This window comes from Strigops habroptila, chromosome 3 (genome assembly GCF_004027225.2).
Source record: "Strigops habroptila isolate Jane chromosome 3, bStrHab1.2.pri, whole genome shotgun sequence".
Lineage (NCBI taxonomy): Eukaryota > Metazoa > Chordata > Aves > Psittaciformes > Psittacidae > Strigops > Strigops habroptila.
The window spans coordinates 61853746-62091682 of NC_044279.2; the positions used below are offsets into that span (position 1 = coordinate 61853746).

General features: G+C 37.7%; 2 protein-coding genes across 25 annotated transcripts; both read right to left on the reverse strand.

The window, feature by feature from the left end:
• Positions 1-5343: 5343 nt before the first annotated feature.
• On the reverse strand, positions 5344-51980 carry AEBP2 (AE binding protein 2). Of its 3 annotated transcripts, XM_030478414.2 has the most exons (9): positions 51242-51980; positions 34481-34688; positions 31285-31392; positions 22640-22826; positions 16803-16927; positions 12171-12238; positions 9090-9203; positions 8761-8827; positions 5344-7435 (listed from the first exon to the last, which is right to left on the reverse strand). In XM_030478414.2, exons 1-8 carry the CDS (start codon positions 51862-51864, stop codon positions 8773-8775), a joined length of 1488 nt encoding a protein of 495 aa, XP_030334274.1. In that variant the 5' UTR covers positions 51865-51980; the 3' UTR covers positions 5344-7435; positions 8761-8772. The 3 variants fall into 3 exon arrangements, with proteins under 3 accessions (XP_030334274.1, XP_030334276.1, XP_030334275.1); XM_030478416.2 differs by lacking the exon at positions 9090-9203; XM_030478415.2 differs by lacking the exon at positions 8761-8827.
• A 15467-nt stretch (positions 51981-67447) lies between these two features.
• PLEKHA5 (pleckstrin homology domain containing A5) lies at positions 67448-236577 on the reverse strand. 22 transcript variants are annotated; one of them, XM_030478392.1, is made up of 30 exons: positions 236346-236577; positions 236136-236212; positions 232962-233019; positions 134734-134817; positions 133656-133776; positions 129162-129266; positions 125007-125079; positions 120871-120971; positions 119817-119932; positions 112657-113124; positions 107118-107586; positions 105477-105560; positions 102656-102775; positions 101901-101954; positions 96270-96350; positions 90382-90444; positions 89170-89250; positions 88886-89035; positions 87512-87613; positions 86289-86400; positions 86009-86055; positions 84818-85006; positions 84106-84223; positions 81686-81801; positions 80126-80335; positions 77502-77660; positions 76050-76177; positions 75081-75226; positions 73853-73913; positions 67448-70374 (listed from the first exon to the last, which is right to left on the reverse strand). In XM_030478392.1, the coding sequence occupies exons 1-30, from the start codon at positions 236441-236443 to the stop codon at positions 70356-70358; spliced, it is 3810 nt and encodes a 1269-aa protein (XP_030334252.1). In that variant the 5' UTR covers positions 236444-236577; the 3' UTR covers positions 67448-70355. The 22 variants fall into 22 exon arrangements, with proteins under 22 accessions (XP_030334252.1, XP_030334253.1, XP_030334250.1 ...); XM_030478393.1 differs by having other exon boundaries at positions 73833-73913; XM_030478390.1 differs by having other exon boundaries at positions 73853-73937.
• Positions 236578-237937: the final 1360 nt, after the last annotated feature.

The window sequence follows — 237937 nt, forward strand, 5'->3', positions numbered from 1 at the left end:
CAACCCCCCTGCCACGGGCAGAGACACTTTCCACTCGATCAGGTTGCTCAAGGTCCCATCCAACCTGGCCTTGAACACTGCCAGGGATGAAGCATCCACAGCTTCTCTAGGCAACCTGTGCTAGTGTCTGACCACCCTCACACTCAAAAACATTTCCTTATATCTAATCTAAACCTCTCCTGCCTACATTTTAACCTGTTACCCCTTGTCCTATTGCTACAGTCCCTAACAAAGAGTCCCCCTCCGGTATCCTTATAGGCCCCCTTCAGATACTGGAAGGCTGCTATGAGGTCTCCACGCAGCCTTCTCTTCTCCAGGCTGAACAGCCCCAACTTTCTCAGCCTGTCTTCATACAGGAGGCGCTCGAGCCCCCTTACCATCCTCCTGGTCCTCCTCTGAACTTGCTCCAGCAGTTCCATGTCCTTATGTTGGGGACACCAGAACTGTACACAATACTTCAAGTGGGGTCTCATGAGAGCAGAGTAGAGGGGTGGGATCACCTCCTGCTACCTGCTGGTCACACTTCTTTTGATGCAGCCCAGGACATGGTCGGCTATCTCAAAACAGAGGCAGTTCTTCATAGTAAATATGATGGGATCTTATATCTTTCACTGAGACTACAAACACAGGCAAGGTATTAAGACGAAAGAATATTAACATTTGACAAAACTTTTGAACAGTATCCAGTAGACAGTACGCAAGTCTTCTGTAAGCAAGCCAACCCAAGGGTATGCTGATCAGCAATTATCTCTCATCTGGGACAAAGTAAACAGATTTATCATATTACTTATTATTTGTTAGTCTACTGCCAAGGAGGATTTACACGAGTGAAAAGAACCATTTTTAGAATTAGTAAAAACAAATAATGTAGCATAAATTACAGCGTATTAATCTTCATAAACAACTGCAAGAGCTGAATTTACCCGTAACTGGCTGTCAACCAACAGCCCACTTCTAGTATGCAATCAACACAATTTTATTCTCTTTACACTTAGAATTACATTTCTTTATTCTGTTAGGTTACATTGTGACATCAAAGGCATCTTGATTTTAATTCTTCTTCGGGAAAGAATTAGAGATGGAAGCGCAAATTGTGTGTGGGAGAGAAGAGGAAATAAATACAGGAAACTTGAGGTACAGCTGACAGCAAAATAGCACCGGAGCGGAACAACAGACTAGACCAGAACATCACTTTTCTTTTTGCCTTAACACATGGGAAAAAAAGGAAAAAAAAAAAAGCCTACAACTTTAGAAGAGATATCTAAATCACAGTTCCTTCCTGCCCAGAGCTGAGTACAGCATTACTAACTCTCAATCCTCATCAGCTACCAAACTCACAACTAACATCTCTTTCTTCCGCTCTTGTTCCAAGTCTGCATGAAAGAAAACATCCACTACTAGTCTTAGTTACTCCACCAGCTCCAAGAGGACAGCTCAGCACAGTGAGCCTTGTGGATATCAACAGGTAACTCCCAATACTGGTATTGCCCCTGTAAATGATGCTATATACTGGAATTGGTAAAAATTTTTAAATCATTTAAGAAATTACAATCAAAATACTTTAAGATGACACTGCAAGGTGAGATTTCAAAAATCAGGGCACACAAGAATAATAGGTACATATGGAACTTTACTTTGGTCCACCTCTATATTGTAACTACTGTATGCTGTGAATGGGTTAACATGGAAAGTACTGGACAGAAAACAAGCAAGTTGGTTAAATTTTAAGGATTACAAAGCATTAAGCAGCAGACAACAGTATTTCAACTGTAAGTTTCACTAAAATGAAAAACACAAAGCAGTGATTACAGGATATTGATAAAGCTGCATCAAAACCCAAACATACACAGATTATTGTAGAGAGTACTGTATACGTGGGTAGTATGAGAATTAAAGACGCGTTGACATATATAGTCTGGGGAGAATTTTTCACTGCCGTAATAAATACAGCAGGAAAACAAATTCTCTGTATTGCCATTTCCAGTCAAAATCCAAAAATACAGGTTGCAACACTCGTCTATGCTCATCACCAGTTTCTTACCTGGAAAGAGTAAATTCACAGCTCCTGTCTCGTGGAAGCAGTGTTCTGCTTTAAACACAAAACATTAATCTCAAAGGTTTTTCATCCCTCCAGGAGATAACATGAGATTTGACAGCATACCTTAATATAATTTTTTCTTGTAGTTTGTCAGCTATATTCAGGGAAACATAACAGAATAGATGGTTGAAAAAAAATCTTAATCTTCCAGGAGTATGAGGTTTTATTGTTGGTCAGATTTCGGTTCATTCTACATTAGAAAAAATATTGTAATAGAGATTACAGTAGTGAAGCTCTTCAGCACTGTAATTCTCATAAATACAGTGAGAGATTCACCTCTAGTATTTATACCTCAGTCTTCTCATTGTAAGCACTAGGAGACTACAGCTGTATTAATATGAGTATTCATTCTTTTTGTCTCAATTTGGTTTATATAATTGCGAGTGCATAAATTTTAGAAAACACGGCCTTATTGAAAAGGCACTAACAAATGGACATTCTTGATTTTAAAATAGTTTTCCATCATATTGCTCAAAACAGTAGTATAGGTGGGGCTTTCTCCCCAAAAATTACGAAATTTAGAAATTGTTACTAAAAGTTGAAATGACGTCATTTACCAAAGAGTATTCTTTGCTTGGAATAAGTAAACACCAGGATAACAGATCTAAAGGCACTTTTACTTTGCTACAAAAATCCATGTGATGTTAAGACCATCTTCTGCCACTGGAATGTTCTGCTTAGAGTATCGTAGTTTAGGGATCAAACTGTTTATTTTCTTCCATAGCCATGTGCATATAGGAGCCATTCACAGAATGTCTCCTTAAAAATTTATAGAAAATGACTGAAAGAAGCCATAGATTCAGCTGCTTTTTTGAAAGCCAACTTTCCTGATGAGATTTCTTTTTCCTGTTGTACTTGTCATACATTAATGTGACAAGAAAAAGTTCATATGCAAGTTTAAAATGCCAGGGCAAGAAAGCATTAAGTGAAAATACATTATCAATTTCAGACTGAAGTATTAAGTAAGACTGGTTTGCTACAATAATCAATTTGCATGCTGCCCTGAAAAGCTGAAAGGAACAGAAATCAACTGCTTAAATGCCTATAATTTAAAATGATACAGATTTAAACATAATAAACCTATCTGGTCCCAAATGAAGCTAGTCCAGATTTAATATGTAATTTAAATTGGAAACTACTGATATAATTAATATAGAAGTCAAGAAAAATACACTGTTGAATGTTATGCAATTTGGTCAAAATCTGAAAAATCACAGTAACTTCAGAGAAACTTATATTCAATAAAAGTATTAGAACTGATGTGTTTCTGCTCCTTGTATTAAAGTGCTTTAGTAGACAGAATGAGATTAATATCAAATAATCAGCTATATGCTACGCCCAAATGCTAGGATGTGAATTTCCATCCACATAAGCAAAAGGTATGTTCTTCATTCCCAAAACAGCACTCCTCAATCAAAAGTCCTGTTACTCAGCTTTAGAAATCTGTCAAACTCAAGCCAACACATTCCAAAAAGACTGGTGATTTTGGGCACAGATATTTGGCTGCACTGCAAGTCCTGAAAAGAGGTATTTTCAAAAAGCTTGATTGGTACTTCCTTTAAAAGGTGTCCCAGAAGTATGATAACCCAAGACACCCACAAACGCACTTGAGATTTCTGTGCTACTGTCACCTGACAGCGAAGGAGTAAACATACCATCTCGTGCCCTTTTCTGACCCACATCGTCAAGCATCAGCATCTACCTTAAGCTAATACACCAGTATAGTTCAAGCACGTAGCAGGCCAAAACAAACATAGACTAAAGCCCCAAATTCAGCCAGAGCTGATCAATTTTCAGTTCAAACAGCTCCAACTCTAGCCATGATCTATGACCATAGATTGCTAACATGATCTAAACATTGCTGATGTCTCGGTGACCATGTGGGCTGGAAGAGAAAACCTACTTAGTTCTGAGTGACAAAAACATAGAACTATTCATGTTGGAAGGGACCTCCAAGGGAGCATCTGGTCCAATCTTCTGCTCAGTGCAACACTAACAACACTGAATCTAGACTAGGTTGCTCAGGGCTTTGAAAACTGTCAAGGACAGAGATTTCTGGCATCTCTGGGAGTAATCTGTTCCAACTCTTGACTATCCTCACAGTGAAAAAAATCTGCCATTTCAATTTATGATCACTGACTCATCATTCTGCTGTGCAGTTTTAAATGAGCTTGGCTCCGCCTTCTTGTAACTTCTTAGGTACTGGAAGGCTGCTGTTAGGTTCCCCCAAAGCCTCTTCTTTTCCAGGCTGAACTTGTGCAGCTCCCTTGGCCTCTCCTTGTGGAGTATACACTCCAGTGTATTTTGCCATGATTTAACTTTTAGCTTTAAAATTAGCAATTTTCTTTTGCCTACCTTCTGTAATTTGTTAAAGATTATACAGAACCTCTATGCAAAAAAGTATAAATTTAGGATATTTACACATTCCTCATTAAAGCAGCCTGGAAAAAGATTATAGTGAAGGGTAAAATAACTACAAGTTTTCTTGGTGACATTTCTCCATAATGAAAATAAACACTCCAGCTGCAAGTGAATGTATTCTGTAGTAATTTGTGAAATCTATTAAAAAAAAATGTTCTTAGGACAGGAGGAAACCTCTGTGTGTTACATCCTGAAACAAAACACATGGAGCTACTCAATATAAGAGGGGCCAATTATTTCATTAAGACTTTTCAAGAGTAACAATAAGAGCAGTAATTTTTTTGCTGTGTCAGTTCCATGTATCTTGTAATCCAATAAAACTGAAATTCATTTGGAGACACACACAAAAACTGAAGCAGAGCTTTAGAGTGACATTACTGTCATTTGACACAAAACACCACCAAGTAATTACATAATCTGTAGAATAAAAACAACTACCAAGCATAAAGACTTATAGCAATTCACTTTGATAACTTTAAGGTAAAAACCAGCCAAAAGTCCACTTACCTTCTGACTGCTATGGAAAGTTTAATTAATTCCAATGTATTCATTTGTTCACAAACATTTTGAATTTAAACTTATTTTTCCTTCCATGGCAGAAGCTGTACCATGAGAATATCAGGTAATACTTTTCTCAAACCCAAGGAAAGAAAGTCACAGTTTACATAAACAAAACATGACTTGAATCCATGAATTCCCTGCTTTGTAAAGGTATGTGTGTTACCACTGACAGCAAATAGTGACATTTTAATATTTATCTTTGAAAACTTCATTAAAATCTTACAATTTTGAAGCTAATGAGGTTTGTTTGCTTTGTTTTATTAGAAAAAATACTCAGGCAAGGTCTACAATCATCTGTCAATTATAAATGACTTACAAGAAACTCATGAAGCAATAAAATTAAAAAAATACAAATACAAACTATATCTGAAACACTTCTATTTGGCAATTTTATAACAAATTCAAAAAAGAAACAAAGATTACGGATTACTTTAAAGGTACAGAAAAAGCAGTAGGTGAAGTGCTCAAGCAAAAAAAAAAAAACCAAAAAAAACCAAAAAAAACCAAAAAACCAAAACACTGCATTTTTTTTTAAAAATAAAGTCACATCACTACAGATTTTATGAATAATACCCTTATTAAACAACCATTCCAGAACATCTTATATTAGTGGTGCTTTTAATCTGCACTTCATTTTGTTTGATAAGATTTTTTTTTTGTGTATATAAGTAACATTTTTAACCCATTGGAGCTAAGCAAGACTCTCGTGTCAGTACCAATGCAGAATGCATCTGTATTATATTAAGATATGCTCACTCCTGCAACCAAAGGGTTACTTTAAGTTTTATTCTATTTAATAAAAATTTAGTGTAAAAACTGCTGGTTATTAGTTTCACTGTAGTAAATTCCTCCCCAATAAGGAGGACTAACTCTGCAGTTTGACTGCATATATCCATACAAATTTTACATATTAGTTCCTTCCAATAGTAAGGAAAAAACTAATTTCATGTTCACTATTAGAAAGGAGCGCCATGAATTAATTATGGGTACAATTCATCCCTCTAAGATTTCTGGGAAGGATGTTCAATGTATTTTTGTTCTTACAACAGATATTAACAGTAGTATATAGTCCCTTAGGTATGTAAAAGAAGGTTTTTTTTATTGTTAAGGAAGGTGCTTTTTTTAAACAATTCTTCTGGCAGCACTAGTGAATTACAATATCCTTCAATATTATTTCTACCATAATATATACATTTTAACTTTCATGCCTCTAGAAAAACATCTACAGTACATTTCATAATATAAAAATATATTACAAATCTGCTGAAATATTTACAAGCAATGTCCTATTATCTATATGCAACATTTTTGTCTCCATACAAAGACTAACAGGTTAGACGCATCTCTATTTGTCAGTTAAAAAAAATCCATGGCTTCTTGCTTATTAAGCAAGAAAATGATTTTACTTTCCTTTTCAAAGCCAACTTTGGTGCATAAAGGATTGAATTTCTAGATTTTTTCAAAAATACCATTTTCTTTACATCTGGAAAACATTAGGCCAAATAAAAAAAGTATACTTTACAAGTGAATGGGGATCCTAGCGGGTCAAAAAAGTAAAATAAAACACCAATAACACTAACTGCTTACGCAGAGGTTTTTAAAAACCCCACCATTGATACGGATCACATAAAAGCAGATCTCATTAACATACTATACTAGTCCTGAAGAGGGGGTCAGACATACTGCAACACTCTTAACATCTTTAAACCGTACTATATGTATTCATAGTTGACTGGAAAAGACAAGCATTCCATCAACATTCGTTTAAACATTATAATCCAACATATTTTAGGGATCTGCAAAAGGACACGAGATTACAAATGACGAATGATTACTATCCACCATACTCAAAAGGGCGACAGGAAAATCCCTTGGTAGCTGTATTATTGTCTGGCATGTGTTGTATTTAGTTAACATTGACAAGAAGCCTAATAGCTCGTTAACAGTTCTGTGAATTGTGAGTAAATGGTGATGGTTACTTTTTCTTTTCATCAAATATAAACTACTGTATTCACTAAAGAAAAAAGCAGCTTAAAGAAGCAAGCATGCAAAGCCTTTTAGTTGTTCCACTAAGTTGCCAGAAGAGTGTTTGCTCAGTCTCCCACTGTACCATTCCATGAAAATGTGGATATACAGTAATATATTAATATATTCCACGGAAGCATCAACTTCATTCACAGAATGTTTACACTAAGCATAAATATTTATCTAAGACAAAAAAAAAAAAAAAAGAAAAAAAAAGGATGGGATTTGACTAATGTGCAACTTTATTTCTAAATCCATTGTCAGTGACTAAGACTGCAGTGTCCCCACTTCCTTGGTTTTTACCTCTTCAACCTCTTCTGGGGCATTGTTCTGTAAAAGAAGACAGCACAGTTTTACATAAAAACCCAGAGAAGCAAATTTGAGTCAGCTAGAGTATACTATGAAATCATGACTATATAAAATGTACTTTCATTTAAATTGATAAAAACTGAAAGACATTTTAGATGATCCCATATTAGCGTACATTTCAGATTATTATTTCAAACTTTCTACTGGAGTCATCATTTTAGCACAAAATTAATAGCTGTCACTGAATTTCTTTAATCATTTTCTTCCCTTGTAAAGTTTTGGTCTTCAACTTTTAGATCTCTGATCTACTACAGTTGGTCCCAAAGCTCTTCTTAACTACTGTCGGATCTATGCTGCTAAAAATCTAGTACAACATTATGTGAAGGGACCTTAATTTTATTTGGGAGAGGTAGAAAGGGTGGCTTATTTTTCTCCAAGGACTTAATCCCACAGATCATTATACTTTTATTTTAAAAGGTTATTTTCTCTTTTCAAATCAAACTAATCTATCAAGTTCTGCAAAGGTGATCAATATCAACATGATTAACACCTAAACTGGATTATGAAACTGTCACTGTTTTAAGCAGTTTTAAAACACACAATTCCTTCCTTTAAAATCCAATTCCTTCATAACATTTTAACGATTTGCTGTTAACATCAGTAATTAATATACTAAAGTAAGTATTTTAAATACTTACACTTACAAAGAAAGCAGAAATAGTATGATTATTTATTTTGATATTGTAAACCAGGTTTCCATTAATTTGATTAGTGAAGTACATTTCATATTAAAGGTGAACTGAAAGGCTTATTACATATCAAGACCTCAGATTAGTGTTCTAGTTACTCCTTTAGACACTAGGTCACTGGATGTTAAGGAAGAAATATAGAAACACTGAATTTCTGTTCTGGAAGAAAAAAACTTCTGTCCTAAATTCATTTCATGAATATTTAGCATAATCCCATAAATAGATATTTCTGGGCATTCAAAAACTTAAGAGTGAATTAAGCATTTCAGATTACCTTTAAAAACTGTACACACACAGAAGTGTGGGTACTGACAATTATGTGAGCACACTAATAAAGAGGGGGGAGGGAAATCAGGAAATTATTAGAAACAAGATGGATTAGAAGCCAATCTGAAGTCCTAAAAATACAAATGTGAATACGGCTTAAAGGCAAGTAACATTTACTGTCCCCTTCTGTCCCCCTCTGAAGAATCTTGTATTAAAAAAATAACAGTACTTGTATACAAGTACAGATTTCAAGGTAATACTGCATGTATTACAGTTGAATATAAAATATGTAAAGGTAAATTTGGACTTTAAAAAAATTGGCATACAAACCAGTATGTGATCTTAACAGAAGTGATCTTTCAGGATTCCACTGTGTGTACCTCCTTTACTAGAATTTCTGTACACCAAGCACAAAAAAGTAAAATACACTTGGTAAATACACACATTCCCCGTTTCTCAGTAACTAGAGTTCAGTTCAAGTAGTTAAGAAATTCTAAAACAACTTAAGACCTCAGAACTTAACTCCTGGACGCTGACAGGATTGAGGCTCCCTGGTCTGGTGTATAATGCATTAACAATCCTGATTTTCCAACGTCAAAAAGTTAAGTGAGTCTTAAGACTATATTTGAGTTAAGAAAGTTTCAAAATTAGGACATTACCTGTATATGTTTGGGTCCAGAAGCAAGGCAGTATCTTTTGGTAGTTTTGATAAATGAACTACTTTAGTTTTTAACTGATGTCGCTCACTTTCATTTACCCACACATCAGGCAGACTATGAATAAATAAATAAAATAAAAATATTCAAAAAAGATCAACCGTTTTTCTTACCACAAAGCTATGTGGTAAAGTAGCACATATGAAGTTTTTTAAAGCAATCTTTACATACCACTGTTTAGAAAACATCTTCACTGGAGTGAGGAAAAGACAGCCAATCTTTACACATTACACTACAATTTTTTTCAAGTTCTCAGTATGAAAAATATACTAAATAGAATTTAGATTATTCCAGAAGAATGCTAAGCCAAATGTATCGTGACAATAGCACTACGTTTTCCATTTTAACAATTTAATGTGAAAATAGGTAGCAGGAAGAAAAAGAAAACAGATATTTGAAAATACTTCATTTTATGGGGCATAAAATTCTTTGATGCTGTCAAAAAAAGGTAAGTAAAAGCCAGAATATACTGCAAGCACAGAGCTTCGAGTTACACGAATGTGCTCGCTCCAAGTTCAAAGCTTTCAATGTCAAAATGTTCCAACTTTGCTGATGTTAATTGTTTGATTATCTTCTGAGGAAATCCACACAATCACCACAAAATAGTTTGGCTCTGCAACAGTTCTTATTGAGAGATGGAATAAAAGTTGGTCTTTACACATTAAAGGGAATTGTTACTTCAGTGCCACTTGCAGTGAAGCTTAGAGAAGAGGGCTGCAGATAACATACACCATTGATCTATGATTTGTACTTTAATTCTTTCAAACCAAACATGCCTACTTCAGAGTGGCTTACTACATTATTGCTTCTTTTACTGAAAGCACATTGGGTTTTTAAGGCCCTGTTGAGGTTTTCAGGTAACACACTGTTAAGAGACACTCAGCTTGCAGAGGTCATCAGCATCTTACTGAAAACCTGCTTTCCTGCCTCCTTCTGTAAGTTAGCATTGACCAAGGCTGTGCAGAACAAACAAGTGATCCATTTTGCTTCCACTTTTTTAAATTAATTTCAGGTTGGGGAGAATGTTTAAGATTGTAATTAAGAATTCTAACATTTTCTAAACAAGTTTCAAATTAAGAAACCCAACATTTAAGACTATGTACATGAAAGTTCTTTCTCTGACCAAAGCTATATGCAGTTTTACAGACTTCTGCAAATTATTAAACTGAGTCTCTATTTTTCATCAATAAAAGTTAGCTGTAACTCAAATTCAATTTTTCGGGTAAGCCATCCCAAAAATTACATGAAGTATCTTCTATCCCAGTAGGAAAAGCAGTTTCTCCAGTGATACTTTCCACTTTTCAAATGAAGGTGGAAGATAAAAAAAACAGGGGGTGAAGGGGGAACAACACGTACACAATACAGGACAGACGCAACACCCACGACACCACCCAGAAGGCAATCCATATATCTACTAAGGTTTAGCATGGATCATGAAAGGTGAAAAAACATAAGATTATTTTTTTTTAAATAAAGCCAAAATCAGTTTTTTGACAAGCAACATTTAGAAGACATTTTTAGTAGAAGCTATATGCTGAAGATGCAAAATGATACAAACAATAAATAAGAAAACTTTTTACATTGAAAGACTATTTGAAATACACATAAAGAAAACAACTCAGTAAGCTAAGAAGTACTGGCACAAAGGATAAATTCCTGCCCCAAAAAGGAAAGAAAATATAAAAAATTATTTCCCTCTTGTATAGGAAACGGGTATTTACCTTATTTATAGACCAGTATTTAATTTTCTGTGAAAAACACTTAATGTACAGATAACCTGGAGCAGATTAACAGTTTCTCAAGATGACTCAGAACAGAAAAGTTAAATTATTATTACTAGCTCCATCTGAAAGGCTGACGAACAGCTCAGCACAATGGAAAGTAATTATCATTACTGCATTCAACTTTCCTAAAGTGTGAGTACATTCACTGTGCAAAACAAACGGATGACATGAGCCATGATATCTTGCATTTGCTGTTCTTAGCTATAATAATAAAGATGAAAATGAATTTACCAAATACTCAAAAATTCAAAGCTATAACATTCAGTGCAGGAAATACACCCTCTACCTAACGCAACAGAGATGCAAGAAATACCAATTAAAACACGTTATTCCTTTGACCTGACATTACTGAACAACTTGCATTTTCCAGTGCAGAAAGTAATGCAGAACTATATACAACTGCATGAGCAAAAACCTCATTTGACTCTATATTAGAAAAAAAGCAGCACTGAATCTGAAAGATCCCCTTGTTCTAGGAAGTGTCAGAAGAAAGAGATAAGGTCTTGCCTATTTCAAAGTAGTAGATAAAATATTTCTAAACTACACTTAATTACTTCATCTGTTCCAAGCCTATGTGCGGGAAGTACTTCTGTCCTGCATTACATGCGAGGATACTCATTTGGAGCAAGGTAGAACTTTGAAAGCACAAGAGGGGGAAAAAAAGCAGCCAAACATGCTGAAAGAGTACTCTCAGCTTCAGTGGGATAATCCAAAGAAGCAGCAATATGAGATGAATACCTCGAAGGGCCAACTGTGGTTATTATACTGTTAAATTGTGGCACCTAGGCAAAGATTCTTGCAATTCTGCTGTTACACTGATGATTGCACATTTTTCAGTACCTAGAAGTATTTTAGGATCATGATGAATCAGTGGGTAAAACAAAGCTGTTTCAGTGATAAATTTCCTTATGTATATAGCTGGCAAAACCAACCTGAGCTTCCCATTCAATAATCAGAGGACCTTGTTATTAATACCCATAGCAACAAAATGCATTAAGAATACAGCTTCATCTTTACCTGAACTGAGAGGCTTAAGACTTGAAAGCTGAAGTAAAAAAAACCAATTAAAGCATTGCTTATTTTTTAATAATAAATTAAATATTTTTAAATAAAAAAGCATTTTTTAAAACATAAACTTTGACTATTCAAAGGCGTAATGTAATTTAGTGACAGTTCATTTAGTCCACTGTAAATCCTTCCCCATGAAAATCCTATATTGTATTACTAGCAATATACTCACATGTCCTCTGGTGTCCAATGAAGCAATAGTTTTATTTTGCCAGAATCTTCTTTTCTTTTTGCTATTACCTGATAATAATCACATAAATCATAATTAGAACCAAATCTGCAGACTTTTTTGCTCAAAAACTATTCTTCATATTCAACTGGGTATTTATAAAAGGCAAACTGGTTTACTCTTTGAAAGTTGTACTATTCTATATATAGGTAGAATATATCTATCAGTACCCAAGCCATTCTTGGCAAAGTTTAATATTTTCCATTAACATTTGTCTACTGAGTAGTCCCCGGGAGTGGTAGGGGGGTGTGAAATGCATCCTCTAAGTTGCCTTCTTTCTTTTCAAATAGTTCAAATTTTTAAGCAGCTACTCCAAAAGCTTTGAAGAATACACGTTCCTCTACAAATACACTCATGTTGTTCCACAACACATCTACAGAAGATGCGAGAAACTGATGCAGCTTATAGTTTAGTTACAGCATGGAATAAGAATAAAATCTTCTCTCACAAATGCTTTGACATCTGGACATACTGTGTTAACTTCCCAGCTAATCTTTACTCACTCCTTTTCAATACCTAAAGCAAGCACTGAAAGAGGTAATGGCAAAGGCTACTTGGAAAAATTCACAGGCTTACAGAGCCTATCTAATGCTTATGTAACGGGGACCCTTAACACTGCAGAGAGCACACCTGCTACTATTGTTATACGAATGACAAATAAAATGAATGTCACAGACCTGTCAATGACTGATAAGAGTTTAAGAGAACGTATGTACTCCGCTGCTAAAGTCCCAGACAAGAAGTGAGAACTCCTTTCTCATAGTTTCTCATACTAGCTCACAGTAGACCAGCACACAAAACACTCTCACAGAGAATAAGGTTTTTAGGTGCAGGATCCTGAAGCTAAACTCCCATCTTTAGCCAGGATAAAGATAAAAGTACACACACATGAAGTATAAAAAAAGAAATCTGTTCATTCAGATTCAGATTTATGCTTTAACACCAGCATTCAAAAGGTATCCCAAAAATATCCAGTAACCAGAAAAATAGGGAAAAGCCACTTGCTTCCTCTTTTGATTTACCCTTGGCTTCTCCTTTAGCACATTCATACAGATTTTTCCTATTTTGTTCAAACACCAATTCTCCCACCTGCTGCACTTCTGAGCACAGCACTCCACTGCTGCCATCTCAGCCATAGTCCAAATGGGATCTTGCTCTCAGAGTGCACACGGTGACCCTGCACCTGTGCAGCACAAGGCACACACTGTACCAGTGGGACCGGGAAAGAGCCAGTGTTGCTGTAGCACATGCTGATGGTGAAGGCTACAAGGGAGACCTGGAGCAACATCTAGACCAGGCTGGTACCTCCTCATCCCATGGGACACTAGGGCATGGTCAGAGCCACCAAAGCTCCCTCTTTTCCTCCCTCCCTGCACCGACAGCCAGGGAATCTGCCATGCTTCTGGGATCCCGAGCAAGCCCTGCCAGTCCAGAGCATAAAATTCCTACTAAATTTTTGAAAGATTCCATACAAAGCCACTGGAGATACTATAAACTCCAAAAGGTTTACTACAGAACCTTTAAAATACAGAAATATAGAAGAGTGGCAACTATCTTTATGAAATAAACTAAACTAAAATGTAGCACATAATGCTGAAGTCCATAATCTGCATGAACCAATTCTCCATCAACTCTGCATAATCTGAATATCTTAGTTCTTATAAAAGGTATAAAAAGTATACACTTTTATCACAATTACTGCTATGAAAATTCTACCATATCCTAAGCAGGCTAGAGTTAGAAACACAGCTACGATGCAGACAAATGCAAAATAGCAAAAATTTTGCAAAAAAGCAATTGAAAACTTATTTACTATTTTGACACTAGCAACCAGAGCCTTACAGTCAAGTCTGCAAAAGTTACAACTGAAATGGGAAAAAACCCAGCATGTCTACAATAATGATGCTCTGAAGACTTAAAACTGTGTTGTAAAGAACTTAAGTCCATTTCAATTTTTCATTTAAAACTACAATTGAGTCAGCAGATGCATGTACAAATACAGCTTTATTGGAAAAAACTCGTACTGCATTATCTAAATTTCATGCATTGTCCCAGAAACAAAAGTAACATATGAGTTTAGCTCTGTGAATGCATCAAAGCTGCCTCAAACCAGAAATGGAGTTCTGCTGACCTCTTCTGGAAAAATAAAAAAACTTCACCCAGCAAACTGGTATGCATCTTTCTTTAGTCATTTACTGTGTATCGAAGTTTTAAGATTTCAAAACACATGTAACTAGTATCAATACATATGATCGCTGAATTGAAATATCAAAACCAGCTAAAACCGGTGAAAAACAGTTTAACATTCAAATATAGAGAATGAATTCTAGCATTTCAAAAAGCAGGGGACAGAGGAGGCGGCGATAGGGGACACAACAGGGTTACCTATAAGCTGTATTTTTTAATCAGAGTAATATCTGCTCTTTAGGTTAAATGGAAATGATGGAATTTTTCCATCTGACAATTCAACAGAAACAAAGCACCAAGAAATTAATTCCAATTAAAAAAAAAAGGGGGGCACAAAAAACTCATAATGAAGTCAAAGATGACTCTGGATAGCAAAAACGTTTCTTCAAAAAGGCTTTATTGATGACTGTGTTCTACAGCTTTCTGTATCTATAAAGAAGAGCTTGAAAAAGAAAAAAATATACATAAAAGAATTGACTTTTCATAGGTGGTGAAAGGTATCTACAGTGACTGCTTAGAAATTCTTAACATTAGTAATTTTTCACTAGGATAACCATCCTATAAAATACTTCATTGTGCTGAGATTATTTTTATGCTGTGTAAAAAAAAAAAAAAAAAAACCTACATCATTTATATCAGTTTTCAGACAGCAAGACAATATTATCTTAGTATTTTTCACTTTTCAAATTAATGCCCCTGATAGTTACACATTTTCTTCTTCATCTGAAGGTGGACCACACAAACCATATTACATTATTTAGCCAGTCACCATCCAAATTCAATGTCCTAAAGCTTTTAAATTACGCAAAATGTGCTTGCATCTGAAGTGACCATTAGCTCGGTATAATAGCGTATATTCACAAGACTGCTTCTACTCTACCTTTTCTTTTTAAAGCAGATTTTAGGCTGAGTCTCACTGCTACAGCTGATGTCCAGCACACAAGCCCACACAACTGTAGCAGCACGCTAAAACAATGGAGCAAGGTGCAGTTTAGGGCTGGAATCTTAGAACAGTTCTCCCACTGGTACAACCTCTCCCACAGCTGAGGTCTAAGCAATTTCATATCTCATCAACCCCCTAGCATCTTAAGTGACGCATGCACAGATAAACTAAAAGGATTTTCACCACTTCCTCCAAGTTAATTCGAAGCAGTTTCAGAGCACATTCCGCCTTATGTCTCTTATGTCTCCTTATGAATAATTCCAGTAGACAAAGTTGAGATTCCACAACCAAGTAGTCTGTCTGGATAACCTTTCAGATTAAATCACGCTGTGAATTGGAAGAGAATCCCCTTTTCTCACAGCACTGTAAAATCCATGTTGGCCATGAAAACTAGAATGAGATGTAAAGAGAGCAACAACTAAGCCACCAGCAATTACTCACTTGCAGCTGGTGCTCAATGCACATAAGGTTCAGGAGTAATCACTTGGGAAAAATTTCTAACACAGGCCGCAGACATTTATAACAATCATCACTCTTGTAGAACAGGGTGAAGTAAGTTTCAAGCATATAAAATCGTTTGTCATTTATGGAAAGAGATTGACAATCCAGTAGCTAGAATCATGTGTTAAGGTTAAGCCATAGCTGAAGACACTGCAGTCAACATTCCTTCCTTGGACTGTAGTTTATCTTGCACTAGTCTACTAATTTACAAAGCACTCCCCCTCATTTTGTTTCATCTCTTAATCCTTTTCTTCAGCTGAGTCTCTACTCTCTCGGTTTGGTTAAGAAATTAGAGGTTATACAGCTTTTAGAACTTCCGATCCCTATACCCTAATTCAGTACTTTTTCCATGTTTTGAACTTTTCTAAATTAATACTGATGTTTATCCTATCCACGCATAAGTGAAATTAACAAAATAGCATGTGGAAATAAGACTAAAGGCCACCTGGTGTTTGCCTCCTCCTAGCAATTCACTGACATTTTGCTGACAAGTTTATTAAAAGAATTTAAAAAAAAAAAAAAAAAAAAAAGGAATAAGCACCAATTTCAGATCAGCGTCTTTAAATATTCAATTATACAATTACTCTCAAAACATATCAGCACTTTCATTCAGGACTATGGAAATGCTATCTGCATCGCATTCTCATTTAGAATATATAACCAAATTTTTCTGCACCTCATACTTGCTGCTAGATATTTCTCCAAGTGTATCAGACAGGAAATGTTGCAAGCTCTTCAATTTGTGAGCTAGAATAACTACTAGCACTACTTTTTAGAAGATAATTTATTAATAGAAATGGACAAATCAACAATGTAAAATACCCACAATTACCTTTTTCTGATTAAATGCCCATAGCAGTAAGAGGAAAACAGAAATCTTTCTGAAGTATTAGGTTTTTCAGACACACAGGTAAACAAACAGAACGCATAACATATATACTTACAGTACTATGAAATACAACACTGTGGCCTTTTCCTAAACTTTCTATATGTGCTGAGAGGTTAAAGCAGATGGCTCGATGTCTTATAGCATCCAGTGTTTGTGCATCAAAGAAGTCATGAGGTCTTGCTAGAAAAAAAAGAAGAGAGATCCTTAGTATTCAACACACTGAAAGCATTCAAACACATCCAAGCATGTAAATAAGTCTGAAGCGTCATTAGTAAACCATTTATTATGGCAGCAACGCTACCTTGTCAAGGTGTTGTAAACATTAATTTAACTGAGAGGAAGAAATAACTACAAAGGTGGCATCTTGTAGTCATATAAGTTTGGTCAAGATATACTCCTTGTAGATAAAACAGCTATTTTGACACACTGAATCACACTCGCTCACTCTTTTAAGTTTCAAGTGAATTCTATTTTTTCTTAATCTTTAAATTTAAGAATTCATCCATTTCGCTCAGCACCTCTCAGAACATCCATTTCTATCACCTCTTAACATTAAACAAAAAAAAAACCCAACAAAAAAACAAAAAAGTCCCACTACAAAGAAACTAAGCCCAGAACTCATTATTAAATGTGAGTTATAATTCAGTATAAAACCAGCCCGGTCAGCACAGTCAGTAGTTACAATATTACTCCTATGACTTCTTAAAAACTGGTATTAAAGGACTTCAAAAGATGACAATGCTTACAATCAACAAACTAAAAGCAGAACTATACATGTGCCTTATTTCTTAACTTCATTAAAAACAATCTGAAAACCCCAGCTATTTCTATTGAATACTGAGATGCTGCGACAAGATCAACAATGACACTGAAAACAGAACTGCTTGGTACTGCAGTGGAACACAAAGCAATGGATTAAGTAAGAATTATTGTGAACATACAATAAATACCAGCTTGTCAAGGAACTTTTGATCTCTAGGGAGTAATAATGGTGAATAGTCACGTGAAAAACTCCACACTGCTAGATGTGTTTGTTTCTGTGTAAAAGTTGTCATTCCATGTTCCTTGATTACTGGTAAACATATTACTTCCTAGCCAAGAAGCACCACATACTACACTTCCATTCATAATGAGTAAAGTGCGATTAACATCCATCTGATATTTTACAACTAGTCTGAAACCAGCAGGCATTAATAAAGCCCTCTTCCTTTTAGAAAAGGACTTTTATAGTTAAGTGTTTCTTGAACAGTAAAAAATTATTGAATTCTGATTTGGAGTGTAAAGAAGGTCTATCAACTCTACACTAAAACTACTTTAACTAAAAAATAACTGCTACTAGGCACATATTTGCATACTGTTAGAAATACTTCGCATAAATTTTTAAAAATACACCATATGGTACAGTAGAAAATTACATTTGCAAATAAAGCATGAATGAAACTATTCAAGCTTTTTTAAACCTTGAGAGCAGTAATTCTCTATATAACACACTGAAATTAAAACTAAGAATAGGATTTGATATTACATTATCAACTATGTACCTTCCAGTAATCTGCAAAAAGTCATTCAAAGTTCTGTCGTCTTCATTGAAAACAACTTCTATATTCCCTTTCACCAAGATTATCTATGCATTATTTCAAAACAACCTACGAATTCCACTTACAGCTAGTATTTGCTCCACTCCTGGGACTCCTTGTTGTTAAGCATTCATCTGTACATTCTGTCCTTACTGTATCTCAGTTGGATACTGCCAATTAAGCAATCATCTCATGAAATGCTTTCTCGCTGTGAGTGGTAAGTAAGCTCATGCTGCAGGTGGTCAGTGATGCAAGCATGTAAATATTTTATAAATATGAGGGAGGAAGGAAAGGGGGGTAGAAAGCAAAAGCAGCCCTACATTTTTTCTTCTGATTTCATACAGCAAATTTCTTCAGGATTTACCACTGGATAACATTCAACAGATGCAGAAGAAGGGGCACAATTTGTCAAAGCCACATGAATATTTCTATTTATGCCTTATTGAGTGTTAATGCTGGATCTTCTCTGTGTCTTAATTCTATTCCCTCAAAATTATTTTCAGAGGAAGGTATCTCCCTTCCTGCTTAACACAAGTTCCAAGTACACAAATATATTAAAATCTTCACACTGGTATCCTACTAAATGAAATTCCAAGTCTTGTGTAAGTAACATAAATTCCATGAACAGTAAGTTTCCTTATCTCAAATTTCTCCAATGAACTCAACTACTATGCTTGTTAATTAATACAGTGTCATCTTTTCTATTGGAAAAGCAAGCGACAATTCTGTAAATGTAATCTTAGGTTCTGAAAAATTCTTTGAGGTAGCTTCAGAGTAACAATACTGTGACCTATTTGACATACACAGTTTCAGTATGCTTGGACTATACCTCTAAATGACAGACTACACGAAGCAGTGAATGTGTACAAGATTATCCAGAAAAGAAAGCAAGCTATTGACTGTAATCCTGAACTATTCTGCAACATCAAAATTTATGACAAATCAGGTGGTCTCTATAGAACCACTAACGTTAACAGCTATAAAAGTGTCTATATTAAAACATGCTTTCATCATAAAAGTACTAGCTTCCAAACTTAAAAGAACACACACTATTTACAGACAGGAAAAAAATAAGTGTAAAACAGTTTAAGAACAGCAAGATGTTACAAAAGAAAGAAAAAAAAAAATCAAGTAACAGTAAGAATTGTCCTTATAGTCTTAGAAGATCATGTTCTCACATAAAGCCAAAGTCTCGTCTCCTTTCTTTACTCATGTATTAGTGTTTCTCAGAAGGTGTTAATCTTCAGATATAAAACACAGAGGAAGCAAATTTATTGATTTGCTGTATTTAAACTATTAAGAATTTATACAAAAGGATGTTTCAATAGCAGCATGTATTAGCAATCAACTGCCAATAAATATTCAGTGAGCCACTTACACCTTGCAGAAAAAGCCAGGGTCTCTTCAAACCGTGAGGAGGAAGACAGAACATGTTGACAACATTTTTTCAGGCAAAAAATTTTTGTGATGCAAAACTAATTTTTCCTCAAGTGCTTATTTGTGAGCAACTTAGACTGTACACTATCAAAGAGCATCCTGTTTTATACCCATGTGTCATAATTTCTTTTAGCCCAACTTGCAAAGAGCCTGGTAAATACTTTCAACACCTCTCCATTTGGACTCTTAAAATACCTAAATATAAAACTATGTTCCCAGCTTTATATACTCCAGACTGAAAATACTTAATGCTGTTACTTCATTACTTTGGCTTCTTAGGTAAGGGTCTTTTCCCCCCCTCATTCTTCTTAAAAGACAAAATATACGAATAAGCAGACTTCATTCTTTAACTAAAAATGAAACTAAGCTAAGAAACAGAAAGACAAGCAAATTTGTCAAGGTCACCTAATCAACAGTAATTGACACAAAATTTTAAAAGAAAATCTATCAATACTTAGCATTTTCGGAAAATGCCATCAACTCTGGATACATTTTCTGGGTCACATACCCTCTGGAGAAATATATTACAGTAGTCAGTTCCCAACTCAGTTAGAGATTATTTTTGCCTTAAGGCAAAAAAACTCTACAGCCAGCACTGCATTTGTCTCAAGAGGCAAGAAGACTAAAAAAATTGTTCAAGCAGCTGTCATTTTTCTTGCTGAGCAACACTTAATCAAGAAAGCAGGCCATTCAAATACTAGTCTCAACTTTAACATTCCCATAATATTTACTACTTACACTTTTTACCATAGATTCATTCAAGAATTCTGCAACATATTCTTACTACAACTAGAACATCTTTGCAGGTAATTTGAAGTTTTAACTATGAAGCTGTGATTTGAAACTTGTAAGTTAATAATATTTATCAATTACTAACAAAATGCAAACCTGAAAAAACCTCTTCTGCATACACTAGGGGGAAAAATTTGAATAAAGACACATTAAATTGGCCACCTAACAAGATCAGTATGGAGAAGCAAGCTAAGGTGCAATTCAAAAATCTCTGAAAGTGAAAATTATTAAGGTACCAGTCTTAGACACCTGTATTTTGAGTAACACAGTCAACAAATCAAGACAATCCTTTAGAAAACTACAACTATTTCACGTAAGTCTCTCTTTCATTACAACTAAGATGAACTAAAAATATACTACAAAGTGACCACATAACCCTCCACTGATCAGCCTTTTTTCTTGAGTCTTCTCATTTACATAGATTACTAAACAGAAAGCTCTTTGAAAGTCAATTTCTGAAAAGAACACAAATAGCTTTCTACTGTCTTTGAACGTTGAATTAATGTCAAAATTAGAGTTTATGCTTCAAGTTTACATTTTTAAGATGTGTTTAACAACACAATTTGCTCACATATATTTTAAGAATACCCAAGCGTTTCCAGAAAACAATAAAAAATAGATCATCATAACTAAACTTAACAGTGACTCTTGTAGCACTGAACTGCATAGCTGTCACACAGTGTGGAAGGCAGACACAGGAAATAAACTTTTCAGAATTCTAGGCAATACTGTATCTTTCCAGGTCAGGCTTCTTTGTGTTCAAGGCAGAAACATGACCACTGCTTTGTAGATTTCAGTTGCTTAAAAACACAGGTGAGGTATTATGATAACAATCATCACAGTCACGTGATATAGAGCAATCACCTAAGACCACTAGTATGTGCGTCCACTGCTGCAGTATTATTTGAGTAACTGGTAACTCTATCTCTTCACAGGAAGAGAAAGATCAACACAGCAAAGTGTCCTGCCACAGGAAAGTCCTGGAAATGTAAGACTGAAATTGCTGTCCCAGCAAACTAACACAAGTTCTCCAGCAGACCACCACTAAAAATCCTACCGCCATCCAGGAGACACTACTGAAACGATTGCCTTCTTACGAACAGAGCTCTGTTTCTGTGGACAATATGAGACAGAACAGGTCCAGTGGTTCATAAAAAAAAGGTATCTTGCACTGCTCTCCAATACTTTAAGGTTGCCTTTACACCACGAGGAGAAATTAATGGAAGGGTTTTTTCCAACTGTTGACATATCAACAGGAAAAAAAATCTAAACTCTTTTTACATGCTTCTATTCCAAAATGCAACTGCCACAGTAACAGTTTAAAATTAGTGAATCAGTTCAGTACTGGAGACTTGAATCCAAGGCAATTATGAAACAAAGCCAGATTTTTTTAACAATTGCCTAGTCTTTCCTAACATTTTTGTACGTTAGAATCTCTAAATAAATTTGACATAGCTATTATTCTGATGCTAGAACAACTCAGGAACCAAACAACTGGATCAGAACGGACTAGAAAAGGTACTTGGTGATTACTGCATGCTAGAGGAAGAGTCTCACTTGAAATGATAAATCACACTTCTCAGCACATTGGTTCATATAAAATTAATGAACATCAACTGTGCGGAGAAAGATTAAAAAAACGTAGCAAGTCAAATCTGTCCAAAATTAGATCTTGGTTATGCTCACAAAACTATCATTAAGCTAATGAAATGTTTTGCTCAAAAGAGAGCTTACATAATATGCATTTATCTCTCATTTATATGAATCTGCAATCTCTGTCTGCAGTACTGAACTTCAGAACTCAACATCGCTAAACAGAACATTTTCCAACAAAAAGCAACTCTAAAATGAAAAGCATCTTTAAATTGCAAACTGTTGCTCACAGAAAACTGAACACACAGATGCTTTACTCAAAAAAGGGACACAAACAGAACCTGGGATTGTTTTCCTCCCATCACAAGGGATGCCTACACTATAACGCTAAATATTCACAACCCTAGCAGACCCACATCTGTAGAGAATCACATTGAAGAGGAACTTCCTATCCAAGACAAAACTTTCAACAACTACTCCTGGAAATACTTACGTAATGACCGTCGTCTCTTGTTCTTTAACTTTCTTCTTTTATTCATTCCAGCTTTAGATGGAGATTCCTCTTTGGCCTTTGGCTGGCTGGCAACTTTTGAAGAGTTCTGCTGGCTGAAGTGTGTGGGCACATGACGGGCAAGTCCTCCCTGAGATGCAAAGCTGGCATTGCACCCACCAACTACACACTAATGAGAAAAACAAAACAAAACGGAACAACTGCATCAAGGTGGGGCTCATTCACAGGAGTTTGACAGATCTTTCAGTTTGACTTTTCTGGCTCTACCTCCAGCACCAAAAGGAAGATAAATTCTTAATGCAATTCTTAAAAAGAAAAAACAGAAACAGAATCTGAAATAAATTTCTATCTGAACTTTATAACTTTCAATAATTATTCTATAGCATATTTTCTGTGCTATATTATATTCTATAATATTGTATAGCATAAAAGCAAATCTCAAGCTATACACTTGTGTTGACAAACTCTTCCCACAGAAAATAAATGCTTTTGAAGAACCTTCCCTTTCAGAGGTAAACATCCCCTTGTCTTCCAAAATACTGCACTGTTTTTCTGTATTTCTCAACAGCTCTCCAATCTTCTGCATTTGATAACAGTAACACTTCTCTAGCATCCTCCTTTTTTCTGACAATGGAGAAGTAAACAAAACACATCCATACCCACATTAAATTTGAAACAGCTTAACGCTTTTTGTAAACACTACACAAAGACAGTAAAAAGCTATTTTGCAGTTCTAAGACTTTAACTTCAGTAACTTGAAAGTTGTATTAACAATTATTTATATATTTGTTTTGGGATGCTATTATTACTTCAGGAGTATTTAAGAAAGCTTTTATTTAAAGAAAATGGCCTCTCCTTCCCAAACAGAAAAATAAGAAAAGATTCAACAATAATTAAGCAGAAACACAGAAAGTGCAAGATACATGCAACTAAGCTAGTACTGGCCATAATAATTATTGGTATTTTTCTAAGTATTTGGTTTATATTTACAATTACTGCATTTGCAAAATGAGTATTTAAATTATACTGCTGGGGAGGGAGGCACAAACCTTTTCTCTTGTACTCTGAGCTTACAAGGGTAATAGAAAAGCTATTTTAAGATACGCATTCCATAATTGGCTGCAATGAATTGTGTATCCACATGATTGATTTTCCTTCTCATCCAGAGAATAGTGGTAGGGCAAATGAGTTGATAGGCCAGTAGCAGAAAAAACCCATCACCACACTAAACTATTGGAAAGTTCTCCTTCTTCCACATCTGTTCTGCTTCTCCCCCTCCTTCCTCTCTTTCTCAGCTCCCATCTGCACGTCTCTCCTCTAGCACTTCTCTTCACAGCAAACTCATGAAGCAGTCTCCAACAGGACTTCAGGAATAAGTAATGCTGCAACTATGTACACAGTGCTAAGTTTTCACTGAAGACTAAAGATGAATTTGCAAGCCTGTACAGTAATCTGCCCCAAGCCTGCACATTTGACTGAAAGACAAGTAAGCAACAGTAGAACACCATTCAGCATGTTTTGCCCTAAAATCCAACTCTGATGTTTCCCAACTGTGGCTGCAGAACTGAAAAGTCTGTTTCTGCCGCAGACTTAGCAAATGGTTTTCCAGGATCATCATAAAATAAAGCGTCCATGAAGAGAAAAATCTGTGTTATTTCTGAGGACTTAATACTTGCTAAGGGACTATAAATATGTATATATAATCTCAAGACAGTAAATGACAAAAAAATAGGAGGATATTTTTCACATTTCTTACTTGCCGTTTGTTGTTTTGTTTTGTTGTTTTTTTTAAAGAGGAAAAAACCAAACAAACCCCAACCTTATAGAAATTTCGGGAAAGTTTTCTAAGTACTGAACTAACTACAAACATATAATTTCCTGACAAAAAGCTTTAGGATCCTTCTCATTGTATTTGTTCATCCCCATCTCCCCCACTAATAAGTATCTCAAGAACTGTGAAGTTTTTTTACCAAAAACCTACCTATGCCTTTTTACCTGGCCCTATAATTTCCCATGTTCAAATAACAGCAATATTGTATGCTTATATTGTAGTGACTTCAAATGTAAGAAATCCCCGCACACCTATAAAACTCAAAATACTCAAGATCCTGATCTCAATTGCACTTAATGCAATATTTATTACTTCAAATTAATACTGAAGATTAAAATTTACACTTCTAGAATCATAAAATGGTTTGGGTTAGAAGGGACCTTTAAAATCATCCAGTTCCAAGCCCCCTACCATGGGCAGGGACATCTTCTACTAGATTATGTCGTTCAGAGCCACATCTAACCTGACCTCAAACCCAACCCATTTAGTTTTATTAAAGATAATCAAGCTCACAGTCAACAGATACAGGTAAGATACATCCATGTATTAGTTCAAACAATTTTTTATTCTCCAACTTTTAAGTCCTTGAAATAGCTGTCTTGCCCATAAAAGCAGTTTCATGAAAGTAAGCAACTAAATCTAAACTTAGGTTTAACTTTCATTAAGACGCTTCCGACTTCTGCTTGTCTCACTGACAGAAAAACAAACAAACAAACAAACAAAAACCCCACACCCACACCCTGACATTCAATCACACTGAGAAATTAAAATTTCAGCCTTGCCAATGCCTGTGAGAGGCCAAAATTAGCCTACACTCTTGGGACAGTGATGCATTACCATATTCCAAGTTTATTAAAGTATAATATCAAAAGGGAATACCTTCTGGAAATGACACATAAACTTCGTGTCAGGCACATTTCTAAAACTTTTTAAAACACAAGTTCATAAGACTTAATCGCATTTCTTGTAAGATGGGAAACTTTGTGAGTCAAACTGCAGTTTGTCAAAATTAGACTTTTTTCTAGTCATCTACAAAGAAAAGAAATCACAGATATTCTATACAGATTCTCTACAGAAGCTACTACTTACTTTTCTTGCTTTACCCAAGTTTTACTTTCAAAATTCCCAAACCAGCATCCTTAAATCTTCAATATATGCAACTTGCAACTAGGAATTATCTTTTTCCAGAAAATCTATTTATAGTCTTCAGCCACAGTATGAAATACTTGCAGAAATCATTTCATTCAGATATTGTGTAGTTTGAGACTGACTACCTGATCATGTCATCAAATAATGAACAGCTGATATATCAAAGATGACACATAATGCCTTTGTAGTAGACAGGAAATAGTAAGAGAGGAGAAAAATCTTACCTGTTTTATTCCTTTTTTTTCTCTAAAATAATATATCCAGCAATCCGTTACTAATGGGTAAAGTCTCTTCTCTCCAAACATAAAGGAGCAGTTCAGGCTGTCACTTCAGGATCTCTGGACGGTAAGTCACACCAAATCAGCTTCCCACCAGATAATTATACAGATCTAGAGGGCTTCTAACAAATCAAACTCAACTATTATGCACAACTTTAAACCAATCTTTTCATTTTTCCCCCAAAACCTGAATCTATAAATTTTGCATTCAATTTTAAATATGCTAGATTGGGTCCGGATTGGTGGATATGTTACTTCAAGAGAAAATAAGTCAACAGATTAAAAGTTTAATTTCTCCAGTGTACTCATACCCACCATTATTAATGGGCAGTAATGATGAGTGACTTTAACAAACAGGATAATAAAATATCTAGCAGTGAAGGGGTTTTTTCTGAATTCAGAATAATCAAATCTCCTTTTTAGAATATTCAATGTGTAATTTTTCCAATAAATCTAACAGTAGTATTTTAGACATCTGGATAAACTTTCTTATTGTCTCAACATCTAAGTGCTTAGGCAGAATGCCTTTACATTTTCTATCTGCATCTGCAATGCTCTAATGGTTAGAAGATACTCTGCCAAGAGAGTGACAAATATGAATTACAAATGAGGACTGAAGCTGCTTGGCTGTGTTTTCTACATTTCAGCAACTCTACGGAGAGTCATATCAAATGCAGTCACTCCTTAATGATTTCTGAAGTTACAGGTGCTAGAATGAGCACCAAATTTCATTTTTATTATTAATTTCTCCCTCCCTCCCCCTTTTTAAACAAAGGATGAAAGCCTCCAATGAACAGTGTACTGTCATTCATTATCACTGAAAGCATTAACCCTACATGAGCAAACCTTGTATGACTGATCTTTAAGAGCATACCTGCTGGAATCAGTATGTGAAAGCAGCTGGTAGCATATGCACATGCAGTCATATTTACAGAAGACTGCTATATGCAATTATTTTGCATAAAGTCTCCCATTGTTTTGTGCTCACTCTAGCATTCCATAGAATCACAGAATGTTTTGGGTTGGAAGGGACCATCTAGTTCCAACCCCCCTGCCATGGGCAAAGACACCTTCCAATAGACGAGGCTGCTCAAACCTCATCCAACCTGGCCTTGAACACTGCCAGGGATGGGGCAGCCACAACTTCTCTGGGCAACCTGTTCCAGTGTCTCACCACCCTTGCAGTAAAGAATTTCTTCCTTATATCTAATCTAAATCTCCCCTTTGTCAATTTAAAGCCATTCCCCCTTGTCCCTTCACTACATGCCCTTGTAAAAAGTCACTCTCCAGCTTTCTTGTAGGCCTCTTTTGGGTACTGTAAGGCTGCTATAAAGTCTCCCCTTCATTGTACCTAACATCTTGTATTTGGTCACCTAGACTACATTTTTGCTATGTCTTCAAGTAATTTTCAATGCCTTGTACAGCAACAAAGCATGGTGAGCAGTCCTTCAATTTTTTTGAGTACCAGAAACCATGCTGCAAAATGCAGGTTGTCACAGCACATTAGGTATTCGAATTTATTTATTATCTGTAACAGCCAAGTTTAGGACAAGTAAGGCAGAATTTCTTCATTCACTTTTTCTCAGCTTGCCAAAGACAGTAACTGCATCAGTTTTCTAACTCAGCAGATTATTCCTCTAGATCCACCTGCCTGCATGTTCTGAAAACCTGAAAGTTTTTAAGTTGCTGAACCCTCAACAGGACCACCACTACATGTTGATGATACTCCACAACATGCCACCAGCTTCTAAAAAGCTTCTAAAATTATGTAATAAGAGTACTAAAAAAGAACTACATTCAGGTTTTTCTCTCTTAGCTCTGAATGCAGAATAACACACAAGCATAAACAATTCAAAGAAACAATTATATGCTCTGATAACACCTATATTAAATGAATGTCTACAATGGCCAAATAAGAAAAAAGAAAAAAAAGAAAAAAAAAGATAGCTAGAATCAGTCTGCAATAAGCAAAAACTTCCAGCAGCACAAGAGCAAAGAACTTCAGGTATTAAGAGGACCTTCAAAAATACTTAACAGTGGGCCAAAGAAAGCTGGTATGTTCTCAACAGAAACTTGTTCTGTAAGACCAGTGTATTTGTTTGTTCCTCTTGAAAAGAAAAATCTAGGAAACTGTGCTTACACAAAAACAGAATTGGAAAAGCATGTGCTTTGAAGAAATCGTATTCAACTACAGACTGAGAGCTAGCTGCAATGGTAACTGTGCCTCATTTACTGGACACTTTTTCTTTGGTGGAGGGATTGGTAGGTGCCCTAGGAAAAGACACTTCATCAGTAACAAAACTTAGTGATGATGGCCTCAAAAAAACCAGGCAGAATATCCATTTATGTTGTTCCACATGAAACCCAAGGCCACCGGCATTACACACTTAGGAAAAAAAGGGAGAGAATAAATAGAAAATTAACATGACTAAAGGGGACTGAGATTCTAAATTCTGCCCAAAAATCTAGGGTTTGGGATTTTTTTCCCGCCCTTAGTTCAGCGGATGACTCAGATATAAAATGTCTCCTCCTTATGAGCTGGACATACGCTCCCAAGAAATTGTCCCATATAAAAATGAAGTTAGCATAACAAAGGTATTCATAAGGAAATTCAGCTTTTCTGTGACAGAGGTATTGCAATATTAATGCTGTGGGGGACATACTAAACCACACAAACAGGGAAAAAAAAAGGAAAAACTTATGAAAATATGAAACATTTGCCTTTGTAATTTAGAAGTGGGTTTATTTCTGTGACAAATGAACTACACAGTCACACAGTTTATATGTACGCATGGAAGGGACAGGTAAACCCACAAAGACCTTTTAATATGAAAGCACAGCAGCTCATTTACAGCTGGATGCAACTTTTAGCCAAAGAACACCACCACCTGTATCGCAAAAACAGATAATTAAACCCAACATGGGCAACTACATTAAGTGAGTTCACTTGCAAGCAAAAGGATGACAGGAGAGAGCAGGGACACATCCTTCAACTATTCTAAGTTCTCTAAAATAACAGATTCCTTTTTTTAATGCGAGAACTCAAGTATATTCTCATGAGGCAACAGAAATTTCATTTGCAGTTTAGATTTTGGGAGATACTTTGTCTGCGGTAATCATCAGGAACAAGAGGTCCTTAATCCAACTCTGACTTGAAAAATAAACTGGCTTTTCCTAAAAAGTAAGCAATTAAAATTTATAAGAACAGCTAAATGCACCAAACAGAAACACTTGCTCTGTTTCTGAATGACTGCTCTAAAACAATTAGTAATGGCTGTTCTTACACCAATCAAGGCTAATATCCAACACTTTTAAGAGTTTTTGTATCAGACAGTAGACTTCAAAAGCTTGCAAAAGAAAAGAAGCAAGTGAGGAAAGGAGTCTAGTTAATTAGTAGGTTGCTACCACAGACACTTACTTACTTGGCTACCTCATGTGAGCCCTGAAGCCTATACTCAGTATAAATGACAGGGGAACAAAAGATGTTACAAAATTCTACTCAGACCACAATTATCTTCCATTCAAAGCTCCCAGGAACAGATTGAGAAATACAGAAATAAAGAACAAACAGAGGGATTAAAGACAACAGTAGGAAAAAATGCTGAAATGACACACATTGAGCCATGATGATTAACTACTGCAATCTTAGCCTGTGTTTTGTTCTTTCCCTTAATATGACCAGAAAATACAGAAGATCAGCTGGTGAAATAACACATATTTAACACAGAACTAATTGTCGTAAATTTTAGGGCTCTAGCTGTAACTAGCCTAGCCAACTGGGATGACAACTTTTACTTAGTTAGGTAACTGACAGACTTGGAAGTACTACTTGTATTTCTAAGCTATGCCCATCTCTTTTAAAACTAATGTCTCTAAAATAGAGTTTCTATGATCCAGACCAAGTAAGTAGACAAACTGCCCTACTGCAAGGCCTTCCTTCAAGACCAAAGCTTGCCATTATACTTCAATCTATGTAAAATATTTCATTCCAAAATGAGAAGACCTAAGGTACAAGTTTATTCTGATGACTTTTTTCTTTTACTCAGGGATTAGCACTTAAGACTAGATCAGTTGCTGGAACAATCATATCTGCAAACTTCCAGAGATCCATGATCGTTATGCTTCCAAGGGCATGCTAACCTTATTCCTTTGAACAAAGGGTATGATAATCTCAAGAGCAAGTTTCCTGCTGTTATTCACTCTCAGTCAGAAATTTTCAGACTAAACTACAAAGTTCAGTATGGGAAAAAAGGCTAACCTTTATTGAAAAAAAACCCACCTCTTTTCACATGCAATGCACTATTTTTACTCTCTATATTTTGAGTAGTTTTGTTTTCTGTAATATCTACTGTTATAAGCTATGCAGAAGTAGTAACTTCTGGAAGACATCACTGTAACAGAAAAGTATTTTTTAGTAATAAAGCTGCCTTAAAACTAAAGAAAAAACAACCAACCCAAACCAAAAACCAACAACCACCAAAGAAAATAAAACAAAAAAACCCAGAAGATAGTACCTGAGAAGAAATAAGAGAGAGTGAAGTGGAGAAAGTGACTAAAACCTGGTGGGACTGGGGAGAGGAACGCATAAAATGCTACCTAAGCTTAAAAAAAAAAAAAAAAAAGCCTAATTCATTTTCATATCCTACATGGAAGGAGAACTTCAGTCTGAAGTAGTGTGGGTGGGACTTACCATCAAGTGATCCAGGACTGACAGCTATGAACTGCCCCAACTGTATCCATAAGAGGATGAAGCAACTCATTAATAACGGATTGGTGGATATGGGAATGATAAACACTACTATACCTAGAATTGCAGGTACAGATTAGGGGAAGAAAGAAAGAGAAAGTTAGAAAATACTATGCAGGAAACACAGTCAGCTCAACGGTCCTGCATTCCTGACTTCCTTATTATTCTCAAGAGAGGTTAACCATAATCACTGACTGTGATTATGGTTTTGTTAACAGAACCAGCTCTTACTCCAGCACAGAATGTGCACCATCAGGCATGATCCAAAGCTTAATGTGGAAGTGTAAAGCATGAGGCAAAATGTCTTGCTGTTAACAGTGTAAGCAGCTCAACTGCAAAATGCACAAAAAAAATCAACTTCAGCATTACTTACTTTTACGTTCCCCTACCATTTATAGATTAAAAGAAAAAGGGATAGAGAAGCAATAACAGTATCTTCACCTGTTTTCATAACAGAACAGGACCTTTGGGCACTATTATTGCAAAAATGAAGGCTCAACTCACTGGATACTTTTTAAGAAATCCTCCTGTAATAGCATTTTTCAATTAATATATTTTATCAGTAAAAATACATATGATCACTCGTAAAATAAGGGATGATGTATCTTACAGCGAACCTTACCTTGAAAGGTTTGTCCCCACTGTGTGTCAACATATGCCTCTGCAACCAACTTTGACTTGTTGAAGGTGTATTATATACTTTGCAACCTTTCCACAAGCAAACAAACACCTAATAGAGTAAAAATGTGGTAAGTTTACACAAGTCAAAGGAAACAGTAAAAAAAAAAACAAACCAACAATCCATCAGATTAGGAAAGAAGCCTGTTTTCACAATACAAAGTACTTCAAAGAATTTTGAACAATAACCATTTATTTTGCAACACACTTCCCATATCATAGAATCTCACATCTCACCAAAGAAAAAATGATTACAACCACAAATAGTCAAAAGAGCAGGTCACTGGAATAAAGTATCAAAAAACAGATGCTCCTGCAGATAAACACAATTGAAAGCCACTGCATCCCCTGTAAAGAGTTTGTGTTTGCACTCAGTATCTGTACAGAATATTTTTAAATTACAAATTTACATTTTCTGGGTAGCAGATATAGAAATAAAATCATTTATTGCCATTAGCAAATAACAATTTTATTATCTGAGCATGAAAAAGTAAAAACTCTTCATTAGAATACCAGAGTTTCACATTATGGAATACTAGATACCTCTAGTTAGGGCCTTATAGTCAATTCCCGATGAAGAAAGTTACAATTTATAACAGGATTCAAAATCTATAGGAGTTCTGAGATTCTAGTTACAGATCAGTCACGTGTATAATAGTGCATTAAGGGAAGTAAGAACTTACTCATGCTGCTTTTCTCTCTCCTCCCATTGTGTCTATCTATAACCGAGAGAACAAAAAAGCTCCATGAACTTCCCTTTCATTAGAATGCCCTCAACAGGTCTGTGTGTGAAGGGAGGTATAAACCTGACCTGTAGGAGCAAAAGACAGGCCCCAGGAATAGCACTGTCCACAATACACATTTTCAGACCTGCAAGGAACTAACTGAATTCAAGTTTCTTGTTCTCTTCCGCAGATAAGAAAAAAAAAAATAATCTATCTTCAAAAGGTTTTATTTTCAAAACAAAAGAGCACCCACAGAAGTGCTACATAGTTGCTGTATAATATATAGATAACCCAGCTTTCCAATGCAAAGCTGGAAATCCATGCGTATCTGTATGACTGATACATAAGGACCAACCCCCTAGACCAGTTTCAAGATCCCCCTGGAGGCCACAGAATTGGAATTTCCAAGATTCCTAGCTCTGCAACAGTTCTGTAACTGTTCCAGTATTTCGATCAAGCAACTGCAGCCTGCAGGGCACACAGCAAAGGAGTATTACGATGAAGCACTTGGTTTGACAATGACCCACCAGAAGTCCAGTCCCCCAGTTCTTGGGAACCCTTGACAAAAGGCTGAACCCAAAATATTTCAGGAAAAAAAGATAAATCTTGGAAGTAAAACTATTTTGTCCGAAATTTTCCTGGGCTCTTCAAGGATTTATCTGGCTTGGTTTGGAGCCATACTTCAGCATTACTTGAAAATATACATTTTACTATTGAAGGACGCTTATCACATTGCTTTTAAGTTCTCAATAAGCAGCTACTACCTGAACTTTTCTTCAAATGTATAGTCATTGTAGTTAAGTAATACCTGAAATCCAATCAAAACCACAAGAATTTCTAACACCACTTAAACACCTCACCAGCAGGTGGCAGACAAATCCTTGAAACAAAACAGCCAGGATCAGTCCCCTTCCACAGCACCAAGTTGAAGAACTTGTCAAAAAGCAAACCAACTCAAATAGGTGGATAAAAGGTGTGAACTGAATGCAACAGTTATTAGTCACTTGATGCTTCCAACAACCTCCTCTTTCAGAAAAACAAATACAGTCTAACATTTTCTAAATAAAAGTAACCACAAATCACGTCACATGGTAAAAACAAACAAACAAAAAACCAAAAACACCACAAACCACCCTGAAATCTTGCAGCCCCCTTTTAAGAAATGAAATGGGGTCATAGATGGGCTAAAAAAGATCCCCAGAAATGCAGTTATGTGGAAGCCCACAGGATGCCAATACACCTCATGCATTTCATTGTTTCATCCAGGATTCATGTAACACTTTTATGAACAGAACCTATGTACAGAACTACAGAAATCATCTAATGGGTGGCTAAAGAAAAAACCAGCTCACTGGACAGATGATTCTGCTTAGAGCTTGGACTGAAAGAAGTCACCAAATATGAAAGTTCAATCATACAAAAACCACTAGCTAAATATAACCAGAGTCATGGCCGTCTCAGTGACACAATTACATAACAAATTATTTAAATTAATGTAAATTAGCATTTCATTTAAGTCTCATATTCACTCAAGCTAAAGTGTAATAGCTTAATATTTTACTTCTGGAGAAGTGACAGGACAAAAAGTCAAAGATAATGACTCTTCTAGGTTAAGAATTCATATTAGCTCTTCAAGAAATTAAAGAGCTGCAATATACACCAACGAAAGCAGGCAGATTGCTTGTGTTTGATGTAAAGGTAATTTACATGACGTATTCTGGACATCCAAGGCAATATGGGAGGGGCAGGTAGTTAAGTACAGTGTTAAAGTTACTCTACTGGAAGATGTTCTGAAACACTAAAATTGTGAGACCAATGGAAATTGCATCATTTGACCAGTGACCGGACTGAAATACACGATTATATATGCACCTCAATTTAAAAAAAAATAAAAAATAAAAAAAAAAAATACGAGATGCAATATGCTATAGAGCTGTTTTGGTAAGACTCTGTCAATGAGTCTTCATCTTCCCTATTATACAGTCTGTATGCATTTTACCTCTAATGAGACTCCATTCATAAAAATAATCAAGATATGACTTCACCTGAGTTCACATGCAGTAACACATAAAGAGTTTTAAGAAATTGAATTCCAAGTACAAGCACTCAAAGACATACCAACAGCTTCCAGATGCTGAGAAGTTAGCACATCAAAAACCTTGACAGCCTTAAATCGTTTACTAAGAAGAACTTACTACATTCTTAAAGTTAGACCTTCAATAAAAAACACATAATACCAAATCTAGTGAACTATGCAAAAGACAACAGCTAAATGCTTAATATCAGAATGCTGAAGACCAACTTTCATTGCCACTAGCTACGGAACTGACACTTTAAAATAAACAACTTGCTAGTGTCATTAAAGAGCAAAATATTGGCAACTAAGAAAGAGGAAGAAAAAAAATTAACACCAACCCCTCCTCGCTGACCATCCACGTGTATGGAGCGAATGTGATCTGCCAAATCTGGGCTGGAGCTGAAGCAAGCATGGCAGTGGTCCCAACAACAGTTATAAGCAATGCTTTTTGCAGAGGAGGCAGGAACTCCTTGTCCATTCATCATAACCGGAGTCGAACGTCCACTGGAAATTGTGCTGTCTACATCCATAATAGTGCTGCTTATGCTGCAAGACAAATAAACACACAAAAATTCATCTTTGTTGAATGTTAACAGAACAAATAAAAATAATAACTCTTTGGGGTATGATTTCAGATATATTGAGACAGGTTGAAAAGAAAATCTTACACAAACTTAGTATGTACTGGGGTTCATTAACTAGAGCAAACGTAAAGTCAGGAAATAGCTACTATTACTTGACTTCTTCTGGACACTGGCAACAAAAGGGAGGGATGGAAAATTCTCCAGTTCACTGACTTGTCAGAAAATTAACTCTCATGTGATTAACAAAGTCATTTTTGAGCCACATTAAACAGCTATTCACTGTTTTTATTTCCCAGGGTGAGGTGGAAGGGTGATGGAGGGTTGAGGAGAGTGGAAGGCATGCTGGGTCAGACCAGACATTTACCCAGCCCAGCATACACCACTAACAATAAATCCTTAAAAAGAATAGAGTACTGAAGTTCTACAGAAGGTTTAAGGCATTCCCACACTTGCCCCAGCATGGTGTCCACCACATTCATGGTCGGAACTAGTGCTTTTTGTTCTGTTCTATCTAGAGTAGCCAGAAGCAGCAGCGGGAATGCGTGGCCACCAGGGGTCATTCTCATCAGCCGTTCTGCTCCCTATCTTGGCAGATACAGAGCCAAATGTCAAGCTATCAGAAAGAAATTGCAGGGAGTGTGCCCTTTCCATATATAAGCCAAAAATAAGGAGGCAGATTGATTCTTACTGGATAAACATTAAATAACTACTGATATATTCTTTTTTACCTTGTGAACCTGTTCACTGCCTTTTAGGACCTTTCTGTTGTTTGCTTCCACAAAGCCTCAGCATTACAGAATAGCTTCTCTCTGAAAAGCTCCCTGAAGGCAAGGTGGTCAAATCTCCTGCTCAAACAGGAGCAAGTGAGATCAGACTGCTTGTGGTCTTGTCCAGCTGAGTTGTTAACGGATGTCTTCAAAGGCTGAAATTTCTGCTACCTTTCTGAACAATTTTCCCAGTGTCTGAGTAACCTCGTTGTGGGGGAGGGAGAAAATTTCCCAACATCTCATCAGAATTTCCAGTGTTGCAACTTCTATCTGTTGCCTCTTGTCCTTGGCAGCTGTAGGGTTGAAATGACTCTGGTTCCTCCTTTGCTAAACCTCCCTATCAGGTCACTGGAAACAGGAATAACCCTGCCCTTCCTATCCTAAAACTGAAGAAACACAATCTCTCAGCCTCTCCATGCATAGCATTTGCTTCAGCCTTCTAACCATCCACTGAATCCTCTCCAGTATGAAAATATCTGGGATGAATCCCAAACTGGATACAGTAATGCAGACATAGTGCCATTACGGTGCCAAGCAGAGGTGGTGAATCACTTCTATTGATCATACAGATATACCTTTGCTAACGCAGCCCAGTATGCAGCAGTGATTTTTACATACATGTCTTTACATAGTCTTCCGACCAAAGTGCAAGGAAAAAAAAAACCTAATTATATTACTTTAAAAAAAAGAAAGTAATTTCCTATTCAGCTCTTTGTAATATTTATAATTTTCTAACTTCTATCATATCCCTTTTCTCCCCCACCTCACACATAATGTCTATACCTTTAAAAGCATTCTGCTTTTAAAGGTATAGGTGGTGGTCCACATTTTTGACCATCACTGTTTCCATACGCATTGTTACTATTCTATTACGCATTTTGAGATTGATAAAAAGTACACCATTATCCAAAATTTGAAGAGATCATCAGAATGTTCACTCTTTTGCTCTAAAAGCTTTTACTAGCAATTTCTCATGTTATCTGTATCTTCTTTTAATCACTATTGTGCTAGCATTTTTTTTTTTATTCTGTGATTTTGGAATTGTCACGGATATTTGCCTTGTTTAGATTTCCCCTGCTCAGCCACTATGTGGATGCCTTTCTTTTCCAAGTTAAAAAGAAAGTTTTAGAGACCTATTCAACAGGTTTTTTGCTTTAATATATCAAATACATGTTTCCTAAATGTTGTACAAATACCACATGACTGGTTTTGGTTTGGGGTTTTTCCCCCTCCCAATTCAAAAAAGATCTAAAAATTTACAAGGCATGACTTCTACCCATGAAAGTCGTACGGGCTCTTTGCTGCTTCACAGCATTTCTCCACGTGCCCACTATTTTTATTTTCTTCCCTTTGCTACACACACAGCTCTCCATGATCCCCCCCCCATCGCCTCAAGTAGTCTTGGTTTACTTCATGACATACAAGCTCACAATCTGTGACTAGCAAATAAAGAAACAGTGGCCGACAGAAGGCTACAGATACGTTTTGAATCTGTTCCATATTGCTGCCTTTCCCCAAAAGCTTATTTTATGTTCGCCAGAAACTTACAAAAAAAAAAAAATGCAACTAGCACCCAGCTGAACCTACCAATCTCAATGGTGTTAACAGCCACTAACCACAGCTACTGTTAACAGTAGTTTAGGATCTCTCTAGGAAAGTGTCAGAAGCTTTTAGTGCAAAATATGTTGCAAGCAATCCAAATTTTTCCACCACACCAAGCCCACAATAGATGCAATGAGGGGACTGGTATCTCCTCCTTCCTCAGCTGATGCCTAAGCAAAATTATTATCCCCAAAAGTAAAATCTGTAAAACTGTACTATGAAAGCAAAGTTTACCAATAGGATGATAGGAAAGCTGAATAATTAAATGTGACTTCACACATGCCTAAGTTATCTAAATACAGTTTTCTCAAACTCAGTACTTAGAATTAGGTTTGAATGCATATGAAGTGGCACATACATAGCCTGACCACTTCTGTTGCATACAGTAATGTAACACAGATCAGTGGTTCCAGCAGGAAGTTGCTTAACCAAGGATGGCAAAGCACTGCAGATACATCATTCTTGTAATAGGTGCCTCAGACCATTGGACATTGATAAGTAACCCTAACTTTCTCACAGTTGAAAGGTATTAAAGTGCAGTACTTTATAAATACTTAGGACCTCAAACTTCCAAGCTATTTACAGTCAGTCTGAGTTTCTACATCCACTGACAGAATTAGCACCATTCTCAAAACCCCCCCAAAAAGGCATAAGGAAACTTCCAACTAAGAAGTACAGTAACCAGAAGGACAGACTATGAAGGGGTGTTTAGCATAGTTCTCCTGAGGGTTCCCCAGTTTTACAGCCTAGTCTTAAGTGGAAAAGCAATGAAAAAACGTAACAGAATGAGTTCTGTGAAAGAACAGGGGGAGAAGTGTGCACTCATGCAGGTGAAGTGTGGTTTCTCTGGTTCACAGGCATGCAATCTGGTTAATTTCTCTAAGCAGAGATTTAAAAATAACTGAAATGATGAACCTGTAGCATGAGAGCTTATTTCATATTGCAACATACCCCCACCACCCTGAGTACCTAGTTATGATTTAGTCTTCCATGTGGTAAAAGCTTTCTGCTGGATTCTAGGTTTTAATCCTTCAAGTTGCTATAAGAAATAACTGTTATTCACAATGTTTCCATTATTCCGACTTTGTTTTATCTAAGAGCTACTGTTCAGTTTTCATCATAGGGATTGGAACAATGTAGCTTGAAGCTTCATGCAGAAATGGTAGGGTTTTTCACTGACTGTTAAAAGCTAAAGAAACTAGTAGGGCTTTCTGTTTGTTTGGGGGAAGATTTGGTGGGTTGTTTGTGGTTTTGTTAGGGGTTTTTTCCCCAAAACGTTCACTTACTTCCACTGAGGTTTGTAGTATTTGGATCCTTGAATATTAATTATACTTCTCATCTAGTTGGAGGCTATCTTCTGTGGATTTGATGCTTTATGACTGGATTATCACTATATATTTCAGAAGAAACTGTTTCTGAAGATTCCTCACTTTAATTAGTGCAGTGTGCAGCTTGATGGCTACTTGGTACTGGTTTTAGCAACCCTGCAATATATGTTCCCTGAAATCTCTGCTCGTTTTTAACTTGATGCTTTACAAGATGAAGTTATTTATTACAAGATCTGTCACAGTTGTTTCCCTCAGTGTTAGTTGAAATCAGCTGGGTCTTTTGCTTACCTACTGAACATCTGGGGACTGGAAGCTAAGCACTCTCGGCAGAGGTACTGTAACTCTGAGCTCCTGTTGATCAGACTGAAGTAGTGCTTGTTGACCCTCAAGGGCATGGTATAAGGCCCATCTGTTAGGCCTGAATTTTGCCTGAGGGAAGGTTACTTCAGTTAAGGTCTAGAGGGAGTACGCTTAGCAGACATTAAAAGTATAATAGCAAATTGATTGGCCTTTTGTGTGTGTGTTCAGTGCCTCCCTCTCCTATTACTTCAAGTGGACAGTTGCTAATGGGTGTTCATGGAAAGTAAAAATTATGTTCTTCTATGCTGTTCTTTCGGGTTTTGTAGATACTCCTTCTAGACTCCTACTGTCCACGTTTCTGAAAGATTAACAAAAAAGGGAAAGAAAAAATTGGGGGCATACCATTCATTAAATTCAGTGCAAGGGATTACTTGCAGTAGTGAGGATACTGATCTCCTTGGAGAGACAAGTGTGTGTCAGGAACAATGTGGGATACAACATTTCCTTTAATGTGTTACACCACAGGGTTGTTATATTTTTCAATCACATCTAACTGTACACGACAACTAGTGTCCAAAGATGCACATGGTAAAATATGTGGTTTGAAATTTGTTCATTTTAAATTAGGAATAATTTGGATATTTATTTTTTCCTAGCAGAAAATATTCATATTTACATTGACTTCAACAATAGCTTAATTTTGCTCAGATCCTTAAAGGAAAAGAATAATTCAGGACTTTGAATGCTTGAAGACCTTCTTTGGTTTCTATAAATGACTTAAAACTTCTTACAAATTTTTTAGCTATTTGTTGTTTCAGTTTCAGGATTGTTTTTAAATACAGTTTGGACTGGATTTAACCAGCTAGACACATTTGGTTCACATGCACATCTAGATTGTGCAGGTACTAACCTTTTAAGATGACAGTGATGCTAAAGAAACCTTCAATCATCTTGATTATGATGATGTATTATTTCTAGCTGCAGGTAAAGTATGTACAGTCAAAAATAAGACCTGAAACAGTGCCTTTGAGGAAATGATTCCTCTGCTTAAGCTTGTGTTAATGTTGTTTCTTAATGAACTCACTTTAAATGTCAGTATCTTTTCAAAGCTGTTGACCTGTTGGTAGAGGGAAAAAATTGTAGGAGGAGGAGCGGAAAAGGTCTGAGTCTTCTGAGAAAAGTCCGTATTTTCAGTTCTACCTTGCCGCGTTTGTAAGGCACTGTTTGCAGACTCGGTAAACTGAGGTGTGGGTTTAGGAAGGTATTTTAGAAAGGCATTCAGTTCTTGCCTCTAGAGCTGTGATTTTTACTTCAAGTTGATCCTGGTGCTTGGATTAGGAGGAAAATAGGTATAACATAAGCTTGAAGACTATGTTGTGCTTGCTGTAACAGTTTAAATTTTAGTAATTAGTCGGTCTTTTGAACGGTGCTTCTTAAAAACAGCTATTGTGTATGCAGGCTCTCTCCAGCAGTGACTGTTTTTGATGCTCTATTGTTTGGGATGACCCCTGAGTTGAACTCTCTGAAACTCAAATGTCTAATGTTCTTCATCAGGCTATGGTCTATAGATCCATTACAATGGAGCTGGAGCCTGCTTACAGCTTGGGAGCAAACCCAGACCTGTCTGTCACTCGCAATAGGGGAATGCCACAAGCGCTTAAGTTCTACTCGTGTCATTCTGCTTTGATAATGGCAGTCAGGATTTAAACAGATCTCCCGGCTGGGGAAAAACAGCTTAGAAAAAGGCAGAAAAACTTGCTTTAACTTATTTAGCTACAAATTTATTTCAATGTCTGTGTTTTGTTACCAGTAGTTTGCCAGAATGTCTGCATTTTCCCTAGTTCGTTCTGTTTCTCCTCTTTGATATGCATTATTACTTTCCAACTTACAGGCTTTGTGGATTTCAGATGAGAAAGCAGAAGGATGTAATTTCCATTTCTACCTTCCCTTTGTTAAGGAACCTTTCCCTCTCTTGGATAAACCCAAGCAGATAGAAAGTCAGATTGGACTGAAAAGCCCCATTCATGGATTGAAAGATATAAACACTATTTTAGTAGTCGAACCCTTCTTGGGCTGAGTTGACGTGCTTCTATTTTTTGGTCAGAAAAAGACTCAAGTGGAAAAAAAAACGGCATGTGTGCACACATCTTTCTTTTATATCCTGCCCTCACACCCTTTCTAAAATCCCAAGAAAGAATGGGTGAATCAGGAGATCTAACAAAAACAGTGTTGCAGTTAAGTTGCAATTAAGTAGCAACCACACCTCTGACTATAAAAACTTACCATCATCTTTCTGCTTCATCTTGAAACAGCAGGTCAAGGGCAAGAGACCTCCTGAATCAGTGTCTCTTCTTATGCTATATATACTACAAACTTTTGTCTGAAGAGCTTCCTTATATTTTTTCATTCTATGGTAGACTAGAGAAAGCACATGTGTTTGAACTGTACCTCTTGCAGCCTTTACCTCTTTCCTGGGTGACCCAGAACTAGCTAATTGAGAAAGACAGCAACTGATTCTAGGTTCTCAATGCTGTGAGGTGCCAGATCACCTGAAATATGATTATTCTAGAGGCATGGGGGAGAGGGGGGGAGGGGGGGGTAAATAAAATAAATAAATAAATAAATACATTTTCATTTAATAGGTTATTTCTAGAGAAGTGCGACAGGGCAGTGAGTTTCTTGCATTTTGGTGGAGCCTATCAAGAGAACCATCAGAAAACTGTGTCTCCCGGCCATTTTGTTTTATAAGCAGTTTAGCCATTTCTGTAGTAGGTCCCGCTCCAGCAATATTCATCTGTACTCTTAAATGTCTTACACAAAGTTCTTCAAACTAGAAGAAAGGAAGGTATTCCCTTTTAAATAAAATACTGATCTGTTGCCACTCAACTGGATTTATTTTTTTTCTATTTTTAGACTACATCTTGAATAGATTATAGAATCATAGTCCTATGTAGCACTTTGTCCTCTATTTCCAAGAAATTGTATATGCTACTTTCCGGCTTAAATGCTACAGGCAACTTTTTTTTATTCCAGTTCCTCTGCTACTAAATGTTGATATCATGTATGCAACTCTAATCTGTAAACCCTTAGCAAACACTTAAGCTATTGGAACCAAACCAAGCAAACATTGAAACTATTATAACTAAATCAGCTTTCTCAGTGTTACTCTTTTCTCCTGTCATTAATAACTTTACTTATCAGAATATCTTTTGATGAATCAGTATTACTAGTCGACTTTTACATATCTTTCTCCAAAACCAAGAGTAATTTTCTACAAGTAGGATAGCATATTAAAAAAAAAAAAAAAAACCATTCCTTTGGGCTGTAAAATTAGAGACCTTAACTTGCTTTGTGGAAGTGAGGGAGAATCAACCTACCAAGTAAGAGCTCCAACACTAAGAAATTAAGAGAGACAGAAAAGAAAAATAACAGTGGTTGGTGGTCTAGCATTTTCCAGAAGCACCTTCAGGTTCTTGATACCTTCAAATAAGTAAAAGCAACACTAAGGCAACTTCCAGATAAAGGGAAATGACCATGATTTCCAGGACTGCATGATTTCAGATAGCACCCACTCGCCTGGAAGCACTTGTGCTTCTGAATCACTTCGGCTTTTTTTTTTTTTTTTTTTTTAAATCAAACCTATGCTTTACACAGATTAAGTAATTCTAACAAAAACATCTCAACATGAACAAGACTCAAACAGTATTCATAAATCAATCTTAAAAACAAGCTTGCAAAACTACTGAATGTCTAGATATGTAGCTACTAAGAAATCAACATAGTAGAAAATCAAACAATTAAGGGAGAGATTTTATACAGCATTGAAAAACTTGTTTTGAAATTCTTTTTGAAGCAGCAGCTTATTTTAGTGTACAGCTACGTCTAGATTAGGTATAAATACCCAGAAAAAGAGAATGACACTGCAAACGCTTTGGATTGATAACATAAAACCAGGGCAAGAGCTCTTCGAGATAGAGGAATTGAAGGAGCTTAAAATAACAAACATGCACAGGAAACAAAACAAGACAGAGAAAGCGTGTTATGAATCACCACCTCTCTAGAGCTTTTTCCACTCTCCTGGATCACTTACTTTGATTATTTAGATTGTTAGCCCTAGAATATTTGAGCTCATAATATTTACGTAACACAAACTCAGGTTATCACCGGATTTGTAGCATACAGAGGAACAGGTAATGCAATAAAGAACCTTGGAATGCCAAAATATCAAAAGAGCAGTAAGAATGGAGCAGGTTAAATGTATATGCCTTGTGATATGACAGCACAAAGACTGCATCTGCAAAAGGATTACACAAATCAAGAAACTGTAAGTGGTCCTGCCTTAAAGATACAAATAAAACTGACTTTCATTTCTGGGAACCACATTATCTTCAACTTGATAATCTCCTTGGAAAGTTATGGAACAGCAACAAGTGGTTCATAATTTTCAATCTTTACTGATAAAACTGTACATTTACTAAGCAGCACAGCTTAGGAGAAGCACAGAAGAAACATTCAGTCATTCAAGAACCACCGGAAATAAATAATTTTATTTGAACTATGCTTTCCATTAAAAGAACCATAATAATATGAAGTAGTGTAATCAGCACGGGAAGTTAACAGCATTCAGGCATGGTGTTAGGGAAATCACCTTCCATTCTCCCATCCTCAGGATACCTTCCCTCACCCCCAGAACACAAAATTCTGAAGACAAAGCAACCAAAGATAGATACAAATCTCCCAGTGGAGACCTAAAAAAACCCTCCAGTTTCAGTTACTGTCATGTTAGGTTCAACTTAACAGAGAATAAAAATTCACAGATAGGATAGCATTCTATAAAGCAGCAGCTTTTCCTATTCATACCTCTGTGAACAGTTGCTACTTCAAGTATTAACCTGGCATAAAAGCAGAGAAATCAGCAAAGTAAAACTCCACTAATTGACTCCATTCATAAGACAAAGGTCATAAATTGAGGTCCGATTCCTGTTCTGCTGGACACAGAATTAACTACTACTTGTACTAATTGTCTAATCTACAACTTGGCATGCAAATTAGACTAAGGAAGTCTACTTAAAGACATGCCAAAAGTAGTTTTATTTCAAATGCAAAAAAAGCTTTATGTTTCTCTGTTTACTGTCTATATAATGAAAATATTGTCTTTGCAACTTTAAGATGTTTTTGTATTTGGAAGTTATGATTACAGTGCAATAAACTAGAGCAATCAAAATAAAGACATTATTGCAATTTTACAGGGCAACTAGTAATTTGTACAAGATGCTGCATGGGACAACATTAACAGTAAGTGGAAATTCTTTATGCTATATTTTATTTAGGTAAAGTATATTTAATAAAGAATACTACCACTATATGTGCCAAGAATCTTGTCCTTTGCAAACCTCTCAACTCAAATAATTTTGTTTCATTTTACTCTGTCTGACACTGCACAAACTATCTGAATTACAGCACTCTCTTACAGTGCATCAGGATGACAGTGGGACTTTCAAGATCATAAAAAATCTTTTGCTTTTCTATCACTATCAAATACCTTTGCATCTACCTTAAGTAACCCTCTATTAAACAAAGTATCCACTAAACATTAGCAACTGCAGCTTAGCAAAAGATAGTACAGAGAAGAAAATTAGATATGGGAAAAGAAATCCCAGGTCTTTCTTTTTCCCCCTGCATTTTACCACCAAGAAGGGAAAAAAACGCACTGGTATCTTTAGAGAGAGGCTTTACACTTTTTTCCCAATTATTTGTTGTTTTTTTAGTGTTGCAAAATTGCAACCTGAGAATTGTAAACACTATCTTCGCACATCAAAATCCCAATGATAAATAGCAAGCATAACATGAAATATTTATATTTCATTTTCTAAAACAAATTGATTTGAATACATTCATATTCTAGCATTAACAACTCCAGACAGAATAATGTTATAAAAAGGAACCGGTTATATAGATAAGTAACAAAACAACAAAACCTCTACCTCAAAGAGTATTCCAAAACTACCACTTCAGGCTTTCTGCAAGTCATGCCACCATTATTTTTTTTTTTAATAGCAACTGGGAGAGTGCATAAAATTCACTGCTCACACAATGGAGTTCCTCACTCTCTTCTGTTCCCTTCTCCTCCACAAGTTAACTGGAGATTATACTCTCACTTTTTCAAGGATTCCCTGCAATTACTTGGCTCCTTTACGGCAGAGACCAATTTCTCACTTCCTTTGGGTTAAGCTTGTGTTTTTTCCTCAGGCTATTAGATATATCTCATTCCCTATCATACCAAAAGTGTGTACCTCATGTCTCCCTCTCATCAGTAACCCCTATTCCCATCTCAAATGCTCCATTTGCTCCGTTCTATGCCATTTCCCCACTTTCCTACTCAATAACAGACTGTTCCACAACTACCCCAACACAATGGGTTCTAGGTGTACTTACATACTACTGTATTCCATGCTAGCTCTGCATACTGGTTATTTCCCCATCATTATTCTCTAATTAGATAGTGTTGTTCAAAACAGATGTAAATATATTAAAACTATTGGAAAGCTGTGCAAATTTGAGTAAGAGTAGCTACGGTAGAACACTTCCATTGCATCACAGTTTTATCTGTGACCAACTCCAGAAATGCATAATGTCACATGTCTGCCAAATGCATGTTCAGGCTGCATATAACACCTAGTTTAACTTAACTGGAAAGTGGAACAGGAAAAAACCAAAACAAAAATAAAAAGCCAAACAAAAAACACACAACAAGACAGTTCTTTCCACTACTGCCTAGAAAATTCCCTGAAACAACCCTGCAATCAAGCCTTATATTCAGAAGTTACCAGTCTTATTGATACCACAGACTTAAACAAAATGGACCTAGACCTGTGTGGAAGTACAAATCCAACATAAAAGCAGTACTATTTATTTTTTACCCTGAATAGGAAAATGTTTTTCTCAAATTCTATGAAGTATATTTACATCTTACTGCAATAACAACTCATTATACCAAGCTCTTTCATCTAGTTCACAAAAAGACCTCATGTTAACCACTCAATTATACCAACCAACAGCTTTAGTAATAAAGATACTCACCATACAAAATATCTGGGCTGTTTTGTCTTCCCATCAAAAGCTATTTTCTTCAGTGCCAGAAAGGCCTGAACATAACCATTACAGAAACAAGGGGTTTATTTTGCAATTTGAAAGCAAATAACAACAGAAACAATAAATGCAGTCAGAAACGCTGAAAATATAATTTTCAGCAGTTTTGGAAACTCATGTCATCTTCTATATAGCCACTCTGACGCATCAATATTACACACACACTAAAAAAAAAAAAAACGTAATGACTTAACCACCTTGCCATAAGTGCTAATGAATGATTCTTCATTTCCTGAATAGGAATAAGTGAGACTATGCAGCAGAGAGAGGCCTGAAGCACTTTTAAATCTGGTCACATGGATACACAGAGCATACCTATTAATACCATATGCCTTTCTGATTATATTTCTAATTTACTATTCTGCCTTCATAAACATCACTCATACAATTCACATGTCACTGCGTCATCAGTTTTGAACATTCTTCACTTTCAGGAGTTCAAAAACTAAATAAAGACTATATTTAAACCTTTACTATTTTAAAATCAGCATATATATTAAAGGTTGAGAAGGCCCTCATTTTAAACATTTTAGACTAAAAAACCCTCAGCCCAGATCCTGGATTTTTCAGGCCTGAATCTCGTATCTTTCAACCTGTTAGTTTCACTCCATAAAATGAAAAAGCCTAACAATCTGAAGCACAAAAAGGTTTATTATTGAAACACTTTTCTGAGACCTCTGTTTCCAAAACTGCTCACCTGTTACACAGGAACAGAATAATAACATTTCTAGAAGGATTCTACAAGTCTAATATGGCTAAGATAGTTAAAAGTTTCCTTGAGTATTACTGAATATTCCCTGAGTCAGTCCCTCCCAATAACCAACTCTGTTGGTGAGTAACAGTAAAAGTCAGGCTAAAAAACAAAAGCCTTGCAAGTTACATGAACATTGCCTGCACTGTGAAGAAGATGAACTTTAATTAGCGCTGAGGGAAAGATTACTACATAGGTCCAATGACAACCTGTTACATATGGCCTACCAGCTAGTCAATCACCACTTACATACCAGTTGGCAAAACAGCTGATACTCCAGCTAAAACGTATTTTTTCAGCGCTTCTTGCCTAGTCAGTAAGAGGAGGGAACAACAGATAAACTACTAAAGAAGGGTAAAGATATGTAAGAATGGAAGATCGGGGTAACTTCTAAATGAGGGTACAAAGACACAAGACAAATCCACAAGGGTGAATAAAAAAGACCTTCGTTTAGCTCTACTACTTCTATTTCTGCTAAACACCTTATTAAAATCGCAGGATCTACTACTGTTCTCTAAATCAAACAAAATCTGATAATGAAACTGTTTCAGATTTAAATACACTTCCTAATAAACTTTCCAGTAAACAATATTTAAATTATTTCAGTAATCTAACACTAAGTATTTGTAAGTAAATATTGTAGTTCAGCAATAACACACTAGTGAGCTGCAGACACATCTTCACTGCACCCAGATCAGTTGATTTGTACCCAAATCCGTGCATCCGCTTAGGTCTAGCTTCAGTACCTGTGGTCCAATGCTAAACTCCGTTACCGTGTTTTTAGTTAACTGAACCATTATTTTTTCTTTTAAAGTCGTATCAAATGCTTCTCAGCATTGTGATAAGACTAGCTGCTCCAGAGAACTCTGGAGAAACACATCCATCCTTTCAGCACATGTCTGAACTTAGGGAAAGGCACAAGAAAAATACCAGTATTCACATGCTGATAACAGTCTTTGTTCTAACTGTAAATCTGAAGGATAAATTAGACTTGAATGCAGCCTATTATTAAGCCAGCTGACCTGAGCTTGCTCAAAAGTTGCAGACAAACTTCAGCACAGTAGTGGGAACTTAGCACAACTCCCAGGAAAAAAAAAAAAAAAAGTGAAATTATTACAGATCAACAAGATACCTACCAGTCCCAGAGTTATTGCACTCAACGTTCGTTACTAATACCACTGAACTGAAAAGGCCAGCTGGTTATCCTAGGTATCAACTTGGGTTTTGCTTTTTGGTTTCTGGGGTTTTTTGGGGGGGAAGATAAATATGTTTTAACAAAGAGCAAAGTCTATGTGCACGGAAATAGCTGGTTAAAATTCACCTCAAGCTTCAGGGCATCAATATTTATCATCATATTTGTGTTGTTATAAATACTTACAAATTTCCTACAGTAATGCCCCAGATTATTTACTGTTTTAGTAAATACTCTCAAAATACATTCAAAATGTTAGTAATAAAAGTTGCTGAACAGTAGTTATAATTTGATCACATGCAAGATTTTCCTTTTCAGCTGTTTTATTTGTAGTTTATTTTATATTTTATATCACTAAACCAAAAATCAAAGAGAGAACACATTTATAATTGTGGAGAATGATAAAGACTGTGCACAGGGAAACAGGAATTTGATCACTCATGGAATTCAGGCGCTCTCACCACACCCTCTTATTTATTCAAATTTTCTGAAGAGGAAACAAGAAAAGAAATCCCAAGCCTAGGGGCATGATCTGAATGTTACCAAACCTGCCTACAGCAGGAGAATCATACACCCTTCTACCAGATTCCTCTCGCTTAACCCAGGGACTGTAAATTCAAGCATGTTAGTTCACTCTCTCTTTCTTTTTCTCTCTTTTTCCTCCCCCAGGTAATCTTACTCTGCAACACACTGTGAGATAAGACACCAAGCTCCTTAGGACTTCAGAGACACAGATAGTCAGCAAAGGTCATGAAGTACCATACAACATACTATTTAATATAAAACATCACTTGATAGATAGAATATCATTCTCTCATAGTTACAGAACTTAAATTTTAATGCAGAGGTGACCAAATCAATGAATTATTAAGTCTTTAAGGATTTTAATATATTATCATAAACCTGTAACTCCACCTATAAGCCTAAAACATTCCCAGCTCTTCCCTGGTATTTTTCTATCCCACCTCACATACTCTTTAGTTCTTTGGTATATCCCCTACCTTTTGCAGCACTCTACTTTTTTGTCTGATCATCTAAAAGGCACAAGACTATGGTATGGCTGGCTTCCAAGTGGCAGCAATCATTTGGATCACTCGACTTGCTGGACTACATGTAGCAAAAATAATAAAGCATTCTACCATGCTGCAGCAAGGAATGCACACAAAATGAAATCTCTGATCACCAGGAATAACAAATGGCACTCTTGGTAGCATTGCTCTTTTCCTATCAAACTCAGCAACCAGGCTTTGAAATTATAGCACAAAATTCCCTCAGCACCCCAATTTCCAGCCAGGCAGTTCAAGATAAAAATTTGCAACAATCAAAAACCGATGCGCAGTCTTTATTTAAACCACTAAATGTCAAGAGTCCCACTTCTGTAACCAACTCTGAACCAACAGTACTGGAAAGGAGTAATGATGAATACACACACTGATTTAACTGTGTGACTATAGCAAGAGAACCACGAGAACAATGACAGAGAAAGAAAGTAGCACACTAGCTCTGGAGTGCACAAGCAAGGCATAATGACACTGTACTTCCAGAAAACCCTGCAAGTTGTTACTGTTATTTCCTCAACCTACAAATTGACATGCACTCAGGTAATACCAGGATTAGATTTAGATTTTAATTCGATGAAAAACAATAAACTAATCTTAAAACTCCCTTATGTACCATTTTTCCAGAAGTCTATTCCCATACTTAGGTGATTTCACGTAAAATTTCAGCTTTTGAAAAAGTAAGAACCAAGCAAACAAACAAAACCCCAACACTCACACACAGGCAGCCCCTTCCATCTTGCACAAGTTTGGAAGAAAGAAAATGTGACTCCTGTGAGTCTCAGGAGTCGGATGGAAACCAAAGAACTGAATTTTTCTTCTCGTAAGACTTTTAGGCCAATTACATGGTTTTGGTGAACTGACTCACAAGGGGTTTGTTTGTTTGTTTTTAACACTTGAGGCTAGATCTAGTGATGCCCCACTTCTGAAATATGGGTATTTGTACAGCTACACAATTTGCTATAACGTATATTCAAAGTAAATTTCTGGACCAAACCACGTAATTCTTCATACTTAACAACGAAACTATCTTAAAGTATAAACAAAAGTGTAATTGTTATTTAACTGCAACTCTAACAGGGAGTTTAGCATTTTCAAATGCTAAACTGAAAGAAAAAATAGCACAAGTTTCTTAAACTATTTTAAAGTACTAACTAGTAAAGGGACCCACAGCATTTTGAGACTGCTCTGATGTGCACTTTTCATCCTGTTTTCAGTTTGTCAATTAAACCGTTGCACACAACATCCAAGAGAGCTACTACGTAAGCCATGTTCTTTGAAATGCTTGACTTAGAAGGCTAAACCAGACGTGAAGAGTAGAATTCAGCCAAGTGTGAGAATTTGGTTGTGCTTTTCCACAAGAACCAAGCTAAAGTCTTAGCAGAATGAAATGAATACTGTGAACACACAAAAACCTAAGAAATAATCTCTACGTTTACTATCAGAGAAGTCATCCAAAGATGACTTTGAACCTCAGATTACTGAGCCTCACTTAACACTGTGCATGCTTCTTACTTGTACAGAAGTACCTAACTATTAGGTACTTGTACACACCTAATACAGAAAGGCTGGTCTCCTTTTTATTTTAGTAAACTAGATCCTCCCTCCCACACACTTATGCTTTCAGAGGTTACCGCTCAGCTTTCTGACTATGCTGCAGAGACCCTGGTGCGGATGCAGGCAAAACCACATCCACACACCATTTCCCATCCTGAAGCTTTAGTACACCCCGACTCTGCGGGGGCTCAAGATACAACCTTAAAGAACCCCAAAAGCACCATGTGAAACAAATCAGCAGCTTCTGAGGCAAGCAGCAACCAAATACTGCCCCCCGAACAGGCAGCGCCCCGTGCTCGGATCGCGGCGGGGGCCGCTCCGGGGCTCTCCACGAAACGCCTAACGGTGATGGCTGCAGCCCCAGCACCCCTCACGGAGCCTGCCCCCGGTGCGGGGCCGGCGGGGAAATGGGGAAGGAGGACGCCCCCCCTCCTCCCAAAAGCAGCGGGCAGGCTGCCGGAGGGGGCCCGGCGGGGGAGCAGCCGAGGCGGGGCGGAGGGCCCGGGCCCGCCGCAGGCCGCCCCCTGCCCCGCCCGGTACAAGTTGGCGAGAGAAACCTGTGGCTGCGCCCCGCCGCCGCCCTGACAGCCCCCGCGGCTGGCGGGTGGGCGAGCGGCGGTCGGCGCCCGGGGAAGAGGGCCCCCCTCGCCTCTGCGGCGAGGCGGGCTGGCGAATTCCCCGGCGCTGCGAGGCGGGGAGGCGACCGGACATGGCGCCCGCCCGCCCCGGGGCCCGAGGGACCCCCGGCTCCCCGGGAGGGGCCGGGGAAGGGCGCGGGCGGCGGCGGCGGGGGAACCGGACGCGCACTGACCTGTCCTCCGAGTCCATGCGGCTGAGGGGCTCCCCGTCCGAGGACATCTCCAGGCTGCCGCGCCGGCCCCCCGACGTGGCGCTGCAGCTGCTACTGCCGCTGCTGCTGCCGCCGCCTCCGGTGCCGTAGCCTTCGTCGCCACCGCTGGACACGCTGCTGGAGCTGCTTCCCCCGCCGCCGCCTCCGCCGCCGCCGCCGCGGCCCAGCCCGTCCTCCTGGCTGCCCCGGGGGCCCTTGGGCTCCTCCTTGGCGTCGGCCTCGCTGCTGCCGCCGGGGCTCAGCGAGCGGGTCTCGTCGCTGCAGCAGCCGCTGCTCGTACTGCTGCTCCCCACCAGGCTGCTCTCCTCCTCCTCGCCGCCCTCCTCCTCCTCCTCTTCCTCCTCGTCCTCATCCTCCCCGTCCCCGGCCTGGCTAGCGCTCTCCGGGCTCGGCTCTGACATGCTTTCCGCCTCGCCGTTCAGCAGCAGCAGCGACTCCGTCTCCGCGGCCGCCGCCGTGGAGGACGACGGCGACGACGAGGACGCGGACCCAGCCCCAGCCTCCTCCTCCTCGGCCGCGGCGCCCGCCGCCTCGCCGGGAAGCATCCCCTCCGGCTCCGCCATGTCGCTGCGAGCGGCCGCCATGGCGCCTGCGAGTCGCTGCGAGCGGAGCCAAGCGGGGCCGGGCGCGCGCGGCGGCGGCGGCGGCAACGGCGGGGGCGTGCGCGTCTCTCACACCCACACCCCCCGCGCGCGCGCGCGCGCGCGGCCGCTCTCCCTCCCCTCGCTGCGCCCTCGCTCCCTCAGCCCGCACAATCGCGCGGCGGCGGCGCGAGCCGCAGAGAGGAGGGGCCCCGGGCCGCCGCGCGCCGCACGCGCTACGGAACGCGCCCAGGGACAAAAAACGTGCGAAGGGCGGAGCGGCGGCGGCGGCCCCCGGCGCGGGGTGCCGGGGAGGCGGTGCGCGGGAGGGGCGGGGCGGGGCGGCGGTTGGGATTCCGGCTGGCTCCTAGCGCCTCGCTTGAAGCGAGTCATCGCCGCCCAACGCGTCCGGGCGCTCCCGGGCGTGTGGAGCGGAGTCCCGCAGCACGGGCCGCGATGGGGAACAAGGCGCTCCCGGCCATCCCCCTAAAGCCCCCCTCACCCTCCGGGTTGAACCCCGGCGGTACAAACGTGCCACACCCCAGCAGCCTCCTGGCCCGCTCGGTCGGAAGGTGGGCAGCCTTAGGCCGCCGCGGGCGTCGAAGGGAGGGGGGCAAGACACCGGGAGTGGCGGCTGAGGAAAACTCGGGGACGTTTCGGGGCGGGGTGAGGGGAGGCTGTGGGGACTCCGGAGCTGAGTGGACTTGTAAAATAGGGGGGAAGCGGAATACGGAGCTTAGGAGAAACGAGGCACCCTGTCACAGAGCCACAGGGTGCAGGTCATAGTGTGACATCACTGTGAGGGCTGTCGAAAAACGAGTCCAGCAGTGACACAGAGGCGACAGAAAATGTTTTTCAGCGATACTGACAAAATGGAGTGATAAAGCAGTCCCGCCATGAGTGAGGGGAGAGAGCAAAGAGAATAAACTAAACGTGGCCTTAAACCTCCATTTGCAGTAAAGAGGCATGTTGGTTGCCGGGCAAAAGCAGTATGACTAAAGAGGAATGCAAAATACAGATTACTGCATTTAAATGAAAGTCCTGGAACAGGGGAAATAGGATAATTTTTTTCTCATGAGGCAAAATTCGGTTCTGGAGGCATGGGGTTTGTAAATTTGTTGTGTTGGGAATGGTGCCATCTGAAAAAAAAGCAGCTCTGTATGTGTAGAAGAGGAAAGGTGAAAGCTGAAGAGAACGACTGTCGATCACGTACCAGACTTCAGAACAAATTTTGAAAATTAAAGTCGTTGTAATATTACAGTCAATTGGGTTACAGTTTGTTAAAGGTTGATCATGCTGGACTAAAGTGACAGGCTGTTTGACAGGAGTCTTGTCTACATGGACATCAAGACAGCATTTGATAAATTGTCATGTGTAAGTGATTAGCTAAAGCTTATAGGGTGGGGATTTGCAGTAGAACAGTAGGGTGGGTAGAATCTGAACATGGAGATGAAATCAGGTGGTTTTGACAAATTGTTAGAGGGACGAAGAGGTTAATTGAACACTGAAAATGCTATTCCACATGAATTTTAGATGTCATATATGCACCTATCAGTCTGTACCCCACTCTTACGAGCTTGTCACATTTAAAATAAATAGTGAAGTAATGGTAGTTTAGTCAAAAACAGACAAACAAACCTACAAGACGCAGAATCACAGCTCAGTCAGAAAAGCATTGTGCCTTCTGCGTAATAGGAAAAGCATCACCAAGTGACAGCAGATGTATCTGACATATCCAGAGACCCTAGATTCCAGGAGAAATTCACCACATAGGATTAAAATATGGAAAGGGTGCTCTGAAGACCTGCGCTAGCATAGCTGGAGATGGCTCCCAGCCCATCAACAAAAGCAGTTGTTAGCAGCAACACAGTAACCGGTGGCATAGCAGCATTGAAACAGAATGCCACAGTGCTGAAACAGCAACTTGGTATTGGAGCAAAGGGACATGGCGTTGGATTAACCCTTGGAAACTAACCAATGACATCTTTAGCCTGCAGAGGAGCATAAGTGAACTTTGGAAATCAACAACAGCAAAAAAGTGATGATAGTTTCCCAGGTTTCTAGAAACCAGCCTCGGCTGGAAAGTGGAAATGGCAAGAACGCAAAAATAAAAGAAAAAAAGGAGAAGAGACAAGGACACCTGTAATGCTATTTTATCTGTGTAATATATGTATCACTGGTCTAAAATAGTCACCAAACCATGAGCTTCTACATCCCCTTCTGCCTTTCCTGCTCCTGTACTTCACTCTTGGCTTGGAAAAGCATGGCACTCCCAGATGGGTGTTGCTGTCACTCGTCTTATCAAACACGAAGCATGAGGTTTCAAAAACAAACGACACCCTCTGATTCAGTCAGAAGAGAGCAGTAGATAAAGTAATTCCTATGTCTCTTCTACTCATTGATTCCCTTCTGGAGTTCTCTGCTGTAGCGAGGGACAGAATCAGGTGGGTTTTGAGTCATGAGAAACAAAAACTATATAAAGGACTTGGGTAAAAGACAGCTTTCACAACCTAAAAATATGAGAAAAAAAATAAAGGGGGAAAAGTTACCTCAAAGCACTCCATGTGCTCTAATGTGAATTGTCCAAACCCACTCCACTGTGTGTTCATAAGCCCATCAATGTACTTCCTCTCTCCCACGTTTCTTGAGGTCGTGTGTGCACGCAAGGCACCTTGTGTTTGTCTACTGAGAACGAGCAGGGTGATTCAGACCTTGCACTTTGCTAAGCAGAACGGTAGAGACGCCAGCTCATTAGGTAATTTGTGTATTCAAAGAGGGCCAGGGAGGGAAACCTCAGGACACAAATGAATAGGAAGGAGAGTGTGAACCTGCCTAATGGAAATCACTTAGCACTTACGCAAGAGATCAGTACCAAAGGGGTCACTGCTTCAAGTCATCAAAGAATTACTTGGTGATAATCTCTTGGTGTCCTCATCTCAGTTTTTCAAAACTACAAAATTCTGCATCCGGGCTTGGTCCTTGAGTGCTATAATAAAGTCCTATTCGAGTGCAAGCAGCAATGAGTACTTGAGTCTTGTTACTAAGCTTTCTCTGTGCAAAAATACCCAGTTTACCAAAGGTAAATATTGTTCTCCAAGGTTTTAGACTTTTCAAACCTCTTGAAAGAAGAGATCTGTCTGAGAACAGATGACTCCATAACTTGCAAAAGCATCTAAATCACTTCCATGTGAATGGACTAATAAAAGCCCAGAGCAGGAGATGGGCTGTTAGGAAATCCTTTGGAAAAAAAAGAACTTACACATCCACTTAGGCTTGGAGGGTGGATGTTACTCCATCATTCACATAAAGGGCTTCTGCTATGTTCAGTCTGGCTGACAAGATCATTTTACAATAGGGATGGTGCTTTAAAGCTGTGATATATATGTTGAGGCATACTCATCTGTGGTACTTGGAAGACATTCTCAACAGAGTACAAAACAAGTAAAATCAGTAGATAAATTAGGAGAAGCTTGTTCACAGGCAAAGAGTCCAAGCAGAACCATTCTCCACTAGTGCAAGAACAAACAACATTGCAGACACAGCAGCGCAAGGAGAACAAATTAAGATTTTATTCTCTTACCTCAGGAACAGCAGGGTACAGGGCATTCACATTGACAGCTGAATCAATAAAGAGCACACTCTGAAGAAGTAATTTCTTCTTTTCTTGAGTCACAACAGTTTCGCTGGCTTGTGGGGGTTTTTTGAAGGACAGCTAGGTCAGGTCATCAGAGGATTTTGTACATGTAAAACATTATTTTTGAGGTTTTTTCCCTAATGTTGATCAGCATCATAATACTATGATGTATAAGCGTGCAAGTAAGACACTTCAAAATGGTGAGAAAGGCCTATAAAGAGAGAAGAAAAATGCCATAGGCCTAAGATACAGGAAAAGTGGCATCTCGTCTTGCACTTGTTAGGATACCAGAGGAAAGTCTGTAAAACAGAACACTTGGTCACTGAACTCCCTTCTCCTGCCTTTGCCTCCTCATGCTTGCCTTAAGCACTGCAGCAGGAAATTCCTGCTGCCTGAACCTCATTACTCACCTTGCTGACAATGTTCTGCCTGCTCAGCAGCCTTCCCTTCTTTCTGCCCCACCCTTCGCCATCCAAATTCAAGGTCTGGAGGAAGAGGGTGCAATTTCCATTGCTTCAAGTAAGCATCCACTACTCGGTTCTCACCCTTCCCTTCAGACCAGACCGAAACTGCCTCATTCTGCAATTCTGACCCCACCCTCTCCTGCAGCACCCAGTTAATTCTCCCTTTAAACTCAGCTTCTACACTCTTCTCCTTTTAAAGCTTTCATCTTTCCCCATACTGTTTGCTTAGAAATGATGACTATAGGAAACTTCAAGCCTTGCCTTAGTTGGTTCAACCAAAGGAAGGCAGCTAAGAATGCACACTGGGCTGGGGTCCCTCTTCTTTTTCTGCTGAGCAGTGAGCCCTCACTGCAGCTTTGCAAAACACTTTGCAGCAATATGAATTCTAGACACTGCTCGGGTCCTTCTTCCCTCTATTCCCTGCCCATGCTTTGTTACAGCTCTCGTGGTGACACACTGCCTCTTCTGTTGTGCCAGCACAGCTGTCTCTGAAATTCAGGCTATGAACTATACCAAGGAACTGCTTTTAGTAGTAAGTGGGGGGAGGAGAAGAAAAGGCATTCTGTTGTTGTTAGGTTGTGAAACTTCACAAAACTCCAGACAGCTCAGATAAATGTAACTGTGCTCACTCTGGGGATGGGGGAAAAAGGAACAGAAGAATTAAGATATTATTAAGGTGACACAAAGCACCAGGAGTTCAGAAACGGAAAACCCCATTCTGTCATTTTGGAACTCATCCAAAAGCACATCCTAACATTCGTTATATTTGCATTTGTATTATCATAACAACTTGCAAGCCCAGTGGAGAGGGCATCTTTGCATTAAGCCACCTGTAAACACAGACTGGAAGAGGAAGCCTATGTTCCATAGATACTCTGACATAATTGACTCGGATATTTTACAAGTTCATAAAACCTCTTCTCTAAAATGCAGGCTAGTTGATTTTAAATTTGCTGTCAAATGATATTGAAGGAAAACACAAAAGCATGAAGATTTCTTGTAAGTGAAAGGTTTAAAGATTTGAGTTCATCAAGGTGTTAGAGGACCCCATAATATGGTTCATTTATGTGCTTTACAGCTTGTTGCAAAAACTGAAACATAAGCACAGAATTTCAAATAGATACTATTTAGCTATGATAAGCTATTACTTATTATAGATACCACTGAGAATGATCTCAGAGTTTGCTTCAAAAACAAAAGCTTCTTCTTGTACTTCTGCACTGTTGTATCTATGTGAATATTAATCCTGTCACCACGTGTCTCAATTTTTGTGACTTCCAGGGACTTGAATAAGTGTACGCTAAAAATCTGTTGTGTTTTTCTTCAAAACTATTGAGAAAGTTTTCCAAATACCATATTGGAAAATTTAAATAGCTGATGCAATACATCATATGAACAGGTAAAACAATAATATATGCAGTACTGTACAAGCAGACGGAGCATCTCTTCTCTGTCATGAATACTGTCAATAGTTTTATATTATGATTCAAAAAATACATGAATTATTAGAGACATTTTCTTTCCATCCCAAAGTGTCCTATACTTCCTTTTGTACATTTTTCACTTGGCACAGTTTGCTTTTTCAATAAAAGGCAGCCCAAATACTTAAGTCTCAGAAGAATCAACATTCTTAAAGGGTGCAATTTAGATTAGTTTTAACCGGAGATAATTAACATATTTGCTTCCATATTAAAGAGTCTTTACATGCTGTTAGTTTGGGGAATGTGTGTTTTCTACATTCTTATGCAAAACAGAGCGGGATTCCAGCTTTAAATGAAGGTGTGCGCCCAACCACAAATACAGGGTTGCCACCAGTATGTCCATTTATTTTCTGCAGGTCAGTTACGACAGAGCATTACACAAAATCAGGGGGAGGTCATCCCAACGGAGGGGGTGATTCTGAACATGCATGCTAGGCAGAAAATCCAGCATTTCTCTTCTAGGAAGTCAAGAGCAGAGTCTTTCTTTGCACACATGGAAATTCTTTTCAAAACCATAAAAGTAATCACGATCTTGCATGTTGCAAAACCGGTGTGTAACCATTACAAGCAAACAGAAACGCATAATGAATTGAATGCTAATTAAATACAAATCACAGCTTGGAAGGGGTACAAGTTTACAGCAGTTTTTCCATGTTCTTGTACGATTACTCTAAAACTCCTTCAATTTGTGCTCATAAGTAGAATGGATTTTTTTTACATAAAACAGTCTTATTTTTTTAACATTAATATTTCATAAAATTTGAATTAAAATTCCCTTGCAGAAATGTAGTTATAATATTTGTGCTTTTTTTAATTTTTTCTCCATTAATCCCTTGTCTTTCCAAGATCAAGCTCTTGTGAACACATGTCCTTCCAACCACGGTTCTCAGCTTCCCAGAACATGCTGTGGTGGGCCCAGCGAGGGGCTCTGCAGATAGTTAAAGGAATGGAGCATGTTAGATGAGGAGAGGCTGAGTGAGCGGGGACTGTTCAGCCTGAAGAAGTGAAGGCTCAGGGGGATCTTGTCAAGGTGTATAAATATCTGAGGAGGGAAGTAAAGAAGGTGGAGCTAGACTCAGTGGTATCTGGTGAAGGGCAAGGGGCAACAGCCACAAACTGAAACACAGAAAATTCTATTTAAACGTAAGAAAAAACCTTTTCACAGTGAGGGCTGTCAAGCAGTGGAAGAGGTTGCACAGAGAGGTTGCAGTGGCGTTATTCCTGAAGATACTCAAAATGCACCTAGACATGGTCCTGAGCATCCCATTCTAGCTTACGCTGCTTTGAGCAGGGGGGGTTGGACTCGATCTCCAGAGATGCCTTCCAACCGCAACCTTTCTCTGATTCTGTAAAGTTGAGATATTATTGCCATGTTACACAAAGACACAGGCATTACCCAATCTGCAAAAACAGTAACTATTTTTCTGATACACCCTGGGTTTGCCCCAGCTTCACACGGGATGAAAACCATGTTCGTACTGGTCATGCCTTGCACCATTTCTCAAGACAGGAAGGGAGCTCTGGTCAGGAGCCACAGAAGCTGAGCTGAGCTGCATGGCTGAGGGCAAGCCATGGGTCCCTGAAGGCAGGTTTAGATGCAGCCTAAAAGACTAATGGCTGCATTCAGAATTCCCATGATAGTGTGTATGACAAATTTAGAGTTCTGCTAAATCCGGTGAGATTAAAAGTGACGAGCAACTAAGATTACATACTTTCCATGATTGCCAGACTGTGGCATGCTAGAGAGTTAAAGGAGAGAGGTTATCTTTAAGAGACGCATTTATCACACAGTCTCACCAGCCTTGGGCAAAATACTGTCATAGAGAAGGCGTCAGAGTCCAGATTTCCCAAAACTTTAACAGCTGGATGATTCCTCTTCTCTCCCCACTGCACTGCTTACAATAAAAACTCAGGTCATGGAATATTTATCAAACAGCTAAAGACATACAGAAATAGTGTATTTAAGTAGAAATTACTATTTGGAAGGCTTGAGCATGAGCAAACACCTGCATTTCCAAAAAGTTCAGATTTGCATCCAAAACCTTTCCATTATTCACTCAACAGCAGAAGTCATACTCAAAGTAATTGAAACTAATTTAACAATTACAAAACCAGCAGGATGATTTTATTGTCATTTGCCACTATAGACAAATATAGAGTATTTATCTTCTGAGCTATTAAAATGATGTTTCCAATTCGTAACTCTTCACACCTTTCCTGTTGAATCAAGGATCTATCATGTTCATGGAAAAGCAAAGTCCACAGAAGTACAGTGTCCCTCCCTATTCTCAATCAATCAAATCTGAGAGAGAGGGAGATTGATGAGAACAACCTACTTCTCTGTGCATGGCATTCACTGACTGTGAAAAGGGGTTTCAGCAGGACCAAGAAAGTAGCTGTTGTCATGACAGCACTGGGAAGCCCAGGGACTGAAAAGATCTTCATCAGCTCACTGTGGCAATTCTGTGCTAAAGCAACGGCCCTGCCTGTCTGCATACTGACAGCGGAGCCAGGGGAATGCCTGTCAATCTCCCAGGTTTTACTCTGGAAACTTCCCCACTCCTTCCCTCTGAAGCTGGAATATAGTTGCAATTTGGCAAAACTGGAACTCTTTTCTCCCCCTCCTCTCCCTTCAGTAGCCCACACGCCGTCTGTTCATCTATCTGGTTTAATAGGGGCAGCACTTCACCTTCCTGTGCTCGCTTTTGCCCCTCCCTGGCAACAAAACTGCCATGTAGGAGGCAGCAGTAATCTGTAGAAAACCTATACAAACACCAACATGTTCTGCAGTGTTAACTCCATCAATGTAACAACTACCACTCCTGTTATCTCAGTGTCATGGGCCAGCATGTCTATATGCTGGGATGTTTGCATGGCAGCTTTGGGGCAAGAGGCCAAGAGGATTTCTGTGGCAGTATCAGCTGTTTGGGGGCATACCCTTGACAATGGTGGGACCTTATCTGGCCATTCCATTCAGAATAATTCCATTGTCTTTCACAGTGCAGTTAGGCAACCTGCCATCCATGCCAACTGCCTCACTGTAATCGCCACAAGCGCCAGTTTGGGGGGACCTGTGAGACTATTCCATTCACAGTGAAGCTTTTATTTTACTAAAATGACTGAAAATGGTTGTTGCGTGGCTTAAATACTCGTAATGTCAACAAGGGAAGAGAAAGTAAGGCTTTTTTGACTATGCACATGTTGATCAAGTTCCAGTACTATTTGAAGCACTGGGAAATATAAACATGAACATTTGGAAACTTGCATTGTGCTCCTGCTGATTATCACTAACAGAATGGAAACAGCGATCAAACACTTTCTATCAAGTCTCACAACAGCCACCTTCATGGCAAATTAAATGGTCAGAGATGGGATGCTCTCAGATGAACTCTGCAAGCCTTGTCTGAAAATTTGTCCTTTCTGGTATTAATTGAAGAATTCCCATTAATCTCAGTGGGACCAGAATGTCAAGCTCAGCCTGAGAGCAGGGTAAGTAAGGGGTTTTGAGGAACTCATAGCAAATCCTGATATGGTTGGACTTTGGAGGGTGGCTGCTAGGAAATGGGAACTCGGCACGTATGACACAGAGAAGTGTAAGTTGCACTGTGACCCTTCCGTAATTCAGAATTTAAATAGTTCAGAGGGTCCCTTTCTCAGGAAGCCTGGAAGACATTGCACAACTGGGAGACCTAAATCCTAAATTAGCTGAATGCCCCAGTGACATGCCCTACAGATGCACTGCATGCGTTCCAATAGGCAAAGCAGTGATTCCCCTCTCCTGAACTCTATTCCCAGCTTAGTTGCTCACAGACTCTCCAAGGCAAGAGACTCTATAAGTGGGCAAATCATTTTATCATTTTGTTATGCAGCAATTTAACCATGGTTAGGATGTGCATAATATAGAGACTCTTTCCCAGGGCTGCTCTGAGGTATAGCTGTCTGGCTTTGAAGCCTTCAAGTGAAAGCTGTTTTATACATACACATGGAGTGTTCTCAATAGAGATGGGCCTCGTTTTTAATCACATAAAAACTAGTTCTATTCAGTCTTTTAAAACTTTTTCTTTTTTCCAGTGAAGATGAACATATATTATGTGCTTAATGATTTTTGCCTAGTGACACATTTAAAGTGTGTTCAAGAAACAAATACTGTCCAGCACTTTTCCTAGGCAGTTCAGTGCACCAGAACAGCCTACTATACTGCTTAAAATAAGGCAGGAAAATGTGGCACTATAAATTCTTACCAAGCTGTTGCTATAGAGCCCTACTATCAGGACAAATGGCAGCAGTTTGGCTTTATATTACATTTAATTAGACAATTTATCAGAACCGTCATCTTTACGGTTGAATTTCTAGCTGTTTTGGCAATGCTAAGTATTGGTTTCCTCTTGGTGAAAAGTGGATTCAGCTACTTAAAGCCTGGAAAATATAGGAAACGTTTTTATTACAACACTTTAGAGCAAGGTGAAAAAGAATTAATTTTAAATGTGGGGCATCTTACAACAATTCCTGCCTGCATGTCTTCACATAAATGTGGGGACTCTAAGTTGAGAAAACTATTTGATTTAGGTTGTGCTACTGCATGAGAGGTACAACAAAGAGGCATGTGTTATAGAAGTGTAACTCAGGCACTGAAAAGCGTTAAGGTATCAGCTCTGCAGAGAGCGATGACCTACTTCTGCCTTGTTTCTTCCAAGGAAAATCCTTTTGCACCACTTCGGGCCGTGGTTTCTGTGCTCCTGGCTACCTTGAGAACCTGACCTTACACGGGTGTCCTCAGCCACGTTCATGTCTCAGTTTCACAAGTTCCATGTAAAGAGGTAGCAAAGCAGCCAGTTTAAAATGGGACTTTATAGAAAAAAACACCAAAACATCTTCCCCCCTCCCCCGCCCTTGATTATTTTCGCATAAATTAAGTGCTACGCCAATGGCCGTGAATCACTTGTCTTCCAGTTTTGTTTCACTAGCACACATTTTGGAAGTCTTTTTCTGACTAATGCTGTCAGATTTGGGGACTTTCTTTTATTGCACTAGGTGATCTCAGTCCATCACCTGCACTGTCCTATGGTAACTTCCTTTGGCATATTGCATGTGTATTCATTTCCATTACACGCAACATATTGTCATCAGCTTATGATCTGTAGTAAAATATATATCTGCAAAGCTCAAAAACCCAGTTTATATCAAACTTTAAGGTGAAGTATGACAAAATAAATCCTGGTTTAAAAGCTATACAGATATTAAAATATGAAATATTTGAGATTTACTCCCCTCCTCCCTTATCTAATTATAGTATTAATAAGAAAGATTCTGAATTTCAGCAAGATGTAGTAACCACAAGAGATCAGACTCTCACACAAATTCTCTTGCGTTTCATGTTTGCAGTATGAGCATGTTTAACTTTTAATTATACAAGCTGTCCACCTGAAGCCACAAGAGCTGTTCCCATCTGGGCTCAGGTCTGCTATACAAACTTGAATGCTGTTGCTCTGGTTTGCAGAGCAGAATGCAAGTCTGGATTAGGCCAGGAACATATTTACTCTGGTTTGAAGCAATTTGTCCTGTAGTTCCAGTTTAATATGATTGTCCACTTTTTATTTGTGCATGACTAAGCAGCAATACCATGATGCTTAAAAGTCACTTTTTCTTTGCGGTTGGTGAAACAACCCCATATTACGGGCAAAGGAATACTCTGAGATGTGGCTACAACCTTGCAAAGAAACTTGTTTGTGCAAAGTCACGTCAAGAACTTCTTTCATTTAGGTTAAAGGATCAAATCCTTAATATTTGAAAATACGAAATAAACATACAACACGGGATCATTGACTGTGAAAGTTAATAAAAATAGAGCCTGGTGTTCACATTAAAAAGGCTGTAATTTTTTCCTCACAGGTAATTAGTTCACACAATGAAATAATCTCCTTTCTTATCCTGGAAACACAAGCATAAACCGGCTCAGATAACATCATTTACATACAAGCTGCTCTATCCGCATGTTAATGTCTGGCAGTGAAAAGTTCAGACAAGTTTGTAATCCCCAATTTCCTGCGTGTGCTCAGTACCCAGATTCTCAGAAAGTCGGAAGAGAATGCGATACTAAATATTACTAAGATGGCAGGCCAGCTGAGGTCTGTGCCACATCTGGACGGCTTGTGAGTTTCAGAGTTTCCCAGACCCCAGGATCTTTGACAGTTCTGGACATTTTAACATCACGGTTCCTTAAACACACATTGGTATTTGTATATCACAGTTTCTCTTGTCAGTCACTTATGGCTGTGGCAATCATTCTAAGCCTATTGTGCTGCCACCACTTGCTTTGCCCCCGTTACTATATTGCTGGGTATTAGAACCAATCTGCGTTCCTATTTAAAGCACTATCATGTCATCCATCAGCAGTCATTTGCTTTCATCCCTTAAAACTACGCTATAATGGCAACCATGCCATGAGGACAAAAGCAGAGGCAGAGAGGAAAAAGGAGGAAAGCCAAAGTAGGAAAGCAGTGGCAGCAGCTGCAGCAAGGCTAACTTTGTTCTTTTGGAGTCCTGGGTGAGTACTTGAACTTGGTCTGGTAATGTATGTGCCCTTCATCTTCTGCTTCCCCTGTTAATACAACTGATCTTCCCAGAGCAGATACTGGAAGGAAGCTTAGATCGGCTGCTTTTGCAGCTACAACACTGCTGTACAGCACCAGTCAGTGAGTCTGTGCCTACTGACAGCTGCAGGAAAAAGGGAGGGCTCTGGGAGGGAAAGCCTCCTACTGCAGTCATATTGATTGCTAGCAGCACTTTTCAGAACGCAAATCCAGCTTGCTGGGCATCCTTAAAATCAACAGCTCTGCAACAGTTGTTGAAGGCGGCCATCTGATCAACTGAATAGAAATCCAGTTTGCTGCATTCAGGCAGAGATGAAGTTACAGCATCTGAGGGTTTGGAACTGCCTGAAATCTGGAGTGCTCAGGCTTTATCTGGGATTCACTCCTGTATACAGCTGTCCTAACAGTTTAGAGCCATCAGCTGTAAAGAGATCTTAGCCTTCCCAGACTACCTATGATTAAGTGCCTAAAAGCATTGTAAAAGTTAGGGACTCTGTTCAAGGGTGAAATAACTAAAGTGCTCCAGCCTGGAACCATACAGACAGGGAAAGATGTATGGTAATTTGTGCTGAGCACTTTGCTGAAATAGGCATTGGCTCAAAGCAAGGCAGACACGAGCTGACTGTGCTCCTTGGGGTCCCCAAGGTTTTTATGAGGCAAAACTGATCAAAGTGTCATGGCCTCTGTTCTTCCTTGTCCTAAATTCTGGATAATGGAAGTGAAGATGAACTTACATAGGTTGTATTTAGCTGAACAGAATGTATTTAGCAGAACGGAATAGCTTTAAGATCATGAAATAGAAGCTTTAAAATAAAATGCTGCGAGTTCAGAGTAGTTACTCCCCCATCCCAAACAATCAGATTACATAAGCAATTCCCAGTGTTGCAATTGACCTGATTATTAACAAATTCCTCTTCACTAACACAATCTTCTAAATGGTTGAGATGCTGGTTCTTTAATTAGTAACTGCTACCTTGTAAACAGGGATCAGGATCTCACACATTATCCAGGCACTTTGTCTTTATTAAAAATCTTTTATTATTTCTAGGCAAAATAAACTGGAAAGAGTACTACGAAATCTGTGATGGTATAGACTAAGAAAACAGCCAGAAATGTTATTCATGAGCATGAAAAAATATATATTAAAAAAATAAAAATCATTTATCTCCAAAGCTAAAACATCTGCATCAGCCGCCACATTTTGCTGACTTGGGATTTTACCAAAAGTCGCAGAGTACAGAGCAGTTGACTACAAGTGTAATCAAGTGTCAAGACTCAGCAGAAATTCATATTGTGAAAAGGTGATTACGAGTTGAGGGTTGCTGAATTTTGCAGTTTTTTAATCACTTTGAGATGTACTCTTGTCAATTAATGACAGTTTTCTCAAATTTGTACATATTTGTTTGTACCTACTAATTATTTGATTTCTAGCAATGTGAGCAGTACTTTCTTCTAAATAGAATCCTTTGCTGAAAAAAAGGGAGATTCACATGCAAGTTACTTGGAAATGTTGGGTGCCTCACATGATGGGCTTTGAGCTTGATCTTTCAAGATGCTAAGCACCTGCAGTTTTCAGTGATTTCAAGCCAGAAACTGGTGGCCTGGATTCAGCTGCCTTTGTCAGGACAGACAGCTGATGTATGGAGAAGGCATTTTTTCTCCATACAAGGAAGGCACATTGGGCTGGAGTGGATTTAAAGCTGCAGAAGAGTCCCAGACAGTGGCAGCCGCTTCACTGTGATTCAGGAAGACTACCAGATGAGCATAAGGTATTTTTTTCATTAACCAAATCTCTAGGTCATAAGTAAGTCTTTCTTCTTCCATGTATAAAGTTAAACCTGCAGGGTCTGCTTTTTTTATATATATATATATATTTTAACAGTACTCATTTCACCTTCAAAAGAGGAAGAGGGTGTTTCCATTTTTAGTCTGAAATTCTTTGAAGTATTCCTGTTCCATAAACAGAGATCTGGATAGAATTTGCCAAAAAATTAGTTCCTTCTTTTAGGTTTGGTTTCAGCAATAAAGAAGTTAATGATACCACATCTGGTTTTGTCCTGATATACTTGACAGCAGTCCACTGGGAACAGTCCCATTTGCTTACATCTTTTTCTTTTATTCCAAACAGAACCTAACTCAGCCTAAGAAAGTGTTCTCCAGCTCATCCACAGCAAGGCTGCCACGAGCCAATTAGCAACCGCTGAGTTGATGTTACTTACCCATAACTACAATTAAGAGTTGCTTGCAGTTTCACAACAGCTAGATGATATTTATAAACGCCTTAAAACCATTTTCTTTGGCATATGACAGAATGAAGAAATATCATCAAAAAATACCAAAAACTTCACAAGTAACATCTGAATGCTGACACATCTGGAACAGCTGGGTAACAAGTTGTGTGTGTCAAGTTCAGAAAGCAGCTGCTTTTAGCCTTCATTTTGGGCCAGACATTTGCTTTCAGTCACCAGTATATTCCATTTTATTTTGTAGCAGCTTCTTCAGTGTTCCCATATGGACAAGCTAAACAGCTCCTAGAATATAACAGCAAGTATATATAATGTTCTTTAGAAGAAATGAAGGCCAGATGTTGCTTTGTTATCTTCACATGCATCCTTAAAAAAATGAAATTGTTTCAGATATATTATTAGTGCCAGGTATAGGCAATTTGTTCACTGGCCATTTAAATGTCAACTTCCCAAAGGATGGAAAATAACATTTTAACTGAGGATTCCAACTGAAATAAGATTAAACTACTCTAGAATAACTTAAGAAAATAAGCATAGCAAAATCCGGGATCACAGGGACAAAAGTATTGTGCAGAAAAGACATGATGACCCACTTCTGAGATCTGAGTATTATTTATGGTTTGCTTTATTAGAAAAGGAAAAAAAACCCAACCCACCACCTTACTGTTAAAATACAATGAAAAGTTTCAGGTAAGACTTATCCAGCACACCACTGAATAAAGATCTTCCACTCTGCTGCTTTATTCAGTCAGGGTGTAGGTTAAGTCACCAGTCCAGTAAAAATTTAGTACTAGTACTAAATTCCACCAGTACTAGAGAATTTAGTAGATCTGTTGCAAACAGTGTAATCCGTTAACTTTTTTCATGTATGTACTCCTGGGTTACTACACCTAGAGGACCCAATAGGGTGAGTAATGAGTCTTTCCCAGACTGTCCAGTTAAAGTGATTTAAATAGAAACAAACTTGTTTATTTTTTTTCTTGCTGATTTCCTGAAAATGGAACCTCACTGGGTTCATTTTACAACAGATGTATGTATGAGGAAATATTAACTGAAGACCACTTTTCCCCCCTCAGTAATAATATAAGCAAGGTCTGGGTTTTAACTGCCTGGTGAGGTCTTTCTCTTTGAGCCAGTCCACAACATACAAAAACTGCCAAGACACCAGCTATAACTTTTTGAGTAATGTCACTTTATTAAGGGACTTAAAAGAATCACATTCTCTAGTAGTCTTGGAACAATGCGAGTGGTGAACAAAAGACAAAAATAGATGTAATTGGTTCTGAAAAGCATGAACATCTGTAGAGAATGTGTTGCATTATTCCTAAGGACTCTTTCTTTTGGAAAAAAAAAACAACCCCAAAACACATTCCATATATACAAGTGTCAGTGCAATAGCCAATAAAGCAGTCAGAAATATAAAAATATCCTAGATACAAACTTAAGATAGATGTTTGAAGGCTGACAATATCAGTATTCTGATATTTCTGTATCTCAGGAGTATGATCACTGGGATGAGTTATTCTGAGGTAAGAGGCAGGAGATGCTCTGTGATAACACAAAGCCATACATTTTTTTCCATAAGACACAAAAAAATAGAGCACCCAATGAAACTGCAAGTCTTTGCTGCAAGCGCCCACAGGAACTGAAATTATAGTCTATGAGCATGACTACATTCCTGCACCATTTACCTTTGCTGTCTTTGCCAACAGTTATACCAGCAAAAACTTGCTAATTCTCCCACCCTCCCCCAGCTTCAGTATAAACTGCACGTACTTCGCAGATATACCCGTCAACTGCTTTAAGCACAGACAAGATCTATAAATGTCCAAAAATCACTTAGTCATTCTTTCCTTTATTGGTTGCAATTCTTTTCTTGGCAGCAAGGATAGAAAGAGATTGCAAAGCTTGACAGCTGAGCAGCTCTTTTAGAAGGGTTAGGGAGAGAACAGGGTGTGTCCTTGTTTGCTTTGCCCCAGGTGTTCCAGTGATGCCACTGAACTTAAACCTCAGCTGGTTGAGCAATAAGAAATAAAATCACATTCCTCTCTGCTCTGTGTTTTGGATGGAAGGATGCACTGATTTGGGGCTGCTGTTCCAAGAAAAGAAGGGGCATTTGGTCAAACGTTCAGCTGGATGCTGTCCGTCTGCATCGTGATTCATCTTCTTTATTTCAGCCAACTCTTTCACTATCACCCTCCAAGCTCTGCTGCTAAATTCTGCTTCCTATTTCTTCACTTTCAAAGAAAATGGCAAAATGACCTGTAGACAAACAGTGCACTTTGTGTCTTTGTGGCAAAGTGCCCCAGGAAGAACAGGTAGCAGAGGTGGGAGTGGCAGAAGAGTACAACAAACACAAACTCTCAGAGGGGGGCAATGATAAAGCGTTGATTTCAAACTGTGTGTCTATCTCAGGCACTCTTCTATGGAAAAGCTCAGTTAATTATGTAGTTGCTAGTACAGCAATATTAACTTGAACAGGATATGATTTGGATGATAAAAAAAGCACAAGAGCTGGCAGTCATCTTACAAAACTTGCCTTGCCACTTATGGAACACACACTCATTGAAGCACATGGCAGTTGCCTGAACCTTTGAAAGATTTCTTAGCTCTACATCCTAGATTCAAAAGCTTTCCTTAAATCTTTTCATCAATCTTTTCTAAACCTCTTTTGTCTCAGGCAAATTCAAACAGCTATGTGGGATGGAAAAGTAAAGCTAGTAACATCTGTACTGTGATGACAAATTATTTCAGGTTTTCTTTCTGTTTCTGGGAGATGCTTTGCAGATGTCAAAGCCTCAAGGAATCATGACACTTTCCTCTCCTTAACCCCACTGAACGTGGCATTCACTATTTGCAAATACTGAATTACTACTCACCACACCCCAGTAAGACAGGCTATTACCACTCAAGTAAACAGGCAGGGAATGGAGGCACAGAATGACTAAGTGATTATTCCAACATCATGATACAAGTCTGGGAGAGTCAGGAGCTGAACCTGTATTTCTTGCGCCTCAGTCTCAGGTTGCCTTTTTGTTCTGTGTTGCAGCCTTATTCTTTCCTGTAGAGGAAGACCGGAATCTCTTAAGAGTCTGTCACTGCTACTCTGATTGACAGGTGATGTCGCCAATGAGACAAGAATTGTTGTGTTCCCCACATCAAAAGGTGGAACACAGTGTGACTTCTGTTTGCTGGAAGAAATACTAACCATACAAGTCCTTAAGAACATCAACATTTATTTAATATGATATAAAAGAAATGGGATATGAACATTCGTTTTTGAACAATAAGTGGCTTCTTATACTTACATTGTATTTGCTCATTGTATAATATATACACAATGAACATAATTACATTTGTACACAAACTAAGTACTGGATTGAAAACCTGCTTATTGCTGTACACACCCTAACCCAATGAAGGAAAAGCCCAGTACCTCAAAATACCTACACTCCATTTTATTGAAGAAAAAGTAACCACTAACATTAATGCATATGTTGACAGAGGTGTGGCAGTAACTGCTGACATTGCAACCTGACCAAGAAATAATTACAGCAGAAACAGGACATATTTTACTAAGCAATAATAAAAATGGCACATTTTAAATATATCTATATGTATATATATATAAAAATTTTACAAATAAAATGTTAAAACAATAAATTGTAATGTTCAAAAGGTGTAAAACAAGATTTAGTGGTGATATGTAAAATTAACTGAGTTATGCATCTAAAAGAAGCAAAAAAGTAAACTTATATGATCCATAATTAAAAGAACATTAAATTCTGGAGAATATCAAATAAAGTTCTGACTGTAGGCTGCACATTAAAAGAGCCTTTATTTTATGTGCACAGAAATCATAGCAGCAAGCTGGTATCAGGAGAACAATCTGAAGGTTGTTGAGTGTACATGTGGGCCATTTAAAGCTCTCTTGGAATAAACATTTTCCAGGAAGTGATAAAATGATGCTCTGTGGCCAAAAGCATCAGAACTATGAATTTCATAGATTTAAAATATACTGTACAATATCTTCTCTTATTTTCATAGGTCAGGTCCATACATCTCAGGCATGAATTGTTTCAACAGAAGCCATTAGTGCTGAAAGATAGACATAGATTAAGTTACTCTATTTTAGCATCAACAGAATATTGTTTAAAGCAATTCCTGGGATTAAATACAGCAAAGAATTTCTGATCTCATCCTAGCAGTAGTTCTTAATGGTGTAGAACATAATAAAAGTATTACACAAATCAGTTGTTTCCAAAATCAGTTTTCCTGATGAATAAAACTGCTTCAAGATACTTTGACAGCAAGAAGCAAAAGCAAGCTTTTTACAGATTTACACAGCTTTGTATGAAAGTCTGTTTATTCTGAGAGTTTTATCCTGCTGTACACAGCCATCTCCAAACGTTCTTCATGTAAAACCAGTAATAATAGCAAAGTCCCTAACTGCTCCTACAAATGATAGGCATGGTTTGAAGAGGATGCGGTGTTGTTCAGTTGCTACTCCGTAACGGGAGTGTAGCTGTAAGGTGTTCTGAAGTTTGAGTGCTCTACCCCAGAGCTTGCTGTATTTTGGTAATTGCTGAAAGGACTTTTATAAATAGCTTTTAACAGTTCATGAGTAAAAATGTTTCTGAGCTTTGAATCCAGGTGCTGTATAAAATTTCATTATCCCTCCATTACTCAGTGTAAATATAATGCTTAAAATGTAACCATGTTAGTGGTATACATCCAGATTTGTCTCTGCAAAGCAAGAGCTATGACAATGAAAATAGCTTTGTGTTAATGGGTTTTTCCTTAGTCCTACAATACCCTGTGCCACCAATTTCCTATGCTGAATTCCCCTGGCATTGTGCCAGGAGTATCATTTTACTAATTGACCATAAAAGCCAAATATAGGTATTACCTCATTATTCTCTGATATCTACCATACATTTTCCAGATGCTGCCTGAAAAATTTGGTTGCATACAAGCAGGGCTGATCCCACAGCTCTGAAGTTCCCTCTGCTGCACAGGATTTCTGGCATCTGAGAGACACTGCATTCTTGCATGCTAAAAAAAAACTATCAGTAAAGCACAAAGTGCTGGAATACTGGGATGACAGCCCCAGAGGGTAAGGGGCAGTAAACACTGCAGGCAAGCAGACTATGCTTCATACATCTATGTATATTAGACCCCGGTAACAGCATGAATTAGTTTTGGAGCTCCAACCAACCAAGACAAAGTCCAGCAAAGAAATGTGGATTGTATATGTGCATAGATGAATATTTTTTCTAACTCAATTAAAACACTGAACAGCCAAAACGGACATATTTTAAGTTCTGGAATCCTTTCTTCATTTTAGTGAGTATTAGTTTTACAAGTGCCATCCCAGTAGCACCATTTTGTCATAAGCCATTTCGGCTTAGTTGTAGAATTGTAGTTAACATAGGAATGTTACAGCTGCAATATTACCTACACGGATACACCACGCTGTGGGATGTCAAGGGCTGGGCATTAGGTTAGGCTGAGATAGCTGAGGCAGGCTGAGAGAGTTGGGCTTGTTCAGCCTGGAGAAGGCTCTGGGGAAACGTTAGATCAGCCTTCCAGTATCTAAAGGGGCCTACAAGAAATCTGGAGAGGGACATTTTACAAGGGCATGTAATGACAGGACAAGGGGAATGGTTTTAAACTGACAGAGGGTAAATTTAGATTTGATATTAGGAAAAAAATTCTTCACTATGAGGCTGGTGAGGCATTGGCACAAGTTGCCCAGAGAAGCTGTGGCTGCCCCATCCCTGGCAGTGTTGAAGGCCAGGTTGGATGGGGCTTTGAGCTACCTGGTCTAGTGGAAGGTGTCCCTGCCTGTGGCAGGGGGGTTGGAACTAGATGATCTTTAAAGGTCCCTTCCAACCTAAACCATTCTGTGATTCTATGATTCTAAGTTACAAAGCAGATCACTGTAAGACTTGATTCACTTTTGCTACTCTTGTATTTAGCATAAATCCTCAAAAAAACAAATAAACAAAAAAAGCATTTGCTGATCTGATCATTGGAGCTAATGGCAAGAGCTGACAGCAACTTAATGTAATTGGTAATAAATTTCTGGTGCAGTTATGGGTTGCTTCCCCTTTCAAGACAGGCGTGCTGTGGCTATGGACAAAATTCAGTAGTGCAGTTTCAGTTTCTGAAACTGAGTTGATGGGGTAATGTTTGTCCTCCTTGAAAAGATGTATGATAAATGCACATGTATTATACAGTGAAACTGAAAAGCATTAACATAAAGCAGCATTTCCAGAAAAACTGAATAGTCCCACTTATCTTTTTTAAACAGTTCTGTAATAAAACTTCTGAATAAAGTACAAAAGTCCAAGATAAATCTAATTATGGCAGACTGCACCCATCAGGAAGTCAGCAACACAGGTGTCAGTACTGAATGTCAAGAGTGCATTTTACACTCTTAAAAGGAGAAAAAGATTAAAATGATCCCCCCCCCTTTTTTTCTTTTTAAGAATATAAATAGTTTCCTGCCCACAGTTTATACAAGAAAGGTGTCTTGTGATGAATAATAAGTCTAAATTTGCCAAGGTGAAAGCTTGGTGATGAAGATTAGGACAGTAAATGAAAAAAATGCATTTTTAGATCTCCTCATGCTAAAGAACTGAAAACATCTTGATTTTAAAGTTTTCTTAAGTTACATTAGCTATGGCATTTAACATTACCATTGAAACAGAGCTCATTCTTTTAGTAGAAAGCTTATTTAAATAGGTACTTCCTGACAACAAAGAAATCTGGATTGATTTAACTGCTAGTAAAGTGCTGAAGCATTCACATTGGTATTCTATTAGTTTCTTTAAACACTTGTATGTTTAAAACAAATATGCTTACTTTTATTTCCATTTCTGTTCATTAAGTGGGTAACACTACAGGTAGGAACACGTAAATCTAGCCTAATTCATGCTTTCTAACTTGATTCCTAGAAGAAATCATCTCCTATGACAAAGGAGGAGAAGCTGTGTAGGACTATCACTATAGAGATAATAAATAACAAAAAAAAGTTGTGTGTTATATTTCTTCCACCCTAATTTTTTTCCCCTTTCCTTTGTTATGCCTCAGTCATCTATGGTTTAAGTCACAAACTCTGCCGGGCCATTAACCGCTGCCTCTTACTGATCACTAACAGATCTAGCTCTAGTTGCCTATTACCATGACTGAAGAAGCATCAAGATTCATTTGCACTTGAGCACTGATGCTCATACCTTATCTGGGTATCTAATTGTAACAGCTTAGGTCTCTCACGTAATTCAAAGGGCTATTATCTTGCCTGTTGTGAAGAATGTGCTTGATAAGCCAATTAGGCTTTTCTCTTTGTATGTGGATAGAGAATACATTCCTTTCAAGCAAATCAATACATGTATTTGTTCTGTTTTCTGGTTAGTTTATATTCAACACTGCAGGTAACTTTGTCTTGCCAAGTACTGTCTACAGATGTTTCTCAGAAAAATAACTAGAACATATGTACTTAGAAAAACATCAGGAAAAATGGCACAAGGGGTGGGAAAAGAAGGACGTACTTCTCTGTAACTATACACACATGAAATGTGATCCTTCTGTGAGCTGTGCCTGTGTAGATGGAGCTGGTGACAATGACGATTCTGGTGAAGAAGGCAGACTTTTCACTGAGAGTCATACAGCAAGATAAATAAGAATACAAGTTACAGAAGGCATGATTTCAAGCCAGAATAAATATAAGCAGAACCAAATGAAAGTTACACAAGTAAAGACTTAAAATCCAATTAGCACAATAAGCACAAGTTCAGGCAAGAGCATAGCTGTTCTCAAGAAAGATCATTACTCAGACCTGCGAATGACTAGTAGAACACCAAAGGAACAGACAATGGACACATGAATGTTGCTGTGTAATTTATATTGCAAGGTGGGGGGAAGGGGCAAGTAAAATTTAACTAGTCAGGATAGCCCCAGACCCATCTTTATATCCCAGCTGAGATTAAATAAGCATTTTTTATTCTGCTGAGTACTATAAAATGTATTTACAAGTTCTGGCTTTGATTATCAAGTCACAGAAGGGATTGCTGACTGCACTACATAGGTCCATGTCACCTTTTATGTCCATAAATTGAACCATTTGGCTTACTTAAATGCTCCCATCACCAAATAGCCTAATAACGTCTTGAGTTCTATCTTCCTCCTCCCCTTCACACTCCCCTCTTTTTTTTTTTAATCTCTTTGCAAACACTTTTGCTTTATTCCAGCCTTCTCTTCTTGCAAACTAGTTCACACCAGTCATTCTACCAGTCAGCTACTGTTTTCTATTTCTTCATCTTTTCTTATTCCAGGAAACATGACCAAACTGGGGTCTTCCACTTGCTAGTTCAAAATCTACTAGATATATTGGAAACTCTCAGGGATTCCTCCATCTTGGGCCATCCCTTTGCAAGGAGGTAAGGGGAAATAATCTATACATACCCAGGATTGAAATGGTGTTCTACAAGATGAATAGGGAAGGATTTGTTCCAACTAACAGCTATAGTATGACTCAGTTTCTGGCAACAGTTATTTAACTCCCTGAATTAAATGCAATCATAAAACCTACATTAAAACCTCACAAAAATGGAATTTCTGCAGTTGTCCACTGGGAAACTATTTTTCTCTACGTTATAAAACCATACACTTGGTATCTAGACTAGCTCAGCACTTTCAATTCACAAGGGTTTCAGAGCATCAAAAGATAGAGTCAAAATGAAATGAAGTTTTACATACGTACTGTGTAAGTTATGCTTTAGTCAAACTCTTTTCCATACCTGCTGTTGCCTTATTTCCTTTTGAAGACTGTGCTGCAAATTCAAATGAAGACATAAATCCTTCTTGTTCTTGAACACTAACTACTTCACTTTCTTCTGAGCTGGTTTTGGGTTTGTGGTTTACAACTGTAGTCACACTCTGCAAGCTGGTTAAAAAAAAGCACAGTGTTTAGAACTCACTCTTAACTTAATCTCAGGTGTTAACCACTAAGTATAGGAGTTACAATTTAATTTTCTTCTGTTAATAGAAAACAGTTGCAACTTGCAAGTTGGTGTAATGTAAAGTCAGCATGTATTTTGAAACCCTTCTGCCGTGTAAAGTTAGACTTGAAAAACCCCGAAAAGTACTGGAAATTGAATTCCTTTCCCTTACACACTCGTGCAGTTTCTTACCATGCAATACCTATTTTGCTGAAGGGTGAGAAAGTTATGACCTAGTATAAGAACTCACATAGGATCTGCAGTGCAACTTACATTAGCGTTATGAATCCTTAAGGAAGAATATCCAAGGCACAATGTTCATCTAATTCTGCAGTGCTCCAACACAGTGAAGTAAAAGTTAAAGCAGGAGATACAGAATAAGCTGTTTAGTCTGCTTCTAAATACCAGTGGTAAAGGACTTGCTGTGGAAGCCCTGGCAGAAGCTTTCATAATAAACTGATACAAAGCTTGAACTGACATTACTAAATAAATTTTGTATCCCAAAGCAAGGATTATGAAGTATTCCATTTATAACTGGGGCAATACTTGAAAGTAAACATTGTTTCACCAACCAATTCATCACCTCTTACTGAACCCCTGCATTGGCTGGGTTTCTCACTAGATCTCTCTATATGTAAACCACTCAAACTCATATGAATATACCTTTTAAGTATTTACGTCAGTATTTCATTAGCTGCTCTGTCCGTTCAGCTAATAAATACAGTGTGCAAGTTGAAATAGCCTCTGAACATCTTGTTTTATTTTTACCTTTTATCACCATCATGCGTTTCTTCCAACTTATTTTTCTTTTCCTTTTCTGATTTCTCTTCATTGCTCACTTCTTTTGAGTCAGATACAACATGTGCATCTGATAAAAGATCGTCAGGTTTTGTCAGCTATAAAAAAATTGAAATCATGAAACAGAAAGCTGTAACACATACTGAGTGGCAGATAAGAAATACAGTATCAGGAAACAGTTTTATTAACAGACAAATTTTGCCATCATGTATACTTAGTAAGTCAGAATTACATAACTTAAGAAATTTTTATCAATACCATTCAGGTTAATAGAGTTATCCTGAACCTTTTACCAGAGCCTATGTGCAGGGGTTGGCTTAATAACTTCCAGAACTTCTCTGAACTCTCTGGGTTGCAGCGTGCCTGTTTTTTTTTTATACTAATGCCTCTTCACACTGACAACAGACTCCAGCTACTGAAATATATTGCTGATAAGCCTGAATATTGCTCTTAAATGTCTGATTGGATATAACCAATAAGTATATTACATAATTTTCCTTTAAAAGATTTGCATACTTAACAAAGCAACAGACTTGCAACAGCAAGTATTTTACAAATAACAACAATAAATGTTAATTATTTGATTTCATACCATTCTCCATCAGATGTACGTTTAAAAAAAGCTAAATATAAAATAGGAAAACAAAAGGAAAAAATGAGTAAGGAAAAAGAAAAGCAAAGGATGATGAATTGAAGAATATGGATAGAAAAGAAGAAAAAACCCTCTAGACAAGACTTGAAAAAATATTAAACTATCAGCAAGATACAGTTATGTAGAAACAACTCCAGTAATCTATTCTTCATAGTCAGTCTGATTTTACTGCTTGTTCAGGGCACTTTAGTACCAGAAACACCAAGGTAACTCACTGCCAAGTGTGTCTGAGACTATTTCAAGACAGAAATCAATCCTGTGGCCAAATAGCACAAACTACAGTTACTGCCCACTTCCATGTATAAATTGTTGTGTCAGATTTATTCTGCTTCCTCTGAACTATTTGATGCACTATAGGCAACCAAACAAAAAGTCAGGTGTACTAGATGACTGAAAAAAACCCTACATTGGGATATCATAAGCAGTGAACAGATCAACAATTATTATTTAAAGATGCATTAGTATGAGGTTTGTTTCCAAATAAGTAAAGAAAGATTTGTACTCTTCCAATCAATCAAGACAGTAACAGAAAAAGTTAAGTAAAATGAAATTTAAGAAGACTATATACAGGAAAATTCAATATATCAGCTAGAGACAGATCTGATACAATTTTGTGTTTCTCCATAGAGTGTTTATTATATCCAAAAAGAAATCTTAATCTTCCAAGCAAAAGGAACTGGTTCAATTTCCCATACTCAGCTGTCTGTGGCTCAAAATTTTTCTACTGCAAGGCAGGCTGATGTACAGTTAAATAAGGGACAGTTTAGTACCTCTTTAGTAAAACCCAAATTACACTCTTTTTCTCCATCATGTTTTAGGTGTGCTGTTTCTTCTCCAGGACTTCCATTATTTTGTTTCAAATGATTTTCTTTACTGGTGCTCTCTAATTCCTTCATGTTATTAGATACTGTATCATCCTTTTTTCGATTCTGTGGAACAAAATTGATATATAGATGTATTCTTACAAAAGTTACCAGAATTTCAGTTCTGAGTCTTGTGCTGTCCTCTGTGAGTGATTAAAAAAACCCCAAAACTTAAAAAGCCCTAAGTATACCACACTGCAATAAAATGGAAATTGTTAAGAACTTAGAATTTTCTAATTTTTGTACCTTTCAAAAGAGTTCAGTCTAACGATCTTTTTCTCTGTAAGATTACTGTACTTTCTGCACCTGCCTGCCCTCTCAATCTCCAGCATCACTATTAGTCACCTTTATCTTCTGAAACTTCATTCGTATTTAACTCAGTCACACACAGGCTTAGTAACATTCTTATCTACATTCATAAGCACTGATTTTTTAAAAAAATATCCACTGCAGAGAGGTTAATTTGATATAAAAAATTTGAGGAAGGATGGTAGAGGTGACTTAAGATTGTGAACTGCGCATCATGGCAGAGTGGCAAACTGAACTGAGGTTCATGTAAGTCTTATCAAACTAAGCAGAAGGGCTGAGAAAAATAGGAGCCATGAAAGCAGCAAATTTTGTGGCTGAATTCCTGTGATTTAGCACAAGCACTCTGTTAAGAGGAAATTCCATGTAAGTCAGTTCACAAATCTTTACTTTCCTAACTAAAGTATGCGCCCATATTATACACTTCTCCCAAACAATAACAATTGTGAAGCAGCTTCCTTGTGTATTTTGGTAATGACTTAAAAATTACATAGTAGGCTGTTTATGAAATGGTATTTTTTTTTTCTCCTGTTAAATAACCAAACCCCTGTTGAAAATCGACTCTCAGCAGTCAATGCTATTGTACCATTTTTCTGTATAGAAATCAATAGGCATAGAAATTATGGTTTTAAAAATAAGAGCTATTACTGCAGTGTAATATCTCATCTTGGGGCTTTTTGCCAAATAGCACTCTGGAAGAATTAATGTTGTGATAGAGTGATTTTGTAGCATGGACTACAAGCTAAATATTCAATTCAGGCACATTTTCACTTATTCTATAAATTTATCTTATCCACGTAGCACTGATCCCATAAAGAAGACTGAGGAACATGCTGACATGAGCAAATTTCTTTTGAGTTCTGTGTAGCAAGTAGTGCTGGCACGGAGGATTTGGCCACTCCCCCCACTCTGCTCACAATGTGCTGGCTAACCAGGTATGACACATACACAGCTGCAGTTTCCTCACCTTCAGGTATGAAACGATACCATAGTAAGGCAGTAAAGCTCAAACATCTCTGTAAAAACTACGGAAAGAAACATCTGCAAAGCTTTGCTTTGCACGTCCTCTTCTTGAGAAAGGCAGTGTTAATCACAAAAATATTTGCAGGAGCCCCCTTCATACATAGCATTCATGATGTCAGCCCAAATGCAGATGCTCTAAAGCAAAGGCAAAACTTGAATTCAGTGTCTTCTGGGGATGAGTGTTGTTGAAAGAAAAGTAACTTTTGTATAGCTGTGAAGGCAGCTTAGCATACTCAGGGGAAAAAAACCCAAACCTAAAAACTCTTTGGAAATATGTTGACTTCTTAACAGGGCAATGTATTTAATCTGGTTATGGAAAATCAGATGTTAAAATGCCTACAAAACATAAAAGAAGGCATTTCCATGCCAGAGTGAAATAAAAAAAAATAAATCAAAAAGCAGTATGGTCTGAGAAAAAGGTATGCCAGATTTTATTTTAGAGGGAAAAGAGGTAATGTTATTAAGGTATTGAATAAGAAAATTAATTCTTACTAGTTAGAAAGTATATAACTGGTATAACATGTATAACATCAACTACCCTGGGTTTGGGTTTTTTTTGTTTGGTTTGGTCTTTTTTTTAGATGTATATTCAGGGTAGTATTTCCTCATTAATGCCAAGCAGTTACCTCTTTCTCTTCTCTCGCCACCCTTTACCCTTTAATAAACTCAATTCTTTGCCTTAACAAAAGGGTGGGTTCTAGTTTCATGTATTTATGGGCTTAAAACACCACAGCAAAATACCACCAGTTTAGAGCTATCATCATAAACATACATTCCTACCTAAAAATGTTACAGATGTTTGAACATATTACATGGCAGAACCATCTTCATGATTTATACATCAACCGAATCATGATCCTGCCTGACACTGCTTTTTGTCACAGAGCTTGCAATTTCATGTTGTTTGCTAAATGTGACAAAACCCTCTGTTAACAAACATCATGATGCATAATCAAACATATGTGGATTTGAACTATTTATTTTCCCCAAAGACAAAGAAGTGACTTCTACTATCATAAGGTATAAGCATGAAGATTGTCATCTCCCTTTCTCCTGTGTGTGGTAGAGAACTGTGACTGTTACTCTATACAAACAGAGTATAGACATCTGTGGTATCATTTGATTTTGGAGAAACAACAATTTTTAAACTAACTTTTTTTTTAACTGGACACACTGAGGTTTTTGAGTAATGTGGGACCCACCTGTGCCAATTTGAATGGATTATCTCTGACAAACGACAAACTCTGTGAGGGAGGCTGGTCTGAAACGCCAATAATATTGAGTCCTTTTCTTCTCTCTCTCAGACAAGCTTGTTGGTGTCTCTTTATTCTTTCCATCTGTTCCTCCACAGTCATTCGAGGCCGTGTGCTTTCTGCAAGACACAGCTGCTCCACTGCACTTCTTGGTCTTTCCTTAAATGGAAGAAAAAATATATATATATTTGAATTTAAAAAGCAAGGTTCTAAACTGTTCAGTTTACCAGCTTATCAGAAAAGATCACCTAATGATTTACTAGAAAGCAGAAGAATAGCGGGGAAGTAAAGATCTCTTGCGTATGTGCAGAAAGTAAAAGGAAGTGTTATTAATAAATGAAACATGAATTTCATAACAATGAAATTCAAAATAAAAGGAAGGAATAATCTGCTTTTTTGAACACTGACATTACAACCATCAATGATAAACATTAAGAGAATGCTAGATGCTCTCTCAAAGCCAACCTATAACGTTGAAACAATTTACCAGACATTATGCAACAGGCAAACACAAGTTACTTGACTGAGACAGAAACATGATCAAAATTTAATGATCCAAAATGTTTATACCAGTTGGTCTAATAGTGATTTCTGCCTTTTTATTTCAAGAAAAAGTACAGCTGGGCATCATTTAACGGCGAGGGCAGGCTGAAACAAAGTGAATTTATCACCATTTAAAAATGCGTAATTCTAAGCATTGTATTATTCCCAAAATAACAATCACTATACCTACTCTGTTCTTGAAATTCACTGATTTCCAGATAGATCTGTACTTTGTAGTACTTTGTAGGACAGAAACAAACAAACAAAAAATTACTTTGGGCTACTCAATCAGCTGCATTCAGTACATTCACAGTAACTGATTTCCCTTCTGAGAAGTAGTATTCTTTCTCCAGTCAATAGCCTGTGAGTTTCTCTCTCCTCTCCCATTCTTCCTACAACTTCTTTTATTCATGCTGTAACTATGGCAAAAGTTTTCCTCCGTTTTGCATGAACTACATTTAAACATCTGTCTTCAACCTAAGGACTACGGGACTCTCTAATCTGAAATTTCAGGCTTATTACCCTCACACTGCTTATTGTGTCCTTATTTTCTGGCTGCTTTAGGTATTTCCCAAATCATTTTAGTAATGAAATAAATAAAAGACAGTATTTTTAAATGTCTGGGGCTGTTAAATTTCCCCAGAAGCCAAATACAAGTCCTTGCAAGTTTTAATCTAAGATGCTTCCTGTCCTTTGAACTCAAGCCTGAACTTCAGTAGCTTAGTAGATTTACCATCACCATTTAGTTCTTGCCCAGTCGGAGTGTCTCTATGCAGTTTAACATACACGACCTTTATAACTTTGTCATTCTTTCTGCAGCTGTCCCCATTAAGCTAGTATATTTTTATAACAGTGAATATTTTGTAAAGAAAATTAAAAATTACAACTTCAGAAGCAACTACAGAAATTAGACTTAGAAATGAACAAATCACTATCCATCAATGGTCAAAGGTTATTTTGAAGTACCGTTCTTAGCTCTATCTTCTTATTCTTCCTCAAAGTGACATAGGAAGCTATTGTTGAAGACTCTGGCATTGGCGATTTGGTTCTGGGTGGTACAACTCCCACAGGAAAATGTGAGCCTGTGAAATGGTAAAGCAACATACTAAGTGGTATGCAAAACATTCCCAAGACAGTTTCTTGTTTTCTAGGAAATACGTATTGTCAGCCTTGGAAACTATTATTCACAAGACAGCAAAGATCTTAATGCCTAACTATCACCTCTGTTAAGGTGCGCAGGCAGATGACTAGCCCCTAGCCTGAGGCTTACAATATAGTCTGGAGGTACTTGAATGCCAAATCCATCATTCAAAACAAAAACTACAAAGCAACAGTTTGGGTCCCCTATAGACATAAAAAAGATAAGATACAGCAGAACTCCATTTTCTTTTTATGTCACCTTTATGTACCACTCAGGTCATAAATATTATTCTGCTTGCAGACAGCTGTAAGGGTTACTTTACACAGTCCCATTAAAACATTTCTCTTTGTTGAGCTTTGAAAAGAGAGGGAAAGGGCTGATATGAGAAGTCTCTAGTACAGTCATGTGCACAACGAACTAGAAAAACATTCTGAAATTTCCTCTGAAATGTACTAATTTTTAGAGCCACCCTCAAACAGCAGGAAAGAAAAACTGTAGAGAGGAGCTCCTTCAGTTTGTTTCTTTTCTACCTAATAAACTGTTTGGATAGAATGGCATAAAAATGTTTGTTGAAACACCACATAGTTGTAATGGCATATTGACTATACAAAACCCCAACCCACCAGGAATGGTTATATTTTTCCTACTGCAGGGAATTGTTAGTATAAATGAATGCTCAGAACAAGACATATCAGTTCAGAAATTCACATGCTCAAAAGCCTAGACCAGATGACAAAACACAGCTATGATAAACCAGATTCACTCTGTTGTTTCAGAAGATAAAAAGTCTCCTGCTGCTTGCTACTGCTGCAGCTATTCTCTTCCCTGTCCCTAAATACTATTTATATTAGAAGAATTTGTATTATTGCCTTCCCTTACTGAGGACCGTTCTTCTACAAATGGACATACATAATAAAATTACTTCTGTCTTTACAGAAGAAGATAGAAAGCAGACTGGGGTGCTCAAAAAATATTGGTTCGCTTTTTACACAGTCAGCGTAGGCTTTTTTATATTGTTGTGATAATTGCTCTTCCTCTTGTCATAAATTATTTTAAATATTCCAAAACACCACAGGTCAATAAAACCTAGGCCAGTTGTCAGAAGGGCAACTTCCTCAATTTAGATGGCTGATGATTAGCAAATCTCAGGCTAAACCTTGCATTTTTTACCACCAAGTTAAAATAAGTTTACTATCTATCTTCAGTGAATATTATACCTTAGCAAATACCACAGTGAATGTGAATTGTCTAATTGTCTGGTAAGCGCAAGCTTAATTAAATCACAGGGCCATTCACATTGTTCACATCTAAACTGTTTGCTAACTTTACTTTTAAAAACCTCTATTACCATTCTGATGAAAATAATATCCTTATATGATCATACTTGCTGCTCAAATTCTGGTAGTGTTGCACCAGCCTGCTATGGACATACTTAGTCCAACTACCAGAACAGAAGGCAGTGATCTTGCTGACACTGGAAACATCAACCATTAGGGTGTAAAAAATGGGTAAGTTTAGCTACTTTTTCTAAAAGCTCTTAATATGGTTTTGGGGAGGTGCTCAAGTGCTTTTCCTGAAGTCACCTTTAACAAACTATTCTGTGTGTTTTAACAAACAGAATTGAGAAGCATTTCCTGGTAAAAGACTCTACCAAGCAATTAGTCGCTTTTATAGAAGCTAGATGAAGAGAAGAATCTAAAGCATTTAGCAATTGCAAAGACCTTTATTGTCTGTACACTCCAAGGTCATGATCATTATTCCTATTATATCAGACGACAGAAGGCAATTCAACAATTACAAGATTAAAAAAAAGAAAAAGACATTGTTTCCCTGCCTTATGAGAGCCTGAAAATTCTGTGGTGCTGCCTTTTTGGACGTTCCAGCGACATAACATTGGGAGCTTGATTCAAAAACTGAGTAATTGTTCAAGGGCAAGAACATAAAATGGGTAATTGTTCAAGGGAATGGTGTGTGGGGAATGTGAGTGATGTGATTAGACATGGTGTCAATAAGGATTTCAGGGTTGTTGGTGAGTGTAATGTTTGATTTTTCTGCGGTGTAATTGACTGAAATGTTTCTCATCATGTAATTAAATCATTATTTTATCTGGAAGCTCTTTCATCATATTAAGAAAAGGACAGGCTATAAAAATATGAAAGATGATATAGCTTCCGTAACACAGTTAAAGCTTTGTATTCCTTGTGAAAAGGCTGAAAGGTTGCAAACACTATGCCTGGAGACAAACCTTTAGTAGTAGATTCTGATTCTGAAATTTGTTCTGTCTTTTCTTCACCATTAGACTCATCCACTTCTGCTACTGTAGTTAACTCTGGTTCACTCTTATAAAGCCTATAATCAGGACCCTGAGGAATTACAAGTTATGAGGTAAATAAATAGGCATTTTTATACAAGCATTTATGTCTTAAGACTCAAAACAGCTACTTTGTGACAATTCTGCTCTCACTTTAAGACAATGTTTGATTGTTCAAGTGCCATTGCAGCAGAATTTCTTTGTAGTTAATTATAGTAACAACATTTGCAGACTTTCAGAAATTACAGAAAAAAAAACCTGCCATAAAAATGTGGAGGGGGTTTCCACCACCACCACCACCACCGCCTTTAAAATCATCTTCAGGAAACAAATTGGCATAAGGCTTTGGCAAAAACTGATTCTGAGCCTAGAGTTTTGTAAGAACTTGTGAGCAGAAGAATCTGATTTTCTGAAATGTACTCAGAAATTTACTCAGAAATACAAGCATTTAAGTCTTAAGACATTTTGTATACGCACAGAATATATGACAGGAAAATGTGAAGAGCAAATGATGGAGCTATAAATAAAAGCAAGTAAACAAAGGTAAAAACGTAACACAAAAGTAGCCAGATGACAAAATAAAAGTTGTGACTGTGCAAAGGAAGGGGAATGCTTCAAGAACAATGTGGCAGTTTAAGCCACTTACACAGTAAGATCCATTTCTCTGATATCCTTGAACTTGGTGAATCTTCTTTTCTTCTGGCAGATGTACTGGGCCCCTGCTATAACAGAGCAAGGAGCTGCTATCACTGGGCAGAGGGGGGATTATGGGAGGATGCTCTGTAAAGTCATAGGACCGAGGGAGTGGAGGACGAGGTGGGACTACTTCCTCTTCCTAAAGATTGTAGAATAGTCACCTTATTTAGATGTGCACACCTGTTACAATTATTTATAACTTAAAGAGAAAAATATATTACCATAGCTATACCAGCTATAGATTTTGGAATTAAAGGGACAATGTCACACCAAAAAAAAAAAAAAAAAAAAAAAAAGAAAAAGAAAAAAAAAAGAAAAAAAGGAAAAAAAAAAAGAAAAAAGACAGACAACAAAAAACCCCCAACCAAAAAAAAAAAACCAAACCCAAAAAAGGCCAAGACAGTTTTAGTTTCTTTAGATGGTTTTGTTCGTTTGGTTGCTTTTTATTTTATTAGCTCCCCCTGGACTGAAATACTTCAATAGTTTCACTATTCAGCTTCTCAGGATTTTCAATTCTAACACCTGCCCTTTCTGTTGGCCATGTATGAACTCTCTGTATCATCCTTTTGAAAATTAAATTCAGTATCTTAAAGATTTTTACATGAATTAGACTTTTAGAAAGTCCTGTAAGCCAGATGTACCTTGCAGACATTTTAGATAACCATGACAATGCCCCTTTAAAACTGTAACTTCTAGCCAGATTTTCAGAGGAATTGAACATTTGGGAGCTCCCACAGTTTTAGCTGTTCTTGTGGGTGCTCTGGCCATCTGAGAACCAGGCTTGGTATATGCATAAACATATAAAGCAACATATTTCTTCTCATGAAAAGTGTAGTGGGTAGAAAACAAATCCATAAATCAGAGTTTGTATTTCTAGGGAAGAGCCTAGGGGGAGGAAAAGGTGAGAAATGGAAAAAAGAAACATACCAGTGAGAATATAAAGACACAGAACAAATGAAAGTGTTAGAATTACTAGTGGAGATATCAGTCTTTAAAACTAATTCATAATGCGATATTTCCACAGAAACATATAGAATACATATTTCAGATATCCTTAAAACAGTTATAACAATGTTCACTTTTATCATAGGTATATTAGAAATTCCGTGATGCTAAAACGGTAAATATGCTAAAACCATACCTCATTTTTGTATTTAATAGCTGAAAATGTCCTTGATCCCATGATGCCTGTTTGGGGGAGGGGAAGAGGTATAGAAAGAAAAAGAAAAATTGTTTTCAACAAACAGCTTTTAAAATCTGAACTATAACCTGTTGCTGTCAAACAAATACACAAAGTATCAGATTCCTTTCTCAGCAATTGTACCATTTTTTCACACATACAAAAGCAACTATGGAGCTTGTCCTTTAAAAATGTAGATGATTTAATTTCACTTCCTACAAGATAAAACCAACCAGCTTACCTGCCTCTGAAGAGCTTCTTTGCTGTTTATGTTTACTTAAACCCTCCATGACATCTTGAATTCTCCACAGTTCCTTCTGAATCTGAGCACGCTGTATCCCTGCTGACTCAGTCTGACAGTAAATAAACAGCACATATAGGCAATAAATTGGAATACACTGCATGCAGAAAAAAACCAAACAGAAAACCTTTTCTTTCTTTAGACTACACTGCATATCGTTCCCCATAAAACACAGTAATGACACTCTCCTTTCCCATAAAAGTGCAACATTCAAAAACTGTCAGAAACAAAAAGTGTAAGACGAACTAATTTCATGATGTGTCAGTCAATTCAACAGCAATTTCCTAGTTCAAACTCCACTGAAGAACAGTATTCTATCTGCTGTCTCCAAAGAAAACCCAAGCAAACTTTGCACAGACCTGCATACAACAAAAGAAAAGGAATCATGAGTTCCAACCCTAAAATAGGTGGAGATAAACATGGTGTTTGCATACTAGCATATAAACTGCAGGCCTATTTGCATTCACGGTCATGCATACTTTGGACCGCAGAACACAAATCTCTCAGCTCTTGGGCTTCCTTGTAATCTCCCTTTCATAGCTGCATAGAAAATCAATCCCTGGAGCAAATAGCCTTTAATGCCTCCCAGCACGGACCACACCCATCTGCCTGTTCCACATAATGTATGCACATCTCTTGTGCATGTGTGTGTGTGCGTGTGCAGTGTCTCAAAGATCTCCTTACAAATTCAGAACTTATATTAACTGTCCAATCCTCCACAGAACAGCAAGGAAATAAGATACACATCAGAACTCTTCATATGTAAGACCTGAAGCAATGCCTAGAATATTTTTATTACAATTTATTGTCATAGAATGATTTAATTACATTTTAAAATATTCAGTTAAATGGAAGGATTTGTGTGAAGATTTAATATGACTGTCATAACAACTAAGGTTTGTGAAAACTACCCTATTTTGGATCCTGAAACACTGAAACAGAAAGAGGAGGCTTCCAAACACAGGAAAACCAGTGCTATAGCTTCAAAATAAATAAATAAAAAACAGGAAAATCTGAAGATCTCCTCAGAACTCACAAACTTTTTATTTCTTTTTATACCTTTTAAGTTAATGCACCATGCCACCCTTTTTTCATTTGTGCAGTTTTTAAACATAATCACAGAAAATTAAAGTGACTTGTGTACTTTAAGACCTGTGCCACACCTGAATTTCTCCAAGCCGATCGAGTTGCTCCTGTATATGGTTCCCTGTTACAGTTACATCATACTCCAATTTATCATATTCTCTCCAAGCTCTTTCCAGTTCCTAAAAGTATATAACAGTAAAGAATTACGCATGCACATTCAAGTGTAATATTTTTCTTTATTCAGTGGCATGAAACTTCAAGAAATAATGCATAAATAGGTATCAGCAATAAATAAATATGTATTTTAGAGCATGCAATGTTTAAACAGCTTTTTGATTTTCTAATCATACTGAATGGAATTCAAACAAACAGCATTTTGTCTTTTCACAAACAAAAAAGATAGGCAAGGGCAAAATCTTCAGAATACACCAGTATAGTCAGCACGCATGTGGATCTTAAGTTGTCCTTCCACTGAAGCAGAAAACCTACAAAAATGGATGCAAATTTGTCTCTTTTATCACATAGAATACATATGTGTGAGTGCACAGCATGTGCATGTATATGCAATGTATTATGCAAGGCAAATGTAAGTCACCCAACCCTGCCTGCTGGCAGGCTCGGATGACTTGAATGCCCCAGGCCTACTAATACACCATTATTTTACATATGTGAAACTACAAATGCCAGAAGGGAGAAGGTGCAAAAAGAAAATCTTCTTTGAGGTCAACTCTGCTATCTCACTTTTGAAGCCTACATCAAGCAATTTGCTTAACTTAGCATAAATTAAAGAGTTAATGAGGGAAAGTATATCTTGAGGATTTCCTTTCGCCTGATATTGTCCAACAAATTCCTTTTACCACATAGTCTAACATTCAGACTAAAACCAGCATTTCAGTACCTATTTCGTATCGATTTCACCAGAGCAAACCACTGGAATCTGACACTGAAATGCCATCTGGATGTATATATAAGCAGGCAAAAATGATTCCTTGCCTTTCAGTGTAGAAACCACCATGAGGTGGAAAAGGAGAGTAAATAGCAATTCCCTTTCCTTCTTTTCATCCTGCAGCTGCTTTTGCTAAAAATAAGTCACCTATCTGATGGAATATCTGCTAACAGTTTGTGCTTGCTGCCATTTTGTCATTACATAAAAAAGCTTATTTGCATTATTTATTTCTTCTGTAATCAATTTTTCATATTATAAATATGAAAACCAATTAAGCTCATGGGGGGGGGGGCAGGGGAGAGGGAGGAAGAAGAAACACTACTTTGAATATAATGAAAAGATCACTTTCCACCCGTCTTTGACAAAAATACAAGCAAGTAAAAGACAAATGAGTTTTGTTGGAAGGTAATGCAAAATAATCAAAGACAACCCAATTAAGAATGTGAACATGAAGACAATCATTTCACACTTCACTGAGTTTTAACAACAAGAATGTACTACTTACTGCAGTAGCTCGCGATACTTCTCGACAAGTGCTAAGTAGTCCGTTCTGCAAGTCATCTCTCTGTAAGACTACATTTTGAATGGCTGCGGGATTATCTGCATTCATTTCTATCTCCTGACTTGCTGATAGCAAAGCTTGCTCAAGCGTGTACTATTATAATAAAAAGAATTATTTTTAATGTTCTGCATCATTGGGTTGATTTTCATTTTATTTCAGTTATCAATGTTCTGATAATAAGCATGTAAAATAACATCCACTTTAGGTAATAAATACAATTGTCCTACTTTCTCCTTGTGTAGCTGTTGAAGCTTCTCCTCCAGTGCTTGTACAACTTTATCTTGTTCACACAAACGGCTAAGCTTAGCCTAGTAAATAACAGAAAATTACCACAATTAGGATTTAATTTTTAACATCTTCAGTAATCAAAATATAACTTGATAAACCCTTACATGTATCTATATAAAATGTTATTACCACAAAATATGAATTCTAAAACTATGAAGGCATCAGTCTTGCATTTTCAAATTAACCTTAAGAAACCCTCTTAAGCTACTATGAAATAAATGTTGTTATAACTTGAAACAGCATTGCTTAAAATACATTTTATGATTCTACAGCTAATCTTTACAATTAAATAATAGGTATTAAATACTGTTTTACTTTACATATTCCTCACTATTACATAGAATATTGTATACATTAACAGTCTTTCCCATGATTGATTTCAGATGGTAGCTTTTAATAGTTAGTTACTAGCATTATCCATGCTTTGCTCTATTTTAGTTCTGACTGAGGCTTGGCAATGACTAAAACTGTTACTCTCCAGCTCCAGTTTGAGCAAGTAACTGTCCAGTGCACTGTAACCAATTTGAAACAGTTTTGGTTTTGAATAACCTTTTTCATCTCATTTGTATTGCTCTGACTTTTTAGCTCTAAGATAACACTGGAATCCTGCTTTCTTTTTTACTTGAGATAGCATGCCTTTAACCATGTCTACTCTTAGTTGCATTGTGCAAGCATGACTAGACATGTACATGCCATGTACACACAGTATGACTATATGTATGTATGTTTCACCACCAATTTTACACCAAACCCCTTTTTCTTTTGTAACTAGCAACCCAGTACTCTGAATGGTAACTACCCATGCCAAATTTCATTTTTGGAGTATCAGTCATATTTCCCGAGAAATTACATCTCATACCTTTAACTGAACTACAACTACGTTTTTCCTTTCTAAAGTAATTAATTTCTTTCTAGCAGCAATTCACCATTTAACACATATAATATTTGAAAGTTCAGCCTAAAATGTAATACTTCCTACAAGTTAGAAGCTTATTACAAAAAGAGTCTTATGCACCTCAATTTCACAAATCAGTTTCAGTTGGTAACTATACAAAGTGAGTTTCAAACCCAAAAGTCAAGGGGGAAATTGTTATCAAAATAAAGAGACAAACACCAACATTTCCAAGGAAGAAGTAATACAATTGACTTACATCAATATCCAGCTCTTCAGTTCTATATTTGTATAGTGTACCCCTACATTCTTCTTGTGTTAACTATAAGGAAGAATAATATTGCCATAAAACAACTTAATTGGACTATGAAAATGAAACTAATGTTCAGCTTAAGAGTTTTAATACAGAAATCAGCTTTTGCTTGAAAGGCAAACATACCACATGGAACAAGGTATTTTTAGCCAATATACATTAATGAAGATAAGTAAATGGAATGTCAAGCATACTGCCAGTAGAAAGCTGCATTAACTGAATAGGCTATGTTTCTAATGCAAACTGGATTTTCAAAGATGTGCAACTAACTCAATCAAACATGGATTATGTAAGAAAATGAAACTACCAGAGTACAGCTAGATACATTATGTAAGTTTTCATCTGTGCATTCTAAATACAGGGGCCCATTTTACTTGGAATTAACTGTTCTAGGCCCACTAAGGTCAAGTGCATCCACAAGAAGGATATTCGGCTATGAATCTGAAATCAGGATGACCTAAGTACACAAAATATGTGTAAAGTACCTTGTTACAGACATATGCCAAATAAGTGCCACCAAACACCCTTCTGCCCACTTTTTCATATGGATTTTCTCACCTCCAACAGAGTATTACCAGAAATGCCATAAACAGAAGGCCTTCTATTTTATGTTTAGACCTAGGAAAACTTGCATCCTCATGCTAGTCAGCATATGAGGTATCCTCAAACTACCTTCATATAGCTCCTCATATTGAGTTCTTAACTCTTTCAGTCTCTGAACAGGCCAGTAAGAAGATTTAGAAATATTTTACATGAAAAAAGGTAGCTCCGCATTTTAGAATAGACTGTCACATATAGTCCTATACAAGTATTGGTATACCACTATGGGCCTTCATATCCAACTTCAAATCATGTGTGCATTGAGTCCCAACATAGATGCTTTCCTTTCGAGTATCTGTCATAATTAGGTCATCATGACTTAATAGCGCAAGAATGACTATAGAAACACAAGTCCATGTTAAAGGACACTTATAAATAAAAGCACTAGGGAAGGGTTAATCAGACAAGCATTCCAAACATACAGTAAATCTTCAACTTAAGTGTTTCATTTCAAGACATTATGTCCACATACTTCATGCAAATGCACCTGGTGACAATTTAAAAGTATGTATAGTGTATTAAAACCACATAGTAACTTTCTTTGAAATGGATATTTTATGAAAATGAATGTTGGAATATGAAAAAAGCCACAGCACTTTTGCACCTTATGAATGTCACAAAAATTAAGAAATCTATTTAAACTCCTACTGTTGTGGAGTTGTGTTTTTTAACTGTCGATTTTACCACAATGAGAGAAAAATGAGGAATGGAAATATTTTAAAAAAACTCATAAACATGGCCAAATGTCTTTAACTTACCTACAGAAAAAAACTAATTATATTTCGCAACAGCAAGATTTTACTAAAGAAAGATTACCCCCATTAGATAAATATGTAACAAATCTTTCAAAGACGCTTCTCAGCATTTCATATGGCTTGACTGGAAAACTGTAATGTTAATTTTTCAAGCCAGTATTTTTACATATTATAATTTATTTTTATTTTTTTATAAAGAGTGGGGGGTTTTGCCATTTCAACCTTAATTACAACCAAGTTTACGACAGCTTGCTAATTCAGCATCCCTATCCCTACCTAGCTCCTAAACAGAATATATTTTAAGTATTCAGAAAATAAAAACACATTTTCAAAGAACACTACAAGCATGCTAATTCTTATCAAATTCCTATCACACTTTTAAAATTGCTGCCAACTTCTTGCTTTTGTCAGCAGTTCTGGTTTCCCACAATAGGCACTGCTGGAGAGCCACTTCATTTCAGTATTTCTACTGCAACATTTTATGTAGACTTAGCTTCAAAACTCTAAAAAAATAGTGTGAAACACTTAATTCATCTCGAACAAAACAGCACCTTCTCGTTCCACAGCACACCTATAGATCAGCTTAAAGCAAAAAGTGAATAATGCTATTGCATCCTACTGGAATTATGAAAGGAATTGCAGTAGACAGAATACAATTACACATTACAAGCAAAGGTTAACAACCTCATTATTCTGGAAAATGCATTACAAGAGCTCCAATGATCAAGTTATAGAAACGTATTTTATGTCACATTCAACAAATGCCTCTCACCAAATCGTCCCTACAAAAACTTTACCAGGACAGTAATTCCAGAGAAAGAGTGCCACCTACTGAACCAATGACATGACTTACTGCTGACTTCCACACTTTTCCTCGACATTTGCCTACTCAAATACAAAAAAGTCCATTCCTCTTAACATGGTGAAATATGCTGCACAGCTCCAAAACTTTAAGAGGCAGCACTCTGAATACCAACAGACAGAACTTTTACCATTTCTGAAAGGCAAACTGCGCATGCAGAGTTTGGCCAAACACGTATCTTACACGTAAAAAGGTAAAGTGACCTTAATTGAACTTCCATCTTATGTTAGGAATAATTTGTCTTCTACTTTACCATCCCACTGTACAGTCCCCTTCTCTGTCAAATGCCAGTACCAGATGAATCAAAGAAGTGGATAAATCCACCACAGTGGACACAGTATAAAATGTCCTTAAAGGCAAATTTCTTCCCAAATAAGCACAAATCTCTCTCTTGAGACATAAGGGGTTAAACCTATTTAAGCAGTCAACTATTAAAAACATGCAAGTGACAGTATTATTTCATTACATTATAAGCTACTTTCAGATTCTGCTAACCATTTTGATTCCATAAATATATGGCAGGATATTTCACACCTTGAGAGCACACTAGCATCTCTGTGAGATACTACACTTAGGAAATCAAAACAGGACAACCTAGGCTATTTTGTGGGGAGTGCAAGTCAGACTTCCAAGAGGCTTTTGGAGTAATTTTTACTACCAGTAAGCAGGGCAAATGGGCATTTAACCCACAGTAAGCAAGATTCTCCTCTAATTTTGCAGAATGCAACACGTAACATTTCAAATACGAACTGGAAACACAAGATTTTTAGCTCAAATACAATCATCCTGTGTGTTCATACAAAACCTGAAAAATACTGCTGCCTACAAATCTCAAAATCTAACATGCATAGCATTTTAAATGTATGCAGCTGCTACAACAGCAACAAAGTATGCCATAAACAAGATTGCCCTATCCTTATAGAAACAAGATCTAAGGACTATTTTAATATGTATTTTAATGTATAAAGAACAATTATCCAAACAAAGACCTGGATGTTAGCTTGTTACACTCAGATTTTTGTTTCTCCCCCTTTAGGGAACTCACACACGTGAGAGGAGATGAGGACAATCCTACTTCTTAAAAAATCAACAGGCATCAGAAAACAAGATTAACACTTCTCACCTAGTATTAGAAAGAAACAAAAAACCCCCAAGGTAGAAATGGGTCCAGGCTTAAAGACTTCCATTTTTCTTATCTGTGCATATGGAATCATTGCCCTGGCTTATAGTTGTAAATTTACAGCACAGTCTGTAAAGCAGACTGATGTTAAGTCAAAGTGATTTAAATAACCATGAAGATGTAACAAATCACAAGAAAAAATGTCTTATAAATAACACATTTGAAATATCTTAGCTGTTCTACTAAAGAACCATTAACCATTACAAACAAACAGGAAGCAAGACACCTTAATTTTTAATTAAATACAAGCTTTTCTTGCTTTCCTTTGCTGAACTATAAATGAGCTCAGTCGCAAAACTGACGTGAATAAACTGAAGCAAACAAAGATTGTTTTCTCTACCCACAGGAATGGTTACGGTCATCAGAAATGAGTTTATCATCTTGACAACAAAACAGGTTTCAGTCGCTTACAGAGAGGCTTCTCTTAATTGTTTACATTTCTTTAAAACGGCAGTGGAGAAGATGACTGGTAAAATCAACTTATTTTATTTGAATAAAAGATTATATGTTGTTTAAACTTTAAGTAAGTTGCCAGTATTTTTAACAGGTTAGTTTTGCATTACAAAAGTTTAGAAGACTACTTAGGCAGTGAAATTTTGAGTGGATTTTTATCCTTTCCTGGAAATAAGTTAATGCGGTATTTTATATAGGGAACTTCATGAAAGCAGAAGGTCTTCCTATTCTCCAGTTTATGCAATACACGGATTCTTCTGCACAAGCCTGCCAATGTGTTGCTAACACTCTGACCTGAGGAGACCACATCACTAGTGACAGAAGGTTATTCAACCTTCATGACCTGTTAGACTCATTGCTTCTTTGACAAGAATGTGAAAAAAAAGGTGCTTATTCAGTCTCAAATACAAAGCAGCAGTTACATCTACAAGGTGAAGGCAGTGCTGTGTAGCAATACCTTAGCTGACAGCACAGCTCCATCAAGACAGCACTCTGAAATTTATTGGTATCCCTAAACAAGTGGCAGACTAGCCCAGGGCACAGCTATACCTCAAATGTGTCTATATTAATCTTAAAAGCTAGTTTACCCTGAACACGTCCAAAGCACCTCTCTTCATTAATGCTGACTTAGTTGTCTTACATAATCTATTACAGAAAATCAATTTGTTTATTAAAAAAAAAAAAACAACAACAAAACCAACAAAACAGCTAGGCTGCTTTTGGAGTAATCCAATTTCATACAGGGCTTGAGGGCACCTTCCTTCTTCCATGCCTCTCTCAAATAGTTCCTTCAGGTTCCACTTTAAAGCTCCTATTTTAATCTTACGAGCACAAATTGCATGATCCTGAAATCGGTCACCTACAAACCAACTTCCCTTGGAAAGCTGAGATTTTTCTTGCAACTTTTCTGTATTACAGGCAAATTTACCTTGTGGAGTTGACTTCCAAATAAATGAAACATGAAATTAAGCTGCAGCATATTTTAGAAACATGGCAAAGCATTAATCACTAATAACTGACTGTTTTACATGGCAGAACCTCTCATTTTCTTCAAACTATGCAACCTTTATATGCCATTTTGGTTCACACGGGCATAAATGCAAGTGTAAGGGAACTGGACAGATATTCCCCTCTGACTGGCAGCCAGAATTGCATACTCCACTGCTGCAAAATATCATAGTAATTTAAGTAAAAACATCTTTGTTGCAGTTGAGGCTAGAAACTTCCTAAACATTCCCTAATGCAACAGGAGCGATTCAGTTAAGCCCCAGTATCCCTAAAACACTGCAGTGCCAACAGATAGGTATTGGCCATGCTCATAAGTTAATGCAGGTCTCAACTCACAGACAATATTTCCATTCACATTTCTGATTCTTCTTCCATCTTACCATTTACAACCATCACTAGATACTCTGTAAGTGTGCACGGTTAAATCTGCTGTGACTTTATGAACAGACACTGCCTTTTGGATTTACAGTCCCCAGATCAAAGTAATTTTGATCCTTCCTTTCTTCAGTGGCTAAAGGCTTGGTAGGTGCAAACAAAAACTTGTAAATCCACTTCCTAGAACAAAACAAAATTGCCAGAAATGACCAGGTAAACACCACTCACATGCTTTTGTAGTGGTCAAAAGAAAGAAGCACCTTTGAACACTAATTGCAAAGAATCATGCTAAGACAAATGTTGGAAGCTTATTGGAAGTTTTATGAATTTACTGGACACCTGCATAAAGCATCAACTAATTAAATTGTCTAGACAAAGAAAGCTATTCAAAAGTGTACATTGAATACTTTACAACAAAAACGCAGCAAAAGCCATGCTAACGATATTGCAGCATTTTATAAAGCATGGATGACTTGTGGTTTTCCAAAGCAAATAAGAGAAACACCAATGTTATGAATAAATCTGAGGAACAACCAAAACTGTCACTAAGGAAAATTTTCGCAGATGATAAAGCAATTTCATTCACTCTCCAAGACCTTACTTGCTGGTACAGTTGCGGTCTTAGCGCCGAGTTCTCAATCATAGTGTGAACCATGGTGATTAAAGGTTCATTCTCTTTCATCTATTTCAAATCAGGAGGAGCATACAGCAAACATCAGTTTACAGCATGGCTAGATTTGAAAGACGACACTGTAAAATATAGCCTCTACTTTAATTTTTTCTAATAATGCAGTAGGTTACATTTTATCCCATGCTTTTTATATATTCCATCATTCAGTAATATCAACATCTGAAAAGTTTTATAATATCAAGCAAATGCATCAAACCCACATAAATTCTCAAAACCAATGTAATATTTATTCACCAACACTCTCCCTTTTTAAAAATAAAAATGCTTAAAAGAAGCCTGGCTTTGCACGATATTGAAATGAAAAGTATTATCAGATTATGCAATAGGAACACTCAAACCTTTATCAGAAAACCTTTTAAATTATGGATTTAATAACTCAATGTACATTAAAAAGATATAAGCATTTCCAGCCTCTGAATATTGAAGCTAGACTTATGTTCATGTATCACAAAATGCCATTATATTCTCCACTGAACTTTGAATCATTACTCATTGTATTTATCCACCCCCATACACAGGTGTGAGACTACTCAGGAACTGGACAGACATCTTCTACAATGATTAGTATTTATTGACATGTGTGCAAATGTCAAAACTAGACACTTTGATTTTTACAGTAAAAAATGCAAACGTTTAGGAGTTCAGAACAGTATGCAACACAGAAAATAGTATAGGAATTTTGGTTCTAGAAAGCAGACTTTCCTAACAGTAAGGGAAAAATTATGAAAACAGATAGTTTTCCTCTCCAAAATAAACTGAAAAGTCACTTAAAGCACAATCCCCCTCCTATTTTTCTTGGAAACTTTAGGACCTGTTGGAAACTTTAACAATACCTGTTTCAAGTATGGTTACAAAGGAAGGAAGTGTGTGTATGAATATTTATGATCTTCATATGTGTGTGTGTGTATATATATATGCACTCACCATCAATTTGCATAGCAAGGTTTTGTTTCACAGAATTGAAATGCAACAGACAGCCTGAGTTCTTGATGCCTTTTGGAATTTCTTGCCCCTAATTATTTAGGACAAAGCCTAACTTTTATATTTGGAGAAGGATTTTCTTTTCTTCTCATGGGAAATACATTTTTCTTGTTATAGCTAGAGAATCTTTTTGTTGTTTTTGTTTTTTATACACAGTAAAGTCTGATCAGCTGATAAGGTAATCGCCAAATAAAGGATACCTTATCTTAGGAAGGCAAGTTCATGATGCTCTGTTTGTTCAAGGCAGGAAAATAACCAAACAAGCAACTCCTCCCATTTGCTCCATCATCTACAGTATACATGAACAGAAAACTAGACCTGACACAATAAGTTGTTCTCCCTTTACATTAAAATTTTGCCCATAAAGTGGGTGCACCGAGTGATACCGAAAGATATCTCAATAGTAAGATCAACAATAAGGTCCAAAGCCAAGCAATCTAACTATAGCCAACTGAAATATTTGCAAAGGAAAAAGTGCCCTGAAGCTAAAATATTTCATTAGGAGTATACTGGCTTGGATGCATTTTTATTAGGAGGATTTCAACAGCTTCAGGCTCTTTGGCTAATGATTTTTAAAAATTATTTAAAATTCTTCCTTTCTGACCAGTAACAGACAACTCAATTTCTGTGGAACTGTTCAAAGATTGTTTTCATCTAGATTAGAGCAGAAACAAAGTGGATTTGATCAAAACATGTTCTAAAGTAGTGTTTTACCATCCACCCAGTTCCAACTTTGATTTATGGAGCTTCTTCCAATATTTTTACTGCCACTTCACTGTGCTTATTTAACACTGTTTGAAAATTATTTCCAGAAAAGCTCCAGTTCCTTAAGCCCTTACAGAACCAAGATCAGAAAACAGATAATTTGTAAAGAATTCAACCAAAGAGCCTTTGTAGCAGTCAAATATAGCAAGCTTTTCCCCTCTTTATTAACATTATTTCTAAAAAATACTGACATTTAACTACTGAGAAGTTAACTTCTTGAGGGAGTATGTATCTGTCACAAACCTTCCATTAACTAAAGCTAGTGCACACAGAAGGCAATGTGTACTGAAGAACTGGCGAAGTAAACCAGAGTTAGATGGGACACAATGGCAAGTCCCATGCTCTAAAAGGTGAAAAGGATGCCTATTTTGTGTTTTTAAAGCATTATATCATGAGGCTACTCCCAAAGTGAAGTTGGATACTATTCATGTCGAATAAATAATGCAAGGAAAAAATACGTGCTTGTTCATAACAAATAAACCTTGATTTTCTTTCAGTTCAGGAAAAGCCCAACATTATTTTTGTACAGTAAGTGAGACCTTTTAGGTCCTAGTATTATTCTCATAGAGTGTCTCCAATTAAAGAAGTTACAGAAACCAAAGATTCTCATAAGCAAACTGAAGTGTGAACTGCCTGATGCCACACAGCAACACAGCAACCAACAACATCTAGCAGTCTTGGCTTTATCACTTTCTGCTTCTAGTAAGTAACTCTTTCTCTCCAGAAGTGATGCTTTATCTTTGCTTTTTTTTTTACTGATGTAGTATATAAAACCATTTTCCAGCTGGAAACAATGAAAAATCACCTCCTTGACCTATGATCTATACGAACAGCTATATTATTTATGAGTGAGCATCTGAATGGGTATTTCGTGTTTTCAGCTGTAAATCCAAGTTATTGACAATTTTTCCCTTTCTTGCTTTTCCTGAACTCTCTTCCATGTTTGGCAACACCCTATGCAGATGACATTTCAGTATGTGCTGTTGTGGTGACAGCGATCAGCTGGAACTGTGGCTCCCTGCCAGAACGGTTGACCTCACAGATGAAATAAGACCGTATATTATGGGTGACAAAAGACTGAACTCAGACTGGTAGTTTCATCCCTTTCCTCTCAAGCTTCCTGATGGTAAAAGCAGTGGCAATAGGACCTGACCAAGCTTCTCTCCCAACTTTCTCTGCTCTTTAACCTTCTATCCAAAAAAAGAAGGAAAAAGCACTTTTCTTTCCTGCCTTTTTACAGCAATGCTGCCTCCAGCGCAGTCTTTTTCTCACCCTATGGAACCCCTGTCCTTGAGCCTCCCTTCTTCCTCTGGGAAGGGAAAAAAGGAAGCAGAAAGAACAACAGTGGTGGCTGGGTCAGCTGACTCTACCTTTTACAGATAACTTGAAAAATACAAGAGTAGTATCCTACATGTTGCTAATATAGGACATAGAATTTTAGGCTGAATATATCAAATATAATAAGAGAGATCTGTCAGCTCAATCCAACCTCCCTTTTACTATTCCAGCCTCTCTTAAGTTACTACCTTTCCCCAGAACCACCTTCAGCATCTCAGAAAAAGGGTGGTGAAGAGGAGAAAACAGAAGCAAAGCAACAAGAGAACATGGATGTTGGCTGTGGGACCTTCACCCCTTGTCAACTTCTTGTTCAAGTTCTGTTTATTTTTATGCATCTTTTGAAAACTGAAAAAAAAAAAATTAAAGTAACCAACAGAAGTATATGAACTATTTAACACCTAAACTATTTACATAAATAGCCATTAAAAAAAAAAAAAAAAAAGGACTAAAGAAAGAGAGGAAAAAAACCCCAACAACCAAAACCAGACCCAAAACAAAACAGGAGAAGAAAAAAAAAAAAAAAAAAAAAGGAAAAACCTAAATGAAATTTGGTAGAGTTTCTACTGTAACAAACCAACCTGGGATATGCTGAGATCAATATAACAACAAGCATGGAGAGTTTTACAAAGATAGCTTGAACTCAGTAGAAAATGGTTTTTCAGCCAAAGAAAAGTTTTACTATCAACATAAAATTCAGAAGTGTACTATAAAACTGGTTTGATGGAATTCTCCATAGTAACAGAAAGAATAAAGTGGGAGCTCCTGCCATGGCTTTATTTAGAAAGAAGAAAAAAGCATGTCTAGCTTTTATTTGAAAAAAATTATGTTCCTACTTCTTGTTACTGTTACTGTAATTACTGGGTACAAAGCAGAGACTCTCAGGGGGATTTATTTCATACCGGTAAGTGGCAGTATTATATTCAAACCAGGGGGAAAAAACCCTGATCAGCAACTGGGACAAGTATTCTAACCTGCTCTTCCATGAACTTATTAAGGTGATATATTTTAGACTTGATAATGATTTGTTACTGTAAGAAGTGCAGTGATTTCTTGTATCTCTGGTAGGGGCAATTATGGCACATTTGTATGATTCAAACATTTCCTTAAATTAATGTTTATCACATCACATTACATCTCTAAATTTTATCAGGTGCAAGTAAAAAGAAAATCCTTTTTATTACTTTGTATGTTCTACATAGGCAATTGTCTCCATTTAATCTGATCTACTATACTCACAAGCTTGGCTAATCAAGCAACAGTACAGTACATGGCTTTACACTTCACATGGACAGTTATCCTTTCTTGGCAATGAATTACGTTGTTGAAGACAGAATTATTCCCTTATTCCAAAACATTATAAACTGGAAATATTTGAGTTGGACAAAATATTTTGGCCAAATTTAGCATGCAGTTTTTCCCTACTGTTTTGGACCTCCTGTAGCCCCTTAAAACAAGACAGAGATGTTCAGCAGTGCATTGCAATCTAACTGAATTGGTCACAATTCACACGTTGTTTCCAAAATACAACAGGAAAATAAAGTCACTGGGTGAACCAAGCATGTGTCTCTGTGATTTTTAATAACTTACTGAAATCCTATTGCAGGAAAATGTAGGACATAAAAATTCTAACAACAGTTGGTTTTAAGTGTAAGGCTGAAAAATTTCATTAGAATAAAGAATATTAGGTGAAAAAGCTGTAGCGATTTTTGTACTTTAGTAACTAATGGACACCTATTGCTTGTATTTCTTCTAAGTACAAAAGACACTAAGTGTCTTTTGTAAGTGCTAGGAAAATGTTCCCGTTTAAAAACTTCTCATGCACAACTTCAACAGAAGTCCCATTTGATCACTGAACATTGATCATTCTTCACTTGACAATCGATTATGTTAGTGAAGACAGAATTGTACCCTCCCTGCCTAACTTATCAGAAATGGTAAAGAAGTAAAACCTTATTCTTATATAAATCTTGAAGAAATAACTGAGTAAAAGTAGTAACGAGCCAGGCTATGACTTTTTAAAACACTTCTTCATGTTTGACTTCTCTTTCGTTTCATGTCCTGCAGAAACATCTAACTCTTCTTAATTTGAAAAACTAAAATTATCTGAAGCACCAATTTTCTATAAACTGCATGTGTGTCATATGAGAATGGAAATATATTACTACTTTGGTTAAAGATGGTAAAATGCTATAGTTCGTGTTATCATAAGAAGGAAATGAAGAGAAAAAGTAATGAGTAGCTACTGTATTCTGATGAGGTTTAAATTGAATGTTTTTTTCTGTTACATGTTAAATTTGTAGCCGATTAAAATATTCTGTGCTACTAACAACTGCACGTATTAAACATCCAACTTCATAAAAAACACTGAAAATCCTTCTCCCCAAATATTTCCAGCTTGGCAGGAGTAGGCAAAAAGCATTAAGAAATGTAAACACACAAGAAAATTGCAAATCCCACCTGATGATCCAAATACAAGGCATTCCTTTGAAGGTGATGTGAAAGAATCTCATTCTAGCAGGCAGCAGTCAGGGGGGAAAGGAAAGGGACAGAAAGCGCAGAATGCATGAAAAGAGCTTTAAAAGACGTAAACTAGGCAGTGATCTTTCTGTTTTACATAAAAATAAAATGCTGCTTTTATCTGCATTTTTTTTTTTTGTAAGTGATTTGGTGAAAAAGTTTTGATCCCGAAACAGAAGTGATGAAAGTTTGCCATGAATCAGACTATGAACTACTACATCTATTACATCACATTTTGCTTTTACATATAAAATACATTATGCTCATGTAAGTGTCTACTACATAGATGACTATAAACCCTTTGATAAATCTGTATTTTAAACATGTCCTGATTTTTGTACACAAGTTAGAAGTAGATTATGTCTGATACAAGGCACTACAAGCAATAAATTAATCTCATGATCTATCACTACTAATTTTGTTTATAATACCAATAGATCAAGAACCTTTAAACTTAACTACAAAATATTTTAAATATTCCTACATAATTTTAACTCTGCTAATTTCAAAAAGCTATGAGGAAATCCTCAAAGGGTTAATAGCAGAACATCACATACACAAAGAATCAATGTTACTCTGTTCTACTCCCATAGTAGTCAGAAAATGTTGCACTAACAGTACAATGTAAACTTTGATTAATGAACGACTACAAGTTAGTGAGAATGGTACATGACACACATTGCTTTATAGCTGACCTTTGGGCTGCTGGCCTCAAGTTTTAGTTGCATGAGCTGTGCTAGTGTGTGTTCCCGGATACTAGTCAGTTCAGCTTGCTGCCGTCTCAGCTTTATTAGCAGCAGCGTGAGCTCCTCTGGCTGAAGGAGTGCAGTGTGAGAAGCCGAAGAGTAGAAAAAAGGTTAATTGGTATCCTAAACATCACTTAATTAAAATAAGGGTTCTTAGTATCTTTCTTACAAAAACTTTCTACAGCGATACAATATAGACCATTTTTCCCCAAATTGACCACTTTCAAATACATAACGAAAGGTTAACTTTTAACTACTCAAGCCAATCAATACTGCAAATGCCATAAAAGTGAACCATTCTGTAACAAAGGACAAAAACAAGTGAGGATTTTGTAGGAGAAAGTCTATGCAGTCCTCAAATTTTTCCTGACATGCATATCAAATTGATGATATTGACTTAAGTGAAGGGGGAGATTATTCCAGCCCTTAAGATATCATTACCTGTACATGGACAGCTATTTCAGCTTGGTGAAAGAATCAAAAAATGCCCTCAGGAAGATTTAGTTTCTAAAATAATTTTTCAAATGCATGCATCAAAATTAGGAGTAAAAATACTAAAAAAAAACCCCACAGTAACTGTACTACATCAGAAACAATCACCCTTCACAAAATACTGCACAAGCATGACAAAAGTAATTTTCCATCTCACCCTCAAGAGATCTGAGGCTACCAGCTGATTTACTGCTTTACTTTTATGACTGAGATGTACAATACAGCCTTAGGAAGTGATGAACAGTAGTACTTAAAACCCAAGACTATATATGTAATAGAAATAAAGTCACACTCCAATGGGTATTTGTCAGGTAATTCCACACAGATCAATTTAGGTCAGTTTGGGAAACTACCTGAACCAGTCCCGGGAACCATTTCTATTAGAAATACTTCAGAGAAAAAAATCCAACACTTAACAAGTATTTTTGTTATGTTCCTGTTTGCTTCTGTTTCTTACACTTCTCCAGAAGTCAGTCTTATAAGAGGTTAAATATTCATTCAGCATTTTGGTTTTCTCAGTCCTGTGCGTTAATAAAAACCAAACCCCAAACACAGAAAACCCCTAAACCACCACTTGCTCTCTCCCACAGTCACAGAATTTCCCCAAAGCAAAGAAGTAAAAGGTCCAGAGAACCACATATTGAATTACTGAAAAACGAGTACCAGTTTCTTAGAATAAAGAAGAAAAATTTCTGAGAATAAGCGTGGCACTGGCACTGTTGTGAGTTTGTACCAAAGTAGCCCACGAGAGGGAGCAAGGGATTTCCACATAGCTTCAGTTGTCAAAACCATCTGCTTTGGGAGAAAACCAACACCAAAACCAAACAGTCTAATGGTCAATCTTCCTCTTACAGAACTCATTCAGTACCTGGATTTAAAATATCTAATTTCAGAGAGTAAGCGTAGGAATGTAGACTGCTATACAAGACATTTTCAAATTCTCTCCAAAAATCAGTGACAATGCTTTCAGTCTGAAAATTAACGTAATTTCAACGCACAAAACCCCTTATTTTTAGAAGTAAGGGAAAGTAGCATCTTCAAGCATAAGGAAAAGTGGGTCACTTTTTCAAGATGAAAACTCTTCTCATAATATTCTGCAAAAGCCCAATTTAAGTGCATTAGGAATAAACTATTTAATGGTACTTAAATCCACTGTTTGCAAGCAAACTTTTTTCCATAGAGGAGCCCATCGAACAGTAATTCCCACTCCTCTCTAGAGATTCATAATGTTGCAAACATTTTTGACATTAAGTGCTGTGCTTTTGATACAGCTCTTGGGACTCTTGCAACAATCACAACACAAAATTTTGCTTAAAGAGCTGCCTACAGGTTTCCTCTTCTGGCCCTTGCAACGCTTGTGCTGCGGGCAGGACTTGTGGTTTCTACAGGAAAAAGCTTGGACCTCCTTGCCCCCTGCCCCACTCATAAGCCCAGATCCAGGAGCAGAGCCCAGAAGAGCTGATGGGGCTCTGAACCCAAAGAAACATCCGAAGAAGACAAGGCACAGAGATAAGGCGCCAGCTGCCAAAGGCCAACCCCTAAGTTGCTGAAGGTGCCAGGGATTCATGCTGGAAGTGCAAGAAACAGGGGCCGAGGCAGTGGAAGGATTGACTGGGGAGCTGTTGCCCACAGTATGATTCAAAATCTGTATTATTACTCCATACCACTCTCAAACAGTCATTGCAGATGGACAGAGAAAGATTACAGAAAGGAGACAACAGCTGGTAAAGAAATCACATAAATTTAGGATCTCAAAGCTTTTGTCTAAGTGTTATGTTTCAATTAGGAAAGTGGACAGCATTCACCACTATTACTTTGGTGAAATAACTTCAATGAGAATTTCAGCTCTACCACAGTAAAATTGGAGGTGTCAAAAAGGACACAATTTTACCAAAAGCAATTTTAGTATCCTTAAGATTTCCAAAAAAGGTAAACTTTACTCCTAAGATTTTTCTAAATAATTGACGGAGAAATAAGTGTTCTGTGATGTATTCTACCTTCTCCCAGGAGTTTCTGTAACGTATCAAAAATGCTTAAAAAACCCACCCAACTGTATTTCTCAAAGAAAATCTGGACTCAGTGGCTACACAATATTCTCAGAATTCAATGGAACCACAGAGTACTACTTTATTTCCTTTTAAAATCCCTGATAATAATTAAAATAAAGGCTACATTTATTGCAATCTTTGAATAGAATAGAATTTCAGTGTTGCCTCTTCATGCTTAAACGATTATTCTTAAAAAAACCCCCGATGTACCAAATAAAAACGCAACTCACTGTTTTGCCTTGGAGGCTCTGAGGAGTAACAGGCTGTAAACTCAGACCTGCTGGCATTGACCTTCTGTCAGGCACAAAGACATGCTGTACAAAAACAAAACAGCACAGTATGATCCATAGTTACCTGAAGACTCAAAACCTATTAAATGCTAAAAAAAGAAGTCAAGCCAACTTCAAGTCAAGCCATGACAAACTTCACAATCATGATAAATTTGCTATGATTTGTGCTGGTTTTGGCTAGTCGTGCTCCCTGCTGATCTACTATCTAGGACACATAAGTAGCTTACCTCTAAATTCTGAAATGTTCCAGCTTTCATCTTTCATTAAATTAACAATCCTCCCTCACAGTTGTTGCCCTACTGGTAGCCCGTGTAAGCAACAATTTTAGTTTTTTGCCCACTATTGAAAGCTGTTTGAAAACCTAAGCTCTCTCTATAGATGGGGTTTAAACCTTAAATTTACCCTACTGTTTGCAAACAGTCAGTCTCCTTATTACCCACCTCTTAAAAACAGGTCTGTGTTTTTAAGTTAATGTCAGAAGCTAGTTGTGTAACAAAAACAAATACAAACCAAATAGCACGAAAAACCAAAGGCAAACAAATCTTGTATAAAAGATAGTAAATATGAAATGAAATACTAGCATAAAGTGTTTCAACAAGGAAAAAATATATCAGAAAGCAAAACATGGCTGAAAGGACAAGTGCACACATGCACTGATGCTAGTGATATTTCTCAGATGTGTGAGAAGCACTGATTACTAAATTTTTGAGACATAAAGGATGTCAAAACAAAATTACTTCTTTGTAGATAGGGACCTAAATACTTCCAAATCCAAGACTCAGTAACCAAATGGAAGTTATTTGAACTGCTTTAAGACATAGCTAAAGGATGGTTTTTTTCCCTGCATCAAGAAACATGGACACCAGAGAGAAAAGTGTTCAGAAACTTTCTATACAAACACTAGTTTTACATCCAACTGAAAGAGTAATTTTATGTAATTATCTCCAACGTATTAAAAATCACGCATAACACATGCCTGATGGATACAGTAGAGCCACATACGGCAGCCAGGTTTACAATTGTTGCATGTCTCCCCCTTACTGATGAAGACCAGCAAAGTCACACTAGTCAAGTGCTAAGGTTGTGTGCAAACAGACTCTGATCTTTAGTGATCTCCCTAATAACTCAAAGGCATCAAAAGAAATAGCTGCACTCAGTTTTCTGCTGCCACCCAAGGCAGCCAAGCTTGTGGCTGAAGAATTGAAAACAGCACATGGAAAGAAATCCGGGATTTTCAGTCCTCTCAGAGTTCCAGCTAAAAAAAGCTAAAAAGGAGAAAGATTTCTGTACATACAACAAACTATTCTGAATAATTTGCCTCTGGACTCCTTTTCTTTCCTTTAGAGAAACATGATATCATGGCCAGTAATATTAGGACAACATGCTTTCACCTAAGGTATTAGAAAAATACCTCTTTACTAACTCTAGATTCTTAAATGTTTTTAAAAATCAAACCTCTCTCCACGAAAACAGTGATGTAACTTAATCATACTGAAATGTACTACAGTGCAACTGTAGATGTATGTCTATTAAAAAATCCTTGTAAATAAGATTTTTAATGATTAAAAAAAGTATTTTTACCTTAGTATGATGCGTCCTGTGCCTGCGATCAATAGTTACATCTCCCCTTTGCACAGGTGAAGACACTTCTGATCTGTAGGTCCGCTGTGGGGAGTATCCTTGGAAGCCAGCGATTGAACCATGAGAAGGCGAGGTGGGAATCGAATGCATTGTCTGATCAGAAATATTAATCATAGTTTTTGGGCTACTTAAAGTACTGTGTCTAGTAAGAGTTGTTTGCTTATTGTAAAACTGGCGTTGCTGCCATTCATAGAGCTGCCACATTGTGTCATCACGCATTGACCTCCGTTTTTCTTCGGCTGTTACTGGTCCTATGGCTCTGTCATAAGCTGATGGTGTTACACTGCAAAGGCTCTCTGGCCGTGCTTTGCTGTTCCTTGGCAGTGTTCTGTAGCCTTCTGGGTACCGGGGTAAAACTTGAGGTCGATGGCTTGGCATGTTTCTTGGTAACGTCTGGTATGAGATTATGCTGAAACACAAATTTTCTTTTCATTAGTGGACAGCATTAACATTAAGGCAATACAAAGTTTTCCAATGCTGATTAGGTTTATCTAGCTAATTCTTACCTTTTTTTTTAATACTACAAGTGTCATTTTAAAAGCATGCAAGAAAATCAAGACAACAATTAAAGTATCAACTGTACTGATTGAATGCACTGTAGCAGCCAAAACTGGATCTTCTCTCTGATTAGCTGCTTGATTATGTAATCCATATTACATCTCTTTACCAGCTAACAGCGTAGTAGTGTCACGTTTAGACTAAATCTTGTAACTTGTCTATATGCTGGATAGGTCAAAGTTTTGAAAGCTTTGAAGTTCTATACTGTTTCCATATGAGCCCCTTTTAAATGTTCTCTTTTTGGAAAGTGAAAAAACCCTCCTGTTGTTTCCCTAAGAAAATCTTGAGTGATTACAATGGATATAAAAATTTATTATTTTTTTTAACAGCAGACCAAGAAAAAATTGCAGTAATTGTCTAGCGAAATTATATTCTGCAATTGTCAAAGACAAGCCATTCCGTATCAGCTATTAAAGCGAAACAAGGAGCAAAATCATAGAATCATAGAATGGTTAGGGTTGGAAAGGACCTTAAGATCATCCAGTTCCAACCCCCCTGCCACGGGCAGGGACGCCTCCCACTAGACCATGGCTCCCAAGACTCTTTCTAACCTGGCCTTGAACTCAGCCAGGGACAGAGCATTTACCACTTCTTTGGGCAACCTGTTCCAGTAAAGAACTTCTTCCTTATATCTAACCTGAATTTCCCCTGTTTAAGTTTAAACCCATTACCCCTAGTCCTATTCCTACAGTCCCTAATGAAGAGTCCCTCTCCAGCATCCTTATAGGCCCCCTTCAGATACTGGAAGACTGCTATGAGGTCTCCATGCAGCCTTCTCTTCTCCAGGCTGAAATATTGCTTAGTTTGATAATAATACTGTAATGGTTTTCAACTTGGATATGAATGCAAAGGCTTACTCTTTAATTTGTTGCCACATTAAAATTCTGGAGTGCTACAGGAACTCTCAGCATTAGTTAAAATGCAGAATTTTCCATACTGAGTATCAATGCATGCCTAAGCATGACAAAGCATTTATTGTTTTTTTCAGAAGACAAATGTAGGTCATAAACATTGATTCATTCAACTCTTATCTAAAATTCAGATGAGCACCTCTTAAAGCCTTTTGCTACTGATCACATAGATGATTGATACTTGCCCAGAGGTAAGTCTGATCTCAAATGGGACTTTATTTAGCCATCAGAGGGCAGCAGCTTCTAGCTACACCCCAGACATTCAAACTTAAAATCCCTGCCACCACCAGGCACCAGAATCTGAAGATGGCTTTGAATGACTTAGTGCCATAATTAAAGACATGGTGTAGGGCAAATAGAAAAGTAAACTAGCATCATGCATGTTAAATCCCTATGGAATAGCTATCAAGGAAACTGACAATGGTGAAACTCACTTTTCACTGAAAATAGTTAAACTGAATATGACCACCTGCAACATTTTGTAAATGAAAACTATTATAAAGAGCTTTACATACAAAATCTGCTACAGTTTCTGAAGCTTTCCAAGAAATAATGAAGTATTACCCCCATTTTGTAGATGGGACAGCCTTCCCTTCTCACAAAAAAAAAGGAAATGGATTCTACATCCTATTCTTCTGTTGCAAAACTTGCTTAAATACCTCTAAATTTCTTCATGCAACATACCATTAGCGATAAGAGCTTTTGTCCATCTCCATATTTAAAAAAACAACCAACCAAGATACCTTTGGTTCAATTTATAACTTTCAAAGTATTATTTTAGCTGTTCACAAATGGGTATGGTGAAGCCTGGTATTTTCCTAAAGATATCTGGTAGCTAGATACACTTCACTCACTGAAGCTCCTCTTCCATTTTACTAATTAAATGGGCAGTGTAATCCCGTTGGCTCCTTTAAACAACCTGGACAAGTTGAAGAAAAGCTGTCTGAAGTTCTTGCTATGTAAAGATAGCAATTTAAAGTCTGCATGCAATTACTTACATTCAAGAACATCTAGGAAGAAAGCATACTCATCTTCTATTGGTAAACCATGAAAACTGTAAAAAGCCCAACTGCCTCAATATTAAGCCTTGTTTCACATCATTTGATGAATTCAAAACAGATTCACCAGTGTCAATTTCCAAAAACGTCATTCTAATCAAAGCCAAAAAGCAACTCCAGACAGTACTCCAGCTTGTGGCCACCTCGCACACAAGGGGAGACTGCTGCAGCCAGTCAAGCAGTCATGCACACTGTGAGGTGTGCAAAGTTGCAAAATATTTCTGCAACAGTCATCATAAATAGCTTCCTACAAATCTTCCCATATGAAAAAAAGGCTTCCACATGAGTTTATAGACACCTTTAGAGGTTGTCTCTAGGATTACTGCTGGGTAGCAATACCGGTTCTGGCTTCCGAGTTGGACTATATGGGAAAGCGACTTTGCTGCTAAATCTTTAAGGGTTCAGTTTTGCAATGTTATGAATGCCCTCAGACTGAAACCTCAGAGTAGCCCTTCATCTTAAGGAATCAAAATACCAGCTGGCCCAGAATACTGAACTTCCACATGCAAATCAAGCAAAGGTTGGCAGGGTAAAGACTGAAAGCTGGTGCTGTACAGCAGGCATTTATTATTTAGAATGAGGCTCACATGGGCAGGGTGGGGAGACAAAGGCTCACATCCTAGGTTAGCAGCCACAAAAAGCCTTAGTACCATGCAACCCTTCTGTATTTTTCCACATTTGAGAAAGACCACTCAAGTGAGCCACTTGCAGTGAAAACATTTACTCATAACTGGCTTGTGCAAAATGAATTCAATAATATGATACTGAGGTGGAATGATTTTATTTTTTATTAAAAAACAACAATTTTATTTTTGGTTTAAAAAAGGTTTTTCTTCCTCAAGGCATCAGTTGTGTTTGTTTGGCTCTTGCAAAACTAGATGTCTAGATCCATGGAAATGGCTGATAACAGCTTAAAGAATTAAGAACTACACTGCTGTCATTAATTTCTCAAGTCGATCAAACTACTAAGGGGTCAGCCTGTTCCTCTAAAAAAATTAGTAGTTTTACAGTGAATCCTTTTCATTTCATACTGAGGACAGCTAACAGCTCCTATTTTACATATAGTTATTTAATTGAACCTGTTTGATAACATTTTAGTAGTATTAAAGTTCTAAATTTTTTTTCAGTCTGACACACCAGAGAAACTCAGTTTGGTCCTCCATGGTTTCTCTAACACATTAGAGAGACAGATAAAACGGAAAGCATATTTCTTAAAAGTCAGTAACTCTTCCCCATTAAGTGAAGACTACTTTTCTCAAAAATTCAAGTTGAGTTGAACAGGTCTTACTACAAAAAGCCTCACTAGCCTCTCACCCCAACCTTAAGCTTTAACATAAACTGGAGTTTCTTTCTAGTCTCATTCACCAACTTCAGTTCTACTTAAATTTCTGTCTCCAGACAGAACTGGCAGCCTGAATAAGATTTTAAATTTAAATGAAACCACATTCTAAAGACATCTTTATATATTAGAAATTTGGATCATTATTCAAGGCTGCTTCCACACAAAGCAAGAGATAGCTCAAGGCCAGTGCTTTTTCAGTTTGCTACCTTTATGTAGAACAGCATTTGAAAGCATACCCTTTGTGCTATCAATGTCCCCCTTATTTAGGCAAAGACATTGTTAATTAGTAGCATACTGTTAACAGTACTTCCCTCTATTTGATTCCCACAATGAAATCAGTTTTAGGGTTCTTGTATTTGTTCACAACTGAAAAATGGCACAGCTATTCAACTTTCTACCGTGCGGTTGCAACTTTTACAGTCAACTTAAAAAAATCTAATTGCATCAAACAGCCTTCTCAGTTCTCATTACGCAAGCATGCATAATAAAACCAATGTCAGAGTGTGCAACTCCCTGTCTGTATTGCAAGTTCAAACTTGATCACACTACTTACGTTGAGTATTTCATGAAACAGCACATTAACAATTCCTAATTATATTTCATTAAGGACTAAAGGCAATGAGGAAACGTTCAATTTTGGCAAGTGTAAGTCAAACTGACATAAAATTTTCAAGTTTTGCAAAAACTGAAAAGCCCTCAACCCCCATATTTTTAAATTTGTGGAAAACACATTTTCTGAACGTGCCTCTAACTTAAGCTCTGTGTCCTGCTATCTATATGCAAACTCCCTAATTTCAGCTGTTAAAAGTATCTCCTGTGATATCATCTCCATACTTCCTATTTAAGGTAATATTAAGAACTTTTCTATTTTACTCCTAGTATCTAATTTATACTAATTTTTTACTCCTAGTATCTATATTTATACTCTGTGTATCTAAGCCAGCCTGGAAGCAACGTACCTACACTCCTGTCAAACAAAGAAACTGCTATTGGTACAAGATTCAGTATTGTCAATCATTCACACATAATTTTAAAGCTTCAGGAATAAGCACTGGAACTCAATATTAGAACCGAGAGGTGTTTGATTTCATGAGAAGAGAAGCTCTAATCATCAAGTTAGTTAGATCTCTATGACTTACTCTTAGGTAAAGCTTCACTCTCTTCAATTAAAGCTTGTTTAAAGTTTAAAAGCTCCCTGGAATATTTTTGAAGAATTTTAAATCATATATTATTACAAGAATTTGTGAACAAAAACGCAGAACACAGGGCAATTTCAAGAACAGATTTTAAGAGGAAAAAGAATTGTTATGATTGATGACACCTCCTCTCTGCTAGGAAAGAGAAATTTGTAACACCCAAAAAGGGTTTCTGGCCATTATTAAGTTATTAACATGGATAAATTTATAAATAATCACTCAAGTGTTAATTAAAAAAACCCCTGTAATAAATCTGTTCCACGCAGTCATCCAGCCACTTCTTACAGAGAACAATGAATTATATATTTATGTAATATAGACCAAAACCTAAAGAATTGAACCAGTGTACAAGTCTAAGTAGTTTCTTGCTAGAAAGCCTGGGGGGGGGGGAATAAATCATTACACAGTACTTACCCTCTTGTTTCCTCCTCTTGTCCTTTCCCTCTTTGTATTTTAATCCACTGTTCCAGTTGCAGCATTGAATTAGTTCTCTGCATAACTCGTTCAGACTCCATATGTGACTGAACCGCATTGTGCTGACCTCCATCTCCAGCATCTGCCAGGACAAGCCCAACAGCTTTATTCTCAGACCCATTCAAATGAACTGGTCTGAAGTGTCCAGCCTGAATTGCACTTATGGGTAAAGTCCTATATTCGGATCCCAGAGGATTTAGCTTTACACTATTAATTTTCGTTAATGGTTTATCTTGCCCAACTTTCTCAAATCCATACTTTTCGGCTTCCAAAGCTTTCTTCTCCTCATTTTTGTTCACTTCTTTATTTTTCTGGTTATTGTGTGCCTCTGGCTTAATTAGCACCCGATGGTTTGAAATATTATTCGCCTCTCGAGGTGGTGTATTTTCAGTGGTTAACTTTTCTATTCTGGAAAGGAATATAGGACAAGCTATAATATCAACAAAACATTCATTAAAGAATACAGATAAAAATTGCAAAGTGAATATATTGATGTTTATCAGGATTATTTCAGTAAATCCCTGGTCCAGGTATTTTACAGCAAATTTTCTCTTCAAGGAAAAATCTAGGCTGTATTTTCACAATAATCAAGGACAGGTTGAGGGTTTTTTTGGTGGTTGTTGTTTTGTTTTTAGTTTGGGGGTGGTGGTGTTTCGGTTGGTTTGGTTTTTTGTTTGTTTGGGGTTTTTTTTGGTTGGAGAGTGTGAGAATGTTTTTTCTTCCAGGCTTCTGTATTTCTTTGTTATTTTAAAAACATTTACAACATGGGTAAACTTTTTAAAGCCAACTTCCAGTTAATCACCTAGAAAAAATGTGCACAAGAGGAAATAAAGCCAGAGCCTGAAAACCTGGATGTTCAGTTCCTAGAGGGCTGGACATTCAAACAGTAAAAATATTCAGTGACGATCCAATAGCTACAGCTTCCACATGTCAACAGCCTGAAATTCAGATTATTTTTACAGCCATCTTTAAAAATGGTAGCAGATTACATTGCTGACCAGCTTGTGATTCACAGTACTGCTGAACTGAACATATAATGAGCTCCTTTAGAGAAAGCAAACGACTTTCCATGGTCACTGGCATCAATCAGGTTTCTCTGGTATGTTATCACTTTGGCTGGCATACGCTTTGTGGAAAATAACTGTGGCTTCCTTGATTTTAAGGGGGAAAATTGCTGCTGACTTAGGGAACTGTACCACAAAAATAATGGTATTTTTAGAACAGTTACTGCTTTACAGTGCTTACACAAGCACTCAATGTATGCAGTTCTTTTAGTTACTCTCTTTTTAAGATTTCAGAACATCAAGAAGCTGTATCTTTTTCCATACTGGGACATGAACTGAACACAGAGATGAGATAGTGACTTCCTCTCCCCCTCACACCTCCCTTCTCCCCCCACCATTTTTTACTAGGAAAAACCAAAACCAAACAAAAAACAACAACAACAATCACAAGAAAAAAAGAAATAAAACCAACCAACCAACCCACCCAAAACAAAACACCAAAAATCCAAACCCTAAAATGTTTTGAATAATGTTTACAGGACAAAATTAAAGGAAGAGACACAATTCTTTAAGATTATATCTCTGTATAAAACCAAACAAAAAAAAAAAACTTTATTTCAAATTAACCTTTCACATTGTTTTGCATCTGTTTTTGCAAATGCATTATTCATCTTTATAACTGTGTCCAGTTCAAGTGCCTTATCCGTGTGTAAAAAGGCCATTACATACACAACTGCCCAAGAGCACAAGTATGACTGCTCCTCTAAAAAATATTCTAATTCCAAGCAAACTAACTACATACAAAGCGGTAAGTATTTTTGCTTACCCTGTCTTGAACAAGAGGCTTAAATGTCCAACATGCTTACACTTCCCCAACAGGTTATTTAAGCCATAAATTCCCAATAGGCCAACAACTATTTGGGACAGAACCCCACCAAATACGTAAGGGACTGAAAACTGTATGGTCCTTACAAAATACTACCTACTGCTAATAATATTGGACACTTCAAATTTGGACACTTTAAATGTACCTCCCATTATCACCCTACTCTTGCTACGAATTCTCCATGATGTGAAAGGAATCCAGAGACTCCTGCCTTGACAAGTACACCATTTTAAACCTATGAGTCAGAAACAGCAAGACATCAATGTCCTCTGCATAGTATATATCAGTTAGAATGAAAGGCTTGTGCACTTTGCATGTTAACAGGGGGTGTTATTTTTTTCTCCCCATGCCACTTCCTGACATAGTTGTTGATGATCCCAATCTCTGCTCGATACTTCATAATGTTATAGAAGTCCTCCAAACTTCACTCTATTAATATAAATAGCTCAAAATAGCTCTCTTCTTTCAGTGATTATTCCTTAGCTGCTGATGTGAAAGTGTACACGTCACAGATATTGTGAATGAAAATATTACATCTATAAAATACACCATTCAAGAGTGAGGTGTTCTCTGTTCCCAAGACCAAATATATCTGCCTATGTTTCTTTATGGAAAAAAAATACCTGTTCACATCCTCGCTCCCACCTCAAAGCCACACTGGCCACTGTTCTACCACAAACTAAAGGAATTCCCTGAACAGGAAAGTGAATGGAAAACTCCATTCTCCACAATTATCAACTCAAAGGGTGTTGGTGTTAAAATTTCAGTTTGCAGCCAGCACTCAAGAATTTACAAATAAATGTAAATAATAATCCTAAACTTGGGCATTAATATATGCAACATGCCTTAATAGTACCACCTACTCCTTATATAGCACTTCATACCAATTTTTCTTGAAGCGCTTTACAGCAGAGAAGCAGTTGCCATTTTACAGATGGAAAATCTGTGGTGCAGAGGGAGAGTGGCATCTCTAAGGACAGTCATCAGATATGTAGCAAAGTCAAGACTTGGCACAGTTTTCAATTCACACTATCACATTATTTTGCACTGTCTGTCTTAATTAAGAACCAAGATTACACAACTGTTTTTCTGTGCAATCTCTGTGCTGTATTACTTGTTACTATGGTTATACACAGCAGAGACAAGCATTTATATTTGACCTTCTTTGTGATGGTGTAGAGGCTGAATGACTGACATCCAAACAGACTCCTGGGCTCTCCTTTAACTTTGTTTACCGAATCAGATAACTCCATGTAAGATCTCTTTCCACAGCAAAGGATCCAAATGGGAAAGAATTATCAGGGAGGAGAGGAAGCCGGGAGGAAGCAGAGACAGGACACCTGACCCAAACTAGCCAAAGGGGTATTCCATACCATGGCACGTCATGACCAGTATATAAATCAGGGGGAGTTACTCAGAAGGCCCAGATCGCTGCTGGGGTTGGGCTGGGTATCGGTTGGTGGGTGGTGAGCAATTGTATCCTCTCCCCTTGTTATTTCCCTTATCATTATTATCATTGGTGGCAGCAATAGTGGTTTTGTATTATACCTTAGTTACTGGACTGCTCTTATCTCAAGCCGCGGGAGTTACATTCTTCTGATTCTCCTCCCCATCCCTCCAGGAGCGGGGGGAGGAAAAAAGGAGGGGAGTGAGTGAGCGGCTGCGTGGTTCTGAGTTACCGGCTGCGCTCAAACCACGACAAGGGTATTTTGATGATATGAGAGGGAGAAGATGAAGAGAACGAGCACTGAACACATCTTTCAGCATATACCGAATGCAATTTATAGACACCTACAACCAAGCAGAAATAATATGTATGGAACAGTAATAGAAGAAAAGTACTATTTTCTGCCGCTTTATATAAATAAATAATTCTAAAAGGGTCGAGTGGGGGCACGCAATTAAATATCATGATTTAAGGATGTGAGGACTGTGATTTAACAAAGTCAGGCAGAGGCATTTGAAAAGAAAAAGCCATCTTTTCCAAGCACCGTGACGTCAGTAAACCCCCGCTGTGGATGTCGCTATGCTAACAAGTGCTTTTTTGGCAGCCTAGCTTATGCTGTTCAGGGAAAGTAACTACATTAGAAGGAGGGGAATAAAAATAGTCTTCTCTTAGTACATGCTGCATCACTCAGAAGAAACAAAGGCCCTAGCAGACACAGCTGACAGTGAAAGGATAGAAAATTTACGCTCAAACATGGGAGAGTAGAGAAATCATCATTTAGGGTAAAAATAATTAATCAGTATGTTGGCAGGTACTAGCAAGCAATCGATACTCAGATACAACTTAACTGTGGTCTGCAGTGATACAGCATGGAATGAGCAAGATGTTTTGCTAATCCAGAGAGGTTGTTTGAGCTCATATTTTGACTCATAAGCTTAAATAGTTCTTCACTAACTAAAGTATTTGTGTTTAATTATTATGATAGGTCTCTCAGTATATTATTAAACTTGAATTTACTATCTAGGCAAAATTAAAACAAAAATGTTCAGACAGGAGTAATTACAGTTAAGTCAATAGGACCAAATAATATCTGCCTTATCCTGCAGTTATACATCAGATGCCAGTTTTTCTGCTGCTACTGCAGATCACTTCAAAAAGAACTGGCTACATTTTTATTTTCTCACCCCAGTATCTTATTTCTGTATTATGTGGCTAACTGTATGTGGAAAGCAAGAATATTTTATGGAAAGCAAGAATATTTTATGGAAAACCAGGAAACCCCCCCACGACTTCATGTTTTAAATATTCCTGTTTTTTTTTTTTTTTTCTCTTCAAGGAACTAGCATCCTCAGAAAAATAGAGACTGTAGCTCTGAAATGATTTAAAGATGAAACACTCAATTTAACAGACTGTTGGGTTTGACTTTCCAGAGTATCATAAGCAATGAAGTACCTTGACTACTAGATTTAAAGAACTATACTGTAAAAACTCTGACTTATCATCAGGCTATTTATATTAACAAGCACTTAAGAGTGGCCCAACATCAGCTAGCATAAATATTTAAGGAAGTAAGTTCTTAATAACTCTAGCTATTGTATCATAAGTATCTAGTCTGTTAGAAAACTGTATTCAGTATCATGTTAGAACCTCCAGAAAAAACAGAACTGAGGAACAAAGGCACTGGCTGAATTTGACAGAACCAAAATCATTTATGCTTAGAGCTGCATAAATGATCTGCACGCCAAACTTTAGGTTACTTAGAGATGAGGTAATAAAATACTTAATACTTAACAGATTTTTTTTACAGGGAAGAACCACTATTTCTTCTGGATAAGATCACATCCTGCTACATCGTTCATTTTAAGAACTGGTTTAATAGCCAAAAGATGGATTCTTTAGAAAACAGATGTCTAAAGGATTTTCTACCTTGTTATTGCTAACAGACATGAAAGCTTTGAGACTACACTGGTCTTGAAATGTATTTTCTCTCAAGTAATTATTTCAAGGTTACTAACAAACTTCTAAAAGAGGTGACATTTACTTCTGGTTTGTTCTAAGGTTTCCTTCTTGAATTAAACCAATAAGATGGTGTTACTTAAGTCACTTTTCTTGTTGCGTTTCTGACACTGCTTTGGCTGTTGGCAAACCCATTCTGCCTGTGATATCCAGGCAGAAAACTACTGATTTTGCTGCCGAGTGCTTTTCTACTTCTTTAGAGTTCTATACCGATTCAACAAGGAGTAAGATAGGCACCTGAAGCAATGCAAGGCAGACTGCAGGTGCACATATAGTTGGATGAAATGTGTCAGGTAAGCTCAGCTGTATTAGGAATCCCCACTTTTTTTATACACTGCTGAACACCTGAAATAGGCAGACATCAGTGCTGGAACAGGCACTGCAGCTCAAAGAGTGGGGCAGAAATGCATTGCCAAGCATTTTGGGAGTCTGGAACACCCTTCACAGCAGTGGACTACACTGACTGTCTTGTTAGAACAGCCATGGCACTGCAACCAAGGACAACTAGCCTGCAAAGCCGCACTGAGTACCAGCGTGAGCTCACTGGTGTCTTCACAGGCTCTGAGGCAGCAAACATGACTGTACAGTTGTATTCCTGAACTGCACAAAACAGTGGTTATCTACATTAACATTTTAGATTGCTTCTTATGTTAAAAGAAATGTCGCAAGTAATAACGTAACATCTGTCTATATAATTTACTAAATATCTTCTATAGAGCATTGACTCTTCGGGAAGAGACTATGAAGGTAGGGCTTAGAGCGCAAGTCTTATAAGGAACAGCTGAGGGAACTGGGGTTGTTTAGTCTGAAGAAGAGAAGGCTCAGGGGGACCTTACTGCTTTCTACAACTACCTGAAAGAAGGATAGAGAGAGGAGGTGGCTGGTCTCTTCTCCCAAGTAACAAGTAATAGGACAAGAGACCTAATGGCCTCAAGCTGCGCCTGGAGAGGTTTAGACTGGAGGTTTAGACTGGAAATTTTCCCAATATGGGAAAAATTTCTTCACTGAAAGGGTGATCAGGCATTGGAACAGGATGCCCAGGGAAGTGGTGGAACCACTGTCCCTGGAAATGTTCAAAAAATCGTGTAGATGAGGCCCTCAGTGATATGGTTTAACGGTAGTCTTGGCAGTCCTGGGGTAATGGTTGGACTTGATGATCTTAAAGGTCTTTTCCAACGTAGTTGATTTTATGATTCTATGAAGACGACACTTCATGGATATAGACTTTTTTTCACATTGTTTTCTACTACAAGGATGTCCTCTCAGCAAAGTTTCTCAGCATTGATGATGAAGAATAGCTCCTCACAGGTTGCCCATAGGTACAATTGTTTAATTTAGCCAGAAACTACAGTTCTGAATTTGAGACTTAATGACAGGTTTAGGCCCAAGACTACCACCAGTTGAGCTGCTATTCCTATTCAGTCAGGAGAGCAGGGGAAGTCAAACATGCCTGCACATAGTATTTGTCATTGCATTTCTTTTGATGCCACTGGCTAAAGGAAGCAGTCTTTTTTTTTCTTCTAGCCCCTTACACTCAAGGCATCCCTATTCAGAACAGAACTTAGATTACTTTTGCTACTTAGAAATTTTATACAACATTGTTACGTTAGTAAGGGATCTTCAATATAAAGAGAAATTACTTCAGCCGATTTACACTATATTTTAAGGTACACCCTTTCATTTAAATAAAGCAAACTAAATATGAGAAAGAAATACATTGTGCCACTGTTTTGTCAATCCACACTACCTTTTTACAGGCTCTGTCTGCACAAGTGCAGCATCTGTCATGGCTTTCATCCACAACTCCATTTCCTTCCCTGTATCTGTGCAGAAATAATAGGTCCTCATGTTTGGATGAGCTGCCTGATTGGAAATGACATGGTCATTGCAATAAAAATGTAAGATTCTGTAAAAGAAAAGAAGCAAATAATGTTACTGTATACTCACTCTAATGTTTTCTATAGTAAAATTTCTGCAAATCGTATTACCAGAAAAAATACTGGAAGGAATACTTAAGTGTTTCTATGTCACTGCATTCATATTTTCAAAATAATTGCCTATAATTTTCAATCATAGCTGCTTCTTCATTAATACACTGAATAAAAAGCCCTTAAATTTCTTCAGGCTATTAAAAACTGTCTTGACTATCTGTTAATGCAAATAAATATAATTATTATAAGCAAGATTTTGGCATAGCTTTTTGCAGTCTGAATGATATAAGTTTTAATTTGTACTTACCATAGTAAATAAATGATGTATCGCTTAGGAGGCTAAAAGAAGAGCCAAAAGGAGCTCATAGAACACCACCACCACACACACACAAAAAAAAAAAGAGAAAATATTTAGTAGAGTGATTTACATAATGATTGAAAAGATTAGCTGTGAAACCTAAATGATTCATGAAATATTATGATTTAAGTGATAATAAAACCTCATTTTTATTTATATGTAAAGATACTTCGTATCTAAATAACTAAAGAATTTCCATTAGCGAAATAAGTCCAGCTGCAGATGCAGTCTACTATTCTAAAGCTCCACACAGTATTTAACACCGATGAACTAAAAATAAAAGATTACTAAATGACATTCACCCATTTTCTTATACTAGTAATTACATCTATATTTGCATCAGGCTAAATACTTGAATCCTCTGCTAGTGTATTACGCAAAAATAATTCTCCGAAGCTGCCTGTCAATCCTATATTATTTAATTTTAAATATTATGTAAAATATTATTTTGCATAATAACTCAGTCAAGTGAGTTCTGACATAAAATTAAATTGAAAAATTGATTCTCTTACCTTAAAGGCGTATTTGCGGTTAATATGGTCTTCAGCAGAAAGCACAGATATCTGAAAACTAGGCAGAAGTATGCTACCTAGTATTCCTTCTTCTTTCTCATCTGTGAATATGTATAGTCTTTGATTAGAGAAACAATGTGTTTTGACACATACATAATACTTGTATTCAGATACTTAAACGAACCTCTGTATTTAACAACACAAGACCATGACCAAGAAGTTTACGTCAGAAAAAAAATGCATTAGAGAATCAGAAAGCCAGACTGATTTGTTTCATAGGTGTCTGCAGTCTCAGAAGTGAGCAGACCACAAGAGCAATTAATTGTGCAGCCCCTCTTTGCCAATGCATGCCACAGAACATGTATGACACAAGTGTGCACCCCCAAAAACCTGCTAAGCTCCGTGAAATCTAGGCTATCAGAATATGGCCACCTTTGACTTTTCCCCAAGACAGACAAATACAAAAACCCCTCCTGAGTGTGGTAGCTCTGTACAAGTTTAAGCACGTGAGCTACCTTATGGAATTTGCCTTATGGAAACCACTATGAAAACAATCAGCCTACGATTTTTCTGGGGATCAGTTCTTACCTGCATATGACTTCAAACCTGAAAAGCAGATGGAAGTCAAGTCTCTAATTCAGTGACAAGAACTATACCCACTATCTATTGCCTGCTCAGTAAAAACTGCAGATACCTATGAGAACAGAAGTATTTTAAAATACTGCTTATGATTTTTGGCCTTTCAGAAAATTTGCACATTCTTCTTCTGATATGGGGCACATTAAGCTACAAGTTTTTGTAATTTGTAATTTGTAATTTCCATGAAGAGTTTACACTCGATTACATTCTACTTGTAAGAATGCTTATGTTTCAGATAATTGGTAAAAAAAAACTCTCCCCCAAAACAAACAAACACCCTTTTCCAGAACCTTGTTTTACATAACATTTTAGAACAATACATTATAATAATAAGTTGACATTTTAATTGGAAGCCACAACCACTCTGAAATCCAATCATACTTTATTAAAGGAATAATTTGATGCAATTCACCAAGTCAATCTAAATTCAGATACAGAACTTCTATTTACAACCAGTATCTTAGGAGACTGTCCCCTCTTAATACTTCTCTTATTCGAAGACATTTCCCACAACAAATGACTATGTATCTATGAAATTAAGTCCAGCATTGTACTTCTTATGTCACCTCTGCATGCATTGTCTTTCATCATCTCTTAAGTATGTTACAAGAATGTGCAGTACTGGCAGTGAAAATGCAGTAAGGAAGTAATAGGTACAGTTTAATTAAACACAGAAGATTGAAAGTAAGTTTCTCTGGTTTTCTTTTTTCTTAGCCTGGATGTTGCTTTTCTCCCCTTAAGTAAGCATTTGACTTGTCTTTATATTTACCAGACAAATGCTGGCAGCTCCAAGTTGGGTAGCAGAGGGAGAATGTACACATTAAGATGAAAACATAGATATTCCAAAGTTTGAAGCATGGAAAATTAATAATGTTACAACTAAAATACATTAAGCAGTATCAAAGGACTACTTCTTATATATGCAGATTTAAAATTCTTTTCCCAATTCTCATTTACTCACTAAATTCTGAAAAGACCCAACTTTAAGTTATTCATGCGGGGAAAGCCCAGCCATTTTAGCATTAGATGACATGTTAGATGTAAAAAATTATGGTTTCTGGAATAGCTATTTATGTGAGCATAAAATTATCCTGAGTAGAAGGTAGAAAAAGGAGTGGATTTACTTTCAGGTACTCAACTGTACTCGTATTTTGCCTGAAACCATCCCACCTCTTCTCAAGTATTTACTCCTCGCTAGCTACGCACACACAAAAAAAATCTGCCTCTTTTCCCTTGCCCCAGAATGCATGGCAAATGTTGGGGTTTACTTTACTTGTATTGCTGTTTTGAGGAAAATTTCCCTTCTTCTGCTAGATTATACTTTGACTTACTACTAAGTCACACCCACTAGTGTCATATAAAAGCATTAAGCATTTTTGTTCCACTGAACAGCTGCATGTTTGGAGGACTTTGGTTTTTGTTAGACATACTGCTACATTCCCTTTCCAGACTTTAAAAATCTGTTTCCAATCAGACTAGCTTTTATCTACACATTACACTGCCCCATACCCATCTTTACTTGTACACTGCGTATGAATAATACGAGTGGAAAATAGCAGATCTGCTGTCCAGCTCTAAGTTCTTGTATTTGTTGCAACAATAATCTTCCGATATGAAAGTGGGAAGTCTTTTATCCCTCCGTGAAACAGAAAAAGAATATTCTCCAACCCCCGAAAAAATACAATGAACTGATTTTAATTAGATTTAATTAGATTTAAGCTGCTAACATTGTAACACAATTGCATATGTTCTGTAAGATTTACTGACAAAACAAAACCAAATAAACACCAATAAAAACAAACATAAAAAACCCCAACAACCACAATCATTCAACCAGAAACACTGTGACCTAGGAGTAAGTGCGTGGCTCCTCACTCCCCAGTTTTTCAATATCTGGGACAGAAGCAACAAAAACATAAACTGCAGGGTTTAGAGTGCAAGGGGTTTTTTTTTAAATATATTTTACTAGCCATTTCTAATACTTTTAAGACTATCACTATCATGTTCAATTACAGTTTATCAGCTTTAACTGGTTCCAAGTGAGTGATAGCTCAAAGCTAAGTTTATTGTGTAAACAATTTAGACTATTCTGCTTGTATTTCATCTTATTTGGCACACTACCATGTAGAAATTAAAGAGTAAGATTAAGAGCTGTTTGGATTTCTTTCATTTGTTGGTGGTTTTGCCTATTGCTTTTTTATTTTATTTTGAGATCTTCATGTGCAATGCTTTAAGTCAATTTAATGTGTTCTTAAGGCAGCTGCTTAGAACCTTTGGGAGAAAGAGCCTGAAGACTTGTGTAATGTAAGAAAACCCTGTAAGAAAGGACAAAGTATATAATGACCATGTAACTAAACACAGTGTAACTGTATCACAATTGATGCCTCCACGACTGAGATTATAGCCTAATTTTGACTCAGCAGTGGTTTATCCAACTACATATACTTCTTGGGGTAAAGAAACAAAGCCTAATGATTATATTTCAATAATTCAGAATTTGTTAACTGAAACATGTTTCGTGACCTGATTTGCCTTGATTAGATTTTAGTCATGCTGAATTTTAATAGAATAGCATTTTAAATTCATCAGTCACTGCTTTCAGCATCACCAGCACCAACACCACTTCTACCAATTCTAAAGTCTCATCTTAAACTGAAACCCTTTCTTATCCTTACCCTCTAAACCTGCAGCTAAGGCTGCAGATGGCCTTAACAGTTTATTTTCCTCTATTTTGCAATGCTTTACCATCCTCTTTGATCTTAAGTCTCCTTTAAGCTATTATGGTTGTACACCTTATTTCAGGATTGGATATGTTTCCATATGCACCAATCCCTTTTGTTTATCCCCTCAGAAGCACTGCAGTTTATAATCTGCAAGGGTGAAGGAATCAATTTTCTAACATACAAATTTCCAGACTAGAATTATAAGCAGCTAATTTTTCCCATGTAAAGTAAGTCTGATGTAGCTACATAAGGGTACTAACAGATTTCTTTGTCCCAAGTACAGCAGAGTTCTACACTTATGGAATTGCACAACATTTCACTTTATAAGCATTCATGAACACTAATTAGATTCTCAATAGGCATATCCACCCTATTTATCACTCCAAAGGCAGAGTTTCAGCTCCCCTACACTGACCCTTTCCTATCCCCATTTCAGTTACTTAATTTGCATGAAAAATCAGATTTAACCCCGCATATCTAGTTCCTAGCAACAGAAGCAGCAAGAAAACTACAATCCAGAATCTAATAAAAGAGGTGGCTGTGAATGGGTTTGCCCTTTGAGCATACCTGACAGGCAGGAAGCAATTATGTGAAATTGGTAATTAAGAAAGAATAAGGGGGGGGGGGGGGGGGAGATAAAAGTAGCAGGCCTGGCTATTGACAGCTATACAACTACTTTAATCCATTAAGTTAAGTAGTAGCTTCTTATTTCTTACATTTGAGTGGAATCTTCCAGTAAAAATAGCAAAGAAAGCTCTCTTAAGTGGAACTTACCTCTGTAATAGAAGAGACACAGATCTGAGAGCACAAACCACCGTTTCTTCCACAACTTCATTCCAGTACTATCCTATATTAATCAAAGTGATCACGTAAGAACTTTCAGAATGTTAAGAGTAATAGTTCATAAAGTAAACAAGGTACTACATAACTGTAATGGTGTGCTAGTAGTTAATTTTCTTGGTTGCAATACTTAAAATGTATCTGACTTATCACAGACTTGACACTGCAAACAAAGATCATAACCCAGGAAGCCTGAAGTTAATATGATTCAAGAATAAATAAGAAGCCATTATTTTATTATGCTAGAGACTACAATCTATAGCTAACATGCACACACAGAAAAAGTGTACTTTCTCTTAAAAAGTAAAAAAAAGCAAGGTAATACTAGGGGTACCTCCTCCTTTGTTTAATGAAGAAACTCTCTGCTGAACTTCATCTTCTACTACCACCCGTATCTACAGCAAATTTCTTTCCCAAATAAAGTTTAATCCTAAAGCAATTTCATTTTCTTTTATGCTTATAACCAATTTACACAGTACACGCCAGAATGAAAGACTGCCACCACTACTGCAGTGTAAATAAGCCAGAGCATTGCAGCATGCACATCCTAGCAGAATCAGCTTTAGTAAGTATGTTAATCTGTTCCAAGAAAAAAAACTACGTGTGAATTATCAATACTCTTGCAGTAAACAGGTTTTGAGATAGCCAAGAAGAGGGATTCTGTAATGAAAAACTGTGGGGTGGGTTTGGGAGCTTTTTTGCTTGTTTGTTTTCTTTTTGAGAAAAGTCAGCATAATTTTTAACTTTGTATTTCAAGTTCTGCTCTTTCTGGGGTGGGGGAAATGAGCTGAAGGAGGAAGAAGAAAGGGTAAAGCAAGCATTTGCTAGGAAATATTATTCAGAAAAAGTGGAAAACTCCACAAACATTTTAGTAAACAGAACAACTGAACACTTTATAGCACCTTCCTTCCGAGGACCTCAAAGTGGTTTAACAAACACTAATGAAGTCTGTAGCACTGCCTGTAGCAGTCAGCTCCTATTTCACAGCTGGAAAGGCAGACACAAGGAGCGGAGACTGCCCTCCTCACATCACTGACAAGGTCACTGGCTCAGCAGGAGATTAGGGTGCAGGACTCCTGGCCCAAAGGACACTGACCATAAAAATCAACTGTATGATGTGAAAATGCCCAAACTTGTCCATTATAAAGGGTTATCACAAAATACTCAGGCAGACTTTCTGAAGAGCCTGTTATGCAACATCACACTTTTCCCGTCACTTGGAAACACCAGGTTTCTACATGGCCACATGTAAAATTCTGCCAGCAATGAAACACGCTAGGAATGATCTTCCACAGCCTTCTTCAGACATAGCAGAGGTGCACGTGAAATGATTGTGTAGTTCTTATATTTTAAATTATTTCCTAAAGTACATCCTTTCTGTCTCAGTGGATTTATTATTTATTGTTTCCTCTTGATTGTGATTACGTCATAATATGGTAACAGTATGTTCACAGTAAACACCTTTCAAAAAAAAAAAAAAAAGAGTTGACTCTGGACTTGAAAATTAGCAGAAAAATGACAAAAGAATAGCATTACATGCAATGAGACAGCACACCCTGATCAAACAAAACTTGCTGTTCTCTGTGATTACACAAATATGCTAAGAAAATTACTATCAAAAAGAAACCTGCACAAACTTTCACTTTAAATTTGTCAACATAGTATCTACTGGTACAACTCTTGACTAAATTACCTTTCAATTACTACTACAACATGGAAACATATAACAACCCCTTTCCTTAAAAAATCCAACCCAATACCAGAGTATTTAAATCATTTTAAAGATAATCCCTGTCCAACAGTATGCATTTGGACACTGAGGTGGACTGAAAACTGGTTGAACTACCAGGCCCAGAATGTAGTGATCAGTGGCACCAGTGGCAGCCAGTTGCTAGTGGCCTGCCCCCAGGGGTTGATACTGTGGCTAAGTTTATTTAGTATCTTCATGAATGAGTTGCACGCTGAGAGTGCACCCTCAAGCAAGTTTGCAGATAATATGAATTATGAGGAGTGGCTGATACACCAGATGGTTGTGCTGTCATTCTGAGGGACCTTGTCAGGCTGGGAAACTGGGCAGAGAAGAATCTCATGAAGTTCAACAAGGGGAAACACTCAGTCCTCCATTTGGAGAGGAATAAACCCAGGCACCTCTTACACTGGGGCTGTTCAGCTAAAAAGGTACTCTGTGGAAAAGGACCTGGTGGATAAGGAGCTGATTATGAGCCAGCAGTGCATCCTCATGGCAAAAAAGGCCGACAGCGTCCTGGACTGCATTAACAGTGTTGCCAACAGATGAAGGGAGGACATCCTTCCTCTCTACTCAGCACTACTTAGGTCTAGCTGGAGCGCTGGGTTCAGTGGCGCAAGAGAAACGCGAACATACTGGAGTGAATCCAGCAAAGGGCCACAAAGATGATTAAGGGATTGGAGCATGTTTCACATGAAGAGAGGCTGAGAGAGCTGGGATTATTCAGCCTGGAGAAAGGGCAGTTCAGGGGGCATCTTATCAATGTGTATAAATACCTGATGGAAGAGTGTAAATAAGATGGAGCCAAACTCTTCCCAGTGGTGCTCAGTGACAGGACAAGAGGCAACGGGCAAAAATTAAGAAACATGAAATTGCACCTGAGCAGAGGTAAGCATTTTACTGTGAGAGTGATCAAACACTGGCACAGGTTGCCCAGAGAGGCTGTGGTGCAGCCTCTAAATGTGAGGATATTCAAAATCTGGCTGGAGGCAGTCCTGGACAACCTGCTCTAGCTGAGCCTGCTTGAGCAGGGAAGGTTGGGTTAGATGATCAAGAAGTCCCTTTCAGCTATTTTAATTCTGTGATTCTATGATCTTAAAATACAGCTACTGTTTCTTCATTAGTAAAAAAATACAAATGTACACCAAAAGACACCTGGTAACATGAACATAAAGTACAATTTGTACTACTTTATATGCTGAATAACCATGGTTTGACATGAAACAAGAGATGTAAACCAGCCAGTCTTTAGAGCATTCCAAGTTAGTTCAGGTACTTAACCATATCTTTTCATACATGAAAAGCTCACTATAAAGGACCTCAGAATGAAAAGCCAGAATATAATGAATCCAACTTATTGAGAAGTGGGAACCAAAGATAACATAACACAGATATTCATGTGCACAACCATTTGTGCTGTAATTCAGACTTCATATTTCAATCAAGTTGTTTCATTTAATTAAAACATCCATTAAACATTACTAAAGGAAGAAGTTCTTTACTGTGAGGGTGGTGAGGCACTAGAATAGGTTGCCCAAAGAAGTGGTGAATGCTCCATCCTTGGCAGTGTTCAAGGCCAGGTTGGACAGAGCCTTGTATGACATGGTCTAGGGTGAGGCATCCCATGGCAGGGGGTTTGAATTAAATGACCTTAAGGTCCTTTCCAACCCTGACCATTGAGAATCTAAACATGGAAAAATCTTCTACTAACCAGACATTTCTAGATCTTTTTATTTGATAGTATTTTTTAAAAACTGATTTATCAACAGCATTCAGAAAGCCACGTGGGTCATACCAGTTTATCAGAGTAGGCACAATAAATGACACTGTAGCTTCAAAACTACACATACACATTTGCCTCAGCTGAGTTTAAATGACAAGTTCTTACAGGGTTCTCAGTGGGTTTATAAAATATATTCCCAATATGACCTAATCAGTTTTGTTGTTCAGTTTTCTGATCAAACTATTATAGTCTGATCTCCTGCAGAACAAGAAAGGGCAAATGGTCTGGTATTGCAGAACTTTGTTAATTTAGCTATTTACTATCAACATCTACCCAGATTTTTCAAGCCCTTTCTGTATTTTAGATAGAAATATGTATATATAATATATCTATGTTCTGTACTTCTTTGATGCCCTTACTGATTTAAGAATGTTATCCAGTAAGGAGCTAATTAATTAAAATAACACACGTCAGTTCCTCACAATTTCTAGCTTCACTCTGGTATTGCTATCATTGCATTTTATGCAAATGATTGTCTTTTGTATAGTATACACCTTACCGAAAGAAAAAAAAAAGGGGGGGGGGGGGGGAGAGAGAGGGATGAAGAGGGGAAGAGTACCTGTTTGTAGAGCCAGCCACGTCTGACAACTGGTGCATTAGGATTTCTCTTTATTGAGTTTGATCTCTTTCCGAAATTATGAACCTTCTTTGAAGATCGTGATGTCTAAATTTAATTAAACAGGTTAAAGAAAACATCACATCAATATCTGCTGGAAAAAAAAGTCACAGCACGTTTTCTTTTAAGTTCTTTTTCTTATACATGTTCCTCTGAGGGATTGCAGAATACAAACTATATTCCATTTTTAGATAAATAATTGCTATGATGGTTCTGCTGGATTCAGCATGCCTTTCTTTTTCCTATGCAGAAAATTTAAAGACAAATCCCAAGACAAGTACTTAAAGATTTTCTTAACAAGAAAAATCTACCAAATAGATATCTGACCCTCTTATAAGGTAGGAAGAAAGCCTACCAAGCTGTACAAAGAGAAGTAAAACTAACAAACAAACAAACAGAACTATTATTAATTATGAAAAACTACATCACCTGGGCAAGAAAATTTTACTCTTTGCTGCTTCCAACACCAGCCTAATACACGAAAACTCGATCAGATTTCAAGAAGATACAACTCCCTCTTTCCTAAGAAATACTATAATTTTACCAATTTTTTCTTCCCTCTCAAAACCCCTTTGTTCTGTGATCTCTTGGCTGGTTTGTATATTATTTTACCTGCTTGCACTAAGGTCTTCTTTGAAACTTTTACCCTGAAACTCATATCTGCTGTTGCTTATACCTTTAACAACCTTACAGCTCTGCAATGACCACAGATAATTAACAGAAGTAGGATAAATAACCCATTTTAGATTTTATCATCCTTCTACTTGAGTAACCAAAAGAAACAGGAAAAGGCATAAAGAAACATGCAGCACTTTGTCAATTCACACTTCGTTCTTTTCAGCCTACATTTATGAAGTTTGTTCTGCAACGAAATGAGCTGAACTTGTGTTTACTTGTGTTTTAAATCCTTTAAGAATTGGTGCCTCAGAGACCATGCGATGTGATACAGCAAAGTATCTGCAAAAGTAAAGTTCAAATAAGTTTTTTAAGTTGTTTCATGGCTCTGCTCCAAATTCACCATTTGATTTGAGACAATATAATCCTGTGCTTCAGCTTCGTCATCTCTACTACTGAGAGTAATCATAAGGTTATGCAAAGTTCCTAAAGGAGGAAGGCTAAACAAACACTTGTTTTTTGTTGCAAATTAGGATATGGGATTTCTCTATGGGAATTCTCTCAACACACATCACAGAACTGAGCTGGGTTTTATACATCCTTCAGAGAGAATTCCACAGTAGGTTAAAAATCATAAACTGAAAACTGTAATTTAAAATGATGTGCAGTTTTCGTCAACAATGCCATTAACTGAAGAATACAATACAGCTTAGCTAAAACAGAATGACTTTACAAGAGCTATGTGCATTTGCCTTAAGTCTACAACACAATGAGACAAGGTTGTTTCGTATTTCTATTTTGGGGAAAAAAAAAGGAAAAAGAAAAAAAAAGGAGGGAATGTAAAAAATACAGTGCTTTTAATTTCCCTTGGAGATACAGAAATTTGACTCAGCTCTGTTTGGAAAGCAAGACAGAACAAGCGATTGAAATCTAATTAAAAATAAACATAAAAATCTTCCACATTTTCATCTGAAAAATTCTACCAGTAAAATGGAAAAAGGTTCATAAGAAGCCAGGAGAATTATGACATCCAGCTGTAAGAAAGGAATATACAGAGAACCTTTAACAGTCCACAGCACATTATAATGTCACCTACATCTATCTCAGTTAACCTGTATGGCTGCTATATTGGCATATCACACAAAAGCTGTGCCAAGATTTTGATCAGAAATAATTTGTAACACTCATATCTGCTCCAATATTAGGTATTAAAAGTTCAAAACTTCTCAAGAATGTTCCAGACATTCTATACTTGTAAAATGGCTAATGCACTAAGGATGCCTCTGAAACCACAACCAACCGCAAGTACTACTACTGTCAAGTCTGCTAACAAAATCAGGTAATTTAGATAGATATCTCTTAAGTAGGTCTGATAATAAACCATATTGACTCCAATTTCACTGAGGTCACAGCGAAGTTTTAATGGATTACATCTTACCAACTGTGAATACAAACTTCCTTTAATTAAACACTGCATCACAAGTACTTTCTAATTTTACTTAATACAGAAAACACTTTAGGTGACTCATGATTATTTTACCACACACTGCATAAAGAAAATCACTGTTCACAACAAATTCTAGGCCTTGAGACAATGAGTATTTTAGGATACTGAAATATCAGAGTTGTAGATATAAACTGAGTTCTTAAACTTTCTCAATCACCTCCTCCTCTTGTTATGATTGGGGTCTCTGGCCATCCCATGTTTTCTCACACATGTATCTAATATATCACAAACTAAGGAAATAGGAAGAAGGGAAAAACATAAGAATTTAAGGGTTCAACTGCTTTTTTACCCCGTAGCACTAACATGTAGGCTATATTGCACAGCTTCAGCTTCTAGAGAAGGCAAACAGAAAAAGAGGATAGTGAACGAAGGGTCCAACTTCTAAGCACTTGGAAGGTACGTAAGATAACAAAGCTATCAAACTTATAGTCACATCTGGGACCATCTGACCTGTTCTAAGAAATGGTCCTGGCAGCTATGAAGCCTCCCAAACTAGAACCTATGGGAAGGACCCTGTACAGTTCCAGTGCTGAGAAAGAAGTCTGAAAATCCAGCCAGTGACATTCACTCTTTCTCAAACCTGAAGAAAACAAACACCAGTAGGGTTTTGAACTCTGGGCAACAAACCGGTCAGTACCTGGGGCTGCACAATTTATCACTCTGCAAGCTGCTTTTCTCTCTGCTTAGCTGGTAGAGGTCACAGAATTTATGTGGGGTTTCTTCCCCAGTTTCAGAACTAGCACAAAAGTAAGTAATTAATACTAAACTTACTGCATCTATACTTGAAAAACATGGGTTGACAACCTTTCTGATAAGTAACTTTTCTGCATGTGAACTCGAAGTATGGAAATTGAAATCTTTGTGACTTTCAACTTCTGTTTAAAAATATATTTCCAGTCTTCAAAGCATACATTATCTTCCAAACCACAAACCAACCATGACGCTGCCTTCTGGAGTTTGTAGGCAATTTAAATGCCTACAAAATGGTTGCATTTTTTCATGATTTGAGTGGGTTTCTGCCTCAGCATTTTAGCTTGGACCAGAAGGTTGCTCTTGAAGCATATCTCCCAATCATTCACTCTTATTGTGCTTTGGTTTGCATAGTAGAGCAAACTGGACTTATGTTAGATAAGACTAAAATGCTAGATGTTGTCGTGGTTTAACCCCAGCTGGTAACTGAGCACCACGCAGCTGTTCTCTCACCTAGGTGACCTAGGAATCTCCACGAATTTTCCCCAAGAATTTTCCTAGGAAACCAAGTGTCGTGGTTTGAGCCCAGCCGGTAACTCAGAACCACACAGCCGCTCGCTCACTCCCCCCCCCCCCCGCTTCTTCCTCCCCCCGCTCCCGGAGGGGTGGGGAGGAGAATGGGAAGAATGTAACTCCCACGGGTTGAGATAAGAGCAGTCCCGCAACTAAGGTATAATACAAAACCACTACTGCTACCACCAATGATAACAACGATTAGTGAAATAACAAGGGGAGAGGATACAATTGCTCACCACCTGCCGACCGATACTCAGCCCGACCTGAGCAGTGATCAGGCCTTCCGGGTAACTCCCCCCGGTTTATATACTGGGCATGACGTGCTGTGGTATGGAATACCCCTTTGGCTAGTTTGCGTCAGGTGTCCTGTCTCTGCTTCCGCCCGGCTTCCCCTCCTCCCTGGCAAAGCATGAGACTGAGAAAGTCCTTGGTTGGAATAAACATTACTTAGCAACAACTGAAAACATCGGTGTTATCAGCGTTTTTCCCAGGCTGAAAGTTAAAAAACACAGCACTGCACCAGCTACTAAGAAGGAGAAAAATGACTGCTATAGCTGAACCCAGGACACCAAGACTTCAACTTCTGGTCCAATGACAGCAAATCATGTCATCTGCCCTTCAATTTTACCAGAGTCACCTTCCATCTCTCTTGTAATTACTTCTTACACACAATTTTAATTCTATTTTACTTGGAGATCTAGTCAGTTGTTTGTGACCAAGCAATTTCTGTAACAATGCTTACCTAGATGTCTGATCAGTCACTCAACATTTTGCAGTTCACACAGAATAGAAAGGTCAGATTCTGCGAACAATTTAAGTGCATGCAAGTCATAAGAGCTGTGATACCTGATAAAAAATACAGTTTCAGTGATAACTTGTTTCAAACACTTCAGTTTCCAAATTAAACATGAAACGAGCCAAGTGCCCTGGAAAAGATATATGCTTTGTTTTGCTTTTTTCAATGGAATACTAATATATCGCACTGTCTAGTACCTTGTGGTATAACTGAATAATTTTAATTTTATTTTAATTTGGACATAAACACTTACTCTGCCCAAAGGGCTCATTGGATGAGCAGCATAATCTGATGTCACATTATAGTTAGTTGCTTCACATATCATGCTTATTGGTCGCTCCTTCTTTTCCTCAGATGTCATTGCTGCAGCAGTCCTGAAAATAGAATATGTAATAGCACTAGAACATGCTGTGTGTGCAGACTGCTATTAAAAAGTACCCCTAGATGTAGCCTAACACAGCCTGTGTCCTACTTTTCCAATTTAAAAGCAATTCGCACTTCATTGTAAAGTTACCTGCACTGTGTTAGACTTAAATCTATTATAAATGAATTTTAAGATGTTTTAAAATAGGATTTCTCTATTAGCATAAGATGTTGGTGGGAGGGAAAAAGACAGGTATGAGCATGAGATGGAAATGGGAAGAAATGCTCTCCAAAGACCCCATATGGCTTTGTCCCACTTCAGTGAGAACATGCACATTTGTGAAATTCTACATATTGCAGTTCCGATGGTTTGCACACTAGCTACCCTATAACATGTTGCAGCAATGGTGGTGAGCAGGACGCCCAATACCCAGCCATATATGAAATATTGAGGTCAGGTATGACTTCCATGCATACCTTTTCATATTATTGTGTATTCCACAAAACTAATGCAAAGATAATAAAACCAAGTTATTACCCAAAGATCCAGAAAGTGTCTCGACTGGCCAAGAGAATAACCAATTGAGGAGAAACTATCAGGCAAAACATGATAAAGGCACATGAATGTCCCTATGTGATTAAAAAAATTATTCCTTTTTGAAAGTTTATTGGATTATTATATAAAACATGTAATTTGCTAACACTACAGGACAAGTAAAGTGATAAGTGATAATTCACACTGAATGAACACAGTGCATTTCTACCATACAACTCATTTGGGCTATGCTTTTCATCTTAAACATTAGTATTAAATATTTAATATTACTCTGAAATAATTTAAACAAGTAAAACTTTATACATGCTAATCTGACTTGGAAAAATAAATACTGCAATTATCAATCACTGAATCTTCAATATCAATAAGTTTTAAAACACCTATTTTACAGGCTGAAACAGATGCCACTTACTGTTCATTCACAACAAAAATACAGTTGTCCTGTGATGGCTGTCCTGTGACTGGATGTTTGCAGGTTACTTTTCGTTCATTATGACTGTGAAAGAGAGATAAGAAAAATTGTTAGGCAATATTTTTTTTATTTTCCAACTCAAGTATATAAATCCAGCACACCGATTATATCTGCCCAGTGAAAACATTTGTGAGTATTTCATTTACGGCATATAACAATGTAGGTGTACACACACGCAAATGCATATATATATATATATGTAAACTAATAGAAAGGATTATAACAAGTGTTAAAGAATCTTCATCAATACTCTGGAGAGAGATGGAAAACATTGGCACTGGGTTGGAAATGGTTTTGAATTAAAAAACTAGAGCAATAAGAGTGTTACTAGTTCATATATGACCACCAATAATTCACTTCAGCTAAGTCTCTATGTATTCATAAACAGGATTTCAGATAGACAGGGACAGGTGAAACGTAAGACTAACAACTGCTCTATAGGGATAAAATACCACTCACAATATTGAGTGATTGGAATAAGAGCAATGCATCACAATCACAGTTCTGCTGGTGACTTTTTAATTCAGAATGCTACTCCCCTGCAGCAATTTTAGGAGTACCTTCAAGTGGCAGGGAGCCTATTGGTGGAGGGCTTCACCCTCATCAGCACAAACCACTCACTTTGCAGTATCTCGTTCCCCTGAGCTGCAGGTGTTGCTACATCACAGCAGCTCCCACAATTTGGAAGAAATTGCCAAAATTCAACAACTATCAGCTGCTGCCACTCAAGAAGGAAATGTTTGACTTGAGCCCTAGGGGGGAAGGAAGAGAAGGGGAGGAATTGCTTTTACAGCCTACCAGATATGTCAACCAGCTGACAGCTATAATATCTGCCTGCTGCAGCCTGGGGCTTTTCTACCTGCAGCCTCCATGGAAGCAGCAGTGCCCCAGTGCCAGTTATGCTCCAAGCTGGTACAGCAGCAAGACTATGCAACTATGAGAGGCAAGGGTAGCTGAACTCTCTGGCCGCAGAACATAGGAAAGAGAGCAGGAAAGGTGCGCTGACAAAATTTAAACCTGGTTCAATGATTAAAAAGCATACAAGCAGAAATAAGACACAGATGTGTTATTTGCATAACACCCAAATGCTTCAAAACAAACTTACCTCTTCTGTTTTTAACACTTTCAATAATATTTATAAACAAAAAGTATATAATACAAAACCACCAGTCTTGGAAATCAGCACTGTAAATCACACAGCAATTGATTCCACTTGATAGTATTTACTTTTGCAAAGAGTACGTGATGATAATCTTGTTCATGTAAGATATCTCACATAATACTATGCCTTTCTTATCACAAGTTCAGCCTTGAAAAATATTCTTGGACAGAGAATAAATTGGAAAAGAAAAAAAGTGCTTTAGTTGCAAGATAGCAGAAAAGGTGCAGAACCACAAAAGCTTTGAATAGCACTTTATCATTAACACGTACTTCTTTTATTGCCTATTCATTTAACCACGTTATCTTCCAGAACTATGAAGCACAGCTCATCTTGCAAATGTTATACTCTCTACCCTTTCTGCTTAAAACAATCTAGACTTAACAAGACTATCTTAACATTTCCCAAGTTTTTTGAAAACTCCTTTGGATCATAACACTTTGCAACTATCTAGCATTACTAAATAAAAATTACCTCTAAGAAAAAACTTAATAAAATATTCATGCTACCTTTATGGTCAATGGATAGTTGGATAAATATGCATAAACCTGAAGTGCAAGATTAGAAAGATAGCCCAATTCTACGCACTTTCTTTACTGGGATTTTAAAATCTTCTTAATACCTAAATGGATAGATGTGTTATGGAGCTTAACTAATGAGCTAGCAATCGCAGGTACTTTATTTTCACACTAAATTCAGCAGAATTCTAAGTTTAGCTTCTAAAGAAGCTTCCTGCTGCAGAAATACATCCATTAGAATGAGGGTACAGAAAAGAGATGACTCAAGTTTGTCTATGCCATCCCTAATTGCCGTGGTCTTACAATGCCTTTCAAATGAAAATGGCCCAGATTGAAGAGAATTAAGATTCAAAACATTCTTGAGGAAGCTTCCAGGGGTTTTTGTGATTCCTCTTTTTCTTCACTTCAAAAAAAACCCTTTCTTTTTGTTCTCTCCGACATTTCAGAAACTCTCACACCAAACTAAAAAAAACAACCAAACAAACCCACATTAAAATTATGGACAGGTGCTGGCATTCCATAAGCTTTTCCAAAACGCTGCCATCTTAATCACATAAAACCTTGACAGCTGGCTATCAGCTGACATCCAGAAACGTAGAAAGAAATGGATCACGACTTGTGCTCAAAGACCATCAATACTCAGGACCGCTACAGAGGTGGCACATCTCATGTTTTGTATGAGTGCACCTGGCTTGCACTGACACAGGAAGAGGCCACGCTCAAAGAATGTAAAAGGGAGGTCATAAAAAAACCAAGAGGAAAAGCAGGAAGGGAGAAGAAAAGAAAGAGAAAAGAAGAGAGGGAAGGGAAGGGAAGGGAAAGGGAAAGGGAAAGGGAAAGGGAAAGGGAAAGGGAAAGGGAAAGGGAAAGGGAAAGGGGAAGGGAAGGGAAGGGAAGGGAAGGGAAGGGAAGGGAAGGGAAGGGAAGGGAAGGGAAGGGAAGGGAAAGGGAAGGGGAAGGGAAGGGAAGGGGAAGGGAAGGGAAGGGAAGGGAAGGGAAAGGGAAAGGGAAAGGGAAAGGGAAAGGGAAAGGGAAGGGAAGGGAAGGGAAGGGAAGGGAAGGGAAGGGAAGGGAAGGGAAGGGAAGGGAAGGGAAGGGAAAGGGAAGGGAAAGGGAAGGGAAAGGGAAAGGGAAAGGGAAAGGGAAAGGGAAAGGGAAAGGGAAAGGGAAAGGGAAAGGGAAGGGAAGGGAAGGGAAGGGAAGGGAAGGGAAGGGAAGGGAAGGAAAGGGAAGGGAAGGGAAGGGAAGGGGAAGGGGAAGGGGAAGGGGAAGGGGAAGGGGAAGGGGAAGGGGAAGGGAGCACTGACACAAACCTATTCAAGAATATTTTGTTTCAGGCTTGAGTCATATACCAAGTCAGTATTCCAAAAATATAAAAACATTTTTGGACAAAATAAAGTTTTCCTTACTACTCACACTGGTGTTGAGATGTATAAAGGGGTAGCCAGCATTATATTAAAAAGGCAAAAAAATACTGTAGACACGAAACACTCCCGTGGGATATACAATACTTGCTTTCTAATAACTGAGGGACATTTCCTTCTAAAAAGGCGAGGCAAAGGAAGAACAACCTTTTCTTCGTCTTCAGCTTAGACACAAGTGAAATCGCCTAAGTGAACACTGGAAATTCAGCTTGTACAACTAAGTGTGACAATTGTAAATATATCTAGCTGTTATGAACACGTTTTACATACTTCCATTTGAAAACTTTCGTTACTCATGTGAACTATTGCATTTTTGGCATTAATTTAGCTGATATTTTGACAAGACACCTCCAAATACTTGTGTAAGGTGTAGACTAACTTGGTAACTATTGTCATAACCCTCCCACGTAACAGTAGGTTAAAGCATTTGTTTTAACCTTGATCTTGCAGACTACAGAGAGTTTCATCGAAATAAAGGTATTTGCCATCTTCAATATGCGATTTAGACAGTTGTTCGCTATAATAATACATATCTCACCAGTAAATCTCAAGGGAAATAAAGAAAACTTTTTTTTTTTTTGAACTGAGAACTCTAATTTCAATTTTATAGTGTGTAATTCAGAGGTTCAGCTCTGCATATTTATGTGTCTGTACTTCTATTATGTGGTAAAGAGTGATTCACTTTGACACAGGCAGCTAGAAGCCAGTGTGGTAACTTTTTGGTTCTGTAGAGATACAGCCTCCAAGAAGTGTATGGAAACAGCACTCCTTTCTCTGTCCAAATTTTCATATCAACATGTTTTGAGAACACAGGGTAACAATACAAACAAACACACTGTTGCACATACACTGAAGGATATAACTGACCCTTACTATTTTAGCATCCATAGTTAGGTTGTATTAATAGCATGCTAAACACTAGAGTCAAAGACAAAAAAAAAATCCCTCTGTATTTTACTAGTATTCATGAGCATACTCTCCAGACTCAATATATGGCACAAACTATTCCTCATTAATATTTGCTACTGAGATGCGTTGTGCCCAGAAATCAACACAGCTGACTAAGATGAGAGATAAGCATTTCAATGCAAAATAAAGCCTAGTTCTTGCATGTATCGAGATAATATTCCATTCCTGATTCCAGTAGTGGCCTGGGACAATGACCTACTGTAAAAGGATCAAAATCAGCAGAAAACAAGCCAACAATAAATAAAATCCCCTACAACACAAAACCCTAAACACACCAAAATAGCTCACGCAGGGACAAGTTACATTTTTAGCTAACTCAATGCCAGACAAGAAGTTACCAATTTAACAGTGCCAACTTAACTTGACCTCTTTTCTCCAGAATTTTTAAACTTCTTCCCAAACCCTTCCTCTGAACACTGTGAGCTTTGGCATCATTTAGCAGGTAGCTTAGCTCTGGCACATGGACAAGCCCTCAGAGCAAAAGGATTTATCTTGTTCAGGTTAGAAGTTGACAGTAACCTTGAATCTAACTTATGTTATTTGCCTTCTTATCTACTCTCTTTCTCCTTTCCACCCCTTGAGACTCTTTTATCTCTTCAGAAGACAGGACTGTTTTATTTATTTTCTAGACATGTTCAAAAATCATGTTGTGTAGTTTTAATCTACTTGCTAAACGTACAGTCAACAGCAATCTTTTTGATAGCCAAATGTGATCCAAGGACTAATAAAAAAAAAGACCTCAAATATAACATTGAAATATATTATTCTATTTGTAAGTAGCAACAGAATGCATAATTCCAGGAGCAGTACTTGCCAAAGGAAGTCCTACACAAGCAGGATTGTTTGTTTGGTTTTGTTCTATCTTGTGTTTTACAAGACTGCTGAGCCAAAAAGGCTGTGTAACAATATTCTGTTCTAAAACACACACCACTGCAAAACCAGCAAATTCGAAATTCTGTCCAGTTTTGACATTTTAAAACTACTATCATCTTTAACAGTACCAGGATTTTTTGCATAGGGAATACTCAGAGAGTTGGAATGGAAAAAAAGAGAAACGAGTATTACAGTCATACAGGAGGATGCACGTGATGAAAAATTAAGGGTTAGACTGTCTTTCCTCTGAACAGAGCAGTTCACTCAGAAGTAGCAAGAAAGATCAAAGTACTAGGGCGGGGACAGTTGGTTTGGGGTCTCTCCATTGTGTGATGTGGTCAAATTCCCTGTCCTCAAAAAAAAAAAAACCCCAAAAAAACCCAACCAAAAACAAACAAAAAAAAAAACCAAACAAACAAAAAAAAAAAAAAAACCCACCAAAAAAACCCCACCAAAAAACCTGGGCCAGAACTCCCAAAGAAACATCTGGTTTTCTCTCACTAAAATTAAAACTAGATGCCACTTCAAAGTTTCTTTCATGCCCTTTCTTTGTAGACTTTATTTATGTGTTCCTAAATGCTAAGGCCTTCTTATTTGCTCATTCTCCACACCATCAAAGTAAAGGCTGAGTTCTACTTCACTGAAAATATACAAACAAAATCATAAACCAGGATACAACTTTCAACAGGCCTCCGTATCTTTAATTTAGAAAGACTGTTCCTTTTGACAAGTGAACACTGAAGGACACATTTCAGAAGAATGCTACACCAAGTATCTGCCTCCTAACATTTATTCTACATCTTAGATAAGATTCAATCTGACAATCTAATCTCTCTTATGCCAACATGCGATCCCTATATATCACAAATATACTCAGAATGCACACAGAGATTTCTTACGGAAAGCAGTTTTATGCATTTTTAATAGAATCATAGAATCATAGAATCATAGAATTGTAAGGGTTGGAAAGGACCTTAAGATCATCTAGTTCCAACCCCCCTGCCATGGGCAGGGACACCTTGCCCTAAACCACGTGGCTCAAGGCTCTGTTCAACCTGGCCTTGAACACCGCCAGGGATGGAGCATCCACAACCTCCCTGGGCAACCCATTCCAGTGCTTCACCACCCTCACTGTAAAGAACTTCTTCCTTATATCTGATCTAAACTTCCCCTGTTTAAGTTTGAACCCATTACCCCTTGTCCTACCACTACAGTCCCTAAGGAAGAGTCCCTCCCCAGCATCCTTGTAGACCCCCTTCAGATACTGGAAGGCTCCTATGAGGTCACCACGCAGCCTTCTCTTCTCCAGGCTGAACAGCCCCAACTCTCTCAGCCTGTCTTCATACGGGAGGTGCTCCAGCCCTCTTATCATCCTCGTGGCCCTCCTCTGGACTCGCTCCAACAGCTCCATGTCCTTTTTATGTTGAGGACACCAGAACTGTACGCAGTACTCCAAGTGGGGTCTCACAAGAGCAGAGTAGAGGGGCAGGATCACCTCCTTCGACCTGCTGGTCACGCTTCTTTTGATGCAGCCCAGGATGCGGTTGGCTTTCTGGGCTGCAAGCGCACACTGCCGGCTCATGTTAAGCTTCCCATCAACCAACACCCCCAAGTCCTTCTCTGCAGGGCTGCTCTGAATCTCTTCTCTGCCCAGCCTGTAGCAGTGCCTGGGGTTGCCCCGACCCAGATGTAGGACCTTACACTTGGCTTGGTTAAACTTCATAAGGTTGGCATCAGCCCACCTCACAAGCATGTCAAGGTCCCTCTGGATGGCATCCCTTCCCTCCAGCGTATCAACCGAACCACACAGCTTGGTGTCATCGGCAAACTTGCTGAGGGCGCACTCAATCCCACTGTCCATGTCACCGACAAAGATGTTGAACAGGACCGGTCCCAACACCGATCCCTGAGGGACACCACTCGTTACAGGTTTCCAACTGGACATCGAGCCATTTACCACAACTCTTTGCGTGCGGCCATCGAGCCAGCTTTTTATCCACCGAGTGGTCCATCTATCAAATTGATGTCTCTCCAATTTAGAGACAAGGATGTCATGTGGGACAGTGTCGAATGCTTTGCACAAGTCCAGGTAGATGACATCAACTGCTCTGCCGCTGTCCATCAGTTCCGTGGCTCCATCATAGAAGGCCACCAAATTGGTCAGGCAGGATTTCCCCTTAGTGAAGCCATGTTGGCTGTCACCAACCACCTCGTTGTTTTTCATGTGCCTTAGCATGTTTTCCAGGAGAAACTGTTCCAAGATTTTGCCAGGCACAGAGGTGAGACTGACTGGTCTGTAGTTCCCCGGGTCTTCCACCTTCCCCTTCTTGAAAATGGGGGTTATATTACCCTTCTTCCAGTCATCGGGAACTTCACCTGACTGCCAGGATTTTTCGAATATGATGGACAGTGGCTTAGCAACTTCATTCGCCAGCTCCTTCAGGACCCGTGGATGGATTTCATCAGGTCCCATGGACTTGTGCACGTTCAGGTTCTTAAGATGGTCTCGAACCTGATCCTCTCCTACAGTGGGCCTAAGGTCTTCATTCTCACAGTCCCTGCATTTGCTTTCCAAGACTTGGGTTGTGTGGTCAGAGCATTTGCTGGTGAAGACTGAGGCAAAGAAGTCATTAAGAACCTCAGCCTTCTCCAAATCCATGGTAGCCAGTTCTCCTGATAGCTTCTGGAGAGGGCCTACATTGTCCCTAGTCTGTCTTTTATTTGCTACATATCTATAGAATCCTTTCCTGTTATCTTTTACATCCCTTGCCAAACTTAATTCTAGCTGGGCCTTCTTGCCTGCTTCATGGCAAAATACCTTAAAAGATTACAGATAAGGTAAGACTACCAAAATTACCAAAGCAATAAAGTCATCCTTTCTACATTAATGCTAAATTTTTGCACTGACAGTTAAAGGTAAGGTTCAACTGGAGACAAACTTTGGACAAGTCTGGGCCAGCTTTATTTTGCTTCTATGATTCTATGTCATTCCTCAAGGTGTGTGTGTGGGAAAATCACATCAGCCATTTTTACCTTGTTTGCTTGCTTTCTAACGTAAGAATGCCTCATTTCTAATTGAAATACATGCAGTAGCTTACAGTTATCTAACAAAAAGTTGTCTGAATTTGGAAAAAGTTGAACTAAATGCAGTCCCTAAGCAACTGTTAGCAAGGATGTGGTCTGTGGCTGTACCAGCTGTTCTATTTTGCTAAATCTGTAATGCCACACTGCACAGTAAATAGCAAATGCAAGCAGTTTTTTGTCAGTGCTATCATACCCTAGAATTATGTGCCTTTTTTCGATTAAGCTTTTTAAACAACAGCTTTGGAAACCAGGCTGCATGGCTCCACTGGAAAACATGAGTATGGTAACATCAGCGAGTGAAAAAAAGAGGGTGTAAAGAGACAGCAAGTTTCAAAGCAAAGTGCTGATAGACCTGTATAACATCACATATGCTGCTAATAGCAAAGTGCTTATAATCTTTTGTGTGTGCACACACATGGGAAGGTGCATGCAATATTCTGCTAGTTTTCCTGGCAGACAATGCAACACCTAAACTGTAGATGCTGCTGCCACTACTTTTTTGGTCTACTATGAGTTTATTTTTCTCAGGCAACTTAGGCAACTCAGGCAACAAAGCTTTTTCCCACTTTAGCAGATATGATTAACATGCTCTCATGACATACTTCCGATGTAAAACTGTAAATTTATGGGATTAAGTGCAAATATTAAAAACTCTTTAAAAATGCTGGGATGAAATATCTTCTGAAGTAGCCGATATTGTATTAAAGATTGAGAAGTTTTTAGTAAGCAACTGTTCTTTGTAATCAAGCACTGCATTTTCAGAAAAAGAAAATGTTACTGTTTTCAGTTTTCCCAAAACTTTGTGGGAGGGTTTCTCACAGAATCACAGACTGTAGATAACATATCTGGGAATTCGTAAGACTTGGTACACACCACAAAAGCCACACACCTTTGAATAGAATTGTGACAGTTTGTGAGATGTGCTTGCCATATGTCATCAATTTATATAACATTTCACTACATACATTTTAAGCCCTGTGCACAGTGTCAAATATGGTACCTTTATAATACTGCTGCACATAAAGAATCAGACTGTAGTAAACATGATTAATACATCCATTTGCTGTGAGAAAATAGCGATGAGGGTGTTAGAAGGCAGAACTATCTGCAAATCTTAGATTTGATAGCTGAAATCCAAGCATCCCTTAATGGTTAACTACCTGGAAAGCTTCCAAGAACTAGAGTAAAGTAACAGTTCTGCAGTGAAAACCCACAATCTGTTTTCTAAATAAAAATGGGATTTGGAGTGGCATGGTTCAGCAGGTGGCTTGTGGACCAGGAGCAGCACTGGATGCTTCAATTGAGCTGCTACTGCCTCTTCCTGAAGACTGACCATAGAGGTCTGATCAGTTAATGCTTCCCAAAAGCTCGCTTCCCTGATGCAGGAGGCACACTGCTGCCCCTCCTGAAGAGGTAAAGGGATGGAAGAAGTAAAAGCTAACTTGTGGAGAAGGAAACAAAAATCTACTTAAGTTCAAAAGGGATCTCAATGAATTCAGTAATCAGATAACACAGAAAGAAAAAGAAAACTTTGGGTTTCATTCAGAAACAGTTGTGCAGTTGCTAACAAGAACAGTAAAACCTACAAGCACTTACCTCAGGGTTTTTTTCCCCCAACTAGTTTGGAGCATTCTCTGACACAAAAGTAATGTTTTTGAAGAGTAAGCAATTCCCCTTCACAAAATCTAGGTGTTTAGTAAATTGCTATAGTGGCCCTCTATTTAAAGTTCTCTTACTAATGATCTGTTCTGCCCCACATTCATTATGTATCAAATTTCTTTTCATCCCAGTTTTTACCATATTGTACCGGGTTTGGGCATTGTGGGGTTTTTTATTTTTCTTCTTTTCCTGTGTGTGTAGACAAAAAAGCACACTGTGAATATATGTTCATCATCTACTGCATGACTTCCATTTTCAATATTCAGCACTTAAAAGCCTTGTCTCTGCCTCTCTCAGTTAAACCAGAGGACCACAAAATGATAAACTATGCCTGTAGTTCCCCAACTTTCTACTCCTTTTGCGCAACAATTTCAATGCCTTCACTGTCATGCCTTCTTCCTCTCTCTACTTTTGACTCTTCAGTAACAGCATACAACTACTTATTACTGAATAACCCAAATTTTGTGGATTCTCATTGTCTCAAAATTCACATTCCACTTTGCTTCCATTGTTGGTCTCCTGAGATCTCAGCTGTTAACCATCTTCACTCAGGACTACTTGCTGGTTTGTTAAAAGGTATCACCTGCCTAGTATACTTTTTTTTACTCTTGTACCATATAACTCAGAATCTTGTTTAGTTTAGTCTCAAACTAAGTGACAGCCTTTAAAGAATAATTGCAGGAGTTACAGCACAAGTCAATTGTTCAATTAGACTTCTGCAAAAAAGTAAAGCTGCTTACTTTTATTGAGTTACAAATGCAATGTATATAAATATTATCAAAAATATGTATAGTTTCAGTAAACTACTACCTCAAATTCAAACGCAGGCTTTCAAGAGACATTTGGTTAAATCACACTGTGTTGCTTCACAGATCTACGTAAGCACATCAGGATCAAAATCTGATATGCGATAACAGAAGTAGATAAATACTTTTAAAAAAATTCTCTTAAAAGTCTTCTACCTTCGACCAGATTTCTAGGGATATCTTTCCCTTATCCCATCTGCTATCATTTATGATTATACAGAAGTGTAACAACATAACACTGCCTTCAGACAGCTACATAACTTTCATGGTTTCTTGATCACTTTCTCAATGCCTTAGGAGCTGGTATACTTCTGCAATCACATCTCTAATGAACAGCCATTTTTATCAAATAACAACACACTTCCATTAATAACCCAGGAGAACTTTTAAAAGAAAACCATGCTTATGACTAGGTCATAACTAGACAGTTCCTCTGTCTGCTGAGAAAAGAAAGTGGTCTGGCAAGCCATTATCATCTGGGAAATGCTTAGAAATATTTCTTTTAACAATCTGACAGAAGAAAGCAGCTGAAATGCTGGTGCATTCACTTGTGTATCAGTTTTAGTTGTGGTCCCAATTCAGACACATCCCGTATTTCAGCTTTCCCCTCACAATAGATCCTATTATACAAGAAATAATGATAGACACTGAAATTTATGAAAATAATTATTTTATAAATGAACAGTCATTACCAACACTTCAATCACCAGCCTTCTTAGAGCCATTGTAATGATTTAATTGAATAATCCTGGTGGTCCACTGATAGAGCACATGCAAATATGTGCACCGGACCCCAGAGGATAATTAATTGAAGCTTACACCATGTGTGGGCCTGCATTCATCTCAGACAAAAGAGTACAAACTCTATTAAAAATATTCATTGCTTATGACGTAAAGTTCAAGTACAGAGACACATGGGGTATGAAGTATGGCACTGAACTGGAACACTGAACGTGTCAGCTGTCATCTCCAAGGTCCAAGGGCACAGCTGAGCCTCGCTCAACTCTCCTGTTTCTTTCAGTCCATTCAAGTTCAGGCTCAGGAGCTGATCGTTTCAGAAAAACAGTATTTTTGTCTTAGAAGAATAGCAGCAAGTTGTTTTAGAAGGCTCCAAACAACTGAAACATTAGCAACAAATAAAACTGGTTTGGGATTTGTTTGAAATCACAAGTAGATAGGAAATTATTTCAGGATTTTCCCTGCACATTCATATCCTTCTGAAAACCTACATTGTTTTTTGAAATGTTCACACATTATGGTCATGTTTACACTTCATGTTCATTTGCTCATATTTTATATTAAAGATCCTGGTGGAGATACAACATATTTTAACCTACAGGTTTGTTTGGATGCCAATCAGGCTTGTGAGAAACCTTGAGGACTGTCTGAACTGCAAAGAGGCCACATCTCTCTCTTCTCTAGTTTTAAATTCATCATTTCCTACTATTCATCTTGCTACCTTAAAGTATTTCTAAAAATTAGGCAGACTTCAACACTTCAGCAACTACTGCTTTTCAGAAAATACAACATTATAACATCATCCACAAGAAAATAATAAAGTGTGTCACACTTCGATGCGGTGCTAATTCTTCTCACACATTCATCTTAAACATAAGCACAAGTCTTCACCAGGCAGAGTGCCAGGGCACATGGACCCACCGTCTGATCTACTGCAACGGCTCTTATGCTCCTATGGCAAGTTTAACTCTGATTGTCAGAGTTCAATGACTGTCTATGCCTAATTGTTGGTGCCAAGAATACCTGTCAGCAATTAGCAAACCAGGCCTTTACAGCACTGAATCTATCTTCCATGCTGTTTAAAGCTATTAGTCTACAGCATTAATTCCTTGCTTTGATGCATATGATCAAAAAACAATGGAAGCACACAGTCTTATGCAACAAGAAAGAGGCTGAGAAATATGCCACGGAGACAAGCGGAGCCAAATGATGGCTGGGAACTGGAGGTTGGCACCCTCCGTCTGTTACTAGGCACAAAATGGCAGAGTGGGAGCATTTAGAGGCAGTGGTCTAAAGGGTAATGTCTGAGGTGAGGTAACAGGTGATTAGTCAGATTCATACGAAAAAATGCAAAAAAAACCCCAAACCAAAACAAAAAAGAAACAAATAACTCTTTCAAATACAGTTTGGGGTTGCTCTTCCTTGATCTGTTCTAATATGCATCATTGTATCTGGCAGGAGCCAGATACTGGAATACCTTTCTGTTAGTTCAGAATGCACACAGGAAAAGTTAGTAACATTATGATAGTGTTGTCAAATGTAATCATCTGATACTTAAAGATTCCTAGCTGTGCAGAGTCTTTTATACCAAACATCTTCCCCAAAATGATCTCAAAAATGCCAACTTAGTTAAAAAAAGAATGTTAACAAAGAAAAAGCGGTTAAAAGGATACAATCATAGAATAGCTAGGGTTGGAAAGGACCTTAAGATCATCTAGTTCCAACCCCCCTGCCATGGGCAGGGACACCACACACTAAATCATCTCACCCAAGACTCCATCCAACCTGGCCTTGAACACTGCCAGGGATGGAGCATTCACAGTAATTCACATAATCTTCCATATAAAGATTATTCACAGTAAAAACAGTGATAAAATCTATTGATTTTAGAACCAACCTACCTACAAATAGCAAAAAACGCAAGTCAACCTGAACACAAGTTAAGTACTATTTCCTTTACATAGTGTTTTAGCTACTTTTTCCCATCTCAATGCCACATTTCTTATAAATGAACACCAGAATTTAGACTGCTTGAAGTGGTAGCAACAATTCAGCACAACTTCAGCAACATTCTTAGCCATTATTACATAAGGAAGTAGAACAGATGAAGAGTAACTACAATACCAAATTGCTAGATTAAAGCAATTTGGCCTTTTTAAATAAAGAAAAAAAAAAATCTGTATGATGGGTCAACACAAATGAACTATTCAAGGTACTTTCTTTTAGGAAATGGCTGTAGTACATTAAAAGAAAAGGTTTACTTTTTAGAATGTGTTGTAAAGCATACAATCAGGTATTTCAAAAGGTGAACTTGCCAAAATAAGTATCACAAGAACAAGGTAATTATTCAATTATATTATTATTCAATTTACCAGATGAAGTTTTAGCATCCCATCTGATCAAGAGTTTACATCTACCACCCAGTGCTTATATGCAGATTGTCAATCACTTTGATGCCTGTTGGTTTCATATAATCAAACCACTAGTTCTAGAAGTTTGGAAATTTCCATTTGACGAAAGTATTTCTTGGCTGCATCCCCTTGTATTTTCACATCTTCAGTTTCAACACCTACACAGATTGTTCTGCATTATCCATTTCCCTCATAAATGCAAAGGAACAACTAGAGCTTATTTACAGAATGAACTGACAGCAGATTTGACCGTTATGTGGAAACATACACAGCAAAAAAGTATTATTCAGTTACTCACTTTTACATCCTGACCCTCACACAACTGTACCCTTTCCCCACAGTACAACTGAAATAACAAATTAATTTTTATTAAAAACTACTGCTGACCCAGCAACACACACCACTTCAGGAAACAGCACACAATTACAATCATAGGTTAACTGCAGCAATAGAAAAACTGTGGGACAATACCTCCTCTTGAACAGACATGATGCATTTGATGACCTTGCCAGCGTTTTCTTGCGTTAAATTCATACCTCAGTGAGAGCCAAAAGCCAGGAGCTGTTTTCTTTCACAGGTAGGTTTTTCAAGCTGTTGTGAAATTCCAAGCTGCTGGAATTGTGGCATGCCACTCAAAGTCTACACGCAAGCAGTCTTGGCCAACTCTGGTAGGCTGCTCTCTTGCATATTGAGTAACCAAATGCTAATAGTATCAGTGACAACTTCTTGAGCTTTAAAACCAGCAGCTAGGATTTTCTGATGTGAAGTGCACACATGCACACACCTGCCATAAGCCACTGAAATGAATATAAAAAATCCTGGTGAAGACTCATTTCACAAGCAGACACATAATGTATAAATGACAAATCAGTTTGTTTCATTTGTGTCAGAGCAAGAGCTCAGGATCAAACAGACACTTGGATGGCAGACACTCAGCGTCAGTCATTTCAATGGAACTTTTAAATGACAAAGAAATTCCAATACCATCCTCTCTATGAGGTGGACACAGTACCTTGTATCAACCTCTTTAAGAACTTGTTTTTCTTATGTTGAATCTTGCTTTAAAAGGAATTTTAAAGGACTAGTAAAATCATATCCAAGAAGATAAATTAACTGCAGTTTACCATATGGAGTATTACTCATTTCTCCTCTTACCACTAGAAAACATGAACATAAGGAAGAGATTTGCGAGGCAGTGAGTTTTCATATGAAACCCAGAAGTGAAAACTCCCTCCCCCCCCGCCCCTTTTTTTCCTTTCTGGATTACACATTCTATCACAAAAGCAGATTTTAGGCTACATTTCAAGACTATAAAACAGAAGTTTTACTGAAAAAAAAAAAATAAAAAAAAAAAATAAAAAATGCTTTTACACTTCTCACCTTATAGAATGTTTCCAGAATCAGCAGATATTCCAGATCTATAAAGCAACTACGCTATGGAGAATTTTTACAGATCTCCAGCTAGTCAGTACAGCTCTACATGTTACATACCTTCTGACATTAAATTGTTTCAGAATGGTTTTCTTCTGGTATCCACAATTTCTTAGCATTCTTTATGTGTATCCAGCCTCTATATGGTTGTACCCCCCTCTCCCAGCTACAAAGGATAGGGTTGAAATGTATTTACAGCCAGCATGTTTACAGTAGCACAATACTTTATCACTCTTACGAAGACAAAAGAAACCCAGCATAACTAGATGTTGCACTAAAAAGACCCCATGTCCTTCCCTGCAGAAAAGAGCATTGTTAATTTGTTTCTTTGCTTTAAACTCAGATTCCTGATGTCTGCCCACTAAAGATTCAGGCATACTGTAGATCACAGAGCAGGTGTCACAGACCAGCTCTAACTCCTTATCAGCCTTTTATTGTGTATGCCTGCTCTGATCAACACAGTAATGAAACCTCTAAACCAGGCTGCTGTCTAGAGCTGTATGTACAATAATGGTACTCATTAGTGGTGGACTTGACAATAAAAAAAGTAATTTGAAAACACAACCTTTGAAGCTATTTGTGAATATTATTAATTCTCCTTCTATTCTATTTGAGTCTCAAAGCAAGGGAAGATTGGAGGAGAGAGAGACAATTCACCAGCAATTTCTCATTCCCCATCAAAAATGGTCACAAAAGTAAGTCTTGCATGTTGAAAACAAACTGCCACTTGAACACTCTTCTATGAAGTGCCAAAGTATGGAGTTTGGTCATATTATTGCCTTAGGCTGGGAAGTTTCCAGATGACCACTGACTGCAGGGTGCGCTAACACTCAGTTTGCTCCGGTTCCCTGGATATTGGGGCAGGGAGTCTGAAAATGCTCTGCCAATGACAAGTCAGCAAAAAAGCTCGCCAAGGGCTCCTCCCTCTTCATGTCCTTTCCCTGGTGAAAATTGAGGCAAAACCATCCAAATCAAGCAATTCAGCCTACTTCATGCATTTTAAAGGAACAGAAAATGCACAAGCCAAAATATGTATTGGTAGATCGACTTCAGATAAAAAATTATTTTCTCTTCTACTTGGATAGTTCCAACCCTGAAAATGATTGGCATTGCTACATAACTAAGGTTTTCATGATTTAATACTAATCCAGAAGTCCAATCCCATAGTACGTATTTAATAGAAGCAAACATGGTCTTCACAAAGTGTTTTCAGTATTTTGCAAAAAAAGAACATTCGAGAACATGAAAACAGGTCAATGTGTGAGGCAACCGAAATAAAATGTTAAGGCCAAGCAATAAATTCATCAGCTTCACCAAAAGCATGTGTGAACAAGTGGTAATGCCTTGCCATGAATGTTGTTCATACTTTTCCTCATTAGGCAGAAAGCATTTTGAGGTAAAGAATTTGTTCAATGATGATTGTTCTAAACTATTTCACTGCTCAGGTGAAAGAAATTCACCCCTTCCTCTCACCACTCCCCAAAATAAACATTACACTTTAAGTTTTTGAAAATTTCTGGCAGAATGATAGCTTTCACTCTTCATGAAGGAAATTTGTTTCTAGAAAGGGAAAATACAGGTCACGCAACATTCACAGTTTGTGTTCCTTTAGGGATTACATCGTTTAGACAAAATAGGAATTTCGATACCAGAAGAAATACATTTAACCCCTCTCCCTGTTCTCCCTCCCCAATAAAATAGGCAGACTGATGAAATTGATACAACTCAGTTTAGAAGCAAAGCCATAAGTTTCTTTCAATCACTTAGCTTGGTGATATGTACCTTTAAATACATCAATATATTCCTCTTTTAGCCTATAACAGGTAGCCATACATTTCAATCAAGGTATACTTGAAGATTTAAAAAACACTTGTTCATATTTAAACTTTTTTGCCTTTAAAAAAAAAAAAAAAAACACACCACCAAAAAAACCACCAAGAGAATGGGAAACTTATGAACAAGATTGTTACTCCTACAGGAAGGAAAAAATTACCAGAAAATTCTAGCCATCACCATGCTAACTCAAACTAACTATGGCCCTATTTAGTTAATCAACAAACCCAGAAAGTTTTGTATTAACAATTCTGTGATAAAGCTAACAGATGTAATAAGTATTTTTAGACCTATATTTAGGAAAGGCCTCTCTCATTCTGCTTTCTCCCTCTCCCCTTCCCCCCGCTCATTTTTTTTTCCTGGAAAGGATTTAAGAAGTTATCCTGATTAATTTAAAAGTATGGCTGCATGTTTTCTTTTGGTAAAGAAGCAAATTAGAAGTTTAAGCACAATCCTAAATTCCGACCAACAGAACAGCAAAATAGCTATTTGTGTCATTCAACTTATATGACTCCTAACCTAAGACGCTACCAGCACCCCGTTTTTGTGCATTACTTCCATTTAATAGTACATTCAATAGGGTTTACATATCAGAAAGCACAACACACTTTCAACATCTTTGAAGACCATCTGATATAGCCACCTACAAAAGCCTATTTCAGCTAAGCCCAAATTACACTAAGTGAAAGTGATAAAACTGGTAATAAAGTTTAACTTATAAATATTTCTTCTTTTTTCTCTTTTTTTAAGAAATGCAAGCCATGCAGGTATGATAAACATGATGAAATGTAAAAAAAGTAAAATTTACCCAAATTCAACATTAGAATTTATTTGGAAACTGTTTTGTATTCGTGACAACATCATTTAAAAAGCACTTCCCACAGCTCATTGCTTTTAGTTCTGGGTTGGAAGCCAACCACCTACATGAAGAGTCAGAGCTACAAAGGAATTTTTATGCTAATAGTAACCTGCCAAATCACATAAATCATAAATATTATATCAATTCTGTATCTGCAATATATCACCACCACACCACTGTATCATAAAAATTGCCAGTTGACGCATTAATGAAATTATCCTAAGCACAGGCTTCTGAAAGCTAACATATTACATCCACATAGCTACCTACAGCTCTGATTCAGGCCATCTAAATTCAGTCTGGAAATGATTTCCTGCTGGAAATCAGTGTCTGACTTTTACCAAGATGAGTTTCACTACTCCCCAGCATCTTCAATCAGATGAATAAGATATTTTTGCATATATTCATCCATCAAGACTTGTCATCCTTAAAGAAAACACGAAAAGAAACCAAAACCAATGTGACACAGCAAAACCCTGGGCTTCCCTTGCAAACTACCTCTGTGTAGATAGGCATGCTGTAATTTTCTTGCTATAATATGGAAGATTATCAGCATATTAAAATAGAAACCCTTTCAAAATTGGAATCTGACGAGGTTTCTGAATGTCATAGTATTGCAGCACTTTTACAATTAGACTTTTAAGTGCTGGGGAGGAGGAAAGAAGGCATATATTTTATATTTCTTCTGTGATGAGAAAATAGTTACCATGAAGTGAAAACTGAAGTGTATTGCTAATTATATTCCTAAATAATTTTTATGCTGACAGATGCTGCAGCTCAATATATGACATTCATAAAGAAACAGACATACAGCTTGACAGATGCTATACATACAGATACGTACAGTGAGTGGAAATGCATCTGTTTTGCCACTTGGTCCCCCCCTACATACATATAAAACCCTCAAAATAACATCTGAAACATGGTCATCTATTAACATTGCTGCATGAGCTTTCTATTAAAATAAGGTAACTTACAAGTATCTATTTGGAAAGTACTTCACATTCAGTGCTGCAAGCTAATTAAAAAAAATCTCTGATTCCTGCTACATTCAATCTCTTAGACATGTGGTCTAGTAGACAAGCATGTCTGAATAAAAATCTTGGAAGTTATACACAGTTACAGTAGCACATCAGTAATTACTTAATTTCTACCTAAAATTAAGCTTTATTTAAAATCTTAACTGGAATGTTATGAGTGTTGTGTGCTACTTTGCATATATTGTGAATTACTGAATGCTGGATTTTAAAAAAAAGTGTTTTTCCAAAGGGGGAAATGCCTTCTGTCTCAGGAAAAAACAGTTAAAATGTATAAGAATTACTCACCGGTCTCCAGGAAAATTCATTCTTTATCAAAAGCTTGACACACATACAACAAAAAACACCTAAGGATGTGAGGTACAACCCTTTTCTCTTGGAAGCTGCTCCCCAGCGAGTACTGCACAACCCTGACCCTGAGAAAAAGCAACTTAGCTGTCAGGATTGCTAGCCTTTGAGAAAGCTGATACCAGAGTGATGTCACATACTTCTGAAATGTTACTGCAGCTCCAAATAGTTGACTCTCTTCTACCAATAAAATCTCTACCTCAAGATGATGGAAGAGAAAACATTTAAAAACAGGATTAAGTTTCAACAGGAGCTAATAGTAAAGATTTTTAAGAGCATATCATGGGGTTAGACAAAACAAGAGTCAGTAGAAGTGAAAAAGAACAGACGCTGACTGTGTTATCTAAATATGCTCTTCTAATTTACTTTCAACCTGCAGAGTTTTTATTTATTGCAGCAATATTCATAAAACACTTCCTGAGCTGGAGGGAAAGAGCAAAGACCAGTGCCACAGCACTGGGCACCTCTCTACAATGCTCCAGATAATCCAGCCCAGGAGTTCTCAACTACACTTGGTGGCCCTCAGCTGGACCACCTTTCTCACTCTCTTGACCTCCTTCTGCACCAACGTGTGTCCCACTATCCTTTCTTTCATCCTGCATACCTTGTCCCAGCCGCAGGGAGTACTTGGAAGCACAATGGACTCTTGCCTAAGATCCTCAGAAAGCAGTTGCTTTCTGAGGCAACTGCTTATTAAGCAGTTGCTTATTGGGAAACAATACACTAGGAAACTGGAAATTTTTATACAGGAAAGAAAAACAATAATCTAACGTTCTACTTTAAAAGTATAAAGCAAAAACTGAGATGAACAGCATGAACAAATTATGTGGTATGTAAAATCCACTTTTGTACAAGTAGTAACTAGAACTGCAGTTGCAGGAATGGCTGCAGTCTTCTATAAATCTCCAAATTTAGAGTGGAGTATGAACAGAGAGTGCTTTAATATTAAAATCATACACATCAAAGATTATCTTTGTGAATATTTTCAAATTAACGTCACACATCTTTAAATATGACAGCCCACAGATTTTTAACAGTCCAGAACCAACAGTACACTAATTTAGAGCTAGTTAGTAATCAACAGGGCACTGTGTGGGAAAGTACTGCCTTCAGTCAATTAGACTGCTGGTGACAAAGCCAAGGGCATCATTAGACATATGAGCTATATTTGATACAGTATGAGAAATAGACAAGTTTCATACAGAAAGAAATGGATAAGCAAAAGGAAGGCGCAACGACTGTGGGACAAAATTCAGGAGTACAAATGTAAGGTGATACCCCTAAAAAAAAAAATCTGTTAAAAAATAGACAAGAATGTGAATGGCATCCTGTGGGTACGCAGATGCTTCTAACCTGGGATCTCTACCTCTGTGTCCTGTGGCTACTTCTATGGTAAAGCATGGAGAAGTCTGCACTTCCCACTGACTTTTTTTTGTCCCTTTTCTAACGGGTCCATAACCTGAGAAAGGTTGAAAGGCAGCAGAATCAGAATATGATTAAGTAATGTACCTATGCCAACTAATTATACCTATTAATTTAAACTAGAGAAAAAAAAACAAAACAAAACCAAAAACCAAAACCATCACAACCACCTCACCAATATGACCATTCACTCAAAAATTACAAGAATAAGCCTCACCTGGCGAAGCAGTATGAAGTACAACAGAACTACACTACATAAAGGTGATTCTAAGCTGTACAGATAAAACAGTAGGAAAGGTAAATAACGCTTGAAGCTAGAACAGATAAAAGCTGTCCCAGATATGTGAATTCGAAACAAAAGAGCTTTAAAATGAGGATGGTCTTGTTAATTGGTGAGATCATATAACTTTTCTGTGTCAGAAAGAGGTTGCCTTTCAAAATACACAAGTGCTAACCCTGAAGGCAAGTGACCTATTTTGAAACAATTTCACTCGTCACACTTAGAATGGCAATATCTGGCAGGCAAAACCTGAGCAGAGGTGTTTCAGAAAAGTATGGAATATGAGACTTGAAGCCAAAAATTAACAATCCAGAAAAATTGAAGAGCTTTACCATCGGTCATGTGTTAAGTGGTCCATACCTAGAGACTACGCTTCCCTTTCTCACTTGCTTGCACGTTTCATGCACAAAATTGATCCACTGCTTGAAATTAAGTTGGCAATCTTTTCCTCCTTTTTTGTTAGCACACGATAAGCTTTACAGAAGTAATTAGTCTCCTGTTAGTTCCACGGCATGAATGCCTCCCTTTGTATGAGCTGTGCCATTTCCAGAAGAATCTAAGTTTCATTAATCGCCTCCAGCCCTGATTTCAGAGTTAATATTTGAGAAAGCATTACCACATGACTCTGTGAACACGAAGAGAAACAGGACCAAGGCAGCTGGAAGAGAGAAGAACTATCAGGTTCGGGACAGGGTAGCTTACCAACAGGTAAGAGCTAATTTTGAATGAGAGAAAAACTTAGTATTAAATTATACCAACTTTCTGCTATTTTGCAGTTTTTATTTCAGTAAAAAATTAGAACAGTTACTTCGTAGCAAAAAGCTAAATCCCCACTTCTGAACAGACTGCTAATTGAGACAGCACCCAGTGCCGAAGCATTAATTTTGAACAAACAGTTTAATATCATAAAAATGTAAGACACCTGAGATTAATCCTGAAAATCTAAATCAGAGTAGGACAGCAAGTCACAATTTGTAACTGTTGAGCACATCATCCTAGAGTTATGGACTGTTCCAGTATGTCCTGGGTTCAGCTATAGCAGTCATTTTTCTCCTTCTTAGTAGCTGGTGCAGTGCTGTGTTTTTAACTTTCAGCCTGGGAACAACGCTGATAACACTGATGTTTTTAGTTGTTGCTAAGTAATGTTTATTCCAACCAAGGACTTTCTCAGTCTCATGCTTTGCCAGGGAGGAGGGGAAGCCGGGAGGAAACAGAGACAGGACACCTGACGCAAACTAGCCAAAGGGGTATTCCATACCACAGCACGTCATGCCCAGCATATAAACCGGGGGGTTACCCAGAAGGCCCAGATCACTGCTCGGGGCGGGCTCGGTATCGGTCGGCGGGTGGTGAGCAATTGTATCCTCTCCCCTTGTTATTTCACTAATCATTATTATCATTGGTGGTAGCAGTAGTGGTTTGTATTATACCTTAGTTACGGGACTGCTCTTATCTCAACCCGTGGGAGTTACATTCTTCCGATTCTCCTCCCCATCCCTCCGGAAGCGGGGGGAGGAAGAAGGGGGGGAGTGAGCGAGCGGCTGTGTGGTTCTGAGTTACCGGCTGGGCTCAAACCTAATTTGCTACTTTTAAGTAAGAAGAAAAATTATTTTGTTTTTCAGTCAAGCCAATTTAAAGACAAAACAACATAACTGAATCAAAGGAGCAGGGGCAAATAAAATATGGGCAAATATGTACAGATGACCACATGGCAACTTTACCTATATTTTCCACAGAATTTAGGGTTTTTTGTTCATGTTATTACGGAGGTCTTTAAACATCTGGTTTGGGGAATGCGCTTCTGATAAATGCAACAGGCAATGGCAAGGACAGTCTCAGGATAAGTGCCATGCTATATAAAAACCTTAGGTCAAAAAGGTTTTCCATATACATGAGACTCATACGAAGATGTTAAGTTGGACAAGACTGCTTGTGGTCATCAAGTTCAACCCCATGCTCAGAGATAAATTCAATACCAGACCAGGTTGCAAAGCCCCTTGTCCCTGTGATGATTCCATAGCCTCTCTGTCCTCAACAGCTTTGTAGTTTGTTTTGTTTTTCTTTTTCACTCTTACTATTGATTTTTATTTTAACCTGTTAGAACATACTTTGTCACAATTTATGACCATTGCCTCTTGCCCTTTCTTTATGCACTTCTGAGAACATCTGTCTCTGCTATAAAGCCCATGTAGGTAATGAAAGACTGCAGTTATGTCCCTGCTCTTGCCTTTTCTTCAGGATAAACACACCATTCCCTTTCAGCTTCTTCTTGAACATCATATGCCCTGGCCTTGTAACCATTCTAGTGCTGGACTCACTCATGTTTGTCTGTCTCTCATACTGATGTGATCAAAACTGGACACATTATCCCAGAAATAGTCTCAAAAGCGATGAATTGAGGTGAATAATCACCACTCTCACTAAGGCAGCTCAGTATGTGGCTAGCCTTCATCACCATCACAGCATAACACTGACATTCAGCTTGCTGTCCACCAGGACCTGCAGGCCATTTTCCAGGATGCTGCTTCTCCACCTGCACATTCATCTTTGCTGAACTTCAGCATGTTTGAGTCTGTCACTCCTCCAGTTTGCTGAGGACCCTGGGAATGAGCGCCCTGCCCTCCGGCATACCGATTCCTCCTCCCAAGGGTGGTGTTACCCAGGAACTTGCTGATGGTGCATTCTGCCTCACTGCCCAACTTGCTGATGAGTGTTAAAATAGTTTCATCCCAGTATCAACTTCAAGGAAAATTTCTTATAAACAGCCACTGTTTAAAACTTCAAACTATTGATTGCTACTCCTTAAACCTGATGATGAAACTGTTTTTTCACCTACCTTGTAGTCCATTCATCCAAACCATACCCCCTCATTTGGATACAAGGATACTACATGAAAATACATCAAAAGCCTTGCTAAAGCTAAGTGGCTTCCACTGTTTCTCCCCTCACTTGAAGAGGCAGTGATCGTATAAGATAGCCAGGTTGGTCAAGCAGGATTTTTCCTTCATACACCCATGCTGGCTGTTTCCAACTATCTTCCAGTCCTTCACAAGCCTAGAAACAGCTGCTATGAGATTTTGCTCCATAATATTCCCAGGGAAAGAGGGGAAGCTGACCAGTGTTTAGTTCCCTGGATTCTTTTTCCTGCTTTTCTTCTGAAAACAGTAATGTTTGCCTTTTTCCAGCCATCAAGGTTATCCTTGACAATAACCACACTGATAAAACCTCATTCAGCACTCTCAGATGGTTATATTCCTAGAATAAGAATCCATAACTGTTTTGAACACCAGTCACAAAATAACTTATATTCAAATGTCATATTAAAAAAAAATGTGAGGGGGAAGGGCCTTGAGAAAGCTTGTATCTGTCAAAACAAAAAAGCAAGCTGGAACAACAAATAATCCCATAGGAAAAACATCACTGGTCTTGGTTGCAAGCAAACCCAGGTTGCTGGTATGCTCCATGACCTACTGGCTGACGTCTACTATTTCTGCTGTATCCACAAAATTGCTGTAAATCTATGACTGAAAGCACTGATGTGTTGCTCTAGCATTTCTTTAAGCCTGCTCTGCTTAGTTTTAGCTCTATAAACCATGAACAAAAATATTAATGAAATAAGTAGAAATTTTGACTGCTTGCTGTTGGCAGCACAGACAGAACAAGTTTTTCCAAAGGGAAAGCCCAGCCTTGGCTGGCAACTGGAATGTCTTGCTCTGTCTCAAACATCAAACAGGTTAAAGACACTTAATAGAACATGCATGCACAAACATTACCAGTTCAGCAACCTCAGCAGGGAAGGCAAGGCCTCAACAGCCTATGGGACTTTCTCAATTACAGTGACATATAAACACTGACAGAGAACCTTAAATAAGCTTGGGAATAAACAGTCACCATTTAGAGTTGCTAGCCTTTCAAGAATAACATGTTTATAGTACCCTGCACATAAAAACACTCTGATTCTATGCACCAAAAATGAGAAGAAACAATGTAAAAGCATTTTTTATTTCCTTTCCAATGCTTTTAAAGGAAGGAAACAGTATTTTTAGATTTATGTCTGGAATACCAGGATTAAAGCAATGTCTGGTTAAAGCAACAGCCATGCACATATTAATTTAAAAAAAAATACATAGCTACAGCATCTTCTATTAAAGCAAACTGCACCCCAGTCCAAGTGATGTAGTCACTTACATCACACTCTCATGCTGAAAGGGAGCTTGACATCAGGCACAGCTGCAGAAAAAGTTTCAGAGAATAATTTTAGCACTCTACTTAAACCAACACCAGTCACAATCTATTCTTTATACTAATAATAATGTGGAGGATATTTTCTTCCTTTTCTTTTCTAAAATACATTTCATGTTTAACCCAATCCAAATTCAGAATATAACTCTTTGAAAAAAGCAATCATGAAACCTGATTATTTAAGAATTTTATCCACAGTAAATCAGATTCTGAAGCATGTGGCAGACATGAAAGACCAACAGTCTCCCACAGCTCAGCACAAAGACCTGAATCTTCTGAAATAGAAGACAAATGCTCTTATTCTATTCCCTGAAGCCTGTGACAGTCTTCTGCTCCCCCCAGTGGCAAAAAAAAAATTAATCCAGAGGGAGGCCATTAAAAAGCATCACTTGTTCATACAGTATTGCTCTCGAAGTTTCTTCAAACCAAAAGTTTCCAGTACTTAAAGGACACTTTTGTTCTACAAAATATAAACAAACAATCTAAATAAGCATTCATCTTGAACCCATATTATACAAAAAAGTTTCAGGAACTGACAAATGTAAAGTAGTTGATAACAAAATCAGATTTTAAATTGATCTATAATGCTGAAGTTGGCAGCCATTTACTCAGGTTATGATGAATAAAAAAGGCCATCTTTAAAAATAAAACCACTTTTGATAGATGTCTCTCAGAAATCCACTGCCGCACAAATATCACTTGCCTACTCTTATCAGCGTTCTGATGCATTCCTTCTCATAAGCTTCAACAAGTTCGTAAGAAGTGACCATAGTAAAAATAGTATTTTCTGAGAGGTGAACCTAATGATTATTTAAAAAACTAATTCTGATATTTAGTGAAACTTTGACGGTATACCTTAGATACAGTAAGCACGTAAGCAGCAGTCTTCTATACTCATAGATTGATTGCAAAATTACGTTACATCAAATATTTCCGGCTCATGTTACTGGCATCAAATATGCAATTTAGCCTCGTCTAACAACTACCTGACCTCTATTTAAAATTTGTACACCACTTATGAAAAACAACTTTTCATCTAAGACTCTAAGAAATGCGAATTGAATGTGAGGAAGCCAACAGCCAAGGAAAAGCCTAATGGGTGTGACATGTAAAGTCTAGTAACTATTTAAGAGAACTACAATATTTAGCAATTGTGTAACTAACTGCATGGAACGAACTTCTAGGTTGGAAGTTTTCCTCTCATTTCCAAGGATTCCTGTACTATCTCTTCACTTCTAACACAGAGAAACAACAACCTTCATTATTTGTGCATACTTCAAGGTTCTTATGTGCTATTAATAAGTCAATGTCCTTGGACTGTCATAAAATGATTCCAGAGTCATTTATTCTGATGAACAAACCAATGAACTGACCAAACTGTCACAAAGATTATGTTCCGTCAGTAAAACGAATGCTATTTGCATGGCGTAACATCAAATGTTGATATGGGCATTACTACAAGCACCACCAAAGCCAGCAAGGCAAGGTTTACACAAGGACCAGAATCTTTTGTTACATCTACTGACAATGCTGGAAACGAGTTACAAGCTTACAAAGCAAGAGCCATTGTACAAGTTAGAAGTAAAAGCACTAGTGCTCACCAATTCAGGAAAGCTAAATACTATCATGCTGAGTTGAAATTGGGTATGTTTATCAGACCAGCTGAGAAGAAAAGAAGCTAGAGTCCAGTAGAGGGCATCAAGACTTATTACTGATTTTATTTATTATTACTACTTTTTTTTTTCTCTCCCGAAAGGGGAAGGTGATAAAATGGTGCGATTAGCTGAAGCGGACAAGAAAATTATGTGGTATAAAACCACTGAGTCCATGAGTTTTAAGATATAACAGATTTCCAAATTTCATTCCCATGCGTGTCTTTCAAATGCACTTTGCAGACTTTCCTTGAGGCTTAGGACAATGGCACAAGAAGTAGCTTTGTAAGAATTTTTCTCCCACTTTCTTTCAATGATTTTGAAAGTGTTCATACCAGTGGGCATCATTTGTTTAGCTTCACTGGCATGGTTTCCATGAGTGTGTTCACCTGAGGTACACCAACCATAACCTCAAAAATAACCTGGATATCAAATATTCAGTACTTCAAACTGAAAAGACCTTTTTTTTCCAGTAATTACAGGAAGATTCACATTACAAACAGTTCAGCTCTTTGCAGAATAAATTCTTATGATCCATATCTATTAGCTACACAGGTGAATACTGCCTGTCAGAAAACATTAATTTAATGTTTCGACAGAAACAGGATTACCGGTAACCATCTCCAGAGTCATAAAGGATTTGGCACATTCTGAAAACCCATCTAATTAAAAGTTACAACTTCTTTTTTCTACATATTTGGGTTCTGTTTCTAACACAGATGACATGCTAGACTTATTTGTCAATAACTTTAATGCATAACATCTGTAAATTGTTATTTCTGCCTCCAGAGTAAGGAGGCAGATCAACAGAATCAACAAAGCGATCTACTGTCTTCAACTAATTTGCTTTCTAGGGGATCAAAGGTCTTACTGATTATTATTACTTGTTACTGTAATTCTTTAATTAAACTTCTATGTTCATTCCATATGAGAAAGCTGTAGAGAACTCTAAGTATATTTACCAGTCACAATGCCTAGATTTTTAGCAGTAAGAATGCTATTGATGTGTGCAGTATGTCCCACAAGTTAAAAAGAGTGTACATATACATACAATATGCAGAAATGCTTTTCACTGAAAAAGGGTCTAATCTTCTAAATAGTAATGTTTTCCTCAATACCACAGGGATATCAGAACTTCGCAGAGAATCAGCTTGAAATATGTTGAAACAATTAAGAATATTTTTCTTCTGATGTCTTTCAAGGAAATGGCTCTACTATTTTAACTTAAACTTTTAAATAAAATTATGGACATAACAAGAGAAAATTTCAGCATGGGAAGCTAAAGCATTTTCTGGACCAGAAAGTCTGGAAGTGTTAGAGAAACTACAGCATGGTGCTGGTTAATGTAAAGTAATGGCTGGATTTACATACACATGTACACATCCCCATGCACTCACACTGCAGTGACTCCAACATTTCTTAGCTTCTATTCACTTGACTGCTGTGTTATTAGTCTTTCATATAGTTCTCAGATTTTGTTTCATCTTTACATAGTTGCAGCAGAAGTTTTCAGAGATTTCTAGGTGAAAATGGAGGAGGTAACTGCAGTCAATCTCTCAACATCACTTCAACGCAGTTGTCAGAAGATGGATGACACACTGCTGCTCTAATAGATGTGTCACTATAACAAATAAAAGAAATTAAACAAACCTAATTTTGTTTAAGTCCCGCACTGATTAATATATTTAATAGTTCCGTTTAAACAAAATCTAAACTGTTCTTACTTGATTTCAACACAGACATGTTAATGAAATAAAAAAGTGCATCAAATGGATCAAACTATCAATCTGAATATATCCTGCAAACAAGAATCACTGCAGGATGTAACAAGGATAGAATACTTGTTACACAAGAATAGTGCTCAGGCCCCAAGCTGATGAAGTATGGACCTTAAACTTACCGTGTTACAGGGCAGTGCCATGTTAAGATACCAGAACGGGCTGTGAGTGATCAGGAATTTCTAGATGGGTAACACAAAGCTGGCAGCTTAAATCTCAAAAACCTTGTGAGCAAAAGGTTTCTCTGGGGCTATTTGGCTTTCCTTCCTATGGGGCTAGGTGCAGCTTTGCACTGACATGCATTTTAGTACCTGAGGTATTTCACTGACAATCATTCAGGGATCACAACATCAAGTTAATTGTATCAGGATATGCCCTTTGGCTTCACTTTCTGCTTCATTAGACTTTCTGTGTGATCTTGGTTAAGTAAACTTCTGTTTCCATTTCCAATTTGTACTATCATGATCTAAAATACTCTCCATCATTAAAGCAACAAAATACAACTGCAACTGTGAGATACTAATGCTGTAATAAAAGATTACGGGGAATGTTCTCAACCTATTCTGATATTTAGTGAATATTATTTCATATTCACTATTTTGAATATTATTTCATATATCGGTGATTCACTGATATTTAGTGAATTATTATTTCACTGAAGCAGTCAGAAATAAAATTCAGCCAATGCCTATGAAGTACCATTTAAAATAAAAAATCAAACTCACTAAGTCTAGCAAACAGTTAAGAAATGTCTTGACTGCTTAGCACCAGGACTACTCCAAAGAGCTTAGGTAAGCCATTCAGTAGCTGGTTTTCCTTTTCCTCTTGACCAGTGCCCATCTGTAACCAGCTACATCTTACAGATGTGTCTGTAAGACAAATTTTAGGATATTATTTTAAGGATCTGGTGAAATTCCATTACTCATAATTATTTTGATTCATGCCACCACCTCTTTCCCTCATCCTCTGTGCAAATCCTCCCTCCCACTGGCATTGCTGTGATCCACTGAACAGCAGCCAGACTTTACCAGACAGGTAACTGAAGCTGCCTCTGCAGGACACACATTATGGCTAGAATCACGTTGTACTTTGAGATACTTTAAAAGGTGGCACTAAAGTACTTATTTTTGACAGCCTCACCATGAGGGCTACTAAAGATACCTGCCTTTTCTTTGCTCGTAGAGAAAACAAATGTACTGGCCAGCGTGGGATGAAACAGATGGCATTAGAGAAAATGGCATTAAGTCATGCTTTTTCATTCTCTGCTAAGATATGACAACCTTGATGTCTCAGGCTATTTTCTCCAGGAGGAAAAAAAATGTTTCATACTATTTCTCAGAACAGTGAAAACCAAAGAAAAAGTTTATTTCAGATTTCCCAGGTAAGATACAATGTCTTATATCAGACAAAATTCTAGTTAGCAAGATTGCTCAAAATTGTACTGATCTCCTGTTTTTTTAATGACACTCCTGAAAACCTTTTCTCATTTATTCTCAGAACATTTTCCCTCAAAAACCTCCATCATATGCTGAACACATCTTGTCAGAAAGAATTGGCACAATTTAAAATAGTGCAATACAGACATTTTGCTTTTTTGTTTTTAACTTAATCATGGGTCACACTCAGTATGGCCTAAAAAGAGACCTCTGTAAAAAGATTCCATAGCAAATGTTGTTATATCAAAACCTTGAAGGTCATTCCACTATGGGTGTTATTTAGTTTTGCCAACAAATACCATGTTTTCACTGATTAAAAAGTCTTGATTTAATTGCTCATATGTTGATTTTCATGTAACTTACCTACCAACATGGTTATGATGCCTACGTAATTCCCTGGAAAAATAACCTGCACACTTCATTATATATAAAGGCAAAAGATGCAAAAGGAGCATCTGAAATATAAATACACAGATTTGTGAATAAATGTTAAAATAGGAAATACTGATTAATCATTTCTATATAAATGGGAAACTACAGAACATGGAAACCTTTTGGTGTTTGCGGTTTTTGATACGAAAATGTATCAAGATATGAATTGCATGCAAGCCCCTACACGTGGCCTGAAGTACATAAAAATCAATTTTTCATTATTTTTTTCTCAATGGTCATGCCTTGGAAGAGCATAAATTTGTGATTTGCTTAGAAACAAATAAGTCACTGTATGGCACATATTTCCATTAAATTCAGATTAGTTTTAAGAATGCACAATGCAATTCTAGTTTTCTTAAAGCCACTGAGATGTTCAAATACTGAGCTATCGTATCGCTACTACAGTAGTGAAGTGTGCATAAGACTGAATATCCTAAAATATTTCAAATGTTGATGTTCTCCAGAGCATAAAATAGTAGTCCAGATTCTCTTAAAAAATATGTATGCATATATATATGTAAGGTAAGGGATGCTGTACTGTGCTGAGAACACATGGGAAAATTTAAAATTAATGTACTATTTTGAGAAACATCCCTGAACTTTTTTTTTTTTCCTTCTTGTTTTTCCCCTTTTCCCTGTTCTTTTTGCGGGGGCTGGAAATTCTGACCTACAAAAGCGAAATATTTTACTCTTGGTCATCTTTTAGGAAATCTAAAGCTCCCAATGCTCACTTTATACAATATCATTTTCTCAATTTTTATTGATGAACATTCCCACTAAGCATCTATTCATTACTGAATTGCAACGATCTAGTATATACATGGCTAAAATCTGAAAAAGTTCACAGCACTGTATTTAATACCAATTTTAAACCTCAATGTACTGAAAAAGCAGAGACAATTCTCAGTTCATTCAGCAAGGTCTTAGCCAACTCCTTACCATTTCCACTCTCCTGGTACAAAAAAAAAAACAACACCAAAACCAAAAAAACCAACCACCAAGCAAAAAACTTGAGGATTTTTAAAAAGAAAACAAACTAAAACATTTCAGGTTTTTACTGTAGTAAACCTGTTTCTCAACTTATACTATATACATACTGAAAGCGCCAGTAATTCCTTCATTTTTCCATAAAATCTCAGACCCAATGCTGACATTATAGCCAATTATTTTAAATGAGTACTGGTGTGTAATTTCTTTTTTTATTTGGAAAAGTAAATTTAGATCATGCTCTTGAAACACAGCTCCACTCTATATAAAAAAAAATAAACCAAGAAATTGCATTATTCCTTGAAAATATCAGATTATAGCATACTGTCTAAAATGGGTCAAGATTTGATGCAGAATGCTGACAATGGGGTTTTTTTACACAAACTTCAGTCTAAAATTGTCACAGGCTCCCCATCTGGCACATGAACTGAGTTTGTGCAATTGTCAGCAGTAGTAAAAACTTTCATTTAGAAGACAATGTGAATGGAAAAAGACTGACTCTTCACTTCCAAAAGATTTTAGTAATTCAAAAAATAATTGGCAAGGAACTTAAATGATATATGTGTATGAGAGCTTCCCCTGCATCCCACATCCCTAACTTCAACATCCTTTTCTGATTTCCCCCTCCTCCTTACTTCTGTACAAACATTTATATTCAAAAATTTCAAGCAGCACAAAGTTTATTTAAACATCATTTCATCAGCAGTGCTTCTTCAAAATGACTCACATCACTACCACTCTCTTATGGGTACACTACTCTACTAGCGAACAAGTGCCACACAAGTCAGTAAGTTTTTATTCATGTCCTTTTCAAAAAGTAATTGAACAAGGTGAATGACATGCCTTATACTGCCAGTCACATGAACGGGTACCTCAAAGCTCCTTCCAGAGACCTATAGTGGAGCTGTAAGAACTTAACCTTACACTCTGGTATTTTATTGCAAGTTACTATATATTCAAGTTACTATACATTCATCCACAATAAAGTAAAATAAAATCCTACTGATGAGTGGCACGTGTAAAGTAACTGAATCGTAACATTCTTTGAAATTGAATAAAACTATCTTTTTTCATTTTTAGTTTTCAATTCAGTGCAATTTATATTCGTTCTGAATAAGCTTGTACAACCAGTGACCCTTACACACATTCACCCTCTTTCTCTGCATATTCTGTGTGTGTGTATATATATATAATTTATATTAACAAAACTAATACAGAGTAAAATTACAGCAAAGCAGAAGGTAATAAATGGGTGTCAGGTTCCTCAAGATCTCAACTTCACCTATTTATGTGCAATCACCATTAAGATAATAAACACAACGCAAATTTTTCTGCATGCTGTCCATGACCGAAAGTGGACTTACATGCTAAATAAAGCACATATAGCAAGAGCACTGCAGATTAGACAGTATCTTTCTTCTAAAACTTCAGTTAACCTTTATATCCATAATATAAGATTTCCTCTTTCTGGAGAACTAATCAGAGTCAGCACTTACATCAAATGAAAAGCTAAACCTTATTCTGAAGAGTAAAATAGACAAGATCAAGGTTCTTAAAAAAGAAAAAAAAAAATTTGAGACATTTAACACTTGCAAATTTCTTCTTTCCTTGAGACTAATCATTGTTCCCTTATGGAACATGTAGAATATGACTTTTTATACTTTTTAACTTAATTATTTCAAAGGGATCTCTCAGTAAACCATACTAAGTTCAAACTTACTCAGCAGTCCAAATCAGAAATCTCACATTTTTGCATCCTCACAGTGATAAAGGAACACTGCTTATACAGCTATGTGCTACTTCCTTTGCACGTTTGCCTTTTATAACTCTGTTCCTCTTACATTGCCATTCCCATTGCCCGCTCTGCAGTCACCAATGCAAGTCTTTACCTTTCTCATCTTTTTGTTCCCTTCCTAAAAGGTCTTAAGTTTTCTAGGTTTGCTGTCCATATGGAAACTGTCCTATGGCAGATCTGTATGGCTTCGTAGCATCTTCCAGATCTCGGAGACACACAGCTCATGGTACCTGAAGGCACAACCATTATCAAATGACATATTCTAGTTGTATCAGCAAAAGCTTAGAAGTAGCATTTTTAAGATAACAAGGCAGTACAGTAATATATTTTGCACAGGTTTGCAGTTACCCCTTAGCTGTCTCTCTTTCACCATTTGTCAGACACGCACACACTAGAATCCTATTTTGGCAGCCAAAGTGCAGGTTTTCTGATGGGTTATGACAGACCTTTGCCACAGCAAGGCCTCAATTAAATGCATTATCCTCAGGCTTTAACAATAATCTTAACTATTACAACCATTTAGATAATTTCCTCTCAGAACCCTCCATCAGGGGGTCAAGCACACTAACGTTCAAGTACTCAAGATTCACACACACCACTGTCCATACTGTCTGCCAACCAGACAGGACTGTCAAGGTGATTATGAAGCTTACAGTTTATTGATTTTACCCCTATGAGTCAGGTCAATCAGAATCATAACCGGGATTATGTTCAGCAAGAATCTCTTTTGTCAGGCTCAGTGAACTCACTGACAAGCAGTTTTCTCCATTGTAATTTAAATTTTCTATCCATAAGACTATTTGAAGTACATATATTTGGTCTTCTACTCAGAAGACCACAACAAAAGTATCTGGTTGTGAAAACAAACAAGCCTCCCAACCCAACAAACGTATTACAATTACGATCATCTCCAACCTCAATCCAGTAATTAACTGTATTTTAGGAAGTAACACTAGTATTTCACAACTGAAACCTTAAAACACATATGAAGTTCAATCATGATACTAAATCATCTTTATTCACTGGGACATAAGTGCAATTAGGAGCCAACTTTTTATTCTTGTAGGGGTGAGGGTGGGAGGTGGGTGTTGGTGTTTATCAATTCCCTCACTGCTTTTTACAACCCCAGTTTAGATGTTTCAAAAATATATTGTCAAATGACTTTTTGCTGCAAGTTAAATGCATTGCATTAAGGAATTTAAAAGTCAGACTTTGCAGATGCTCTTGGAAGAAAATAAGATTTTTAAGCTGAGTGCAAGAACTAAGCTTTGACAATACTTTGAATCATAAATCCTGCCTCCCCACAGTTAATTAAAAGTTAATTAAATGCTAAGCTGTATCAAACATCTACCTCAGCTACTATACAGACTATAAATTCAGAAATTCCTAATATATCCTACCAAAACGCAAAATCTCAGTTATAACAAAGAACTAGGAGATGCCTTTTTCTATTTCTTAGCTGATTAAAGAAGGAAATACATGCAATATGATCAGCAAAAATAACAGATGACAACAGTTAACTTACCCTGTTTAGCAATCTGTGTTGGAATCAAGTACTGTAAATATCCTTCAGCATTGTCTTACATAAATAAAATTCTCTTTTGCAAGACTACTCACACTCCCCCTAAAATATGAGACATACAAAACCATCTAGGTTTTAAACCAACTTCATAAGAGCAAGAAGAAAATGAAAAATGACTGAGAAGTGACGGCTGAAGAACTGTTGCTATATTTAGAATAGTTAGCTAATTCAAAGTCAGGAGAAAAGAAGATATATGCCCATTTTTTGGACTAATGAGTGAAACAGCCTAGCATTCCTGCTAAAAAAGCAATTCTTCTCCAATAAAGAAATTAATACCTAGGTACCAGAATTATTTTACTGAAGTGTGCAACGGCAGAGACATTTCAAATAGATACCATTATTAGAGAATAGAGAGAACTATGAAGCTGAGTTTTATTTGAGCTATATAAAGGCAAGAGAAAGGAAAGAGATCAATATCCACTCACCAAAAACACTGGCAATCTAACAGCAAGGCTCGTCTCACATCTCAAGTTCCCAGTTCCAAGAGAAATCATATGTACACTGATAGAAAGATGACAAAAGGGCATGCTGTGCTCTCCTCTACTTCAGTTGAATGACAGCTCTACTAACAGGGAACCGAGACACACAGTGCAAAATCTAAGAGTGAGTACTTGATATGAGCATGCTCAGTATCTAATTTAAAACGGCCTGATGCTTCATCTCAGCATGAGATGGCCTACTTCCAAACAATTTCAGAACTTTAAGTCAAATCTAAAATCATTAATTGGAATACACAAAACTCAGCCACCAAGCAGTATTGATTTTTTTTTTTCTAATCTGCACTGATGCACAGATAATTATTTTCACTACTTCCCTGCAAGGCATCCTAAGGCTTAAACACTATCATCATGTGCTTCAATGTAATTACACGATGACACTGTAATAGACTGAAAACCTTTTCAGGATGGCATATGATTTGAACACTAAGAAGCACAAATCACAAATCAAACAAAGACAACAAATCTGTTAAATATTCTCCAAATCAATTAAAGAATTATCCCGCCTGGTGATTTCTGCTCAGCTTTTTCTGGGGGAGGGGATGGGGAGAGGCAAGAAGGAAGGATAGAGAACCACCTAACAAGTGATTTATGTTCCAAAGTAGTTTCCCCCCCACTTAACATCTCTTTATATATAAAGAGACCATTTAGCTTTTTAATGAAGCTATTTATTTTTATATCAAAAGCCAGGTTATTCACATGCAAAAATCCTATGTCAAAGAAAACAGATAATCAAACTCTTTTCCTTTAGAGATTAACATCTTTTAATTCACCCACAGACAGACACAAGTAGTATAGAAGTCTTCTAGGTTTTGGTTTTCTCTCCTTCACAGGCCTCTTTCCATACTTATTGTATATTCATTTTTCAAATGAATACACTAAGTCTTTCCCCTCTTGTGGGAAGACAAAAGCTATGCCCCAGGCACTCTTGTTTTCTTCTTAAATGCTTTCCTGCTTATCATTCAAGCTGAAAGCAAAGCCAGACAGGCTACTTTATGTATGCTGTATTTTAAAAGATGCTATATAAAAACTGACACAGCCCACCTCCTGATCTCTACCACAGCTGGACATAGAAATACCTAACTGAATCTGGAATCAACCCTATCACTTGGAAGGCATGTATCAAATCCTCTACTTTTAGAACAGTGGATAAAGGTTAATACAATGTCCAGTAGAGAAGCAAGACATTATTTTTAAGCTTCACTAATATCTACGACTATATTTAAAAATGAGGTTTTCATATCTATGCAAAAACGCTTGTATTTACTATAAGAATCTGCAGCTTCAGCCACAGATACCAGAAGTCTAAGACACACTTGGCACTCTTTTTCTTTGAAAATCCTCTCGGCATGAATACAAACTATTTATTAAGGTAATTATTTTAACAGATATGCTTGCCAATTGCCTTTGAACTCACAGAAAATGATGATAGGAAGTACATTTACTTCAGAAATTCCTTCCAGGCATAAACTCAGAAGTCAAGATGCACAATAGAGCCATAGAATCATACAATCATAGAATGGTTTGGGTTGGAAAGGACCTTAAGATCATCTAGTTCCAACCTCCTTGCCATGGGCAGGGACACCTCGCACTAAACCATGTCGCCCAAGGCTCTGTCCAACCTGGCCTTGAACACCACCAGGGATGGAGCATTCACAATGCACAATTCGCTATGGCACAGTTAAACCTGATTTCACGACCAAACTGAAACATCCCATTTCATATTCCAGAGAGAACACTGCATCGCTATAAAAAGAAGTTTATTTATAATCACATAATGCTAACTGCATTCATTTGATTTTTAATCACACGGTACCTTGATAGTTAGTTTTCTAACTCCAATACATACAAAAAGCAACACTTGCTACAAGAGCTATCCAGGTTGCAAAATTCAAATTAATTCTACAGTCTACTATTAAGTGATGTAAAGTCTGCTTCTTGATAAGTATTTCAGCATTTCTTTGCCAGCTAATGAACTCTTAAAAAAAAAAAAAAAAAGAAAAAAGGGGGAATTAGCTTATCTTCTCTCATCACCTAACTTTTTATCATTCGCTCTGTTATTGGTCCCTGAACATCCACAGAGATTTAGACTGGTGAAATACAACATATTTTTAAATTGCAAGATGTCGATAACATAAGAGTTACTTCCTGAGCGAGAAATGTTTTCATCCACATGGGTTTGATCTAGCATCAAAGTAAGATAAATTTTTAAAATGCCATTGAAGAAAGATTAATTGTACAAATCTGTATCTACCTAATCAGTACTTTGCAGTTTCCACATATAGAAGACGAATGGGAAAACAAGTCACTAACAAAATCCATTGAAATTGAAGTACACGCTTCTCTTGTTTCAGGTTTATTTGCCTTTGCTTCCCAAAATCCCATCAAGCTGAGCACAAATTATTAGAATTTTCTTCAGGCTAGACAACAATTTACAAGTCCAAAAGGTCTGCTCTGAAGTTAAATTTTTGTGGGTATATTCTCCCACAAAGGACCAATTTTCATGGAAAAACCTCCTCTGCATTTCTTGGACATCTGTCCAACTTGCTAGAGGAGCTTAAGTAAGTTTCAGGACAGTTTCTGTTCCTTCTTTTGATGAATCTGTATCTTATTGTCTTAATGACCTACAAACTTTAGCTACAATAATGAAATGCAAAGGGGCTATAAACAGCACTTGAAACCAAAATACTTTGATTCAACAACTAATGCAAAATGCTACTTGCAAAGAATTCTCTCACTGAACTTGAAAGGATTTCTTTACGACGACATAAATTTGAGTTTGAATACCTTCACATTTAATAAGAAAGTTTTATAGCGACTATAAATTTGTCGATTTGCAATCTAATAAATATCTTGAAAGAAAAAAAAATAAATCAATACATAAGTAGAAAAATATACCCCGCACATAGGACTTCCAGAAAATAATTATTCTTCTGAACCTGACAAAGCTGGTACTAGATTAAAATCAAACTTCAGACCTGGAAGCTGAAACATTTTTATGAAGTTTCTGCACTGATATCCAAACCAAAGCCTTGTTATCACATAGCACACTAAAACTATGCCAAACTACTGTGTGTTGCTATAAAGACCTAGGAGAGTATTACAGGCATAAGATTCGCTTCAGTAAACTCAGCACTCAGTTAAAAGTTACAACAGAAGGTGTTTAATGACTGAGGTTTTTTCTTTTAATATATTTATCAAGAAATCATGTGGTGAATACTTTAACCTCTTTGCTCCTTTAACAGCTTCTTGGCAACAGTTCACACACAAACACCTTTGATCATGTGTTCTGACAGCACAAGAGCTCATTTTGATAAGATTGGTATTTTGCATTCTGTTTAGGTTCATTTTAAGTCTCAATATCAAACTCATCGCTATTTCAGAATGAATATTTCCTTTTAAGCTTATAACTAGGCTTTATATGGACTTTATTAAAAGCTTTGACTTAATGCAACTGATGTTTTTAACTAAATATGACAAACTCTTCAGTAAATTATATACAGCTGACTTTCACAAGACTTTATGGCATCCTAAAAAAAAAATCCACAATCATGTCTCTTACATACGAACTCTTTCAAGCTCTCTTCTCAGCTTTGGCATGGTCACTCAAGCACACAATTCCTGGATTTGACCTACTGTAAGTAATACCTCAAAATGCCTCTCTCAAATATTACATCACAGATATCTAAAATGTCTTCCTTTTCTATGTAAAGCTACATTCTCCAGAAATGTGTAGCAATTTAAAAATTTGTTTGCCATTATGTTTTTATGTCTCAATTATCGGCTGACCTATTCAAGTTGAAAGAACATTTTTCAAACAAAACCAATTAAAAGAGTATAATCAGGTCTAGACAATCACAAGCAAAAAACTACATATGCAAAGTTCAAAAGATGAGTCATTTTCCTCTTATTTACATAATATCATTTATGTTCTCAATTTGTACCCATAGTTTTACCTGTGTTACATATTTCCAGTGTGCTGATTGTGTAATATTTAAGTCTTTCTATACTAATATTTCTCTGGGTTTGTTTTTCTTTTGTGATTATTCCTGCATCTTATTTGGCTGTCTCACTGGTTTACAGCTTTCCTTTCCATCCCATGTGTTATTTTGCCTCCTTCAATTTTCTTCCTTTCTTCCCCCCTCCGTTAACTCATCCTTCAATACTGAAAGCCTTCAATACTGAAAGCAAAATGAATAGATGTTAAATATTACTCATGAATAGTAACTTTGAACAATCAGGAACAACAATGGTTGAGAAAAAAAGAACACACAAATCTTCTGAACTTTCATTGATGCACATATCATATGACTAAAGGCACCAGGAACTGATTAATACCAAAATCAGGACTGTGACATAAAAACACCACAGAAAGACAGCACTTATTACCTGCGGTGTCTGTTTTACTTCGGTCACTCCCTATGTTTTCACAGTTTATCTGAGTAGTTAACTCCAGAAATTCAGAGAAGCAAGAAGTGTCTCACTCCACACACGTATAGCACTCTCAGTGCACTTGCAGTAAACCTAAGAAGAACAGAGAGTCTTCAACTAAATTGTGGGGCTCACACAACCCACCAAAAGGACATTACCATTACTAATGCCAAGAACTTTCTCTAAAGGATGTCCTCCTCACCCCATCTCTTCATGTAAGTCTTCATGATGGAGGAGTTTACAATTACATGACAAAAGGGCAAACGAGACATCAAAGAATCCACAAAATACATTTACTACATCAGCTGAGAAGAGACCTGTATTCTACTCCTTCTTAAGTTATTGCAAACCTCTGGTAAGTCTGTCTTTTCATTGTCTGATTTCACTCTCCATACACCCATAACTAAATTGAATAGTCAACTATGAGTTTGTGCATTACCATTTATATATCTCTCTGTATATAGATATTTTTATATATATTTTAATATATTTTTACAGAGTGTTTGACATCAAGACCACCTTTGATAAATGCAAGCTACATATGTGCCTATCCTGATGACAAGCTCTAGCTACGCAGACAACCCACCACCTATCCTCAGAGTAGACAGAATTCCCCTTCATCCATTATTCCCTTAACAAATTTTCTTTTCTAAGAACTGTACTTGGTAAGGCAAATTCTTGACTGTTTCTAAAATTCAATCCATTAGTGCCATTCCTTTATGTCTATTCCCAGAATTACTATTAAAAAAAAATTTAAAATCTAGTGATTCCGTATATAAACATGCTTATTTCTGCTCAAAATCAACAATCTCAAGAATCCAATCTTAATACTTATTCTTGATGTCCAACACAATTGACTTTTCTGAACATTTCTGATACTGCAAAAATTGCACAAGTTCAAGAAATTTTTTTAGGGCATTACAGACTTGGTTGGCTGATAACACATCCTTCAATTCTATCTAGCATAAACAAAAGCAGCATAAAATATTTTTCAGGTTTGGATGAAACACAAGTGAAACAACTCATTAAAGTTTTTGTGTAAGAAACATCGAGGCTCAGCAGCCCGTTTGTGCTGCAAGGCCTACAACAATTTTCAAATCCTTATTCAATAACTGCCACATAGCATGAATCCCTTTCATTAACTGATAAAGCCAGAGTTAACACTGCTGAGATTCCATCTGGAAAATATCTGAATTCTCCTCTCAAACTTACTTACTAGCCAGCAAAAGCTCTTTGCAAGGTTCTTAAACTCATTCTGAATTGCTGTTACACATTCACGTATTAAGCTTTTTTATATTAATGGAATGAATTCTAAAGTAAAAATAGCCTTTTGTAGAGCTATTACTTAATACTTATAAAACAAATACAATCATTTAATGAATTTAAAATTAACTACCTAGAAAAACATGCTACTCTGACAACTTGCTGACTGCATACCCAATATGTAATTACGGACATGAGTACTGGCTGAACCAAGTTGAACAAGGACTAAGTTCTCTACCTCATTTCCAAAGTCTATCGATATGCAAAATATCGATTAAATCTGTGCAATGAAAGAGAGGAGGACAAACTCTTCTGCATTACAGGAAACGTAATATATTGAAGGAAAACATATATTACTTCTTTCAGAATTATTTAAAGCAAAATACAGATCAGCATCTCTAAATAGCAAAGTAAGAGAAGTTTACTGAAAGAAAAAAAAATTCTGCAAGTGTTGAAATGGGAAAAAAAGAATACTATGTTCAATGAAAACTCACAACCAGGCAAGTAAAAAAATAAATACACTGCAGGCTCTGAGGAACCACCTGCAAATGCGTAGAGGCTGAAAAGGGGAGAGATGGATCCTGTATCTCAAGCCTAATATAGAACATCTTTCAATGATGATCTTTCATTGAAAAGCTTTCAATAGCAACTTTTCAACCAAACCCCCCCCGCCCCCCCCAAAAAAAAACCACCACCAAACAAACAAAAAAAAAAGATATTAAAAAGATAAATAAAAAATCATGAGGGCTGATAGAAGGTAAGGTCACTGCAGAAAGCTCAGCTACATAATTTTTCTGTATTTCTTTTCACAACTGCAGAAGCCTTTATGGCACCCTTGTTCACCTAATTGACTCAAGGCAGATTGAATTCAACAACTGCTCAAACAGGGTGAAGCAGCCAGTGTTCTGTAACCACAGAGCTTATCTATTGCCCAAGGTATCTAAACTGCCTCAGTTCCACAGAATTGGAAGGTCTCCAACTCTATGTCAGGTTTTACAGAGCTTTCAGGCCCTATGGTTTGTACCAGACAAAGCAGTTTTGTGTCTAGATTAGTCCTTACACACAAAACACAGAAACTCCACAGATGTTCCAAAAGAATGGCAACAAGGATGACTAAGGCATGTAGAACACTTTCCACATGTAAGGAAAAAAAGTAGATTGACAGATGGAAAATGTGGTAAAGATCATTTTATCACTCAAGCTTTTATGGTAAACAGTGCAACACAGCACCTACATGAAAAGCAGGATGTACCAAATGACACTAGATGGTAGCGATTCAAAACTAAATAGGTGATAGTCCTTCATACATGCTGTTGGAGCACAGAGCTCTGTTTAGCCTCTAAAACCACTCATGAAGAGTTTGCATCGGTTCAGGAATGAATTCAGAAACCCATCAGGTGCAGTTAAATACAAAGATACCCCAGACCTTCCGTTGGCCAGGAATTCTTTGTTCCCCAAAAACACCAAAACAAAAATCCTCATCTCTGGCTATCTCAGTTTCTGGCAACTGCTGCAAAAATGGCAAATACACTCTGTTAGAAACCTAGAAGACAGAACATATCAAACTACTGAGATAATTTCTCCTGTATTTGGCTGCTTTTCTCAGCTACTTTAAAGACCAGTAGGAATTGTACTGTGGTATCAATTTATTACATGTCTAGGGTTTTGGTTTGTTTTGGGTTTTTTTCAAACTTACATATTTCTTTAAACAGTTTTTACTATTTCCCTGTTTTCTCCAACATCCTTTTCAACAAGATAGGGAATGATCTACCAACTTGTGGCATGAAGTTGACTTTCACTTCAAATTACACCAGCAGGCCAGAGCTATTTCCTATTTCCCTGGAAACTGGTGTAGCATGGATTGCAGAAGGGAGAGGAGAGTAATTCTCAAGACACAGACACTGAAAGATTATTAAATCAGTGAGCAGGATAATTAAACTCTGAATGATCCACAGCTAATCTGAAATTGAACTTTATTACACAACACAGGTATGTAATTACAATTTTCAGTCAAGACACCTAATAAAAGAGTCCTTATTAGGGGTTCCCACCCACCGATGCCTAAACCAGGGATACTATTTCATATATTTAGACAACAAATTCACAAGCTAGTGTGTAGCTATTTAATTTTATTCTCAACTGAATCACCACATCCAGCCGGATTAGCCACTAATACTACAGACTTTCATTCTGTACAAGCTGCCACCAATCCAGCAGAGCTATCCTCACCAAGAACTCCCACTGTTGGATGGATACCAACCACTTAAACCTGCTGAAAGCAAATCTAATCAAAGTGACAGTTATAATAACACTAGCACAGACAAAAATCACTGTATTATGGCTTTCCCTTTTGTTAAAGTCGATTTGCCTGATCTAATGAGCTTTATATTCCTCAATATGAAAAAGCCTACATGCATCAATAAAACCTAGATGGGGCAACACTTCAAATGCTTTTTTTTAATGTACTTTTATTTTCAGGCCAACAACCCAGGAATAAAGTTTTTTTATTTCTCCAATATTTCAAGTCCTTCAAAAAGTATATAATTTGTACTCAGGATACCATTCAGACATGATTCACAGGAAATAAGCTAAAAACAAAACCACAACAAAGTCAACAATTCAACTGGAATTGCATGACTAAAAAAATCTCTTCAGTTTTGAATCCTACAGTCAAATTTTAGTTAAGATAGCAAACAGCAAAATTATTTTGCAAGCTATTCATATTTTCTTAAACTACCCATCTTTAAGATGTACTCACACTGACATGGGAATAATGTGGACTTACAGTATCTTTACAAACACGAAGGTAAACATTGAAGATTTGACTTCCTACAAGTAAAAGACTCATTCTTATTCAAAGCACTTAAAAAAAATCACAGGAAGTCTGAATGGTGCAGCGTGTGGTATACTACATGCTGAAACCAAGCTCCAAAACCCCAATTAGTCCAAAAAAAAAAGAAGAAAAATTAATGAGCAAGACAGCCAACATGTGTGGCTTCAATGCAAGCAAGAGGAAGTTCATTCACAGCTTCACTTAAACTTCTCTCAAGCAGTCTCTGACAGATTTTTGGGTTTTTTAAGGCCAAGGTATTACTTAGAAATATATATATGTATACACACACACACATATATACAAACAGTCCCAAAGCAGTACTACTTGAAAAACAGAAAACTAAAAGTAAAGTTTAATGCTTCGTTCTCCACTGATTACATAAGAATCTTATTACTCTAATCCACTGTTGAGGAGATGAGAATAAGTAGAAAGACTGCTGCTCATTTTGCACCTTTTAAGCCATTTGTGACTCAAGACTTCAAAACAAACTGCTAAAACAATTGCATAACTCCAAATTAAAAAAAAAAAAGGGGGGGAAAAAGAAAAAAAGTGATGGCAAACTGTTGTTGGTCTTAACTCAGAATGGAGAAAAGTGTCACATATACTTAGAAAAAAACCAATCCCTGAATTACTTGTAGCAATTCAGTGTTTGAAAAACAGAATCTTGGTGCAGCATTGCCTGAGTCCTGTCTCTCTATCAGTGTGCAAACAGCATAAATGGACAAAACTTGAAAAAGTGTTTATATTGACCTATCTACAAGTTTCTCTTCTGAACAGAAGCTCTGTCTACTACAATGTATTATACACACAGATGTTTATCATTGCAGTGTGCAGTTTTACAGTAAGCAGTTTGGTACACAAAACCTGCAATGTTCGTTTCACATATGCACAGAGCAAACCCTATCAGACCATTCCTATGTCACGTCCAGCTACAAAATTTTCAGAAAACCATGTGCAAACAAACAGGAGTTAACATTTTCATCACATAAATTCCTCCATCTTAAAAATCTCGCTGGTCTGAAGCAGTTTAAAAGCAGAGCTACAGTTTTCCACACAATATTCTATGCTGCACTTCAAACAAATTATGTTTGAAAACACTTGACACAATGATCTAATTTACTCTTCATATACACATGTAGTATTGTTACAATAATTATGAAACAACATTAATTATGGATTAATATTCTTTGTTGGTAAATCCTTAGCTGCTAAGACTATAATGCTCAGATATTACAGAATTGCAAAAATGCATTACCACAATCTCAGTTGTAGGGTGATGCCAGTCACTGCAATAGGCCAGCAGCATTCTGACACTAGTGAAAAATAAGACTGTTCTATTTCCTTAGCAAAAGGTGTGTTACAGGTGTTTATTTCTGGCAATATCTTGTACTTGCAAGGCATAATGAGACAGCAGTTTGAAATAAATCCCAACTATTAATTGGGGGTTACTAATCGAGTATTGATGGACTTCTAGTTTTTCCACTTACAGGCGGGCAGCTCCTGAAGCATAAACTTGCAGCTTCCATCTCACTTGAAGTCACACCACAGCCCAGCCCAATAAGAAGTTCTGGGATATACACTGATTGCACAGCCATGCCTAAAGCAGATTGAGTCATTTTTCCCCTATTTTGAATAATCCATTCACTGTTAAAGCAAATGAACAAAACACGACCTGCATTCAAAACCCCAACACACCCAAACACTCCCTGCTCAGAAAACTGGGTCTGAAATTCAGTCACTTGTTTGGAACTGGAAGTTTGACAGACAAAGAAAAAAGTACCTTTCAAAAAATAAGTCTCAATTAATGTGCTAACATGCTAAAATCCTGACCTTTGCTGGCAATATCATCTTTCCCTGCCTCTTTCTGATAGACAGTGTGTTCAGACTTGTGTTGTTTGGTTGCTTTTTTAAAATCTAAATTAGCCTAGAGAAGATGCTGCCAGGGTTCATCAGACTGGAACATCAAAATACTGTATGAGTAGTATTAAAAAAGTTAATTCTGCCATGAGTGTTAAAAAACTTGTTCTTAAGACAAACACACATTCTGGAAAATAAGGTTTTGTTACAGTAAGTATTACTTACTGTATTATTATTTGTTTTATTACTAAAGACTTGCTGTTAACACAGGAGTTGCAGTGTTTGTGGGGTTTGTCTGTTTTTTGGTTAGTTTTGGTTGGTTTGTTCCTTTTTCTATTTGTTCGCTTTGTTTTGGTTTTTAATAGCTTGCTATAAGGCTAATAATATTCTGAGAAATCCTTCATCCGTCTGCCCCCAGATTTCAGAATTACTATTTCCTTTAGGTTTTACAATAGGAGGTAAAAATTAATCTCCCTAAGCAATAATCTAGTACTCCACTGCCAACCAATGTAAGTAAGAATCATCCAGAGAGTGCATACAGAAAAAAGAAATGCTATCAAAAACTTTTTAGAAATACAGATATCTGAATTACATGTATACAGATATTTTAGCGCCATTATGGTACCATCATTCAAAATTACTATCACCACTTCACATTTCAAACATGAATTACTAAAGAGCATCAAGCCAAACTTGTTTTTCTTGCAGGGTATTTTGACTCTTTAATGTAACTTTGTGGTATATTACTTCTTTCCTTTTCAATCTCTTTTGACAAACTGTTTCAGACTCTTGTCTGCTTGAGAAATGACTTGTGTAAGTTGACTGACAAGCATTTGAATTTCCTGTTCAGTCTGAAGACAGAAGTTACCTTTAATAATTATCAAATTTATTCCTTCTGGATATGAATTTTAAACCCTCGATATTTATTTTAAAGACAAGATATAGCACTTCTGCTCTTTTAAGCACTGGTAAGCAATACGCAAAAGTAAAGTATCAGCATTCCTGTTTGCCTGTAATGCACGTTTACTCCAAAGCTTTCAATTTTCTTCCTTTTTGCAAACCTGTACAAGAACACAATGTCCAGTCTAAGCTTCACAAAAAAGCAGTATTAACCCTCAAATATTTTACCTAAGTTTTAAAGCTTAGAAGAACTTCAGAAAGCTGAACTGACTGCTACACTGGTGTCCCTTCCTGGCACTTTTCTGCTTTCAAACCACATACAGATCATTTGTGCCTCTTCATGTATGAATGCAGGTTAATGTGGCAAAAGGTATTCCAGAACAATCCATATTTAAATGAGTCATATAAGCATAACCTAAAGAGTTGGAAAAAACAACTGCTTACAAGTTTATTCACCACGGTAAGCGTGATGCAATAATTAACTGTAGGAAGTACATCTGGGAATAATTATGCATAAGCTAGTCCTTTTCTTTGGCACTGCAGTACTTGGCATAGCTTTTGCAACCTCCATTCACTTCACCTGGAAAATGTTATTCCTGTGCCAAGGAGTCAAATATATCCCCCATTAATATTTTAATGTGGAACACACATAACTTATTCACAGAAGTATCTGAAAGAAGTAACTTGATCTGCAGTGTAAATTACTATACAAATGCAACTTAAAAAACAAAAAAAACCCAAACAAACAAAAAAACAACCACACTCCCCTCAAACAAAAGCTAAATCCCATCCAAACATTTAGCCTGTCCTGAAAAGACAAAGCTCGTAATATAAGATAGTCTGCATTTATTAAGATGCGCCTCGTATGTTCTCCTCTGGCTTGAATAGCAAGAGCAGGAAGGTTACCACAGAGACAGCTCTTACTCTAATCACATGCATCTTAAGGGGTAGGATGGACACGAAGTGAATTTATTCAGGGGGAAAAAAAAAACAAACCAAACATTCTTTCATTTATTTGTCCATTACTTCATCTAAAGTTTCAAAGATACTGAAAGAGAACTTATATTCATTTTTATATAAAGAACAGAATTTGCCTTCAGAGTGTGGAAAGCCAGAATAAATTTCCTGGGAAAAAAATACTTATTTCTTTCCCCTGGGCTATCTACTCAAAGTTGGGACAGAGGGGAGGAAGAAGGAAAAAAGAGGGTGAGAATGGACTAAACAGTCAAAAGATTTCTATTCCTAGCAGTAACAGTATTACTTTATGCAGCAAATCTTTTATCACTACAAACGTCACCCTCTTTCCTTTTCTGAATTAATGATTTATTCACACTGACATACACCTAAACTGCCAGTGACCTTTGCCTTCAAGACACATGAGAATCTGGTCAGTTCCAGTAGATTTACAGGCCAAAAAAAGTGCGACATGTTAAAGATGTTCATTAGGAAAGCGACACATGATTTAGCATTTGCAGTACAGGTATTATAAAGTTTTTCCATAAATGCTAATGCTTTTAGCAGACAGGGAATTATAAATTCTTGAGGAAATTTTCCATATATGTTCTAATGATTTTACAGTGTCTTTGATATGATTGGCAAAAACATCCAAATGTTTTTGTTAACAGTAAAAACATAATGAACACATTTTAACTATATTTTTTTTGGAGACAAAAAATTAATCTGAAGACAAAAGTCAGTGCTTCCATAATGCAACAAACTATTTTCATTCCCTCCCCTAACATTCAATCATTTCAATGACATAAAAAGCAACAATCAGAAATATTCTTCCACTTTTTCCCCCCTTGCATATACTAACTGGTTTAAAGCACAGCTACCCAATGAAGCCAAGCATGCTTGATTTTACAGGAAGGATGAAAACAGTGAATATTACAATTCTCTTCACCCTTGACATACATGAAAATGGCATGGGAAAACTAGGTATGTGCCACTAATTTTTACTCCACATCCTACTCCCACAGTACTTTTTTCTCCTCGTGGTCCACTTGTAAGCTTATGCCAAAGTAAAATTTTAGGCTGGACATTGACTATGTTCTTGTACAGGTTTGCAAAAAGGAAGAAATACTGTGAACTTGCAATAAAGATTGAAAATACCACCCATTTTAAAGGGCCTGGATAGTCTCTGCTATTAAAGCAGTACTAATGACAGATTTCTTTCTAGAAGAATCCTAGTTTTTATGTTCAAAATCAAAGCCTCACCTGAGTTCAATAAACCTTGAACATACACTATCTATACTGTATTTACAGTATATGCATACTGCAGTCAATCTTTAGACTTGTGCAACAGACTAGCATCACCTTCTACTTAGAGGTTGAGCTACTCAAAAGCAGGTTATGAAAAAGGAAAATCCCCCTTCTGCCAAGGCGCTCAGAGAAAGCAACACTAACGCTTCCAAAAAGAGAAAGGCACGTAACCACAGCCGGTATCACCCTCTTGGCAGCCTGAGACAAAGCAGACAAAAATCCAGCCCCTTCCCCCTTGCTTTAACAAGGTACTCCAATATAAGCACGTATTAACTGAAACTAGCCATCCAGCTCCTCCAGCAAAGCACTGAGACAGGCAGGAAAACAGGCAGTAAATGCTGCCATCTACCAGAAAGTCGGGAATTTTCTATTCCAGCTGGCAGCAAGCAAGCGGGGAGGTGGGGGAGAGGCAAAGGAAGGGAAGCTGCTGGGTAAAGGCAGCAGCCAACTCTTACCTAGTTATAATCTTTAAAACATAAAAGCCACTAAATAAAACCCACAAGCAAAAAAAAGGACGTTTCAAAAAGTGGAACTCGAGTACAAATACAGAAACCAAAAACATAACGCTGCAATTTGTCAGGCCAAGAAAATCGCCTCTGGCACATGGCGAAAAGAAATCGAACAGACTCTCTCCAAACAGGCAAACATCTTCCAGAATCTGAAGAAGCAATTTGATCTGAAGATGCAAAAGCAGAACTCAAGACAGACAAAACCACAGCAAAAGAGCTACCCATGTTTTTCTCATTGGAGAAACAACATTCCCCTTAGATGTGCCAAAGTGTTTCTTTATAGGCAGGAGAATTTTATAAACAGTCTCAAAACAATGTCAGTACAAGAGATCTATTTTACTGAGCTAAGCGAACTGCAATGAAACCACCAAGTCAATTTAGTATGTATTTAATAATTCTAAGGAAATAAGGAAAAAATTACTAGTATGACATAACGGCATACTTCATATGAACCAACTTTTCTATCAGAAGAATGAAGCTGCCAAATGGTGATCCAATGTGCTATAAAGTGCTCCACTTTTTTAAGTTCAGCTTCTGTACTGTGAGAGTTATCAGGTATTATAATTATACTAACAATACAACAGATATTTGAGTATATACCGTATACTTGCGAAAGAGTCAACATCACCTCTGTGGGGATAAGCCTCACCTTGCACACTTAATGCAATGGAATCACACTAATCAGATCCATTATTTTTATCTCAAAAAAATCCCATTTTTAACAAAGTCCTTCATTCAGACCTCTTGAAGAAGCCTAACTGCAATGGAACAAAACAGAGTCCTCTATGTACTGGTAGGAGGACGCAAAATACAAGAACCCATTATACTCAAGATTTTCATAAGATAGCTGAAAAAGCAAGTGAATAGCATAGGAATAATTTGCAATTGATATGAAATTATTCAGGACAGGCAAAATTAGACTGAAGATTGTTGCCAAGAAAACCCATAATAGCCTCTGCCTGAGATACAAGATAGCAATTGAAAGCGAGTGCATTAATTGCAAAGCAATTCTTAAGAGGAAAAAGAAGCACAGAGACAAAGGTCAGGCTTGAATTAGGTGCCGCCTCTCTGAAAAGGTCTGGAAAACCTGGTAGTTTCAAAAAGCCTCAGCTTTGTGGCAGTCAAAAAAGCAAACATGTTAGAAGAATTGATGACAGTAAACAACCACATCACCATTGAGGTCTACAGGGCATGGACATCCAGCCTTGTCTCCCAGGTCCGAACGCATACTGAAGGACTCCATAAGGGACAATCAGAAACATGGAATGGCTTAAAAGAGATGAGGTTCAACAGAGCAGGACTCGAATTAGATAGTGGAGGGGAGACATGCACGGAAAGTGGTGTAGATAAACCAGAAAGCTGAATTCAGAAACAATACTGAACAGTGATACTGAAAATTATTTCTACACAGGAAGCATTGATCATTTCTCAAGATGTAAGAAGTGGTAATGTCAGTAGTAACTTTACTGAAAAGCAAGTTTTTTAACAAAAGAAACAAACGAAACTTTAAAAAAAAAAAATCTAGATCTCCTTATCACAAAGTATTCTGGACAGCAAAAAAAAACCCCCACACATATGCAGAATAAAGCACTAACAAATATCACAAACACACTTTGGTGCAGTTTTTAGCTGCACCCACACTCCTCATAGTTACCTGATTTTTATTATATTCTTTCCTAAAGATCTTAACGTTCATCACATACTGATCTCTCTGGTCTGCCTAGTACAGTCATATCGAAGTTATACTCTAGATGACCACTGATTAAACTAAGAAGCAAACAAAAACACCCCCTCCATTTACTAGACAGTTAAGACTCAGCTGTAAAATAACGCCACTTGGACCAAACATCCCTAAGGTAGCCCTAATGTTTTTCCCACCATAGGAACATTGGTATCAGTGTAATAATAAAATAGAACATTTAAGATTACAATAAAATCCTACCCCTGAATATGCATTTAGGGAATGCACTAGCATTCTTTTGAAACTACTATATAACTCTTTATGAGAGCAAACTGATGCTTGTGGGACTTTTCTCCCCTCCACCTACTAAAAAATAATATGTTAAATCGATATTCATGTCATAACATAGAACGTGCACTCCCAAACTCACTAGTTTATTAACAAGCAAAGGGAAATCTATTATTCCCAACAGGAATATTTCCACACCCTAGCACATAGTTTAATTACTAGTTTCACTTCAAGGCTTCAAACCAAACTTAAAAAAAAAGTGAAATTGTGACACATCCTACAGGTTATGCTTTAAAACTCCATGGACTTACATCCCTACATTACATCACTGTGAAGTTAATATTGTAATTCAGGGCTTTCCATTAAGAATTTTGCCAAGAACAATCACAGAAAGCAACATGTGGGTAGGAAAGAGTACTAAAAGCCTCTCTGCTTCTTTCATAGGTAGTCTACTCAGCCATTGCTACACATGTATTTGTAAGAAAAACAGCATTAATTTCCAAAAGACAAAAATTACTTTCCCTGCAGAAGGAACATTTACATATAAAAACCATGCAACCAGATGAACAAAGGAAAATCAGAAATTCAGCTCCCCAAAGAATGCTGAAAACACCCAAGCATGCAAAGCAGATTCCTAAATATGCCAGAAAGTTACATTATACTAGTTCCAGTCTTTAATAACTCCTGAATAGATTCTATAACACAGCTGCTTGGATACTCCAATATCGTTACAAAAGTATGCAGGCTACCAAATGTATGACATTTTACTTAGAAGACCCCTTTCCTGTCTCCGAAACCAAGTGGTATTTGGAGTTATACCCTACACATGATACAGAAAAACAAAGAATCTTAATCCAAGACTAGTACTTTACCTAACATATAAGCACAAAATAAAACCTCTTATTTCAAAGAGGTTACATTCAGGTATAGAAAGAAGACAGACAAAAAAAGCAGACAATATGCAACAGAGTGCAACTGATGAATTTCCTGAAGGAAAACAAATAAAAACACAGAAAAAATCCTTACAGAAAGTAATATGAATTTACAAAGTCTTTCAAAATAGAGAGAGCAACATGAAAGAAAAAAACAACCAACCAACAGAAACCAGCTCAACAAAGACCGATTTGGAAAGTTTAACACATCTCTAAAGTGACACAGTGGGCACAGTGACACTCACGCGCAGTGTATTCTTTGCCAATAAATCCAGGGTATACCTAGGTATTTTAATGCTTTCATCACATGTTTAATAGACAAAACAACAATTTGCAGGTACGTCAGCACCATGAATATATGCAAATACAGACTGTCACTGTAGTCTGTCTCATCAAGGCTTATGAAACTATCAGGACATTTTTTTTTCCCTTTTAAACTGTTTTTCCCCCAGCTCTAGCTTCAGAGCATTATTACCTGTCTTAACTACCACAGACATAGAAAACCAATTACTCCCACCTTAATGTAGCTGTTAATGTATTTCTGGAGTTACATTCCCTTTCAGCTTTATCTTCTGTAGGCTAAGTAATTTCTCCTTACAGGTTGTGTTTCCCTAAGTGACTCTCCAACTGGCTTGCACTGGTTTTGGTATCTCAGAAAGCCTGCACTCACTGGATGTGATTTTACATGTGCACCTAATTATTCTTGCTTAAATATAGTACGCCCATGAACTTAAAACCGTTTCACTATTTTCAACAGAGACATTATAACAGTCTCCCAATACCTAAAGGAGGCCTACAAGAAATCTAGAGAGGGGCTTTTTACAAGGGCATGTAGGAACAGGACAAGGAGGAATGGCTTTAAACGGACAGAGGGAAGATCCAGATTAGACATTAGGAAGAAATTCTTCCCTGTGAGGGTGGTGAAACACTGGAACAAGTTGCCCAGAGAAGTTGTGGCTGCTCCATCCCTGGCAGTGTTCAAGGCCAGGCTGGATGAGGCTTTGAGCAACCTGGTCTAGTGGAAGGTGTCCTTGCCCATGGCAGGGAGTTGGAACTGGATGATCTTTAGGTCCCTTCCAAGCCAAACCATTCTGTGAGTCTACAGTATATTTGAAATGACTGGTGAAGAAAGCAGAAATTTGTGTATTCTGCCTTTAACAAGGGTTTAATTCACCCTGATTATATTAAACAGGCTCCTGGTCTAAAAAACTAGACGGGGGATAACTGGCTTTCACAAGCCAAGATTCCCAGCACTGATAAAATCACTGGCACATCTCATCCTCCACAGGCACACTCCATGTTTTTAATATTAAGTGGGTTTTTTCCATATCCACACCCCCCCCACGTTCCACCCCCAAGTTACAAATATACTTAGAAAACAAATCTTAATGGGTTTTAATAAGCTAGGAAATACTATTATTCCTTAATAAGCTAGGAAATATTTAAACAGTTACAACTCTCAGACACTACAGAACTGACATTCAATCACAGATACACATATAAACACAGGTATCTAATAAATTCTGGAAAGAGAAGCTGACTAGTGCTCAGGATTAGCTACATACCCCAGGACCTACTGTGTACTTCAACCAACGATCTGACAGTGGAAACTTCCACCACACATTACTAAATGCAAAGGAATTCTGCTCTATTTTTAGATCATCTCCAAGAAAAGGCTCTATGGCTGAGGATGCACCTATGCAGCACTCTCACAATAAGACAAATCAATTGTACAGCAACCTCTGAGATTCAGTTACAAGTCCTATCCAGGATGATAATTTCCTGACAAAAATGAATACTAACAAGATCGTCCTCCAGCAAGGACATAAGAATTAGCAAATTATTATTATAAAACTACTGCACTGCTGACAAGGAAATCAACATGCTTTTGAAAGTCAATTAATTACAGAAAGGCTTGAAAGTGATCTTGTAACAAGGAAAGCTTACTGGACAGTATAGGGGGGATAATCTCCTGTTGATCTTAGAATAATACCAACACTTTCTTTTAAATAAAGCAAATATGTCACTAAAATATATACAACTTGACAATAAACTTCCCTTTTGTGGAGAAATACTTTCTCTATCCTACAAGCCCCAAAAATTTGCTTCAGTTTCCTTTCAAAGCAACAATAAATGTATGAACATTCAAAACATTCTCTTGATCTGCACCACTTATGTAACTGCTCTAATTTTTGCTTGAAAGAGGCAAATGGAGAGTTTTTTGAAGTTCCTTCCTTGCTGTTCGCTGAGAAAGAAGAAACCTGCAGCAGTAGAACTGCAAACAAACCATGGCGATGCTAGTGGACATGATGGGTTGGAAATGGCCCATACAGACAAACATACTTTTAACTTCTAGACAGAAGTATTGCTTCATAACTATAGTCATCACAAAACATCACTGGATGTAGTATCTATAGTTCTTCACTCATTCTGTATATTTTCTTAATAAGAACTTATGTTGATAAAATATTTTTCTTAAATACCAAACAGCTTCTGCCCTGTAACTACTGATAATCCCAGTCTAAGTAACTCTAATGAGTACTAAATGGATCAAGCTTTTTCCAGATTTAATTTTTAGGTAAAACATTTTTCTAAGGGAGCAACAGTGGTACAGATCCAACTTGTCCATTTTACCAATACATCAATACCAATTTCAGCAATCCATTGCATCTGCAGTCTTTACTGCCCTTCTGCCCAAGAGGTGATGGAGTGAGAGCAAGAAGACTGCACCAGTGGCAAGCCTGGCTTTGCCATTCATTTCAAGTTGAGGGATCAAATCTCACAATAAGAATGCACAGAGATCAAAGGAGGAAATCATCAAGTAAGAAGACATGTAAGAAATGATCCAGTATTTATAAAGGAATAAACTCAACATAATCTGGGGAAACCCCATCAAGTCATACCGGTGCAGAAGAAAATTCAGCCAGTGCCAGTCCTTCCTCTCAAATCCCTGTACGTGATCCTCTAGTTCAAAATTACAAAGCTAGATAGAAACTCTGGAAAAAAAACCAAGCTCATAAGCTACCAATTAGTACAGCCTATAGCAGACTATTGAAACACTTTGGAGCTACTCTAGATCAACTAATCAATTATTTTATTCTTCAGAGACCTTTCCCAGACTTACAGACTCTCTTTTCCAGGCTTCCCCTTCCCATACTACATTAGACATGAGATAGTTTTTCCTATATATCCTGTATGAGCCAAGTCAACAAAAAATGTATATTCCTATTTCCCTTCTACTTTACTCCCTTTATACGCTCACTTCTCACTTCACTGTCAATTTCACACATCTACAGCTGCCTTAACATGTCCAAGTTCAAACAACCCTTTCTGTATCAGACTTAGCTCTTGCATCAGTTTGCCTTTTCTTATTTTAGTCCTTTTATAACAAATTCACTCCTCTTGAGACCACCCTAATATTAAAACTTAAGAAACCAGACAACCTCTACAGTTTTCCTGCAAAGAAAATAAAGATTAGAACTAAAAATACTGCATACTAGAGGTAGCTTCTTTCTTGGAGTACATCCAAAACTACCTCATTTAACACAGATTAAGACCATTACTCTTCATACATTACTTCAGAGATCATGATTACTAGTGACTTCAAAAGCAAATTCCAATTCCCTTCACAAACACTATCCCCCACTCCCTTCCTGCCAAAGGAAGCTTTGGCATCTTTTTTTTTTTTTGTGAGACCTTAAAAAAACCAAACAAACAAACAACAAAAAACCAAAAAACAACCCAAAAAAAAAACCCCCAACCAAAACCAAAATCCCAAAACCCCAAAACAAACCAAGCAAAACAAAAAACAAAAAACCAGCCAAACAAAAACAAACAAACAAACAAAAAAAAATCAACCTTAAGTGAGTTACAAGGTTTTTCTTCATATGGAACGAATCCAAGATGACAGCCTAAAGGCAGTGGTAGCAACTTCCTCAAGACATCATTTTTATTTCAAAAGCTTGTTTGAACACATTTAGGCAATGTGGAAATAGGCTTCTGTTTATACAAAGTTACACAAGAGGGCCCCAGGGACCCAAAGAGCAGATGCAAACAGAAGCCTGAAACTGATGGTGATTCTGATGCTGATGTGAAGAGATTCCTCCTCCTGAACTGCAAGGTTCAGTGTATTTTTAAAGCAACAACACAATCACTTACTGCACTTCACACTGCAAATCAGTTTAGCAAAGAATACTCAATCTAAATGAGGCTGTTACACACCCAGCTGTTACAACGAGATCTAGCTTCTAAACAGCTGCTACAGTGAAGACAAGGGACTTACTTAACATTCTAGCTGCCATTTCTTTAAGCAAATCTACTGCCAAAGATGGTGTCACCCCAGTAGCAACTGAAACTCTTACAGTTAGGTTATGCTTCTCATCACTGATACCTGCTGGTGAGCAGGAACAAGGGACGAACTGAGAAATTCTCATTACAAGAAGCTGCTTGAGTGACAGCACCTTTTGGAAGCATCTGGTACTAAGCTAGAGAAACTACATGAATAAGATGATTTAATCTACAGTTCTACTTTGCAAAACACAAACCAATCTTGCTAAAAAAATACAGGAACGTTTAAAACTGAGCAAGAAGTAATAAACAATTACAGATTGTTAACAAAGGAATGAAGGAGCTGCCAAATGTGCTTGAAATGATCATAGTAATATAGAATACCAGGTTTGAAAGGACCTCAAGGATCACTTAGTCCAACCTTTCTTGGCAAAGCATGACCTAGATTAGATGTCCCAACACTCTGTCCAGCTGAATCTTGAAAGTGTCCAGTGCTGGGGAATCCACTATTTCCCTGGGGAGATTATTCCAATGGCTGATTTTCTCACTGTGAAAATTTTTCCTCTTGTGTCCAACTAAAATATCCCCAGGAATAACTTGTACCCATCACCCCTTGTCTTTTCCACGTGACTCCGTGTAAAAAGGGAATCTCCATCTTCCCTGTAACCACCCTTTAAATACTGGAACATGGTGATAAAGTCTCCCAAGCCTTCTTTTCTCAAGGCTGAACGGACCCAGTTCTCTCAGCCTTTCCCCTACAGCAGGGTTCCCAGTGCTTTGATCATCTTTGTGGCCCTTCCCTAGACCCTCTCCAGCCTGTCACATCTTTTTTGCATAGTGGGGACCAAAACTGAACACAGTGTTCCAGGCGTGGCCTGAGAAGTGCCAAGTAGAGTGGAGTAATGACTTCGTTATCTCTGCTGGTGCTGCCCTTGTTGATGCAACTACACAGCCTGTTGGCTTTCTTTGCCGCAGCTGCACACTGTTCACTCATATCGAGCTTGTCATCCACCAGGACCCACCAGGTCCCTTTGCATAGAGCTGCTCCCCAGCCAGGTAGATCCCAGCCTGTGCTGCACTCCTGGATTGTGTGTATGCTCTTGGATTGTCATGAGCTCCACCATTACAGTAGCAGCACAGAAAAGCCCTTTTTAAAAGCTGGTACAGTAGAAGGTACTTGGAAGAAGCACAGGTGAGACTACGAAAACATAGGAACCACTACTGAGGGACTGCAGAGGCAGTTTTAAGGTGCAAGCATGGCTGAGGCATGGTGAGGAAAGCTGCAAAAACATGTCAAGTTCTATCTTTTACTATGGTTTGACTGCTTTTGGAGTGTAAACTAACTCTTTAAAAGCCAGCCCAGGAATCTCTACACTACAGTGTGTCAGCACAAGCATCCGCCTTTTGAGATAATTTTTGAGATGCCTGAAGCTACAAGATTAAATCCCTTAGGAATTCCAACTCAAAACACTATCCCATTTACAATAACAACTTCAGTGTTGGTGATGTGGAAGTGACAGCAGAATTTGCTGGCAGGCAAACCATCTCAAACTTAACATACTGCTCAGCTATGTCCACCATACTGCTCAGTTACATCATCTTAAGTAAAAACCAACTTAAGTTGTACTGACTGCTGACACACATGAAGACTAACCTGCAGGCACATTGCAAAAACTCACCTGCTGTCTGAGGTGATGTGATTTATTCTTGACTCTGAAATAAGGACAGAGCTCCTAAGCTGGCAGAGCAATAGACTGAGAACCAGAATCAGAACACAAACATTCTGGTTCTCATCACAACCAATTGCAGCAATGTAACGGGGTTAAAAAAAAAAAAAAAAAAAAAAAAAAGGCATTCTTTAGAAGGCAGTTTTCACTACCGTTTTTCTGTTTGTTTCTGAAATAATTTCCCAGCTAAATAACCCAACATGGAGGTGTCAAATATGCAAACTTTTATTAGGTGAAAACGTGACAATAAAAGACATTCAGCCAGAGAGTGGTATACAGCCTATAGCATTCCAGCCACACAAGTGGTCTCCTGGAGTTTTTGAGAGGAAATTGAGTAAAACCTTGCTGGAACGCACAACCACCAATTGCTCTACTGTACTTGGAAGCAGGGATAAAGCTGCAATTTAATTTCAGCTTTGACCATTAGATAACTTCAAACAGTTGCAGGACACTGCTTTGAAGAGGCCATCTATCAGTGTTAAGAAGTTTCGCTGTCCTGTTATGCCTTAGCCTGAAATAAAGTCATTCAAAACATCTATATGCTACAGAAAAAAAAAAATGATCATTGCTTCCAAGACCAAAAGAAACACAACTACCTGAGGCAACTTTCTTTTACTCCTACATGTATTAGTAATTTCATTTCTCTACTGAGGGTTCACTAATAAACAGAGTGAATACTAACCTGAACTGAACACAGGACTCAGACTTTTAACCTATAAGCTGCAATATTTTTTTCTTCAGTTTCAGCAGCTACAAGGTAGCAGCCAAATATGGATGTACAAATCAAGTCTAAACCTGGTCATTTTGAGTTAATTTCCATGTTTGGTTCACACAGTATTGATCATTTCAATAAACATGAGCAAGCTCTTTGAAAAAGCCAGTGTTGCAATCTGAAGTTTATATTATGCAACGTGTGTTAATCAGCCTGTTCACTGTACAGAGTAACTCCACCAGATGCAATCTTTGTGTGACTATAGTAAAGCAGTAAAGTTTTTCAAAATTAAATGTTACTGCCTTAAAGTACTTTATGAAAAACAAAATAAAACTAAATTCCTGAAGTTATTTATTGAGACATTTTTGGATAGTTTTTATATGTCATGCAGCTGAAGTCTCAGAGAAAAATGCTCAGTATTAAAACTCTTGAAATGAAATTCAATACAAATTCATTTACAGCCAGCTTCTACACTACCATTTTCAGGTTATTACTACTTATGTATCAAAATCATGCAACACTTCAGAGGCTTTTGCAAGCCCTTGTTATTTCTAAGAACAAGATAAAACGGTTAGTAACTGATAGAATTCTGTATTATTTTTATTTTGACAAAAATGAAAGGTGTTATTCAAGGTGAACATATGGAAGGAGTTCATCTGAAACAACAAGAGTAAATAAAAACAGCACACACACACCAAAAAAAAAAAAAAAAAAAAAAAAAAAAAAAAATAGCAGTAGATCGGCTGGTAAAGCAGGAGCCGTAATGCAGCTCAATTCCACATGGGGGACCCAAGTCTAACTCTTAACAGCTCTTGACACTGAAAGTTATTGAGGCAAGATACCAAAGCTCTGGAAGTTTGAAGTCTTCCTAAAGTGGTATGTCCACTCTGACAAGGAATCTTCTTGATTATCATAGAAGAAAGAATTACAGGTACATTAACATAACTGATAAAGGGGCTGTCAGTTCAGAACTGGGAGGAGAAGAGCAAGCATGCACAAACCGGAGCAGCTGACTGACACACAAGGACAAAATAAAGTGGAGACTGATCCAGTCTACTGACTCAATGTTTTGACAAGCTCAACTTCATATTTGTTTCTTGAAGAACTGACTCACTACACAGAGCTGGGGGGTGGCCTGCCATAACCCACTATTCTTTAGTGTTTTGAAGTTGTGTCATAAAAGCCTATATTGCCAAAATAAAGGTGCCATGCAGATTCTTCAGTACTGAAGAAATTTTCTTGACAATTCTTCACTGGTTGTCACATTAGATATTCCGAAATAGTTTCTCATTACTTCTCCCCAGAGCCATTCCCCTCTTAAATAGTGACTACTTAAAAGTGAAAACATCCAAGAAGCATTTTAATATTGAAGAAAATTACTTCAAGTTGAAGCACCATGACAACTAGAAGTTGCTATGCATTTTAAGTTCATCGCTTCTTCTGAATTTCCATTTATAAACAAACCAGAGTTGCTTCTTTAACACCTAAACACATTGATAATCCAGCTCTTCAAACAATGACATTTTCAAGTGTGATTCTCCATCAGTCAACAATCAAAACAAGAAAAAAGTTAACAAGTTGAGACTTGTGTTAGTGTTTTATTGGCAAGACAAACATTGCAATACTGGGGGGTGGAGGTGTCCCTCATAAATTGCTTATTGCCATAACTACTAACATTTTTGCCAGCCTTTTCATACAGAAACACAGAGGGCCACAAAGGAGCTAGTGTGCTCACAGATGGAAAGGACATATCAGAAAAGCTGAGAACACAGATGGGACAACACAGGAGGATAACTGAGGATATCAAGTAGAGATGAAGACCTAGAAGGAATGTCCAAATTAAAAAAAAACCAAACAAAACAAAAGCATTCTACAACTGGTTGCAGAATGTCTTTACATCTCCATTTACAAATACGTTCCAAGTATATGTCAAAAATGTTAAGCTGTATGACATTCATGCAGATTTTAAAAGTATGATCAGAAGTAGAAACTAAAGCCTTTTTTTTTTTTAAGAACAATTTTTCAGAAGTGAATATTTATAGAATTTATAGAATTCATAATAATGGATTTTCAAAGTACTGTACATGTTTTAGGTAAGTAAGAGTTATTAAGAGATCTGCATGAATACCTATCCTAACAAACTCTTCACATTTAAGCCATTTAAAACCTGTTCCAATTCCTGTAGAGAAAAACCCCTGAAGACTAGTATCTCCAGCTAACAATGAAGCTTAGATTAATAGAATCTTAGAATAGTTGGGTTGAAGGGGACCTTAAAAATCATCTAGTTCCAACTCCTGTGCCATGGGCACTAGACCAGGTTACTCAAAGCCCTGTCCAACCTGCCCTTGAACACTGCCAGGGATGGGGCAGCCACAACTTCTCTGGGCAACTTGTTCCAGCGTCTCACCACCCTCACAGAGAAGAATTTCTTTTTTAGTACTTGTGATTACGTGCCTGAGCAAATTTTTATCACAACAGATTTTTTTTTTTATACATCTGTTTAAGTTTTCATATATGTTTTAGATTTCTTATGAGCATGAAATACTGTACTGATCAAATACCAGATCAGTTACTGAACCCAAATGTTTAAAAGGAAAATTTAAACACGAAGTAATTGGTAAGCACACAGCACAAATGAAACTACATTGGAAAGGCATTATTTGGGCTATAATGCAGAAGCTTACCTTCTGAATTTACTTCAGTCCAATTTATGTTGAGAAAGTGGAAATCATAACCACTCGCTCATTTACAAAATTGAAAGGCTCCAATAAATGCATAAATATATTCTACTTTGAAACAGACACTTCACGTTTTTGATGCAATACACAACTGTGTATTCCTCTTGCACGTAACAGTCTCCCAGAAGCATATAACTGGCCCAGGAGTCTGTGTTCAGGGTACAAAACTTATTTTAGTTCAATGACTATACTTACTCTAGGATAAAACGGATATTGCAAATTCATATCAATATCTGTGTCACAGATATAATTTATGACAGAGGCCTATTTCATACCTGAAGTGACCCCTTTTCCAGCTAAATTCTTTCTGCTAGTACATAATACTTTGGGGCTCAGATTATAATCTTCTAATGAACTGAGTTGCTAGAGTTTGTGTTTGCATCTCTGTTTAAATGCAACTCCGTTGAAGGTTGTTTATTTGGTTTTTTTAAAGTCAATTTGTTTTGTGCAAACAGTTCATATTTAAAAAATGACATATTTCAGCAATTTGTTGTATAATGGCACAAGGAAAAATGACATATTTTGTATTTTTGTTTTATGCTTTTACAGCTGAGTGTGCTACAACAGGTACTTTTGCTAAAAAATACCTATAGTTAAAACTAGTGTTGGCAGTCTTTATGCACTTAAATATATTTAAGAAAATGGATTACTTTTCCATTTCTACATCAAGTATTCATAGAATCATAGAATCATAGAATCGTAAGGGTTGGAAACGACCTTAAATTCATCTAGTTCCAACCCCCCTGCCGTGGGCAGGGACACCTTGCCCTAAACCACGTGGCTCAAGGCTCTGTCCAACCTGGCCTTGAACACCGCCAGGGATGGAGCATCCACAACCTCCCTGGGCAACCCATTCCAGTGCTTCACCACCCTCACTGTAAAGAACTTCTTCCTTATATCTAATCTAAACTTCCTCTCTTTAGGTTTGAACCCATTACCCCTTGTCCTACCACTACAGTCCCTAAGGAAGAGTCCCTCCCCAGCATCCTTGTAGACCCCCTTCAGATACTGGAAGGCTCCTATGAGGTCACCACGCAGCCTTCTCTTCTCCAGGCTGAACAGCCCCAACTCTCTCAGCCTGTCTTCATACGGGAGGTACTCCAGCCCTCTTATCATCCTCGTGGCCCTCCTCTGGACTCGCTCCAACAGCTCCATGTCCTTTTTATGTTGAGGACACCAGAACTGTACGCAGTACTCCAAGTGGGGTCTCACAAGAGCAGAGTAGAGGGACAGGATCACCTCCTTTGACCTGCTGGTCACGCTTCTTTTGATGCAGCCCAGGATACGGTTGGCTTTCTGGGCTGCAAGTGCACACTGCCGGCTCATGTTAAGCTTTTCGTCAACCAACACCCCCAAGTCCTTTTCTGCAGGGCTGCTCTGAATCTCTTCTCTGCCCAGCCTGTAGCAGTGCCTGGGGTTGCCCCGACCCAGGTGTAGGACCTTGCACTTGGCTTGGTTAAACTTCATAAGGTTGGCATCGGCCCACCTCACAAGCGTGTCAAGGTCCCTCTGGATGGCATCCCTTCCCTCCAGCGTATCAACCGAACCACACAGCTTGGTATCATCGGCAAACGTGCTGAGGGCGCACTCAATCCCACTGTCCATGTCACCGACAAAGATGTTGAACAGGACCGGTCCCAACACCGATCCCTGAGGGACACCACTCGTTACAGGTTTCCAACTGGACATCGAGCCATTTACCACAACTCTTTGCGTGCGGCCATCGAGCCAGTTTTTTATCCACCGAGTGGTCCATCTATCAAATTGATGTCTCTCCAATTTAGAGACAAGGATGTCATGTGGGACAGTGTCGAATGCTTTGCACAAGTCCAGGTAGATGACATCAACTGCTCTGCCGCTGTCCATCAGTTCCGTGGCTCCATCATAGAAGGCCACCAAATTGGTCAGGCAGGATTTCCCCTTAGTGAAGCCATGTTGGCTGTCACCAACCACCTCATTGTTTTTCATGTGCCTTAGCATGTTTTCCAGGAGAAACTGTTCCAAGATTTTGCCAGGCACAGAGGTGAGACTGACTGGTCTGTAGTTCCCCGGGTCTTCCACCTTCCCCTTCTTGAAAATGGGGGTTATATTACCCTTCTTCCAGTCATCGGGAACTTCACCTGACTGCCAGGATTTTTCGAATATGATGGACAGTGGCTTAGCAACTTCATTCGCCAGCTCCTTCAGGACCCGTGGATGGATTTCATCAGGTCCCATGGACTTGTGCACGTTCAGGTTCTTAAGATGGTCTCGAACCTGATCCTCTCCTACAGTGGGCCTAAGGTCTTCGTTCTCACAGTCCCTGCATTTGCTTTCCAAGACTTGGGTTGTGTGGTCAGAGCATTTGCTGGTGAAGACTGAGGCAAAGAAGTCATTAAGCCTTCTCCAAATCCATGGTAGCCAGTTCTCCTGATAGCTTCTGGAGAGGGCCTACATTGTCCCTAGTCTGTCTTTTATTTGCTACGTATCTATAGAATCCTTTCCTGTTATCTTTTACATCCCTTGCCAAACTTAATTCTAGCTGGGCCTTAGCTTTCCTAACCTGGTCCCTAGCTTCTCGGGCAATGCTCCTGTATTCTTCCCAGGCCGCCTGTCCTTGCTTCCACCTTCTATAAGCTTCTTTTTTCCCCTCTAAGTTTCCTCAGCAGCTCCTTGTCCATCCACGGAGGTCTCCTGGCCCTCCTGCTGCACTTTCTTCTAGTCGGGATGCAACACCCTTGAGCACGTAGCAGGTGATCCTTGAATATCAACCAGCAGTCTTGGGCCCCCCTGCCCTCTAGGACTGTATCCCATGAAACCTTACTAAGGAGGTTCCTGAAGAGGCCAAAGTCTGCTTTCTTGAAGTCCAGGGCAGTGAGCTTGCTGCACGCTCTTCTCACCGTCCTGAGGATCTCAAACTCAACCATCTCATGATCACTAGAGCCAAGGCTGCCCTGGAGCGTTACATTTCCAACCAGTCCCTCCCTGTTGGTGAGCACAAGGTCCAGCATGGCACCTCTCCTCGTCGGCTCCTCTACTGCTTGAAAGAGGAAGTTGTCTTCCACACAATTAAGGAACCTCCTGGATTGCTTGTGCCGGGCCGTACCGTCCCTCCAACAGATGTCAGGATGGTTGAAGTCCCCCATGAGGACCAGGGCCTGCGAGCGTGAGGCTGCTCCTATCTGTCTGTAGAGCGCTTCATCCACAGAGTCCTCTTGATCAGGTGGCCTGTAACAGATCCCCACCGTAATGTCCCCCGTTGCTGTTTTCCCTTTGATCCTGACCCACAAACACTCTGTTACCTCATCACCCATCCCCAGACAGAGTTCCATACTCTCTAGCCTATCACTGACATAGATAGCAACGCCCCCTCCCTGTCTGCCTGGCCTGTCTTTTCTAAACAGCCTGTAACCTTCCATTCCGACATTCCAGTCATAGGAGCCATCCCACCATGTTTCTGTGATACCAATGACATCATATTCCCGTAGCCTTGCACACATCTCTAATTCCTCTTGCTTGTTCCCCATACTACGGGCGTTTGTATAGAGGCACCTTAGCCGAGCTCCAAATGAAGCCAACTCAATGGCTGGGGCAGCTGGAACATCTCTACATCGCTCCAAGCACTTATTACAGGTGCTGGCAACTGACCAGGAATGTTGGGATGTATCAATGCTCCCCTCCCCCAACACATCTAGTTTAAAGCTTTCCTGACCAGCCTGGCAAGTCTCCTACCAAAACAGCTCTTCCCCTTCTTTGTCAGACCAGCTCCACCAGCCTCCAGTAGATCTGGCCTCCCAAATGGAGCCCCATGTTCTAAAAACATGTTCAACAAAGCATGTACATTCAGAAAAATTATATACATAAAATTTATAGATTCTGAATAGTAAATGCTCAATATAAAACTTGTGTAACTGTAATACATCCTGTGTAACCATCTTCACTGAAAAGGCCTCTAGCATCCACCAAGCGAAACTAGGGAAGAGAAAGAAGTAGGCCTTAATGAAAAGTCTTACAGTCAACAAGCTGAAATGTTTAACAAATTAAGAATTATTACTTTGCTACTTTAATTTGCACTGACATTTCAAAACTAGGATATTTCTGAACAGAAAACAGCAGCAAAGGATCTCAAAAATGGCATAATGGAAAGCTTTCAAAGTCTCGCAGGATCCAAGATTATCAGATATTTGTAAAAGGAAAGAAGTCCAAATTAGTTGAAAGGTGTGCTAGATTAGAAAGATTCACTACTTAAAAAATAACACATAACTTCACAAAATGGTAAAATCCTGAACAGTCTCAATCCATGAAAACTTTTGAACAGAGACAAAAATACAAAGGAAATACATTAGAAACTTAATACATTATTTTGACTATTATGTATTTCCTGTTGGTAAGGAACAGGGATATTTTTAAACTATGTGAAATATAAAGACCATAACATGCACCTTTAACAGTAACTGACTACAGCAGCATGCAAAGGAAACAAATAGGAGCAGGCCGCTAAGGCAACACCTTTGGTGCAAAGGACTTGTAAACACTACAGATTTCAGTTAGATTTGGTTTTGTTTCCAAATACTTCAGAGTAGCTACAGATTAGTTCCACAGATTTAACATCTGAAATGGAGTAACAGAAGGAGGAAAATTTAAGCTACTGCTTTCTTCAGTGCTTCATCCTGGCTGACAAAATGTAGAGCTGAAGGTCTACATTTCTTGGAGGTAAGAATCTGTGCAGGAGACACAGCAGGGAAATAGGGCTCCAACTTACAGAGATGCTCAACCCGCCACAGAACAGAAATCTCACAAATTTCCAACAGAGGGAGCTGCCCAAACTTGCATGGTAGTTTCACTGTTCTCAAAATAAAATTAAGAAGTAAACCAACACACAGAATAACTTATTCACACTTTTGTAGGAAGCTGGATTTAAAAATGCCAGCAGCCAGGCTATTTATAAAAGGGGTAATGTCACATTATTTTACAGAAAGATTTCAGGGCAAGCAAGTGGCAGGATATTTAGTTCTATTGGGGATATTTTAGATGAATATGACCACCACACTAAAAAAAAAAAAAAAAAAAAAAAAAAATTAATTTTTGTCTCTTTTCCTGATTTTGCCTATAAACCAGTAAAGCATGGTCTAGGAGTGTCTTGAACAGCCTTGCACAGGATTGTGTTTAGTTCCAGCAAATAAAGGGCTTACAATTCCAATCCTGTTATCTTCTCCAATTAGTAGGACTGTTTGCATGCCAATAATGGACCATCAGATGGGGCAGCTTTATCACCCAGGTGGCAGAGAAGGCAACACTGCAAATGAATGCATGCTCCCAATGTTCTGACAAGGTAGTCTTTATTAAAATGGATTCTTAAGGAGTAACGATGACTGCAAGACAAAAAAGAAGAAAAGATTTTTTTCTTGGTGTAAAAGCCACTAAAAATCCAAAGGAGGATGACTACTATATCTTATCTTTTTCTATAATTCCACATAAAACCTGGATAACAATTACTCACTGGTGTAAGCGTGAATGTCAAGCAGTGACCATCTTGACTCTAGACAATTTATGAAAGAACTCTTTGATGTGGATTTAAATTCAAAGGGTTCTTCTCCTTACCCTGAAGGAGCAGTAAAACTCAGATGCCAACTTCAGTATTTTGTCTTAATTTGAAACTAGTTTTTGATTGACAGAAGACTTCCAAGATATTCGCTTTAATGTAGATGGGAAGATAAGGTGGTGGTTGTTAGTCATACCCATAACATACATGCATATTGCAGCTACCAGTCATAAAATTACCAGGACTTTAAATATATTTTTAGCACTTGAAATACTGCAGAAGTATTTCTAACATTTCTCAGAAGAAAAAGTAAGACATCAGTATTTTCACATGTAAGAGCTACTACCACTAAGAGTCGATAAGGATCCGTAACTAATTAGTTGACTTGACAATTGATATGTATTAAAGATAAAATACAAATGAGCAAAATCCCCTCACATATTACAAACCCAATTGATGCCCATCTGCCTTTTTTAAGAACTTGCAAAAAAAATGAAAATACTATTTCCATTAGTTACTTGAGGTTATGGGAAGTCTTCCAAATACATTTCTATACCACTTTCCCCTCCAGCAAGGAATACCTACAGATTTATAACCCGACAGCTCAAAGATGCACTCTGGCAACTGAAGACCTAAGACAGGTTAAAAGGCAGCTGCCAGCCCCACCTCAATCCTAGGAGTGTCCACTCCTGCAGCAGGGGAGGCAGAATCCTAAATCACAGAATAATTTTCACTGGAATGGACCTCCGGAAATCATTCAGACCAGTTTCTCAATTAGAGCAGGGCCAATACAGATCAAGTCGCTCAGGGTCTTGTCCTGATCAGTCCTGCAGAGAGGTTCAGCAACCTCTCTGGGCAACCTGTCCCAGCATGTGATTACCCCCCAAAGTTTGGGGTTTTTTTTTTGTAATACCTAATTCAATTTTCCCTTGCTACAGGTTGTATCTGTTTGCTTTCATCCTATCACTATGTACCTCCAAGAAGACTATGTTGACCTGCAACTCAGCCATCAACATATATGCTTATCTATAAACTCTAAGCCATGGATTTTCTTTATATTGTGCTATAAATAACAGACATGTCTCTTGTTGTATTGGTTTTCCTAAAAGGATGACACACACACACAAAACAAAATCTTTGGTACAAGAGTGGGGAGGTAACCTCTTAAATTAAACCACAATGAAATTCTGAAATCTACCTGAATGTAGACTCCTTAATGGATCAACAGGGGTTGCTTTATCTTCCAAGTTTCCAATCTTTATCCCCCAACAGTGGCTCTTCAAACTTATTTATGTAGCATATTAGTGTAGTCCATTTCCTGCTATTACCAGATTAGAGACTTCCTTCAGAAAACCAGGATTGGTTTCAGGTTGCATATGCCACTTTAAGTGCAGAAGACCAACTTAAAAGTAGTTCTGAACTACCTACCACTTTTGATAGTCATTCAACTTCATTAGTTCAGAAGCTCAAATGTTAATTTCACTGATAATGGTGAATTCTAACCACTTTGGGTAAAATACCTCAAGAACAATTAAACAGGGACAGTGGACTGCATACAGAAAGGAGTGTCTCACATCAGCCCAAACATTACGGATGTTGAAAAAAAAGTACCAGTTTCATATTTATCATACCATGCTGCGCACGTTTTCAATTCTTAATTCCAAAAGTTTTACCTTTACCTGTCCCCCAACAAATAACTTCCTAAATAAAAAAGAAAAAAATTGGAATTTTATAGGTTGTTTTTTTGGGTTGGTTGGGGTTTGGGGGGTGGGGTTGTTTTGTTCTTTTGGGAGGACTGGGGGATTGTTGGTGGTGATTTTTTGATTGGTTGGGGTTTTTCTGGTTTTGTTTTGGTTTGTTTGTTGTTTTTTTTAAGAATGGTCTAATTAACATACATACATATACATCTAGACTTTTAGAGAGCTAAAGCAGAGTGATACATACAAACTATCCTTTGTAGTGTATGCTGGAAGAGAAAGCATTGCATCACAAACATTATTACTAACATAAGCATCCAGCTACAAAGTGCAAGACAATGCAAAATGTGCATCTTCTAAGAGTCATACTTCTGCTTGAAAACACTTGGCCCTTTCCCCTCGCCCAGACAAAGAATCCAAAATTTCAAAATCCCTAAAGCTGAACAACTTTTATAAGCACTACATTGAGACAAACATTCCTTGTTCTTTTTTGTTTTGTTTTACATTTTGTTGTTGTTTATTATTATTGTTGTTATTTATTTTTGCTAGTTTTATTTTAACTTATGAGTTGTCACATAAATTCCACTTAGGTCATTTTTCTGGTAGGTACCAATGTGATATTCCATTTTCTATGTTAAAAATCAAAACACACTTATAGTCATGAAATTACTTCCTGCCTTGAGGGATTTTTCTTGTATCTTCTTCCATCTTCTTCCAAAAAGATTACACTTTAATCTCACTAAACCACATTTATTTAAATATTTTGGTCTGAAAAGCTATAAATCCCAGTTATACAAAGTTGCGTTTATGAAGTCTAAAAATTTTCACTCATTCCTGTTTTCATACCAGTATAATGCAGTATTTCTTCAGAAAGCAGAAAAGTCAACACCAGCATTAAAGTTTGTATAATTCCAAATGATTGGGGGGGGGGGGGGGGGGAGAAAAGGAAAAAAGAAAACCCCAGGAGAGCCTCACAGCAGTCATCAGGTACTTGCCCTCAGGCCTAAAACAAGTTTTTCCTGTTGCCCACACCAACCATAAAGTCAGTAGTTTAGCAAGGAAGAACACACTCCAGTTAAGTTCTGGTGTACAAAAAGGATGTTTACTTTTTCCTTCTGTGCTAGTTCTTTTCCATTTTTAGATGGAGGTAAAATAATTCATTGCTAAGACTCCTCGATCCCAGCATTACTGATGTGTTTTAAGTGAGCAGTGGAGCAAAAGTGAAAAGCCTAAGAGACACTGTGTTTGAACCAAAGCAGCACAAACAACAAAGCTAGCATTTATTGCTATTACCTATTTAACTACACATTGCTATACACTTGAAAGACAAGGTCCTAAACTGGTTGTAAATGGCTGTAAACTAAGTTCAGCACCAGCACCACCACCCAGGAAAGCTATAATTACATGTACATGGCATTGTGCAACATAGTAATAATCTTAAATCTCACTAAACCTTACGTTCACCACAGCTTCATTGCATAATTCATAATAGCTACAATACTGTTGCTCTCAAAACAATAAATCTAACTTTGCGGATGAATGTCCTCCATTGTCCAACTGAGTTCAAGTAAAATGAATCACACAAAACCAACTATTTTTCTTGCTCCCAAAGATGAGGGTTTTGTATTTGATCAAATGCTCATCAAAAGGAATGCTTAGCACCTATGGAAAAAGTTTCACAAGCACTTGCTATTTCATGTCGGATGAGAAAGACACTTAAGTTTTGGAAACAGGATAGCTCATTTTTGATAGGTGTCCAAGAAAAACATTGGGCAGATTTGCTCTCAATTTGGAAAACTGATTAAACATCCAGACACCTGTCAGGCCATTAAAATAAATAAATAAATAAATAAAATCAAAGTGAAGAGAGAAAGTATTACAACAGCTCTCTGACAGCAAAAAATAGACACTTTCACACATTGCCACAACAGTCATAATAACAGGACTCCTTCTTCCACAGGTGAAAGCAAGCAAGTCTTGCTTTATGGTTTGAAGCATATTATTAGTCTAAAATACAAGCGTTTACTCCACTTTATCCTAACTTATGTTCTGCCTTATGAGAGAAAAAGTGAGGGCTACAGTTTAATATCTGGGTCATTTCAACAAGCTTAAGTTTTGTTTCTCTTCTCCTTTCATTAGTCAAAAAAAAAAAATAAAAATCTGTATCTCAAATTCTCAAATTAATCTCCGATTTCTGAACTAGTAGCCTGGCAATTAGTACTCTCAAGCAACCAAGCTGCAATGTTAAGATTAATTTCTAGGTAAATTAATCCAAACCAATACATTCAGGATTTGAATGTCACTTTAGAACAGGGACAGCACTACCACCAGGTGTGCATAATCTCATTTTACAAGTACTGCGCCTAGAAGTAAGATCCTGGGCCCATTTAAGCTTCTTCAATAGTCATGAGGAAGTTTAAATCATTTGCAGCTTTTAAGTATAGTTTTTGCAGTTCCTTGCTGTCTGCTAAACTCCTGCATTTTTTTTCCAAAATAACATTTCTATTAGAAGAGCACTATTTGAATACACAAAAATAACCCACCACAAAAACCACCCACCACCACAAAACCCTACAACACATGTACACTGATCTTACTTCAAAAAACACAAAGAAATTAGCATGAGTTAGATAAAAGATCAAAGCCTTTCATATAATGTGACAGAACTGCAGTCATGACTCACATTCATTCAGTTTCTGAAAGAAACAGGTTTGACCAAGTGAAAAAGAAGCAGACTCAACAGGTAAGTGGTTCTCAATACCCTGCCCCATAAACAAGCTGCTTATAGTATTTTTGTTATTCTTACAAATAGTTTGCCTTGTCCATATGAAACTATTCCATTCAAAAAGAATCATCCCAACTTCTTTTTCCTTGGAGGCTGGGGGCAGGGAAGGAATAATATACTTATTTCCAACCTACGCTATCTACAGCAGCTACTGCCACTATGGTACAGGCAGCTGTGGTTGCCTGCACCAAAATGTCAAACTTTACTCCATGCACCCTAAAAATTACTTAGAATTTCCTCCTGTCTGTTCTCCATTGCACTGGCTTTTCATCTATGCTTCCAAATTTTTTCCAGAAGCATGAACTAAAATTAACTGCAGTGACCATCTCACCAACACAGATTCTATCTAGGAGGTGCCCAAAAGTTCACGCTTGCTCCATTTTCTGAATGCTGGTGAACATCATACTTTGGAAAATGTCTATTAGACAGCCTTCACGGTGCTCTACTAATGAACATTAAGAACTTTTGGACATGTTAAAGATGCAAAAGCACAGTGGAAATCTCTAACAGCGATCAAACTGGACTTAACTCAAACTAAGCACATAACTATGAAGCAATACAGCTTTGGTCTGGAATAAGTACAGAAGTACGCCAGAGATTAAAAGCAAACAAACCAAAACCCAAACACATCCTCTTTTCAGCTCCAGAAACTTCACTCAGGAAGGACTTCTTGATTAAGTAGTGGATTCTCTAACACCTCACACAGGAATACATTTTTGAGGTTCTCCATAATATTTTCCCCATACAGATTAGATCCTTCTATCTGTTTTCACAAAACTTTGTAGGAATTAATAATCCCCAAGCCCTACGCCACGCCAGGCATGCCTGAAATTACTTACTGTAGTCATGTTACTAGATATGCATATCAATTCATCTCTCCATGGTCACATTTGCCCCCTAATAATCTTTTAGCCTGGCTTCCCTTTGGCTGACAATCAAAATAGAGCACAACAACATGTAAGTCAACAGTCCTTAAATTCAAGTCCTTTAGTAACAGCCTCAAAGTGCAGTCAAGCTAACACAGACGGCCTTGTCCAGGTGCCAATAGCTGTAAGACAAACTAAGGTTGTATATGCACTGGCAAGGAGGGACATGCACGAGAGGAAGACTGTGTGAGAGAGGAATGAGACTACGAAGATGTCAGAGGGTAGCTGTACTCGTTGCTTTCCTCCCACATAAAAAGACAAAGTTATTTTCCTCTGAAGTCATCCACATTTGCCACTGGAAAGCTGTACTAACTGAAATCTGCACTAACTGAAATCTGCAGAGCATAAACCCTAGTCAACTCAAAAAAGACCTCAAGTGAGTTACAAGTTTGTGTGTACAGCAGTGGGCTGACAATTACAATCCCAGACCTCCTTCTTCCTATTTCTTCAAGAAAAAATTATCTATGACATAAGATTACTAAATCAATCTGCTGGCATGTAAAGGCAGTAGTTACAAAGAAAAAAAAAAAGTCAAAATGGAAAAAGTGACACTCCCCAAACTAAGCGTATGTTTTACGTAACTTCTATAAGAGATCATCTACAACAAACAAACAAAAAAAAAAGACAGGTCCATCAGCACACACATTTTCTATTAAAGTCCACATTCCTTTCTTCCCCCTTTGGACTCCCATATACCAGAGGGAACGCTAGTTTTTGAAATTATATTTGAAACATAAAATTAGGCTATGTTTACTTGTAACAAGCACTGCAACAGACTCAAACCACCAAAAAGAATTATGTAGTGCAAGTAAGTAACAAAAGGATCCCCAAATTTAATGAAGCTTTGACACTTTTTACCATATATACAGGGAATATTTACAGCTACACTATATAAACAAAAAGCTTAAGGAAACATATAAAATAAGATTTCACTATTTTCCAGGTCAGTACAAGTGTTTGAAAAAATGTTTCTGAAGAGCAAAAATTAAACATTAAAACACCCCTGTATTGTATCAATAAATATATCATATAATAATGTTATGGAGAGAGATGTTTAGCACCTAAAAAAAAACCAAAACCTCATACACCTAAGACTTCTTAACATACAGTTTGTTTGAATGCACTGTATCAATGAATAGTCAAATAATAAATACTGAGATTCTCAAAACCATCTGTATTATTAGCTACCTAGGTAAAAAATCACTCACAATTTATCATTCCTCAACTCTGTTTTCTGTGTTCCGTGTTTATGTAATAGAACAACATTTTAGAGTCCACACAGCAAACCAGAAACATCTATGCTTATAGTTGTAGGCAAATATTCAGCTACTCATGAATTAAAAAAAATGAACAACAAAAAAAAGTCAAAAAAACCCAAACAAAACACGTAACACAAAATAAGCCTTATTTTGCAGAAAAGCTGTCACACTCAATCCTCGGCCAACCCATTTTAAGCGATTAAATCAAATGCTTCATAGATATGCATGCACATATAAAAGCACAAAAATAGATTAAAAGTACAAAAAATTTGCACAAAATCACAAATTTTATCATGAGTTCTTCTGTTATTTCACATTAAAAAAAAAAAACAAACCACACACACAAAAAAAAAAAGGAAGAAAGAAAAACAATATGAACCAAACTGAGAAACACTATATCATTCATGGTATTGAAGATGTTTAAAAAGCAAGAGATTTCCCTGCCGAACAGTTTACAGGACAAACCAAAGATGAGGCAAATGTCAATATTGCTTCATTGTATATTTCTATTCTGAAGGGCACCACAAAGCTCTCTCAAAAAGGTATGCAAAGTGCTGGATTTTTTTTTGTTTGGCTGCTGCTATTTTTAAGTGATGCATTTAAAGACACTAACACTGTCAAGCTCCCTCTGCTGTTATATTTACTCCTGAGTTGTCAGTTAAAGCACAAGACCAGGAAAAATGCCTGGGGATGGTGCTTGCTTAAAATATTCACCCCAATCCAGATTGCACCACATCAGTGTACTCTGAACCAAGTTTCAGCCAACCACCTCAGCTTAAGCTTCAGTTTCGTCCCAGGTACAAGCAGACAAAACTTAGTTTCTACATTAAAAGTCTGTCTTGAGTTTTTTAGCTCAGGAGGACTAAGTGAAAAGGAAACTCACCTCTCCTTGGCATTGGGATCCAGGAAGGTTCCCAGTTTGCCTTGATACTGAACAAACTGTACAATTTCAGAGACATTTACAACTCTCTAAGCTACAACTGTAATGGTAAACACAAAAGTAGCAAAAGAGTAACCTCCACTCAACCTGCTATCAAGCACTTCTGTCAAAAGAAATCTGTGAATGTAGTTGCATTTTTGCTTGGTATTCCTCCTCTCATATTTCAGTGAAAGGCTAACGTCCATGGAGAAAAAGCTACTACAAAATTATCTTCTTATGGAAGACTCACTGTTTCACTCACAAAAATCACCCAATGGTTTAGGCTGAAACATACCTCTGGAGCTCTTTAAGTCCAACCTCCTGCCCCAAGCAAAGCCAGCTTCAAACCTGCTTTGGGTTAATTAGAACCTTTTATCATCACATTTTGACAGTCTTCAAAGGCAGAGACCCCACAGCCTCTTTGAGCAAGGACTGAGATGAGGTGCACAGATTGTGCACTGCACTTCTCAAGGATATTTATATTTTCTTATCATCAAGAGCAGCAAAAGCCCCTACACCATTGCTGATGAAAAGATAGTACAATGTCAAATAGCACTGAAAGAGTTAGCAGCAGCAGCTATTCCCTATAACAAAGTTTCTGCACTGAAAACTTGTCTTTGACAGTATTTTTCAAGGTAGAATCATTTCCTGGTTTCTGGCAAGTCATCTTGCCGGAACTGACAGAACTCCTGGTATTCAGTGAGAAATACTTCCTTTATTTCTAGGTATATAAGAAGTCCATGTTTTTAATGCTATGCTGTTGTAACAGGTGGAGCAAACATGGCATAATTTCTCTGCCTTTACAGCCAACAGACACATCAAATAATCTATGGAGAAAAAACAGTATTTACAAATAGGTCAGATACATGAATGGTCTTTTCCTTTATTTTATCAATGTAATGAATGACTTGCATTTCTGAAGTCAACTTCCTTTGTTGTCTGGTTTTTGTTGTTGTTGTTCAGGTTATTTTAATTAATTATGGTAATGAGCACAAAGACAACCTAAGGATTCAAATTCTTACACGGATTTGTAGCCAAGATAAATGTTCATTTTGCCATTGTTTCACATTTCGTGCTTCCCCTCTTCTAGTCTACCTTTGTTTCCCGCTCTATCACAGAAACACTACCAATGTTAAGTCAGTTCTTTTCTGGTTTTGCTGGAATTTGAGAGATCTCAAACATGAATCATTTTATCTAAATACACCTCTACCTTTTCTCACAGTTCATTAGGAATTGGTGATTAAAATAAAATTATTAACCTGAAGATTGAAAAAAAAAAAAAAAAAAAAAAAAAAAAAAAATCTTTACCTGCTCAGTCAGCTTGGCATTTGTTCTCTTATGCCAACTCAAATAGTCCCCTAGCTGTCATCTGGAAATCCACGAGAGGACCTGAATTTTTAACATAGGAGCTAGCAGGAAACTATACAAATTTTAAACCTTGTTTCATATCTATACACACACGTGCACATATGCACATATACATGATAGTCTGGAAAAAACATGGATGGGAAGCAACCTTCTCCCATTCCCAAAGTTACTTTTAAAAGTTCATAAAAGTTTAGACTGTACCCACAAGTGTAATCAAAGGTTTTAAACTCATCTCAAACAGTTCTAGTTATTAAAGATCTGGTGTTGAGAACAGTTAATTCTACTATTCTAATCAATCCCTGTTAGTATAATTACATTTTAACTTATCTACCATTTCAGCTATACTACAAATTTCTGCAGAGAGACAGGCATGTTGTTCGATTCCATAAACAGTATTAATAATTTTTCTGGATTCTAAAGCTTCTGCTGATTTTGGAGGCAGCCATAAAAGCAGACTTCAAATAACATTTTTACATATCTATTTCAATATGCATTCTATGCTAGGAATAGCACCTACTTACTGTTTTAGCTAATCAAAGAAAACTGTAAGTATAAATAGAAACACGAGTGAGTTGCAGGGAAATACTGAGCTGGCATTACTTAAGTATGCACATAAGAATACTGCATAAAAACTATAAGCAAAACTACATAGCGGATTTTTCCGCATATTCAGCAGTACCACGAAGCATGCTATTTTATTTAGCAAGAAACATTTCAGCATTATTAAACCCTTTTAAGACAGGTGGAGCTATGCCAATAGAAAAGTCATTTCTCTGAAAGCTGATACTGCCTGATGAACTGGTATTTGCAGAAACACATCCTGAAAGTGATACAGGTTCAAATCAGCTCACACACCTGACTGAAAACTATTCCTACAATAGACAAGTTTTCAGTTTGATTTTACTTGCTCCACCACTGCATGACTGCAAAAGCCACTGTAAAAGAGGAAGGACTACATGATTAGAGGAAAAGGAATCTGTGGGACTGATCTTTTCTAGGCAGTTTCAAATCAATTTAAACTAAGATGAACCTATCCTGGAAAAGTGCTCCAAAGGTACACTAAAAAATAAAATAGAATACAAAAACCAAACCACCATCACCAACAACAAAAGCTTTCTCTTTGGAGCGAGCCATTAACTTTGGACTTGGCAAACCTACATCCATAGTGTACAATTCTTTGACCAGTTATGAAGAATCACTGATCTCATGGGTGCTTCAGAGAGAATGTACAAAGCGTGAAATCATTGTTTCACACAGCACTCCCACTGTCTTAAAATGGTCATGATTAATAAATGGTAACTTCCACTGAAAATTCCATTCACAAAAAAATCCCTGTGTTTTTTGCTTATGTACTCTATATTGTCAGCACTTCAAGCCACCTCAATTCACCATTGCTTCAAGCCTGTTCAAAAAGTATACATCCTACAGCAGCAGAGAGTAAATGCTACTGTGGCAGCCCTTAACATAACTTCTAAGATAATTCCTTGTGTTATTTCCTGTATTCCAAATTGTTCATCTATTATAAAGAGTTTTGCAGGCGTTCAGTCCTAAGAGCTTTCTGTAGGGAATGAAAATAAGAAAGAAATGTGGCTGCACCCCAGTAATTTATCATTTTTGATGTGGAAGTGCCATCACATGGATTAAAGAGTAGGCGTAAGTAATTACAAGAGACAACCTGGAAAAACAGAACCTATTTTCAGGAAAAATTATTTTTCAAGTCTTATTATTTTACAGAGAAGAATTTTAAAGTAATTGCATAGAAAGATATAGTCTCTCTGAAGTAAAGTTCATTTTCCATTTATACTTATTTCTGGAAGACTGGAGATTTTTTTTTATTATTATTATTACTTTCAATTTTTTTTTCAAACTGCTGTTCATATTTTTGCTGTCAGCAACTGGGCTTAAAAAACTGAAGACGGTGCCAAGACACTGGTTGCTGACTTCTCTGCCAAACAATTCTTCTCTTGTTTTTCAGGATTTAAACTGACATCTTTTTGGGTAAAGTAGTAGTCACAAAACAGTCCAAATTGAAGAGCTTGAAAATTCGGAAAGCATGGCAAGATCTGTATCGATATTTGGAAACTCAGTTATTCTTTAGTTTTGTTATTTTCTTATTCTTTCTCCAGAAATGGGTAAGCCATGCAAAAAAGTCATCAAATGCTTTTAAAAGCTTGGCTGAATTCCTGGTAGGATTAAATTTAGGCAGTGTTGGTAGAGCACTTCACAACCTAATTCCTGGTGATGAGTAGCTCAAATGAACAAATTTGATTTATAAATTACAAGTTCCCAATATTGACATTACTCAGTTCCCTTTTATTTGTTTACGAGATAAAATGAGAACCTAGATTTCTAATATTATTTCATACTTATTCCTAATCTTGTTCCTCCCAACCTAAATGAGAAATAATTAAATGCAAATAAATCCTAGACTAGGAATTCAGGTGGTGTTACACTAAACAGCTTTTACCAGCTAAATTACCTTTATAGCATTCTCTTTGTATTTTAAAGATATTCCAGAAGCAGATCCAGCAAATTTAGGAATTGATTCCTATCCACTGAGACAGCCTACATCTCTATTCCCACAAATATAGTTTTAACAGCAAAAACTGCCATTTGTGTCAGAAAGTCCATATTTTTACTCTTCAAAAGATCTGAAAACGAACCACAACACAGGCTCTCTCTTTTCTTTAATAACACAAGATAATACTGATTACATAAAACTAATCCATTCACAGAGCCTTCTAGTAGAGAGTTCTTGTACTCCAAAGCCTTTTGGACTTGTATGTACCCAATGTACAGTGATTTACTATTAGCCATAGCAAGGTTAAGTCATTGCCTTTTAGATTTTATGACTATGCCTGTTACTTTATAACTCTGAATTCTGACATCAGTTTTGGGCCACATGCAGGAAAACAAAATATAATTTTCAGAGCTGACCAACACTGCGATCTGTAAGTAAGAAAGCTTCCAGATTCATTGCTCAAATTAATACAGTTTCACTAATTAAAAGAAACAAAACCCCACACATCCATAACTTTAGAGAGAAAAGCTGTATAAACTATGATTAAAGCTCTACAATGTTTCTATTCCAACTGCTACATTTCCAAGGAATTTCTTTGAGAGATTAATATAGAAATGGTATTTATTTCCTAATAATCCAAGTACTGATTTAGAGTTGAAGAAAAATGCCCATGTGCTTAGATAGAATAGCCATGTCTTTGGGGAAGAAAGGGAGAAAAGAGGAGAGGTTTATTTATTTATTTATTTATTTGCACCTATGTAATCAGTCCATCATTTAGACTTTTGAAAATATCTTACTGTACAGTCCCCAAGCTTGTATCATCTAAGTTAATCTGCAATTATCTTTAAAATGATCTCACAGTATTTCAGAAAGGCGGTCCAAATTTAACACTTCAATCCTATTTAAAATCTGAAAAAATACCTTTAAAATCCCTTTGCCAGGTACAACCTTGTTCACACAAACCACTAGGCAAAAAGTTAAATTAGTTACATCACTCTAAACCAATCATAGACTCACAGAATGGTTTGGGTTGGAAGGGATCCTTAAAGACCATCTGGTTCCACCCCCCCTGCCAAGGCAGGGACACATTCCACTAGAGCAGGTTGCTCAAATCCCCGTCCAGCCTGGCCTCAAACACTGCCAGGGATGGGGCAGCCACAGTTTCTCTGGGCAACCTGCTCCAGTGTCTCACCACCCTCACAGAAAAGAATTTCTTCCTGATATCTAATCTAAATCTACACTCTTTCAGCTTAAAGCCATTCCACCTTGTCCTATCCCTACACGCCCTTGTAAAAAGTCCCTCTACAGATTTCCTGCTGGCCGCTTTTAGGTACTGGAAGCTGCTCTAAGGTCTCCCTGAGCCTTCTCTTCCCAAGGGTGAACAGGCCCAACCCTCTCAGCCTGTCTTCACAGGAGAGGTGCTCCAGCCATCTGAGCATCTCTGATCATACTCAACTAGCATACTCTATCTGATTATTTTGTAAGTTTCATGTTCCTCTCATTAAATCTCTGTGTGTAGTAAAGCTTATGTAGGAAGATCAGTAGCATTTTCATGTTTACATAGTTTATTTTCAAAACAAGTTAAGACCAACACATTACTATAGGGAAAGTATTAAGTCTTCACATACAGCAATGTTTTGTGCACACACAGCATCCATCAAAGCTTTAGTGATAAGATACCAGTCAGACACTCTGCATAAGCATAATTAAAACAACATTCCTATCATTTACTACTAGTAAATGAATATTTATAACTTGATGATTAATGTTGTTCTTAAGAGCAGCCGAACTAGGTCGGATCAAAACTCCACATAACCCAGTGCACTGTTCCCAGCCGTGGTTAGTAACAAACATCTTGGAGAGCCCATCAGAAGACACACACAGATACCTTGCTTTGACAATTATAAGCCTCAGAGGTAGGACACTAAATGAAAGAGGTGACCACATATTCTTCCACAAATGCACACTTACAGCCTACAGCATCTGAGCCATACTTTGTACATATTTTCAGTCACTTTTTTTAATTACATACGCATTTCTTTCAGACCTTTTGAACAAGGGTCAGCTTTTCTTGATCCATCATTCCTCCTGCTAGTTCTTTTATTGGAATATACAGCAAACATTCTCTACTGACCTTTCTACTATTTATGATTTTGTAGACCTACACTCTCCACATCAGCCCTCAATGAAGTATTACAGACATTCTTCAAATGAGGAGCTTCCATCTTTGGCCAGCTTTGTCAAACTTCTCTGTATCTTCTGCATCAAAAGGTCAGTCAATGGCTGACATCTTCAACTAGATCATATTGCCCAGAACCACATCCAGCCTGGCCTTGAATGTCTCCAGGGATAACACATCCACCACCTACTGGGCAACTTGTTCCAGTATTTTATCTCGCCCTCACTGTAAAGAATTTTTTCCTCATGTCCTCTATTTCCACTCTCTTGCCACTGCAGTGGGAACGCTGATCATCCATTGGTAAGTTCCCACCTCTATACTAGTAAGACAACAAACTGATACAGTTGCATGCAAAGTTGTTTGTGGTTGGTTTTTTTTTTTTTAACCCAAGTAGAGCTTCCTTGCTAAAAACGCAAGCATATTCATTCTACGAACAGACATTTGATCTAAGTTTATTTTAACAAAGGAGAAAGAAAAGATTTAATTAAGATACTGGCTCAAAAGAACATATAAAGAAGAAAAAAAACAACCCACAACTTAGCCAGCTTTAGAAAGACATTACTAAAATTTAGGAGCTGGGGGCTCCATAGACTGAAGTGATAAAATAGCACCTATCCTGCAGATTGCCTCTGTAAATGTTCAAGTTATATGAGGGAAGGAAAAATCTGCTATTATTCAACTGCTTCCAAGAGCCAAGACTCATAGATTGACTTTACTAGTACAGATTTTGTGAAGTGGGTACTATTGACAAAAATTGGGATTTATATGGAAAACTTTTAAAGATGGTCTGAAAAAACACAGAGCTTATACTCTCTTATATAACTGCATGTTACTGCTGAATTCAGTATTCAACATGGCACATTTAGAGTGAGGGTAATTTTCTTCCTAATTGCCTTAAATAAAGGTATTTCAGTTTTCAAATCACTACCTGAAGAACAAACACTACAAGCCAGCTAAAAAAAACACCTTCAGCCAGTATTAACACCACACAGATGTGCTTTCTTTTGGTTATTATTTTACTTTGGGAAAGTCCCTCTCCCCAGGCAAATTAAAAAAAAAAAGAGAAAGTCAATTAAGTAGTAATAATTAACAAATATATAGAGAGGAAAAAGCATTCACCAAAGAAAGTTCTCTAAAGAACATCATTACAGACCTCATCATAATGTTTGGTTTGGGGTTTCTTTTATGCTGAACTACTTATATAGGATAAATGTGAAAAAATTTTAATTGGCCTCTAACTTTGTATTTTTCCACCTATTAATCTTGTACCACAGTGAAAAACTTTAATCTGGTTTTGTACCAAAAAGATCTCTCACAAGCAGATGGTCAACTTTGGATAGGTTTAAAAAAAAAAAAAAAAAAAAAAATAAAATCACTCAAAACCCCACAAACTTTGAAAGGGAGAGCAGAGCCATGTAAAATACTTAACATGAGCCACTTCAGCTGCCTCAAAGCAGAGTATAAAGATACATAAACTTTTGATGAATTCGCACTACTCACTTCATCTACTGCCCAGACAGGTCATATCTTGAAAACACAGCTGTTTCCTCTATGCTCAAGAGTAATTGTACGTAAATTCCTGTCCTGAATTCATATAGGGTATTAATCTTTCTCTCCTCAGCTGCTGGGGCTATACACCAATCCTAATCCTGAGTATTTGTAGAAGCGCAAAGCTATCTTCCTTGTCGAGTTTTATTGTCTGCATTAAAAGTTTTTATTCTGAAGAAATGTGTCCATTCAGAAGCATACTGCTTCTCCCCACTCAGCTCCCTGCCTATTTACTGGTGTAATTCACAAAATATTTCTGTCATTTAATAGGCTGCTTACAGTTACTGATGCACACCAACTAATATTCTGATACCATTATCTTTTTGGGGGAGTTGTATCTCCTTAGCTTTCTGTGAGTAAGTTCTTCCCAAATTATTATTGCTGATGATACAAAGCTGGGGGGAGTAGCTGATACACCTCTAAGCTGTGCTGCCATTCAGCAAGACCCTGATAGGCTGGAGAAGTGGGCAGAGAAAAACCTAATGAGGTTCAACAAGGGAGAGTGTAGGATACTGCACCTGGGGAGGAAGAACCCTAAGTACCACTACAGGTTGGGGGCTGACCTACTAGGGAGCAGTTCAGTTGAGAAGGACCTGGGAGTACTGGTGGATGATAAGTTGGCTATGAGCCGACTGTGTGCCCTTGTGGCGAGGAGGGCCAACAGTATCCTGGGGTGCAATGGGAGGAGTGTGGCAGCCACTCAAGGGAGGGGATCCTCCCCCTCTACTTGACCCTTGTGAGGCCACATCTGGAGCACTGTGTCCAGTTCTGGCCTCCTCAGTACAAGAAAGACAAGGAGGTACTGGAGAGGGGCCAGCGGAGGGCTACAAAGATGATCAGGGCTCTGAGGCATCTCTCTTATGAGGAGAGATTGCAGGAGCTGGGCCTGTTTAGTCTAGAGAAGACAAGACTGAGAGGGGATCTCATTAATGTATATAAATATCTCAAAAGCGGGTGCCAAGAAGATGGTGCCAGACTTCAGTGGTGCCCAGTGACAGGACAAGAAGCAATGGCCATAAACTAAAGCACAAGATGTTTCAGCTCAATATGAGGAAGAACTTCTTTACGCTGAGGGTGGCAGAGCACTGGAACAGGCTGCCCAGGGGGGTTGTGGAGTCTCCCTCTCTGGAGACATTCAAAACCTGCCTGGATGCATTCCTGTGTAACCTGCTCTAAGTGACACTGCCTTGGCGGGGGGCTGGACTAGATGATCTCCAGAGGTCCTTTCCAACTCTAATGATTATGTGATTATCCTGGCCGTTACTATACTAACAGATGAATCATAATAGCATAAAGTTGTAACACTGGAAGACGAGTACACCTAATTACTGAAAATAAAATCATAGCTTCAAAGATTGTTTCACACACAAAATTCATATACTCTTCTTCATTACACTGTGAGCAAGTAAATATATATTAAGTATCTTAGTATACCTAACACACTAGTAAAGATCTTGTATAATTGCTGGTGGCTCAAAAAATTATCAGAACACCAAAGAAGAGAGATCTGAACATATACAGAAACAGTTCAAGGCAGTATCACCAGAGAGCTCTAGAACAAGCATTTCCATGACAGTGCAGTACCAAACATGGTCTAAAAGCATGAAAAGTTCAGCTTCTTTGAAAAATGATGAAACAAGAACAGGGGTTTTGGATGCAAATTAAAAAAAAAAAATAAAAAAAAAATTGTTTAAACACATAGTTGATACCCAAGCTGCTAAGTTATGGAAATGTATTATGAAATCAGAATCTTCTCCCTTCCCATGTCTTTTATTTGAGTGCTGAGTGCTAAGTACGTACCATTATATGGAATTAAGTCAAGCACCTATTTTACTTTTACCATTTCAATACATAACTTGGAACGCAACCAATGAAATGGCACAATTTATCTCTAAAAATAAGAACGGAGAGTTTAGTGGCTCTTGATTATGTTTTCCTTACAAGGATACTTTGCAGAAAAGTACATGTTTCAGTTTAGAACACTGATAATTAGTGCCTGTGGGAATAAAGCAAACTAATTTTTCCACAGCAATATAATTTCCTGTAACTTTAATTTTTACATGATGATATTCCAGTAGTTGCTCAGATACATCATTTTACTACCTACAGTGTGATCAGAATTTGAAACAAGTAGTTATTTTCAGCTTAATCCCATTAAAAAAAGTTTTAATAATCTGTTATTAAAAAAACCCTCTCAAAACAAAGAAAGATAATTTGCCAATAAGCTTCACATATTTTTTAGGGATGCTAACAAATTCCTCGAACTTTGGATTAAAGTATTTAAATGACAAAACCAAGCAGATGCAACTTGTAAGTGCAACTGGAGTACAGGCATTGGAGCCATCATCATCTTGTTATTGCAATTGAACTCATTTTCAGAGCTCCAGGAATCCATCTTCACTGACTAGGAAGAGTAATATTTAATCAACATAAAAAGGGGCACAGCCGAATTGCTTAAATACAGACACAGACCTGAGGTGGTTTGCAGAGAGAAAACACTAAGGAGGCTACACTCCAACATCTAATGTCAGTCCCAGAGTACACTTAATAGATATAGTTTGGATGTGAAGGAAACTACAGTTGTCCTTAGAGCCCTTGAACTGTTATTTTTGTTCAGCAACAGTAAGAAACAGTGTTTTAATGGGAAATGTAGCTGTACAGAAAACAGCAAACAACCAAATTTGAAAGAATAGACCTGCATCCTTTCCTAGTGAAATCAAAAATAAATATCAGCACTTCTTAAAAGGTTTTAATGATGCGCAAGGAACTATGTTTAATCATCACACCTCATGAGGAGGATTCATTAAATACTTCAAAAGAAGCTCCTAAAAAAGACCAATATTCTATTTTACAGCAAAACAAAACAAACCCCAACTGCATTCCCTTGTAGACTTCTCGGCTATCAATATTGGATCTTTCCCAAAATAAATCCTGGGGTTACAGAATAAGACCAAGAAAAGCACTGATGCAATGACGAGTTGAATGGACATCGTGTCATTCACTCAGGCAGCTCCAGAAGCCAGAACAAAGTCAATCCATACAGTGAAGTTATGCACGTATGCATACTCACAGCATCCTTACTCCCTGACTTTAAGGCTCTACAAATTCAACAGGACAGTTGCAAAGTGTAAAACAAAACCAAACAAACCTCACAAATGATACACAGCTACTTTACAGCCATTAACCTGAATTTTAACTTATAAGCATTTTCCTACAAGCACACAGGTGTTTATGCTTTTCATTTCTAGAAAGAAGAGGTATGTAAGGTTGATCTTCAAATAAATAATTTCAAGTACAGTAACAAAAACCTGTTCAATGGCACAAACCTAAATATTAATAAAACCACTCAAGACATGTATTTGAGTATCATTCTTCAAAGATGGCTTTACTCGCCATAATACATTTATCCTTCCTTCAGTATAAGCCATTTCATAATGTATTAATTTGAACTTAACATTACTTACAAGACAGCTATAACCGCTTTCATTTTAAAATCTGTTTCATTCTCAGTTCAGCACCACACTTTTTCATCAGTACCTCAAACAGTTAATTTCAATATATACTTTTATCCACTAACAAAATTGAAGCACAGCATTTAATAATCAAGTATTTCTTCATCTGAGTATCATGAAAGGCTCCCACACAAAACCACAGATGTGTTGATAAAACTTTACCAGGAACATTACAAAAGCACTGTAAAGCAGTTTGGACTTCTCTTATGACCACAACTCTATTTATCTCCTCACAAAAATAAAACAGCTTTGATAAAAAGACAGCAAAAATTCCCCAACCAGAATTCATATTTTTCTGTTGCCATTTCACAGTGACATTTTCACATCACCTTAGAGACGTGGAGATAAAATGGAGAATGAATCAGTCCTGTCATGGCATGGCCAACAGAATATACCAAAGAACAATTCAACCCCCAACTTGTCCACTAACATTTGGAAGTTGTTTTCTTCTAGTTTCATCAATTAGATGGATTCCTTTGCCAAAACTAATAGCAGCCAATCTTCCTTAGACAACAGTTCAAAAGACAAATATGAGTGAGGTACACTAATCTACTGACACTATAAAGCAAAAAGCCTCAAATTCAACTCTTAATCTATACTGTCACTCCTTGTAAAATGAGAAGTGCTGCATCAAGTCCCTAGCAGCACATAGATGCAAGTTAGACTATCATATGGCCAATTAAAGAGCATCACTGATCTAAAGGAAGCACACTGAACATTTCTCCCTCAAAAAAATTACTAGAAGGCTAGTATAAAGTGCAGGAGGAAGTCATAAAAAGCAATTTGGGCTAGTTCTGCTATTTGAGTTCACCCCAGTCCTCTCTCCACCATTCTTTTTTGGGGAGAAAGGGAGAAAGGAAGGAGGCAAGGGGAAACATGGAGGATTTTATTTGCTATCAAAAGCATGTTAGTTTAATGCTTAAGTATCATCATTTTAAATATGCTGCAGGTGAGCACAGACACACATCCACCACTTCCTCCGGCATACAACATCAAAGAAATATATTGAGTAATCCATCAGTATACAAAGAGAGGTTTTTAAACATATCTGTTAATTACCACAATCATAGCAAGTTGTCCCTAGTGCTCACTCTTTCTAGTTTAGGGGGAAAAAGTAAGCTTAAAGTACTTTAAAAAATAATCTGCGAAGCACAACATATAAAGTGTTGACTTCTCAAATTTTTAGCACCATATCCTGGGCAGGTTCTAATTTTGACTGAACAGCAGAAGATCCTGCTGCGTTCATTTCAGGCTGCAGGCATTTGATACTGAACTGACCTCACAGTATTTACATTCCCCTTGGCAAAATTTGGCATGCAGTCCAGCTGGGGAAGATCATGTCTAACACTAGCTGAGCTACCAGTGCCAGAAGCAAGCAGAAAAACAGTGAAGAGAGTAGGGTGAACAATAAGGGCACATGTATAGAAATAAAATTAAAAGGAAGAAGAGAAAGAGAAGGTCAAACAGCAGAAGAAAAGAAGAGTTGAAGAGACAGGAGCTGAAGACAGTTTCTTTCCAGCATTAATGCGTGCCTAATTTTTTTTCAAACTAGAAATGCAAACAGGCTTTCAACTAGTAAAAAACAAATTCCTTCAACTCAAGGAAAATAAACTAATTGGAAGACTTGAAATATTTGTCTCTGCGCAAAACAAATTAACAGCTGCCAACTGCACCGCATGTGCAGTTTTGTCTGTACTGCATTTCATTTCTTGCTGTCGCTACCTTACCTACATCAAATCCGGACAGAAAAACCCCAAAACCATAAAACTCCCCCATAAGATCTGCTTTTGACCATTCCCACTACAGTTGCAATGGACACCCCTATCGATTCCAGCAGTTAAATCAAACCCCAAATGTATTCACATCCATTCATTACAATTTAGGTCCCTACTGCTACAAAGAAATTAGATAGGAATACAAGAGCTAATCAGCAAATCCTACTCCAGTTTTTCCTAGAAGCGCTTATCCCATCTTCAAACAAGTGAAAAAATTATGTTTGTTCTTTACAGATTCATCCTGCCAGCTACATAATCTCCTATATACCAGGCCTGGTGAAATTGTACAAGAGACACAGGTCTGAACCAACTCCAGATTAACTTCTTCACCTCCTTGAAAAATTAAACAAGAAACTTAAGTTACCATTATTTCCTTGAAAATCCTATTTCCAATTGCACAAATCAATATTTAAATGAAGTAATAACTGAAATGCAAGACCTGTTGTACAAGTTAATGTTGATTGCAACACCTGTCTAAAATGACAGGACCTTCAATCCTTATTGAAAGTTTGAGAAGTTTCTGCCTGCTTTAATGGCTTACAAATAGCATCACCAAAAGTCAAAAAGAAAAAACAATTCCATACTGAACAACGATTGTAAAGACTCTCCTCCCACCCCTTATATAAAAATAGGATGCTAATAATACCAGCTCCTCACGCTGATGCAGTCTCTCAGGTAGTCCAAACTCAAATTACCAAGGACTGTGAAACACAACCAACCCCACTTACAATCTAATAGAACATCACTGCTTTAATCAACAGATTTTTTTTCTACTTACATCTCACTTCACGTACTTCTTTTCCATCTACAAAATTGCAAGATTTTCACATAACTTACATATTTGAGCTCAAAAATGTTTTGAGGCAGCAGGCACCCAAACAAAAGATTATAATGAAGAAGATAAAGCAAGAGCATTTGAATCGACTGCTGAATTTGATAGCACTTTTTGTTGTTTTAAACCACAGAGTGAGCAATCGGAGGCAACAGAAACCCTGAATTTCTTGTTAGACAGGTTTGGCACTCTCACCTGAAGTTGAACAAAAACCACAGGATGAGCTCTATCCTAAAGCGTATTGCAAAATCTGTGTTTCAGCTTAGGATACAAGGAAAAAAAAAAGAAAAAGAGGACTTCAGGAAAAGGTTCAGATTTTTCCTGATATTTAGAAATCTTTTCTACCTTGAAAATGAAGCAAAATTCAAGTGTTCCATTCAAGTGTAAGAAATTTGGAGTGGGGGTCCTTGAAAGAGGTGTAAAGAGCAATGTGTCCTGTGTATATATGTGTGTGTATATATATGTATAAAAAAAAGTATATAACCGGTACTGGCAATGACAGGACCAAAGGGATACTCTTTCATTTAATTTATATTTAAGCAAGTCACTCTCCCACAATGCTAGGCATCACTCACCTAAATAATTCCAAAACTTCATCTTTTATGCCCTTTACTATGTACTGTGCAATGTACTCAGCCAGAAAATTACACTGATTTAATGGTTTTGTTGTCAGTTCATCTGCTCTTAAGAACAAAAAAACCCTTCTCTTAAACCCTGTTTGTGGCAAACACTGCAGAGAAAGTTTTAACCTGCAAAAGTTTTTAATTCAATTTCCAGGAGAAAAAAAAAAACAAAAGCACATTTCATTTAGTAATTGAATTATCAGACATACAGGAGCTGCAGAAAAAGAAATACAAGGCTCAGTACAAAAGGAAATAAAAGTCAAACCACCTTTTCCAGCAGTGTTACCACAATTCACACTCTGCTTCCTTTTAGTCTCCACACTACTTCAAGGAAAGGTTTATTCAGAGGCCTTGCTGACTGCAATATTGTTAGTTCATTTTTATCTGAAGTTGAGCAAAAGGAGGAACATAAGCAGGAGACAAGACTGCATGGCAGAGATCAGAACATAATACTGTCTCTAAGTTCATCAGCCTGTTTTAGTCCCTACATATGCTTGCATAAAGAGGTAAGAAATTCTAAATCAGTATTTTTTACTGACTATAAAACGAACTACAAACAGATGGCCCAAGACTCCCATTGATGAATGTAAGTATTTAGGCTCTCAAACTCTTCAAATTCATTGTAGAACAATTTTAATAACTACCTCCTGTCTGATTAAGGATAACTTTAGTGACCTCCTTCCATAAAATTCACTACATGAGAAATAGTCTTAGGAGCACAATTCAAACAACTAAAAATGTATTGGTTCAAGTGTCAAATTCTTTTAACTCTGCAGATACAATAAAGAAAATAGATCAATTCATAAAAGCTAAAACTTTCTTAATTGAAAAAAAAAAAATTTTGTTAATATTTGTGTGCTTTAACAATTGAAAACATTTCAGTATTTCAGACCAGATTAAGCAACCAATACCCACATCAAGCAGACAGAGATCATACCATAAGACATTTAAGATCAGAGCAGATTATATGAATTTCTAATGAGGTTTAACTTGCATCATTATTCTCATTAAAATAAACATTTGATGTTATGTCATTGATTGCTCAAACACATATTTTTGTTTGTAATTTTCTTTTTCAATCTTCTGCATCAAACTTTAAAGATTACAAACAAGAAGTTTTATATTTATCTAGAAGATTTTCATTGCATATGAAATATAAAACAAAGTAGCCTTACAAAATGGTGTGCTTAACATGTAAAAGCAACAAACCAACAAAAAACCCCAAACCCAACAGCCTAAGCCAGCTTTAGTCTCTCTATCAAGAAACAAAGTTATCCTTTATGATATTCAATCAGCTTACAACGTTTTTTCTTCTCTACAGGTATTTGAGAGCACCATGTATTTATTCTAGTTGTTTACAACATTTTAGTTCAAAATGAGATTTCTGTCCTTCTTATAAACCAAGTTAATTGAAAAAATTTAAAGATTATATATCATGTTTTTACACATCCCAAAAGATATTCTCAAAAATATTGGACATTGGTCAGCAGCTGCATAATCTGTAGGATTTAACACAAAATCAGAGAAAAAAAAAAAAATATAAAATGACAGTTTTGCTAGTAGCACAGCTCAGAAAAAGAATCGAAAGCTGTATTTTTGCAGGAGATATACAAATGCAGTAGTCCTACTTAGTGAGTAGTAAAGAATATAAAAATTTCCATTAAACACTGGCATTGAAAGATGGCAAAGATAGCATTTCAAATCAAAACTTTCCCCAGGTGTTTTCATTTTGAACACCTTCATTTACTTACACTCTTCTCAAACCACCTTATATTACGCCTTCTCATACCCTGGTCTGACGCACTGAAATGTTTCCAGTTAATAAAGCAGGTTTTTAAGTATTTGTTTCTATTAAACATGATTTATAATAGCTTCTCAAAGAATTAAAAACGGGGAGCTAATTTTAAAGGATAGATTGCTTGACATATACCTTTCCTTACAAATAATTGTTCTTACCAAGTCACTGTGGAGAAAGCATGAAGAGCTAAGTTTATGGAGCCTCCTGAGTATGCAAGGGGGTTTTTTTAATTTTGTATTATATTATAAAGCTCTGAGACCACTGCAGGCCACACAAGCATCCAAAATGCTGTTTAAAAGCCTTTTTTTTTTCCACATAACAGATTTCAAATAAGTATTCAACTCGAGTTTTATAGGTCTGGAGTAGAAAGATATAACTTCACAACCAACTATTTAAGCAGACCTCCCTGTCCTATCCAATATGGGAGTTAGGAATCTTTCCCAAAGACTTTTTCTGGAATGCCTATGCTAACAAGTTCCCATCCCCCAACTTTTACTTCTGAAGGTGGCTACTGATGCAACTTCTTCCCCCTTCAATACCACCTTCAGAGAATACCTTCCCTTCAACCAAATGCAAGAGCAAGTGAATACAGAGAAACAGCTATCTTCCACATTCAAAAGCAAGAGGCAAAGGGAAGGACGAGAAAGGAGAGGAAAGTGTTTAAATTTAGGTATTTACTTACTGAAACACAGAAAACACACTTATATAGGTACCACATTGGTAGAAATCTCAGCAGTCAGGGCTGTAGAGCTATGCTGCGGAGCCAGCATTTGCCTCAAGCTTCACGGGAGTTTTCTCCCTCTCTCACATGCACACAGAAGCGTACTGAAGATCACTCCTAACTGCCAACCAAAGTGTATCTCAGGTTTAATGAAAGCGTAACTCATTATAATAAGAGGCAGTGTAACATAAACATACGCAGGAAAAACAGGCTTAGCACAGCACCACAACAAACACTCATTTTGATCCAGTACAACAAAACACTTACAGACCACAGAAAAAAAGTGGGCTCAATTCCTTTAAAGTACAACATAATGTGCACCAGGTAAAATTTGGACCTGTAAAACTTCTACCAAACAGTGACTTCTCTGTTGGTAAATCTTACAGGATACCTGCCTCTGGCCAGTTTTTGGAAGCGTCCCTCAGTTCTAGGTACTGTGGAAATGGAAAAGAAGCTGTGCAACACCCTGACACAAGAGGACAACGAAATATTGGTAACGAGCCTCAAAATAATTCTTAAGAGGGCACAACAGTTATCTTTTTATCAAAGAGGGCAGGCTTTGGGTGAAAAAATGCATCACTATTTCTAAAATAATGCAGCAACCATCTACATAAAAGTTACAATCGATCAGCATTTCCTTTGCTTTTTACCATCCATCACATATGGTAGATATCAAAAATGAAGGACCACAGAAGAACTCACTTCCCTGTAATAACATCTTAAAAGTGTATTATTAGCTTTACCTGCTATTACTACTCAATCACTCATTAAGACCAAAGGGAAGAAATATTATCACTTCCAAAACAACCTAAAACTAGGCAAGTTAACTTACTGATTTGTTAACAGATCAAAGCATTTGTTAACAGATCAAGCAAAAAGCTTGAGTGTCTTCAATGTCTTTCCCCTGGATTTCAACATTTCATGTAATAACTTACATACAGATTTGTGTTTTTAAATAATTATCCATTAATTCTTATAAGTGTTTAAAAACTTGGAAATGGTTAAAAAAAAAAAAAACAAAAAAACACCAAACCAACCACCAACCACAAAACTAAATCTGTAAGCTCCCTCACAGTTTCACATCCATCTTAATAAAAACCAAAGTATTCAAGGTATTATGCAATTTAGAAATGTACTTCAGGGAAGAGACAGCTCGAAATATCAACCACCGACCTCACGGTCAAAAAGAAAACTTTTAAGCACAGCAGCTCCTAACATTCACATTTGATATTCTACCTGCCCGACTAACTTTGAAACAGGTTCATAAGCCAGGGGTAATAAGCCCTGCCAGACATGCACACGAGTCAGGCAACATGCTTTCACAGAGTGAACTTTTGCCACCCTTCCCTCTGGGAGAAATTCCATTGAGTTGGCTCCTAGGAAATCAGCTCTCACTCCTACTCCTTTTACTGACTTTCCACTGCCACTGTTCCTTTCTGCTTGGTTTAGCCTCCACTCCTCTCTCTTCTGCAAGTACTCCCACCCTTTTAGCCTTCTCCTTCAGCACACCACTACCTCCATCCTGTTCCTTCCACATTCACCCCACAAGCTGCTTTTTGGATGCAGTCCCACTTCTCCTCCTCTGACCCACACCCATTTCTTCCCATATCTAGAATCCTTCCACCTCCACACCCAGCTTCAGCATTGCAGTATTTTTGGTTCTTGAAATACTTCAGTGGAATAAAGAAGCAAATGTTTAAACAGATAACAAATTTGCAGGCATTCCTACAAAGTCCTCCCATTCTGGACTGTTTTGCTCCCGACAAAGGTTAAAGGCACACATAATTCGTTGTAATGTTATATCCCAGTTCACTCACCTAGCTATATGCCATTATTTGACCTACAGGTCTTACCATGTAAGAATGAACCAAACAAAGGCAAAGAATAAACTTTAGTCTTTCCTTAATTATAGTAAAATAAAGGTTAGAGGTAACAAGAAAAGAACTATATTTCTGGCAAGAACACTGTGATTCTTATTGATGGAAGAAAACAGTCTGATCTGTTCTTATTTTTTTCAAATTCAGTTTTTCCTTTCAAGAAAGAGCTTCTCTGCAAACATGACTACTTGTTCTTTGATTTTTCTGGAGAAAGTCTCAGCTGAATGGGAGAGGATCTTTAGAATGCACATAAAAGACAAAGGTTCAAAGAAAAGCTGAATACTCAATGAGCACAGGTTTATTTTAGTAAACAACAAAAACTCAAGGCTGAAAAAGATCTTATCCCTTTTAATGACTTAAATTTTTCTCACCTTCCCAATTTTCAAGCTACATGCCTACAATAAACAAACCTGCATTGATAAAAGTCTCTATAAAAGCACAGAAAACTTCTATTTGATGCAACAGTGAACTCATGTCAGCTTTGGCTTGGGTTTTGCAATGCCTTGGTTTAGCAAGCAGCAGGCAAAAATTGTTCTGATAAATAGAAAAAGGTAAATTTCAAAACAAATTCCTAAAAATGAAACTTTAACCTTCTTAATTCATGAAGTCTTTAAGAACCTTTTCAGTCAGCTTTACGGTCTACCTAAGAGTACTTCTGTAGAAGCTAAACTAGGTAGACTGATGGAACAAAATTCCTCAAATATCATCCTTGGATTGATTTCTAAAACAACTTTATTTGGTAAATTAATAACCCAAATAATATAAACCTGGTTAAAAAACCAAATCAACACAAAAATTCTGAAGGCAAGCAAAGTAAGCAAATCCCTGAATTTAGACAGTCAGGTGGTTTTAACTAGAAATAAGCATTTCTTACACACACGCATATAAGTAAATACACAGACACATACACAAGGAAAAAGACATATTTATGTAATTTTATAGCACTCAAAACCAGTGCCTTGGTGCCTAATGACTACGTAGTCACCACGAGGTACTAAAAACATCAAGATGAAAATTCTTATTGATCTCCATAGGTGAAGAGCTTGAAGCCTATCAACAGGTATGCCTTCTCTATTGACAAGCATCATACTGGGATTGCCACAGGGGTCCATTTCCTCATGCACTTATAAATAATGTAAGTAACTTAGATTTCCTATACTACTATCCAGCTTAAATCTGTTTTGGGGATAAAGCCCTTAAATTTTCAGAGCTCAATGAGTGCTCAATACACTAAGCATAAATAACTAGTCCAGTGAAGTATTCTATGCAGAACAAAAGAAAATCTCAAATTTTTCAGCCCTCTATCCCAGGTAGAAGTTTAGTTATTGTATAAATAAAGATTACATCCAAACCAAGCATCACTTCAGAAAAATTGACTGAGTTCCCATGAAGTGATGAGGAAAGGCTATCTGTGCACATTTCTAACATTAAGTAAACAAAACCAGACCTACTCAGTCCTAAAGAAACAAAACACTTTAACAATGTAACCACTTCTCATGAGAACATATACAATATATTATGGCACTGCATATTTTTCTAACTCCAAATAACAAACAGCATTTTGTCATTTGCATTTGGGGGGGGACGGGAAGGGGGGACAGACGAATTCTGCCATTACCAAGTATTAGAATTCTCCTAATTAAAATAAATAAATAAATAAAATGCAAAAAGAGTCAAACTCATAGCTAGCATCAACTTCAACTTACTAATACAACCCTACACAAAAATAAAGCTACTTTATGCAGTGGAAACAACTCCTTATCTATCCCTGTTTCAGAATATCTTTCCTTCTTAAAGCAAATTCAATGACATGGGGGAAAAAACCCACAAAAAACACATAATACCAAATGGTAAAATAGTCACCTTTGGTATTTACTTATTCTGAAAACATGTGTACACATCCCAAGGAAAAAAAAAAGTGTCCTTTAAAAATAATCACATTTCAATGCAGTCTATATCCTGAGTCATTCGTTTGAAATGCCAGTCCAAGGAATGTTAAGATTTAGCTGACGATTATCTCCTCGACATTATCCCAATTTGATTATACAGTGTTTACTACATCAAAGCCAAAAAAAGCACAGTAGTAGATTCAGCGACACACCCACTTGGAACACTGAAGACCTATTATTAAAGAACCATAAGAATAATTTTCAAAAGGTTTTTATTTTCAAACACAGTCTAGCGTAAGATCTTACCATAAAGCAAGGTTGTTAAATATTTTTATTCAACCCACATACTTGAAGCTGTGCCTCAGAAGTTAGGTGAAATGATTTATGTGATCAGGAAACTTGACTATCCTTGCCTGACTCTATTGGACACATTACAGAAACCCAACAGCCAAGTTTCATATGGTTGAATGCACCAATAGCATGCCATTAACATTCATTCCCTCGTAGCTTTGTAACTCATACTAGAACACAAAACAACATATTTCTTTCAGACCTGACCATGAACATGTTTTCAGTATTTTTAGTTTTAACATAGCTTTATTTTTCTGAAATCAACATAATAAACACGAATATTCAGCTAATCAGTACACGCAAATAAGCAGGTTACAGTTCAAAACCCACACGTGGGGGTGCCTGTATAGCACAAGGTCACAACACGCTGCGTTGTTTCCCACTCATGCAGGAGCACTACAGTAATTTAGATTCAGACAACTAGAATTATTATAATCAACACGTCTTCCAGAGTTACACTGCCTGGGATTACAAGATAGTGATTATAATGTTGTCACCCTGTCTACCTTAGCTCTCACATCTTCTCTAGCACTGGTAAGGCTGAATGCTGGACAACTTTAAAAGGAGAAGCTATCATTGGGCAGAAGTTTAAATTCAGCCTGAGAGGCTACACAACAAACACGTATTTAATTAAGGAAGCCAAAGTGGTCATACCATGTGAGCCTTTCAGCAGGCTTGACAGCACTATCCCTGCTATCCTCCTACATATATCAAATCAGAGAAGTGTTGTTTGTGCAACATGTTTTCAAAGATGCGGCAAAACTTTTAAATATAAACAGAGCTATTTAGTGCTGGCTATCAGCAAAACAATCAGCTTAATGTACATCCTAACACTTATGATAACACCTTGAACACCAGATCTTCTAAGTACAGGAGTACACAACCAACCTACCACTTGGTTTGTCCATAAGCACATCAGTCAATACAATAGCTGTTCACACACCTTTTTAATTTTAAGAAAACCCAAGTAGCTATTTTCCAGTTACGATAGCTAATACATTGTTCATAGGTTTATTCTATGAGAACAAGTTCCATCTGAAAGTCTAGAGCTTTTTTATATTATATACATGCACAAATGCAACTTTCTTTTATTTTCACTCATCTTCATTTAATAATCTGAACAGAAAACGAGAGGTGAAAATCTTAGAACATTCCTGTCCTCAATCTGGTGTAGTTCTTATCAGTTGCTATACAACACCGGGGTAATGTAAATTACAAGACAGCAGAATAGAACAGGAAAACAAGTATGTTATTCATTAGCAAGAAGTCCCCTTCCAGAGAGCACAGCACCAATTCTGACCAGACTTTTGGAGCATTACCTTTCAGTATTTTTTTTTTAATTTTGCTTAGTACCAAATCAAACATGTTCCTATATAAAATAAACCATGCAACACATACCTAAAACCCATCTCACCATGTCTACAATGCAAATTACACAGAGAAGCTACCTTCTGCTCAACACTAAGACACAAATGAACCTACCTGCAACCTATAACTTCTATGTCTTTTAGTAACCTTCACTCATAGAAGCTATTCCACTCATGACACTATTCATTTAAAGATAGCAAACCAAACACATGATGTAGTAAGCAAAAACTCCTGAACAGATTGAGAAAAGCCTGAAAATTGTTAAATAACAGGAAAAAAAAGCATATTAACTGGACAAATGTACACAGGTGCCACTTTAAAATTTTCTACATAAGGAGGGTCTGACTATCTAAAGAGGAAAAACCTTGTAAGAAGTTTGTACAGATCTGATCAACACGACCTCTGGACTTCTACATAAGAGCTCTATTTCCATGCCTCTCATTCAAAAAGACGGTATGTATAGCAAGTGTATCACAGTGGACACACACCTCAAAACATACTAAAACCTTAACAAAAATAACAATTAAAACCAATGCTAAAAGCAGAAACAGAAGGTCTGCAAACAAGACAGCAAACCTTCAGAGTTGCTTTAAACACCACAGTAACTGGAGAATAGGGCTGAATCAAGACTCCTCCCAGTGATGAAGTAAGATCTTGCCTTTCTGAAAGCGTTTATGGTATGACAGTGTATACACAGAAGTGTCAAACAAACAGACAAACTCAAGGTATTCTGGACTTGCAAGGACATTTGTTGCTAGATGATTACACTCACAGCAGAAATTTCATTTGAATTTGCATCCTTAAGCAGCTTCAATTAAGAAGTATTAAGACAAAAATTCAAGAAATTATTTTAGCTGTGCAGAATTCAGTAAACAAAGGACTACATACACTATGACAAACTTGAATACTCCTTTTAGATGTACAGCATAACATTTAAATTCAGTTTGGAATACATTCAAGATTACACCAACATTTAGAAAAACTAATTGCAAATTATAGTAGTGTGACAGATAAACATTCAACTTACTTCACATAATATCTTGCACCTTCAAAAGTATAAGCTTCCTCCCAACCTGTGGGTAAGTCTGAAAAACAAGTAGCAAAACATTTCAATTAACTTTTGAAATGCTGTTAGGCATACTGGTCCACTCCCTAAAACTAAGGTAGTTAAACTACTGTGTGTCTGACTCCACATGTTGAAAGCTTTAGTCCTATAAACAAATATTTTAGAATTGACTTATAATATTGTCTCAGTTTAAATGCTGTAATCCAAGAGAAGCTGTATGCATGAAAATCTGATTTGGATGTCTCATTCTCAAATAATAACTATATGGTTTTAAGGGTGTCCTTACTTAACAATGTTCCTTTCTTTGACCACTAACTAGAACTCACTGTCATCGCCAGATCTTTCTGCCCTGAACTTCAGTAGCATCAAATTACCTGACAGGCAGAGATCTAAACAAAATCCACTTACTGAGTTTGCACTACATGCAAGTCACAAGCATCTTAACAGGCATGATATCAACTACACCACAGAGCATCGGCATTTTATTAGCATAATTCTACCACTGTTGTGACTAACAAGTGTTCCTGCAGTGTTCACAACTCCATTCAACTCTACATGAAAATAATTCTCAATGCAAAGCTAGTGGAGGAAGTGGGTACATCTTCTCCTTCTCTATCATCACGCTTAAAAGCCAGGAGCCTTCATATAAAAAACCCCCACCACTAATGGTCAATTCTTTTCAAGTGACAGCTTCCTGATGTAATGGAAGCTCTGAAGATATTGGGCAACTCTAGGTAAATCACTACCCTTAAAAGTTTACCTCAGTTAATAAAAACAATAATTGACTCATAGGACTCACTCACTGAATTACAAAAGCAAGAATTCATTTCCTAATTAAAAGAAAAAACATTCAGTCTGGGTCATGTGATGCCTTCTCCCCAGTTTACTTATTTGCTTTGTCTGGCTCTTTTCTTCACTCCTGTCTTCTGTACAACAAAAATCAAGGTGTCTTTCAATAACAGCACAGGGCAAAGTACAGCAAACAGGAAGTCTCCGTAGCAGAAGTATTTATGGCTGCTATAAGAACTTTGCAAAAGATACCTTTCCAGTGTTGAGTATCTCAAGGAATAAAAACCACTTCAATTTATAATGGAGGACAAAGCTTTCCTCACCTAGTAAGTATATCACAATATTATTTAATCCTTTACAATAATATACATTTCCAAAAGAAGTGTTATATGCTCAAAATTTGTTTCTTAAGGGAAGAAGTATTTTGAACATATTTTGACTGGGTTCCAAAACAAAATATAAAACCCAGAATTAATCAGTTTGATTATATCTATGTACAGAGAGACTCATTCACACACACACAAAGGATGAAAACTACAGAAACTGATTCGTTTTGCAGATGCTTCAGTATCTGATTGATAAATCATGGTCAGTATATCCAAAGTCATGCCTCACTCTTGTGTTCTGAAACAAGTTTAATTACCTGATAACAACTCTGCTATGTTACATACAACGTTCCAGATACTGAAAAGCAAACTGCATTTCCTTTAGAAGGCACTTAATGGCAGAAATAAATGAGATGCTTAGAAAATTACTGGGGAATCACCATCAGTCAACAGAGACACTGGTAATAGCTTAAAAAAAGAATTCACACTCAGCTAATGTTAGTGTCCAACAAGCAAAGCACTTCATCTGCCCCCATGCATATTGCTGTAGATGAAAGCCAGTTTCTCAATTAATCTGAGTACTGAAGGGGGGGGGGGGAAATGAGAAGCCCGATAGCAATCTGTAATTCTATTTCCCGGCATTAAATGACTTCTTACAAACAACAGACCTTCATTGCAAACCAAACCGCAGAGTTCTAATAGCCAGAAACCTGTCCTTTCTAAACTATCCCCAACTAAAAAAAAAACAAACAAAAAAAACCAAAACAAAAAACAATCAGTTGCCCAGTTTTCCAAAAGGCTGTTTCTCTGTTTCTGATTTCTTAATGCCTAAGTATTAACCAAACATAAAAAGCAAATAATCTGATACAGTCCAATGCACTTGCTGATTTCCCTGCGATTATCCAAGTGATTACATACATAAAACCAACTGCACTTATTGCTACACTCCACCACCTCCCAGTGGCATATGCAGCCTGTGTGCAATTCCAGCAGTCAGAGTTTGGCTCTAGGTCTCCAGAGTGTCTGCTGTAAATCCTCCTCCTCCAGCACCTCCTGCTGCTACCTCTCCAGAGTGGAACAAATAGCAGTAGCAAAGAAGACCGATTCCACCCTCCTCCCTCCAAGTTATTCCTAATGTTTCAGTCCCTTTTTCTCCCACCTATTCCAACTCTCTCAGTCACTTAGAAACCACCCACACTCTCAGCCTAGATGGAAGTAAAGGGAGAAAAAGGGTTTCTAGGTGGCTGGTGAAATCAGCCTTTACATTTCTAGTATACCTATCATGGTTATATCTAGGTGCTGCTGGAAACAGAAATATGATGAGTGGTTTAATGCTAAACTGAGGAAGGATGCTATGCAGGTGAATAACCAAGGTAGCCTGTAAGAAGCACAAGAGGAATAAGGCGGTCTCTAATGGTAACTACATAATATTATAGGGGTGATACAAGGCAACAGAAAGAAAGCAAAGAAAGAGAAATTACACAGACATAGAGTGAAAACTCGGGTGCAAAGGAATGTGTTTTAAGAAAGAGACAAGGCAAGCTCGACATGCAAGGCTGCACTGTAATGTCATTCTTCACAGAATGATTTGGGTTGGAAAGGGACCTTAAACATGATCCAGTTCCAACCTCCCTGCCATGGGACACCTTCCACTAGACCAGGTCGCTCAGCCTGGGGACAAACAACTGCGAGAAGTGCGGGGAGCACGGCAGGCACGGGATGAGGAGTTGTCTCGGGTGGCTGCGGCGGCACCAAGGCGGCTCCCAGGACCGGGCGGCTTCGGGGCCGCGGGGCGAAGCCAGAGGCGCTGCCCGCGCCGCGGGGGGGGGGTGGGGCGGGAGCCCGGGGGGCGGCCGCGGGAGCTGCGGGGCGACGGGCTCGACGAGACCCCGGGGAGCGGGAAGGGAGGAGGAGGAAGGCGGCGCTCGCCGGGCGGCCGGGTGGTGGCGGCCGTGCGGGGTAGGGTCCGGGGAAGGGGGGGGGGAGGCCGGCCGCCCCGGTCCCCGGGCGGGGCTCCTACCTGCGCTGCGGCGGTGCCCGGTGATCACGGCCTCTCCGGTGAGCGGGTGCAGCCAGGTCGTGCTCTTCGCCTCCTCGCTGCGGAGACGGACAAACGGACCGAGTCAGGCAGGCGCAGCCCCGCCGCCTTCCCCCCCAACCCTCCCGCCCCTCCCGGCCCCCCGCCCGCCCAGCCCAGCCCCGCTCCCCTCCTCGCCGTCCCCCCGCTCACTTGATGAAGAAGACACGGCCGCCTTGGCTGATCCCGTAACTCCAGCTGCCGGGCAGCGCCCGCAGCCGCTCCGCGCTCAGCTCCGCCGGGGCCGCCATGGCCCAGCCGCCGCTACAAGCGCAGCCGGGGAGAGCCGAGGGGAGCGCGGAGGGAGGGGGACGGGGGGGGGGGGGGGGGCGGGAGAAGAGGCGGCGCGGGCACGAGCACGAGCGAGCGCGTCCCCGCTACCGCCGCCGCCAACACCTTGGGGAGAGGGAGGGCACAGCGCGAGGGGGCGGAGGGGGTGCAGCGGCGCGCCCCGCCCCGCGCGGGCACGCCCCTCCCGCCGCGGGGGCGCGCCTCCTGCCCCCGCCGCGGCCGTTGTGGCGGGGCGGGGCGCGAAGGGGGCGGGCAGCGGGCTCCGGCGGCGAGCCCGGCACCGCGGGGGGTGGGGGGACCGCCCGAGGGGCGTCCCGCGGCGCGGGGCGCGGGACCGGGGGCCGGGTGTGCGGGGGCCCTGGCTGGCAGGCGGGAGGCGGGGGCTTCGCCCGCACAGGGTCCGGTGGAGGCGTGGGGATCGCGGGGGCCGGGGCGCTCCTGTGTGGCTGAGGCGGTGCGGTGCGTTTCTTGTGGCCGGCGGAGGAATCCCGCGCTGCCTCCGTGTGGCTTGGCCTCTCCACCGGGCCCGGCCCGGCCCCCCCAACTAACAGGCGTGCGCCCCCGGTTTAAACGGCACATGTGAGGCAGCATCTCTGGTAATCCTTAATCGGGTCTTTGAAGACACGCATTCCTGTAGGAAATGAAAACTTTTGTCGAATTTCCTCCAGGGGCGTGTACGCTCTTCTCTTATCCTCAACTTCAAGCTTTTTTGGTAAATTTCTGCTATAAAGGTGTAGTCTTCAGAAGCAAGAGTGAAGAGATGCCGTATGTTTCCCAAAAGGCATCAAGGATATGGCATGCATCTATGTTGTCAGTGTTCAGGGAAGTGGTAGTGATATAGGTAAAATCCGTGTCTGCAAAAATGAGAGTGTGTGTGTATCCCTCTGTTCACAAGAACAATCTGCTTGCGTATGCATTTATACATAGCTGTGCACACCTTCAGATTTAAGTTACACATGAGCAATGTAAATGATAAAAACTGTGTTATGGCCGTGGTAGTTCTTGGAGAATCTTGGCTTAGAAAACCACTTTCTGAATAAGGAGTGAAGCTGGGAAGTCTGGTGGTATTCCTGTGTCCACAAAAACATTGGAAGTTCATAGCTGACAGTGTGAACTCTCCCATTCTCCCCTCTCGCCTCTCCCATTCTGAACACCCTGGGAAAAGTAAAATTCAACAGGACAGGTGTCTGTGTGGCTTGGCCTTCACCACACCATGTGGTCAAAGCCTTAAAACCCACTTGCCCCACACAAGATATTCCAGACCAGAAAAGCTGTGAACATGTGAGCAGATCTCAAGTTTTCTTTAAGTAACTGGATATAAGAATTCCTCCCTGTCCGCCTATACCCTTCTTTTCCACTCACCACTGACAGCATCTGACATTTATAGACTACCAGAAAAAAGATATGCTGGAGAAAACGCAAGTTATTCTATGAACAGCGCCCTTCTCTCCTAA

Coding starts and splice junctions, on each gene's coding strand:
- AEBP2 (XM_030478414.2), bottom strand. CDS start 51,864: ATGGCGGCCGCTCGCAGCGACATGGCGGAGCCGGAGGGGATGCTTCCC. Junction 34,689..51,241: donor CGCATGGACTCGGAGGACAG/GTCAGTGCGCGT, acceptor TTTGTCTTGCAG/CATAAGCAGCACTATTATGG. Junction 16,928..22,639: donor CAAGAGACGACGGTCATTAC/GTAAGTATTTCC, acceptor TTTTTTTTCTAG/CAAGACCTCATGACTTCTTT.
- PLEKHA5 (XM_030478390.1), bottom strand. CDS start 236,443: ATGGCGGCCCCGGCGGAGCTGAGCGCGGAGCGGCTGCGGGCGCTGCCC. Junction 89,036..89,169: donor AACAGCTACACAAGGAGAAA/GTAGGACAATTG, acceptor TTATTATAATAG/TACACGCTTGAGCAAGCTTT. Junction 86,056..86,288: donor AAGAAGCTCTTCAGAGGCAG/GTAAGCTGGTTG, acceptor TCCCCCAAACAG/GCATCATGGGATCAAGGACA.